General features: G+C 36.9%; 10 protein-coding genes across 10 annotated transcripts; 5 read left to right on the top strand and 5 right to left on the bottom strand.

Moving 5' to 3' along the window:
• Nucleotides 1-66,995: 66,995 nt before the first annotated feature.
• Nucleotides 66,996-84,038, top strand: LOC131842727 (glucose dehydrogenase [FAD, quinone]). Its single transcript, XM_059191291.1, has 11 exons — nucleotides 66,996-67,148; nucleotides 73,239-73,359; nucleotides 73,735-73,880; nucleotides 74,576-74,834; nucleotides 76,172-76,287; nucleotides 76,888-77,033; nucleotides 79,267-79,502; nucleotides 80,223-80,466; nucleotides 81,560-81,824; nucleotides 82,346-82,486; nucleotides 82,759-84,038. The coding sequence occupies exons 1-11, from the start codon at nucleotides 66,999-67,001 to the stop codon at nucleotides 82,849-82,851; spliced, it is 1,917 nt and encodes a 638-aa protein (XP_059047274.1). The 5' UTR covers nucleotides 66,996-66,998; the 3' UTR covers nucleotides 82,852-84,038.
• Nucleotides 84,039-84,809: 771 nt separating this feature from the next.
• LOC131842729 (zinc finger protein 883-like) lies at nucleotides 84,810-88,206 on the top strand. The gene is made up of 3 exons (XM_059191293.1): nucleotides 84,810-85,240; nucleotides 85,978-86,362; nucleotides 86,444-88,206. Exons 1-3 carry the CDS (start codon nucleotides 85,217-85,219, stop codon nucleotides 88,009-88,011), a joined length of 1,977 nt encoding a protein of 658 aa, XP_059047276.1. The 5' UTR covers nucleotides 84,810-85,216; the 3' UTR covers nucleotides 88,012-88,206.
• A 1,267-nt stretch (nucleotides 88,207-89,473) lies between these two features.
• On the top strand, nucleotides 89,474-111,917 carry LOC131842730 (microprocessor complex subunit DGCR8). The gene is made up of 11 exons (XM_059191294.1): nucleotides 89,474-89,689; nucleotides 95,899-96,153; nucleotides 96,556-96,684; nucleotides 99,470-99,612; nucleotides 100,187-100,869; nucleotides 105,545-105,666; nucleotides 106,531-106,647; nucleotides 107,377-107,603; nucleotides 108,149-108,286; nucleotides 110,579-110,698; nucleotides 111,465-111,917. Exons 2-11 carry the CDS (start codon nucleotides 95,913-95,915, stop codon nucleotides 111,744-111,746), a joined length of 2,202 nt encoding a protein of 733 aa, XP_059047277.1. The 5' UTR covers nucleotides 89,474-89,689; nucleotides 95,899-95,912; the 3' UTR covers nucleotides 111,747-111,917.
• A 13,050-nt stretch (nucleotides 111,918-124,967) lies between these two features.
• On the bottom strand, nucleotides 124,968-126,435 carry LOC131842739 (transcription termination factor Rho-like). The gene is made up of 3 exons (XM_059191303.1): nucleotides 126,415-126,435; nucleotides 125,476-125,974; nucleotides 124,968-125,419 (listed from the first exon to the last, which is right to left on the bottom strand). The coding sequence occupies exons 1-3, from the start codon at nucleotides 126,433-126,435 to the stop codon at nucleotides 124,968-124,970; spliced, it is 972 nt and encodes a 323-aa protein (XP_059047286.1).
• A 103-nt stretch (nucleotides 126,436-126,538) lies between these two features.
• LOC131842731 (BRCA1-associated protein) lies at nucleotides 126,539-134,379 on the bottom strand. The gene is made up of 10 exons (XM_059191295.1): nucleotides 134,059-134,379; nucleotides 133,632-133,872; nucleotides 130,542-130,709; nucleotides 129,863-130,203; nucleotides 128,661-128,772; nucleotides 128,113-128,204; nucleotides 127,729-127,916; nucleotides 127,060-127,205; nucleotides 126,829-126,946; nucleotides 126,539-126,717 (listed from the first exon to the last, which is right to left on the bottom strand). The coding sequence occupies exons 1-10, from the start codon at nucleotides 134,135-134,137 to the stop codon at nucleotides 126,550-126,552; spliced, it is 1,653 nt and encodes a 550-aa protein (XP_059047278.1). The 5' UTR covers nucleotides 134,138-134,379; the 3' UTR covers nucleotides 126,539-126,549.
• Nucleotides 134,380-134,810: 431 nt separating this feature from the next.
• On the top strand, nucleotides 134,811-187,959 carry LOC131842738 (ubiquitin carboxyl-terminal hydrolase 32). The gene is made up of 30 exons (XM_059191302.1): nucleotides 134,811-134,956; nucleotides 135,038-135,272; nucleotides 135,349-135,667; nucleotides 151,611-151,839; nucleotides 156,289-156,578; nucleotides 158,358-158,538; nucleotides 160,211-160,405; nucleotides 160,845-160,990; nucleotides 162,747-162,887; nucleotides 163,115-163,199; nucleotides 163,644-163,786; nucleotides 164,541-164,737; nucleotides 166,973-167,093; nucleotides 168,193-168,318; nucleotides 169,554-169,772; nucleotides 170,198-170,387; nucleotides 171,062-171,176; nucleotides 172,560-172,768; nucleotides 173,832-173,923; nucleotides 179,487-179,797; nucleotides 181,243-181,366; nucleotides 181,635-181,696; nucleotides 181,784-181,932; nucleotides 182,457-182,572; nucleotides 182,916-183,029; nucleotides 184,143-184,316; nucleotides 185,734-185,976; nucleotides 186,299-186,496; nucleotides 187,223-187,442; nucleotides 187,541-187,959. The coding sequence occupies exons 1-30, from the start codon at nucleotides 134,899-134,901 to the stop codon at nucleotides 187,957-187,959; spliced, it is 5,421 nt and encodes a 1,806-aa protein (XP_059047285.1). The 5' UTR covers nucleotides 134,811-134,898.
• Nucleotides 187,960-196,018: 8,059 nt separating this feature from the next.
• On the bottom strand, nucleotides 196,019-232,168 carry LOC131842728 (14-3-3 protein epsilon). The gene is made up of 6 exons (XM_059191292.1): nucleotides 231,988-232,168; nucleotides 226,294-226,457; nucleotides 209,600-209,755; nucleotides 204,745-204,903; nucleotides 197,931-198,117; nucleotides 196,019-197,155 (listed from the first exon to the last, which is right to left on the bottom strand). Exons 1-6 carry the CDS (start codon nucleotides 232,049-232,051, stop codon nucleotides 197,100-197,102), a joined length of 786 nt encoding a protein of 261 aa, XP_059047275.1. The 5' UTR covers nucleotides 232,052-232,168; the 3' UTR covers nucleotides 196,019-197,099.
• A 2,015-nt stretch (nucleotides 232,169-234,183) lies between these two features.
• On the top strand, nucleotides 234,184-249,278 carry LOC131842733 (PHD finger protein 12). Its single transcript, XM_059191296.1, has 14 exons — nucleotides 234,184-234,490; nucleotides 234,616-234,800; nucleotides 235,968-236,117; nucleotides 236,999-237,189; nucleotides 237,734-237,882; nucleotides 238,968-239,042; nucleotides 240,896-241,029; nucleotides 241,413-241,531; nucleotides 242,326-242,537; nucleotides 242,908-243,144; nucleotides 244,408-244,685; nucleotides 245,610-245,781; nucleotides 246,792-247,030; nucleotides 248,080-249,278. The coding sequence occupies exons 1-14, from the start codon at nucleotides 234,443-234,445 to the stop codon at nucleotides 248,270-248,272; spliced, it is 2,382 nt and encodes a 793-aa protein (XP_059047279.1). The 5' UTR covers nucleotides 234,184-234,442; the 3' UTR covers nucleotides 248,273-249,278.
• Nucleotides 249,279-256,951: 7,673 nt separating this feature from the next.
• Nucleotides 256,952-262,912, bottom strand: LOC131842734 (GPN-loop GTPase 3). The gene is made up of 5 exons (XM_059191297.1): nucleotides 262,579-262,912; nucleotides 261,757-261,953; nucleotides 259,327-259,541; nucleotides 258,380-258,485; nucleotides 256,952-257,299 (listed from the first exon to the last, which is right to left on the bottom strand). The coding sequence occupies exons 1-5, from the start codon at nucleotides 262,621-262,623 to the stop codon at nucleotides 257,035-257,037; spliced, it is 828 nt and encodes a 275-aa protein (XP_059047280.1). The 5' UTR covers nucleotides 262,624-262,912; the 3' UTR covers nucleotides 256,952-257,034.
• Nucleotides 262,913-267,820: 4,908 nt separating this feature from the next.
• LOC131842735 (homeobox protein cut-like) lies at nucleotides 267,821-272,935 on the bottom strand (the record flags this gene model as incomplete). The annotated part of the gene is made up of 4 exons (XM_059191298.1): nucleotides 267,821-270,715; nucleotides 271,023-271,906; nucleotides 272,341-272,486; nucleotides 272,742-272,935. Coding segments are annotated over 4 exons (2,849 nt in total), but the record flags the coding sequence as incomplete, so codon positions are not given.
• Between the last annotated feature and the right edge of the window lie 13,842 nt (nucleotides 272,936-286,777).

The raw sequence follows: 286,777 nt of genomic DNA, 5'->3' as shown, positions 1-286,777 counted from the left end.
ATTGTTTGAAATTATATAGTGCAATATCTTAGACAACTAACGCCATCTATCTCGTAACGTTGCAATTAAAACTATCGTCATTATTATGTGGATTTATTATCATTTATTTTCATATATATCATTATATTCAATTTATGTATATTGTTTCAAATTATACACTGCAATATATTAGACAAGTAACGCCATCTATTTCGTAATGTAGTAATTAAAAACTACTGTCATTATTACGTGGATTGTAAATTCATATTGTTTCAAATTATGCAGTGCAATATTTTAGGCAAGTAACGCCATCTATTTCGTAATGTAGTAATTAAAAACTATTGTCATTATTATGTGGATTGTAAATTCATATTGTTTCAAATTATACAATGCAATATTTTATTATATATAACTAACGCCATCTATCTAGTAACGTTGTAATTAAAACTATCATCATTATTATGTGGATTGTAAATTCATATTGTTTCAAATTATACAATGCAATATCTTAGACAACTAACGCCATCTATTTCGTAATGTAGTAATTAAAAACTATTGTCATTATTATGTGCATTGTAAATTCATAAATGAGATGCATGTCTTGCTTTTGCTACAATTGTGTATTATTGTTGGATGTTTATATACTACACTAGCTGTTCCTGGCCGTGATTTCGTCCGCGTGTAATTTAACTTTAATTAAAGAAAAAAGAAGTAGCCTAAGTTACTCCTTATTACATCAGCTACATGCCAAAGAAAGTCCCGTCCAAATCAGTCCAGCCATTTCAGAGATTAGCCGGAACAGACATACATAGAGACAAAAATTGTAAAAAATGTCATTTTGGTGTATGTACCGTATTTATATTCATATGCATGTAGTAAAAAACAGTTATTTTAATATTACAAACAGACATTCCAGTTTTATTTAGGTGTATAGATTTATTTTTAAACTACCTATAGATAAACCTATACAGATATATTATATAGAAAAAAATATTAAATAGTTATATACGATACTAGCTTTTGCCCGCGGCTTCGCTCGCGTTATTGTATCCTCTTAGGGATGGAATTCATCAAAATCCTTTCTTCTTCTTCCTCCATAAAGCTACTATGACGTGGGATGCCTACGTCATAGTAGCTTTATGCATGCAAAGTCTCAGCCCGATCGGTTTGAAATTGACAAAGTTTCATACAAACTTTCATCCAATATTTTATCCCCTTGGGGGTAGAATTAATCAAAATCCTTTCTTAGCGGATGCCTACGTCATAACATCTACCTGCATGCCAAATTTCAGCCCGATCCGTCGAGTGGTTTGGGCTGTGCGTTGATAGATCACTATGTCAGTAACCTTTGAGTTATATATATATATAGAAGATATTACTAACACTATTACTACAGGCGCTAAATAATAAGTAAGTAAAGTGAGATACACTTAAGTTGTTTTTTTTTTGAGGAATCGAACCCGCGACCATTGAAAGTACAGCAGTGTGCTACACCACTAAACCACTGAGACCTTCAATAAATGTATTTATAGTACTCCAGCGTACTACGTAAGTACAATGTAATTATCTTGTACTAAGCCCGTCTCAATGAAAACGAGAGTGGCGCAACTCGTCTGATGGCATCGCTATACAGCAATAAGCACAATAGGGATGGGAATATATCGATATCGATAGTTTCGACTGTTAGAAAAATACACTAGTTATTTTTAAACTTTTTGTTTGTTTGTTTGTAACACTTTATTGCACAATAAATACATTTAAATTAACTACAGACTACTATTTTATTTTTATTATTCTATTTTTTTTTGTAAATACTCTCTTTCCAAAGTTTGTCTGTAAGAGATTGCATTAGCGATAAGACCGCCTTTTGTACTTAGTGTTTTTTGTTTGTTTTTAATTTTGTTCATGTCCTTTATATGTTGGTGCAATAAAGTGTTATAATTAATTTAATTAATTAATTAATTAATTAATTAAAGATACAACGATTTAAAAAAGAAATATATAAGATGTACAATGACGGACTTATACCAAATGAGGGATTTCTTCCAGTCAACCTTTGAATGACTGAAAGGAATTGTGGAGTGGTGGAAATATACATATATACATGACAATGACAACAAAGGAAAAAGAAGCAAACGCATTATATAACCATAATATATAACAACTAGAATATTAAATAAATATTTAAGTATAATATATAAATACATATACCTAGATATATATAAAATAACAAATGTATAAATAGTAACAGCAGAAATATATAAAAAACAATACTACTATATAAAAAAATATGAAGGATACTAAAACAGCGCATCTGCAGTGTGACTCCAAAGTTTTTTAAGGCGAGCCTTAACTTTTGTATTTAATATACATTATCTATATTATTAACCGGGTCTTAAAACAAATAATTTTTTGGCAAATAAAAGGACCGTGAGTACTGTGTGTCGCGAACTTTCGTTCAACAATCTAGTGACGGTAGATGAAAAAACTGCTGTCACCTATCTACATTGACATCGCTGTTACTCCAGTCGGCTCGTGACCACGGCTAGTGCAACCTAGTCGAAACGTCGAGAGAGGTAAATACCTTTATTTGCCATAAAATTATTCGTGTTAAGACCCAGTTAATAATATAAATAATGTAGGAACATACACTACCAACCTGTCTAGTTTACAAACGAGTTTATTATTATAAATAAAAGATTATTTAAAAGAGCAACACACAAGTTTCTTGCTCGTTCTTCTTAGATTAGATTAAAAGAGTGATAACTATGTTTATTTGAATAAAAAAATCTGTTTTACTAAAGATTAAAAGAATAGGGTTGAGTTTGAGAGATTAGTATGAGTTGAGTATGAGTTTTGAGAAACAAATTAAATAATTTGTTTATTCACTACAATCTAAAACTGAACTCTTTCCTCTTTATATTGCTAGTTTTAAATAAGTTTAGTGAAAATCATTACATAGTATAAAACTAAGTCGCTGTCGCTGTCTGTCCCTATGTATGCTTAAATCTTTAAAACTATGCAACGGATTTTGAAGTGTTTTTTAATAGATAGAGTGTTTCAACAGGAAGGTTTATATATATAATACATGTACACCCGTGCGAAGCCGGGGCGAGTAGCTAGTATTAAACAAATATCAAGCACAACATGATTAAATTTATATTTTATATTATATTTAATGTCAAATGTTAAATTCAAATAGGATATACTAGTAATCACTACATTGTGCCTTATTGAATTTAAAATTGAATCTATTTTTGTAATCATATACAAGCTCATTTGATCATAAGAGCTGAGTTTCTTTTCCGTCTTTATTAGGTCGAGAACTGGTTGTCTGTTTGACTATTTAAATAAAGACATTAAATAAAGACATACATTTATCGCCACCTCCTACGACAGCCTTCCTCATAAGACATTCAGCCTACTAATTTATATTTATTTTAATTTATTCAGCATATTAATTACGCTAAGCAGCTTAATGTTCGGTTTTGTTTAAAGATTTTCTCTGTAGTGTTGTACTCAAATTCAAATTCAAGATATCTTTATTCATGTAGGTCTATTACAGACTCTATATATGTCAAATCTACGTTCAGTTCGGAACGATTTCGAGATGAGAAGAACTGACTAGGAACTCAGCTTGTATTCTTTACAAATAAATGTTGTACATGTTTACAATAATACAGATTCATTTAAATTCAAATGTGGGAGAATAGAGTGACCACCAGCATATGGTATTACAAAAATAAGATGTTATATTAATTAATAATATTATATATTATAATATTTTTTTTTTTATTTAAATAACTTTAATGCACGTCATACTTTTACAGGTAAAAAGTTTATATATCACACAGAGTTATTGTCTTCAACTAAAGCCGTCCATTGTACCCGTGTTGTAGGATTATATTTTTTACATATATTCTTTTACTGAAAAAACTGCTCTATATATACCACACAGAGAAAAAATTGCCACTCAGCGATAAGGCCGCCCATTGTTACCTTTGTGTTGTATTGTAATTATATTTTTTTGAACGAACCCTGGATATGTAAATAATTTTTCATTCATAACAGATGAATGAAAAATTATTTACATCCGGGGAATACGTTAAATTCCATAATTTTAACTGTTACTGATGTATGTAATTACCATCTGACACACCGATCTATCGATAAGACGTTTCATATATGTTTATCGATATATATTTTATCGACACAATCACTACACTAAAGACGTGATTGTCGTCGAAACCGAAAGTGATGCGCCATGGGAATCGTGTCAGTCGATGTCGATAGTTCTAAAGCTATGCCTGCTTTATAATGATCAGATTTGGTAAAAATGTCATTGTCTGAATACACTTAGATAATTATGAAATCAGCTGGTATTCTTCCCAGCAATTTCAACCGTATTGTACAGGTTCAGCCGTAAAATGCTATACACATAAAACTAAATAAAAATAATGATACTAGACCAGTGGTTCTCAAATAGTTATTGCTGCGAACCACTTCAAAAAAGACCTCAAACCTTACGTACCACTTATTGTAGCAATCACACTAATATTATAAACTAGCTGTTCTCGCAACTTCGTCCGCGTGGAACTTAACTTTATTTTTCTAAAATAAAAGTAGCCTAAGTTACTCCTTATTACAGCTGCTACCTGGTCCCGGCAAAGTCCCGGCAAAATCGGTCCAGCCATTTCATAGATTAGCAGGAACAAACAGACAGACAGAAATTGTAAAAAATTATTTTGGTGTATGTACCGTATTTATATTCATATGCATGTAGTAAAAAACGGTTATTTTAATATTACAAATATTACAAACAGACACTCCAATTTTATTTATATGTAATACATGCGTGTTATAGTATAGAACAAGCCTAGAAATTTAAAAAAAATTAATGCATCCCTGCGAAGCCACGACAGGTCGCTAGTCTAAATATATATAACTCAAAGGTGATTGACATAGTGATCTACCAACGCACAGCCCAAACCACTGGACGGATCGGTCTGAAATTTGGCATGCAGGTAGATGTTATGACGTAGGCATCCGCTAAGAAAGGATATTGATTAATTCTACCCCCAAGGGTATAAAATAGGGGATGAAAGTTTGTATGAAACTTTGTCAATTTTAAACCGATCGGGCTGAGACTTTGCATGCATAAAGTTACTATGACGTAGGCATCCTCTATGAAACGATTTTGATATATTCCACCCCTAAGGGGATAATTTAACGCGAACGAAGCCGCGGGCAAAAGCTAGTAAAATATAAATACATCGAAACACATCTCAGTGAAAAAGTATAAAAAATCTTACCAGATGATGTAACCAGTTACCAAGTAACTCCTCAAGTCTAAATATATGATAGATTAAATATACAAATAAAAAAACAGTTATTGTATTAAGTAATAAAGCTTTTTATTGACTAATAAATGCTAAACCACTTGGCAAAATGTCAGGGCGACGTCAGCGACGTCAGACATTTCATGTTGAATCTGAAAGTTGTTATAATGCACCCATATACGTTACTGAGTATAATTCCGAACGATTCCTTGTAAAAATATAATCATACTAGTGCTATAAATATCACGCGTGTAAAGACACGCGTGATATTTATAGCATATATGTTATTCTGATATATAAGTTATTTTACTGCAAAGTTTCATTGAAATAGAAATAGAAATAATCTTTATTAAAATAAACTTAATATAAGCACTTTTGAATAGTCAAGTTTTTTGATTGTACAGCTCATTCGGAATGCAGAGTCAGTACAAAAAGAATGTGCAAGAAACTTGTGTGTTGCTCTTTCAAATAAATATTGTTTTAATTATATTTAACGAGGATTAGGCATGTGATAATCGTTACAGAAACTGCTACGCTAACCTCTGTTCAATCAGATAACATTGTCAGCGCTATGAATTTTGAGTTAGATATTTTCTACAAAAACATTATTATTGTTTATAAATTCTTCAATTTTATAATCAGCTTTTTTACGAAAATATTTTATAACACATTCCAATTTTTTTCTGGCAAATTGAGTACAGATTCTGGCAGTTTGTTGTACAACCTTACGCAATTTTTATAAAACGAATTACTAACTTTCGTGAAACGGCACTTAGGTAAAACCTATTAGAATCAGTTCAGTAGTTTTTGCGTGAAAGAGTAACAAACATCCATCCATACTCACAAACTTTCGCGTTTATAATATAAATAGTAAGAAGGTGAATGTACCTATATTAACTATTTCACCAATCATTACAGATTGACCAGGAATTGAACACAATTATTTAAAAGTTCACGGCACGGTTCGGCGCGGTGTGGAGGTCTACAAATTGAAATAAGGAAAAATATATCAAAAAGAACATAAGTTTTTGGAGAAGGTAGGTTTTTTTGACTCTCACAAACTCACTCTTTCAAAATTTCAAAACTTTTTAAATCAGTTTATAATTTGCCGAGTTCTGAAGTAATATTAAAAAAATACAGTCAAATTTACAACATCCTTTTTTGGAGTCCGTAAAAAATTAATATGTAGTTCTGAAAATATATCGTTATTATTGAATTTAATATCCATTCCAATAAATTACGTTATTAACTTTATCCAATTGATATTTGGGGACTGCAAGCTTACATTCGAGATTCCAAATAGGTCCTAGCGTCGTTTGTCTATATGTCTATAGTGGGTTACGTCACACGAGTGGGACACGTGCTAGTCGTGTGTGATATACAGACAGATAAACTGGTAAAGGCCCACCTATATCAGGGGTGTGGTGTTAGTTTGTTATGTAATAGTATTTGTACAAGTTTCCTATATAGTGCCTGTACATATTGGTGCTATTAACAGATTTTGTAAAAAGTGTTGTTGGTAGTGAGACTAAGGAGAATCGAGGCATAAGAGAAAGTACTCATAGAATGGAGTACCCTAACATTATAAAACCTACCCTTAATATTATAAATAAATCGCACAAAAACAAAAATTATGATAGTTGACCGCGCCAATAACAACTTACCAGCGATCACATACATTGGGAATTGGGAAGTTATCCAATCATACATTTTACATGCGGGTACATAGACGAGATCAAGCGGCGCATGGCGAACACTAGGTCTGCTATGGATAAAATGAAAAAGATCTGGCGTAATAGGAACATTACCAAGGCCACGAAAACTAGACTCGTTTATTGCCTAATATTCCCCATTTTCCTATATGCGTCGGAGACATGGACTCTTCGTGAAACGGAGAAGAGGTTGACGCATTTGAGATGTGGTGCTGGAGACGGATGCTAGGAATATCGTGGAGAGAGTTTCGTACAAATGATTCCATATTAAAAGAACTCTGCATCAGACAGCGCCTATCAACCACAGTGCAGTCACGCATTCTGACCTTCTTCGGCCGTGTATCTCGCCGTGGTAATGACTGCATTGAGCGTCTCGTAGTGCAGGGAAAGGGGAAGGCACCAGCTCACGTTGTAGATCACCAATGAGATGGACAGACCAGATCAAGGCAACTAAGTGCTCAGTTTACGAATGTACCCGGAAAGCTGCAGGACGCGATGAATGGCGCCGTATTACCAAAAACCCCACTTATCATGGTTCAAAATGTTGACCACAACCACTCTGACAAGAGTGTACCGACTAAGAAGAAGTAATATTGTGACGCATGGTGAGGGTTTCCAAGCAGTAAGGCTTTATGACTCTTTGCCCGATAGTCTAAAGATAGTATATAATTGGAAGATTTTAGGGCGAGGTTGCGTTGTTTTCTGTTAGAGCAATCTTTTTGCAGTGTTAATGAATTTTTCAGCAGCAAAAATTGTATAATTTCAAACACAATATAAATTGTTACTAAATAAATAAATATCATCATCATCTGCTTCTTCCTTATCCCATTTATTTGTGGTCGGCGTAATATGTTTTTCGCTTCCATTCATCCCTGTTCGCAGTCATCGCGTTATTTACTTCCGTTCTTACCATATCATCTTTCACACATGGATGGACCCATCTCTTTTTCGGCCTTCCTCTGCCCTTATAACCATCCACATTCATTTGTAACACCTTTCTTAAAATATTATCCTCGTTCCTACGCATTACATGTCCATACCATGATAGACGATTACTCTTCAACCTCTCTGACACCGGTGCCACTTTCATACTTCCTCTAAAGTATTCATTCTTTATCTTATCCATTCTTGTCACACCACACATCCACCTCAATATTCTCATTTCAGTTGCATGCAGTCGTCTTTCATCCGTCGCCTTTACGGGCCAGCACTCTGATCCATACAAGACAGCAGGCCGGATCATGGTCTTGTAAATTTTCCCCTTAAGCTTAAGGGGAACACGCGAGTCACACGTCGTTGCCGTAACCTGCCGCCACTTCATCCATCCTGCGTTAATTCTATGTTATTCAAATGAATAAATATCAAAATATCAAATATATTATGAGCTGCTCGCCCCGCTTCGCACGAATGTATCAAAAGTAAAACCGCTAAAATGTGAATCAGGGGAATGTTAGAAGTGAAACAGAACACATCCAGATTATTTTTAATCGTTTTGTTTCTTCTTCAAAGATATGGTTTGGCGCGTGTATCCGCGACTTTTATTTCCGGGTCTGGGGTTCGATTTTATGAAAAATATTTTTTATGTGCTATTTTATATTCTACTGATTTTTGGGATGCAATATGTTAGGTTAAGCTACTTTGTTACTTTTTTATTAAGTTTTTTATGGGATATTAGTACTCTTTTTATTTCGTTAATGAATTTCGTTATTTGGTTTTTAGTTTTGTTAATTTTATATTTATATTTTACGTAATGTAGTAGGTCGTTTTTATTTATATATTTGACTTAAAGGATTTTTCTTTGTCTGATTGTACGGAAAAATCTCCGAAACTATTAGACTGATTTAAATGAAGTATAGCATAGCCCGAAGAATTGCGACACTGAAGTGGCAATGGGCAGGGCACATAGCTCGTAGGACAGATGGCCGTTGGGGCAATAAAGTCCTCGAGTGGCGACCGCTGGCTGCAGGCCTCCAGCAACGTGGACCGACGATCTGGTCAAGATCGCTGGAAGGCGATCAACGAATGCGAGCAACACAGGACGTGGAGATCTTTGGGGGAGGCCTATGTCCAGCAGTGGACATCTTCCGGGCTGCGATGATGATGATGATGATAAAATGAAGTTACAAACCCTACATTCTGGCTTCCCCAAGTCGAGCAAAAAAAACATGATATTATTATTGTAGTAATAATTATAATAGTTTATATAATGTTTATTTTCACGCAAAAACTATTGAACGGATTTTGATGAAACTTTACAGTAATATATTAAAATACAATAGGAGTGTCTGTTTGTAATATTGATATAACCATTTTTTACTACATGCATATGAATATAAATACGGTACATATAATTTTTTTTACAATTTTTGTCTGTCTATCTGACGGTTTAATCCAGCTAATCTTGACTGATTTTGATGGGACTTTTATTGGCTGATCGCTGATGTAATAAGGAGTAACTTAGGCTACTTTTATTATAGAAAAATAAAGTTTAATTCCACGCGGACAAGTCGCGGGTACAGCTAGTACATAATAAATGTAGCATGCAAAAACCTCTAATTTTAAAGAATGGCGCATCAACTATCTTTAATAATACGAATTGGGTTACATTATCTCCATTTTAAATGTGAAATTTGATTGCGAACAAAAAACGGGCAAAAATTGCATTATGTAAGATTAATAAAAATGTTTTTTTCTATTAAACCTTCGCCTTGGCGCGGCGGCTACGAAAGAGTAATGAAGCATTGCAAAAATTATCGAATACGCATCAGAGCATGCCACGACACTGCTTAGGTTGGAGTGTAAAGATTATACGCTTGTTTATTAAACCAGCTTTTTAAATATAAAACCTTATTTATCTATACATATAAATAAAATTGGAGTGTCTGTTTGTAATCGCGTTTTTTACTACATGCATATGAATATGAATATACGGTACATACACCTAAATAACATTTTTTACCATTTTTGTCTGTCTGTCTGTTTGTTCCGGCTAATCTCTGAAATGGCGGGTCCGATTTTGACGGGACCTTTAATGCTAGCTGATGTAATAAGGAGTAACTTAGACTACTTTTATTTACTTTATTTAAAAAAATAAAGTTTAATTCCACACGGACGAAGTCGGGGTACAGCTAGTACATTTAAAAAACACTAGATCCCGAGAACTCTGTTTCGCTTCAGAATTAATATGTCAAAAGTTTTTAAAGTTTAGTTATGCAATAAATTTCTGAACGCACCCTGCTTGAGAGGTATCAGCCGTTTGTATGGGAAAATATAATTGTTGTTTTTACTATTTTACTAATTAACTTTTTTAATTTCTTCATATTTTATCACCGTTTAAACCTTCCCTGGATAATCACGAATATTTCAAGACTAAAATTAGCCAAAACAGTTTAGCCATTCTCGAGTTTTAGCGAGACTAACAAACGTCATTTCGTTTTTATATAGAAGAAGCAACAACAGCTGAAATATACTCTTACATTGCAACAGACAACAATTTTTTATTTTAATATATAATATTGTAAAATATAGCATAGAACCAGGTAATATACACAAGCTATGCGCTGCGTTTTCATCTACTGTTTAATTTAATAGTAAGCTATCAAATGTGTATATGTGTGAAAGAGAAGGAAGCATGTCGTTTCTTGCATACACAGCTGGCATCATGTGGGCATTAAGCTGCGAACAACAGTGAGAAATCTTGATATTTAACCTTATTTTAATTTTTGTCGAATATTAAATGTTGTTATGCCAATATCTTTATACATAGTTAATTTATAAATTTTTTAGACGGTATATAAAATAATATTTATTCTACCTGCATCACACGCTCGTATCACCTCAATACGCCCTAAAGTCGCTCTGTGAGTGCTTCTAATGCTACGTGGTGTCATATATTTTCTTACAATACAATTATATGTTATTATATGATAAAATAGGGGATGAAACTTTGTCAATTTTAAACCAATCGGGCTGAGACTGCATGCATAAAGCTACTATGAAGTAAGCATCCCCTAAGAAAGAATTTTGATAAATTATAACTGTCAATAGATATGACTATATTAGTATGTATTAGTATGCCAAGATATGACTTATTAGTATACCTAATAGTAGTTAGTATGACTTACCTAGTATCTTAGTATACCTATCTGTTATCCCTGACAGTTAATTCATAATCAGGGATGCCAACTGTACTATTATTCTCATATTTTTTCAATAATCGTTTTAGCCTTTGATACGAATACATTTTCATCCTCATATAAGTTTGACGACATTTTGATCTACGAAAATCAGTAAAAGTAAGAAGTTTTATAGCAAATTTGAGCCAATATACGAATTTATATTAGATTTTTTTTAATACGTACGACTAATTATTTTTAGACTAGCTACTCGCCCCGGTTTCGCCCGGATGTACATGTACATATAAACCTTCCTCTTGAATCTCTCTATCTATTAAAAAAACCGCTTCAAAATCCGTTGCGTAGTTTTAAAGATTTAAGCAAACATACTGACGGACAGACAGCGACAGCGACTTTGTTTTATACTATGTAATGATTGGCAACCCTAGTCATATCTATTGACACACATAAATGATGTAAATACTTGATTGATTGATTGAAGAATTGACCGATAATATCGCGTAACACACCCGCAAAAAAATCGAATCGATAACTGAGTTTGGAATCGGTTGAAAACCGATTAAGATGGTTTATTTAATCTCGACCATTATTATTTTAATAGTATAATCTTAATAATTATATGTTAAAATGGTTTAACGTATAGTTAAAAAGTTAAGTAACTTTTTAAATTACAGGGTGTTTTTTATAAGTCGGTCGTCTTACACATGCGACTTGTGGTAGGTATAACGAGAGCCGAGATTCGAACCCCTAGCGCCCTCAGACTAAAGTCGTATCCGTCAGGCGGGAGTTGGCCTTCAGCCGCTCCATAAGTCCTTCCGCGGGTTTGGAGTGCCATCTGCACTCGCCCCTATCGTCCGGTGAAGCTGTAAAGGCCATCTGCGGCCAACAGCATTAGAGTAGTCCGGAAAAAAAGGTAGGTATACGCAGAGGGCATGCAACGCTGTTCACGTACAATATAAGAATGGGTTTCGGATGACATTGGGCTCCCTCGGTTCTGAAGCGCATCAGAGATTTTTGCAATAGCGCAGATAAAGTAACATTATTATTTCCAGTCAGTAAAATAACATTTCCAGAGCTGCAGGTTTTTAGTCCCAAATAGTTTCTAGTCCCAGTTTTTTAAGAGGGACAAGTGCCTTGACCAACGACCCACATAAAGCCAAAGTAGACTTATGGAAGTTAAATCATCCTGCTCCTTTGGACTTTATTCAACCAACCGAACACCTGCCCCTAGGTAGCGATCTGCAATGGCCCATTTGGAAATTGCTTAACAGACTGCGAACCCAGATGGGCCGCTGCAGGTACAACTTGGTAAAGTGGGGTGCCGCTTCAAGGGAGGCTTGTGACTGCGGAGCGGCATCCCAGACTATGGCACACCTGCTGGCTTGTCATTTGTGCCCAGCAGTCTGCACAAAGGGGGACCTAAGGGATGCGACGGAGTGCGCAAGGGTTGTCGCAGCGTTCTGGGGAAAATATATTTCAATATATGTATTTGGTTGCCGTTGAAACGAAGAAGAAGAAGAAATCCCAAATAAATAGTGATGTGTTAGAATCGAGTTTTTACAATTAAAAGTTAGTCGAGATTACATTTTTTTTATTCAATATCAAATTGCCTTTATATAAATAAAAATTGCAGTATTAATTCCTCTGAATCTCTCTTTTAAATTTTTTCCCAGCATTTGTAATAATGTTATAGTGAGAAATTTTAATAAAGACCATATTTCTAAAATCGTATTATTTAATATTTAAAATAAGAAAAAAGTCTTTGATACCTAATAAAATAAAGCGTGACTAAATGTCTAAGTCTATTGATTTCGAACATCACTATTGTAGCGGGTGACCCTTTTTTGTATCATATCATCATATCATATCAGTGACAGTCGCACTTGTCATTTTACTGACTGGAATTAATAATCATACTTTAGTTGATTAAAGAATTAAATAATTTATTTAAACCAATACAAAATTAGTACAATAACATGTTAAATATATACATTAGTTTATAAAAAGTTATTGTTACTATAATTATTATTACTATTAATCTATGTATTGCGTAAGTTTAATCCTTGATGAGTGCATTGGTATTATACTGTAATACTCACCGAGAGCATGTAAATAAATAAATAAATAAATAAATAAATAAATAAAAAAATTATTGCACTTATTTGCGCCGATCTACAGAGCAATGTTTACAATTTAAATAAAAAAGAAATTTATATTACTTATTAAAAACACATTTTTCAGATTTACTATCTGTAGACATTATATTCATAATTTATGAGCGTTAGTGCATGATATGTGTGTATGTGTGACGGCTTTTAAGCCATTATGGCGGAAAAGATCAGCATCATTGATGTTACTAAGATAATTTTTTTTTTTTATTTGACAAATTTGAGCCTCGGCTCAGGCTCAAATTTGCAATCAGTTCAGTAGTTTAGGAGTCCATCGCGGACGAACAACGTAACACGTAAATTATTATTAATTAAAAAAACGCTTTACGATCCGTTTCGTAGTTTTAAAGATTTAAGCTTACATAGGGACAGACAGCGACAGCGACTTTTTTTATACTGTGTAATGAAGATAATAGCGATACCGACTTAACATCAGGTGGATTGTAAACTTGTTTGCCATTACAACTGCATAAAAAAATTGCTATTTATATGTGTGTGTATCTGTACGTTGAATTCAATTATAAAGATTATAAACTAACTGGTTTGTCGCAATGTTACTCCACAGATTACATGCTAGGTATGATACTGAACTTGTTCGAATATACCCTGCAGCATCAGAACATGACCTTCATTGTGACCTGCTAACATTATTAAGAATAGGTTTGAACTATAACGAAATGGTAACAAGGTGTGCCCAGCAACGAGGAGATTTTTTTTTTCGGACTACTCTATTGCTGTTGGCCGTAGCTGGCCTTTACAGCTTCACCAGACGTTATGGGGTGAGTGCAGATGGCACTCCAAACCCGCGGAAGGACTTATGGAGCGGCTGAAGGCCAACTCCTGCCCGACGGATACGACTTTAGTCTGAGGGCACCACTAGGGGTTCGAACCTCGGCTCAGGCCGTCGTAATTTCGATCCCCGTTTGAATTGGACGGGGGATCGATCGGAGGGGAAGGCGCCCGGTTGAATGCGCGATATTGTGTGTTTGAGGTCGTCGTCTTCGCCGGCGAGGACGGTGTCGTGTGTGTGTGTAAAAGTGTGGTCGGGGTGTGGCAAGTTTCTTGCTCGTTCTTCTTGTAATGAGTTCGTGTTCTGAATAAAGATAGAAATAATAAAATCATTTAATCTACACGATCACGACATGATCTGAAACGAGGAAATTCGACGGAAGGTCAAAGTGGACGACATAGCTCTCAAAGTATGTCAGAGGAAGTGGCAGTGGGCCGGGCATATCAGCAGAGTCAGAGATGATAGATGGGGAAGAAAGGTTATAGAGTAGAGGCCGCGTATGGGTCGACTGAGTCGAATATTAACTTTATTATACCAAAAAAAAAGAATTTTTCTAAAATAAAAGTAGCCTATGTTACTCCTTATTACATCAGCTACCTACCAAAAAAGGTCCCGTCAAAATCAGTCCAGCCATTTCAGAGATTAGCCGGAACAAACAGACACACCAATTTTATTTATATGTATAGATATCAAAATCTACCAATTCGGAGTGCTTTCAAGCCAATAATAAATAACTGACAAAAACTAAGCTCTTGCTTATTCTTTTCAACTGAGGTTGTACAATTATAAATCCATAATTTTTTTTTACGCTACGATGGTGGCAAAGAAGCGTATGGCCCATCTGATGGTAAATGGTTACCGTAGCCTATGGAGGCCTGAAACACCATGGAGCAGTATCACGTGCGCGTTGCCGACCCGTGCGTTTTATATGCATATTCAGTAGGTCTGAGAATAGGCTACATCTATACTTCATGCCCCTAAGTCATAAGAGTTGTCCACCCCTACCATTTTTTTAGTCTTTGGACAAAATTATTATTCTTTTTAAATGTGGTAATAAAAAAAATAGATACTACCCTAAATTTTCACGCTCACCATTCACGCTTCTACCATCAACCCCTATTTTTTAATAGCGATTTTAATTTATATGGCAAATCGTTTGCCGAGTCAGCTAGTACTAATATAAATAATTGTAGTCATAAATAAGAAAGTTTTAGGAGCGTAAACGAACTCGTAACCATCGGAAGTAAAGCGGCGCGCTTACCCGCTAGACCACTCGCCGTCAATCAACTGAACCCAACGAAAACGAGAGCAAAGTAAGTTAAAGATAAAAGTACACTTACCTCACAGCGTTCTGACCCCGTCTCATCCCAGCCACAGTTCGCTAGTTAACTGCGTGTAGGACGCACGCCCGCACCGACATCTATCGAAAGTCTCTATTTTAGTGGACACATAGTTTTTTTTATCTTGGTTTTTGTGAGTGGAACTGTTCTTATAAGTGGAGGTAAGTACTGCATTATTTTGTTTTTACAAATTTAGAATTCATTGTTCACAGAAAATTATTTAAAAAAAATAACTTTAAACAAATTTCTATTTTTACAAAATAATATAACTCTTTATAGAGCACAGTTTTTTGTTTTAAATAATTTGATACAAAAGCGACTTTTTCACATAAACCTTATTTTTACAAATTAGTATAGTCTTTATTTTGCACAGAAAATATTAAAATAATGTAACTTTAATCAAAAGCTACTTTTTTGATTACAGCAATCTGTTACAGAAAACCTTATTTTTACATATTAATATAGTCTTTATTTTGCCTAGAAACATATTTAAAAATATAACTATAAACAAAAGGGGGCCTTTACGCTGAAAGAAATCTTTTGCAGATATCCTGGGATTTCAAATCTTTGAGTAATTCTTTTATTGTCTACAGAAAAGATATTTATACAAAAGATAAGTTTAAACAAAACGCCTTAAGGCAATCTCTCACAGATAACCTAGTATATTAAATCTTAAAGTAATTGGATACAGAAAAATATTTATAAAATATATAATTTTAATCAAAAGCGACTTTTTTGCTTACAGCAATCTCTCATAGATAACTTGGAGTATCAAATCTTTGAGTAATTCTTTTATTGTGTACAGAAAAATATTTATAAAATATTATATATAACTTTAAACAAAAGGTAGCCTTTTTGCTTAAAGCAATTTCTTTCAGATAATCTGGGAGATCGAAGCTTTAAGTAAAGAAAAGTTAGCGTATTATAAAAGTAGAAATACATTATTATTCAATACAAAATACTCAAGGTATATAATAAATATAAATAAAATTATTTATATAATGTATATATATATACATAAACATCTATAAATTAATATTTTAATAAATAATTATGTTGTAATTTAAATATTACAATAAAAATAAAAAAATACACTATACATTAAAAAAAATTGAATATTCCTTCAAATAAACGACAGTCCGAAATTCTGTCCAAATAGTTCACTACATTTTATTTGTACAGAATTTTGAACAGTGCTCGCTGTCCAAAAGCTACATTTTTTCGGATAGAATTTTGCTTTTGCGGACACATATTGCTGTCCAAAAGCTGATTAAATTTTTATTTGGGCCAATATTCCATTAGTTATTTATAAACTTTCTTATTTATTCATATTGTAACTATCCAAAACGTCGAGAGATGTAAATACCTTTATTTACCGTAAATTTATTTGTATTAAAACCCGGTTAAAAATATAAATAATCGATATTCCATTGTTTTTAAGACTGGCTCAGTGTCACTAGAAATTTTTTTACGATACCGTGATACCAATGTCGTTTTAAGACGGCAATTGTTTGTATGCATTCATTTTGAAGGTTTTATCATGCATGCATAAGTCAACGAAACGAATTTCGAGCAAAACTATACTGGCTATTATATTTTTAAAATGGTACGTAGGTTCAGTTTTTAGTACAGCGTAGTTCAGCTTTATGCATGCAAAGTCTCAGCCCGATCAGCGGATTGCCTACGTCATAACATCTACCTGCATGCCAAATTTCAGCCCGATCCGTCCAGTGGTTTGGGCTGTGCGTTGATAGAACACTATGTCAGTCACATTTGAGTTATATATATTTAGATGAATCCGCGACTTTTTACTCCTGTAGCTCAAATAACCTTAAGCCATACAACTTTGATTTAAATAAAGTAATCATATAAATAAAATTGGAGTGTCTGTTTGTAATATTGAAATAACTATTTTTTAAAATAATATTTTTTACAATTTTTGTCTATCTGTCTGTCGATTTGTTTGTTCCGCGTAATCTCTGAAATGGCTGGACCGATTTTGACACGGGACTTTCTTTGGCAGGTAGCTGATGTAATAAGGAGTAACTTAGGGTACTTATATTTTAGAAAAATTAAATTAAATTACACACGGACGAAGTCGCGGGAACAGCTAGTAGTAAAATAAGACAAAAAAAACTTGGATTGAAACTTACCACAATATATTACTTAAAACCGCATCTAAAGTTATTTTTAAGTAATATAATTTTGTATATGCTAATGCATATCATTACGTAGTACAAAACAAAGTCGCTGTCGCTGTCTGTCTGTCCCTATGTATGCTTAAATCTTTAAAACTACACAACGGATTTCGAAGCTGTTTTTTTTTAATAGATAGAGTGATTCTAGTGGAAGATTTATATGTACGAGTATAATACATGTACATCCGTGTGAAGCCGAGGTGGGTAGCTCGTACAAAATATTTTACAATAATTTTTTTCGATTATATCTCATACTAACTAAAGATTTCCATCCGCATCTTCAACTGAGTTACAGTTTCCCCATTTTACAAAAAAAAATGGTGTTACATATGAATGTGGGTGGTAATAAAGACAGAAGAAGGCCAGAAAAGAGATGGATGGACTGTGTGAAAGAAGATATGGTAAGAAAGGCAGTAAATAACGAGATGACTGCGAACAGAGTTGAATGGAAGAGAAAAACATATTACGCCGACCACAAATAAATGGGATAAGGAAGACAGACGGATCATGGCTCCTATTGATGTTGTATAATATTCCCCTATAAATGATCTATGTAACACTAAGATAGTTATCAAAATAGGTTCAGTAAACTTTGTTTACTGCCTACAACCTCGCAAACATTACCTCTTTATAATATCTTTGTCTACGAATATATAAATATGGTCGAGCGCAGTGATGGCTGGCTCAGCCGTCATACTCGTGAACGATTGTTGTTTGTAGGGACTGGTCATCTCTTATCACTACGACTGATTTAATCTAATTGTGTTTTTATATTTGACCCTAATAAATTAATGCTGGTTGGTAGTTTGTATTAACACGTTTCGTATTGTATAATGTGAACTTACAAGGATTATTTAAAAGAGCAACACACAAGTTTCTTGCTCGTTCTTCTTGTGATGAGACAGCTTTCCGAATTTAACTTTGTTTTTCTAAAATTAAAGTAGCTTAAGTTACTACCTGCCAAAAAGAGTCCCGGCAAAATCAGTCCAAACATTTCAGAGATTAGCCGGAACAAACAGACGGAGAAAATTTGTAAAAAATGTTAATTTGGTGTGCGTACCCTATTTACATTCATATGCATGTAGTAAAAATCGGTTATTTCAATATTACATACAGACACTCCAATTTTATGTATAGATGCAGCAAAGAGGATGCATACACTTATAAATAACAATACCTTAACGTCTTAGACAAAATATTAATATTATATTAACGTGTAGAGCTTATTCAGATATACTGAGACCCATCACGCCTTGACCTCGAGTGCACATGACGTGGTGTACCTTTCATTTTTTTTTGTTGGAATGCTCGAACGCTTTGTTAAAGTCACATGCTGGTACCATTCTATAACAATATTGTTACGTTATCATATATAATACATTTGTTATATATTTTTATATGTATATAACTCAATCATTTTATTTTTTAATTTATCGAAATCCTTTCTATGGGGATGCCTACGTCATAGTAGCTTTATACATGCAAAATCTCAGCCCGACCGGTTTAAAATTGACAAAGTTTCATCCCCTATTTTATCCCCTTGGGGGTAGAATTAATCAAAATCCTTTCTTAGCGGATGGTTACGTCATAACGTCTACCTGGTTTGGGCTGTGCGTTGATAGATCGCTATGTCAGTCACCTTTGAGTTACATATATTTTGATGTATATTGTGTGGGACTGTGTATAGGGCGCTGGGGTCGGTGCAGCCAACGATGGTGGTAATTAAAGATGCAATATGTAAAAGGATAGTATATTATAAAAATATATGTCGTAACAAACTATATGAAAGCAAGAGCAATACAAGGAATCGTAAAAAGGAGAATAAATAACAAAACCATAGCAACCGATATAAATATTTAAAAATAAGGAATAGTCGTACCAGCCAGCGGCCCAAATATAAGGAGTCCTGTACATATATTAAACACGACAGTTTAAAAATAACTAAAAATAGGTAAATAACTAAAAAGATTGTCGTCCGTTTGGCATCCCTGCCAGTGTTACAGCTATATCAAAATGAACAGACAGACCATAAACACCAATCACAGACAATTTATCTCAACGATCACCCATTTTGCTGTCGGTGAAATTTATAGTGGTAACGACGCGGTTTTTCGCATTGTGATCGATACTGTATCGAATGATTACCCAACCGCGCGATTGCGAAATAGGTCCCCGAGGCAAATCATGCGAACCCACAAGAAAATACATATAAATTACTTCCTGTTAGAGATAATACTATATGTGGAAGCGTCTCGTACATATATGCTACCGATAGGGTTTCCTGGACCTAGGGAGCGTCTAGGTGATGTTGTCACTTGCTTTCACATACGCACTCAGTTGGTAATTAATCTATACATCTATACATATAAATAAAATTGGAGTGTCTGTTTGTAATATTGACATAACCGTTTTTTACTACATGCATATGAATATAAATACGGTACATACACCAAATAACATTTTCTACAATTTTTGTCTGTCTGTTTGTTCCGGCTAATCTCTGAAATGGCTAGATCGATTTTGACTGGACTTTTTCTGGCAGGTAACTGATGTAATAAGGAGTAACTTAGGCTACTTTAGAAAAATAAAGTTAAATTCCACGCGGACGAAGTCACGGGAACAGCTAGTTTTAAATATAATGAAGGAAAATGCGCGCATGACACTAGCCGTTCCGTACTATCATAGGGAAGGGATGAAAACGGGGGTACAGAAAATAACGGTTAGAGCCCGTTATTTTCTGTACCCCCGTTTTCATCCCAGGTGTGTAATTTACCTGCAATTATTGTCATTTTTCGCGGCACTACACCTTCAACATACCACAACACACCTACACTATAAATGTATATATACGTCCCTATAGTCTTAATGTTGGGGATATGAAAAAATCCTGCCCTCTGGCGGACGCGGCGCGCCACACTAGTGACAGATTCGATCGCGGGAACGAACAGAGGTTACGGCGGTCATATTAAAAACTTGGTGCAAATTGACGGATTTTTGGTGTATTTGTGGTGAGTATAGGGACAATTTTATATTTTATTTATTATTTCGTGTACACAAAAGTGATTAGATAGTGGGGATTGGCTGAGGTATATTTGTAAAGGCCCTGAACCAGCGACTTTAACGCAGGGTGAAGAGTAGGTGACGAATTTATTACCACCGAATATCAAACTTTGGAACGACTTACACCTTGACATCAGGACTGCTGCGAGTAAAATTTCTTTCAAGCGAAGATTACGGAACCATTATCTTAACATATAATTTTGTATACTATCATATATTATCTTTTATATATTTTTCTCTTTAGCATTAAGTTTCTTCATTTTTACTACAAGGCGAATCATATATATATTTTTGTATCTATTGTAATATGCTTACACTGTCGGCTGTAATCACTATTTCATTGTCAGATTATTGGTCATATATTTATGTGTATGGTATATTTTTGTGTATATATATATTTTTGTGTATATCTGTAGGAATATTTATGTATTTACATGTGTATATATATATATATATATAAACACCTCTTTGGGCACTTTGTTGATCACGCCACAACCTAAACACTTGCCGATTCCACCTTTTGCACTGAATAACTTGACCTCTATCGCGTATATCTCAGGCGGTATGGCAACGTCGCATTCTATTTTGCGATGCGGCCATATATATTCGTCGATAGTACGATATACTCGACACTTTTTTTACTAATAATTCGTGACTGAATGGCTCCGAACGGCTAAATTTTTGGTATACACAAAGACTTTTTGGCTCTGAATATATTCCAAAATCAATTAATTATGTTGATCACTTTATATACTCGTCCTTACTGCGATACTTACTTTCATCCGAATATATATAGATACCGTAACGGTCTATCAATTATGACTTTATTAATTTACTAATGTAGATATTTTATATTCGCAATGCTCCATACATGCAAGCTCCAGCAACGGTGGAGGCAGGGTCCCCCCTGCACCGTACACCGCACCCCGCGCACACAAACAAATTAGATATTTTTTGAATACACAAAGACTTTTTGGCTCTGTATATATATTTAAAAAATCAGTTAATTGTGTTGATCACTTTATATACTGGTCCTTACTGCGATACTTATTTTAATCCGAATATATATAGATACCGTAACGGTCTATCAATTATGAATTTACTAATCTAGATATTTTATATTCGCAATGCTCCATACATGCAAGCTCCAGCAACGGTGGAGGCAGGTGGGAGCACCGTACACCGCACCCCGCGCACATAAACAAATTAGAATAAATTAAATTCATAAGATTATTTATATATTTCGACTGCCTCGGTGGTCACACCGCTTTACATCCGATGGTCGCGGTTTCGATTTCTCGCACGATGCAAACATTTGTACTCATCGGTCATCGATTGTTTTCATCGGTCTGGGTGTTTTATATGTATACTAGCTGTACCCGCGACTTCGTCCGCGTAAAATAGTGACCTTAACCAAATAATAAAATATATATATTAATAATCTAACCCAATAAAAAAGTTTCATCGTTCTAGCTCCAAAAATGAAAATTTCGCTTATGGCTGAGTCCTGTGCAGGTAGGTACTAATATTTTCTCAACAGCCTAAAAAATAAGTTTCAATCTTCTAGCTCTAAAAATGTCAATACTTGCATTCCATATTTCACCTTTTGACCCTTACAACCCATTTTCGTTAATTATATTTAATCAATACGCAAAAAATAAGATTCAAGCTTCAACCTTTAAAAATGACGATACTTCTATATAACCTCCTCTTTCAATCTCTTATAACCCTTTTTCGGATTAAAAAGTAACCTATGTCCTTTCTCAGGATCTAGATTTTAAACTTCATTTAAATCAGTACAGTAATTTTGGCATTTAAGTGAGACAGACAGACAGAGTTACTTTCACTATCGTAATATTAGTAAGGTATTTATTAAACTGACCAACTGACAAAAAAGCGAATGAAAAAAGTTTCATCGTTCTAGCTTCAAATATGACGAATTTCCATAAAAACTATTATCTGCTATTTTACTTTACCCCTTGAATGGTGACATTTTTACAAATTTAAATGTCATATTTATTTATATTTAATGTATAGTCTAAAAATTTCTTTAACTTCTTTTGTAAATTGGTGGTCCAGTTGGCCAATAACATAATAAAAATTTGTTAAATCAAAATAATAGATGTGATATTCTAAATTGCAAACATCCCTCTACTTGCGCAAACCATACTCTGACTCTACTGGCCAGAAGGGAGAAACGCGTATTCCGACCCTGAATAGCTCGGATGGAACGGTAGATGTTGTTTCTTCCAAGGAAATATTGTTCATATGTATAGACAACTTCATTCTTAATATTATATGTTGTTTTAATCTTCAAAAATATTAATAATATGTGATTACGCTCTTGTCCAAGAGCAGGGTCATCAGTTATAGCCCGTACCAGGATTATATTTATGTATTTATAAAATAATATTGCAGAGCAAACGATTATACATTTAAATTTATAAGGAGACAACGGATTGACAATAATCAGTTGCTCGCGCAACTTCGCATGCGCGCTGCTTATACAAATGACATTTATGTTTATTTATGTCGCATATCTAGTACAATATTGGTGTAATTCAGAAATTTAAAATTTTTAAAGTTAGACTTAATACCACAGTTATAAAGTAGACTTTCCAAAATTTCTAATTTTTTAGTTAAGCCAGTATTATACTATGTATGTATTCAACCGCATAAAGATAACCTTGTATTTCCATTTTCAACCCCTTACAACCCTTTTTTCGCATTAAAAAGTAGCCTATGTCCTTCCTCGGCGTATAGACTATCTGCGTACCAAATTTCATTTAAATCGGTTCAGTAGTTTTGGCGTGAAAGCGAGACAGACAGACAGACAGACAGACAGACAGACAGAGTTACTTTCGCATTTATAATATTAGTAAGGATTATATATGTATTTACAAAATAAAAATATCTATTTATATCAGTTCAGTATCAGTCTGTGTTAATTGTCCAGGGTTATTTATTATATTTTTATAAACGGTTATCTTTTTCCATCGCACCGCTCGCTATCGACAGTGAATTCATAGAAATGTCACTCTAAAAACAAAAATAGTTTTGTGTTTTGTATTTCAAATACTAAATGCAAAATAGGTATTTTCAAAATACTTTTTAAAAATTAAGTACCTTTTGAATTTTTGTCCAAACCTCAGATATTTTATTTATTTTAGGTATATCAATCATTACATAGTAATATAAAAACAAAGTCGCTGTCGCATCTAACAGTACATAAACAAAGAAAGAAGACTTTGGCTCTGATACCGTAACGGCCTATGAATTATGAATTTATTATACCTAATCTAGATATTTTATATTCGCAATGCTACGTACATTGTAATATCCGCCTCCATTCATTGTAACGGTGGAGGGACTAAATAGTTGAATAAAACTGAATAAGCAGTTGCTCCACTCTATAGGTACTGCGTCGTCGTCGTATGCTGTTCATTTTTTCACTCGTTTTGGCGCCAAGAGAGGGTCACATAGTCGTGGTCAAGTTAAGAACTTATAATTTAATTTTGATAACAATAGATACAAGTAAAAAGTAGGTATTATATTAATGTACGTAAGTACTGTACTTAAAAATATTTATTCTTTACTGTATGTACATTTGAAAAACTTAACACTTAAGGACTTGTACATATACACGTACATACTGCCATTTTCTCTTAAAGACATCCAGAGAAGCACTATTTATCAAATACGCGGGGTGCACCGACCTTTGACCTTATAACACCTGATTCGCGCGTAACGAATTACATTGCTACTTTTTGGTATTTTATAGTGGATATGTCACTATAAAATATTATTATTTCTTTAGATTATGACATAATAACATAGTTTACATGATTTTAAGGGAAACATACGATAAAAAGAAATCCCGTAAAATGTAAAAGATAAAAAATGGTTATTGTTGGTTATCCTTAAGAGATAGACATATACCATCACGGACTTTTTTGTTGACCTTATTTTGATACATCTCAAAGCACTAGACAACACGCATTTTCATTAAACAGTATTGTATTTTTTTATTTCTTTAACTTTAATGCACAAAAAAATTTGTACATGTGGCGGACTTAATATTTTGCCGCGTTATTTACCAGGCAACCATGAGTGGTGCAGCGAAAGATTATTGGCGGTGCACTAATATAAATAAGAAATGTCAAAAAAAGATTTATAAAGATAAGCAAAATATACATTTCTATAAAAAAATAACAATATACATACATAAATATATATCTAAATATAACCCATAAATGTATAAATATTATATATAAGTAAATACATAATGATCCGATAATCAAATTATAAGTACAGTCTCAAATTGAAAGTAAGAAAATCAGAAAATATAGAGAGAACTATATGGATATAACAGAAAGATGTGAAAAAAGGAGAAGGACAGTAAAAAAGTTACAAATTTAAATAATGTTCCCGCAATTTCTGTTTAAATGAATTTATTACATTATTATATATATTAGGCATACGACTAGCCTTATGACTGTTACTTTTTTTTAATCTATACATCTATACATGTAAATAAAATTGGAGTGTCTGTTTGTAATATTGAAATAACCGTTTTTTACTACTTGCATATGAATATAAATACGGTACATACACCAAAATAACATATTTTACAAGTTTTGTCTGTCTGTCTGTCTGTTTGTTCCGGCTAATCTCTGAAATAGCTGGACCGATTTTGACGGGACTTTTTTTGGCAAGTAGCTGATGTAATAAGGAGTAACTTACGCTACTGTTATTTTAGAAAATTAAAATAAAATTTCACGCGGACGAAGTCGCTGGGGCCAGCTAGTCTATAGATATACCGAGATTTAATGTTTAAGTTGCTATTATGTTGTTGACAAAATTTTACTGTAATGTTACTATTACGTTATCCTACACAATTTGTATTATTTTGGATGAATAAATAAATAAATAAATAATAATCTATACATCTATACATTTAATAAAAATTGGAGTGTCTGTTTGTAATATAGAAAAAACCGTTTTTTACTACATGCATATGAATATATATAAGGTACATATACCAAAATAACAATTTTTATAATTTTTGTCTGTCTGTCTGTCGGTCTGTTTGTTCCGGCTAATCTCTGAAATGGCTGGACCGATTTTGACGGTACTTTTTTTGGCAGGTAGCTGATTTATAAGGAGTAACTTAGGCTACTTTTATTTTAGAAAAATAAAGTTAATTCCACGTGGACGAAGTCGCGGGAACAGCTTGTTTTTAATAAAAACTGTTTATTTGATAAAAAAACATCTTTTTTGTGGTACTTGAGAATGTTGAAGCCTGTTGTTTGTAATATTGAAATAACCGTTTTTTACTACTTGCATATGAATATAAATACGGTACATACACCAAAATAACATATTTTACAATTTTTGTCCGTCGGTCTGTTTGTTCCGGCTAATCTCTGAAATGGCTGGACCGATTTTGACGGGACTTTTTTTGGCAGGTAGCTGATGTAATAAGGAGTAACTTAGGCTACTTTTTATTTTAGAAAAATAAAGTTAAAAACCACGTGGACGAAGTCGCGGGAACAGCTAGTGTATAATATATTAGAGATACCTACGTGTTTTTTTATTGATGACTAGCTGTACACGGGATTTCGTCCGTGTTGAATTTAACTTTATTTTTCTAAAATATAAGAAGTTAAATTCCACGTGGACGAAGTCGCGTGTACAGCTAGTTGTCGGTAGTCTAGCGATTTAGCTAGCACACTGCTTTGATTCCTGCTTGGTGGTCGAGGGTTAGATTCCTCGCACGCTGCAAACATTTGTATTCATGAGTATGATTGTTTGTAACGGTCTGGGTGTTTTCTATGTATAGATAATATATATGTATTTACGAAAAAAAATCTTTGTATTTATATCAGTACCCATAACATAATCTTCAGCTAGCTTAACTTTGGTCTAGATGAAGCTGTGTGAATTGTCCTGAGATTACTATTATTACTATAATAAATCTTTTCAAATCAGCCGATGTTTATTTTTGCCATAATACGTGCTGTTACCATGTGATAATATTACGTACGTACTTATTAAACTATTAACTTATTATTAAATTGTTTGTAACGGTCTGGGTGTTTTCTATGTATAGATAATATATATGTATTTACGAAAAAAATCTTTGTATTTATATCAGTACCCATAACATAATCTTCAGCTAGCTTAACTTGGGTCTAGATGAAGCTGTATGAATTGTCCTGAGATTACTATTATTATTAATTGGTACACAGGTAAACTACTAACTAGGTCATGTTGGTGTTGTTTGTTATGCTGAAAAAACTAGTAGGTATATATATAAGTTACACGTACAATTTCAAAGACTTATTTCTTGAAAACTACTGGCTATTCTGAAATAAAACTTTAGTGTTTGTATATGTAATGTTTGCATATAAAATATGATTAAAGGTTACCAGTGTATTTACACTTTTACTGAACAAACAGAGTTGTTTAATACTGAAAATATTGTGTGGAAGGCATCAATTACTTTCAGTGCATGTATAACTTTTCTCTTTTCCTAATTATTATTATTATTAAGTTTAAAGTGGTTGAATTTTACGTAAGGGGTTTTTATACATTATTTCTAATTTACCATTTATTTTAAGTTTTTAAACTCTATTCATCGAGACCTATCTAATGAGTCCAAACACGATATTTCTGCTGTAAGTTTTCGAAGAGTATGTTCATCATCTGATAATACTGGTGCCAGCATGAAGTCAAGGTTAACAGATAACTAATTACTTTTATTTCGTCAAAATCTTTAGATTACGTATAATAAATTCATAATATCGCTACCTATTCAAATCAAAACAAGTATTACGTACTTCATGTACTAGTATATAAATTCATCAACACACAAGTAAATCATCTTTGTGCATTTAAAAAAAATGCCGATACGGATTCACTATTGCAGGAAATTGTTGAAAAAATATATATCGACTATAAGTATCTACTACTATCGACGAATACATTTGGGAACAACGCATGGTCTCGGCCGGAACGGCAACATCGCATATTAGAATACAAAGATAGTGATAGAAAGAGAGAGACAGTGGATCAGCAATATCTACGGATCGTGGCTGGATCAACTAAGTGTGCAAGTGTATATAAATATATATATATATATACATTTGTCTTTAATTCAAAGGAAATATAAATAATGAACGCATCACATTTAAAACAGTATAAATAGTTAATAATTTAATAATAAGTTAATAGTTTAATAAGTACGTACGTAATATTATCACATGGTAACAGCACGTATTATGGCAAAAATAAACATCGGCTGATTTGAAAAGATTTATTATAGTAATAATAGTAATCTCAGGACAATTCACACAGCTTCATCTAGACCCAAGTTAAGCTAGCTGAAGATTATTTTATGGGTACTGATATAAATACAAAGATTTTTTTCGTAAATACATATATATTATCTATACATAGAAAACACCCAGACCGTTACAAACAATCATACTCATGAATACAAATGTTTGCAGCGTGCGAGGAATCGAACCCTCGACCACCAAGCAGGAATCAAAGCAGTGTGCTAGCTAAATCGCTAGACTACCGACAACTAGCTGTACACGCGACTTCGTCCGCGTGGAATTTAACTTCTTTTATTTTAGAAAAATAAAGTTAAAAACCACGTGGACGAAATCCCGTGTACAGCTAGTCATCAATAAAAAAACACGTAGGTATCTCTAATATATTATACACTAGCTGTTCCCGCGACTTCGTCCACGTGGTTTTTAACTTTATTTTTCTAAAATAAAAGTAGTCTAAGTTACTCCTTATTACATCAGCTACCTGCCAAAAAAGTCCCGTCAAAATCAGTCCAGCCATTTCAGAGATTAGCCGGAACAAACAGACAGACAGACAAAAATTGTAAAATATGTTATTTTGGTGTATGTACCGTATTTATATTCATATGCAAGTAGTAAAAAACGGTTATTTCAATATTACAAACAACAGGCTTCAACATTCTCAAGTACCACAAAAAAGATGTTTTTATTAAAAACAAGGTGTTCCCGCGACTTCGTCCGCGTGGAATTTAACTTTATTTTTCTAAAATAAAAGTAACCTAAGTTACTACTTATAAATCAGCTACCTGCCAAAAAATGGTACCGTCAAAATCGGTCCAGCCATTTCAGAGATTAGCCGGAACAAACAGACCGACAGACAGACAGACTAAAATTATAAAAATAGTTATTTTGGTATATGTACCTTATATATATTCATATGCATGTAGTAAACATTACAGTAAAATTTTGTCAATAACATAATAGCAACTTAAACATTAAATCTCGGTATATCTATACACTATGTGGCCCCAGCGACTTCGTCCGCGTGAAATTTTATTTTATTTTTCTAAAATAACAGTAGCGTAAGTTACTCCTTATTACATCAGCTACTTGCCAAAAAAAAAGTCCCGTCAAAATCGGTCCAGCTATTTCAGAGATTAGCCGGAACAAACAGACAGACAGACAGACTGTACTATGCTATACTATGTATTGATTGATATACCTAAAATAAATAAAATATCTGAGGTTTGGACAAAAACTCAAAGGGTAATTTATTTTGAAAAAGTATTTTGAAAATACCTATTTTGCTTTTAGTGTTATAGTACTTTAACTGTTATGTTTTAAGTAACAATGTTTAATTATAATTAATACTACTGCACCAACACTCCGATCGTGCAAAAAAATTTGCTGTTTCATTATTTTTTAGTTCAATTAGTGGTCTACCTAAGTTATGGGCTAAGGGGGGGGGGGGAGAGTCATGACGCCCCCATGACTCCCATGACCTCTTTTATATATCCGCCGTTGCGTCTTCTCTTTATTCGCTCAGTAACGTTGTTACAAAAGAAAAGATTCCCGTCCAAAAAATAACAAGTATTGTGGTTTGATCTGGAGTCACGTTACTCCAGACTGATTTCTATATATATTTAGATTAGGTAGACTATTATTCTTGAAATACTAGCTAGACATTATTAAGTTACTGTAGCCATAATGTAGTAGCCTAAACGTGCCAATGAGGAAGCCCTTGGCAAATGCTGCACCCTGATTGGCCCGTTTGAATTGGATCAAGAAGTGCTCGTATGCCAAAAAGGTGGATTTGTATAAAATCGTGTATAAATCACTTAATTATTATTATTACTCGTCGTGACAGTTGTGGCTCAAAACGGAGCAACATTTACATATGGTCATCTGGCATTAGATCAACAAAAGGCCTCCGGATCAACAAGTGAAAAAGGATCAACAAAAAACTACCTATACGGCACGTCTGAGCCACAAAGTGCCCAAGGGGATATTTATATATATATATATATATATATATATATTCATGTATATTCTATAAAATATTATAATATTGTTTGGACCGCCAACAACTTATCTCTGCACAACTCATGGTTGACTGGTAGAAAATGCCATTAGGTGTTAAGTCCGCCATATGTACTTTTTACCTGTGTATGACGTGCATTAAAGTTATTTAAATAAAAATTAATACATAAAGTTAAAACAACAGGTATAGGGTGGATTTTGAACACTTCCTAATCGGAATAAGTGGATGATCCATTATCCCTAACATGTTTGATAGTGTGGCTTTATTTTGTTTCTCAAGTAATCCATTTATTTATGTAAACTTAAAAATGAACACAGAAATTTATTAAAATTTTAATTCTGAACACTATTTATTTAAAAGAGCAACACACAAGTTTCTTATAATGAGATGCGTTCCGAATGACTGATAGAATAAACAAATATGACTATACAAAAGTGCTTATATTAAGTTTATTTGAATAAAGATAATGTATAAAAACAATTCACACATCGCCATCTAGTTCCAAGCGGAACAGCTTGTGTTATGGGTACTAGACAACTGATATAAATACATAGTATATATAATATACATAGAAAACACCCAGACCGATACAAACAATCATACTCATGAATACAAATGTTTGTACCGTGCGAGGAATCGAAACCGCGACCATCGGAAGTAAGGCAGTGTGCTAAGCTGCTAGACCACCATGCTGCCTGAGCTAGTTTACCATTCCAATTACATAAAAAGCCGACTAATAACTAGAACGACTTTTATGACATCATGAGTCACTCATCTTGAGGTTGAGCAACATACATCCTATGTTGCTCAACCTCAATTTCACTTCCAATACCAGATCAACTCACTCGTGGAGCTAATAAATTGAATATTATACAATTTTGACATAATATATGTGTTTGTTTAGCCATAAATAGCTTCAAATTATGTTAACATTTAACTAATGAATATTAACAGAATCACACCAATATTATATAATTTCAAATAATCTGCAGATTGCAAATTTAATTAAGAAATTGCGGACAGTGGTGTATCGGTTTATAAAGCTACTTTACTTTTTGATAGTCACAAGTTCGTTCCCCACACAATATCTAAATTCAAATTCAAAATATCTTTATTCATGTAGGTCTATTACAGACTCTTATGATATGTCAAATCTACCGTCAGTACGAAATGATTTCAAAATGAGAAGAACTGACAAAAAACTCAGCTCGTAATCTTTTTAAATAAATGTCCTGCATGTTTACAATAATACAGACTCGTTTAAATTAAAATTTGGGAGAATAGATTGACCACCAGCATATGCTATTGCAAAAATCAAAAATCTAATCAGTGTTCGCAACCTGAACAGACCAGTCCCTACAAGCAACACCCGTTCACGAGTATGATGGATGAATCAGCCATCATTGCACTCAACCTTAAGTAACTCAAAATTAAGTAATGTATCTTCTAAATATATATAACTCAAAGATGACTGACTGACATACTGATCTATCAACGCACAGCCCAAACCACTGGACGGATCGGGCTGAAATTTGGCATGCAGGTAGACGTTATCACGTAGGCATCCGCTAAGAAAGGATTTTGATTAATTCTACCCCCAAGGGGATAAAATAAGGGAAGAAATTTTGTATGAAAATTTGTCAATTTTAAACCGTTCGGGCTGAGACTTTGCATGCATAAAGCTACTATGATGTAGGCATCCTCTGAGAAAGGATTTTGATAAATTCCACCCCTAAGTTATTTAACCTATTTAAGTAAATCTAACTGAGCACCATAAAATCAGCAAAGCTTATTTTGATACTAAATTTTAATTAAAATTCAAAACTCATTTATTCATTTCGTATGACATTTTAGCCGCTTATAAACGTCAAGATTTTGTATTTTCTTTCCTACCATTCAGTATATAGCCCGTTTTTTTTTCGGACTACTCTAATGTTGTTGGCCGCAGCTGGCCTTTACAGTTTCACCGGACGATAGGGGGCGAGTGCAGATGGCACTCCAAACCCGCGGAAAGACTTATGGAGCGGCTGAAGGCCAACTCCCGCCTGACGAATACGACTTTAGTCTGAGGGCACCGCTAGGGGTTCGAACCTCGGCTCAGGCCGTCGTAACATCGGTCCCCGTTTGAATTGGACGGGGGATCGATCGGAGGAGATATAGCCCGTTCTGAATTCCAGAGTTATATAGCAATCTCTACCGTTTATCCGTTAGGTATAAACAGAGATCGTTGACGCTAATAACGATGATCTTTATCCAAAATTTAAATCAATATTGATCTACGTTAACAGTGAAAACAATGATTCAATGCAAACATTCAAATTATATATTCATAACACTGCACTTGTAATAAACAGCAAAATACCCAAATGAAGTCATTTGGGGTTTCCCGTGAGATAATTTCTTCTTTCTATACTCTTAATATTAATCATAGCTTCAATATTTTATTAATCTCCGTAGTTTAGCAACGCTGCTGTGGACGGCTCGTTATTAGGAAAAGAAAATACTAATAGAAAAACTGAATAGCAAAAATATGTTTATTGCAAAAATTTCTAAATATCTAATTGACACAAAAAATACAACATTCTCTCTTTTTAAAATATTGACACAAAAAAGAATTGTACATAAAACCTCAACAGCTGCCTTACTTCCGATGGTAGCGGGTTCGATTCCTCGCACAGTACAAACATTTGTATTCATGAGTATGATTGTTTGTATCCGTCTAAATGTTTTCTATGTTTATTATCTATGTATTTGCAATAAAATTGCCTATTATTTAGTATCAATTTCGTATTATCCATAAGACAAGCTCTACGTTACTTAGGAGAATGACACTCATTAATATCTACACATCTATACATATAAATAAAATCAGAGTGTCTGTTTGTAATATTGAAAGAACAGTTTTTTACTACATGCATATGAATATAAATACGGTACATACAACAAAATAACATTTTTTACAATTTTTGTCTGTCTGTCTGTTTGTTCCGGCTAATCTCTGAAATGGCTGGACCGATTTTGACGGGACTTTTATTGGTAGGTAGCTGATGTAATAAGGAGTAACTAAGGCTACCTTTATTTTAGAAAATAAAAATTCAACGCGGACAAAGAAGCGTGTACAGCTAGTATTTAAATTTAATATAAGTAGCGGCACGCCCAGGCGTTACATGTGTTGCCTGGAGATCTCTGGTAAAAAGACATACACACCAAATTATATATAATCTAGTCCTAAGCTAAACAGAGCTGTATTATGTGTACTAGATACTGAATATAAAAATACATACATATTATACATACAAAACTCCTAGACTACTCAAGATTACAAATATTTGTCGCGACTAGTGGGCTCCATTTGCCACACGCGGCGTTTCACGGCTTGCTACTTACGTACTGACCAATACACAGATTCTTGTAGTATTCTTCTAGAAACTTCCAGAAAATTCTCGAAAAATTTTGAAATATTTAAAAAATTCTTTAAGTGTGCGACGAATCGAACCTGCGACCATCGGAATGGTATTAACAATAGTATTTAAACCACCCTCACTTAGATACGTCTCGCTGCTTTATTGCCACGCAATAATTACAGCGTGACAGAATTTATTATTTCGCGACAGGTTTATAAAGATAATCTGCTATTGACAAATAATGGTAGCTACGGGATACAGTTACCTAGATACATGAAAATAATAATTGCGTTTAATAATGGCTAGTAAGACAAATATAATATCTAAATATATATAACTCAATATTGTGTACTAAGCACTGCTGTGTCTAAACTGTGTCACCCCACCTTACATTTTCCTATTGTTATCTATCAATCAAAGGTGACTGACATAGTGATCTATCAACGCACAGCCCAAACCACGGACGGATCGGGCTGAAATTTTGGCATGGAGGTAGTATGTTATGACGTAGGCATCCGCTAAGAAAGGATTTTGATAAATTCCAACACTAAGGGGATAAAATAGAGGATGAAAGTTTGTATAAATCTTCTTAGATTTTCGACTGATTGAACTGAATTAGTGATTGGAGCTACTATGATGACTGACTGACATAGTGATCTATCAACGCACAGCCCAAACCACGGGACGGATCGGGCTGAAATTTTGGCATGCAAGTAGATTTTATGACGTAGGCATCCGCTAAGAAAGGATTTTGATAAATTCCAACACTAAGGTGATAAAATAGAGGATGAAAGTTTTTATAAATCTTCTTAGATTTTCGACTGATTGAACTGAATTAGTGATTGGAGCTACTATGATGACTGACTGACATAGTGATCTATCAACGCACAGCCCAAACCACGGGACGGATCGGGCTGAAATTTGGATACAGGTAGATGTTATGACGTAGGCATCCGCTAAGAAAGAATTTTGATTAATTCTACCCCCTTCTTAGATTTTCGACTGACTGAACTGAAATTAAAGATCGGAGCTACTATGATGAAGACGTTCGCTTAAATAGGATTTTGATAAATTCAACCCCCATGGGGATAAAATAAGGGATGATGCAGGATGTAAATGTATTAGTTTGAACCTATCAGTACCTAATGGGACGAATAAATTAAGTCGTACAAAATAATTTTTAGTTCTTTAGGTTACTTTTATTTTAGCAAAAATAAAGTTAAATTCCACGCGAACGATGTCGCAGGAACGGCTAGTATATAATACAATTAGTCTGTGGACTGGTCAGCTCGGATTATTTATACTTAATGTCGATTTTCTTTCTTTCTTTCTTTTCTTTCTATTTATTTGTTGTTGTTCTTATTTGAGGTTATAGTATAATAATAGCATGCTGGTTGACATTGTATGTATACAATATAAGGGCCGACTAGTCCTAAATTTGGGGGTCCCAATATGTATAGCTAGTAACTGTGTATGTAATGTATGTTAAATTCCACGCGGACGAAGTCGCGGGAACAGCTACTTGTGTACTAAGCACTGCCGTGTCTAAACTGTGTCCACGTTACATTGTCCTATTATCATTTAGTATATTAGATCAGCATAGAATAGAAAATCATTTATTCAAATAATCTTACATTGAAACACTTTTGAATAGTCATCACATTTTTTTTAATCTACCGCTCATTCGGAAAGCTGTCTCATCACAAGAAGAACGAGCAAGAAACTTGCGTGTTGCACTTTTAAATAATTTAGATGTTTTCTACCTGTATGTATTAAACAAATATATATCTAAGTATATCAATCACTTAGAACACATAACAGAAGAATACTTATCATGCTCTAACTGTTTGCTGCAAATAAATGCATATAAAATTAAAAAAAGGATTACATTAGCCCATATTAATCCTTACAGACTAGCATATATATAAAATAATTATATCATATTATATATATATATTATTACTATAGTATATTTATATCCCATGAAAATTTACAAATCAACCAAAGACAATGCTCGTGTGAAGCCTCCGACCATAGATAATTGTATATTATCTAACACAAAACCATAGACAAGTCACTGGCGTAATGATAGTAATTAAATTACAATAATTACTACATTCTCATTCCTTTCGGTCACTAGTAATTTGTGAAAAAAATTATACAATTCATTTTAATTAAGGTTAAAGAAAAAACAAAAGTTTACAACAATAGGTCACTGTATTATGGGAATTAACAAGTATGAAATACTAGCTGTTCAGCCCGGCTGCGTCTGTTGTATTTTAGGCAATAGATAGCTTATATCCATCCCCGTTACACATTATATTCTATACCAGCTACTCGCCCCGGCTTCGCACGGGTGTACATGTATTATATACATAAAACTTCCTCTTGAATCACTCTATCTATTAAAAAAAAGGCTTCAAAATCGTTTCGTAGTTTTAAAGATTTAAACATACATAGGGAAGGACGGACAGCGACAGCGACTTTATTTTATACTACGTAATAATATTATATATAGAATATCTCTAATAGATTCATGTAAAATTTATAGTGTTAATAATATATTAGGAGAATTCACACAGCGCCATCTAGTCCCAAGCTAAGCAGAGCTTGTGTTATGGGTACTAGACAACTGATACAAATATACAGACACATTTTTTCTGGTAAAACATACATGATATATATAAAAAACACCTAGACCGATACAAACAATCATTTTTTTATTGGGGTTTTGGGATATTGTCAGGTGCAAAGACCTGTAACACTGCGACCTACATAGATCTATTGTGCTCGCCCTTTTTCAGAGTTCGCTACCTAGACCCGTCAGGGACAAGAATTGAAGGATATTCTTAGGAGCGATGGTTTTTATCTCCTCAGGATAGAGTGTATACTTCTCAAAGAAGATATTTCATTTATACATGAGTGGGTTACAACCACATAGGATGTGTAGTGGCGTTACCTCTTCTGCTTGGCAAAATCTGCAGATTGTTGATAAAAATCATACTTGTGAATACAAATGTTTGCACAATTGCGACGAATTGATCCCGTGAACATCTAAATATATATAACTCAAAGGAACTGACTGACATAGCGATCTATCAACGCACAGCCCAAACCACTGGACGGATCGGGCTGAAATTTGGCATGCAGGTAGATGTTAAGACGTAGGCATCCGCTAAGAAAGGATTTTGATTAATTCTACCCTCAAGGGGATAAAATAGGGGATGAAAGTTTGTCAATTTTAAACCGATCGGGCTGAGACTTTGCATGCATAAAGCTACTACGTAAGCATTCCCTAAGATAGGATTTTGATAAATTCCACCCCTAAGGGGATAAATTAACGCTAGCATAGCCGCGGGCAAAAGATAGTCTGACATAAAGCGGTGTGCCAGACCGCTAGACCACCAAGGTCGTCGATCAATTATAATAAAATTAACCCATATTACAGTGTATTCATAATATTGTCATAAGAAATATTTCCTAATTATATAAATTGTGATCTATGAGGATTGCGTAAAAACTAGCATAATACAAATATATGAATGATGCCAGTTCCCACAACACAGTGACCTGTTGTTCTAGATTTTTTGACTTTGCAATAGAATTACATCAAAATTAATATTATAGAGAGAATAATTATTTATAATGAGTGAGTGAGTGAGTTGCACTTTTGAATAGTCATCACTTTTTTTTTTTAATCTACCCCTCATTCGGAAAGCTGTCTCATCACAAGAAGAACGAGCAAGAAACTTGTTTGTTGCTCTTATAAATAATCCTTGTAAGTTTACATTTTACAAACATGTGAATACGAATCACCAACTAGCACTAATTTATTAGGGTCAAATATAAATCCATATATATAAATAAAATTGGAGTGTCTGTTTGTAATATTGATAAAATAACCGTTTTTTACTACATGCATATGAATATAAATACGGTACATATACCAAAACATTTTTACAATTTCTGTCTGTCTGTCTATCTGTCTGTTTGTCCCGGCTAATCTCTGGAATGGCTGGACCAATATTGACGGGACTTTTATTGGCAGATAGCTGATGTAATAAGGAGCAACTTAGGCTAATTTTATTTTAGAAAATGAAAGTTAGATTCCACTCGGACGAAGTCGCGGTGAACAACTATACAGAATAAGATTAAATTAGTTTAATAATTCTTTATATCTGATTGTCCGTCCTAATATATTTTTTTAATGCATGATAATGGAATAGTGCACCCGCCTGCGCTTACTGTTTACGCTGGGCACCAGTGGAAGCTGATAAGATGAGGTCAGGTCAGTTAGCCCATCGTGACATTTTCACCAGAAATTTAACATGATGGATTCCAGGAGGAACTGAGAGAAATCATTAAAAGCGGAGATTAAACCTTGTATGGAAATATCTTCATTTTTAAATCTAGAAACTTATTTTTAGACTTTTGATTGAATATAAATAAATGTGTCATTCAAAGTTTGTATGGAAATTGGTCATTTTTGAAGGTAGAACGATGAAACTTTTTTCTTTGGCTTTGTTTGGGTTATATTATTAAATATTTTTCTTTATTTTCTATATTCTTTATTATTTATAATATTTTTCTATATTCTTTATTTGGTCGAAATCACTATTTCACGCAGATAAAGTCGAGATTTTTGTTTTTATTTTATACAGCTAGTACAAAATAAAAACTAAAATATACATATTGTCTCTGAGGTCGTTACACTAACGACGGCAATCTGCCACGTAATGCTGATACATCTAAATATGTTGATTATATGCTTACTATATATTATATATTCTACCAGACAAACAATAAATAAATTAATTCTTTTTCCATATTAATTAAACAAGATTTAATTTAATTAATTATCATTAAGATAATAAATATGATATGATTACTATTATGTTCTCAAAAAATATTTCATTTTTTTTATTCTCATAAATTATATCAGACAAACAATAATATAAATTATTTAAGACAAAAATACAGTTTTTTGCTCATTCAGATGATGATGATATTTCGGATTTTTCAAATGATTAGAAAAAAAAATGGCTATTAAACAAAAAAGCTCATGCTCAAGTAATATTAATTAAAAATTTATTTATTAAGATTTAATTATTTATATTTGATTACTGAAATAATTAAATAAATTAACAATCAATGAAAAAAGTGTATTTATAAAATTTATTATATATCTATTTCTAAAAAACAAAATATTTATTTTGCAACATTATAATAAAAAAATTCTCATAAAATCCTAAATTTAACTTCACAATATATTAATTTTATCTTTGATGATTATTATTTTGATATTTACATAGTTGCAATAATTACACTAATTGTATATTTCTGTCTCTGTCACTCGGCAACAGTGTTACCACTACGCGATCGTAATCAGCTTCATTCACCAGCAGTGTCGGGAAAAATACAGAATCTTGTAATGATGATGTATATTTCGTAATATATGGTTCAAAAAATGAGTGAGCAAATAATAAAAAATATATATTAATATTTAAAAAACGTTTCATCGCTCATGTTAAAACTCAAGTGATCAAGTGCAAATATTATTAACTTATCCAAAAAATTATTTAAGTGCAATAAAGAATATTTACGATTATTTATATTTGTATTCTTAAAAGAAATAATTAAATAAATTAACAATCAATGATATTTAATAAGTTCTCATTTTAAGTTTATTTAAATAAAATTTATTATATATCTATTTCTAAATTCTAAACATAATATTTATTTTTCAAAATTATACAATTCAATTACATTAATTACTCTTTATTATCTGATTCTCATAAAATCCTAAATTTAACTTCACAATTATATTAATTTTATCTTTGATGATTATTATTTTGATATTTACATAGTTGCAATAATTATACTAATTGTATATTTCTGTCTCTGTCACTCGGCAACAGTGTTACCACTACGCGATCGTAATCAGTTACGAAAGGCCCCATTCACACGGGCGACAAAAACTAACACCACACCAGTGTCGGGAAAAATACAGAATCCGGTTAGTAGGTACTTGTATACACTTGTATATTTCGTAATATATGGTTAATTAGTCATACATATACCTTATATTAAACCAAGGCAGTATTTCAATCGACAAATCAAAATTGAACGTTCATAAGCGGCTAAAATGTCCTACATGAATAAATTATGACAAATAAAAATAAATTTTGACAGCCTCGGTGATCTAATGGTTTACCACACCGCTTTACTATCCGATGGTCGTGGGTTCGAGTCCTCGCACGATAGAAACATTTGTATTCATGAGTATGATTGTTTGTATCGGTCTGGGTGTTTTCTATGTATAAATGTAAGTATTTATTTACAAAAAAAATGCATCCATGTATTTATATCAGTTATCTAGTTCACATAACACAAGCTCTGCTTCGCTTGGAACTAGATGGCGCTGTGTGAATTGTCCTGAGATATTATTTAAATATTTTTTAATTTGAATTTGAATCCACTTAGAAAAGTATAATGAAATTTAGACTCCACGGATGCGAATCTAATTTTCATTAGAGTATAAAGTTTTTTTATATATATTACGATAATAATAATAATAATCTCAGGACAATTCACACAGCGCCATCTAGACCCAAGTTAAGTTAGCTAAGCTTGTGCTATAGCTACGATACAAATACATCGAAATACGTTTTAATCTGTGATGAAAGTTTGTATAAATGTTCTTAGATTTTCGACTGATTGAACTAAAATTAAAGATTGGAGCTACTATGATGAAGACGTTTGCTTAAATTGGATTTTGTTAAATTCAACCCCCATGGGGATTGTAGCGAACTCCCTGGTAGGTTTTTATACTATTTTTAAATTTTATAATAATATTCTTTGACATATTCTTTATTGTTCACTTTCTATTATATATCGCTGTCATACTAGTCGCATTTTATTTAATTTCTGTATTTTCCTCATTAAAACCTTCAGCATCTCTCACTCATCAGACACATTTGATACCTCCGCTTATTTTGCAAAATGAAGCGGAGGTATCCAGGAGTTCGCTACAGGCAGTGTGTCACTACGTTTAGTGTAGGAATTATTACCTTCTGTATATTCATTCTCCTTGTTATTAAACGTAGTTTTATATTCTCTTCAGATTCATACAGATGTTTGTTTTTGATTAAGTCTGTCAACAAAACCTGTATATAAAGACTGGGTTACGCTGGCGGGGCACCAGTGGAGGATGATTCAGCTTCAGGGATAAAATGAGGGATGATTCAGGATGTAAATGTATTAGTTTGATATCATTCCATTAGGTATCTATCAGTACCTAATGGAACGAATAAATTAAGACGAACAAAATATTTTTTAATTGTTTAGGCTACTTTTATTTTCGAAAAATAACGTTAAATACCACGCGGACGAAGTCGCGGGAACAGCTAGAACTAATATATATCAGAACAAAATAAGCGCCTTTGAAAAATCTAAACCCACAAAACTATACCTTCTAGTAACTGCAGTCGGGTGGAAGTTCTCACGTCCAATAGACAATGAAAAAAGCAAGGCCACCCACTTCTAATGTACACATTTGGCACTTAATAGTGCATATCATATATACCTAAGAGCCTAAGAGCACAATGAAATTAATGATAAATTAGAAATAGATATAAAACAAATCGTTCCAAAACAATTATTGCCCAAGAAATATATAGTGTGATGATGGGAACGGTGGTGAGAGTAATAATAATAATAATATTGCATTTATTGCCAATATTAGTATAGTGACATAGTTACACATTTATACATATTTAATATGATTGGCAATAGGTACAAACTCAGCTATTGCTGAACTGATGGTCGTCCAGCGCTGGTTTTCAGTTTGTACCTACGCAGGCATACCTAATCACCCGTGCTAGATAACCATACCACAACATAATGAAGTAAAAAATTAACAAATTAATACATAAATAATAATATCCATACGGATACACACGTGACATGCATGCAATGCATGTGTATCTACACAAAAAAATCACATTTTATCTCGAGATTTGTCGCCGCTATCCAAGGGCTGTCTCTGTCTATCTAATATAATTTTCCTTAAAGAATTTTTAAATTTTAGCGGTATTAGTAAACACACATACACACACACACATAGACAGTTTCAAAAGAGTTAGTGATTGCACTAATAAAAGCTTACGTAACAATAACAAACTGATTTTACCTAAATGTCGTTTGGCTAAAGTTAGTAATTCGTTTTATGGCAATTGCGTAAGGTTTTACAATAAAATACCAGAGTCTGTTATAAATCTGCCAGAAAAAAGATTTAAATGTCAAATAAAACACTTCCTTTGCAAAAAAGCTTACTATAAAATTGAAGAATTCGTTAACGATAATAATGGTTTATAGAAAAATTTTAAATACATAGCACTGACAATATTATCTGATTACACTAATAATGAGTGCGTAGCGATTTCTATGTTGATTGTCGCATGCCTCTTACTTGTTGCACTGTAATTATTTATATAAAAAAACATCTATTAAAAAGAGCAACACACAAGTTTCTTGCTCATTCTTCTTGTGATGAATCTGCATTCCGAATGAGCGGTAGAATCAAAATATGACTATTCAAAAGTGCCTGTAATGAGTTTATTTGAATAAAGATTATTTCTATTTCTATTTCTATTTCTACACAACAGTAGAGTGTAACTTGTATATTAACTGTTACATCTTGATTTACTCTACCTTAGACTAATTACATAAACTATATATAATTATAACTGCGTGACGCACGTGTCGTTAGATAAAACGTACACTGGCACAATCTACTATCGAAGCTGAATTGCATCGTTATATTACAATAGCATCATAAGCAAATAAATTCGAAAGTAATCTGCTTTTAACTATGACCCAAATAAAAAAATAATAATAAACTAACCTGAAAGAAGCCAATATAAAGTTCGTCATGATATTGCTTCAAAAATGACGAATTTCCATATCCTATCCTATTTTATTTGAACCCCTTAATGGTAAAATGTTCACAAACTTTGAATGTCATATTTATTTAAATTTAATCAACAACCAAAAAATTAAGTTTCTAGCTTCTAGCTTTAAAAATGACTATACTTCCACACACCATTTCATCTCCTCTTTTAACCCCATACAACCCTTTTTTCACATAAAAACGTAGTCTTTGTCATTTCTCAGAGTCTAGACTATCTGTACTATACGTACTAAGCTGTACCATCTGTACCAAATGCTATTTAAAATCGGTTCAGTTTTGGTATTAAAGCACGACAGACAGACAGACAAACTTTTGCATTTATAATATTAGTTTATGTTAGATGTTGCGGGTTAATGAATACGATGTTGTTGGTAGAGACTATGTATATTATAGATGATAATAGACTGACAATATGTACATTAAAATATTGATCTTATATACTAAACTAGCTTTTGCCCGCGGCTTCACTCGCGTTAATTGATCCCCTTAGGGGTGGAATTTATCAAAATCCTTTCTTAGGGGATGCCTACGTCATAGTAGCTTTATGCATGCAAAGTCTCAGCCCGATCGGTTTAAAATTGACAAAGTTTCATACAAACTTTCATCCCCTATTTTATCCCCTTGGAGTAGAATTAATCAAAATCCTTTCTTAGCGGATGCCTACGTCATAACATTTACCTGCACGCCAAATTGCAGCCCGATCCGTCCAGTGGTTTGGGCTGTGCGTTGATAGATCACTACGTCAGTCACCTTTGACTTATATGTATATCGATAGATGACAATAGGAAAATGTTAGGTGGGGTGACACAGTTTTAGACACGGCAGTGCTTAGTACACTATATTGGATTTGTCTTACTAGCCATTATTAAATGCAATATTATTTTGATGTATCTAGGTAACTGTGTCCCATATTAGACTTAGCTAATATATTTCTTACAATATCTCATTCATTTACAAAACAATCTAATCTAATTTCATCATGTATTGCAATTCATATAAACCCCAAATACAATATGTCTCCAATACAAAAAAGAATCATCTATCATTTTCGATTTCGTATCGTAATTAAACGCCAGTAAGGTAATAATCGATGATCTCCGTTATCGATAAATCTCCATTGTGGACGTTACTATTGTGCCCTGCGTAGAAAGCTAGTGATGTAACTTTATCGATTTATTTTTGTCATTTATTTGAGTGATGGTTGTAACCTTATTCGTGCGCTCTGTTTTTGTAATAATCAAATAAAAAGTGGGGATATAGAAGGGTATATGAAAAATTACACTTAGTTCTTATCACCAGCAACCCTGGAATTTTTTTCTTATGGATGATAACAGAATTGTGCACCCGCCTTAACGATGTACGCTGGCACTAGTGGAGGATGATAAGATGAGCATGAGATCAGGTCAGTTGGGACATTGTGGGAAAGTCTCCATGAAATTATCACGATGGATTCCAGAGCAACCACGTGGAGGTCAATCTCATTACTAATTTTCTTGCTCATTCTTCTTAAGATGAGACAGCTTTCCATTTCTTTTAGATTTAAAGAAGAATAACTAAATTGATAAATATAAATATATATATATATATATATATATATTATTTCTGTTCTTTAATTAGCCTAACAAGATTATTATTATCTGATTACACTAATAATGAGTGCGTAGCGATTTTATGTTGATTATCGCATGCCTCTTACTTGTTATACTGAATTATTTAAATAAAAAAAAACATCTATTCTTAGGGGATGTCACATCCCTTGCTCATTCTTCTTGTTGAATCTGTATTCCGAATGAGTGGTCATAACATCTACCTGTATCCCAAATTTCATAAAGATCCGTCCATTGGTTTTCAACAAGCTGTGCGTTGATAGATCACTATGTCAGTATGCTTTGAGTAAATATATATATAGATATATTTTAATTCAAACATAATAATATATATATATATAGGTTACATATTTCTATGTTTTGTTGATCTTTTTGAGGTTATTTACAATAAGTTTAGCCAATAAATGAAACGAATTCAGAGCTTCTGACATTTTTATCAGAGCGATGAGATCATAGGGAACGCTGATAATATAATAGAATATTCGGCACGTTTGTTCATCATCATCATCGTGTCGAACTTTGCTGAAAAACTCAACAATATATTTAACGAACATTTTATGTTGTAGTCGCTTATTTTCCAAGTATTCCATAATAGCATTGCTTTGGTACCCTAGGCGACCTGAGCTACCCATAATGCACGTAGCAATTTGTTTCTGAGCGATCGCTAGACGTTTCGAAGTAATGATATTGCTGCCGGCTACTGGTGCATAAACATGACTTATACAGAGTTGTTTATATCAGTACTAACTAAAGTTTTGTGAAGGAAAAAAACTGTCATGATCTGTGATCGCGTATTTTGAACTGTTATAAATAAATAATCTCAGGATAATTCACACAGCGCCATCTAGACCCAAAATTAAGCTACCTAAAGCTTGTGTTATGGGTACTTGACAACTGATACAAATACATAGATATTTTTTTTTTCGTAAATACATACATATTATACATAGAAAATACCCAGACCGATACAAACAATCATACTCATGAATACAAATGTTTGTGCCGTGCGAGGAATCGAACCCGCGACCATCGGAAGTGAGGCGGTGTGCTAAACCGCTAGACCACCGCGGTCGTCAAATATTATACTACTATACGATGTTATACCCATACAATATACAGCTTTAACTGAATTGTTTGGTGATCTCATTTTAGTATAGATAGATAAATAAGATCCGCATCAAAAATATTACAAACAAAATATTTTAAATAAATTATGCATAAAAAATGTACCTACATACTTGTAAGAAAATTATACATAAGAAAAAGTACATACTTGTAAGAAAATTATACAGAAGAAAAAGTATATACTTGTAAGAAAATTATACATAAAAAAACACAATACACTTTAAATTACACATAAAATGAAAACATAAAACAATATATTAGGTGCCAGAGGATTACGAAAGGATTGAGCTACTCAATGAACAATTTACTCAACGAGAAAAACACTGATTTTCAGTAGCAGCCCGGGAGTGAAGCGAAAGCATGGTTTCTGACACCCTGGTGTTTCAGGCGTCCATAGGCTACGGTAACCGTTTACCATCAGATGGGCCGTATGCTTGTTTTCCACCTACGTGGTATAAAAAAAAATCACACAACAATCTTAATGTTGCAAAAAAAAACTAAATAGATAAGATAGTTTTGCGAACGTGTCTGTGTGTGTACAATTGGCTAGCCCAATAGCATTTACCTTAAATTACATTACAATTATTTCACTAGCTTTTGCCCGTGGCTTCACTCACGCTCTTAATTTATCCCCTTGAGGGTAGAATTAATCAAAATCCTTTCTTAGCGGATGCCTACGTCATAACATGTACCTGTATGCCAAATTTCAGCCCGATCCATTCAGTGGTTTGGGCTGTGCGTTGATAGATCACTATGCCATTCAGTCACCTTTGAGTTATATATATTTAGATATTTAATTGGGTAGTAATAGAAAAACCTTACGGAATTCCTAACTCCAACGGATATAGGAAGTAGATTCTGCTTAAAACATATCTGAATTCAATCTTAAAATATTAAAATTGAATTAGCAAGATTTAACTGCAGATAATAGTAAATTTAAGAACGACTTTGAATACTTACTTTAATTTATAAATTAACTAATTATACGTTACTTAATTATACAACTACAAAATAAAATTAAATAGCTTAAAAAATATAATACTATAACTAAAATAGTAATAATAATAATAAATAATAGTAATTATAGCTGACCTCGCAAACGTTACTATTTAATTAAAATCGCTATAAAAAAACAGGGGTTGGTGATAGAAGGGTGAAAATTTAGGTTTGTATGTATATTTTAATGTAAATAAAAAATAGGTGTGGATAACTATTATCACTTAGGGGTATGAAAAATAAATAGTAGCCGATTCTCAGACCTACTGAACATGCGTATAAAATATCATAAAAATCGGTGAAGTCGTTTCGGTGGAGTATGGTAACTAATATTGTGACACGAGAATTTTATATAACTATATATTTAATACTTGCTGTACCTGCGTTAAATTTCAATAGAAACTATATAGCCTATTCTGATGCTTAAGCTATATAACTGTAAAGTTTCATCAGAATCCGTTCAGTCGTTTTTGCGTGAAAGAGTAACAAACATACATTCATTCTTTCGCATTTGTATTAGTATTTCTTATTAGCTGTTCCGGGACTTCGTCCGCGTGGAACTTAACAAAAAAAGTTAATTAGAGAATTTTTCTAAAATAACAGTATCCTAAGTTACTCCTTATTACATCAGCTACCTGCCTATAAAAGTCCCGTCAAAATCTGTCCAACCATTTCAGAGATTAGCCGAAACAAACTGACAGACAGACAAGAATTGTAAAAAATGTTATTGTGGTGTATGTACCGTATTAATATTCATATGCATGTAGTAAAAAACGGTTATTACAATATTACAAACAGAGACTCCAGTTTTATTTATATATATATAGATGTATAGATTTAACTTCAATAACGTTGGTAGTTTTACCATCCTTGACATTAAGCGGTGGTGCCTTCCTGACGCCTCTCACTCGATCTTGACGATCGAATGGGAGCCTGCACGTACTTGTATTGTACGATTCACTATACCCGATCACTAGTTACTACCCGCGACATCGTCTGCATAAACTCCCCTCCGATCGATCCCCCGTCCAATTCAAACGGGGATCGATATTACGACGGCCTGAGCCGAGGTTCGAACCCCTAGTGGCGCCCTCAGACTAAAGTCGTATCTGTCAGGCAGGAGTTGGCCTTCACCCGCTCCATAAGTCCTTCCTTGATTTGGAGTGCCATCTGCACTCGCGCCCTATCGCCCGGTGAAGCTGTAAAGGCCAGCTGCGGCCAACAGCATTAGAGTAGTTCGAAAAAAAAAATGCATAAACTTTAACCTATATATAGATATATATTGACGGCGTTGATCTGGTAGTTTCGCATACCGCCTTAACTCCAATTCGACACCTCGATACATTATCACTAGTTGCTACCCGCGACATCGTCTGCATGACCTATATATAGATATATATTAACGGCGGTAGTCTACCGGTTTCTCATGCCGCTTTACTTCCAATGGTCGCGGGTTCAATTCCTCGCAAGTCACAAACATTTTAAACATGAGTATGATTGTTTGTCTCAGTTTGGGTGTTTTCTATGTATAATATGTATGCATTTACAAAAAAATATATATGTATTTGTATCAGTTATCTAGTACCCATTACACAAGCTTTAGCTAGCTTAACTTGGGACTAGATGGCGCTGTGTGAATTGTCCTGAGATTATTATTATTATTATAAATACCGCATAAATACAAAAAAAATCACATTACTTTAGAAAAGCTTCACAATCAATTTAGATTTTTTGTAATTTTTAATAATGCCAAACCAATACTTGCGAGGAACATTCAAAGTAAGATCTATCCAGGATAAACTGACTGAGTCCAGATTACGGTACGGTCACGTCATGAGAAGACAAAGAAGACTGTATGACCCAAAAGATACTAAACGTCAACCCGAAACAAAAGAAGTGTGGAAGACCTCGACTTACATAATAATAATAATAATAATAATCTCAGGACAATTCACACAGCACCATCTAGACCCAAGATAAGCTAGCTAAAGCTTGTGTTATGGGTACTAGATAACTGATACATATACATAGATTTTTTTTTGTAAATACATACATATTATACATAGAAAACAACCCAACCGATTCAAACAATCATACTCATGAATACAAATGTTTGTGCCGTGCGAGGAATTGAACCCGCGACCATCGGTCGTAAAGCGGTGTGCTAGACCGCTAGACCACCGAGGTCGTCATAGCATTACATGGATAGCCGATAGGCCCTGAGGGTCCATCAAAAAAGACCTAACGCGTGAAAATCTATACCCAATGACAATCCAGACTCGAAGTCGTTTGAAATACCATCCTGATCATCTGGATGAATGGCGGTCTTCCACAGTACGGTTTTCTAGAAACTTTTTGCCTCGCACAACCACATTGTGGAATCACCTCCCAGCAATGGTATTTCCGATACGATATTGAAACCTTCAAGAAAAGAGCTTATTCCTTTTTAAAAGGCCGACAACGTACTTGCAATTCCCCTGGTGTTGCGGGTGCTCATGGGCGGCGGTAATCACTTACCATCAGGTGAGCCGCATGCTCGTTTGTCCCCTGTGTTATAAAAAAAAAAAAAGTCTCTGGAGAAGGATGATTAGCAGAGCCGACCCCAATTAAGATGGGATAAGGCCGGGATAGAGCGAGTAATTCTTAATAATTACTCAAATCATAGTCTTAAGATAGAAGCCAGTAATTAATAACGCATGTTTCCCTGCTATATCTATTTAATTGTACATTAGCAAATATACAATGACAATCCCGCGGCTCCGTTCGCACGGCTCTGAGATAACAGCAACAGTACCGACCGTCGTACAATGATTGCGTTCAAGGCGTGTTTAATTGGGTTATAATGGGTAACCGAATTTAAAATACACTTGAGAATGAGTACGATCCGATTAAGTAATATAATATAATATTATATAGTATGACTAGCTGTCACAACAAACGTTGTTTTAACTTAAAATAAAAAAAAAAATCTTCCAGTCAACCCAATAGCAAACGTTGTTTTCCAACAGATACTAATATAATATAGAAATATATATATACTAGGTCCCAGGTTGGACTACTACCCTAACATTTAGGGGGATGAAAAATAGATGTTGGCCGATTCTGAGACCTACTCAATACGCTCACAAAATTTCATGAGAATCGGTCAAGCCGTTTCGGAGGAGTATGGGAACGAAAACTGTGACACGAGAATTTTATATATAAGATAAATTCAAATTCAAAATGTAGGTCTATTACATACTCTTATGATATGTCAAATCTACCGTCAGTTCGGAATGATTTCGAGATGAGAAGAACTGACAAGAAACTCAGCTCGTATTCTTTTCAAATAAATGTTGTACATGTTTACAATAATACACACACATTTTTAAATTCAAATTTGGGAGAACAGAGTGACCACCAGCATATGCTATTGCAAAAGCAAATAGTCTGATCTGTGTTCGCAACCTGAACAGACCAGTCCCCACAAGCGTGATATGATATATGTTATGGTATGGTATGACATGATATAATACAATATAATATAACTAGATGCTCGCCCCGGCTTCGCCCGGGTGTACATGTATTATATATATAAAGCTTCCTCTTGAATCACTCTATCTATTTAAAAAAACCGCTTTAAAATCCGTTTCGTAATTTTAAAGATTTAAGCATACATAGGGACAGACAGCGACAGCAACGTTGTTTTATACTATATATTGATGATGATTAGTATAGATTGCATCGTAGCTTTTTTTATACTTAGTAGCTTTTATAAACATAATAAAAGTAGTTTCAAACAATAAACCTCTATATATAAAGTAGTTTCAAACAATATTCTTTTCTTTGCTTATTTTGGATGACATATTTTGATGATTATCTCGGACGTAATTTACTTTTTTACACGAATGGCAACCCTCACTATATATAATTTTACGTAAGCATGGGGGGAGGGGTATTTCTTACTTTTGCTGACAACGCTGCTGTATACTTGAACAGTAAATATTTCAACGCGCTGTATCTATGTAAATAACTAAATACAATGAACGCGTTGAAGTCTTTTCTTCATACAACAAACCAGTTTGCGATAATTTTAAAAACTATCGGAAAAACTACTTAACGAATCACCATACCGTTTTTACCTATATACAGAGTTATTTCTGACCCATCCTGATATATCCCATTGCGAGCAATGTACCATGTTAGGTTGACCTTCACGCGGTTCCTCCTTGAAGCCATCATGATAAATTCCTGGTAAATTTGTCACGATGGGCTAACTGACCTGACCTCATGCTCATCTTATCCTCCACTGGTGCCCCGCCAGCGTAAACTGTCAGCGCAGGCGGAAGCACCATTCCATTATCATCCATTAAACTAAAATATAAAAATATCTTTATTCATATAGATCTATTACAGACTCTTATGATATGTCAAATCTATCGTCAGTTCATGACAAGAAACACAGCTCGTTTTATTTTCAAATATTTTATAATTTACACTTGGCCATTTTCAAATACAATAAATACTAAAGCACGCAAAATCATTATTACATAGTATAAAACAAAGTCACTGTCGCTGTCTGTTCGTCCCTATGTATGCTTAAAACTACGCAACGGATTTCGAAGCAGTGTTTTTTAATAATTAGAGTGATTCAAGAGGAAGGTTTATATATATAATACATGTACACTTGTGCGAATCCTGGGTGGGTAGTTAGTAATTTAGATAAAATCTCACAAAGACGAGCAGAATCATTCGTAGCGAAACAGAGCAGTTATCAAATCCGCACAATCTTAATTTGCAAGATTCATAATAAATATTATATTGAACTCGTATTTCGTAACCGTACAGTTTGATCAAGTTAGATCTCTGTAATTAACGAATGTCAGTTAAAAATAACCGTTAGGTAATAGTACGGTTAGTGTTTGAGGATATTGACCAATAGTATCAAATTTATTATTTTTATATAATTTATGAAACTAATACAATTTAAACTTACAGCAAATAAATAACTCTTGGAGAATTAACACAGCGCCATCTAGTCCTATGGTAAGCAGAGCTCGTGTTATGGGTACTAGACTACTGATATAAATACTTTGAAACTTTTTTTTGTAAATACATAGAAAACACCCAGACCGATACAAACAATCATACTCATGAATACAAATGTTTGCACTGCGCGAGGAATCGAACGCGCGATCATCAGAAGTAAAGCGGTGTGCTAAATCTACACCACCGAGGTTATCAACCACTGGACGCATTTTGATAAAACTTTACAGTAATGTGTATTATTATATTAGAATAACACATAGGTTATAATTTTCATGCAGCAGAAAGCGCGGGCATATCTAGCATCTAATATATACATTACATACATGCAATACATTATATACATGGCCGTCAATTACTGAACGGATTTTGATGAAATTTTACAGTAATATAGCGTTATACATCAGAATAACACATGGATATAAATTTCATGTAGGAGAAACCGCGGGCCCATCTAGTATCTAATACAATAATACATTTTGGGGTGTGTTCTGAGGAATTGTTCGGATTAATACCAGCTGCTGAGTTTCACCACCGTACCACCCGCCAGAAACTGAAATACCATCCTGATCATCTGGATGAATGGCGGTCTTCCACAGTACGGTTTTCTAGAAACTTTTTGCCTCGCACAACCACATTGTGGAATCACCTTCCAGCAATGGTATTTCCGAACCTATACGATATTGAAACCTTCAAGAAAAGAGCTTATTCCTTTTTAAAAGGCCGACAACGTACTTGCAATTCCCCTGGTGTTGCGGGTGCTCATGGGCGGCGGTAATCACTTACCATCAGGTGAGCCGCATGCTCGTTTGTCCCCTGTGTTATAAAAAAAAAAAAATTATATGCATAACATATTGCACATAACCTGACTGCGGTTGCCACTCGATCTATTTATATATGGGACTTTCACTAAATACTATTAACGCATACATACGTATTTCCTGTAACCCTCCACATATGGAGCTTTTAATTCACAGAAGATATTTATATATGAAGATATTTACATAGAATGATGGAATAGTGCAGTGTAGTAATGCTCGTGACTCATCTTTGGGTTCGGGTTACGAAGACTGATTAGACTATTTGCTTTTACAATAGCTGAATGCTGGTGGTCACTCTGTTCTCCCAAATTTGAATTTAAAAATGAGAATTGTAAATATGTACAACATTTAATTGCACTGCCTTTTATTTTCAAATTCAAATTCCTTAGAATGGACAGGAGTGATTAGACTGTGTCTGGTCGAGGTATAACAATTAGTTGTTGGATGTACAATTTACATATCATATACACATACATATGACTACATAATAATCATTATATATATAAAAGACATCCAGAGAAGCACTATTTATCAAAACCGCGGGGTGCACCGACCTTTGACCTTATAATAGCTGATGCGCGATGATGACCGCGTAACGAATTACATTGCTACTTTTTGGTATTTTATAGTGGATATTTCACTATAAAATATTATTATTTCTTTAGATTATGACATAATAACATAGTTTACATACAATACAAGGGATGTTTCCCTTAAAATATGATACATACGATAAAAAAGATTCCCGTAAACTGTAAAAGATAAAAAATGGTTATTGTTGGTTATCCTTAAGAGATCACATATCACGTACTTTTTTGTTGACCTTATTTTGATCATCTCAAAGCACTAGACAATACGCATTTTCATTAAACAGTAGTGTATTTTCTTTTTAATTATTTAACTTTAATGCACAAAAACAATTTGTACATATGGCGGACTTAATATCTTGCCTTATTTATATCTATGTATATATATATACATATCTACATATAAATAAATGTAATGTATAAATATACTTTTTTTTTTTTGATGAAACCTTTTCTTCTGTTAATAGATTGGAAGCAGTCAGAGAACTCTATCCCAAGCCGCTTCAGGACGTTGGACGACGGTACTTTAAATCTCCATTATGGAGTCACATTATGAATACACCGGCAGGTGTATCCTTAATGTGACTCCATGTGAAGAGCACTTCATGGCCATTTTTAGTTTAGAAAATAGCCAGAAGTCCGCTGGAAACAAATGTTACTGTGTTATTGTATCATATTCTTCTATCACGAGTATCTGTAATTCAACTTGCATATTTACTACATTTTGACTTTGACTGATTTTTAATGATAATAGCAATTCAGAATTGACCTCGATGGTCTGGCAGTTTAGCATACTGCCTCACCTTCTGACGGTCGCTATTTCGAATCACTCACAACACAAACATTTGTATATATATGTTTGTTTTGGCTTGGCAGTATTACTATATACATTTTGTACGTATTTACTTAAATACGTATATATTAAAATTTAAATATATCTGTCAGATATAGTTTTCATAGGACTATGACACCTCATACTATCATCATTGTCTTGCCTTTATCCCATTATTTGGGGTCGGCGCTGTAAGTCATTCTCTTCCACTGCTCTCTATCTACACCTCATACTATATTTAACTTAAATGATAGTAATCATTACATAGTATAAAACAAAGTCACGGTCGCTGTCCGTCCCTATGTATGCTTAAATCTTTTAATTAAATTAATTAAAAATTAAAATTATAATGTAAAATATTTGACGTTCATAAACGGCTAAAATGTCCTATATGAATAAATGATTTTAGAATTTGAATTTGAATTTAAAAAAAAAGAACAAATAATTACAAAAAAAGAAAGAAATATAAATATGCGAACAAATGGCGGCCTTATCGCTAAAACCGATCTCTTACAGACAACCTAGTATATAGTATAGTACATTATTATACATTAACAAAACGTAAATAAGTTCGATGCACTCACCTCATCGAGAATTACATAAAAAACCGTATAAAACCATAAAGAGACATGCAAAAAATAACTCCGTAGTAAAAATAAACTGTTACATAATTACTCAACCATCTTCAGACTGACAATGCAAAAAACACTTTCATTCGTGCGTAACGAGCGGAGTGAAGTACTTACCTACTATGTGACCTACAAAACCGACCTCGGGGTCACACGCAACAAATCATAGTATTGCAAGTTGTTTTTTTGTTGTTGTTAAACAATTTTGCTCATTTGGACCTGTACCGTGCATATCGAGATAATGCTCGCCAAAATGAGACGTGATACTGGTATAGGATCAAGTTATAAACGTTTGCGAGTTAACACTTTATTGCCTTGCCTTTATTGCATTATTTGTGGTCGGCGCAGTATGTCATTCTCTTCCACTGCTCTCTATCGGTCGTCATATCTGAGCACACTCTTCTTTTATTCATATCATCTTTCACACAGTCCATCCATCTATTCTTAGGGCGTCCCCTCCCTTTACATCGATCCACATTCATATTATACACTTTCCATAAGACATGATCCTCGTTCCTCCGCATAACATGCCCATATCATTTTTCATCATTTCATTGGGTCATTGGGCTCCCTAAAATATGGTCGAGCGCAGGGATGGCTGGCTCATCCGTCATACTCGTGAACGAGTGCTGCTTGTAGGGACTGGTCTGCTCTTATCACTACGACTGATTTAATCTTATTGTGTTTGTATATTTGACCCAAAAAATTAGTGCTGGTTGGTAGTTGGTATTCACACGTTTCGACTTGTAAATGTAAACTTGCAAGGATTATTTAAAAGAGCAACACGCAAGTTTCTTGCTCGTTCTTCTTGTGATGAGACAGCTTTCCGAACGAGAGGTAGATAAAAAATAAATTGTATTGACTATTCAAAAGTGCTTAAATTAAGTTTATTTGAATAAATTATTTTCTATTCTATTCTATTCTATTCCTATCAGCTCAATCTGTTACCTCGCAACTTTTCTATAACCGGCGCAACTTTCAAACTTCTACGTATATACACTAAAATAATAATATCCGTGGCAGCCCCGGATCTAAGCGGACGCAACACGGGGTCCAAGGAAAGAGGCGGCAAATTCGAACTTGGCAGATGAATACAGAACTCATCATTTTTAACGCACCTGTAACAACTTGACCTACGGGGGGGATTGTTAGTAATGTAGACTCATAATACCATTACTAGCAACTACCCTGGAAACAATCGCGATAAATTCCTGGTAAATTTGTCACGATTGGCTAACTGACCTGACCTCATGTTCATCTTATCATCTTTCACAGGCGCCCCGCCAGCGTAAACCGTTAGCGCAGGCGAGTGTACCATTCCATTATCATCCATAAAAAAAACTTGACCTACGGATATTTTCATACGGATTAACAGACAGATGTCAAGTAATTTTTTTATGTTCAATGCGTTTGAAAATGAAGACCTAACTGTTAAAAAACCACGATAATTAACAATAATATTAATTGGACAAAATTAAGATCCGGGGTCCCAGTCTATCTACATGCTAAATCTCTATACCCAAATGTTTGTGTTGTATCTATTGATGTAAATAAAGTTAATATCTATCTATCTATCTCCTATTGATAATGTAAACAGACAGACACCATTTCCTATTATTAATATTAGTCAAATCCACATAAGTTTTTTCTTATTTATTTATCTTTATTTAAATATATATAACTCCAAGGTGATCTATCAACGCACAGCCCAAACCACTGGACGGATCGGGATGAAATTTGGCATGCAGGTAGATGTTATGACGTAGGCATCCGCTAAGAAGGTATTTTGATTAATTCTACCCCCAAGGGGATGAAAGTTTGTATGAAACTTTGTCAATTTTAAACCGATCGGGCTGAGATTTTGCATGCATAAATCTACTATGACGTAGGAATCCCCCATAGAAGGGATTTTGATAAATTCCAACCATAAGGGCATAAATAAACGCGAGCGAAGCTGCGGGCAAAAGCTAGTTGACATATATAACGTATCATATCTTATTAAAATAATTTACTATATATATAGGACATATAACTATGTAATTTACTATCGCTTCATCTTACAACTTGTACCAACTTGTTTTGTTACACATAAATCAGCACATATACGTAAAAGTGAACCAGTGTGTGTGTTTATGTGTAACGAATTAAGAAATTAAATGAACATTACATACGTGAATATAGAAATAATTTTGCAATTACATGTATATTATAGTATAAATTCGTACAAGCGGGTCACGCTGAGTTATGAGTCATAAAGCAGTAATTATAGAGCACTAGCTCTTACCTGCTACTTTATTTGCTTTTTTTGGTATAAAAGATAGCCTATAATAATAATAAAAATATACAAAAAACATTTTACATCACCCTTCAAAAGGCTGCCATCTTAAGTACCTATCGTATAGTCTGAAATTTTTTTCGAAATAGATGAAAAGGATATAACACCAGTCACACCAGTGACCAGGCACACAATAAGTACACACACACTCACACATACACACACGCACACACACACATACACACTGCACTTACTTGGTTTCGACCCGTAAGTGTGGAGAAAACCAGCAAAAGCTGAAAAAACAAAAAAAAAAAAAATAACAGCCTCTCCCACACTTGGCTAAGGCCGTGTAGGTGAGTATTACTTTCTTTTAAATGTATAAAAGAAGAGAAAGAAAGAGAAAAAAAAAAAATATAGCCATCCCAAACTCACACAATATACAAAGCACAGTCAATGAAAAACTAACAAAGTACACAGATCTAGCAATAGAATTAAAAAAACAATAAAAAGCACACACCATCCACATAGTACCCATAGTTTTGTCATCCACAGGAATTATACCAAAAAGTCTGAACAAACACCTAGACACGTTGCATATCCCCTCCTCTACAATAGACCTATTACAAAAAGCCGTCATACTAAACACATGCCGAATAGTCAGAAAAATTCTATCTTCATCACATAACTCATCCATGCTTGGCTAAGGCCCGCGTGTTTGAATATATTACCCCCTTAACAAGGGAGATATAATAAATATATATATACAGTGGACCCGCGGTAATCCGGACCCTGTCTAATCCCTTGTAATCCGACATTGTCTATTATTTGTTATTGAATATTACTTTGACAATATACTTTAGAGTGCATATACATACATACATATATAACATAGAATCTTATCACTGGATCTGTAATTTGTCGGATTACAAGATACTCTTTTGTAAAAAATTCCGGACTATAAGCAGGAATGAAGGAAGGATGGCACTGAGGACATCTGTCGGGCATGTCGCCATCCCGGTGAGTCACTCAGACATGTGCTTTCGGGTTGTTCAGCTCTTGCCAACACTGAGTACTTGCACAGACACAACCAGGTAGCCAAAATACTCCATCAAGAACTTGCTCTGAAGTACGGCCTCGCGAATGAGAGGTTGCCGTACTATAAGTACGAGCCCCATCCGGTCCTCGAAAGCGACAGCGTCAGGCTCTACTGGGACCGATCCATCATCACGGACAGGACCGTTCTTGCGAACAAACCTGATATCGTGGTGATGGATCGGGCACTCTCGAGGGTGTTTTTGGTGGACATCACCATACCGCATGACGAGAACCTCGTGAAAGCCGAAACTGAGAAAAAGAGAAAATATCTCGACCTGGCTCACGAGGTGACCACCGAAATCATTCCAATCGTTATGTCGGTGAACGGTCTTATCCCAACCAGTCTGGAGCAACATCTCAGACGGTTGGGATTCCGAGGCGGCTCACTCCCGGGAAAGATGCAGAAAGCGGTGCTCTTAGATTCTGCCCGCATTGTACGCCGGTTTCTCTCCCTGGGGCCCTGAACCCCGACCGACTGTGCTTCTGCCGGGGGTATGTTGCCATCTCCTCTCCTTAAGAGGGGAGATGAGAATTATTGAAAAAAAAAATAATAATACGCATACATACATAGATATAGGCCGATAACACAGAGCAAAATTTAAACTTAAAATTTACAACATACTACCATATATAAAAATAATATACATAAAAATACTTCATACAAACTGAAATTAAGTTGAAATATAGGTACCAAACTTAGTCATTTCCACAGGAAACCGAATGGAATTATGTGTCTAATAAACGCGCGCTAACTTAGATGCAGTTATAGACATCCGGTGTTGGCACAGGTTCGTAACTGTTAATTACACCATGACCCGATAACTATAATTACGTATGATTTAAAAAAAAATATAATTTATATAGATTAGTTAATTCAAACGAATTCCTTAAAAACCTTATAGGTTATACCTATTTCAGACACTATAGCGTCACAGCACATCTATACATATAAATAAAATTGGAGTGTCTGTTTGTAATATTGAAATTACCGTTTTTTACTACATGCATAGGAATATAAATACGGTACATACACCAAAATAATATTTTTTTATAATTTTTGTCTGTCTGTCTGTCGGTCTGTTTGTTCCGGCTAATCTCTGAAATGGCTGGACCGATTTTGACGGGACTTTTTTGGCAGGTAGCTGATGTAATAAGTAGTAACTTAGACTACTTTAAAAGTAAAATTCCAAGCGGACGAAGTCGCGGGAACAGCTAGTTGATTATAAAAGTAAATTTATGCATTACTAGCTGTACCTGCGACTTCGTCCGCGTAAAATAGTGACCTTGACCAAAAAATTAAAAAATATTTAATAATCTAACCCAATAAAAAAGTTTCATACTTCTAGCTTAAAAAAAGACGATACTTCCGTACAATTGACGACCTCGGTGGTCTAGCGGTCTAGCACACCGCTTTACGACCGATGGTCGCGGGTTCGATTCCTCGCACGACACAAACATTTGTAATCATGAGTATGATTGTTTGTATCGGTCTGGGTGTTTTTCTATGCATAATATATATGTATTTACAAAAAAATATCTATGTATATATATATAGTACCTATAACACAAGCTTTAACTAGCTTAACTTGGGTCTAGATGGCGCTGTGTGAATTGTCCTGAAATTATTATTATTAATCTTAAGTCTCCCCTTTCAAACCCCTTACAACCGCTTTTCGCATTAAAAACCTATGTCCTTTCCCAGGTTGGTCTAGACTATATGTATACCAAGTATCTGTTTAATCGACAGAAATTATAACCCGATTAAACTTGACAAAACCTAATCCATAGACATCGTACCTCTTGGGGTCTACTCACACATTCCAAAGACTGAAGAAAGTCATAACTGATGCTGACCTCCTCTCGCAAATCAAGCAGCACTCAACTGCTTATAGAATAGAAGAATAGAAAAGTACGAAGAGAGCAGAAAGAATAGAATATCATTTATTTTGAATAAACTTAAATGAAGCACTTTTGAATAGTCATAGTTATCATTCTTAAAATCTACCGCTCATTCGAAAAGCGGTTTCATTACAAGGCGAATGAATAGAAAATCATTTATTCCAATAAACTTAAATTAAGCACTTTTGAATAGTCATAACATTTTTTTTTATCTACGCTGTCTCATCACAAGAAGAACGAGCAAGAAACCTATGTGTTGCTCTTTTAAATAATCCTTGTAAGTTTACATTTACAAGTCGAAACGTGTGAATACAAACTACCAACAAGCACTAATTTTTTGGGTCAAATATAAATATACAATAAGATTAAATCAGTCGTAGTGATAAGAGCAGACCAGTCCCTACAAGCAGCACTCGTCCACGAGTATGACGGATGTGAGTATGAACAAGAAACTTGCGTGTTGCTCTTTTAAATAATCATTGTAATTTTACATTTCCAATTTGAAACGTGCGAATACAAACCACCAACTAGCACTAATTTATTAGGGCCAGATATTAAATACATAATAAGATTAAAACAGTCCCAGTCTTGCGACTGATCGCCGATTAAAATAGAAAAAAATTTAATAGTCAAACTTAAAAGTTCGTTAACATTAACCATTGCGCACACTCGCCGTCAAAAGTGAACACATCAGAGGTCGTAGTTCACGATTGCACACAACGTTCGTGCTATGTTAAAAGCTCATTGTTTAGCCTCCGTAAACAAAGATCTACCAACAATGATTGACATATGAGAATAAATGGAATAGTATTTATTCAGTAAATACTTAGAAACATAACTCACAATTACAATAGACTTAAAACAAAAATTAACAAAAAACAAATAGTATTTTTGTGTGTCTTTTCACACAAAAAAAATACAATACTAAAAATTATCAGACAAATAAAATAGAAAACATGTAGTATTTTTTTTATTCTTATTCTAATACGATGAGTATTAGAACAATAATAAAAAAAATTTCTGGACAATCCAGGGTCGCAAGTCCTAAGCTAAGCAGTGCTTGTTATTGATGGAGATATTCAGTAGATTACACATATACAGCAGTAAATACAATATATTCTCGTCCCGATCAGTTGCACGTTACATATAAACTGTTACTTAGCAACATGATTACTTATTTTAAATGTGATGGACTATACTTTTTCTTCTAAAATCAATGTGCCTAATAGTTATGAGTACGAGACAACTTAGACATACCCAAATACTTAAACATACTCTTTCACACAAAAGCTACAGCTCAGATTCCTTTATCCTTCCATTACCTTCATCAGATTCTATTCAAAATATACTACACAGATAAATTATTTCAAAAAATAATAACATGGGATTTTAATGTTTATTATTTAACTAGCTACTCGCCCCGGCGTCGTCCGGGTGTACATGTATTATACATATAAACCTTCCTCTTGAATCACTCTATCTATTACAAAAACTGCTTCAAAGTCCGTTGCGTATTTTAAAGTTTTAAGCATACATAGGGACGGACAGAGAGCGACAGGACTTTGTTTTATACTATGTAACAACCTAATCAATACATCGAGAGAGATAAACATTTTTATTTTGTACTAGCTGCACCCGCGAGTTCGTTCGCGTGGAATTTAACTTTATTTTTCTAAAATAAAAGTAGCCTAAGTTACTCCTTATTACATTACCTACCTGCCAAAAAAAGTTCAGTCTAAATCGGTCCAGCCATTTCAGAGATTAGCCGGAACAAACAGGCAGACTGACAGAAAGACAAAAATTGTAAAAAGAGGTTTCTTGGTCCACGGACCGTATTTATATTCATATGCATGTAGTAAAAAACGGTTATTTCAATATTACAAACAGACACTCCAATTTTATTTATATGTATAGATAAACTTATTCGTGTTAAGACCCGGTTAACAACATAAATAATAGGATATTTGTCTGAAATCCTTAACACTAAACAGCAATTTCTTGAATGTTTTTTTGTATCTTATACTACTATCTTATCTTATTTTTGTATCCTAATCTATATAATACTATCTGTCCCGGCAAACGTTGTTTTGCCTTAAAATAAAAATAATAATTTAGGGGTGGACTACCCCTAATATTTAGGGGGATGAAAAATAGATGTTGGCCGATTCTCAGACCTACTCAATACGCTCACAAAATTTCATGAGAATCGGTCAAGCCGTTTCGGAGGAGCATGGGAACGAAAACTGTGACACGAGAATTTTATATATAAGATATACTATATTACTGTTCTTTTTTATATTACTAAGAAACAAATGACTATTGATCTAATAGTAAGTGTTGAAGCCTTTTTCCATTCCATAGGTCTAAAATGGCCTGTTTAAATACAACAGATTTTATTTATCTGAATTCCAAAACTAAAATAGCAATTTCTTGATTTTTTTTTCCATCTTATGTATTTGAGTACCTGCATAAATTAGTTTTATTTTTTTATATTGCTGAAAAACAGGTGACTGTTTATCTAATAGTAAATCTTGGTCAGGAGGTCTAAACTAGTCTGTTTAAATACATCATAATTTTATTCAAAATCTCATTATAATAATTTTTTTGTTACCTAAATGCCGTTTAACTAAAATTAGTAATTCGTTTTATGGCAATTGCGTAAGGTTTTACAACAAACTGACAGAGTCTGTTCTAAATGTGCCTGAAAAAAGATTCGAACAAAATTCTTTCTTTATAAAAATGCATATTATAAAATTGAAGAGTTTGTAAAGGATTATAATGTTTTAGTAGAAAAATCTTACAATTCATGGCGCTGACAATATTATCTGATTGCACTAAGAATGAGTGCGTAGCGATTTCTATGTTGATTATCGCATGCCTCTTACTTGTTATTGCGTAATTATTTATTTCATATGGCATCTATTCAAAAGAACAGCACACAAGTTTCTTTCTCATTCTTCTTGTGATGAGTGTTCCAAATGATTGGTAGAATAAAAAATATATGACTATTCAAAGTGCTTGTATTGAGTTTATTTGAATAAAGATTATTTCTATTTCTATATTGATAAGCTGAAGAGTCAATGTTCGAACATCAGTACCTATCTAAATATCTAATATATACTCGTATTATATATAACCCAAAGGTTGACTGACTGACAAAGTGATCTATCAACGCACAGCCCAAACCACTAGACGGATCGGGCTGAAATTTGACATGCAGGATGTTATGACATAGATGTTATGACGTAGGCAACCGTTAAGAAAGGATTTTGATTAATTCTACCCCCAACGGGATAAAATAGGGGATGAAAGTTTGTATGAAACCTGATCAATTTTAAACCGATCGGGCTGAGACTTTGCCTGCTTAAAGCTACTATGACGTAGGCGCCCCCTAAGGAAGGATTTTGATAATTTCTACCCCTAAGGGGATAAATAAACGCGAGCAAAGCCGCGGGCAAAAGCTAGTTACTAATAATCCCCACCTTCAGCTGTAATGCATGTGTAAGCGTCAACATATTACGTTAAAGAAGTTGCAAGTAAGATTCCACTAGTTCGGTTAACTTTCGCGCTTTAACACAAACAGGTTTAACACTAGCTCGAAATTAAAGTGATACGTTTACGCAAAACGTATTCCAATTATATGTAATAAAAACTAAACTATGCACTATATAATTTATTGCAAAATATATTGCTACAACAACTTTCTATCGATATAAATGTTTGCTAATTTTGACCTTTATGATTATGGTGATACGAGGCTTAACGGCTACTTGGCTTAACTTTAGCATCGCCCACATTTTTTATATGGCAACCTTCATTATGTCACCTGGCTACTGTGATTAATCTCTTAATTATTTTATAGACATTGATCTTTCAACAAATAATAAAGTTGTAAGATATAGAAATAGAAATAATCTTTATTCAAATAAACTTATTATAAATAAAAATTGACGACCTCGGTGGTCTAGCGGTCTAGTACACCGCTTTATGTCCGATGGTCGCGGGTTCGATTCCTCGCACGGCACAAACATTTGTATTCATGAGTATGATTGTTTGTATCGGTCTGGGTATTTTCTATGTGTAATATGTATGTATTTACGAAAAAAAAATTATCTATGTATTTGTATCAGTTGTCTAGTACCCATAACACAAGCTTTAGCTAGCTTAACTTGGGTCTAGATGGCGCTGTGTGAATTGTCCTGAGATTATTATTATTATTATAAGTACTCCAGAATAGTCATATTTTTTATTCTGCCACTCATTCGCAACGCAGACTCATCACTAGAAGAATGAAGAAGAAACTTGCGTATTACTCTCTGGTAATATTCCCTTTGCCTTTACTATTGGATGAATGCATCTAAAAAAAAAACGAAATGCCTTAGAGTGCAGTATTGTGCTAGCAACAATATATATTTTTTATTAATCTGTGTAACTTTTTATTTACCACAGTATATTCGTAAACTTTTTTAGCACAGATTAATGTTTAAGATTTTGTCTGCATATTGCAATGCAATTTTATGTGATATTTATTTTACTTTTTTAATCATTACATGTTGTTGCATCGATTCAATATTTTGTTGGCGCTGTCAACTCTTATAAAACTTAATGTCAATTTCTCTATGGTAGTGTGGTCTTATTACATGTATTCCCTGTAATATACATACTGACTGTAATGTCTACTAACATTTTCTTTTCGTTCTGTTCGTAAAACTTGTAAGTGTGCTGTGGAAATGGCCTGCAACTTACTTGCAATGTCTGTGAATGATAAATGCTTATTGTAATAAATGCTTTAATAATGTATTATTAATATAACAACAATGTATTAATACCTATAATATGCTATGATTAACGAGTGATACAACAGCCTCATTCGAAGCTCTGCTATTATCACATAACACGATCGACCTTGTACAGAACTCATTGTATTGTACAGCAATTAATTTAATAAACAATGTTTAGGAGATTATTAATGAAATTATACGCTTATCCACTACAATCGATGACCCTACCTCATGATTCTCGAATTGATGGTATGACCTACTCTGGTAACTCGAATTGATGTCGTTTTTAAATGCCAATGAGGGGTGAAATAAATAATCTTGTGAAAATAAATTTAAATAAATTTACAATTTTAGTAATAGGGTCACCCTGTTATAATTTTGAACGCTTTTGGAATGGAACAGGGTATCCAATAAAGGCAATGACAACACTATGATAACACTTATCAGCGTATAAAATCACGGCAGTATTTTCGCGTAGTGCAAACCGAAACTTAAATAACATATAATATTATTGATGAAAATCAAATCAAAATATCTATATTCATTCAGGTGTATTAGACACTCTTATGACACGTCAAATTTGCTTTCGAGCTAAGAAGTACTTACAAGAGACTCAGCTCTCGTCCTTTTCAAACGAGCTTGTATATGGCTACATTAATACTGATGCATTTTTAAAATGTAGTGACTACCATATGCTACCCCATTAGCATATGCTACCCCTTTAGCATATGCTACCCCTTTAGCAGAAAGAAATAAATAGTCACAATATACCTACTAGAACACTTGTTACAAGAAACTCAGCTCTATTCATTACAAACAAGCTTGTAATGATTACAAAATATAGATTCATTTTTAAATTAAATTTTAGAGAATGTAGTGACTACCAGCATATGCTAACCCATTAGCAGAAGGGAATAAATTCAAGAAAATTCAGTGGCCGTGGAGTCACAATATACTAGAACAGGTTATAAAAAACTCAGCTCTATTCTTTACAAACAAGCTTATAATGATTATAAAATATAGATTCATTTTTAAATTAAATTTTAGAGAATGTAGTGACTACCAGCATATGCTAACCCATTAGCAGAAGGAAATAAATTCAAGAAAATTCAGTGGCCGTGGAGTCACAATATACTAGAACATAGCTTATAAGAAACTCAGCTCTATTCTTTACAAACAAGCTTATAATGATTACAAAATATAGATTCATTTTTAAATTAAATTGCGGAGAATGTAGTAACTAGCAGTGGTCGTGAAATCACAATATATCTACTAGAACACAGGTTACAAGAAACTCAGCTCTATTCTCTACAAACAAGCTTGTACATGATTAAAAAAATACAGATTCATTTTTAAATTAAATTGCGGAGAATGTAGTAACTAGTATAATTACCAACATATGCTAAATTCAAGAACAATTCAGTGTTCTGTCACAATATATCTACTAGAACACAGGTTACAAGAAACTCAGCTCTATTCTCTACAAACAAGCTTGTAAATGATTACCAAAATACAGATTCATTTTTAAATTAAATTGCAGAGAATATAGAGAACTCTAGCATATGATATTCCACTGCTTTAACAAAAGGAAATTAATTTAAGAAAAAGTCACAATATACTAGAAACTCAGAAACAGCTTACAAGAAACTCAGCTGTTATTATTTCCAAAACTATTTGTGATAAGCGGGTCACGTGACCCTGTCAAATTGCACTTAACTAACGATCTTATCTCGTTAAACTCACTGTAAATTCATCAATACATAATCGTGTTACAATAGTAATGAGGGGCCGATTTATGACTTAATCCATCTATACATACAAATAAAATTGGAGTGTCTGTTTGTAATATAGAAATAACCGCTTTTCACTACATGCATATGAATATAAATACGGTACATATACCAAAATAATATTTTCTACTATCTTTGTCCGTCTGTCTGTTTTTTCCGGCTAATCTCTGAAATGGCTGGACCGATATTGACGGGACTCTTTATGGCAGGTAGCTGATGTAATAAGGAGTAACTTAGGCTACTTTTATTTTAGAAAAATAAAGTTAAATTTCACGCGGACGTATACGCGGGTACAGCTAGTATATAATACGCAGATAATACGCCTTAGGCTGAATTGCGTGTGCGCACTGTATCATTACCAGGCCTTCAAGTGACACTATCTTAATTGGGTAATTGTTACGTGCCAGTGGTCAGTTGAAATGCCCTGGAAGGTCCTGAGATGTCATGGTCACCATCCGTGAACCATTGAGGTGTTATGAATTTGAATTAATAGAGAAGACTTTTTTTTATTTAAGCTAGCAAGCTTTTGCAAGACGACTTACTAATGTCAAATGGTAATCGTCGTCAACTAAAACACCCCAGACCGTTACAAACAATCATACTCATGAATAAAAAATATTTTCTATCCGAGGAATCGAACCCACGACCACCGGAAGTAAAGCGGTGTGCTAAACTGCCAGACCACCAAAGCCGTCAAAAATAGTAAACGAATCAACTAATTGTTGAACTATAATCCCACTACTGGGCATGAGTGTCTTATAATTTAGATTTAGCCCTTCTTTTCGGACTATTCTATTGCTGTTGTATGCAGCTGCCTTTACAGCTTCGCCGTACGATAAGGAGCGAGTGCAGATGGCACTCCCAACAAAAGGAAGGACTTATGGAGCCGCTGAAGGCCAACTCCTGTCTGACGGGTGCGACTTTAGTCTGAGGGCGCCACTAGGGGTTCGAACCTCGGCTTAAGCCGTCGTAATTTCGATAACCGTTTGAATTGGACGGGGATTCGATCGGATGCATGAAGTAATGAAATGAACTTCTGTAAAATAACACCTATTTGTATGGCAATACGGTTGTTACAGATGGCGATAACCTGCGACTGTCCAATGTCGCAGCCGGGGCCGACGCTGGCTGCGACCTGCGGCGGCGGCGCCTTCATGCTGTTCATGGGGCTCCTGGAGGTATTCCTCAGGAGTCAGTGCGATTTGGAAGACCCATGTGGTAGAGCTCAGGTAAGATATTACGTTATGATTGTCTTGTATTTTTTTTACGGACTAATGCTGTTGGCCGCAGCTGGCCTTTACAGCTTCACCGGACGATACGGGACGGGGGCAAGTGCAGATGGCACTCCAAACCCGCGGAAGGACTTATGGAGCGAAGTTCAACTCCTGGCTAATTGATACGATTTTAGCCTGAGGGCACCGCATTTATCACATTTAGCTCAATTAGCACACAATAACTAATTTTACTTACAAATACTTTGATGAAAAATAAAAATCTGTAACTCCAACTGCATTTTGTCCTCGCGAAGATAAAACTGAAACTCAAAGTTTTTAGCTATCTCACTAATTTTTTTTTCTTTTTATTTATTTAGAAGCTTAGCACAATAGTGAGCATGTTAGCTCCGTGTTGACTTCTTAATCAATTACATAACATCTAAACTTTAAATTACTACAAAGACAAATCTTTCCTACATTTATCTACAAATTTATAAATTAATACCGATTGTTCTGATAAAATACTCTGAAAGATTCCTAAATTAATTTTGTATAAATTTTTTTTTCAGTATTATTTTCCTTTCAGTGTTATCTTGACGCATTCCATCAACAAATGTTGAACATCATCAATACCACCACGAGTTTGACAATTGGTGGAGTCTACTCTTTTCATCAGAAATCCAAATTTGTTTGATGGAATGTGTCCTGAACGCGATCTAAGTGCTATGACTACTTACGACTAAGGTTAATGTTTTGGAATCATGGGATACGAGGGGGTTCACTTTGCATAGTTCTGTACCATATGCCCTTTTCGGTTAATCTTTTATTAAAATATTCTCGCCGCATATCATCTCACTAATTAAGGAGCAAAACTCTGATTTTGAGCAAGCAAGATTCATTTTGTATTGCTGAACGCAAGTGTTGATCTACCCATATTCTATAGTATAGGTATATGTACAAATATCTATAATGTAATGTACGTGTAATATGACTATGTAATTATATATATATATATGTGTACTAAAATAAAAAGCAATTATCTATTTATGTAATTAAAAGTAATTATCTAATTACCGTAGTTCATCATTCTGAAGGATTCATCTATAACTAACGATAAAGTACTTATTTTGAATAGAATTTGCGTGTATGTATCGCAATTTTACCGATCTACTGCGCGATTACACAAATTCATTCTTCATTCATTCATAATTTAAGAGCTACGCTCTTGTCGGTGGAGCTCTCGCCACTTTCCGCGATCTTCCATCATGCTCTTTAATTCTTGATACGACACGACTCCCATTTTGTCCTCAGTTTGTTTGATGTAGCTATTCCTTGGTCTTCCCCTCCCCCTCTTTCCTTCTATTTTACCCTCAATAATAATTTTCATGAAATCATCGTGCCGTATCAAGTGTCCTAACATTTTTCCTCGTCTATTTTCTATTGTGTTCAATATCTGCCTTTTTTCTTTTACCCTGTGTAGTACTTCTGCGCCCTACTGTCGAAATGAATCTAACATACATTACCAAAATAACAACTTATTTTTCTATACATAACATTATTATTATATAGTTATACTAGCTGTCCCGGAAAAAGCTGTTTTGCCTTAAAATAAAAAAAAAATTGGGGGTGGACTACCCCTAACATTTAAGGGGATGAAAAATAGATGTTGGCCGATTCTCAGACCTACTCAATACGCTCACAAAATTTCATGAGAATCGGTTAAGCCGTTTCGGAGGAGTATGGGAACGAAAACTGTGACACGAGAATTTTATATATAAGATAATTCATCTCCACACGCTGGAACCTAAGTCCGAGGTTTTCTCACGAGACTACAGCATGGGGTTTTTCAAGAATGGTATATTAAGGTTTCTCAAGCTCAGCAACGCGCACGGGACACCCCTGGTGTTTCAGACGTCCATAGGCTACGGTAATCTATTTACCATCAGATGGGCCGTATGCCTGTTTGCCATCATCGAAGTATAAAAAAACATATTAACAATAAAAAAAATGCGCTATATAGACCAGACCTTATGATTTCATGATAACGAGTTAGTCCAAAGTTCTCAGGGCATTCTCAGGTTGAAAGCGAGGTCGTGTCCCCATAAGGTTTGCAATCACGATTGCGGTGCATTCATCAGTCATTACTGATGGAAATTATCAGCGAAATCTTAAACTGTTGATACGTTTGCGGTCGACATGAACATCACGAAATGTGAATGACCAATAAAATTAAGTGAAAACGGTTTATTCAGTTATAAAAAATGGTTCAAATGATTATGTGAATTAAAAAACAGACTGATTTTTATTGTTTATTATTGAGTTATTATAAGGGTAGTCCACCCTAATTTTTTTTTAATTTTTTAGGATTTAGCGTAATAAATACATATTATACATATATTAACATATTATATATAGGATCGTATACCCTAAATTTTGGCCCTTTAACCATCAAACCCTATTTTTTAATAATGTTATAATATTAGTTATAATATAAGGTCAGTTACTAAAAAAAATTGAAAATAATCTTTATTTAATTGCTTTAAAATTCCACACTGGAGTTTTAAAGTTTACGGTGTATTGTTACAATTTTCTATCTGGTGGACCAGCTTCTTTCCTGTAACAGAATATATAATATACATATATATACTTGTATATACCGGCGTCCACATGGACGGTGGTTGTGTTTACAGTCTACTGTTACAATTTTCAGTTATAAAATATGGTTCAAATGATTATGTGAATTAAAAACAGAATGATTATTATTATTTATTATTGAGTTATTGTAATATCTGTAAATCATTATAATAAATTATCATTAATTTTTATAGTAATAAGTAGCAAAGGTTGTTTTGCCATATAAATTAATATCGCAATTAAAAAATAGGGGTTGATGGTAGAAGGGTGAAAATTTAGGAGTAACATCATAAAAATTGTATATTAAAAACAAAAAAAATTTGGGCAGTCCACCCTTATCACTTGGGGCATACATATTAGATAACAACCTATTCTCATTACTACTGAATATACACATAATTTCATCAAAATTGGTATAATATTTCTATAACTTGTTTTCTATCCACAACACAAGCTCTAATATGCTTACGGCTGACCTGATGGCAAGTAACTACACTGCAACACCAGATGATTTGAAAGGGCGTCGGCTTTTAAATTATGAATAAGCTCTTTCCTTGAAGATTTCAAAATCGTATCGGTTCGGAAATACCATTGCTGGAAGGTGATTCCACAATGTAGTTGTGCGTGGTATATGTAGAGTTTCTAGAAAACCGCACTGTGGAGGACTACCATTCATCCAGATGATCAGGATGGCATCTTTGTTTTTGTATATATTTATACACACACACTGCACTTACTTGGTTTCAACCCGTAAATGTCGTAAAAAAATAACAAAAGCTGAATTATACAGCAACGATAATAATAATAATCTCAGGACAATTCACACAGCGCCATCTGGATCCAAGTTAGCTATAGCTTGTGTATACACATAACAAAGTGTACTAGATAACTGATACAAATACAAAAATATATATATTTTGTAAGTACATACATATTATACATAGAAAACATCCAGATCGATACAAACAATCATACTCATGTTTGTGTCGTGCGAGGGATTGAACCCGCGACCATCGGAAATAAGGCGGTGTGCTAGACCACCGAGGCCGTCAGATGCAATAATATGCAGAAATTAAATAAGTACATAGATAATGCTAGTTATTACAGATAGTAAAAAGTTAGAAAATCTCGAACAATGCCACGTACCTTCACATCCTGGTAATGATAGTCATTGTGCCGGTGGATTTCTCTCCAGGAAGTGATGACGATGATCTTGCATGTCTGCCATAAACGTTGTTGATTGAGCGCCGATATGCATAAGAACATCACGCATAACAAACTGCGCCCGCTTTGTACGCGCTGTATGCGAAATCACAATATAAATAATAGAAAACAATATATCTGAATAAGATATATTAGACATACATATTTACATACTACACATATATATTTATTTATGTATCGTATGTAAATATGTATTATTAATAATAATAATAATATCTCAAGACAATTCACACAGCGCCATCTAGTCCTAAGCTAAGCAGAGCTTGTGTTATGTGTACTAGACAACTGATATAAATACATGGATTGATTTTTTTTGTAAATAAATACATATTATACATAGAAAACACCCAGACCGCTACAAACAATCATACTCATGAATACAAATGTTTGCACCGTGCGAGGAATCGAACCCGCGACCATCGGATAGTAAAGCGGTATGCTAAACCACTAGACCACTGAGGCTGTCATATTACTGTAAAGTTACTAAGTAAATGTTTGTAAACTATAATGCACCGCTTACTAACTTCTCAGTTTGCCTTATGGTTGAGAACACCCTTAGGTGTTAAGTTCGCATTAAAGTTTAAATATATATATTTAGATAATTTTTTTTAGTAATCATAACACAAGCTCAGCTTAGCTTGGGACTAGATGGCGCTGTGTAAATTGTCCGAGGTTATTACTAGATTAAAACATTGAGACATTTCAAAAATTTTTTCGTACCTCATATCTAATGCACGATCAGAGAATAGGACGTAAACTATTTTTCATATCCCTAAGTGATATACCCTTATCACTTAGGGATATGAAAAATAGTCCACCCTAATTTTTTTTTTAATTTTTTAGGATTGAGCCTAATAAATACATATTAAATTCAAATTCAAAAATCATTTATTCATGTAGGACATTTTAGCCGCTTATGAACGTCAAGTGTTTACATTATAATTTTTTTCCCTACCGTTAACCGTAATATACATATATTAACATATTATATATAGGATTGTATAGCCTAAACTTTGGCCCTTTAACCATCAAACCCTATTTTTTAATAATGTTATAGTATTAGTACCCAAGAAGTCACAAGTTTGCGCGTTTACCGCTAAAAAGAATCTATTTATCGTATCTCCTGAGTTTCAAGACACTCTCCTTGATGTGAAGCCAAATCCCGAGGTCCTTGGCGTTGATATATCCAGTGACGTTCAGTTTTGCGGTCATTTGGAGGACAAGGCTAAAATAGCCTCAAAAAAGCTTGGTGTGCTCAGTAGAGTGAGACGGTATTTCACGGCGGCCCATCGCTTGCAATTATACAAGGCGCAGATCCGGCCGCATATGGAATACTGTTCTCATCTCTGGGCGGGAGTACCACAATACCAGCTACTTCCATTTGACCGCATTCAGAACCGAGCAGCCAGAATCATTGGTAATCAACGTCTATGTGACAGACTCGACCCATTGGCTTTGCGGCGAGATATTGCATCTCTGTGCATTTTCTACCGCATATATCACGGGGAATGTTCTGAGGAATTGTTCGGATTAATACCAGCTGCTGAGTTTCAACACCGTACCACCCGCCAGAAACTGAAATACCATCCTGATCATCTGGATGAATGGCGGTCTTCCACAGTACGGTTTTCTAGAAACTTCTTGCCCCGCACAACCACACTGTGAAATCACCTTCCAGCAATGGTATTTCCGAACCGATACGATATTGAAACCTTCAAGAAAAGAGCTTATTCCTTTTTAAAAGGCCGACAACGTACTTGCAATTCCCCTGGTGTTGCGGGTGCTCATGGGCGGCGGTAAACACTTACCATCAGGTGAGCCGCATGCTCGTTTGTCCCCTGTGTTATAAAAAAAAAACTATTATGTAATAATTTTGTACCCTCGGTGGTCAAGAAATGACAAATAAAAATATTTGCAGCCCAACAGGAAAGGTCAGTTAGTAAAAAAAATTGAAAATAAACTTTATTTAATTGCTTTAAAATTCCACACTGGAGTTTTAAAGTTTACGGTGTATTGTTACAATTTTCCATCTGGTGGACCAGCTTCTTTCCTGTAGCCAAATATATAATGTACATATATATACTCGTATATAGCGGCGTCCACATAGACGGTGGTTTTGTCTACAGTCTACTGTTACATTTTTCCGTCTGGTGGTCAAAGTTAAAATTTCCATCTGATGAACCCTGTTAAAATATTCTATCTGGTGGATCAGCTTCTTTCCTTACAAAATGTATGATATATTTCCAGTACCGGCGTCACATGGACTCCGTGTATGACTTCATAGTTGTGGGAGGAGGCTCCGCGGGGTCTGTGGTCGCAGCGAGACTCTCCGAGGTTCCTGAATGGAGAGTCTTATTGCTCGAAGCAGGTAATCATTTATTTGTAATTTTGTAATTCAACCATAATAAAAAATACAAAAACATCTTTGAACCAGCAATAACAATTAAACAAATGATTATATATGCGTGTGTAATGTTTTTATTGTGTTTTTACAATAATAACCCAAGACAATTCATACAGCGCCATCTAGTCCCAAAGTAAGCAGAGCTTGTATAGTACACAACTGATATAAAGAGTTTAAATTTCTTTGTAAAAATATACATAACGTAACATCGAAAACATCCAAGGCAAATAAACATAAAACATTGCTTCGTAAGAAGAATCGAACCCGCGACCAACGAAAGTAAAGAGGTGTGCTAAACTGCTAAACCAACGAGGCAAACATTCTCATTATATCTTACAGGTTTTGATGAGCCTACCGGTGCACAAGTACCATCCATGTTCCTAAACTTCATTGGGTCCAGTATCGACTGGGGATACACCACTGAATCGGAGCCGGCCGCCTGCCTGGGAGAGACGGACAGAAAGTGCTACTGGCCTAGAGGAAAAGTAAGATGTTTTACACACAAGATTCAAAATATCTTTATTCATGTAGGTCTATTACAACGAACGATGAATTGTATGTGTTTTTGGACAATTGCGATATTCAAAGTTGCAATAAAAACGAGGTTGCTGGTCCTAAAAATACGTACGTAAAGTGTAGGCACAAGGATTTCACGATCTCTACTACACTTGGTGTTTAATTTTGTCATTAATTACCGTTATCTACCAAGGTGAGAATTACTTCATTAGCATAGCATGTTAACAGCGACTCTGTCCAAAAAAATATTATGTTTTTTATTAAAATAATTTAAATATATATATATAATAATAATATTAATTCTAATATACATGTAGCCTAAGTTACTCTTATAACATTAGCTGCAAATAGCTGAGTGAAAGGGTCGTCAAAGTCCTTTTATTAAAATAAAAATATACATTCTAATATAAATGTAGCCTAAGTATAAAAAAAAATATTATAAAATTAGCTGTAGATAGCTGAGTGAAAGTCCCGTCAAAATTGATCCAGCCGTTTCTGTGATTAGCAAGAACAAACAGACAGACAAAAAAATCTGTAGTGACGTTTCCTCTTCTGCGTGGTAAAATCTGCAGATTGTTTAGACTATGGATACCGTTTACCATCAGATGTGCCGTATGCTTGTTTACCGCCATCGTTAAAAAAACAATATTTTAACCACTTGCAGGTGCTAGGCGGTACATCAGTAATGAATGGAATGATGTACATCCGAGGGTCCAGGAAGGACTACGACGGCTGGGCAGCAGCTGGAAACGAAGGCTGGTCATACGAAGAGGTTCTTCCATACTTCCTCAAGTCGGAAGATAACAAACAAGTGGAAGAGATGGACAAGGGCTACCATTCTACCGGTGGACCGCTGACAGTGTCACAGTTTCCTTATCATCCCCCATTGAGTTCCAGCATTGTGAAGGCTGGTGAAGAATTGGGTGAGTAGAATTTACAGTATGTTAGTATATTTATAGTTACAGTAATGGAATAGAATAGATTTTTTTTTATTCGAATAAGCATAAATCAGCTAAACATTTAATTACTAAAATTTAATCTTACTTTAATAATAAAAACGAAAGGTCTGAAGTGATTTTAGATTGTAGATTTTCTTTATCGTACCAATTGTACTTGGTCTAAATATTCTGTTATGTATGTAGTTGTGTACAATATCTTCTAAATATATATAACTTAAAGGTGACTGACATAGTGATCTATCAACGCACAGCCCAAACCACTGGACGGATCGAGCTGAAATTTGGCATGCAGGCAGATGTTATGACGTAGGCATCCGCTAAGAAAGGATTTTGATTAATTCAATCCCCAAGGGGATAAAATAGGGGATGAAAGTTTGTACGAAACTTTGTCAATTTTAAACCGATCGGGCTGAGACTTTACCTGCATAAAGCTACTATGACGTAGGCATCCCCTAAGAAAGGATTTTGATAAATTCCACCCCTGAGGGCATAAAGTAACACGAACAAAGCCGCGGGCAAAAGCTAGTTTAGAATAGAATAGAATAGCATAGAAAATCCTTTATTCAAGTAAACTTAAATTAAAGAACTTCTGAATAACCATACTTATACTGAACTGAAGTGAAGCGATGTGATAAACTGCTGACCACTGAGTCCATCAAGATGTCACGAATCTGATTAATATTATAAACGCGAAAGTTTGTGACTATGCACGGATAGATGAATGGATGTTTGCTTGTCTTTCTACTGTATTGATTCTAATGAAACTTTACAATAATATAGCTGTTGCATCAGAATGATCTCATTCTGATGCAACAGTCATCATTACATAGTATATTACGGTAGATTAAAAAAAATGTAATGACTATTCAAAAGTGCTTCAATGTAAGTTTATTTGAATAAATGATTTTCTATTCTATTCTATTCTATAAAACAAAGTCGCTTTCGCTGTCTGTCCGTCCCTATATATGCTTAAGTCTTTAATTAAAATTTACGTTACCCGTAACGCCTTGACCGATGTTGATAAAATTTTATATACTTATTATATTCAGTAGGTCTGAGAATAGGTTTATAACTAACTTTTATACCACTAAGTATTGAAGGTGGCTAACCTCAAAATTTTGTTTTTCAAGTTTTCGACAAAATTATTTATTTTTATTTTTTTTATCATGTGACATTAGAAATACCTACAGCATTCTACCATCATTTTTTAAATAGCAATATTTATTTATTACCTAAAACAACGGGCACAACTAGTAGGTTATAAATTTCTTGCTGGTGAAAATTCGAAACTTTCTTCTCAGGGTACCAAGCAATAGATCTTAATGGTGAACACCACACTGGCTTCGCCATCGCTCAGACCACGAACCGTAATGGCTCCAGGCTGAGCGTCGCCCGCGCCTTCCTACGACCAGCCAAGAGAGAGAGAGAGAGAGAGAGAGAGAGAGAGAGAGAGAGAGAGAGAGAGAGAGAGAGAGAGAGAGAGAGAGAGAGAGAGAGAGAGAGAGAGAGAGAGAGAGAGAGGGGGGGGGGGGGGGAGAGAGAGAGAGAGAGGGGGGGGAGGGGGGGAGGGAGAGAGGGAGAGAGAGAGAGAGAGAGAGAGAGAGAGAGAGAGAGAGAGAGAGAGAGGGGGGGGGGAGAAAGAGAGAGAGGGAGAGAGAGAGAGAGAGAGAGAGAGAGAGAGAGAGAGAGAGAGAGAGAGAGAGAGAGAAGGAGAGAAGGAGAGAGAGAGAGAGAGAGAGAGAGAGAGAGAGAGAGAGAGAGAGAGAGAGAGAGAGAGAGAGAGAGAGAGAGAGAGAGAGAGAGAGAGAGAGAGAGAGAGAGAGAGAGAGAGAGAGAGAGAGAGAGAGAGAGAGAGAGAGAGAGAGAGAGAGAGAGAGAGAGAGAGAGAGAGAGAGAGAGAGAGAGAGAGAGAGAGAGAGAGAGAGAGAGAGAGAGAGAGAGAGAGAGAGAGAGAGAGAGAGAGAGAGAGAGAGAGAGAGAGAGAGAGAGAGAGAGAGAGAGAGAGAGAGAGAGAAGGCACAGACCCAACTTGCACATCATGCTGAACGCCACCGTCACCAAGGTCCTCATCAACCAGACCACCAGGCAGGCATACGCTGTCGAAGTGAGAAACAGCTTTGGAGGAACCGAAGTTATTTTCGCCAATAACGAAATTGTTTTAAGGTAAAACTTCTTCTTCTCTATCTCCTATCGGAGGTTAGCGATCATTACGCCGATCTTTACTTTGTCCACGGTGGTCCTGATAAGGGTTCCAAAAAACAGCAATATTCATAATATTAATACTAGATTTAAAGCCAAACTTGCTGTCCCCAAGTATCGTTTAGAAAAAGTCAATAGGTCTTTTATGGGAATAGGTATAAAAATTTACAATAAGATACCAAAAGACATACGCGAATTACCCTTAAATAAATTCAAAACATCTGTTAAATCATATTTACTGAGCAAGGCCTATTACTCACTAAACGATTACTTGAATGACGAGCGTACATGGCAATAGTTGTTCATGCATGGGATTTTCATTTAATGTTAGACATAGACACCTATATAAATATACACTGTAAATAAACTGGCTTTTAAACAAAAAAAATTCAATTGAGTTTCTTGCCAGTTCTTCTCAATTGGATCTATATACCGAACTGGACGGTAGGGAAAAAAAATTATAATGTAAAACTTGACGTTCATAAGCGGCTAAAATGTCCTACATGAATAAATGAATTTTGAATTTGAATTTGAAGGGACCTGGTGCTCAACCCCAACCAATACCTGAGGTTTTTTATCCAGGAAGTACGGCGTCTGCCTGGTCTGCGGCAACCCTGGATTTTTCCTTATATTATTAGTTGCAGAAGACTATATTTTCCATTACGCATTATGTGACCCAGGTTCAGCAGTTTATAGCGTTTGATGGTGTTTAGTACTGTCTTTCTTTGTACTCTTTGGAGAATAGTCTCGTTTCGCACTCCAACCCTCCACGATATCTTTAACATTCTTCTTCTTCATCATCTTAAGGTAAATAAATGCTCTTTAATTGCGATAATGCATTGAATTACGTTGTCGTTTACAATTTGATATGTAAATCCACAAACACAATATAGAATAGAATAGAATAGAAAATCATTTATCTCAAATAAACTTACATTGAAGCACTTTTGAATGGTTAACATTTTGTTTTTAATCTACCGCTCATTAGGAATGTTGTCTCATCACAAGAAGAACTAGCAAGAAACTTGTGTGTTGCTCTGTTAAATAATTTATTCTTACTTACAATTTAAGTTTAAGTGTGTGAATACAAACCACCGATTAGCATATATAATAATAATCCAGGACAATTCACACAGCTCCATCTTGTCCCAAGCCAAGCAGAACTGGTACTGGACAACTGAAACAAATACTTATATTACATTTGTTGTAAATATAATTATATACATAATTTACATAGATAATAATCAGAATGATACAATCATAATCAGGAATACAAATGTTTGTATTGTGCGAGGAATCGAACCCGCGACCACATATTTATTTTTATTTATTTATTCATGAACAATGTACATTGTATTTGAATGTAGATATATAAATTGCTTTACAGATATCACAGAATTAATTTATATATATAGCTAGTGGTACTCTTAGGTAGCCCACTCATGCATAAACAAAATATCTCCTTTGGAAAGTTTACATTCATTCCCGAGGAGATAAAAACCATCGCTCCTAAGAATATCCTTCAATTCTTGTCCCTGACGGGTCTAGGTTCTATTCTATTCCCTCTCATTTTACTGTCATATCGCTAACAGCTTGCATATCAAGGTACTTTGCAATAAAAAAATTAGGAGGAAAGTGTGTCTAGGCTTGTAATATTTCTGTCAACACTTGAGACCCTTCCATTAGTACCTCTCCACAACATTTAAGTTTAGTGTATAATCTGTCCACGTCCCGACTCTGCGACGAATGTACGCATTACTATTAAACCATGCAGCACACTACCAAATAAACTTACCAATGTACATTAAACAGTACAATTATTCCACCTCTACACTCACTACTTAAATACTACAATAAACAATATATTATGTAGCGACACCTCATCACATCATATATAATGCTACAATGGTGAGGTGATAACCACCGCGCTACAAGAGAATTACCTACTCCAACAGTTTTGCTGTCTTCATCTTCTGACTCACTTCTTCTTGTCTTTCAGCGGTGGAGCTGTAGCGTCTCCCCAAATTCTCCAACACTACTTACATACTACAATAAACAATATATTATGTAGAGACACCTCATCACATCATATAAAATGCTACAATGGTGAGGTGATAACCACCGCGCTACAAGAGAATTACCTACTCCAACAGTTTTGCTGTCTTCATCTTCTGACTCACTTCTTCTTGTCTTTCAGCGGTGGAGCTGTAGCGTCTCCCCAAATTCTCCAACTCAGCGGTATTGGTGACAGCGAAGTGCTGTCTCGGGCTGGGGTGAAAGCGATCCACCATCTACCGTCCGTCGGTCATAATCTTCACAACCATGTAGCACATTTCCTGAACTTCGAAGTGAATGATAACAATACAGCTGCGCTCAACTGGGCAACAGCCATGGAATATTTGCTGTTCAGAGACGGACTTATGTCTGGGACTGGTAGGTTATAGAAATATAAAAGAACTAAGTACTATATTAATTATTGGTATGCCTAAGAACTTTTAGAGTAAAGTGATCAGACCATGTAATGGTAGCAAGGAAATACGTTTAAAGAAAGATGTCGACATATTTTTTATAGCGCAGGGACAAACGAACTTGCAGCTCACCTGATGGTAAGTGATTACTGCCGTCCATGAGCACCCGCAACACCAGAGGAATTGCAAGTGCGTTGTCGGCCTTTTAAAAAGGAATAATCTCTTTTTGTGAAGGTTTCAATATCGTATCGATTCGGAAATACCATTGCTGGAAGGTGATTCCACAATGTGTGTGGCAAAAAGTTTCTATAAAACCGCATTGTGGAGGACCGCCATTCATCCAGATGATCAAGATGGTATTATAGTTTCAGTCGGGTGGTACGGTGTTGAAACTCAGCAGCTGGTATTAATATTTAACAATATGATTTTACACCATTTTAAAACGATGTCCCTTCTGTCAAGTAGAAACAATGTCAATTGCATGAATAATAAAATAAACATTGAGAAAAGGAGAGATGCAGGTACCGAAGAAGACGTAGACAGATCAGTCATAGATAGTATTTTGTCTGAGGTAGGAATCAGGACTCTTGGGTTTCTGAATGAAGATAAAGCAAGAATTGTGCGTGTGAAACATCTGTTTCTTTTTTTCGTTATTGTCGTAAAAATATATCATTTCTTTTCCCAGGCATATCTGAAGTCACAGCATTCATCAACACCAAGTACTCAAATCCAGCAGAAGACAATCCAGATATCCAATTGTTTTTCGGAGGTTTCCTTGCTGATTGCGCCAAGACTGGAATGGTGGGGGAGAGACTGGACAATGGCTCGAGGACCATACAAATTATACCAACAGTGTTGCATCCTAAAAGCAGAGGCAGACTGGAAATCGCATCTGCTAATCCTTTCGATTATCCGAAAATTTATGCTAAGTATGTTTCATATTTCCTGCTTATAATTCTAGTATGTAGATTAAGGCAAATTAGAGATGTGTCAACTCGAGTTAACTCGAGTTGAATTCTCCCAACTCGTGTTGGAAGAACCCGGTACATGGTCGAATCAAGTGAAAGAGCGAGAGCGTGATTCGGTTGTACCAACCAACAGTAACTTGAAGTTTTCCGATCATTTCATATCATAGAATTTTCACTCGTCACAAATGTCTCATTACTTGTTTAAGGTTATGGTATTTATTAAAATGATTTTGAAATTTAAAAACGGACATTTCCTAATCATCAGTGAGTAATCGTGTAGAATGTAATCAATAATCATTCTAAATGCTTCATTTTAAATATATCCCATCAAAAACATAAATGTGAAATGATAGCCGAGTTTAATATTATGATATATACCTTGATTGTTGACTTCTACGACAAAAGAGATGAGATCTAAATGGGTGCCAAGTTCTATGGTCTGTCCTGAAATGTATTTATAACAATATAAAATATCATTTCTTCTTGTAACTTAGGATAATATACTGTAGCCTAAGTTCTAACTTGGCCAGTTCTCATATACCAATTATTACTTTCGATTGCTAGTTACTACTAATATTAAAATAGGAACCGACAAGTAACATGTTTAGAACTTGCGAAGGCTACAGTATATTTCGTAACACACGGTGCTGCTTGCCAGTTTACTTGAAACTCGGCTTGATACGCTACCGCGTGTCTAGATAGGAAATACGAGTTATAGAATCATATCAAAATAGCACTCAATTTGACTTGGCCTTCAGCCATGAATGCGCTCCATAAGTCCTTACGAGGGTTTGGTGCCATTTCCAGGCGCCCCCTTTGGTTCGGTGAAGCTGTCTACAACTAGCCAGCTGCAACCAACAACATTAGAATAGTTCGAAAATAATAAAAAAAACTGTTTCTTCCAGTTACCTGAATTTCAACTCGAGTTAACTTGAGTCATGTTTACTACGACATCTAGACTAGCACATCTCTAAGGCAAATTACTAATTTATTAAACAGAGTCATGATTATTGACAGTCAACATTACAATGCGTTTATATTTTTTTTATTCTAGCTACTTAACACATGCTGACGATGTCAGAACTCTAATCGAAGGCATCAAGTTCGCCATCAAACTGTCTGAAACGAAAGCTCTGAAACGGTATGGTGTTAAGATGGATAAGACTCCAGTGCCAGGCTGTGAGAAGATCAAATTTGGATGCGACGCATATTGGGAGTGCGCTGTGAGGATGCAGACTGCTCCGGAGAATCATCAAGCCGGCTCTTGTAAAATGGGTCCACGGGGAGATCCGACTGCTGTTGTGGATAACTTGCTACAGGTATGGTTTCTTATGTGACTAGTGCTGTCGCTTATAGATATCGACCTCGGTGGTCTAGCGATCTAGCACACCGCTTTACGGACCGATTGGTCGCGGGTTCCATTTCTCGCATATTTCTATATAAATTATGTATGTATTTAAGAATATATATTTATTAGTTGTCTAGTACCCGTAATAAAAGGTCTGTTTAGCTAGACAACTGTCTTAATAACATTTTAGTAAGTACGTAAGATGAGCATGAGATCAGATTAGTTAGCACATCGTGACATATTCACCAAGATTTTTTTTTCATTGATAATAGTGGAGTGGTGCACCCGCCTACGCTAACGGTTTACGCTGGCGGGGCACCAGTGGAGGATGATAAGGTGAGCATGAGGTCAGGTCAGTTAGCCCATCGTGACAAATTCACCAAGGATTTATCACTATCGTTTCCAGGGGGAACCGCGTGAAAGGCAACCTGATAATGTACATTGCTAGCAAAGATCATCAGTCCACATTACTAAGAATCCCTTTCCCTCTAGGTACAAGGTATAGACAGACTGCGCGTGGCTGACGCGAGTGTAATGCCCTCAGTGGTGTCTGGCAACACCAATGCGCCTACCATCATGATCGGCGAGAGAGCCGCAGATTTCATAAAGCAGCGCTGGCTGGGAGGCATACAGGTGAGTTTCTTTCATTCATCTCATTAAAAAAAGAAAAATGCATAAATATTTATTCAGAGCTTTAAAAAAACAAACATTACTAAATTTTGTATGTATAGCATCGAAATGGCACCACTCAGCTTTACGGCATACGCGAATACATTTTGCATTGCACAGCCACATTGTAGTTTTTTTTTTAATATAGTCGGCGGTAATCACTTACCATCAAGTGAGCCGTATGCTCGTATGCATGTGCTAGAAAAAAAAATAAAAAAAAAATTTTTACTCCACAGACCCAATATCCAATCAGCGGACACGGCGGCATCTCTAACGTGCTACAAGCCAGCGACACGCAACCACAAGCCGTATGGCAGCGATGGGTGTAAAACGACTGTATACCAACTCAATAACTGCCTTTACACGTACCTACACTCTTTCACGCGCGATAACGCTAAAATTACGGTCTGAGCCGAGGCCAAACCCCTAGCAGTGACTTTAGACTAAAGTCGTATCCATCAGGCAGGAGTTGGCCTTCAGCCGCTCCATAAGTCCTTCTGCAGGTTTGGAGTGCCATCTGCACTCGCCCCTACCGTCCGGTGAATCTGTAAAAGCTAGCTGCGGCATCAATCTTAGAGTAGATAGTCCTAAAAAATAAGAAAGCTTTCACAATGTCTAAAGTAAATTTACACAAGAACGAGAAAGAAGGCATGCGCCGCACAACTCTCACATTCTCGCATTCTGATCCTCGCAATGTGATCACTCACATTTGCGCGCGCTCCTGATCGCACGTGAAAAATGTGTCGTGTAAAAGTAATTAATATTCAAATCAAATCCAATATTTGTCTTCGCTTGAACACCATTGTTTATTCGTCAAAGCATTTCATATTTCACAATATGTGTATAATTGTCCTCTTCATTACTTCCATAGAAAATATGTGTGCTACAGGATATTATATAGTGTTATTCAGGATCTTTAACCATAGACAATAAATAGATTTGGTGATGTATATAATTTTATTAGGTACTCACAAAGTACATTAAGCATTAAATTCTATATAAGCTCGTAAGGACATTGTCATACCTATAATGTTGCACCTATTTATTGTTCATAAGTAAACTAAGATAAGTAATTATAGACAAACATCGTATAACGTATTGAAATCAATTAAAATTAATGATAAAAAGAACATAAAATTCATAGATTATGAATTTGGAAATTTACAATCTATGCCATTTGAAAATGGCGGGAATTCAATTCATTTTATTTCTCGTATATTACTCGTAAGTACCTGCCTACCTTACTGCGTCTACGCGTTTATTTGTACAAATTAGAGTAAGTATTTTAGGTAGATAAATTACTACTTTCCTATACAATACTCCATCTAGTGTACATTAGTGGTATAAGTGTTAGTGTAATTAGATTTGAAATATTTAGGGACGAGATGCGCACAACTTGCCTTATGTTAATTACATCTATCAGGGAATTATGCGTGATTCCCGTGATTGTATTATTATATTAAGCCATACTGTATGTTTAATTTTAATATATATTTCTTAATAAAATTTTGCCTTGTTTCTGGAGTAAATCATTTCTTTATCTAAACAGAACCTCTCTAGTAATATTGTGCAAGTTTTTTATATAACACCCTTATGGTTTCAATTCAAGGTGACCAATTCCTTCCCAACAAAGATGTACTTAAACGCCATGTTATTCCTCGAATTTATTAGATAATCGGTCTGATTGGAGAGCTTTAGTTAGAACTAGAGTTCAAGAGTCAGTCTCATCAGTGTTGCCAGCTTGATGTGAGACGCGATGAAACAAAAGCCGGTCCACCAGTGGCGTGTCAAAATATGTGGGAACTATTATAATTAAATTAGAATAAGCTATATAGACAGCAAACATGGAAGTCTTTGAAACACTCGCTATAACCGGAGCATTCATGCATTTTCGTTCGAATCGTAAATTAATTTAACTGCCTACTTCTATTTCCCACCTTCAAAGTTTTTAACGCTTAGAAATGTATAAAGAAATATTATGCCACCCAAGAACTTAAAACGAAAAATATATGAATTTGGGCATGTCTAATATAGTTCTCACTATTATATCGACTATTGAAAACCCTAACTACATCTTTGGCCTAAAGATATATATTAATTTATTTTAGCTACTATACAAAGACAGAAGTTGGCAACACTGCTCAGATTATTGATCGTTGAATTAGGAACTAAAAAAAGATTAGAATCCAGGGCCGTAATAAATGTTATTTAAAAAGTTATAATGACATATGTAAAATTTTATTTGAAAAAAGTGCAATAAGTTATTGTTCACAACTGTTGAAAACAATTTATAATAATTGTGTATACATATTTTATTTATTTAATGATGTGATCAAACAAATGTTCTAGATTATTCTCGCAACTTATGTATTTGAAAAATAGAAAGAATATAATATGTACCTAATAACATTACATTAAGTACTTTCTTAGCTAAGAATCTATCGCCGACAATTATAATATCCTTGTATGTAAAGATGTAGTCGTATATTAATTGGTTATATCTATATAACCCATTACTAGTCATCTTATTTTAGTAAATAAAGCCAGTTCTAAAAAAGTAAAATGTATCTACTCTCTACATTGATCTTATTTTCCTATTAATAATAATGTTAGTCGAATTCCAACTAGTCGTATAGATATAAGATGCTACAAATAATATATCTAAGTTACACATAAAGCAGTATAGAATTTACAATGGAGAATCAACAAGTTTTTATGGTATGTAACAGTTTGTTTGATTTATTATTATTAAATTAAAAACTAGCTAATCCTGCGGGTTGTACACATAGAATAGTGACCTTGGAGGGTATAAAATATTTATGAATATAAACCAAAAAAAGGAAAATAAATATTTATCATTCTAACATCAAAAATGATGAATCCAACACCTATATTATTTTAAATAATAAAAAGGGGAAAATTTTTACAAAGTTTAAATGTCATATTTATTTATATTTAATAAACAGCCGAAAAAATAAGTTTTAAGCTTCTATTTAAAAATGATGATAATTCCATACAATCTTTTATGTCCCAGTTTAACCCATTACCTTTTTTTTACAAAAGTAGCCTGTCCTTTCACAGGGTCTAGACTATCTGTGTACCAAATTTCATTTAAATCAAATAGTTTTGTTGTGAAAGCGCAACAGACAGACAGAAGTACTTTCGCTTTTATAATATTTGTAAGGATTGGATAGAAAAACTATATGTCCTCATTTAAATACATATTTCTAAAGGCACAATCCACACAGGTCATGATAACATCTGTAGACAATTTAAAAAAAAAAGAATGTACTATCACATAATATATCTTCCCCTGAAACTGTCCAATAGAAATAAAACAATTTTTAAATCTTTTTCTAATATGTTTTACTAGCGTATTTGGAAAACAGATCAGTGCCATTGTGTATTTAAAATTTACAATACAATTTATAATGTCAATAAAATGTTCTTTGCAGGAAAATGAAACACCACCAGCAACAGCTGACATTTGTACAGAAACAGGAGTCCTGGATCAACCTGTAAACCAACTCGATGATAACATTACAATCAAGCATGAGTATATTGACATACAACCAAATACTACTGAAAACAGTAATGAAGAAGGTAACATTGACATACCTTCTGAACAATTGTTTGATGAACAACACTTAGATACAAATGCAATTATTAACAAATATGATCCTGATGTAACTGAGGAATCAGTAGAAATGTATAATGAAGAAGACAAAAATGACTATTATGAATACTTATATGAGAATTGTGAAATAAAAGAGGAGTTGGTTTTGGGACCAACAGGTGTGCAAGAAGTTACTACTATGACCCATACTGAGAAACCATCAGGCGAGTAATTTATTTCAATATGTAGAATTCTAGTCCCCTAATATTATGTATTACTTCATATTAGTGTTTTATTACTTCCAGATGAACAAGTTGACAGTTCCAAGAGTCAAATGATGACAAAAACATCTACAAAGAAAAGATCTAAAAAGAGTATTAAAAAACCATATAGCTGCAAAATCTGTAAAAAGAGATTTAGTTCTAATGTCAGGATGTTACACCACATGCGTTGTCATAATAATAAAAAAGAACATAAATGTGAAATATGTGAAAAAATTTTCAATACTGAAGAACATTTGCACAAACATCTTATTACTCACATTGGTAAAAGGTTGTACAATTGTAAAATGTGTAAAAAACGTTTCACAACTCAAATATCTTTAAAAAACCACATGTCTGAAAATATAAACTTGCAAAATCATATGTATACACGCACACACACTGGGATGAATAAAGATCTTTGGAAACCATCCTATAGATGTGAGGTTTGTTCGAAATGTGTAAGTACGAAATCAAATTTGAAAACGCATGTGCGTATTCATGCTCACGAGAAGCAATTTATTTGTAACAGGTGTAATAAAAGTTTTAATTCAAAATCAGGTTTAGAGGGTCACATGCCCAAACATACCGATTCTAAACCATATTGTTGTGATGTGTGCTATAAAGGTTATTCTACCAAATCTAGCTTGAACCAACACAAGATTGTTCACACTGATATAAAACCACATAAGTGTGAGGTATGTGGTAAATTTTTTCGGACAACATCACAACTTAAGGTTCATATGCGTATTCATAATGAGGAAAGGGCTTTTACCTGTGACATTTGTGGAAAATGTTTTGTTCAAAAATCAGGTTTGGTTTCTCACATGGTAAGTCACAGTGATAAAAAACCATATGAATGTGATCTATGTAAAAAGAAATTTAGCAAAAGAGGCACTTTGGTTCAACATATGATCGTTCATAATAATAAAAAACAATATAGTTGTGAAGTATGTCAGAAACCCTTCTCCAAAAAATCAAGTGTGAAAGCACACACAGCGAGGGCACATATCGGTGAGAAGCTGCACAAGTGTCAAGTTTGTGGAAAATGTTTTGGTTGCAATTCGAATTTAAAGCAACATATGAGCATACATACTCGTATAAAACCACACAAATGTGAAATATGTAAAAAGGACTTTAGCAGAAAAGCTCATTTAGTCATTCACATTCGTACTCACACTGGTGAAAAACCATATGTGTGTGAAACATGTAAGGAAGGTTTTATTTCACAGTACACCTTGAAACTTCACAACCTTACTCATAATGAAAGTCAATATATTTGCGATATATGTAATCAAAGTTTTACTTATAAATCCGGTATACGTACTCACATGCGCAATCACGCTGAGGAAAGACCATTTAGCTGTAATATGTGTAAAAAACGTTATAAAAGACAATCTCATTTGACTGTCCACATTCGTATTCATACTGGTGCTAAACCATACGCATGTAAAGTGTGTAAAAAGAAGTTTAGAAGCGAAGCAAATGTGGCTTCCCATATGCTTGTTCATACTGATCAAAAACCATTTAGTTGTGACATATGTAAACAGTGTTTTAAAATTAACTCGGCTTTAAGAAATCACAACCGTACTTGCACCACAAACAAAAAGTGAAACGCTTGCTTGCTCTTCCAATTGCATACATGTATATAAATTTATAGCATTTAGTGGGAGTAGTTCGCTGATCATCAGTTGTATGCTTCGAAGGTAATACGCAATACATAAAATAGTATTCTAAGTTAATACCTAATATCTAGTCATATTTAATTTGTATTACTATAAACATATTAATATAAATAATAGCTTCTTAACTCGTATTGTAGTCTACTTTATTTATCCCTATAGAATTCCCTAGTCACCATTAACACATGAATTCAAATTAAAGAAAATTTTAATCTATGTTTTTGTATGAAAATGTAAAACTTGCATTATAAAACAAACTTGGTCACAAAATATTAAATTAACCGCCAATGACGGCCATTTTCTTTATGTTACCAACCTAAAGTCATTATTTTATGCCAAAGTAAATCAATAAGTCAAAGTTTAAATTCGGGTAGAGAGACGTCCTAGGAGAGATATACTCTCGTCTTTTATTCGTTAATGACAACATTTATGTGTCAGACTATCTGTGCCCGTAGTTTTACCCGCATAAAATGTATAGAAACTATGTTACTGTTCTGTTTCAACCGTTCGTAATTTTTGAGTCAAAGAGAAACAACGATCCATACTCACAAGTTTTCGCGTTTATAACCGCACATGTGGGTGTTCTGTGACTAGAAAGTAAAAAAAAATGGTACCATAGGAAATTACTTTGGATAGCATTATCGCCATGACATATATAATGGCATATATAAATCATTGTGTAAAGAACCATTAAACTTGATTAAATACGATATATACTATAGAAAACACTATTTATTTCAAAATTATGACTTACAATGTTTTTAAGCATATATACGAATATAATAAAGTTTTTATGTTATACACATTGATATTTAATTATGTTAATGTAGTTTCATAAAGTAAGATTATCGATAAATATTTAGAATTGCGAAAATAATGGTTTTTAAATTTTATTTGGACATTTTTAAATACTTAATTAAAACGCTTTTACTACAATTAGTGGAATTTAAACTCATATGTTTTTATAACCCGTACATTATTATAGCTCTACAAATTTTTCTGCTTTTCCAATTCTTTATGTTGTGTTGTTCTGTCCATTTATACTCGACTTTAAAGAATTATTCGACACGTTAGGTCCGACAACCTATATTATGCGAACACGAAATCTACATATTAGCTAACATATACATTGTCTATATGTCTTTATCCAATAACAGACGACAGAATATCTCCTAAAAAATTTATGTGATTATATATTTCAAAATGAATATATTTCTTATGTACGTTATGTTAATGAAGCTATTTGTTTCACTTCAGGCCATTTTCGTTATCTTTTATACCAAGCGACTTGTGGCAACACTGGTCCCAATCTCTCTACTTCAGTTATTCTGTACTCCGCTGATCTGTGATTTTTATGTATTTTATCATATTACATTTAACTTTTATAGATAAACTACTGTGATTTTGTTGTGAATGCAAAGAAAAATTTGAAGAAATTACAGAATATTTATTGATGTAAATTAGTCTCCTTACTATTAAGCAAACATTCGTTATAATCGCTAAGCAAATAAGCTTTATTTCACTAGTCGTCAGTTAACATAAAATCACTACGATCGAATAAGTTTAAAATATTTAAGTCAATTACACATCAAACGAAAACGACAAGCACGTAAGTAATCTTTATAAGTTATTATTTGTATACGTTGCATTATCATATGAATATAATTTCAGTAATTTGTGTGTGCACTCCATGCGAATTTTCATACCATATGACTAACATGACCATTTTTTTTTGTCTAAGTAGAACATTTGTAGACTAAAGAAAAAAAAACATTACATGGGTAAATTATAACAAACAGTTTTATTTTACCTTAACATTATAGTCTCTGTTCGCTGTTTTTTCACCTACACTGACACAATAATATGAACAGGTTGCCCTGCTGCAAACAACCGTATAAATTGACCCCGTTTGGGGGCAACGTCACAGATAACCTAATAGCAAGCATTTCCCGCCTAAAATAATACAATATGGTCATGTTAATCATCTATAAATATAACAGAATTACTTTCACAGACAGCTATCTTGCAGTATCCTCGATGCATCAGTGCTACCACTCTACAGTTTTTGCCAGCAGTTTTGCAACAGACTTGCCTCTGTACTATCATTACCAGAGATATAGTCTATCGCAATACTGCAATTATCCACGCTGGTATACATTGCTGGTCAGCAACGGGACGGAACAAAGAAAGTCTACAGCGAGTGATGGATAGAATCCAACTGTTGTTGCACATTGGAATTTTATTTCCATCGCTATTTGTGGACTATCTTTCAACGATTTACTGTAGTTTTAGGCCTGAAGTGTACATCTTAATTTGTAAATAATTGTTAAGTTGGTTATGAAACAAGATACAATTATTATGCTTTCATTCTATATTAACTGATTTATTTGTAGGTAGATACACAAAACATTTATTTTCATTACGTAACATGTATGAATTTAAATTTATGCACTCGTTAATATGAAGAAATATCATTTTCACAAAGTATGTGTAAACATAAGCAGATCATTCACAATAGGGAGACTTTGTACCATCTGTGTGACTATTCACCTAAATTTATTCATCTAATATATTATACACAATATTTAACCTTAATCCTTTTTTAATTACGCAGCATATAACGGGTACTGTCTCTCACTAGGATGTGTCAGTACATCATCAATATAATTTAATGTATATATTTTTGATATGAAATATTCCACTCGCTCCAGGTTCCAGGGCTCAGCAGAAATTTAAGAAATGTAGATATACATATGTCCTACATGTACACTAAATTTTGACATTTGATGTATTTATACGTCCCACTCGGTTACTAGGTTAATAGATTGTTTTTATCTTCTAATAATATTTATTGCAGTACTATAGTAGTTATATCAGTATGTTTATGTAATTAACTACCATGACATAATCTACAACTTAAAAGAAAATGTAATGAGCAGTTCAAGGAAAATAATTATAAATTGTAATAATAATCACATCTTATTTTTATATGTTACTAGTAGATCTGGCATCATATTACTGTGGTTAAGGTTCTGGAATGAAATAACATTGCAACTATAAATTGAGGTGTATCCTATCTTTCAAGTGGGATCAAATTGCACACATTGTGTAAATCAAATATGCAATTGGTTTAGTAGTTTAGAAGTCCATCATGGACAAACAATGTGACACATCATTTTTATATAAAAAATTATACTATACAACAAAAAAAAAGGATTTCCATATTGATGTACTGAACAAATAGTATAAAATTTGTGTGTTGTTGTGATCTCATACATACTAATTGTAGCAGAATTAAACAAAATAAAACCATTAAGTATTGAAATAAATGTATTATAATTATTATTGTTACAAATCAGATAAAAAAACATTTATTGATGTGGGACATTTTAGATGTTTATGAATGTAATATTTTCCCTACCACACAGTTCAGTACAACAGATTCAATTGAGAATTAGCAAAAACTCATTGAAATTTCTTTGTTGTTTTACAAAGTTTATGTACTGTTGCGGGTAAATGATATGATGTTGTTAGTAGAAACAATGTATATTTCTGTGAGACACACACAGTTTAGACAAGGCAGTGCTTAGTAGACAATATTAAGTTTGTCTTACTAGGCATTATTAAATGCAATTATTATTTTTATGTATCTAGGTAACTGTGTCCCATATAGTACTATTGTAGATGTTTATGTCTAACATTAAGTGAAAATCCCATGCATGAACTACTATTGTCATGCATGTTTGTCATTCAAGTAATTGTTTAGTGTGTAATAGTCTTTGCTCAATAAATAGAATAGAAAATTATTCAAATAAACTTAATTTAAGCACTTGAATAGTCATAACAACTTTTTTTACCTACTGCTCGTTCGGAAAGCTGTCTCATCACAAGAAGAACGAGCAAGAAACTTGTGTGTTGCTCTTTTAAAATTATCCTTGTAAGTTTACATTTAAAAAATATAATTTAACAGATGTTTTGAATTTATTTAAAAGTAATGACAGTACATAATCGACAGGTAATTCATTCCTACACGCTGGAACCTAAGTGGTCTCGGACAGTGCGGTTTCAAAGAGCTTCCACCTGCATACAGTTAGGTTGTGGAATGAACTTCCTGCAGAGATTTCTCATGAGACCACAGCATGGGGTTTTTTAAGAAGGGTATATAAGGGTCGGCAACGCGCACGTGACACCCAGTGTTTCAGGCGTCCATAGGCTACGGTAACCATTTACCATCAGATGGGCCGTATGCCTGTTTGCCACGATAGTAGTATAAAAAAATCCTTCAGTACCTTATTGTAATTTCTTAAACCCATTGGCATAAAAGACCTATTGACTTTTTCTAAATGATACATAGTATAATTATATTTAATAACTAGCTGTTCTCGCGACTGCGTCCGCGTGGAACTTAACTTTATTTTTTTAAAAAAAAAAGTAACGTAAGTTACTCCTTATTACATCAGCTACCTGCAAAAAAAAGTCCCGTCAAAATCGGTCCAGCCATTTCAGAGATTAGCCGGAACAAACAGACCGACAGACTCAAAAATTATAAAAAATGTTATTTTGGTATATGTACCGTATATATATTCATATGCATGTAATAAAAAACGGTTATTTCAATATTACAAACAGACACTCCAATTTTATTTATATGTATAGATTAATAATATTATTTAATATTATATATTAGTTTTGCCAATGTGTGTTGCCAGTGATGACTTACGGAACAGAGACGTGGTCGCTAACTATGGGCCCCATCAACAAGCTCAGAGTCACTCAGAGGGCTATGCTCGGAGTTTCTCTGCGTGATCGAATCAGAAATGAGGAGATCCGCAGAAGAACCAGAGTGACCGACATAGCCCGAAGAATTGCGACTTTGAAGTGGCAATGGGCAGGGCACATAGCTCGTAGGACAGATGGCCGTTGGGGCAGTAAAGTCCTCGAGTGGCGACCACGGACCGGAAGACGCAGCGTGGGAAGGCCTCCAGCAAGGTGGACCGACGATCTGGTCAAGATCGCGGGAAGGCATTGGATGCGAGCAGCGCAGGACCGATCGTCGTGGAGATCTTTGGGAAAGGCCTATGTCCAGCAGTGGACGTCTTCCGGGCTGCGATGATGATGATGATATATTAGTTTTGACATTTTTTTGTTTGCACCAGTTATTACCCACTCAGTACCACATAGCCCACTGTTTTAGGTTGACTGGAAGAGATCTCTTCTAGGGATAAGTCCACCTTTGCTCACATTGTCTCTAAATCAGGGATGTTAGGGAGCTCCGTAACCGTAACCGAATCCGAAATAAAAGTTTCGGATAATATCGGATAGGGCCGGAGCCTAATTGAGACACGTTATGTAACCATTTTATTTGGTATTTACATAGTATAAAACAAAGTCGCTGTCGCTGTCAGTCCCTATGTATGCTTAAATCTTTAAAACTACGCAACGGATTTTGAAGCGGTTTTTTTAATAGATACAGTGATTCCAGAGGAAGGTTTAATTGTGTAATACATGTATCCCCGTGCGAAGCCGGGCAGAGTAGCTTGTTATTATTATAAACTATTACAAGGATAATTTTTGTTAGCGGGTGGGTAGTTTTTTTTTTCTCCTCAACAGCAAGAACCGATCTTCACTATTGGATATTTGATTTAATATTATTGTTTATTTGTAAAAATTATATAGTGATAGTGAAATGTAATAAGTGTACTAAATTATTAAAAGGAACAATAAAAATTCGAGACTTCTATTGTAAGTTACCAATACTTTGACAGTTGGTTGTTCCACAAATTTTGTAACATAGATTTTTGCTACAAGGAAATCACAGATTTGTACACCAACAATAATCAATGTTACATTATTAATATAGTAAGTATTTATTTTATTATATTTATTTGCCATAAAATTAGTCGTGTAAGACCCGGTTAATTATAAATAATGTATATTAAACACGAAAGTTTAAAAATAACAATAATCAAAGTTACTTATGTTTAAAAATTTTTGCTGGTATTTTTTTATTTTGTATGCAATTATTACTTAATATTTATCAATTGTAATTTAGAAAATGAATACAGTTACAAAAAGTGTTAATTTATGCGACTAAAACCCTCAAAATTTCGATAAGTTTATTATTTTCGTTCAGTGAGTGTTTATACTCATTTTTAAGTTATTTTTTTTTATATTTTCTGATGTTGGAAAAGAACACATACAGCTACAGGTATCAATGATTTTTTTTTCTCATACCAGTAATTTTTTGTCTATTTTCACACGGATTTGTGATAGAGAATTATATTATTTGTTTTTATATTTCTTGCAATTCAATCTTACATAATGAGTTAAGGTATAAAATCAAGCTGTATAACAAAGATTATTTATGAAAAAATTAATATGATATTTCGAAAAAATAAATGTGATATTCGATTGTTTTTTTACCTCACGAACTATGTAAAGCAGATTAAAAATATATTGTCTTTCGCAATGCTGACGTATTTTGATATTTATATATTTATGTAGATATTAATTGTAACTTATATCCTATAATTTATTTATAATCATTTATGTATGTCTATTGATTCTTATAGTTAATTTAGAACAATATTTTAATATCTCCTTTTTTCGTACACGTATGTATGACTATTCTAGTTAATACACTATCGTATAACATTTTCTAGGTTTGCTGGAAGAAATCTCTTTTTAGTAATAAGCTCTTGTACATTACATTTATTGTAGCAGTTTTTATTTCCTATGTGTGTGTGCAATAAAGAATGAAGAAAAAATTTTCTGGTTTCTGTAATTTTTTATGTATTTATATGTTACTATCAACAACATGTTTGTTTTACTGTAGGCACTTCAAAAGTCGTGGTTTTTGGATGGTATTTTTAGTATGGTTTAATAAAAAATCAGTTTTGGTCTTTACGAATTAATTTCCTATGTAATTTTGAGTCCCTTCCAGATCTCTTACATTATCAGTAAACATGTTCATATAACTAAATATAGATTTTTTTTATATAATTGTGGTAATTGTATTAAGTATGTAAAATTTCAAATAATAGTGTGTAAATATATCAGTTTCTGTAATATAACAATGTGACAGGGACTAAATTGTTTATTTCTTTCTCTCTTCGACATCAGTGCCATTTTGATATGCACAGCCCTTATCGACGTTTGAAGGTTAGAATTTGTCACCATCTTCAGGTCAGGGTCTTTTTGTTGTATGTGATAATGGAATAGTGCACCCGCCTGCGCTAACGGTTTACGCTGGCGGGGCACCAGTGGAGGATAAGATGAGCATGAGGTCAGGTCAGTTAGCCCATCGTGATAAATTCACCTGGAATTTATCACGATGGCTTCTAGGGGGAACCGCGTGGAGGTCAACCTGATATGGTACATTGCTAGCAATAGGGTCGTGCGTCCATATTAATAACAATCCCCTTCCACGCCCTGGTCAGGGTCTGGTAGCTCCATGAACTTGAGGTCACACAATATCGTATAATTCTCCGGTTGTAGCTACACCTACTGTATAATGATAACTCAGGACAATTCACACAGCGCCATCTAGTCCCAAACTAGGGAAAAGTACATAGAAAAAAAACGTACTAAGGGTTTTAAACTATTGATAGAAAATACATAAATTTTTGTAAATATATACATTATGTACTTTGGGAACACCCAATCAAAAACTCATTCATAAATGCTTGTGCGAATCGTACCCGCGATCATCGGAAGTGAAACGGTGTGCTAAACCGCGAGACCACAGGCGCTTCGTGTACATGACACAAGTCTGTCGTGCTGTCATGTACCAAATATATAAACAAAATATATTTTTAGGTAGGTAGGTCAAGATGAGTGAAGAAATAGATGTTAAATTACCACCACTTAAGAAACAGAAGCTAGAAACTGATGCTGATGGCATGGACTTCTCGAATGACGTGGCCGGCGGAGATGACTTCTCGGCGGGCAATGACAAATACAGCAATTACGTGGACCCTGAGGAGTTGGAGAAGCTGAAGGAGTTCACGGTGCTGGACGAGGTCAAGTCGAACGACGAGGACAGTAATGACGAGGAGTCGGGGAGCTCGGATGGTATGTAAAACTGGTTTGTAATCATTTCGCGTGGCGTGGGTGAAATTAGTTGACGTATTTCTGCATGCAAATATGATGGTATCATGAGTAATTTACCAGGATGTTTATTCATCATAAAATTGGTATCACACAAATTTCATCTAATATATAAAATTTTCGTGTCACAGGTTTCGGAAAGCTTGTGAGTGTGTATATATGTTTGTTACTATTTCACGCAAAAACTACTGAACAGATTTTGATGAAACTTTACAGTAATATAGCTTATGCATCAACACAAGCTATATTTTATATTGAAATTTAAGGCAAACCACGGGTACCGCTAGTTATATATAAAACATAATAAATAGTAAACAAACATTACACACATACACGCATATATACTCTTTTGTTTATTGTTGACAGGTAAATCCGAGGGGCTGCCAGAGGAGGAAATAGAGAAGATGTTAGAAGAAGATCTGCCCGAGAACTTCAGGGGAACGCCCAAACCCAAGGAGAAACCGTACATCACCCGACAGAAAATAGTGCTAGAAGGTACCTGTAGCTAGTCTACATTTTTTTATTAAACTAGTTGACTGCTCCGGCTTGGTTCGGGTGAACACTCGGTGTAAGGAGGAATGTACTTAGTAAGTAAGTAGTATATAAGCATTGATTATGTTAGAGTTTACATCGTAATATAATCTCAGGACAATGCACACAGCGCCATCTAGATCCAAGTTAAGCTAACTAAAGCTTGTGTTATGGGTACTAGATAACTAATACAAACACATAGATAATTTTATTTTTCATAAATACATACATATTATACATAGAAAATACACAGACCGATGCAAACAATTATACTCATGAATACAAATGTTTGTGCCGTGCGAGCAATCGACCCCGCGACCATCGGACGTAAAGCACCGAGGTTGTCGATCAACATCAATGTTGTAAAATCCGATATTTTTAAAAAATATTAAAAGAAAATAGTTTGTGTTTAGTACTAATGAAGTAAATAGCGCCATCTAGTATTTATAGAGCGAATTAAATTGTTTGTCATAAAATACCCGTTACTCCCGCTTCTCTCCTTACTACACTGACTACAGTCTATAAATACGGAGGTCGGTAGTTGAATAATCCTCTTTCGTTGCGTGAGCCGCGGCATTCAGTCGCCGAGCGCAGAGCGTGCCAGTTGTGTTTTGGATACTAAAGTAAATTGTATTAGGAATGGGTTTATCCCGATCTTAGTTGGGCCTGGGGGGAAGCTGCAAGTAGTGAAGGTGAGTGTTAATGCATTCTAAAAGGGCCTTTTAAACCTACACCCGTGTCACAAGTCACGGGCGCTACTTGGGGTTTCCCTTGCGGTAGCCGGCTTCAAAGCCTCAATCGTCCATCATAATTAGTGCTTCTTACACATTGAACCCTCGGTTATCCGACAAACGTTTTGCAGGGCAGTGTCGGACCATCAAATTTGTCGTACTATAGAGTGCTGCCTAAAGGTCCCCTATGGTCCGGAATTTTTTACAAAAGAGCATCTTGTAATCCGACAAATTACAGATCCAGTGATAAGATTCTATGTTATATATGTATGTTTGTATATGCACTCAGAAGTATAAATCATACTTCATTATGTAAGTACTACCTGTACCCGCGACTTCGTCCGCGAAAATAGTGACCTTGACCAAATAATAAAAAAAATATGTAATGACCTAACCTATCCCTATTTTATTTTACCCCCTAAGGGTAAGATTACAAACTTAGTATGTCATATTTATTTATATTTAATCAACAGCCTCCAAAATAAAGTTTCAATCTTCTAGCTTCAATAATAACGAATTTACATAAAAAAATTATGCTCTAATTTATTTAACCCCCTTAAGGGTAACATTTTTAAAAACTTTGTATGTCATATTTATTTATATTTAATCTAGCAGCCTCCAAAATAAAGTTTCAAGCTTCTAGCTTGGCGAAAGTGGCGATACTTCCATACAATCTTTCATCTCCAATATCAACCCCTTACAACCCTTATTTCGCATTAAAAAGTAGTCTATGTCCTTTCTCAGGGTCTAAACTAACTGTGTACCAAATTTTATTTAAATCGGTTCAGTAGTTTTGGCGTGAAAGCGAGACAGACGGACAGACAGACAGACAGACAAACAGGCAGTTACTTTCGCATTTATAATATTAGTAAGGATGTCAACGAGCAAGGCCTATTACTCACTAAACGATTACTTGAATGACAAGTGTGCATGGCAATAGTTTTCATGTACGGGATTTTCATTTAATGTTAGACATAGACACCTATATAAATACCTATGCATTGTAAATAAACTGGCTTTTAAAAAAAAAGTAATTCAATTGAGTTTCTTGCCAGTTCTTCTCAATTGGATCTATATACCGAACTGGACGGTAGGGAAAAAAAAATATAATGTAAAAACTTGACGTTCATAAGCGGCTAAAATGTTCTACATGAATAAATGATTTTTGAATTTGAACTATTAAAAGATTCGTTACGATTTAGGCGGTCCAAAATATCACATTTTTCTTTAATTGTCAGTGTTTTGTGCTTTCCATTCTGAGCTGATACGTATACGTGTGAATATACCACACCAGGGATGTTATGGATATGAAATTTCGGATACGGATAGGTTTCGGATATAGGAATAGTTCTTATAGTTACCGGATACGGATGCGGATATGAAATTATTTCGGATTATCCGTTAGTTTCGGATAATTTCGGTTATTAAAATAATTTTAAAAATAAAACACCAATAGCTAATAAAATGGTTACATAACTTGTCTAAATTAGGCTCCGCCCCTATCCAATATTATCCGAAACTTTTATTTCGGATTCAGTTACGGTTACGGAAATTTTATTATATCGGATATCCGATAGAAATAATGAACTCATGCAATACCTTAACGCTATCTTCATTACATGTAATTAGTCAAATTCAAAATGAGCAACCATAGTCAAAACAAACAATACCCTACACGTCAAATGCAACAGTAGATACTAATATAATTACAGTACATACACCAAAATAACATTTATTGCAATTTTTGTCTGTCTGTTTGTTCCAACTAATCTCTGAAATGGCTGGACCGATTTTGACGGGATTTTTATTGGCAGGTACCTGATGTAATAAGGAGTAACTTAAGCTGACTATTGTAGAAATAATAAAGTTAAATTCCACGCGGACAAAGTCGCCGGTACAGCTAGTCTATACTATTTTAAGGAATTAATATTAAGATGTATGATAGTCTATAATGTACGTGTAATATGAGCCATGTATCCTAAATTACATAAATAAACAAATGTATTTTCCCTTTTCAGATAAGGGCGTGAACCATTTCGAAGTGCTGCCGCTTGACTGGATGATGGTGCGGCATTACAGCGGCATGCCGGTCTACATGCACCGCACCACCAGAGTCTGCACGCTCTCCAAGCCCTACTGCCTCGGGAAGGGGAACACCAGGGTGAGGATTCAAAACAGTACTCTAAGTTAACTTGTCGCTAATGATGAAAATGTTGTGTGGGTCTGAGACGAACTTCTTAGCATTCAACCCATCACCCTGCCCAATCTGAGAGGTTTAATTATCATCAGAAATACTTACACGTACATACTACAAGGTTTTTTTAGAAGTGTCTCTACAAAGTCACCTATAATGTCTAGTTGATATTGTTTTTGATACAATATTTGGAATCTCAGGTTCCTACATTAAATCCCTTATAAATAAATAATCTCAGGACAATTCACACAGCGCCATCTAGAAACATAAGCTAGCTAAAGCTTGTATTATGGGTACTAGATAACTGATACAAATATATAGATATATTTTTTCTTAAATACATACATATTAGACATAGTAAACAGCCAGACCGATACGCGTTGCCTACCGTTTAGAAACCTTATTATACCCTTCTTGAAAAACCCCATGCTGTAGTCTCGTGAGAAAACCTCAGCAGGAAGTTCATTCCACAATCGAAGTATTATATATACAGCAATCATCATCAGGTCATGATATTAATATGATGTCGATTTTATTCCAGAGACACGATATACCAATTAGCGCAATACCTTGCCTAGCCTACAGAAGAGCATTACAAGAAGAAGATAAACATAAGGAGATCGATAGAAGAATAGCAGAACAAATAAAGAACGGAACCTGGATCAATAACCAGAGAAATGATAAATCTAAAGACGACGTAAATGTTAGTTTAAGAGAAAACGTAACGCCAATAAAATGTCCATATCAAAAATACAATGAATTAGATCAAACCGATCAGACCAAGTGTCCTTTTAATAAAGGCAATAAAAGTGAGCAAACTGTAGATATTAATGTAAATAACAAGGGATTAATTGAAACAAAAGACGTTATTAAAACAAATAAACAAACGAACGAACAAGATGTTGAAAATAAACCTGAGAAAGAACGAATGGAAACTGAAATGAATGAACTAAATGAAGTTACAAAGGTTGAACAAGATGTCAGTGAAACAGTCGATGAAGAATCAAATGAACAGAAAGTGAGTGAAGCAGATGATGTGAAGAACTTTGGTGGTATACCACTGAATCGGCAGCCGGTGGTGTTGCCTGGTGGTATAGTGATGGCGCCCCCGCGGGTGGAAACCGTCAACTCCAGCTGGAAAACTCAGCACCTCTCGCATGAACAAGTCAACGATTACTGCAAGAAATTGTTTAAATTTAAAACAGTCAATATTATGCATTTCAAGTAAGTTTACTCAATCAATTTTGCTGGTATTATATTATCAGTCATATCTATATTTTATACTGTTATGGTGGCAAACCTACTGTCCATTTGATGGTAAACGGTTACCGTAGCGAATGGACGCCTGAAAAACCTAGGGTGTCATGTGCGCTTTTACCCTTAAGAAACCTTATTCTACCCTTCTTGAAAAACCCCATGCTGTAGTATGTTGTTCTATTAGATTAGGTCTGTTATCTTTTACTGTAAATATTTTCGAAATTTTCTGTAGAGAAAATTTCGGCAAGTAGTTTATTCCACAATCTAAGTGTACGCGGGAGGAAGCTCCTCTGACACCACACTGTCCGAGACCATTTAGATTCCAGAAATCAAACATCTGTAAAATAGTTGCTTATTTTCAATCATTGTTGTAAACTGTAGTTATCTATACATCTATACATATAAATAAAATTGGAGCCTCTGTTTGTAATATTGAAATAACCGTCTTTTACTACATGCATATGAATATAAATACGGTACATGCACCAAAATAACATTCACAATTTTTGTCTGTCGGTCTGTGTGTTCCGGCTAATCTCTGTAATGGCTGGACCGATTTTGATGGGACTGTTTTTTGGCGGGTAGCTGATGTAATAAGGAGTAACTTAGGCTACTTTTATTTTAGAAAAATAAAGTTCAATTCCACACGGACGAAGTCACGTGAACAGCTAGTATTTAATAATAATAATATCTCGCGATAATTCACACAGCGCTATCTAGTCATAAGCTAAGCAGTGCTTGTTTTATGGGTAAAAGACGGCTGGCATTTTTGTCAATACATTGTTATCGAGTTCTTTTAGGTTGATATCAGGGATGTTATGGATATGAAATTTCGGATACGGATAGGTTTCGGATATAGGAATGATTATTATACTGGATACGGATACGGATATGAAATTATTTCGGATTATCCGTTAGTTTCGGATAATTTCGGTTACGGATATTATTTTTTTAAGGAATTACAAAAGTTAAATACAAAAAGCTAATAAAATGGTTACATAACGCGTCTCAATTAGGCTCCGCCCCTATCCGATATTATCCGAAATTTTTATTTCGGATTCGGTTACGGTTACGAATATTTTTTATATCGGATATCCGATAGTTAATAAATATTATGCTCGTCTCCAGAGTGGACTATGTCTTTAATAATTTTTCACAATTTTGTTTAAATAGTTTTATTTGACATCAAAAGAATAAAAACTAAATTATAACTATAATTTAATAATATAGAGGTTGTATGGACTCGTATATACATAGAAAGGTCCAGACTGATACACACATTTACAACTTTTTGTACCGTGCGAGGAATCGAACTGGAATTACGCTTTAATAAATTTAAAACATCTGTTAAATCATATTTACTGAGCAATCCTCACTCGCTAAACGACTAGATGTAAACCAATGTTCCAAACTGCTAGACCATTGTGGCCGTCAAAATTATATTAATAAATCTTATCTCTGAAAGTTCTGTGTTTCTATTAACTACAATGGATTCCATTTTATGTTATATCTTATACGAGTACTTCATTACATTGTATAAAACAAAGTCGCTGTCGCTATCTGTCCCTATGTATACTTAAATCTTTAAAACTACGCAACGGATTTTGAAGCGGTTTTTTTAATAGATAGTGATTCAAGAGGAACGTTTATATGTATAATACATGCACACCCGGGCGAAGCCGGGGCGAGTAGCTAGTATTAATATAAAATATACCATGAAACTATTGAAGTAGTAATTCATATTTTAATATTAATAATGCAAAATATAACTCTTTGTCTATTTTTACATAAGTATATTATATGTCTTATATATAAAATTCTCGTGTCACAGTTTTCGTTCCCATACTCCTCCGAAACGGCTTGACCGATTCTCATGAAAATTTGTGAGCGTATTGAGTAGGTCTGAGAATCGGCCAACATCTATTTTTCATCCCCCTAAATGTTAGGGGTAGTCCACCCCTAAATTTTTTTTTATTTTTTAGACAAATTTTTTAGTTTCTATTTTTTTGTGATACAACATACAAAAATACATACAATCCTAAGTTTTCACCCTTCTATCATCATCCCCTATTTTTTTATAGCGTTACTAATTTATATGGCAAAACAACGTTTGCCGGAACAACTAGTAATTACATAAACTAATTATATATATATAGTATAAAATAAAGTCGATTCAGCAAAGTTCGCTTAGATCTTTTAAACTACACAACGGATTTTAATGCAGTTTTTAGCAATAGATAGATTAAAGAGGTTCTCGTGTCACAATGTTAGTTACCATACTCCTCCGATTTTATGAAATTTTATATGCATATTCAGTAGGTCTGAGAATCGGCTACTATCTATTTTTCATACCCCTAAATGATGAGGGTTGTCCACCCTCAATATTTCTTTTTTTGGATAATGTTTCTTGTATTTTATTGTAATATGGCATTAGAAATACATACAACCATCTACATCCAATACATTCTACCATCAACCTCTACTTTTTAATAGCGATTTTAATTTATATAGCGAAACAACGTTTGCGTTGTCAGCTAGTAACTAAATATAGAAATGTAGTTTATATATGATATCTAGACAAAAAAAAACAAACTAATAAAAAAAATATCTCAGGACAAATCACACAGAGCCATCTAGACGCGAGTTACGCTAGCTAAAACTTGTTATGGGTACTAGATAACTGATACAAATACATAGATATTTTTTTTCGTAAATACATACATATTATACATAGAAAACACCCAGACCGATACAAACAATCATACTCATGAATATAAATGTGTGCCGTGCGAGGAAACGAACCCGCGACCATCGAACGTAAAGCGGTATGCTAGACCGCTAGACCACCGAGGTCGTCAATAAATATATCTGTTCGAAATGATTAAATTGGTAATATGTAGGTCATATACTAAAGGAAATACATTTTTTTATAAATAACACGTAGGAAACACTTTTACCTATATGCAGACATATTCATGAAGGATCAGAAGGTAAGAGTGTAAATGTTGTGAATATTAAATATGTTTTTTTATTGAAATGAAAAAAAAAACTTTTATACTACAATGGTGGATCAACATAATGCCCATCTGATGGTAAACGGTCACCGTAGCCTATGGACGCCTGAAACACCAGGGGTGTTACGTGCGCTTTGCCGACCCTTAATATAGGTTATATCTTAAAAACCCTATGCTGTAGTGTCTAGTCCTATCCCTAGATCCTAGGATAGCACTATCTCTACCCTAAAAGGTCCCAGTCCTATCTGTGACTGTAAATCTTATTAACATTAAAACGCGAAAGTTTGAGCGTAGATGGATGTATGTTACTCTTTCATGCAAAAACTACTGAACGAATTTTGATAAAACTTTACAGTAACATAGCTTATACATCAGAATAACACGTAGGCTATAATCTGAAAGATATTATATAAATTGGGCGAAATATAACGATAAATGTTAAGAAGTGTAATGCAGAAGAATGTGGGTAGCTAGTAATTCATAAAATAACCTATGCAATATAGAAATCTTTAAAAAAGCTTATTTCTTCTTAAAATGCCGGGAACTCACTTGCAATTGTTCTGGTGTTGTTTGTCATGGTATGGGCATATCTTATAAAATTCTGGTGTCACAATTTTCGTTCCCATACTCCTCCGAAACGGCTTGACCGATTCACATGAAATTTTGTGAGCGTATTGAGTAGGTCTGAGAATCGGCCAACATCTATTTTTCATCCCCCTAAATGTTAGGGGTAGTCCACCCCTAAATTATTTTTTATTTTAAGGCAAAACAACGTTTGCCGGGACAGCTAGTAATGTATAGGAATGAAGAGACAATTTTTAAGAAAGTGTTAAATATAAATGTGGATTGATTAGTTATGAAGGAAGGAGCAAAGGAAGGGCGAAAAAGACATGGCAACCAAACTACGACTGCACCCAACAGTCAACACTAGGCTTCCAAGCTATATCTGAGCTGTATTCAGTGTCTGATGATGCCTAGTTCAGAGGAGAAACATGTCGCCATATGGGTGTAGATGTAATAACGGTCGTAATGGTAGTAAAGTTTCCGAACTGAATATTTGTGATCTCTGACATGGCTAATTGTTGTATAATTAAACAAAATAATAATAATTTCAAGATATTCCACACAGCGCCATCTAGACTATATTGTTTTTCGTAAATACAGACATATTATACATTGATTGACGACCTCGGTGGTCTAGCGGTCTAGCATACCGCTTTACGACCGATGGTCGCGGGTTCGATTCCTCGCACGACACAAACATTTGTATTCATGAGTATGATTGTTTGTATCGGTCTGGGTATTTTCTATGTATAATATGTATGTATTTACGAAAAAAAAATTATCTATGTATTTATATCAGTTGTCTAGGACCCATAACACAAGCTTTAGCTAGCTTAACTTGGGTCTAGATGGCGCTGTGTGAATTGTCCTGAGATTATTATTATTATTATAACACACAGACCGATACAAACATACTCATCAATACAAATGTTTGTGTCGTGCGAGGAATCGAACCCGCGATAATCGTTAGTAAGGTGTGCTACCGAGTCCGTCAAGATATTATAAATCCATTAAGTAGTGAATTAATTATTGTTTACTAATATTTTTATATTTGTACTGAATAGAAGTTGGGCAGATCGTCGCAAGTATACGAAGGCGCGCAAGACGTTGCAGTACCCCACACTGCCCGAGGGTACCAAGGTCATCACCATCCCTGCACCGATCACTAATGGACAAGAGAATAGAGGTAAGACCACCAATCCAACAGGAAATAACCAGCATAATAATCCTGGACTAATCCAGACAAACTCAGGACAATCTAGTCCCAAGGTAGGCAGAGCTTGTATTATTGATCTTGTATCATAGAGAGACAGGGTTTATTAGTTATTAATAATAATAATAAACCCTGGACAATTAATACAGTGCCATCTAGACCCACGGTAAGTAGAACTTGTGTTATGGTGACTAGACAACTGATATTTATTTTACTAATTATACGTATAAATAATGGCCGCGTCAAATTTAAAACAAGTGTGAAGAAAGGTGCACCGATATAGCAGAATATTATATTAACTTATTTATGTCACATGTAAAACAATATAGTATTAAAAAAAGTATAAAAATAGTTCGCAACATCGACCAACCCGTGTAGCACTTTGCTACACTACTGTGTCTTCGTGCAATAGGGTCAGTTTGCGCTGGACCAAAATGTGAAGAAAGGAGATCATGACGACGAGCCAAGAAATAGCAGAATATTATATTGACTTATTTATGTCACATGTAAAAAAATAGATAATAGAAAAAGTATTTTTTTTTTATACTATGATGGTGGCAATCAAGCATACGGCCCATCTGATGGTAAACGGTTACCATAGTCTATGAACTCCTGAAACACCAGCGGTATCACGTGCGCGTTGCCGACTCTTAAGAAACCTTAATATACCCTTCTTGAAAAACCCCATACTGGAGTCTCGTGGGACAGGAAGATCATTCCACAATCTAAGTGTACGCGGGAGGAAACTCCTCTGAAACCGAACAGTGCGGTTGACAGTGAAATAGTTAGCAACATCAAGATTACTTGTATTCCTAATTTAGATTGACAATTTTGCAGGCAAGCCGACCCGCGACTGGGTTATGAACATGAACGGGCGCAGCTATCTCTCAGAGTTCCACGAGTACGTGTGGCGCGCCCTGCAGAAACAACCAGTCTATGAGTTCAAGCAGCTAGGTGCGTACACTCATTAAATAGGCTACCATATATTCACCAACCAACCATAATTTAAGGACTTTCAAAGTTAATACTAGTGTATGGACAGTAACTTTTAGGCTACCATATATTCACTAACTTAAGGACTTTCAAAGTTAATACTAGTGTATGGACAGTAACTTTTAGGCTACCATATATTCACTAACTTAAGGACTTTCAAAATTAATACTAGTGTATGAACTGTAACATTTTATAATTAAAATAAGTAATACAGAGGTGCTAGTAGTAGACGGCGGACGAGGGTGCGTATGGCCCGACGCGGCTAAGACGACTGGCTCTAGCTGTAGCCGTGCGCTGGATAACAAAAGGCTTTAAAAATATCGCTTTTTTTATTATTTAATGGCATTGCGCTCGGTCTTACCTCTTCTGATGGTAAATGATAGCAAGACCTAGGATGTAGCGCGCTTACCCAGAAGATATCTATTCACCATAGACTTGAAGAATCCGGGGTTGTATTTCTCCGGGAACACAAAAGCTGGAAGTGCGTTCCACTCTTAGTGCGTATTAGGAAGGACGATGCGAACCGCTCAGTGCGAATGTGCGGAATTTCCACGACGTACGGATGAAGTCCCAGTATTCGTCGTGAAGTTCGGTAATGCAATATCATTTATAAATACCCAGTGCCGCGCTAGACTGCCTCATAGGTGTATTATATAAAAATAGTTAGGATTGTTCGTGTGTTTGTGGCAGAGAACGCGATGCAGCCGTACCAGGCGACGGTGTACATCGGCGGCATGCAGTACGGCGTCGGGCGCGGCTCCAGCAAGCGGCAGGCCAAGTCCGCCGCCGCCCGCGCCTCCATACACATCCTCATACCGGAGATGAGGGACGACGGCCACCACACGGACACCCCCGCCACCCACCACGCCCCCGCCGCCCCCGCCACCCACGCCGCCCCCGCGCCCGACACCGACCTGGTACGTACTGGTACACTACACACGCCCGACACCGACCTGGTACGTACTGGTACACTACACACGCCCGACACCGACCTGGTACGTACTGGTACACTACACACGCCCGACACCGACCTGGTACGTACTGGTACACTACACACGCCCGACACCGACCTGGTACGTACTGGTACACTACACACGCCCGACACCTGCGACCCCCACTACCCCCGTGACCCACGCGACCCACGCGACCCACGCGACCCCCCGCGACCCCGCCCCGACACCGACCTAGTATGTAAAAACACTATACACGCCCGCCACCTGGCGACCCCCACGACCCACGCAGTTAGATTTCCCGCACAGTCCAAAATTTATATTCATGAGTATAATTATTTGTATATGTGTTATGGGTGTTTTCTATCTATATTATGTATGTATTAACAAAAAAGATGAAGAAATTGATATCAGTTGTCTATTACTCATGACACGAGCTCTGCTTACCTTGGGACTGGTTTGATGAATTGTCCAGTGATTATATTTTTTTTTTGTTCGGTTGTGACGTGCAGTTTTTCGACGAGGTGGAAATCGAGGACCCTCGGATCACGGAGATATGCGTGGCGACCTGTGAGCCCTCCCCGCATGACATACTCAGGACTTGTCTGCTGAGGAACTTCGGGGCCGGCGAGCGGCACATTCACACCGAGGTGAGTGTTGGAGAAAATACTCCAGTTAAGGCTACCCTGGACTCCTTATCTCGCTCCATTATCCACGTGATGTTCTCACTTTCTTTCTCTTAAGTGGTGCGCGAGACTATGTTGTACTAACATAGGTAATGGGATAGAAGGTACCTCCAAGGTATCCCGACGAAGCACCTATTGCAGGAGTCGCGGAATCGCAATGTTAGTCACCGCACCGCACCTCCAGCGGTGTCGGTCCGGTTCAATTTGCGGGGGCCCCTTCGCTTTTATTTTGGTCCACACTGCCTCCCCCGCCCCTCCACTCTCTTGAGAAGGCCTCAAGGGGGGCACCACCTCCTCGGGCTTTTCTTGGAGATGCGAACGTCCCCTCACCTCAGATCACTGTGGATGGAGCCGCCCTTATGCGATGTCTGTCCTGCTCGTCCCGCTCTCATTGATGGCGACTTTAGGCCCCGACTGTATGTCAACACAAAGAGGGACCAACCCTCCACCATCCACTGAGTAAAAACAACATATGCATGATGATTAGGGCCCTCACAGGACACTGCAAATTAAACAAGCATATGGCTAAACTAGGCCTATGCACCACAAGAATCTGCAGATTCTGCCAAATTAAAGAGGAAACGCCACTACACATCCTATGTGGTTGTAGCCCACTCATGCATAAACGAAATATCTCCTTTGGAAAGTTTACACTCTTTCCCGAGGAGATAAAAACCATCGCTCTTAGCGAACTTTGAAAAAGGGCGAGCACAATAGATCTATGTAGGTCGCAGTGCTACAGGTGCTACAAACATCTGACAATACTGATCTGACCTCATGCTCATCGTATCATCCCCCACTGGTACCCCGCCAGCGTAAACCGTTACGCAGGCGGCGGCTCCACTCCATTATCATCCATAAAAAAAACTGATAATAGCCCAAACAACCCAAAAATAAACCCCCCACCAGCCCATAGCCAAGCCAACCTCGCGATAATACTGGCCGAATCTGCGGAGAATGCGGGCTGAAGAGCAGATATTCTCTTGACCCTTGCACATTATTTCTACTCCTGTCCCCTCCGATCGCTTTCTCCTCTTCTGGGGCAGCGGACGAATCATTGACGGCTTCGGTGCCGGGCAGAACTAATTAAGCGGCGTCCTCTCTTCTTGAACGCGTGCTCTCGTACTCGCTCCACCTCCGATGCCACTGATGCGCGAACTCCCGCAGCCTCCTAAAGTTCTCCTCCGAAAACATCACGTCCGGGACACTGCGACGTGAAAAGGGGGAGACAGAATTATTTTTTAATTGAGAGATTTTGGGATATCGTCAGCAGTACGACCTGCATAGATCTATTGATATTATGTTAAAGATATTCTTAGGAGCGATGGTTTTTATCTCCTCAGGAAAGAGTGTAAACTTTCCAAAGGAGATATTACGTTTATGCATGAGTGGGCTACAACCACATAGGATGTGTAGTGGCGTTTCCTCTTCAGCTTGGCAAAATCTGCTGATAGTGTTGAGCTGGGATATAGAAACCAGCTCTAATATGGTAATCTGAGCTTATTGCAATGGGAATAGGGTTTATTTTAAACAGTATGTATCATTAAAAAATTAATAGAAAACCTACAAGGTATGTAATTATGTATGGCGAACTGTGGAACGCTTTCATCGCTAGTTCTTTGTATAAGTCAGTACAGCTAACAGAAAATCAATGTTAATTATTACGATCATAATCTGAAAATAAATTTCGATAAAAATTAATAATAAATAGCCTAGCAAAACAATAACAAACACAACGCCATCTAGTTACAAGCTACTAAGCGGAGCTTGTGTTATGGGTAACTGGTAACACACTAAACAATAAATAAATAACCCTGAACAATTAATATAGCAGTAAGCAGAGCTTTGTTATGGGTACTCGACAAATGATATAAGTACTTAGGTACATATATATTTTTGTAAATACATACATTATATACCTACATACAAAACACCCAGACCGATACAAACAAACATTTGAATACAAATGTTCAAGTAAAATAAGAGTTATATAATGAGTTTCTTGCCAGTTCTTAGTTCTTCTCAACTGGATCTGTATACTGAACTGAATTTTTTATATTATTCATTTATTTTCATAAGCGGCTAAAATTATTTTTGAATTTAAATCTGAACCCGAGACCATCGGAAGTAAAACTATGTGCTAAACCGCTAGACCACTAGGGATATTATAAACAATCAATGTACTCGACATTGATGTTTTCTAATGCTGGTTTAATTAGTACATTTTTTTTTTCTTAAGTTCAATTTTTTTTGCAGATGAAGAAACTGGAGTTCCAAAAGATCGAGTTGACAATGAAAGTCGGGAAACATACAGCTACCGTCGTTTGTAAGAATAAGAAGACGGCGAAGCAGCGTGCCTCGCAGTCCATACTGCAGGTGAGAGTTTTTATTAAAAATAATTAATTTATATTTTCATATATACAGTTAGATCATCACTATGACTGATTTCCTCTTATTAATTGTTTAACCAGTTAGTTAATAATATTTTTTCTATTTGATCATTTAATTGAATTAGTGCTAATTGGTAGTTTGTATTCACGCACTTAAACTTCAAAATGTAAAGTAACAATCAAATTATTTAAAAGAATAATACGCAAATTCTTGCTCGTTCGTCTTGATGAGACACTCGTTCGATGAGACAGCTTCCGAATGAGCGGTAGATTAAAAACAAATGTGATGACTATCAAAACTGCTTCAATAAAAGTTTATTTGAATAAATGATTTTCTATTCTATTCATGGTAATAGGTCCAGATAATAATATTCTTGGCAACTGATTAATTGCCACAATTTATGGGCATGCAAATTTTATTTCCTCGCATGCCCACGGTCAGGGTGATTTCTATATATAATATGTATATATTTACAAAAAAATATATCTATGTATTTGTATCAGTTATCTAGTACCCATAAAATAAGCTTTAACTAACTTAACTTGGGTCTAGATAGCGCTGTGTGAATTGTCCTGATATTATTATTATGTTAAAATAGAGGATAGATCCATATTATTTGTCTATAGTCTTACTGAATGTTAAATTCATTATGGTCGAAGTTAAACCAGTGGGCGACCACTAGTCCGTAACTTACGTATAACTTATAAATCCATAAACCATGTTTATGGTTTTTTTTTCTATGACGTTGCAGTTACTGCACCCTCACGTGCGCACATGGGGCTCCCTGCTGCGGCTGTACGGCTCCCGCTCCGTGAAGAGCTGCAAGGAGAAGAAGCTCGAGGAGCAGGAGATCACGCTACTTCAGGACAAGGCACGCCACAACGAGCCCAACTACGCCGTCATCGAGAAACTTCGCCACGAGATGAGGAAGCTGCGGGAGAGAGACGAAGCCGTCGTGCCCATAGGGACGCTGCTGCTCAAGGACGAGCTGCCCACGCACTCGGGGGCCAACCTCGACAACGTGGATCTATGAGACCACAACCAGCACAACCACGCCGTCATCGAGATGCTGCGCCACGAGATGAGGAAGCTGCGGGAGCGGGAGCAAGCCGGGTCATTGAAACCAGTTATGTAGCCCTAATGAGTTCTTCAAGGCCTCGATAACTAACAGTAAGAGTGTATAATAATGTACAAAGTCAAATAAGCTGAGTAACTGAAGGGGCGCGTCCTGGAAGTAGCTCGGGAACGCCGCTTCATTATTATTATGTTCAAATTGAAGATATTCATATTACACGGGTTTTAACCAGACCCCAACTGGGTATGAATTAACCGGATTGCTATACGAGCAGTTTGTTATTGACGGTAAACCGGATTTTCGGTTTTGACGATGATTATTGCAACAGTGGTTTAAATAAATAGTCACAATTATATTTGATACATTAACTTATATAGGGTGCTACCTAATGATCTGTTTAACGAGCATTTTATTATTACGATAAAGACGAAATTTCATATTCCGACTGACATTAATTAATTAATATCTTAAATATAAAATTCTCGTGTCACAGTTTTCGTTCCCATACTCCTCCGAAACGGTTTGACCGATTCTCATGAAATTTTGTGAGCGTATTGAGTAGGTCTGAGAATCGGCCAACATCTATTTTTCATCCCCCTAAATGTTAGGGGTAGTCCTCCCGTAATTTTTTTTTTATTTTAAGGCAAAACAACGTTTGCCGGGACAGCTAGTTATATATAAAATTCTCGTGTCACAATGTCAGTTACCATACTCCTCTGAAACGGCTTGACCGATTTTTATGAAATTTTCTATGCATATTATACTCCAGACTTACGCGATAGGTTGGTATTCAGATATTATATTCACCGTCGACAGTAAATTCTTCCCTACACACTAGAACGTAAGTGGTCTCGGACAGTGCGGTTTCAGAGGAGCTACCTCCCGCGTATACTTACATTGTGGAATGAACTACCTGCCGAGGTTTTCTCTACGTACTTCCTTAATATGCTACAGCATGGGGTTCTTTAATAAGTGTATATTAAGGTTTCTTAAGGGTTAACCGCCACTTGACATCTCTGATGTTTCAGGTGTCCATAGACTATGGTAACTGTTTATCATCAGATGAGCCGTATGCTTGATTAACCACCATCGTGGTATAATATATATACCTATATATATACTAACTATCCCGCCAAACGTTGTTTTGCCATATAAATTAATAACGCTTTAAAAAAATAGGGGCTGGTGATAGAAAGGTGAAAATTTAAGGTTGTATGTATTTTTCAATCCTAAATAATAATAAAATGAAAATAAAATCGAAAAAATAAAAAATAAATATTTAGGGGCGGATATCCTTTAGCACTTAGGGGTATGAAAAATAGATAGTAGCCGATTCTCAACCTTCTGAATATGCATATAAAATTTCATAAAAATCGATCAAGCCGTTTGGGAGGAGTATGGTAACTAACATTATGACACGAGAATTTTATATATGCTATAATATAGAAATTGATGGGCTGAATCGACACACGTTTTCCATAGTTTTTTTTATACCACGTAGGTGGCAAACACGCATACGGCCCATCTGATGGTAAACGGTTACTGTAGCCTATGGACGCCTGAAACACCAGGGGTGTCATGTGCGCGTTGCCCACCCTTAAGAATATACAGTCGTTCAGCCAAGAATAGATATTTATTTTTAATACTTATTACGTACATAGCCTAAAGAAAACAATAAATTAGAATATTTAGTTGTCATAAACTGAACTCTGAGTAAATAGCCTTAAGAACTAAATTTGATTATCACCTAATTTGTAACTTAGGTTATTACTGTATATGGTATAAAGAAAAAACGTGTAAATATTATTTCTAAATCAACATAATTAGTATTTTTATAACTATGTACTTATAGGAATTTTATTAAATTTCCATACATAAATTTAAAAGTATTAGTGCTTTAAGAATAATATACATACAACAATAAATACATATATATGAATAGGTATCAGAGGCGTAGCTACCGGCGTATATGTCGTATCAATTATACGGGGCCCCCGGGCTACGGGGACCCCCAACCTGCATAAGCAAAAATTAAATTCCCTTTATAAAAAAAAGAAATAACTTTTTTTTACTTATGTCATTTGTGAAAACAAATGACGAAAGTAAAAAAAGTAATTTCTTTTTTTTTTTAATATTAATATTATTATTTAATAAATTAGTTTGCCGAAAAAAAGGCAAGGAGAGTGTACATTTAATTTGAATTGTTTGGAAAAAGTGACAGTTTATCTCTATTACGGTGAAAAAATATTTCATTTAAGTTTATGCATTTTTTTTCTTTAGTTAGAAATCTTTACCCTTCGTAAGGGCCCCCAATTTTTTTTATACGGGGCCCCGCTAAGGTACGCTACGCTTCTGATAGGTATGCATATAAACCAGGTATGTTAGGGAGCTGCGTAACGGTAACCGAAACTAACGGATAATCCGAAATAATTTCACATCCGTATCCGTATCCGGTATAATAATCATTCCTATATCCGAAACCTATCCGTATCCGAAATTTCATATCCATAACATCCCTGATATAAACCGTATTTTATAGTTTAATGCGATAAATTATTACAATGCAGTAGTACTTAAGCACTGTAACAAATACGACTTATCGAAATTAAATTAAGGGTATAAAAAATATATTTTCACTTGTAATATAGTTATTATACGATAAGGCAAATGATACGAAACTAGTAATGAACGCAACAAATAAATACAAAAACAAAATGGCGACTACTGAATCACACGCGCCCTATAAATAATGACGCAGAATAATATTTATGTACGAACTATTTATTTATTTATGTATACATAAATAAATATCAAATAATTTAGAAAAAAAATCAAGTCAAATCAAAATCAAAGTGAAGTGGCGCCAGTTGTATTTTTTCAAACGAGTTTCAATCTTATTTTGTTTTCAATAAGGATAAAATTAGTTAAAAGGAAGTCACAGTTTTGCGGGCACAGATCTGTGACAAGACGGCAATACGGTTTAAGAGGGGTGCACAGATCTGTGTCACACGTTAAAAATCAACGTTCAAAGGGTTTCAGAAACATCACGTGCACCATAAATGGAATTAGCAGCAATAGACATATAAACAGTACAATATTTATGTACGAACTATTAAAATCAATTATATATAAAAAAATATTAAATTTGATTTCGTGATAATACATAATAGGTTTGTAAGTATAGATGTTTGTTACTCTTTCACGCAAAGACTACTGAATGGATTTTGATGAAACTACAGTAATATAGCTTATGCATCAGAATAATAGTTAGGCTATATTTTTTATTGAAATGTAATGCGAGTGAAACAGCAAGTAATATATCAATCATATACATATTTCTCAATATATCTATTATAATCTATTGATGACATTAAGTAGTCACTTTTGAATTTTTGTATTTACTTTTTGTTTCTATCATCGTGGTATTGTAACTCGTATTTGTGAATATAAATATATTTAAGGCACATAATAAAGTGATTTTAGAATTTATTCCCTATACTATTGGTTGCATACAAGCTCGCAACTAACTATATATATTTGAAATGAGCTAATTTAGCCGCTTCATTTAATAGTAATTACGACATCTTTAAAATATATAGTTTATGACTGTATGTCATATAAACTATATTAAATTTAATGTGATATCACATATTTAGCGGAGCTACCAACAATACCTCATTTGTGGAGTTAAAAATGTAACGTTAGCTTTAAAAGTATGGGGGAACATATGAAAAACATATAAACTGCGGCGAAGCATTATCATTTTCAATAGTTGAAATGCTTCTATGCTTCGCCGCAGTCGAATAACTATACTGCATTCGCTACTAAATCTGTCAGTTGTCAAAATTAATTGAGGAGATTCGAATCTAAAGTGTTGATGTACCAAACTGAAATGTTAATCATATAATGTATATGTGATTTAAATTTTAGTGAGAATAGATTTTGATGGTAAAAATAAACTATTTGGAAACATCCAAAGCAATATATAAATGTTATTTTTATAGTAATAGATGTATAACATGTTCTGTGATTGACATTTCATTTTGTGTTTAATTGAATTTGTATTTGAAAATGAACGGAAAGAAAAAGTTACGAGGAATCCACGCGATATTAGTGTTGGGGATTATCGATATCTATATATCGATGTACTATATACATTGTACCGAACAATCAAAATATCTTTATTCGTGTAGGTCTATTACAGACTTATGATATGTCATATCTACCGTCAGTTCGGAGTGCTTTCAACCTAAGAACTGATAAGAAACTCAGCTCTTATTCTTTTAAAGTGAGTTTCTACATGTTTAAAAATAAAGATTCATTTTTTAAAGAATAGATAGCATATGATATTGCAATTTTGTGAAAAGGATTTAATAGAATTTAAAAAAGTGACCGTAACCCGAACAGATCTTTAAAAAAGCGAAGTCACATTTAAGGTAAAGAAATTAATAAGATATAAAAGAAAATCTGTTGCTTTGTTCACATTAAGAGGCCTAGAATGTATCGATATTCAAATATTTTATAGGGACTAAAACATCAATGTTTTTTTTCTCGATTAATATCTACCATCCCTAAAAAGAACAGGCTATACTGCGTGCGCTGTAGGATGGTTCGGGTGACAATTACTAATTTTACATTTAACAATAGCTACATTTAAGTTAATACAGTTAATATTGATTTAATATATCACGAATGTGGTACAGCTGAAATACTAAGTCATAATTTGTAAATCGCAGCAACTTTTAAGAGTGAAACGAATCGTTGATGGAACTGTCACCTACACCATGCTATACCGCACATGGTGTAATACAACAGTTAAATTTTATAAGAAACTATGTAATAAAAGTTTTATTACGTCATGAATATCGGTAATTGTTTGCATAGATTCATTTAGAAAGTTTTGTCTACATGTGCATGCCCCCCTCACTTGAAAAGATTGTATGATAATGTGCAAGCTCTTTATATTTTAGTTTAAAACTCAACCTTAATGTCCGTGTAATAAAATGCAATAAGAGGCATGATATCGTTGTCCTCAGGAATGATAACGCATGAGCGGTATCACGGGCGTGACGTGATAACGTGATATCCGTAGTACCTACTGCTCATGTACATCAGTAACTGCTTACAACTAGAGGGGAAAGAGTATTGTTAGTAATGTAGATTGACGATCTTATTGCTAGCAATGTACTATGTCAGGTCAACCCCCACGCTGTTCCCCCTGGAAAACATCGTGATAAATGTATTTATGTATGGTTTATGTATGTATATATGTCGTTATTTATTCATATATATTTTTATGTGTATCGTTTAATATATTTTTTATATTTGCACCGCCAACAATTATTCTCTGCACCACCCATGGTTGAATGACATGGCTGCCGCATGGTGTTAAGTCCGCCATATGTACTTTCAATTTACTTAAAACTTTAATGCACATAGCATTAAAGTTTTAATAAATAAATAAATAAATTGTTGGTGACTTTGTCACGATGTGCCAACTGACCTGACCTCATGCTCATCTTATCATCCTCCACTGGTGCCCCGCCAGCGTAAACCAATAGCGCAGGCGGGTGCACCATTCCATTAACCTTAAAACTGCTTACCACTAAGTGCGTTGGATTGTCAACCATTCCAATTGTTAAAAAAAATAGTAAATTGTTATATTTAATTACACTATATTTTAATAAGCTAGCTGTGACTCATGGCGCTGTCCGCGCGAATGCATATATTAAATAATAAATGTAGCTATAGTAAGAGAATTTTAAAATCGGTCATGTATTTTTGTAGGTTATTTATTATAGACAAATAATTTTTTCTCACTTTATAATTGTAGTGTAGATTCTCGATTTGGATAACAACTGTGGATTTTTTTGCATTTTTGTGTTATATAGTAAGTAAAGTATTTTCATTATATTGGTGTATAATAATATAGTTGTATGATACCTGTTTATACATAATATAGTGCTAGATACCAAGGTGGCCTGACCTTACTTATTTTCTATACTAACACACTAATTAAACTTAGATAACTATCTCTAATCTAGTATACCTTACCATTTTGACGACCTCGGTGGTCTAGCGGTCTAGCACACCGCTTTACGTCCGATGGTCGCGGGTTCGATTCCTCGCACGGCACAAACATTTGTATTCATGAGTATGATTGTTTGTATCGGTCTGGGTATTTTCTATGTATAATATGTATGTATTTACGAAAAAAAAATTATCTATGTATTTGTATCAGTTGTCTAGGACCCATAACACAAGCTTTAGCTAGCTTAACTTGGGTCTAGATGGCGCTGTGCGAATTGTCCTGAGATTATTATTATTATTATTATTTTCATAATTTTTTATAGAATTTATATTTTACTAGCAGACCCGGCCACGCGTTGCTGTGGCTAAGGTTCTTGAAAATAATATTGCAACTATAAATTGAGATGTAAGCTATCTTTCAAGTTGGATCGAATTGCACACAATGTGCAAATCAAATTTGCTATCGGTTCAGTAGTTTAGGAGTCCATCGCGGACAAACAACGTGACACGTAATTTTTATTTATAAAGAAAATATAGTAATTAAAGTTATTTATTTATCTCTCTCGATTCTCTCTATTTTTCTATTTTTTTTTTTTCATTATTTTTTTTTAATTTATTTACAAACAAATTTATACAACTTAATATAAAAGCAATAAGCCGCAAAACTACTCAGCAGTTTTGCCGACAGTTTTAATTTAACCGACCAAATGTTACCGTAGACTTAGAAAAAAATCACGCGCTACTGAAAATAATTTCATTTTAACGGCCGAATATTTCAGAATAAACGCGCTCCGCTATCATGTGACCTGCTGTGTAAACACCGGTAACAAACCTAGTTTCCATTCATATGAAAGTAAGTGACGTCTGGCGACCTAGGAGTCTTGGTCTATACCATGTACGCTGTAGCATGTGCGGACAGTTTCAGTAACGTATCATTTCTTGAAAGTTGGCACCATAGTTGAAAATTTACTAATTATGACTTACTGGATACAGTAACTACGAATATACAGTAACTGAGAAGCTGTACCACATTCGTAGTGTAATGTGGTACAGCTTATCAGCTGTACTATCGTAGCTGTGATGTACATTCGTAGTGTATTAAACCATTAATAACTGTAGCAACTTAAATTTGACTCAGTAAGATTGTTTTTTTTATACTACGATGGTGACAAACAAGTATACGGCCTTTGTGGAATCACCTTCCAGCATGGTATTTACGAACCGATGCGATATTGAAACCTTCAAGAAAAGAGCTTGTTCCTTTTTAAAAGGCGACAACGTACTTGCAATTCCCCTAGTGTTGCGGGTGCTCATGGGCGGCGATAATCACTTACCATCAGTTGAGCCGCATGCTCGTTTGTCCCCTATGTTATAAAAAAAATGTACACCCGTGCGAAGCCGGGGCGAGTAGCTAGTATTAAAAAGAACTGTTACCCGCACCATGCTACAGTAAAAATATCTAACAATTAAGCACATAAGTAAGTACATCAAGATTTTAATATACATATTCTTTGCCGTCCAATTATAAAACAGTTTGACTCACATATTGCCAATATATACAAGTGTAACTATTTATAAATCAGTCGTTTTGATGTACTCATATAGATTTATAATTTTTGCGTTTCGCTGTATGTATATTTTTGTTTGTTGTTGGTAATTTTAATGTACATTTTGTCACTTAAAATACCAATAAAGTAGTAAGTTTCACTTCGGTTTTACTAAATCTTTTATATCATATCAAAAATTGATTAGCAATCGTCGTCAAGTAATTATAGGTAAAGGCTGTGTACCATACAAATTCTATTGAATTTTTTATATTGTGTATGAATAAATAGATAGACAAATATAGATGTAGACTGTTTTATATTATAACACAGTTGTTATCAGTACGCGCACTTAATACAGTACTGCACTCAAAAAGTTTAATTTGGACGGCCACTATGGTGTAGTGGTTTAGCACACCGGTTTACATCCGATCGTCGCAGGTTCAATTCCTCGCACAAACATTTGTATTCATGCGTATGATTATTTGTGTCGGTCTGGGTGTTTTCTATGTATGATATGTATGTTTTTACGAAAAAATATATATCTATGTATTTGTATCAATTATCTAGTACCCATAACACAAGCTTTAGCCAGCTTAACTTGGGTCTAGATGACGCTGTGTGAATTGTCCTGAGATTATTATTATCCGAAATGGACTGTAAAGTTTTAATCTTAAAGTCTAGTATTGTATTAAGAGTGCGAATAGTCGTAGATTAATATCTATAGGTTTGCAATATTGTAAGAATTATTTGGAAGTTGCAGATACAAACAGTGGTGGTACAATAAAGTGGTACAGTGGTCCAGTGGCCCTCAGCCCTAAGAATGCTGATACAAACAGCCAGGGATCTACCTAAGGGCTTTTTGGGTATCCCAGGGCCCCGAGGATACAAAGGGCTTCCAGTCCCCACTAAAACGTTATTTAGAACATAAAAAGTCTAGAATGTTAAAAAACCTATCGTAAGGTTTTTTGCATGGGTTGATTGATCTCAGGGTTGCTCTTATGATTAATTAACCCATGCAAGTGCGCGTCTATGGAAAGCACCGGGAAATTTCCGGTCGCTTGCTTTTGGTCGGTGTATTTTTTTAGTTGAATAATATAAATAGATAGGCCCCTAAGTAGATTTAGCCCAGGGCCCCAAATATTCACAATCCGCCCCTGCAAACAGTGATAGGATGGTCATATACCAAGGCCCCCCCCCCTTCCGCCCTAAAAAGTCCTTGGTCTGAGGCCGTAAGCACAGAAAGTACCTAATTTATTATCTTTACATAGTAAAAAATGAAGCCACTTAGATCTTTTAAATTACGCAACGGATATTAATACCGTAATTAGCACCAATTTAAAAAGATCTTTTAAATTACGCAACGGATATTAATACCGTAATTAGCACCAATTTAAAAAGAACCGGTTATATGCAACTATAAAAGAGTGTGTATACATACTATATGAGTCGGCACAGATTTTCCTACACGTTCGACTCTGTTATAAAATGTTAGCAAACAATCGTCATGTTTTTTTTATATAAAGGGAGGCCCCAGATGAATTTACGATCCTCAGAATAATAATATTACAACACTATGTCCAAGCTATGTACTAGCTACGGCCCTCAGAATAATATTGTTACAACACTAGATCCAAGCTATGTACTAGCTACGGTCCTCAGAATAATATTGTTACAACACTAGGTCCAAGCCATGTACTAGCTACGGTCCTCAGAATAATATTGTTACAACACTAGGTCCAAGCCATGTACTAGCTACGGTCCTCAGAATAATATTGTTACAACACTATGTCCAAGCCATGTACTAGCTACGGTCCTCAGAATAATATTGTTACAACACTATGTCCAAGCCATGTACTAGCTACGGTCCTCAGAATAATATTGTTACAACACTAGATCCAAGCTATGTACTAGCTACGGTCCTCAGAATAATATTGTTACAACACTAGGTCCAAGCCATGTACTAGCTACGGTCCTCAGAATAATATTGTTACAACACTAGATCCAAGCTATGTACTAGCTACGGTCCTCAGAATAATATTGTTACAACACTAGGTCCAAGCCATGTACTAGCTACGGTCCTCAGAATAATATTGTTACAACACTAGATCCAAGCCATGTACTAGCTACGGTCCTCAGAATAATATTGTTACAACACTAGGTCCAAGCCATGTACTAGCTACGGTCCTCAGAATAATATTGTTACAACACTAGATCCAAGAATAATATTGTTACAACACTATGGGTCCACGTACTAGCTACGGTCCTCAGAATAATATTGTTACAACACTAGATCCAAGCTATGTACTAGCTACGGTCCTCAGAATAATATTGTTACAACACTAGGTCCAAGCCATGTACTAGCTACGGTCCTCAGAATAATATTGTTACAACACTATGTCCAAGCCATGTACTAGCTACGGTCCTCAGAATAATATTGTTACAACACTAGGTCCAAGCTTTATGTAATATATGGCCAGTAAGCTTATTTACCACCATCGTAGTAAAAAAAATACGGTCCGCAATTGCAACTGTAGTATAGCACATATATAATTACAAAACTATAGAACTTAATCTATTTTATATAATTGAGAATTGTTAGCAACTTTAATCTTGTCTCAAGTTTATATTTGTATATTAGTAAGTTTATTACTTAGACGGTCGGTTCGTATATACTATAATAATACACCATAAGCCAATAAAATTGGACTGCTTTACAAATTACTGTTGTTTTATTATTGAAGAGAAAGTTACAGTTTTGTGAATATTGTTAAAATCAAATCAAAATATCCTTATATGTGACTATTACAGACTCTTATGATATGTCAAATCTATCGCCGGCCATTTTGGAGTGCTTTCGAGCTAAGAACTGACAAGAAAATCAAATTTTTCAATTCAATTGTAATCAAGATCTCCTTTACATTTCTACTTGCCTGGTACCATAAGTTTTTATAATAACCCAGGTATACTAATCGACTGCCAAAACTAGAAACGCATAAGATATGAACAGAATTTAATAGGTGACCGAACTGTAATGTAGACCTTACATGTTTCTGCAAGCCTAGTACCGGTATATATATCATATATTGATAATATCACCTAGTGGTATAAAAAATGTCCCAAGACATTTCATAATATAGAGTTTTGCATCTTCTTTCCTTGTGCGTGCAGCTACGGGGTGGAACTCTCTTCCAGCGTCTATTTTTCCTGCCTCGTACAACATTGGGTTTATCAAGATAGCACTATTTGAGCTTGCGTGTAACAGCTTCACATTATATTGTATTATGTTCTCGTGCAGCCAAATAACGTACTAGGTGGAGGCAAATTGCAAGGAGCTCTGTCGCCAAGGACCACAACGATACCATACCACAAGATATACCATCATGAAAGCCACGACCACTCTGCCAAGAGTGAGCGACTGAAGAAGTAACAGCTTAGACCGCATCATCACCTGCCATCAGGTAAGATTGCGGTCAAACGCGATCAAATTTAAATATTAAAAAAAATTGACTGACATTTTTATATATGGATGCAGAAATATTTCTGCTGGGAGTTGCACATAGTAGTCGAGCGTAGCGAAATAATAATAATATAGGCTCGTACATACCACGATTACCGGCGAAAGTCGAGAAAAAATAATATAAAAAAATAATAATAATCTCAGGACAATTCACACAGCGCCATCTAGTCCCAAGTTAAGCTAGCTAAAGCTTGTGTTATGGGTACTAGATAACTGATACAAATACATAGATATTTTTTTTTTCGTAAATACATATTATACCCAGACCGATACAAACAATCATACTCGTGAATACAAATGTTTGTGCCGTGCGAGAAATCGAACCCGCGACCATTGGACATAAAGCGGTGTGCTGGACCGCTATACCGCCAAGGTCGTCAAAGGAAGAAAGGAAATGTTTCGAAAAACTCGGAACATAGGTCAACTTAGGAATTTAGAGTAAATGAAACCAATATTTTTAATAAGGACCTGAGTTTTTATTTGAATCAATTGACAAATATTGCTACATAATCAGATAACCTATAAATAAATCAATGACCATAGACAATTAGCATTGACGGTTCCAACAATATAGATTATAATATACAATACAAAACATCTATTACACTATTATTGCGTAAGGTTTTACAACAAAATACCAGAGTCTGTTATAAATCTGCTTGAAAAAAGATTTAATGTCATATAAAACATTTCCCTTGCAAAAAACTTACTATAAAATTGAAGAATTCGTTAACGATAATAATGGTTTTATAGAAAAAATTAAAATCCATAGCACTGACAATATTGTCTGATTACACTAATAATGAGTGCGTAGCGATTTCTATGTTGATTATCGTATGCCTCATACTTGTTATACTGTAATTATTTATATAAAAAAAAAACAACTATTGAAAAGAGCAACACACAAGTTCCTTGCTCATTCTTCTTGAGTGATAGAATCAAAATATGACTATTTAAAGGTACTTGTAATAAGTTTATTTGAATAAAAATTATTTCTATTTCTATTGCCATTGTATGTTATTTAAACAAAGGTGAGTTTCAAAGTTTTTAATCATATGACAGTAGCAAACAAAAAATAACGTATAATTTCATAGATCTACGTGAAAACACACTTTTGATTTTGAAACCTTCGTATAGTTCACAACTGCTGTTGATTTATATATAATCGCAAATCTCTTTTTTGGATTTTTTTGACATTAGTAATGAATGAATTAATCAATTTATTTATTTTCACAAATTTTACATTAAATATAGCTATATTTTGTTGTAATATTAAAGTATTTCGAGTCCAAACACTGAACTACATTGGAGATCTCTGTCTTAACAATACAAGCCCTTGTTTTCGTGCTCATGTTTACATTAACTGCGTTATGATCGAAGCGATTTTAGCAAACAAAATTCGTGTCGATTGCAACCATTATGTGTCTATACTATACAGTGTACTTACATCTAATTCACATTTATCACAGTAATTTTCAGTATAAACGAGTTAATATTACAATACCCGATTATATATGGTGGCTGCACAAGTTTCTACAATAAATTTAAAATTTATATCTATCCAAAACCCTAATATTACATTTCAAATCGATTCTATGATGAGACAAACATTGATATTAAACCAAAAAAATATTTGGAAACTGCCATAGGTTCGTTCTGCTATGTAGGTTTTAAATGTACCGAGCGAAATTTGGACACGTCAAGTTGTGTTCACCACAATAAGTCGCCGAGTTGTGCTTCGATTATGATATAATACTCATTGCTGTAAATTTAATAATAATAATAACCTGTACAACTTTACACAGCGACGTCTAGTGCCAAGCTGAGTCAATCTTGTGTTTTTGGTACTAGACATCATCATCATCATCATCATCATCATCATAATCTGCTTCTTCCTTATTCCAACTATTAGACAACTGTTTTTTTTTAACATATAATATACATAGAAAACACCCAGACCGATACAAACAATCATAGTTATGAATACAAACGTTCGTATCGTACGAGGAATCGAACCCGTCGACCATCGGTTCTAAAGTGGAGTGCTAAACCGTTAAAGTACGTAGCGCGCGGCGGTGACGGCGGCTACCGTCGTCGTCCGCCGCGGACACGGACACGGTCGCGGCGGTGACGGCGGCTACCGTCGTCGTCCGCCGCGGACACGGACACGGTCGCGGCGGTGACGGCGGCTACCGTCGTCGCCTGGCGCGTCGTCCGCGGCCGACGGCCGTGTCCGCCGCGGACACGGACACGGTCGCGGCGGTGACGGCGGCTACCGTCGTCGTCCGCCGCGGACACGACACGGTCGCGGCGGTGACGGCGGCTACCGTCGTCGCCTGGCGCGTCGTCCGCGGCCGACGGCCGTGTCCGCCGCGGACGGACACGGTCGCGGCGGTGACGGCGGCTACCGTCGTCGTCCGCCGCGGACACGGACACGGTCGCGGCGGTGACGGCGGCTACCGTCGTCGCCTGGCGCGTCGTCCGCGGCCGACGGCCGTGTCCGCCGCGGACGGACACGGTCGCGGCGGTGACGGCGGCTACCGTCGTCGTCCGCCGCGGACACGGACACGGTCGCGGCGGTGACGGCGGCTACCGTCGTCGCCTGGCGCGTCGTCCGCGGCCGACGGCCGTGTCCGCCGCGGACGGACACGGTCGCGGCGGTGACGGCGGCTACCGTCGTCGTCCGCCGCGGACACGGACACGGTCGCGGCGGTGACGGCGGCTACCAGCTGGTGGGTGAGCGTCGTCGCCTGGCGCGTCGTCCGCGGCCGACGGCCGTGTCCGCGGCGGACACGGACACGGTCGCGGCGGTGACGGCGCGAGCTACCGTCGTCGTCCGCGGCGGACAGCGACACGGTCGCGGCGGTGACGGCGGCTACCGTCGTCGCCTGGCGCGTCGTCCGCGGCCGACGGCCGTGTCCGCCGCGGACACGGACACGGTCGCGGCGGTGACGGCGGCTACCGTCGTCGTCCGCCGCGGACACGACACGGTCGCGGCGGTGACGGCGGCTACCGTCGTCGCCTGGCGCGTCGTCCGCGGCCGACGGCCGTGTCCGCCGCGGACACGGACACGGTCGCGGCGGTGACGGCGGCTACCGTCGTCGTCCGCCGCGGACACGGACACGGTCGCGGCGGTGACGGCGGCTACCGTCGTCGCCTGGCGCGTCGTCCGCGGCCGACGGCCGTGTCCGCCGCGGACACGGACACGGTCGCGGCGGTGACGGCGGCTACCGTCGTCGCCTGGCGCGTCGTCCGCGGCCGACGGCCGTGTCCGCCGCGGACACGACACGGTCGCGGCGGTGACGGCGGCTACCGTCGTCGTCCGCCGCGGACACGGACACGGTCGCGGCGGTGACGGCGGCTACCGTCGTCGCCTGGCGCGTCGTCCGCGGCCGACGGCCGTGTCCGCCGCGGACACGGACACGGTCGCGGCGGTGACGGCGGCTACCGTCGTCGTCCGCCGCGGACACGGACACGGTCGCGGCGGTGACGGCGGCTACCGTCGTCGCCTGGCGCGTCGTCCGCGGCCGACGGCCGTGTCCGCGGCGGACATATATCGGACACGGTCGCGGCGGTGACGGCGGCTACCGTCGTCGCCTGGCGCGTCGTCCGCGGCCGACGGCCGTGTCCGCCGCGGACACGGACACGGTCGCGGCGGTGACGGCGGCTACCGTCGTCGCCTGGCGCGTCGTCCGCGGCCGACGGCCGTGTCCGCCGCGGACACGGACACGGTCGCGGCGGCCAGCTCGTCCGGGGAGGCCCCGGCCTGCTGCAGCTGCTCGCGAGCCTGCACGAACACCATCAGGTCCCGCAGCTGCTCCTTCAGCTCCGACACCTGCCACGATACCGACGTACACTGTTAGTCACACATGACTAAAACTAAAACGACTGGTCGGTCGACGCGGCTTCCGGCCGCCGGCTAGGTCTCGGGCCGGTTGTGGCGTACCTCTGTCTGGTAGTGTTCCTCCTTGAGCTTGGCGCGCGCCTGCCATTCGGCCTGGCTGCCGGCCAGCGCGGCCGCCAGCCCGCGCTCCTCCGACAGCTCCGCCTGCATCGCAGACAACCTGCGGCACCGCCACACGTGTTAAGAAAAAAAGAAAGTTTCCTAATTATTACAACATCTGGTCTTCCGGTCGGTCGGTCTGGCGGCGAGTGACGGTGAGCGAGCGGTACTCACTTGGCGGTGAGGTGGTGCAGGCGGCGGTCCTGCGCGGCGTTGGTGCGCGTGAGGGCGGCCAGGTCTGCGCGCAGCGAGCTCGCGGTCGCCTCCGCCTGAGCCGCTCGCTCCCGGGACTCCGCCAGCTCCGCCGCGTGCGTCCGCTGCTGCCTGCACATTCGTAACTGTCGCTGAGCCCATACTTTATTCGGCACCGTTGTTGATTTACAACCCAAGATATATTAAGTTCAAATTTAGCCGACAAAAAAAAAATACAGTGCACATAATAGGCGCGCTGAGCGTCCAGCTGGTGGGTGAGCGCGTAGGTGACTCGAGCACGTCCACGGCACTAGAGCGGCGACATGGTACGCACTGCGCGAGCCGCTGCTCGTAGTGGTTGCGCTGCGCGTCCAGCTGGTGGGTGAGCGCGTAGGTGACTCGAGCACGTCCACGGCACTAGAGCGGCGACATGGTACGCACTGCGCGAGCCGCTGCTCGTAGTGGTTGCGCTGCGCGTCCAGCTGGTGGGTGAGCGCGTAGGTGACTCGAGCACGTCCACGGCACTAGAGCGGCGACATGGTACGCACTGCGCGAGCCGCTGCTCGTAGTGGTTGCGCTGCGCGTCCAGCTGGTGGGTGAGCGCGTAGGTGACTCGAGCACGTCCACGGCACTAGAGCGGCGACATGGTACGCACTGCGCGAGCCGCTGCTCGTAGTGGTTGCGCTGCGCGTCCAGCTGGTGGGTGAGCGCGTAGGTGAGCTCGAGGTGCGCGGCGTCCAGCTTGTCTCCGCCGCAGGCCGCGTCCTCCGCGCCGCCCTCGGCCGCCACCAGCTTGCCGTCCGCCTTGTTCTGCACCAGCCGGTGCACGAAGTTGTCCCCTGCGACATACCAGACATGTACAAACCGATCGATATCTATATCGCCGACCGGTAGTACATATCAATATAATATGTAAACTATACTTGAACCGTTCTGGGAAAAATAATGACTGTTTCATTCCTCTGTACTCTGACAGTTCAGTATATGGCTTTACTTCCGATATTACTTTTTAATGTACATGCTAAATATACATACCTGCATAATCCCAAACTCGATTGGACCCTAACTGTAGTGCGTAGGTGTGGTTGGATTGCAGAAAATGTTTAGCTGCATGCCCTCCTTCGTATCTAGAAATAATAAATAACAATTATCATTTTTACACATAATAAAATCGTAAACTCGTTAGAAGAAAACCACCTGTTCGTATGTTAAAGATTCACGTACAAATAGCTCGAAAAGTTAAGCTGAGATTTTCATGTTTCATATTCTTCTCAAAGTGAAATACATGAAATTTATACGCAATCATGCGTATCAATCATGTAAATGAGTCAATACAAATAAATGAAAAAAATGTAATCCTTCAGGATTGCGTGCGCTGGCTATCCCGCTCTAAATCGCATGCACTCCTGAACGTGCGTAAAAGAACGTGTCTACATAAATGCAGCTAATATATATCCCGCGTACGTAAGTGCGTGCGTGCATACATACGTACCTGTGCGTGCTTGTGGGTGTGTGTGCGTGTGGGTACGTGTAGGTGCGTGTGTGTGCGTGTGGGAGCGTGTGATTGTGTGTGCGTGCGCTACCTGCCGCAGCCGACGTGTCCGCAGATGAGGCAGATCCACAGCGTGCCCGCCTCCACGCCGTCCTCCTCCGTCGCGCCGCCCTCCGTCGGCCGCCCGCCATCCTCCTCCTCCTCTGCGAACACGGATCTCACATTCACATCGCGTACAACGTTACAGTTCCAGTAGTAAATATAAACTGTGTGTGTGCAGTTTATATAAGTCTAACATGGTTTTTAATTAACTATTCTTCATCATGTTTTATTTTTTATATTTATAGAAAAACAACCTCCAAAACTTAGTGAGGCGACTGATAATCTTGGAAAACATGGTAATTGACTTCGCTCGCATTGACGGCGGGCGTGCCTCCGACACGTACTTGGTCGCTCGCACTGGCAGCGGGCGGTCACCACCCCGGACACGTACCTGGTCGCTGGCACTGGCGGCGGGCGGTCACGTACCTGGTCGCTCGCACTGGAAGCAGCGCGCGCCGGACACGTACCCGGACGCTCGCACTGGAAGCAGCGCGCGCCAGAGCGCGGCTCGGGCGTCTGCGCGCAGCGGCACACAGGGAGCGCGCGCCGGACACGTACCCGGACGCCGGCAGCGGCGGCAGGCGGACACCCCGGACGCGCCGGACACGTACCGGGTCGCTCGCACTGGAAGCAGCGCGCGCCGGAGCGCGGCTCGGGCGTCTGCGCGCAGCGGCACACGGGGCAGCGCGCGCCGGACACGTACCCGGTCGGCGGCAGCGGCGGCGGGCGGACACCCCGGACGCGCCGGACACGTACCGGGTCGCTCGCACTGGAAGCAGCGCGCGCCAGAGCGCGGCTCGGGCGTCTGCGCGCAGCGGCACACGGGGCAGCGCGCGCCGGACACGTACCCGGACGCCGGCAGCGGCGGCAGGCGGACACCCCGGACGCGCCGGACACGTACCGGGTCGCTCGCACTGGAAGCAGCGCGCGCCGGAGCGCGGCTCGGGCGTCTGCGCGCAGCGGCACACGGGGCAGCGCGCGCCGGACACGTACCCGGACGCCGGCAGCGGCGGCAGGCGGACACCCCGGACGCGCCGGACACGTACCGGGTCGCTCGCACTGGAAGCAGCGCGCGCCGGAGCGCGGCTCGGGCGTCTGCGCGCAGCGGCACACGGGGCAGCGCGCGCCGGACACGTACCCGGACGCCGGCAGCGGCGGCAGGCGGACACCCCGGACGCGCCGGACACGTACCGGGTCGCTCGCACTGGAAGCAGCGCGCGCCGGAGCGCGGCTCGGGCGTCTGCGCGCAGCGGCACACGGGGCAGCGCGCGCCGCGCCAGCGCACCAGGCAGGCGGCGTGGAAGGCGTGCGCGCACTGCACGCTCAGCACGCCGGCCACGCTCTCGTCCATGCGCTCCAGGCACACGGGGCACGTGGGCAGCTCGGTGTGCGCGGGCGGCGGGGCTCCGCTGCGGGCCCAGTCGGCGCGCGCCACCCACGCCACGCGGCACAGCGCGCCGGGCTCCAGGCTGCTGTACGGCACGCCCTCGAACGCCTCGCGGAACTCGCGCGCCGACGAGCTCGTGCGGAACCTGCGCACCACCCACCCGTCTGTACGTCTACCCTTACGTCTCCTATATACGTATTATTTCCTTTCAGAGCCTGAAGGAATTAGTCTAAAATTGATAATGTCCATTATAGAGATAGGCTGTGTACGATTCCATAATATAAACATTTCATGGCTGGCGTGATAATGCTAGCTACTAAATGGGCAAGAATAAAATTTCTTCAAAATACACTGTAAAAAATGTTCATGAAAATCAAATAAATACATCATTAACTAAATTAAAAACTCTACAACCAAAACTAGAGAGTACGCACGTCCATTAATCATAACTCAGTTAATGGGTTAAAACAATTGGTGACTTACGTTAATAAAGCCATATAATGGTCTGGAGAGCCATCTCGCAGTACCCTCACATGCGCTATGTCATCCTGACAGGCAGCAGCAAATGCTAGAAGGTCAGCTGCCCCCAAGGCTCCAGGGACTGAGAGCAAGCAAAGAGTCTTTGCTTCCTCTGCTGCTTCCTTCAATTCACTATAAAAAAAAATTATAACTGGAAACAAGCTTTTTATATACCATGTAGGTGGCAAACAAGCATACGGCATATCTGATCGTAAGTGGTTACCAAAGCCTATAGTTACCTAAAATACCAGGGGTGTCATGTCCACATTGCCAACCCTTAAGAAACCTTAATATAACCCTTCTTGAAAAACCCCATGCTATAGTCTCATGAGAAAACCTCTGATCAGCTGATAACCCACCTAATGGCAATAATAATAATAATCTCAGGACAAAACACAGCACCACTAGACCCAAGTAAAACTAGCTAAAGCTTGTGTTATGGGTACTAGATAACTGATACAAATACATAGATATATATTTTTTCGTAAAAACATTCATATGATACATAGAAAACACCCAGATCGACATAAACAATCATACGCATGAATACAAATGTTTGTGCCGCGCGAGGAATCGAACCTGCGACGATCGGATGTAAACCGGTGTGCTAAACCACTACATCATAGTGGCCGTCCAAATTAAACTTTTTCGGCCTTATTACAAAAAGATAATCCTGGTTTAGCACTAGTAATAAACCATTCACCAATGTATTCCTTATTACAAAATGAAGTTTATCTCTAAATCGTGATTCGTCTATGGTCTAAAGTTAGACCTGCAATGCCCCTAGTTTAACAGTGGTCTAAATGCAAAAATACAAACTCCATTTTAAAAATTCTATTGTAAGTTGTAGTTTTTGGAAAAATATTTTAACTAAATTAAAAATATATTAACTAAAAATATTTAAAGCAAATTTTACGAAAATAAAAATATATAAAAGACGTTATTTGTTATTTTTTCACTCATTTGACTTTGAAATAGTCACCATTCGAACGATCCAATAAAAATATCTCGCCGTTCCTTTCCTCCGTATAGGACTCCTACTTGTAATTTAAAACTGATTTTCAGCCTAATAGTACATTAATAAATATTATATATTAATGAAATAGTTATAATGAAGACCTAGATAAATAGAAATAAATTTATTTTTAGTTTATACATTTTTCTTTGAATTAATATTATTTTTGATCTTTTCAGTTTTCTGGTAAAATGGAACGTAATTGTACGGTGACAGACATGAGTGACTGATTTCTGTATGGAATACATAATGAACGATTTAACTGTAGTACTAAGTAGTCCTCTGTTAGATCTGGATTCGTAATAATGTTAGGTTTATTCCAAGTATTAACATTAGGAATGGTTTAAACCTCGACCATTTAGACCACGTTTCGTCCGAGTTTTAATAGACTTTTTGTAATAAGACCGTTTGAGTGCAGTACTGTATTAAGTGCGCGTACTGATAACAACTGAGTTATACATAATATAAAACAGTCTACATCTATATTTTTATATTTATTTATTTATTATTACTTATATTTATTTTTATATTATTATATATTTTTTTCGTAAATACATATACATAGAAAACACCCAGACCGGTACAAACAATCGTACTAATGAATACTAATGATGGTAAGTTTGTATTCTTGGTACATTCATGAACCAAAACAAGGATATTACATCATCATGTAATGCTATTAGCACAACTAATGCATTCGAGTGGACTAGGAAGCCAGGTCTTCATTTTCTTTCTCTGACTCTTCAACCAAAACCAAGCATAAAGTAACACCAACAACAACTGCTTAGTAAAACTCATAAAGACAGATTTTTAAGGAAAACAGTACAGATACAGTACAATCCAATATAATTAAAATGTTAATATAAAAAACTATAAATACATAACAATAACCTTGGACATTCCACACAGCGACATCTTTTATGACCAATACCACAGTCAGCAGTGCCTATGTTATGGGTACTAGACAACTGATACACATACTTAATTATTTTTTATTAATACATAGACAGCGTAAAAGAATCCATTTATCGTATCTCCTCAGTTTCAAGACACTCTCCTTGATGTGAAGCCAAATCTCGAGGTCCTTGGCGTTGATATATCCAGTGACGTTCAGTTTTGCGGTCATTTGGAGGACAAGGCTAAAATAGCCTCAAAAAAGCTTGGTGTGCTCAGTGAGACGGTATTTCATGGCGGCCCATTTTTTGCAATTATACAAGGTGCAGATCAAGCCGCATATGGAATACTGTTCTAATCTCTGGGCGGGAGCACTACAATACCAGCTACTTCCATTTGACCGCATTTAGGACCGAGCAGACAGAATCATTGGTAATCAATGTCTATGTGACAGACTCAACCCATTGGCATTGCGGCGATATATTGCATCTCTGTGTATTTTCTACCACATATATCACGGGGAGTGTTCTGAGGAATTGTTCGGATTAATACCAGCTGCTGAGTTTCACCACTGTACCACCCGCCAGAAACTAAAATCCTGATCATCTGGATGAATGGCGGTCCTCCACAGTGAGGTTTTCTCGAATTTTTTTGCCACACACAACCACATTGTGGAATCACCTTCCAGCAATGGTATTTCCGAACCGATATGATATTGAAACCTTCAAGAAAAGAGCTTATTCCTTTCTAAAAGGCCAACAACGTACTTGCAAATCCCCTGGTGTTGCGGGTACTCATGGGCGGCGGTAATCACTTACCATCAGGTGATCCGCATGCTTGTCTCCTGCATTATAAAAAAAAAATAGACCTAACATGGGCCATATACTTGTTTGCTACCATATAGTATAAAAAAATAGACTTGACATATATATATATATATATAACACACATACAACAATACAAACAACCATATTTATGAATACAAATATTTGTACCATGTGAGGATTCAAACCTGCAACCATCAGAAGTAAGGTCATGTGGTAAACCACTAAACCACAGAGACTGTCATGTGTGTATGCAAGTGATATGCTTCAATTTCAAAGCTAGATATTTCTAGAAACATGGATTTATTAAAAATTACTCACTTCTCTTTATACAAATGTAATACTCCTTTGGTAACCTCTACCAGTGGGTTACCATAAAAGAAGCTAATTGTATCATCTTCTTCAGAGATGCTGCTACCCTCAGGGGGTGACCTCCGTGAACTTGTCGGTAAGATACCCAGATCAGTGTTCGACCCACTGAGCACACTGGCATATGTTTCAACTGTGATGGTCTTGGACTCGCGAGCACCACGATCCTTCTTCTTCTGCTCCTTAGCGGCTTCTAGAAATCCAAATATAGCTAAGATTAAAAAAAGATAGGTTTACTGAACCTATAATATTAACAAAATCACTAAAATTATTTCATGTACTAAGGTCCTTAACGTTTTTTTTTTAATCAGTACAAGTAACAATTAAAAATATACATTTTAATAATTATTACGAAATATTTAGTCTAATTAGTACTTACCTATTTCAGCTGCATTATCTCCCATCTCGGGTAGATCTTCGTCGATCTCTATTCTCAAAACGCACAAAGAGACAGACATTTACACGGAATCAAAGATTTTCCAAGTAAATCAAAACACAAAAAACCATAACAAAAACAATTTTCAGATCAACACATCATACCCCACTAAATATCTAAAAAGGAAATTTTGTATGTTTAGGTTCTTAATAATAACATGAATCGATTGTTAATCATTGAACAAATCAAATTAGAAAAAAATCCGTAGAAATGGTAGGATATTATATTTTCTTTGTTTTAAAGTGTGAAAATAAAAATATAATCTACAGGTACTACCACAGACTACCTAGAAAAATGACAGTTATAATCAAGGAGCAAGAACTGACGTAGAAACTGACTGACTGACTTGAATCATTGGAAACTGATTAAAATTGCTACTGAACCATATAAATTTGCTCATTCTGATTTATTTATTGATGAATGAGAAGAGATCATAGATACGATTGTCCTTCATACCCATCCCACTAGAGTCGTTTTGTTACACAATGTTTTGATGGTTTGCTAACATGTTGCAAGACATTGTATTCAGCGTGGGGTTCGAAAAAGTTACAAAAATTAAAAATTACCCCCGAAGGGGGTCATAAACATGGCAATTACCTGGGATTTTAGCTCCTTTGTAAAAAATAAAAATTCAGCAGTTGGCAACCCTGCAAATGTCTTCTGTCTATTATAAATTCAATATGGCCACACATCGTACGACATAAAGTGTCAGCTGTACTATTTTTTATTTCTTTGTGTTTATTACGCCTGTAAAAATGTTATGATCATTACGTGCATACGAATATGGGTGCGAAAGACTCGAAACTTAGTTTTATATCTTATGAAGATGCTGAGAAACGGGGTACGCGATTGTTCAGATAGTTAATTAAATACAGTGCGCTGTTAAATTGATGAATATCATCTTATTGTGTTATATTTGCAGTGTCTGATAGTGAGGTGAGACGTATTCGGGAGGCGTTCAAGAGATGTGCTACGCCAGGCGGCACGACCTTGAGTCTTGATGCATTCGTTCATGAAGTGTTGTGCGACGGAGTGCCTTACGAAGTCGCTGAGTGGCTGTACCAGGCCTGCGGGGGCACCAAAAGGGGCATTGGCTTCAGGGATCTATTGCGCGGAATCGTAGTACTCACGAAAGGAAACTTGGAGGAGAAAATTAAGTAAGGACAGATTGAAAAACAAACTTATTTACTTGCCTATTTGAACATGTAAACAACAATGCACATCTCGTTTTAGGTTTCTTTGGACGTTGTACGTAAACAATCAGAGTGATAATGGCACTTTTATTTACAAGAAGGATTTTGCCAAGGCTCTCCATCTGGAGAATACATCATTACCAGTCACAGAGGCCACAAGGAGCACAGAAATATTGCTAAGTTTGTTTGGTGCTGGGGAGAAGGTTACCTTCGAGCAGTTCCGGTCATGGTTACTCATCCACAAGGATGCAACAGTGCTGTCCAAGTGGTTGCTGACCGACAGGAAGAATGTGGCCCAGGAGTTAGAGACACCTACATTTTACCAAAGCTTGGCTGGTGTAACACATTTGGAAGAAAGGGTGAGTGTAATATAGTTATTATTTTTATTACTTAGTGTAGTTGAAAATGCATTTTTGATGTGTCATCTGTTTATATGCGATTAGTGGCTCATCCAGGCTTTTCCCGGGTGGTCATAATTTTGTATGTTATAGTAAGTCACTTACGAATGATGTGTCTATCAAAAAGTCACAGAATTTCTAAAATCAATATTACACAGATAGGTTATAGATTTGACTATAATTATAACAAAATTTTCTCTCTCTCTTTCTCTCTCTCTCTCTCTCTCTCTCTGTCTCTCTCTAAAGTAAAAACAATTAACTGTAAGGTCTAATATTTAAATATTATTTTAGATCAGGGTATATCTTTTTTTGAAGTATTTTCTATCTGCCATCAACCTTATGGTTCTAATAAGAATTTAAAATATTTAATTTAATATTTTTGGCATATATCATCCATTGATATGAATCTTTTTTATTGTAAATAATGAGTACTTATATTTTAGCAAGTCATTCCTTCATCAAGCATATATCTATTAACATGAAATACAAATAATTAGATTTTAAGATATTTAATTTAATGTTTTTGAGGTATGTTTTCTATTAATGTGTTATTTATTGTAAATAAGAAGTACATATATTTAGGCCAGACATTCCCTCTTTAAGCGCAAAATTTATTAACATGAAACACAACAAAATTAAACATATATTAAGAAAAAGTATTGTCACATATCTATTAATATTAAAAACAACAAAATTAAACACATATTCAGAAAAAATGTTGTCACATATCTATTAATATGAAACACAACAAAATTAAACACATATTCAGAAAAAATATTGTCACATATCTATTAATATGAAACAACAAAATTAAACACATATTCAGAAAAAATGTTGTCACATATCTATAAATATGAAATAACAAATATACAGAAAAAATATTAAGGCACTGAATAATATTTTTAATAATTATTATTGTGTAGTAAAAAGTACTTAACAGATATAAACATGTAAACAGATTTGATAACAGATAACACCACAATTATTCATCCATTACTGTACACTGTATTATGATGAGGCACTCGTTATGATAAATTAATATTCAAGTATACTTCAATGTCATGTAGCAATTCTGAACATTGATTTTTTGTAATATAATGTAACCATTTGTATTGTAATGTAAACTTTACTTTAGTTATTTATTTCAGGCAACTTATTATTATACTTAATTATAATAATAAAAATGATAGATGAAAAGGATATAACACCAGGCACACAATAAGTACACACACACTCACACATACACACACACATGCACACACACATACATACACTCTGCACTTACTTGGTTTCGGCCCGTAAGTGTGGAGAAAACTAGCAAAAGCTGAGAAAAAAATAAATAAAAATAATAAACATCCAACATCCTTACACTCTAGCCTCAAAATATTACAGCTTCACCCACTTACTTTCATACTTCTCCAAAAAGCTGTAATTCTAAAGACCTGTAGAATAGGGTGCAAATTTTTGTCATCATAATTATTTCTTTTATAATTGTCATTGTTTGGTGATATTCACCCGCAATGACAAGTTTAACACCCCATCAAAGGGAGATATATAATATATATATATAAAAATAATAATAATAATAACAATAACTCTTTATTGGGCACAGACAATAAAATATGATGAAAAGTTATACAAAAGACACTAATATTATATAATAATATTGTATACATATATGTATTGTATTATTATAATAATATAATATAATAATAATTATATATAATAATAATAATAATCTCAGGTCAATTCACACAGCACCATCTAGAGTTAACCTAGCTAACGCTTTTGTTATGGGTACTAGATAACTGATACAAATACATAGATATATATTTTTTTCGTAAATACATATAATACATATAAAACACCCAGACCGATACAAATAATCATACTCATGAATAAAAACTTTGTGTTATGCAACAAATTCACAAAATAAAAGAGGAATCGAACACCACAATCATCCGAAGTAAGGTGTTATGCTAACCCGGTAGACTACCAAACTTTAGGCTTAAGGAGTAACTTATATTAGAAAAATAGCTAAACTAGCTGTACATGAGACTTCGTCCACATGGAATTTAACTGTATTTTTCTAAAATAAAAGTCGTCTAAGTTACTCCTCATTACATCAGCTACCTGCCAATAAAAGTCCCGTCAAAATCAGTCCAGCCATTTCAGAGATTAGCCAGAAAATACAAACATACAGACAAAAATAGTAAAAAATGTATTTTAGTGTATGTACAGTTTTTATATTCATATGCATATAGTAAAAAACGGTTAGTAGTTAGTAGTGTCTGTTTGTAATATTCAATATTACAAACAGACACTTCATTTTTATTTATATGTATAGATAATAAAACCAAATAAAATATTAACTTTAGTCCTAGCAAGTATTATATAGAGACTATATGTTGGAATTTGATAAATAATTATACTAGGTGATTATATCTGAAGCCATAGAGATAACAAATCAAATCAGTAATCAATTTTATTTTACTAATAACATCATATTATCTTTTGCCTAATGAATGCAAATTTTATATGTTTAAAATGTATACCATAAAATGTATATAAAAAAAACAGTTTGTTTTTTTTATACTATGTACGTGGCAAACAAGCATATTACCCATCTGATAGTGAACTGAAAATAAATGGATAAATTCATTGTTATTAATATGTCCTCAAGATATAGTATTTTAAATAAAACGTGCTATGTAGCTTGTATCACTTTATGTAAAGAAGATATTGTACCTAACTACCTACATTAATATACTTTATTAATCAACAAAGTATAAAAGTAAGTACTCACATCTATATATGGATAGTTATTGAAATAAATATAACTGTTATGTTACTAGAAAATATACTAACTAGTTGAAAGTTATATTATCAAATATAAATATATATCAATTTAAAACACATATTTAATTTACTGTTTTAAACTTGACGCGGTCATTATTTATACGTAAAATTAGTAAAAATCACGGGATCTTACCACGTTTTATGTTTATTTGCTGAGTTCCCGATATGTCGGCTGTGTTTCAACCACCATGATCACGGGTGAACTGAACTCAGTTTTACTAATTATACATATTTAATGGAGAGGGCTATGCTCGGAGTTACTCTGCGTGATCGAATCAGAAATGAGGAGATCCGCAGAAGAACCAGAGTGACCGACATAGCCCGAAGAATTGCGACTTTGAAGTGGCAATGGGCAGGGCACATAGCTCGTAGGACAGATGGCCGTTGGGGCAGTAAAGTCCTTGAGTGGCGACCACGGACCGGAAGACGCAGCGTGGGAAGGCCTCCAGCAAGGTGGACCGACGATCTGGTCAAGATCGCTGGAAGGCATTGGATGCGAGAAGCGCTTATCCCATTATTTTGGATGATGATGATGACATATTTAATTTACGACTATAAAAGCAGAATGTCTATCTCCTGCTTTATCACAGATTTCTATTGCCTGTCATATCTGAGCTTACTCTCCTATTATATACATTGTAATATATATATCCTACTAATATTATGAATATGACATTTGTGAAGATCTACAGATATTTATTATTCTTTCATGCAAAAATTACTCATTCAAACTTGGTACACAGATAGACCATATAAAGTAGGCAGTGCCACAGAATAGGGACTGTTCATACCAGTTTTTAATATTGTAAATTTAAAATATTGTAGGAATATCTAAATTTGACTGTGGTCGAAATCTTCTTAGGTCTTTTATGGGAATAGTTATAAAAATTTGCAATAATACCAAAGGATAAAACTGAAATACCATCCTGATCATCTAGATGAATGGCGGTCTTCCACAGTACGGTTTTCTAGAAACTTTTTGCCTCGCACAACCACACTGTGGAATCACCTTCCAGCAATGGTATTTCCGAACCGATACGATATTGAAACCTTCAAGAAAAGAGCTTATTCCTTTTTAAAAGGAACGACAACGTACTAGCGTAAATTCCCCTGGTGTTGCGGGTGCTCATGGGCGGCGGTAATCACTTACCATCAGGTAAGCCGCATGCTCGTTTGTCCCCTGTGTTATAAAAAAAAAGGATATACTGAAATCACCCTTAAATGAATTCAAAACATCTGTTATATCATATTTACTGACCAAAGCCTATTACTCAATAAACGATTACTTTAACGACGAGCGTGCATGGCAATAGTTGTTCATGCTCTGGATTTTCATTTAATGTTAGACATAGACACCTATATAAATATACATTGTAAATAACTGGCTTTAAAAGAAAGTAAATCAATTGAGTTTCTTATCAGTTCTTCTCAATTGGATCTATATATCGAACTGGACGGTAGGGAAGATTTAAAATATAATGTAAAAAAATTTGAGATCAAAAAAAATTACTAACAATTTATTTTTATTTTTTTTCTGTTCATTATTATTATTATTATTATTATTAAGCGTCTAAAATGTGCTACAAGAATAAATGAATTTTGAATTTTTGAATTATCTTGCATAGCTTTAAGTTAATATAAATATTTTCACCACAGTTTTGTTTTTAATTAATATAAACTATACTTGGGAATAAAGATCGTAAAGCCAGCATAATAAATAAATAATTAAAGTGTTTGTTTATACCTTCCATTGTTTGATAGCATAAAACGCACTGCAGTTATGTATTTTTAAAATTATAAACGCAAAAAGTTAATATATTTGTATGTTACGCTTTCTCGCATACACCTCTGAATGGATTATGATTAATTTGATATTTGGACCATTATTTACGACGACCTCGGTGGTCTAGCGGTCTAGCACACCGCTTTACGTCCGATGGTCGCGGGTTCGATTCCTCGCACGGCACAATCATTTGTATTCATGTGTATGATTGTTTGTATCGATCTGGGTGTTTTCTATGTATAATATGTATGTATTTACGAAAAAAATCTATGTATTTGTATCAGTTATCTAGTACCCGTAACACAAGCTTTATATAGTTTAACTTGGGACTAGATGGCTCTGTGTGTATTGTCCTGAGATTATTATTATTATATTATTATTTAGGATCATTGACCTCAAACAGTGATTGGCCGTATGCTTGTTTGCCACCATAGTAGTATAAAAAAAAACTTATAGGAAATATATGTTTTCTCTCTCTGTAAAAAACAAATCCTGGAATTAGGGGAATATCCATATTATTCTATCATATGGTAAGTACATAAAATAGCTCTACTTACAATAATAGAGAGATACATTACGAGAGATAATTACAGTTACTCGTAACTTCGTTAGTATATATATTTGTTTATATAGAGTATGGATGGATATATAGATATATATATATACAGTTTGTTACTCTTTCACGCAAAAACTATTGAACACATTTTTATGAAACTTTATACTAATATAGTTTACATAGGCTATGATTTAAAAATATATTATGTAAATTAGAAGAAATATAATGATGAATGAAGGAAGTGTGATGCAGACAAAGGGCCAGCTAGTTGTACATAATAATAATCTCAGGACAATTTATACAGCGCCATCTAGACCCAAGTTGAGCTAGCTAAAGTTTGTGTTATGGGCACTAGATAACTGATACAAATACATGGTCTTTTTTCGTAAATACATAATATGTACATAGGAAACACCCAGACCGATACAAACAATCATACTCATGAATAAAATTTGTGCCGTGCGAGGAATCGAACCCGCGATCGAATTACACAAGTAGCTAGTTGAATATACATTTGTCATTGCAACAGAAATACTAGTATTATCTAAATTACTTCTATTTATATCACGCTCGTAACAATGCAAATTAATTATCTTTATAACTGCCATATATGTAGTATCCTCACGCCTGTCTCCCAGTGGGGTAGGCAGGGACAATAAAACGATAGTCAAAAGTATGTAAAATGTTTTCCTTCCTCGTATTCATAGAAGTCGCAAATCTTTGTAGGTAATCTTAAACATTTTGTAGGTCTACACCTTATTATTTTGGGTGTTGATTAAATGTAAATAAATATGACATTAAGTTCTTATAAATTTACCCTTAAAAATAGGCGATGAGTTTGGATTGAATTTCGTCATTTTTGAAGCTACAACGATAAAACTTATGATACTTATACTTTGGCTTTTTATAGACCAAGGTTATATTCCACGCGAACGAAGACGGAAGCACAGCTAGTCATCCACCCTCCGTTTAATTCAAAGGGGGATTGAAATTACGACGGCCTAAGCCGAAGTTTGAATAGAATAGAATAGAATAGAAAATCATTTATTCAAATAAACTTACATTGAAGCACTTTTGAATAGTCATTACTTTTAGAATAAGGCCGCCTTATTGTAACGATACATGTGTCTTTTGTTATATTGTTTGTGTTTCTTCTTTATTTTTAAAGTATATTCTATCTATCTATCTATCTACATTTTTTAATCTACCGCTCGTTCGGAAAGCTGTCTCATCACAAGAAGAACGAGCAAGAAACTTGCGTGTTGCTCTTTTAAATAATTTTATTATTACTTTACTTGAATCTCTAGCGTGTCTCAGACTAAAGTCGTATCCGTCAGGCGGGAGATGGCCTGCAGCCGCTCCATAAGCACGGGTTTGAAGTGCCATCTGCACTCGCCCCCTATCGTCCGTTTTTTTTTTTAAAGGATGATAATGGAATGGAGCACCCGCCTGCGCTAACAGTTTACGCTGGCGGGGCACCAGTGGAGGATGATAGGATGAACATGAGGTCAGGTCAGTTAGCCCATCGTGACAAATTCACCGGGAATGTATCACGATGGTTTCCAGGGGGAACCGCGTGGAGGTCGATCTGACATGGTACATTGCTAGCAATGGGGTCATTACTAACAATCCCCTTCCCCCCTATCGTCCGTTTTTTTTTTTTTAATGGATGATAATGGAATGGTGCTCCCGCCTGCGCTAACGGTTTACGCTGGCGGGGCACCAGTGGAGGATGATAGGATGAACATGAGGTCAGGTCAGTTAGCCCATCGTGACAAATTCACCGGGAATGTATCACGATGGTTTCCAGGGGGAACCGCGTGGAGGTCGATCTGACATGGTACATTGCTAGCAATGGGGTCATTAGTCCACATTACTAACAATCCCCTTCCCCCCCTATCGTCCGTTGAAGCTGTAAACGCCAGCTGCGGCTAACAGCATTAGAGTAGTCCTAAAAAAAGTTAGTCATCCATAAAAAAAATATGCAGGTCTAATAAAAAATTGTATTTTATTCAGCAAGCGGCAACATGTTGCGATAGCGTGGCTTGATCTATCAAGGAAAGTTGCGTCCATACGTTTCCAAGGAAAAACCCAATGATATTTTTGTGGTCTTCGACAAAAGGTAAACATCTGTATCATTGCGCCATAGCTGGCTTGTGGTGCGTAATACGGAAATATTCGTTGACCGGTGTAGACATACTACTCACTATCATTACTTATTTATTTATTTATTTAAACTTTACACTAATCTATACATATAAATAAAATTGGAGTGTCTGTTTGCAATATTGAAATAACCCTGTTTTACTACATGCATATGAATATAAATACGGTACATACACTAAAACAACACATTTAAAAATTTTTTGTCGGTCTGTTTGTTCCGGCTAATCTCTGAAGTGACTGGACCGACTTTAACGGGACTTTTTTTGGCAGGTAGCTGATGTAATAAGGAGTAACTCAGGCTACGTTTATTATAGAAAAATAAAGTTAAATTCCACGCGGACGAAGTCGCGGGTGCAGCTTGTACAATATATAAATGTACATACGGAGAACTTAACACCTAAGAGTGTTCTCTACCAGTCAACCATAAGGCAAACTGTTAAGTTAGTAAGCGGCACATTATAGTTTACAAACATTTACTTAGTAACTTTACAATAATACATATTATTATTAGTTTTATACTATCATTACATATATAAAACGAAAGTCGCTGTCGCTGTCTGTCCGTCCCTATGTATGCTTAAATCTTTAAAACTACGCAACGGATTTTGAAGCGGTTGTTTTAATAGAGTGATTATAGAATAGAATAGAATAGAAAATCATTTATTCAAATAAACTTAATTTAAGCACTTTTGAATAGTCAACATTTTTTTTTTATTCTGGAGGAAACTTTCCTCCAGAATCACTCTATTAAAACAATGTATAATACATGTACAGGGCGAAGCCGGGGCGAGTAGCTAATCTTATCAATAAAATTCTCGTCGTCATAAAGTTAGTTACCATACTCCTCCGAAACGGCTTAACCGATTTTTATGAAATTTTAAATGCATATTCAGTAGGCCTGAGAATCGGCTACTATCTATTTTTCATACTCCTAAGTGATAAGGGTTGTCCATCCCTTTTATTTTTTAATTTTTGGCTAATTTTTTTTTATAATAGTAGCATTAAAAATATAAACAACTCAATATTTTCACTCTTTTACCGTCACGTTCTAGTTTTTAATAGCGATATTAATATATATATATGATAAAACAACAGCACATTCAAAATTGAACTTTCAATTCAACGTTATGAAGTGGAATTTAGTTGATTTCTCTAGTATCTTTAACGACATTATGAAGATGTATATTAATACTAATATTAAATATACGAAATTGTCTGCCTATTACCTTTTAACAACTAATAGGCACATATATGAAGTATTGGTATTGAATCCACTACCATTACATGGTGAGTCAGGATGTTAACCGCTAAACCACTGGGGTAATATTGGCTGCGGCATTATAAACTTTATCTACGATATACCACTTATGTACTGATAAAGATTACAGTTCATTGACTCGTTGCATTACAAGGGTTGCTTTCAATATCTATGTCAGTTTATTTGAACGTTTTAATAGTAAGTAAGTCATTTATTCGCATTACAGACAGAATACAAATATAAACTATACATTAATATACATACTTTTAAAAAAAAATGCTCATCTTCTAAGTTTAATGTCATAGAACAAGTAATGTATTCATCATATTGAATGTATGTATATATATTGTGTATAGGATGTATGTTGTGTAATATGTTATAATATTCGCGTGTATTCTATTCTTGTTTAGTTTTAGTTTAGTCTAATATTTGTATATATGTTATTTATTTTTTATTTTATTTTATTTATTTATTTAACTTTAATGCACACAATATAATATATAGTATAGTACATTTGGCGGACTTAACACCATGCGGCATTTTCTACCAGTCAAACATAGGTGGTGCAGAGAATAATTGTTGTTGGCGGTGCAAAATTATAAACATAAACAAAATGCAACAAAATATAAATATATATACAATATACATTAATTATATAAATATTTAATATATATTAAATATTAATATAATCAATGTTAAGCCACCATGAAGTATTTCTGCACTTCCTGAAGGTTGACTGGTAGAGAATGCCTTTAGCATTAAGTCCGTCTTTTGTACCATCATTTATTGGTCAATAAAGTTTTAAATAAATAAATAAATAATATTCAAATGTGAATGAAACACTAGCTGAACCGCGTTACTTCGTTTGCATCCCACTTGACATATTTCTCCCAATTTACATAATATCTTATTTAATTATAGCGATATGTATTATTCTGTTGTATAAGCTATATTACTGTAAAGTTTCATCAAAATCTGTTGAGTAGTTTTTGCATGAAAGAGTAACAAACATCCATCCATACTCACAAATTTCCACGTTTATAATATGAAAATGTTAGGTTGTTTTTTACGGACGAAGGACGAAAATGTGGGCGATAGTATGAATGGACTGTATGCTGATATAAATGAAACAATACATAGAAAATGGCAAATACTTATAATGAAGGTATTACAAGGGTCGATTTTATTTGAATAAAGATTATTTCATCCGAAGAAGAAAGCGCTAAACCGTTAGAATACTGTTTATCGATTTTAAATAAAAATTATTTCTATTTCATCGGAAGAAAGGTTATACCGCTAGAATACTGGCCGTCAAAAACGAAAAGTCCATTATCAATTTTATTTGAATAAAGATTATTTCATCCGAAGAAAGGTAGAGTGCTAAATCGTTAGAATACTGCCTGTCAAAAAGGAAAACTCCATTATCGATTTTATTTGAATAAAGATTATTTCATCGGAAGAAAGGCAGTGCGCTAAACCGTTAGAATACTGTTTATCGATTTTAGTTGAATAAAAATTATTTCTATTTCTATTTCATCGGAAAAAAGGTAGTGCGCTAAATCGTTAGAATACTGGCCGTCAAGAAGGAAAACTTCATTTAATTTCTCTGACATATTACGCAGTTTTAAAAAAAAAAACAGAATTTGTTATTGTAAAATGACATTGTACAGTAATGTAATAGATAATGTGGAGTTATTTCGCGTAACAATATTCTCTTTGTTGTATTATGGAGCGAGATTTGTTTGTTGTCTGATGTTTGTCCTACATCGCGATTGCGTTGTTGTAACTAATAAATAAATAACGTTAAGTATACACTCACTATATACTGTAGGGCTGCCATTTAATATGTTTTATTAATAATTATTATAAGTACTTAATTTTATTTTATCACAGAATTTTTTTATTTCACATTTCTCTTTTGGCCTGGTTTCAAATAACTTGAAAATTCACGACTTCGGAGGTCTAATGGTTCAGGACACTATCTTATTTATGACTAGCTGTTCCCGCGGCTACGTCCGCGTGGAATTCAACTTTATTTTTTGTAAAATAAAAATAGCCCAAGTTACTCATTACATCAGCTACCTGCCAAAAAAGTCTTGTCAAAATCGGTCCAGCTATTTCAGAGATTAGCCGGAACAAACATACAGACAGATAGACAAAAAATGTAATTTTGGTGTATGTACCGTATTTATATTCATATACATGTAAGTAAATAACGGTTATTTCAATATTACAAACAGACACTCTAATTTTATTTATATGTGTAGATGATCGTAAGTTTGATTCCTCGTACGACATAAACATTTGTGTTAATGAGTATGATTGTTTGCATCGGTCTGGGTGTTTCCTATGTATATTATGTATGTATTTACAAAATAAGTTGTCTAGTATCCATAACACAAGCTCTGCTTAGCTTGGGACTAGATGGCGCTGTGTTAATTGTCCTGAGATATTATTATTATTATCCACCCTTTTTTTAGCTAGGCTACCCTTAACGACCACCCCTGTACTTTTTATAGCGGTATCTAATAATAGTTAACAATTTGTCCTTCTGTAAAACAATGTGTGAACAAGTTTTCCATTAATAAACGAACCTTGCTGATTAACATAATGGCGTTACGAATTAATTATTTACTTATCTGTGGTACCTGCGGGGCTCTCAATGATAATCTACTGTTAATGTCTGTTTGTAATATTGAAATAACCGTTTTTTACTACATACATATGAATATAGATACGGTACATACACCAAAATAACATTTTTCACAATTTTTGTCTGTCTGTTTGTTCGGACTAATCTCTGAAATGGCTGGACCGATTTTGACGGGACTTTTTTTGGCAGATAGCAAATGTAATAAGGAGTATCTTAAACTTCTTTTATTTTAGAAAAATAAAGTTATATTCCACGCGGACGAATTCGCGGGAATAACTAGTATTATATATAACCTGTGGATATGCAACAGTTACATAATGCTAAACAATAATATACATACAATCAAATATACTATATTTTATATAGTATATTTTATACACTTTTATTCCCTTCCTTTCTCGCGGATTAATTTTGTTTCCTTCACATGAAATGTAAATTGAAACAAAGTAAATTTGTCTTGGTCAGGTTCGAACGCCCGCCCTTTGTTTACATCGGAGTTGTGATTCACTAAGCCACGATGCACTTGGCTTTTTGTTCTATATAAAGGTACAATTACAGTACGCTTTGTTCGCATTCCGATGTACACTCGGACAGGTGACCTTCGCTCCACTTTTTTAATAGTTATTAATAAATGTATTGATTGCATTAATCTATATAGATCTATACATATAAATAAAATTGGAGTGTCCGTTTGTAATATTGAAATAACTGTTTATTACTCATGTATACTACATGAGTAATAAACATATAACATACACAAAACAGTAATAAAACATGTATACTAAATGGATATAAATACGGTACGTACACCAAATTAACATTTCTTACAATTTTTGTCTGTCTATCTATTTGTTCCGGCTAAACCGACTCGACCGATTTTGACGGGACTTTTATTGGCTTAGGCTACTTTTATTTTAAAAAAATAAATTTAAATTCTACACGGACGTAGTCGCGTGTACAGCTTGTATCTTAATATAAATGGGAATGTTTGTGAGTATGAATGTATGTTTGTTACTCTTTCACGCAAAAGCGACTGAACGGATTTTTATGAAACTTTACAAGTAATATAGTTTATCCCATCAAAAACATAAATGTGAAATGATAGCCCAGTTTAATATTATGATATATGCCTTGATTGTAGACTTCTACGACAAAACAGGTGAGATCTAAATGGGTGCCAAGTTCAATGGTCTGTCCTGAAATGTATTTATAACAATATATAATATCATTTCTTCTTATAACTTAGGATATACTGTAGCCTAAGGTCTGACTTGGCCAGTTCTCATATACCAATTATTACTTTCGATTGCTAGTTACTACTAATAATAAAATAGGAACCGACAAGTAACATGTTTAGAACTTGCGAAGGCTACAGTATATTTCGTATATGAGATCTGTATTATTGTAAACATGTATAACATTTATTTGAAAAGAATACGAGCTGAGTTTCTTGTCAGTTCTTCTCATCTTGAAATCATTCCGAACTGACGGTAGATTTGACATATCATAAGAGTCTGTAATAGACCTACATGAATAAAGATCGGAACCTTGCCTAAAGAGACTTCTTTTAATAATATATTTTAGTTATTATATTATATTTTTTAAGGTTTTTAATTTTAAGTTCTTTGTTGTATGAATTAAGTTATGTATATATAATTGAATACGTGGTAACTGATCATATGTCGGAATAAAGTCGACGATCGTGAAATTAGATACTGCAGAATGTATATTATAAAAGAAACAATGCCATTTTAGAACTGAAATATTAAATTTCTGTCTCTCAATAATATATGTAATTGCAAATGATAATGTTACTTAATTTAATGATGTTTGCCGAAGGCGAAGAATATGAGATGTCATAAAAGTGTCGTATATAGTTGATCATGCACGGGATTTTCATTTAATGTTAGACTTAGACACCTACATAAGTATAACACGTAAATAAACTGATTTAAAAAAACAGTTGAATTATTAACCGGATACTTAATAAGAATAATTTTATGGCAAATAAAGGTGTTTACCTCTCTCGACGTTTCGACTAGGTTGCACTAGCCGTGGTCACGAGCTGACTGGAGTAAGCGATGTCAATGTAGATAGGTGACAGCAGTTTTTTCTTCATCTACCGTCACTAGATTGTTTAACGAAAGTTCGCGACACACAGCACTCACGGTATCCGTACACTTATTGTATATTGATGCTAAAATTAACTAAAAACAGTTGAGTTGAGTTTGCCAGTTCTTCTCTGAACTGGACAGTAGAGAAAAATCCCTTCCGATCGATCCCCCGTTCAATTCAAACGGGTATCGAAATTACGACGTTCTGAGCTGAGGTTCGAACCTCTTGCGGTGCTCTCAGACTAAAGTCCTATCCGTCAGGCGGGAGTTGGCCTTCAGCCGCTCCATAAGTCCTTCCGCGGGTTTGGAGTGCCATTTGCACTCACCCCCTATCGTCCAGTGAAGCTGTAAAGGCCAGCTGCGGCCAACATTAGAGAAGTCAAAAAAAAATGTACTTAAAAAACTTGACGTTCATAAGCTAAAAGTCCTTAATAAATAAATGATTTTGATTTTAGCTTCTAATACAACTGCGTTCACATTTTTAGAGAAATCATTGCCTATATCCAGGACCAGATTAACCTCTAGTCTTTAGGAAAATTCCCTAGGGATCATGAATAGGCTTAGAGAACGCGCGTGCACAAAAGAAAGTAAAAATATTCCATAGACTAAATGTTTATTTGGATAGAAATAGAAATAATCTTTATTCAAATAAACTTAATATAAGCACTTTTGAATAGTCAAGTTTTTTTTATTATACCGCTTATTCGGAATGCAGATTCATCACAAGAAGAATAAGCAAGAAACTTGTGTGTTGCTCTTTTAAATATCTATATAATATATATTTGTATAATTTGTATTTTTCCTTTTTTCAATTATTTCTATCAGTTGATGAAATACTTCTCAAATGATATGTAATTGTAATTATTTTTTCTTTATTTGATATGTTTGTATCCACTCGGAGGAAGTGCTTGTTTGTCACCAGAGTGGTAGTATAAAAAAAGAAAAGCCTCACATATAAATTAAATTGGAGTGTCTGTTTGTAATATTGAAATAACCGTTTTTCACTACATTCATATGAATATAAATAGAAATAGAATAGAAAATCATTTATTCAAATAAACTTACATTTAAGCACTTTTGAATAATCATTACATTTTTTTAATCTACCGCTCATTCGGAAAGCTGTCTCATCACAAGAAGAACGTGCAAGAAACTTGCGTGTTGCTCTTTTAAATAATTTTATTATTACTTTACATTTTTAAGTATAAGTGTGTGAATACGGTACACACACCAAAATAACATTTTTTACATTTTTTGTCTGCTTGTTCCTGCTAATCTCTGAAATGGCTGGACTTTTCACACTTTGACAGGACTTTTATTGACAGGTAGCCGATGTAGTAAGGAGTAACTTAGGGTACTTTTATTTTAGAGAAATGAAGTTAAATTCCACGCGGACGAAGTCGCGGGAACAGTTAGTTATAAATATAAAATTAATTAATAAGTATTTAATTAATTTAGAAGCTAAGACGGAGATACCGTGCAAACTATTGCGATTCTAAGGTCCTAAATAAATTTAAAAAAAAATATTTCAGCAGGACAGCGTTCAATTACATTTATATGAGTATGTAACCAAGAATGTAGTGACACTAGCAGCATCTTCAATGGGTTATTATAGTATTGTTCGCGTCGACCGTGAACTTAAACTACGCTCCGCGACCTTGTCCTCGCTGACAATGATGACGCGAATTTTAGCGCCATTTTTCTTTTAACAGCTGACGTCATCTAACTAAACAATTGTTATCGCAATCATCACTGCTTAGAACAATATATTAGTACACGTATGTGTAGTATAAGTATGTACTTCTTTATAATGGGTTAGCTGTTCCCGCGGGGGGGGGATTGTTGGTAATGTGGACTTATAACCCCATTACTAGCAATGTACCATGTCAGGTTGACCTCCACGCGGTTACTCTGGAAACCATCGTGATAAATTCCCGGTGAATTTGTCACGATGGGCTAACTGATCTGACCTCATGTTTATCTTATCATCCTCCACTGGTGCCTCGCCAGCGTAAACCGTTAGCGCAGGCAGGTGCACCATTCCACTATCATTCACAAAAAAAAAGCTGTTCCAGCGACTACATCCGCGTGGAATTTAACTTTTGCTAAAATAAAAGTAACCTAATTTACTCCTTATTATATCAGCTACCTGCTAAAAAAAAGTCCCGTCAAAATTGGTCCAGCCATTTCAGAGATTACCCGGAACAGACAGAGAAAAATTTTAGAAAATGTTATTTTGGTTTTAAGTACCGTATAAGACTGCCTTTTGTACCTATCATCATCATCTCAACCAAGGAAGTCCACTGCTGAACACAGGCTTCCCCAAAAGATCTCCACGACGATCGGTCCTGCGCTCCTCGCATCCAATGCCTTCCAGCGATCTTGACCACATCGTCGGTCCACCTTGCTGGAGGCCTTCCCACTCTCCGTCTTCCGGTCCGCGGTCGTGTACCTATACTTTATATATTCTATTTTTTATTCCAATAAAGAGTAATAAATAAATATTTGTTTACAGGACATAATAGAATTAGAGAAATGCTTTTGGGCGCTCCGCAACTCGGCTGCCACCGGTCAGCTAGACGCGGAGAGCCTGACGCCGCTGGTGTCGCCGCCGCTCCCCCGGGCCGCCGTCACGGGCACGTTCCTCGCGCTCGACGAGAACAGAGACGGACACGTGGACTTCAAGGAGCTGTGCTGCGGACTCAGCGCCGCCTGCAGGGGGCCCCGCACGGAGAGACTCAAATGTGAGTACATTTTATACTCTAATGCCCTGTATATAAGGTATATAATAATAATAATACTGATTAGCACCCAAGGTAGAATAGAGCTTATGTTATAGGTACTAAATTACATAAGTTGTTTGAGACAACGACGAGTCAGTTCAGTGTCAGTTCTTCTCATCTCGAAATCATTCCGAACTGACGGTAGATTTGACATATCATAACAGTCTGTAATAGACCTAAATGAATAAAGATATTTTGAATTTGAATTTGTCAATTCCGAGAGATTTCGCGTGCTGCTTTCTCCGCTCTAAAATGCGCGAAAAATCTTTTTATGTGAAATCAGCTTATGTAATGCTGTGCTTGTAGTGAATGAATGGACTATTGAATCGTGTCATTGTCTGACTTGCTCCTCAGAAAAATATATAAAAAAATATAGAATGCCACTATGTGATTTTGTTTTTTATTTGTCCCGGATAAAAAACAAAATCCCATATATCTCTGCCTATTTATGCAATTGCCCCTTATAGGCTGAAAGAATAGAATAGAAAATCATTTATTCAAATAAACTTACATTAAAGCACTTTTGAAAAGTCATCACATTTTTTTCAATCTACCGCTCATTCGGAAAGCTGTCTCATCACAAGAAGAACGAGCACGAAACCTGCGTGTTGCTCTTTTAAATAATTTTATTCTCACTTTACATTTTTAAGTTTAAGTGTGTGAATACAAACCACCACTTAGCACTAATTCAATTAGATAGTCAAATAGAAAAAATATTAAATATACAACCAACTGGTTAAATAACTAAATAACAGGAAATCAGTCGTAGCGATTAGAGCAGACCAGTCTCTACAAGCAGCGCCCGTTCACGAGTATGACGGCAACAAATCTGGCAACTCTAATGAGTGGACTACTGGGTCGTGTCATTGAACAAAACGATCGCCGTCATTACGTTCCATCGATGTTCTCAATTAGCCACAGTATCGGGAAGTTGGCTTGTACGCATCATGGGCGGATGACGTAGTAAAAATCTATGCACGTTGCGGCTGTACCATATTAATGTTTGGAAAATTTTCGTATGACTTCATAGAAATGAGACTCATGTGGTTTCTCCAAGTGGTTGTTATATTATTTTTGTTTATTTTTAAAGGGCTCTGTGGTTAGCGGTTTAGTATAACGTATTTGGATTGTCGCAGGTTTGAGTCCTCGCACGATACAAATAATATTCATGTGTGTTTTCTACTTATATTATGTACCCGCGCAATTTCGTCTGCGTTTCCTTTTGCACCTTTTGCAATGTTTTTCATTGCAGCTCCGCTCCTATTGGTCGTAGCGTAATGTTAATAGCTTAAAGCCTTCCTCGACAAATGGACTATAATAATAATAATAATAATCTCAGGACAATTCACACAGTGCCATCTAGTCCCAAGTTAAGCTAGCTAAAGCTTGTGTTATGGGTACTAGATAACTGATACAAATACATAGATATTTTTTTTTTTTCGTAAATACATACATATTATATATAGAAAATACCCAGACCGATACAAACAATTATACTCACGAATACAAATGTTTGTACCGTGCGAGGAATCGAACCCGCGACCATCGGACGTAAAGCGGTGTGCTAGACCGCTAGACCACCGAGGTCGTCTATCTACTATCCAACACAAAAATAATTTTTCGATTCGAACCAGTACTTCCTGAGATTAAAGTGTTCAAATAAACAAACTCTTCAGCTTTATATTAGTATAGATGTGTTAACTTTTTTCATAAAAATCCGTCAAGCCGTTTCGGAGCAGTATGGTAAGTATTATGACACGAGAATTTTATAAGATTATCATTTTGCTGCAATTGTGTTGAGAAATTAATTAAACGATGTTTTTACGATGATAGGTTATCGGTTTTTGTGTTTTGTACAATGTAAGGCGTGAAGTAATTAATAATATATATTCATTAATATTATTCATATCTCGACCTTGAGTGTAGCGGTCTCACCTCTGATATATCGGGATTCGATCCCAGTTTAAATTGTTCTTGTTGATAAACTCAGAATGAGTGAAGCCAAAGTACCTCATATAATTTAGCCCGTATTTTGCATAGTGCTCTACAGTGAAGTTATTGGTTATGGGTTATGCTTCATAATTAGTAGGATCGTTTGTCCAAGGGCCGGTTCTGGGGGGTTTGTGTTCTTGGAGTAATTTTTTTTATTGGGTTATTTGGGCGATTGTCAGGTGCCTGTAGCACCTGTAACACTGCGACCTACAGAGATATATTGTGCTCGCCCTTTTTCGGAGTTCGCTACCTATCGCTATCAGGGATAAGAATTCTTAGGATATTCTTAGGAGAGATGGTTTTTATCTCCTCGGGAAAGAGTGTAAACTTTCCAAAAGAGATATTTCGTTTTTTCTTTTAAATACAATTTTCCACAGACATATTCGTCCGTGCCTTTTTTAATTTACTTTAATATTATTATATTTATTTAATTTCCACTTTTGTACAACTCCAGCCGAGATGTTACAATTTGCCTAACAGTGGCACCGAGGCAGACCTTATCCGTCTGGCCCAGAACCACCGCTGGCCGGCCGGGTGAGTTGACAACATGCAGTGTCACTATCTTTTGATATTTATCTTGAGATATTTCGTTTATGTCTGCCTGCTTCCAAAATTTTGGTTCCAAACTTCAATTATATCATTGTCGTTGGTTTTTTAATGTATTATATTATTTTATTAATAAGGGCTATAACAGAATAGCAGAGAAAGTTGACTCACTGCCCCCTCTAGAGTTATATACCATGTTGTCTCTTAATTTTATTAAGAGCAACAATTGTAATAATTTATTTGAGATTTATCTTATCATCCTCCATTGGTGCCTCGCCAGCGTAAACCGTTAGCGCTAGCAGGTGCATTATTCCACTATCCTTCGCAAAAAAAATGTAATATGTAATGTTATTGTATTATTTGAATCAGTTTCCGAAGTGGACCGGTTGGTCTGTGCTTAGCGTATTGCTAATGCTTTTGTGGCGCTGCAATCTTTATTTCAGTACAAAACCTTTTTTATATACCACGATGGTGGCGAACAAGCGTACGGCCCATATGATAGTAAACGGTTACCATAGTCTATAGACGCCTGATACGACAGGGGTGTCACGTGCGCGTTGCGGATCCTTTAAGGATTCTTAATATACCCTTCTTGAAAAACCCCATGCTGTAGTCTCGCGAGAAAACCTCGGCAGGTAGTTCATTCCACAATCTAAGTTTTTTATGTATCTACTTTTAATGTTGGTGCAATAAAGCACTGGAGTAGTGTTATTGCGAAACCGCAGATTATGTTGTAACCTACACGAAAATACAGAATATATAAATAATTTATTTGAATATCACCGTTATTGACCCATATCGTATGTTGGAAGTGCCGTTTTACAGAAGGGAATGAGCAATATTACATACAATTTTTTTATTGGATTGTTTGGGCTATTGTCAGGTGCCTGTAGCACCAGCACTGCGACCTACATAGATACAGGTAGTGTTGGAAAACCTTCAATTGGCCATTTAATTGAGTCGCTGTTGGTTTAAAAATAAATGAAAGGTGCAGATCGCTGAAAAAGGCCCGATAAGATAACAAGATTCAACTATCTATTGTATAATGTTATCACATTAAACACAGACTGATGATTGCCTGATTTGATGTTTAAATATTTGATTTATGTAAAAATACCATGTAAATGGACGTATGGAAATAATATGAAAGGTTTAATATTTGTTTTTATGTATGAAATGGCGAACAAGTCATTTGATGACCTTTATGGCCCTTGCTGGTAAGTATCACTTACCGTTAAGTGGTAATTTGGTTGGTAAATTGAGTTACCACTTGGTGGTAAGTGGTAACTCAATTGATTTATTACTAGCTGTACCCTCGACTTCGTCCACGTGGAATATAACTTTATTTTTCTAAAATAAAACTAGCCTAAGTTACTCTTTATTACATCAGCTACCAAAGAAAGTCCCGTCGAAATCGGTCCAGCCATTTCAGAGATTAGCTGGAAGAAACATAGATTAGGTTTGTATGAGAAAATAAAATTGTTGTTTTTACTATTCTCCAAGCAATTTCTTCATATTTTATCACTGTTTAAACCTTCACTGGTCTTTCACGAATATTTCAAAACTTTATCCAAAGCGGTTTAGTCGTTCTCTAGTTTTATCGAGACTAACGAACATAAATTTATTTTTATATATACTAACAGACCCGGCCACGCGTTGCTGTGGCTAACATGTGCTGTGAATAAAATAATATTGCGATTACAAATTGAGATGTAAGCTATCCTATCTTTCAAGTTGGATCAAATTGCACACAATATGCAAATCAAATTTGCAATCAGTTCAATAGTTTAAGAGTGCATCACGGACAAACAACGTGACACGTAATTTTTGTATATAAAGATTTAGGTTAACGACACTTTCCTTTCTTTGCAGTTTGCTTCAAAATTTTCGACCTGGATCGGGATGGGGTGTTAAACAAGAAGGAACTGATAGACATGGTGGGTATACTGTGCACGGTCGCCAACGAGTCACTGAAGAACCAGAGCTCGAGGGCGTCCACGCCGTCCGACGGGAACGACTCGGACACCGAGAAGGGGTTCGACCCTGAGGTCATACTGGTCAATCTACGGGAGAAGCTCGTAACCATCCCCAAGGATGGACTGAAGCCAGTGTTCCAACTGGGACCTACTTCAGAAGGAGAGGAGATCGTTGTTACGAAAGAGGTTAGTTAAAAATCTTGGTTTTTAATTTGATAGATCAAATTTTAAAGTTTAATTTCTGAAATGGTACGGTACGATTTTAGTCTTAGGAGAGGGCAGCACTGGGTTTGGACCTCGGGTCAGGCCGTAATTGTGATTCCAGTTTAAATTGTACGGGGGATCGATAGGAAGGGCGACCGGGGGCGTCGGTGTAGATCGCCCGGTCGCGCGTAGGCGCCCGGTAGATTGCGCTGTATGGTGTGGTTGAGGTCGTCGTTTTCCCCGGTGAGGACGGTGTCGTGTGTTTGTGATTAAAACGGAACGTCTTTGGCATCAATAAGACCGTGCCTCGGATGGCGTTACGCGTTAGGTTATGTCTACTATTAGATGCTTGTAATTATAAAAACATCGTATACACATAACAATGTGATGATTAGTCACCTGACCCATACAAATATTAGGATGACCATACATATTACTTGCATATATATTAACATACATCTGTCGACTCGCTAAGTGAATTCATTAGCGTATCACTTATTATAGATAAAGAAACTGAATACAGTTTAATATCATGAACAAATAACAATTACAAGGTACATGCTAGTGATCAGAATTGGCAACGATTAGAATTTTTTTAATAGGTGGTGGTGTAATATTAAAACCACCTGCGCTAGCAGTATATGATTATGAGGCACTGAATTTTGTACACATATTCATGAAGGTATTAAAATGAACATAGGATACTTTTCATTAAAAAAAAACTGTATATAAAGAACAAAAAATAAAATTTCAACATTTTGCTACTACAGCGCCATCTAGCAGCCAGTAATGAAGTTATGCGAGCGAAGCCGCTGGTAAAAGCTAGGTTATAAATTTCACCTGGGAAATCAAAATAAAATTAAAAAAAAAAGTTTTTACGTGAAATTCACGCGTAATCACGAGCGACAGTGTGAACATAAAAATCTATTTTTTAATGAAATACCACGATTATACACGTGAGTTTTCAGACGCGAAATCTTGCGCCCTCCAGATTGCGCGTCAAAGAACGTGTCGTATAAAGGTTAAATGTAGAAAACTGTCGAATTTACATTTCTTTACCTGTACAATATGTGTAAATGTTTTTTTTTAAGAAATAGATTATATTTTTTTACTAACTGTACCCGCGACTTCGTCCGCTTGGAATTTAACTGAATTTTTCTACAATAAAAGTAGCCTAAGTTACTCCTTATTACATCAGCTACCTGCCAATAAAAGTCCCGTCAAAATCGGTCCAGCCATTTCAGAGATTAGCCCGATTAAACAGACACACACTCCAATTTTATTTATGTGTATATATGAATAGATGTGTATAATTTACATTGCTCGCTATAAAGTTCAAATTTGTGGCGGCGTGGTTTAAATATGGTTGAGTGCAATGATGGCTGGTTCATCCGTCATACTCGTAAACGTGTGCAGCTTGTGGGGACTGGTCTGTTCAGGATGTAGAATAGCATATGCTGGTGATCACTCTATTCTCCAAAATTTTAATTTATAAAAATTCTGTATTATTGTAAACATGTACAACATTTATTTGAAAAGAATACGAGCTGAGTTTCTTGTCAGTTCTTCTCATCTCGAAATCATTCCGAACTGACGGTAGATTTTACATATTATAAGAGTCTGTAATAGAGCTACGAGAATAAAGATATTTTGATTTCAATTCAATTCAATTACTAGTACAATATATGGAAATGTTTTTTTTTAGAAACAATATTTAGTATACGTACATGGTTCTTTTTTTATATGTATAATTACTTGTAGGAAGACACGAAGGACGAGGGCCTGATAGCCAACGACATGGCACTGGCTCTACAGGACTTCCTGATCTGGAGCGTGGAGAGCGTGGAGGCGCTGGTCACACCGTTCCTCGAATTGCTGTTCGAGGTGTGCCACATTGTGTTGGGTCTCCGGCCGCAGTGCAAACACCAGGAGAGGGATATCGGTGAGTCCTTCTGTATTAAAATTCATGGCTGATATGGAATCTGGAATATAATAGAATAGAAAATCCTTTATTCAAAAAAACCTAATTTAAGCACTTTTGAATAGTCATATATTTTTTGTAATCTACCGCACATTCGGAAAGCTGTCTCATCACAAGAAGAACGAGCAAGAAACTTGTGTGTTGCTCTTTTAAATAATCCTTGTTTAAAAGAGCAAAAACAGTTCTTCTTTAAGTTCTTTTTAAAGTCGATACGTGTGAATACAAAGCTAGTATGTAGGTGTCTGAACAAAGTAGACAGAGTACCTTGTATTTCGACGTTAGAAGTTTCTTGTTAGTTCTGCTTACCTTGTGAATTGTTTAAATTATCCTGAGATATTAAAAAAAAGATTGTAAATTTGTTTTCCGGGGTAATTTCTGATATTACCGATCCAGAACTAGAAAGAAGAAAGAAAGAAAAATGTATTTATTTGGCGCATACAAAACAATCATACAAAAATTATAACAAATTATTTTAAAAATACAGCTGCGACCAAATTGTTTTCCACTCAGCTTTGTGTATGGGCTATTGTGTAATGGCCAAACGCTGATTTTCAGTGAAACCTTGTAGAAAATAATTTAAAATATAAAAATTGTGTACCTACTGCTGCCTTCGTGAACGTGCGCTGTTGGTGCTTCTGATAAGGTGTAAGTCTATGCTATGATAATGTATGGAAATGAAAATACATATATAAAACAATACACTACTGACAGTTATACAGTGGAAATTTGATTTTCTAATAGAAATTTCTTAAGTTTTTGTTTAAATGTAAATACAGATTTAATACAGAATACAGATAACTACAAATGTATTTTAGTGTTCTTTAGTACAAAGACAGTAATGGAAACGCTAGTGTACGTACGTGATTTTTTTAAATATATTGTGAAAATATAAAAAATGCAGAATTACGATTTAACAAATCAATATCTCAGCTGGTAATATCTATATACTAATATTGTAAAGCTGAAGAGTTTGTTTGAACGCGCTAATCTCAGGAACTACTGGTTCGATTTGAAAAGAGATTTTTGTCCTGGATAGTCCATTTGTCGAGGAAGGCCTTAAGCTATACAACCAATAGCTAATACAGCTCGATTGTAAAATATTGAAAAAGGTGAGGAAATGGAACGCAGACGAAGTTGCGCGGGTCAACTAGTTATTTATAAATTTAACATTTACACCTGTTTTAAAAGCCAACTGCTATCCGTAGATAAATCTATAATAATAATCTCAGGATTAATAATCTCTCAATTCACACAGCGCCATCTAGACCCAAGTTAAGCTAGCTAGAGCTTGTGTTATATATTTATTATATTTAGGTATATTTTTTTTTGTAAATACATACATATTATACATAGATACGCAGTCTAATATAATAGTGGACTATATATTTTGCGAGCAAGAGGTAGATTTTCCAAAAATTATGAGAACAAAAAAAAACGTGTTAATTTTACGAATGACAAAACGGCAAGGGGCGATGAAACTTTTTTGTTTTGTTAATTTTTTAAATCGGCACTTATGTCAACTTATGAACCAAAAAATATCTACGATTAAGAATGAACAACATCTATAAATTTGGTTTACGAGATTAAAAAACAGTCTACAGTTGATGATAGTAATCAGAAACGAACGTTTCAGTGCTGGGCTGGCTGCGGCGGGAGGTGCACCGCGGATACTCTGTGGGCCAGTTCTGGTACCTGGTGAGCGCGGAGTGGTGGAACAACTGGCTCGCCTACACCGCCGCCGGCAACACCGACCACTGCTGCCGCGGACAGCCGCGCCCTCTAGACGAGGCCATCGTCTGCGACGAGAGCTTCACCAGCAACTCCACCGGTCAGTGCTCAGTGATGGACCAGGTCATATTGACTGAAAGCTAAACTTATTATATATAAAGTATTACGAAAATCTGATGGTGATAAATTATATAATCTGTGTGTCGCATATACTGTACTAACATTTAACTTCGTCGCGAAGGCGTCGTCATAATTGCCTGCCTGCGTTGTGTCACATAGGGCAGGTAGGCAATTTCGTAGGGTGTATCGTTTCCTTATTCACATAGGTATAAAGAGTAGCTGTGTGAGGAAGTGTAGCTCTTCACGAACCCATGCATTCTGAACAGCACGCATTCTCTAGACCCCTACAAATTATTATTCTACACCTAGTTTCCCTGTGTACGCTTTCTCCTCCTGGGGCAGCGGACAAAACAATGGCTCCTTCTGCAGCGTACTGCTTGAAGTAAATGTTGGTATAGGAAAGATTGCGTGGATTGCAGAATCGATGGGATCGCTGTGGCCGGAGACGGCGTCGGTGGGCAGCGGCGGCAGCAGCAGCGGCGTGTCCAGCGCCCCCGCCCCGCGCCACCACCCGCACCCCGGGCCCGTCGACAACAGGCGCCTGCTCGCGCCGGACCTGCTCAAGGTGCGCCACGCCGCCCACACCACTCACACCACTCACACCACTCACACCCTCCGTGTCCAGCGCCCCCGCCCCGCGCCACCACCCGCACCCCGGGCCCGTCGACAACAGGCGCCTGCTCGCGCCGGACCTGCTCAAGGTGCGCCACGCCGCCCACACCACTCACACCACTCACACCACTCACACCACTCACACCCACCGTGTCCAGCGCCCCCGCCCCGCGCCACCACCCGCACCCCGGGCCACACCACCTGCTCACGCCGCCCACACACTCACACCACTCACACCCTCCGTGTCCAGCGCCCCCGCCCCGCGCCACCACCCGCACCCCGGGCCCGTCGACAACAGGCGCCTGCTCGCGCCGGACCTGCTCAAGGTGCGCCACGCCGCCCACACCACTCACACCACTCACACCACTCACACCCTCCGTGTCCAGCGCCCCCGCCCCGCGCCACCACCCGCACCCCGGGCCCGTCGACAACAGGCGCCTGCTCGCGCCGGACCTGCTCAAGGTGCGCCACGCCGCCCACACCACTCACACCACTCACACCACTCACACCCTCCGTGTCCAGCGCCCCCGCCCCGCGCCACCACCCGCACCCCGGGCCCGTCGACAACAGGCGCCTGCTCGCGCCGGACCTGCTCAAGGTGCGCCACGCCGCCCACACCACTCACACCACTCACACCACTCACACCCTCCGTGTCCAGCGCCCCCGCCCCGCGCCACCACCCGCACCCCGGGCCCGTCGACAACAGGCGCCTGCTCGCGCCGGACCTGCTCAAGGTGCGCCACGCCGCCCACACCACTCACACCACTCACACCACTCACACCCTCCGTGTCCAGCGCCCCCGCCCCGCGCCACCACCCGCACCCCGGGCCCGTCGACAACAGGCGCCTGCTCGCGCCGGACCTGCACAACGCCACGCCGCCCACACCACTCACACCACTCACACCACTCACACCCTCCGTGTCGCGCCCCCGCCCCGCGCCACCACCCGCACCCCGGGCCCGTCGACAACAGGCGCCTGCTCGCGCCGGACCTGCTCAAGGTGCGCCACGCCGCCCACACCACTCACACCACTCACACCACTCACACCCTCCGTGTCCAGCGCCCCCGCCCCGCGCCACCACCCGCACCCCGGGCCCGTCGACAACAGGCGCCTGCTCGCGCCGGACCTGCTCAAGGTGCGCCACGCCGCCCACACCACTCACACCACTCACACCACTCACACCCTCCGTGTCCAGCGCCCCCGCCCCGCGCCACCACCCGCACCCCGGGCCCGTCGACAACAGGCGCCTGCTCGCGCCGGACCTGCTCAAGGTGCGCCACGCCGCCCACACCACTCACACCACTCACACCACTCACACCCTCCGTGTCCAGCGCCCCCGCCCCGCGCCACCACCCGCACCCCGGGCCCGTCGACAACAGGCGCCTGCTCGCGCCGGACCTGCTCAAGGTGCGCCACGCCGCCCACACCACTCACACCACTCACACCACTCACACCACTCACACCCTCCGTGTCCAGCGCCCCCGCCCCGCGCCACCACCCGCACCCCGGGCCCGTCGACAACAGGCGCCTGCTCGCGCCGGACCTGCTCAAGGTGCGCCACGCCGCCCACACCACTCACACCTTCCGTGTTAACTCACAATCACAATATTATTTGAGCTTGGCTCTTAGCCTATGATCTACGTGCACATTGTTAGCATATATGTTAGAAGTATTACCAACGGTGACTGTATCAGTGTGTGTGACGCAGGTGCGCACGCTGACGGGCGAGGGAGGCCAGCTGCGGCGGGACGTGCCGCTGGTGCAGGGCATCGACCTGCAGCTGCTGCCCGACGCGCTGTGGCGGGCCGTCGCGCTCTGGTACGGCGCGCCGCACCCGCTGCCCAGGCAGGTACGTGTGTGTGTGTGTGTGTGTGTGTGTGTGTGTACGTGTGTACGTGCCGCTGGTGCAGGGCATCGACCTGCAGCTGCTGCCCAGGCAGGTACGTGAATGTATGCGGACAGGTCCTTTGAGCCGGATTACCCACACTTTGATATTTCAGAAAATTTCATTACCAGAATAATACTTAAGTGCGTACCTATTGTTATTATCGAATTGATGTTATTTTCTCTTTTTAGGTAATAAGGCCACCGAATTGTGACGTGGAATTAGAATTGTACCCGCTACAACTGAAAATCTTCCAACACGTTACTGACACGCAAAGTGAGTTAAATTACTTAATATATTTATATGTATTAACAAAGTATGTTTTGCATTACTATACTTATGTAGTATGCTTCTTAATAACCTTCGTCGATGGGTAAGATGGGTCGTATGCCTATTTACCACCAGTTGTATAAAAAAACCTTAGAAATATAATGTATTATGAATGCAATATTAAAATAATATATAGTTCATACATTTTTACTTACATCTTAATACCCCTAGTATTTCAGGCGTCCATAGACTACGGTAACCATTTACCATTAGATGAGCCGTATGCCTCTTTGCCACCATAGTTGTATAAAAATAAGAAACCTTATTAGAAATATAATGTAATATGAATACAATATTAAAATAATACGTTATTGTATTTATAGATACATGTTTAGTATAGGATAGGCGTTTTAGCGTTTTCAAAGTTAATTCATAAGCGTGTTTGTGTAGGGACGAGCCCTATGAGCGCGCTGGGCGGGGCGGGGGTGTCCGTGTACAGCAGCGTGCCGCTCGCGCCGGCCTCCGCGCCGTCGCCGCCCGAGCGACACCTCGCCTACACGGCCTCGTTCTCACGCCTCGCCACAGTCAAACAGGTATTCACTACACATGACCCACTTGTACGACCGAAATTTCGGTTGAAGTTTCGACCAGATTCGGCCTAAAACTTTAGTTTCGTATGTTTATGAGGGACCACCCTCATAAACATACGAAACTAAAGTTTTAGGTTGTTAGGTAAATGATAGGCATGACATATAATTGTCGATATATACATATATGCCAAAAATAAGTGAAATAAGATTGGTAGAAGAAGTGGACATATGAGTTGACCCTAAATAATGGCATAAAGGCAATGATGATGGTGATGATGTATATATTATATTATCATATATAAAGGCCATAAAGGCGACGGATGAGAGACGACTGCATGCAATTGAAATGTGAATGTTGAGATGGATGTGTGGTGTGACAAGGATAGACAAGATAAAGAATGAATACATCACAGGAAGTATGAAAGTGGCGCCGGTGTCGGAGAGGTTAAAGAGTAATCGTCTATCGTGGTATGGACATGTAATGCGTAGGAATGAAGATCATATCCTAAGGACGGTGTTACATATGAATGTGGATGGATAGAAGGCTAGAGGAAGACCGAAAAAGAGATGGATGGACTGTGTAAAAGATGATAAAATAACGGGATGACTGCGAAAAGAGATGAACGGAAGAGAAAAACATATTACTCCGACCCCAAATACATGGGATAAGGAAGAAGCAGACGATGATACAGAAGCATTACCTTTCGGTTTCGGCCGAAAACGGGAGTTCTGGTCGGAGCATAAGTGAGGTGTGCAGGTGTGGTCGTTCCTGAGCTGCGCGCTGGGCCTGCCGCGCGAGGACGTGCGGCTGTGGGCCCTCGGCGGCGGCGGCGCCGTGCTGCTCGACGACGAGCGCCCCGCGCTGCACCAGCTGCGGCTCCCTCCCGCCCCCGCGCTGCTGCTCGAGCGGCGCAACCCGGACCTCACCTGGCCCGAGGAGATCGGCGCGCTCGGGTACCACGACGATTTGCATTCCGGTTCCCACACTCCACCAACTTTTTGTACAATACAATAGTAATCTTTAGAACGACTCGCACAGCGTCATCTGGCCCCAAGATAAGCAGAGCTTATAGTACTGAACGACTGACATAAATACATTGTTTTTTTTTTTTACAAATACATTTATGGTGTACATAGAATACACCCAAACTGATACAAACAACAATACACATAAGTATGAATATTTGTATCCTTAATTATTATAAATATAATATTCTTTATTATACTTATATCAGAGATGTTATGGATATGAAATTTCGGATACGAATAGATTTCGGATATAGGAATGATTATTATACGTATACCGGATACGGATGCGGATATGAAATTGTTTCGGATCATCCATTAATTTCGGATAATTTCGGTTACGGATATTAATTTTTTAAGGAATTTCAAAATGGTTACATAACGCGTCTTAATTACGCTCCGTCCCTATCCGGTATTATCCGAAACTTTTATTTCGGATTCGGTTACGGTTACGAATATTTTTCATATCGGATATCCGATAGTTTCGGTTACGGAGCTCCCTAACATCCCTGACTTATATACAGTCAACCCTCCTATAACGCGGTGAGTGCGTACCGCGTTGTATGGAAACCGCGCTATAAGAAACTCGGATTTAACCGTACAAACCAGGCTAATTCGTAGCGCGTTCTATGGAAACCGTCTACCGCGTTGTATGGAAACCGCGCTATAAGAGACTCAGAATAAGTACAAATCACATCATTCGTACCGCGTTATATGGAGACCAATAAATACAAAAGACAAGATAAATTATAAATTATTTTTATTGAATTGAAGAGTATGAACTCTTCAATTCAATAAAAATAAGGAAATGATGAAAAAAATGAAACAAAAACTAAACTAAAAAACTGTTTTCCAACAAAAACAAAAGAAAGACTTTTGTAAAATGATGTAATCTTTCAACACTCATCCTCACTGTCAGATATGAGTCGCCTAACTCGCCTTCTTTTAATGGGCAAAATGTTTTCCTCACTTGGTTGATCTTCACATTGGTTTTAAGCGGCTAAGACATAAGCAGAACGTAGTTTTTCTATAGTTCACGCGACAATGTAGTCAAAAGATCACATATATATCTTTCATGTTACAGTTTCGTTAGACACACACACGCATGGCACGCTGTCGATGCGAAACTATTTAGTTAATAGAAGTGGAAGATAGCGCATGAGGAGAACCACCCACCACCCACCCGTGAACCACGCTGATATAAACATATCCAGTTAAAACCATTCATTGGGTGCACGGAAAGAACTGATGGGACGTTGTTGAACGGAAACCGCGCTGTAAGAGTACCGCGTTATAGGAGGGCTGTCGCAATTTCAGCTCCGCGTTATATGGAAACCGCGTTCTGAGAGTACCGCGTTATAGGAGGGTTGACTGTATATAATAAGAAACAACATATTTATAAATAAAAATGTGAGAAAAAGTAGGCTTATCTCTGAAAGAGATACATATACGGATACGTCTGGTACATCCAGCCGACGTAACTCTGTGATAATGGACGTATTGAACGAATAATGGTACAAATATTACTATATACATTATAAGACACAGTTACCTAGAAATAAAAATTGCATTTAATGTCTAGTAAGACAAATTCTATATTGTCTACTAAGCACTGTTGTGCGTTCATAACGTGTCACTTTCAAAGGTCGGATGTCAGTTGTATACGAATGATGTCTTGTTTCTGCCTCGCCAGTAATTGCTTCGTTGTTTATTATGAATGCAGGCTCGAGTCTATCTATTGACAAATTCTATATTGTCTACTAAGTAGTGTTGTGCGTCCATAACATGTCACTTTCAAAGGTCGGATGTCAGTTGTATACGAATGATGTCTTGTTTCTGCCTCGCCAGTAATTGCTTCGTTGTTTATTATGAATGCAGGCTCGAGTCTATCTATTGACAAATTCTATATTGTCTACTAAGCACTGCTGTGTCTAAACTGTGTCACATATACATAAATGAGAATGCTAAACCGCTAGATCACCGAGGCCGTCAATAAATAATATATAGAATTTGATTTTTTTATGCAATTCATGATAGTTTTGACACGATACACAATACTGTATAGTAAACACGGCCAGTGTAACTTTATTTAGTTGGAAGTAGAGTGTAATAGAAGTGAGTGAAATGAATGTAATGTAGGGTGTGGCGGTGTGTTGGTTGCAGGGCGGCGGCGGGCTGGGAGCGGCAGGAGCGGCGCGACACGCTGTCGGCCGCCCCCCCCGCGGCCGCCGCCGGCCTCCACAACCTCGGCAACACCTGCTTCATGAACGCCGCCATGCAAGCGGTAACCACCACTTACTACTCTCTGGCTAATTACATTATTTTAATACTTATTGAAAAACAATTGAGTAAGGATTGCAGAACATATATGTACGTATAATAAAAAAATTATATATTTAACGACTTAAGTGTGGCATGACTAAGATTACTTATTAAATGAGTCGAGAGCACTTTAAATTACAATAATATCTCAAGACAATTCCACACAGCGCCATCTTTTTTCAAGCTAAACATAGATTGTGTTATAGGTACTAGATAAGAAATTTAATTGAGTTTCTTGGCAATTCTTCTCAATCGAATCTGTATAAAAATTTAACGATCATCAGCGGCTAAAATGTCCTACATGAAGTAAATGATTTTTTAATTTGAATTTGAAATTTGATAACAAAAAACTCTAAAAGAGGTTTCTTCATTAAATTATACATTAAATTATATAAGAGGCCATTAAATTATACAATAAATTGTCTAATAGTGTAAAAATATCACCATACGCTCAATTTAAAGCAAAATTGTTTAAATATTTAATTAACAATTGTTTTTATTCTATAGAAGATTTTATATCTAACTGTAATTTATGAGAATTTAATATATTTTTCTAATATCTATCAATCTAATTAAATTATAATTTAAAAGTTTATTTATATTGGTAGTAGTTTAAATAATTTAATGATTTTAAATAATTTACACACCTTGAATGGTAAATATTGCTGAACAGCTTAGTAATTGTTGTGTAAGATCTGCCCTATGCAATTACCAGTATTTTGTAAATAAACATTCATTTCATTTCATTTCCAGTCAACCATAAACAGAATATACATATATAGTTATATTGAATGTTTTTTCTATTTTATTATTTCATTGAATTAGTGCTAATCGGTGGTTTGTATTCACACACTTAAACTTAAATTGTAAGTAAGAATAAATTATTTAAAAGAGCAACACACAAGTTTCTTGCTTGTTCTTCTTGTGATGAGACAGCATTCCGAATGAGCGGTAGATTAAAAAAAATGTTATGACTATTCAAAAGTGCTTCAATGTAAGTTTATTTGAATAAATGATTTTCTATTTCTATTTCTATTTCTATAGTTATATTATGTGACCAGGTATGGAATACGACTGCGTTACGTGAGTACTTCAATTCTGGATTGCATTTGTACGAGGTGAACAGAACGAATCCGCTCGGGACAAAAGGGATGCTGGCTTGCCGATATGGGGAGCTGTGTCAAGAGGTTTGTATTTTGTTTTATTATAATCTGGATATGAATGTGTTACTTAGATATTTTATTTGTTCAACTTCAATGCACACAATACAAAATATAGTGCCCACATTACCATGCAGCATTTTCTACCAGTCATCCATAGGCAGAAAATAATTGTTATATATTTTTTTAGTTATTTTAGTAAGTACATTTCGATTTCTTTTATAATGCAATCAAATTTGAGGAAAGTTAATAAGTATATATATAAAGATATAAATGTGTCTTGTGTAATTTTCATGTACTGTATCCTGAAGATTGTGTATGTATGCGTAAATGATCATTATTTTTTTAATGGATGAGAATATGATGGTGCAAGTGTCTGTGTTAATGCTATACGCCCATGGAGCTGGAGCTCCATCATCATGTCATTCTCTACTCCATGATGATGATGATAGAATGAGCATATAATATATGGTTTCTAGGGAGGGGGGAGGCGTGATGTGAGTTGTAAATGTGAGCTGTTGGCCGCAGCTTGCAGTTACAGCTTCATCGAAAGATAGGGGACGAGTGTGACGTGTGCGGCGGGTCGTGTGACCGGTGTGACGAGTGTGAGGCGTGTGACGTGTGCAGGTGTGGTCGGGCCGCGCTCGCTCGGTGGCGCCGCTGCGCGTGCGGTGGTGCGTGTGACCGGTGTGACGAGTGTGAGGCGTGTGACGTGTGACGTGTGACGTGTGCAGGTGTGGTCGGGCCGCGCTCGCTCGGTGGCGCCGCTGCGCGTGCGGTGGTGCGTGTGACCGGTGTGACGAGTGTGAGGCGTGTGACGTGTGACGTGTGACGTGTGCAGGTGTGGTCGGGCCGCGCTCGCTCGGTGGCGCCGCTGCGCGTGCGGTGGTGCGTGTGACCGGTGTGACGAGTGTGAGGCGTGTGACGTGTGACGTGTGCAGGTGTGGTCGGGCCGCGCTCGCTCGGTGGCGCCGCTGCGCGTGCGGCGGGTCGTGTGACCGGTGTGACGAGTGTGAGGCGTGTGACGTGTGACGTGTGACGTGTGCAGGTGTGGTCGGGCCGCGCTCGCTCGGTGGCGCCGCTGCGCGTGCGGTGGTGCGTGTGACCGGTGTGACGAGTGTGAGGCGTGTGACGTGTGACGTGTGACGTGTGCAGGTGTGGTCGGGCCGCGCTCGCTCGGTGGCGCCGCTGCGCGTGCGGCGGGTCGTGTGACCGGTGTGACGAGTGTGAGGCGTGTGACGTGTGACGTGTGACGTGTGCAGGTGTGGTCGGGCCGCGCTCGCTCGGTGGCGCCGCTGCGCGTGCGGTGGTGCGTGTCGCGTCACGCGCGCGCGCTGGGCGGCGGCGGGCAGCACGACGCGCAGGAGCTGCTGGCGTGGCTGCTGGACGCGCTGCACGAGGACCTCAACCGCGCCGCCCTGCACCCGCCCGCGCCCCTCCACCCGCCGCCCTCCAGGGACTCCGACGGACGACCCGACCAGGTGCCTCACGATCACACCCTACGTCTAACCAAAAACCGACCACTTACCTCTGTCACTATTTTTATTTTCTTCCGTCGCGATTACTCACCTCTGTCACAATTTCAATTGCACTTAAAGACCTGCCTTTATAAGCTAATTCCATGAAATTTTTATTTGAAATAAATGTAGCTACTAGTTTACTTGATTTCACTTGTATTACTTATAAACCTTAAATGTGATATTGATAAATAAAATCTATAGATTAAAATAATATTCTATAAGAAAGTGTATATAACACACATGCAATTACGCGAAATTGACACAAAAATATCGTAACAATAATCGTTACAGCGCGCGCGGGCTTTTCCGCCGTGAAATCCTCTTGAAAGAATGTTTAAAAGCAGCGTATATTACTACTGTTGTATCAACATAACCTGGTGATACAGGAGGTGGCAGCGGAGGCGTGGGCGAGCTACACGGCACGCAACCGGTCCATCATGACGGAGCTGTTCTACGGACAGCTCAAGTCGAAGGTGCGGTGCGACACGTGCGGCCACGAGTCGGTGCGCTTCGACACGTTCAACATGCTGAGCCTGCCGCTGCCCATGGAATCCACGCTGCGCTGCGACGTGCGCGGTCAGACATTGTTTACTAGCTGTGCCCGCAGTTTCACTCTTTAAATTTAAAAAAATATATAGCCTATGTTATTCTGATGCATAAACTATATTACTGTAAAGTTTCATCAAAATCCGTTCAGCAGTTTTTGTGTGAACTCTTTCACGCAAAAACATAACAAACATCCTTACATACAAACTTTCGCGTTAATAATATTATTAAGATAAGATTATCATAGACAATTTATACTACATATCCGGATCGAAGGACCATTTTTGGTTTTCAAGTTCATATTGTATGAGTCTGCTATGAAGCATACAATCTGAATGCCATGATGTACAAACAGTAAGTTCCGGACTGCTTCGGCTACAGGACACTGCTTTTCTTCCGAAGGTCGCGGGTTCGATTCCTCGCACGTTACAAATATTTGTATTCATGAATATGATTGTTTATATCGGGCTGGGTAGACATTTACACAAAAAATATCTAAGTATTTATATCAATTGTCTAGTACCCATAACACAAGCTCTGCTTACCGTGGGACTAGATGGCGCTGTGTTAATTGTTCAGGGTTATTTATTTATTAATTTATTATCATTATATCATATAATATATACAAAAGTAATAATAACCTATTATTATGATTACTTTTTACAAATAAAACTTACATAAACGGGATATACTTTGTGACGCAGTGATGCGGCTGGACGGATCTGTGCCGGTGAAGTACGGCGTCCGTATTAGCACCGAGGGCACGTACCTGGATCTCAAGAATAAGCTGTCTGAACTGTGCTCGCTTCCCGCAGACTGGTCAGTGGACATTGCTGTTTGATTCATCTGTAGATACCTACACAAGATCTTATTTAGTAATATCGTCGATTAAATAGAAAAATGACTTTTTTCAAAATAGAAGCTAGAATTCCCTCCTTTTATATAAGTCAATTAAATTAACCACACCGGCTTAATCATTTTCTAAATACTTTTAAAATTATATATAATACTTCTGTGTAAATATTTGTTAAATATTTAAAGGAAAAAATAATTTAAATATATTTAAAAAATTGACAAGACAAAAATGTACATTTTGAATACTGCCATTTTTCTATTTAACCGACGATATGCACTCTACGCGTCGTCGGTGGTCTGGCGCATTAAAACTGTACTATTTCCTATGTTATTGAATGGGAGACGACGCCCTAAAAAAAGATGGATTGATTGTGTGAAAGATGATATGAATAAAAGGAGAGTATTCTCAGATATGACGACCGATAGAGATCAGTGGAAGAGAATGACATGCTGCACCGACCACAAATAATGGGAAAAAGTCAAGGCAATGAATCATGATTACTTCTTATAGTCACGGTTCGATTACTCGCTCGGTACAAACATTTGTATTCATGAGTATGTTTGTATCAGTCCGGGTGTATTCTATGTATATTAGAAAAAAGAAAGAAAGAAAGAAAATTGTTTATTTGGTACACTGAAAATAATTTTTTTAAATTTAATTTACATTTTATATTAATAATTAGAGTACCAACTAGATCTCCGCTCAGCATATGTCGTGACGGGGTGCCACGACGCTGGCTTTCAGCGGACATCTTCATATACAATAAACATATAAAATAATAATAATAATACACATACATACATAAATCCAGGCGGACGACACAAAGCAAACATTTACGACCTACTACCATATATAAATAAACATTAAACATAAACTACACACTGAAAACATAAAATGTAAACATAAAATTATGTATGGTATTTACAAAAAAAAATTGCATCTAAGTATTTATATCATTTGTCTAGTACCCATAACTCTAGCTCTGCTTAGTTTGGGACTAGATGTCGCAATCTGAATTGTCTTGAGATAATATTAAACATTTCTCACATTCCTTGGACATTTAAGAAAATTGAAGTAAATTTACTATTAATCTCCTTCTTTACTATATTTTTTTTTATACTACGACGGTGGCAAACAAGCATACGGCTAATCTTTTAGAAAACGGTTACCGTAGCCTATAGACGCCTGAGACACCACGACAGAACATGCGCGTTATCGACCCTTAAATGTGACTTCTATAAATGTGTACATTTATGAGAAGTGAAATTTTGTGTGATTAGCAACAATCAAATAAATAGTCTATGTATTAGTGAGAGGGTTTAGAATGCAACAGTATGTTTTCCCAGCATGCTGGTAGCTGAAGTGTCGGGAGCCACCATCGGGCGCGTGTGCGAGGACGCCGCCAAGGTGAGCCCCACCACCGCCACGCAGCTCTACGCCTACGAGCTCCCCCCGCACCGGACCGGGGCCGGGCCCGGGGCCGGGGACGACAGCGACGACGACCACTGCGACTGCTGCGGCGACTGCGACGGCGACGACGACCCCACGCACAACGGTCAGCGACTGTTTCTGGTTTTTTCTAGAACTTTTTCAGTTTTTTTCAAAACTAGACATACTATATTATCTGTTCGGACTGTAGTACAAAGATTTTTTGGTAGTATTATAGTAATTATTATTATTATTATTATTAGATCTGAAATTATGTTTATCTGTTTGTTACCACTTCACGGTTAAATAGCTAATCGGATTTTAATAACTTTGAATAGTTGTATGGTATTAGGATGATGTATTTAGTTTATTTTTTATATCTTAAAAATATATTTAATTTTGATACAAGGACAAATGGTTTAATAAATATAGGTATAGGTTATCTAATCTAATAGATATAGGTTATGTTAGATGTTTTTTGTTTGTACCTAAGCACATATTTACTGCAACATTTAATTTTACCACCTTGTTCTCTGGTTCAAACTACCCACATATAATTTGATATTTTTATTTTTATTTTTTTTATGATGGTAGATAAATATCACTGTGGAGAGATTGGGTGTGTCCTGTTACGTAGAAACAGTACTATTGTTTTTCCTCGCAATAAAATCAAATATAAAAGTTAATCCTTGACTTTTCAATAATCTCGCCTTTGAAAACGTAATAAAAGTTTCAATTATCTTTTATCTAAATACAAAGGGGTAAAATAAGGTCGGACAGTTTGGGTAGAAGAAACTGCGGGTGAATGGTAGTTTGATATATTTAGGAAATTTGTTTCGTAGTGTTCTGTTTTGTTCTGTTTTGATGATATTATTTAACAAAATTTTATCATGAACGATAAATAAAATATATCAGTTAAGTTTTTTTATGTATGATTCTCTGTATTTTTTTTACAATAAAAAAATGTATTCTAAGTATTTATGTCGTTTATCTAGTATTTATAACACAAGCACTGCTTAACTTGGGACTAGATGGCGCTGTGTGAATTGTTCAGGGATCTTACTATTAATTTTGGGTTTCATTAGCATTACGAACAGAATTGTGGGCTTAAACTCCCACAGCATTGCAGTTTCATATATAAAATGTAAACGTGTAACGTGATTCGTTTGTTTGTCGGTTGCGGATGGCAGAGTGTTGGTGGGAGGGCAGCCCGCGCGCGGAGGTGAGTGTGGGAGGCGGCGGCCCGTCCTCACTGTGCATGCCCGCACTCTTCTGCTTCAAGGTTAGCTCGGACCACGCGCACGCAACCCGCACACCTCCATACATACACGCGCATACACGCACACGGACTCCTCGTTACACAAACACGCACACAGGCACGTACATACGCACGCACGCACGCACGCACACGTATATACACACACGGACACCTACATACAAAGACACACGCCCACAGACACGTCCATAAACACGCACGCACACATGCGTACATACATACACGCAAGCACTCAGAATACAAATCTTTGCAACATGCGAGGATAGAACACGCGACCGTCGGAATGTCTAAACCGCTCTACTACCGAAGCTGCTACTACTTAAACACTAGATGAGCTAGCATTCAATGTTTAGTATTTATTAGTACCTAGTGCTGTTTTTATTGTTTTTTTTTTAATCATTAAAATATAAATTTACTAGGTGTCCCGGCAAACGTTGTTTTGCCATATAAATTAATAACGCTGTAAAAAAATAGGGGTTGATGATAGAAGGGTGAAAATTTAGGATTGTATGTATTTTTGTATGTTGTATCATAAAAAAAAAGAAACTAAAAATTTTGTCTACTAAATAAAAAATTTAGGGGTGGTTCTACCCCTAACATTTAGAGGGATGAAAAATATATGTTGGCCGATTCTCAGACCTACTCAATACGCTCACAAAATTTGATGACAATCGGTCAAGCCGTTTCGGAGGTGTATGGGAACGAAAACTGTGACACGAGAATTTTATATATATAAGATTTATTACAATATCATTTGCTATTACGAATATACAACACAAATCAAGTCCAACACACTCTCTCTTTCTAACTATCTTAATACTCTGTATGTGGGAATGGGACATAACTATTAGATCAATTAATCAGAAATACTTAAAGAATCAATTAGACAGAAATACTTTAAGAACGTTCATACCGTAGTTTTGTTAGAAATTAAAATGTTGATAATAATTTATCTACATTTATTCAAATCAAATCAAAAATAATTTATACATGTAAGACATTTTAGCCGCTTATGAACGTCAAGTTTTTACAAATAGAATAGGAAGAATCTAGATGGCGCTGTGTTATTATGCATTATTATTGTACACCTAGAAGCACACTATACGGCAATAATGCTTTAAAATTACAATTGACACAAATATTTATTGCTATTACAATAAAATCTATTTTTCCGCATCTAAATAATATATAGAAATTGGAGTCGTCCCTTAACAACATTTGCTGTGGCAAGAGCTTGGCTCTCAAATTATTAATGTATTAGGAATTACCTCTAAATTTAATTAAATAAAAGAAACTTATAACAAATCGTATAATTAATTTTAACAAAATCAGTACAAGAACTTATAAAGCAAATACGGTATGATACGGAGATTCGTTCGAGAGCACGTCTGTCGACCAAAAGAGGCCGCACACTTTTTTTTTTCGGACTACACTAATGCTGTTGGCTGCAGCTGGCCTTTACAGCTTCACCGGACGTTAGGGGGCGAGTGCAGATGGCACTCCAAACCCGCGGAAGGACTTATGGAGCGGCTGAAGGCGAACTCCTGCCTGACGGATACGACTTTAGTCTGAGGGCACCACTAGGGGTTCGAACCTCGGCTCAGGCCGTTGTAATTTCGATCCCCGATTGAATTGGACGGGGGATCTATCGGAGGGGCGCCGGTGTGGAGCGCCCAGGCGCGCGCAGGCGCCCGGTTGAATGCGCGATATTGTGTGCTTGAGGTCGTCGTCTTCGCCGGCGAGGACGGTGTCGTGTGTGTGTGTGTAAAAGTGTGGTCGGGGTGGAATGGGTGGGCCCGTGGGGAGGTTACCTGCCGTTATGGGGTCGTCGGGGTCAATAAGAACGCGCCTCGGGCGACGTTGTCGCGTATGTTGGATATTACTCCTCGGGCGTAGTCGACCGCACTGACTATAAGCGGGTTAGGGTGGGATTGGGCAGAGTCGAAGTAGCGTCGAGACGCTTCCTTCATAAACTGCTTGATGAAGGGCAGATTAAGATCGCGGTGGAGATCTACGCTGCGAACGAACCACGGCGCACCGGTGGCTCGACGCAGAAACCTATTCTGTATGATCTGTAGTCTGATTAAACAGTAGGGTATGTGGGCGAATACGGGACTGGCGTAAGTCATGATGGGAGGTCGAACACCAGGTTGCAGCCTTTTATAGACGCGCCGCACGACGGTGGCGCCACCAACGGAAGTTACAGCTAACAAATGAATAAAACAAACTTTTATTAATACTATAAAGACACCGTGGATATCATGACTTTATACAATTGCGGGGGCACCACTCTAGTGTTTACCAACCAGAATTACCATTCACCACCTGAGGCGGCTCTCCAAAATCTTCTCCAGTATAGTATAGTCTTTGTATTCACACGTTTCGAATTAAAAATGTAAAGTTACAACGATTATAGAGCAACACACAAGTTTCTCGCTCATTCTTCTGCTAATGAGCTCTCCGAATGAGCGGTAGATTAAAAAAATGATAACTATGACTATTCAAAAGTGCTTAAATTAGGTTTATTTGAATAAATGATTATCTATTCTATTCTATTCTATTCTATATGTGCGTCACCTTAAAAATAATTAATAAAAAATAAATCAATCCTCCATTAAAAAAAAAAGAATGTGTCCTTTACATTGAGATATTTTTTCATGAACGCTCTTAAACGTTTAATTGAATTATAATCTTTAAATGGCTAACATATGGTATTGGTAATTAACATATAGTTGTATAAATATAATATTAATAATATAATAATAAATAATTATAATAATGCAACATTTCTAACCTACGATGTATTAACCTAACAGTACAATGTGTGAATAATGTATATATACACAATTTAACATAAAAATAATTAAATGTATATATATTTTATATCAAATGTCAATTATCAGATATGTCGTTTTGTGTGAATCTGATATATTTTAAAATTTACGTACATATACTAGTGTTTCAAGAAAAAATACATTTTTGTCGTTTCCGTACAAATAGTAATTTTTACAGTATTAAGCTACAAACCAACATTTTTTTCTTCCAAACAGCTACATAATTTAAATATGTGTTTGTTTTATGATATAAGATACTATAAAAAGGTCATTTGTTTTATAAAATTTTTTGAAAAATAAAAACATCTATTTTGATACAACAACTATATATTCATTAATATCTATGCTTTATTAATTTTGTGTTAATACGGTTTAAATAAACACTAGAATAACACACTTGAATGACCTATAAAAATGGGTAATTAATATTAATTTCCGATAGTGCCACAACCTTATTTAAAAATGCAAAAAAACCTGCCAACATCAGAAACGTCAAATTATCCCCGAGATTAAAAAACAGACTATAAGCTGTAATTTTAAAAGACAATTTTAAATGTCATATAAGTGTGAAGCATACGAAGTCACGCGAGTCAGTTAGTATTAAATATTTTTATAAACACCTATAATATTTATTTTAATAATATATAGTATTTATTTTTGTGAATATAGTATATAGGTTTTAAATATGCTTGCATATGTTTTTGATCTAAAACACTGCGTATTTCTCTGCTCAGGTTTATAAAGGGTAAAAACCAATAATTATAGTGAAGAATTCCCAATGAAGCGATATAGAAAGTTAGAAATGTTTTTGTGATCTTCAATCTAGCTTATATAATACGACTTTATCTACACGGACTTTCATCCCCTATTTCACACCCTTCCAGATGATTTTTTGAAGTAAAATATTGTTATATGACTGTCCACTTAAAATAATAAATAACCCTGGACAATTAAGACAGCGCCATCTAGGCCAAAGCTAAGCAGAGCTTGTGTTATGGGTACTAAATAACTGATACATATTATTTTTTCTTAAATACATACATATTATACATAAGAAACACCCAGACCGATACACACAATCATAGTCATGATTTTTCTATGTATAATATGTATGATTTTGCGAAAAAAAAAGCTATGTATTTGTATCAGTTATCTAGTAACCATAACACTAGGATCTAGATGGCGCTGTGTGTATTGTCCGGATATTATTATTATTATATATAAAAGTTTGTGCAGTGCGAGGAATCGAATCCGCGACCATCGTAAAGGACGTAAAGCGGTTCCACAAAACGGAAAGTACATGTAACCATTGAAGTACATGTAACCACTAGTTACATGTACTTTCCATTTTGTGGAACATTTCGTGGAACTTTCTATTTTGTTTCTCAGCGAAAGTGATTCAACTTACGAGCATTCTACCTGGCTTGGTATATACCCTTTATAAATATATCTAGCATTTATTCTTGTATATATATATTTGCGCTTACACACTATTTGTTTTTGTAAAATATTACATATTTCTATAGCAGTAAAGTTCAATTTAGAATATCATTCACGCACACATTTCACATTGTTACTACTGTGACGTTGCTACGCTGTAGATAGTGCATCTTTGTTGTGTATATACAATTAAAAGTGTTCTCTATTTGTATTATATTAGAGTTATATTTGCGTTAGCATGAAGCGCTGGAAGTTGGTTTAAATGATTTACTTCTCTATACTGATAAGACTTTCCCTAAGTATATTATTATGTAATAACTATTTTGTTTATAAGAAAATAACTTTTTAAATATTAATGGCATTTTGTTCATCTGATGGTAAATGGCAAATGTCGCCTGTATACATGTACAGCATCTCAGAAGACAAGTAAGGTCCATGGTACCCTATTTGTAATCTGGTTCAATGGGTCATTATCTTTACAAAAGTCAATATTTTCTATTAAATTTTTTCATGGTATAAAGACTAAGATATTTTTGTTAAAATTTGTTTTAGTATCCTATTCGACTAAGATTTTTTATGAAATTTGTTTTTTGGTACCCAGTTTGTCATCTGAATCAAGAGAGGTCAATTGAGGTCATGGTTAAAAAAAGGCTGATTTTGTATAATTTTTTTATATACAAAGTGTTGCAGATGTATAAACCTCTATGTTTATACTTTTTTATAGCCATATATTTTAAACATTTTCTTTTTAATTGTGATTGCTCATTTAATAAAATAGGGAAATAAATTACGTTCATTTCTGCACAATTGCCTAAATTTATTTCAATCATCATAATAAATTAACTGAAAAATCCATAAAACTCCCTATGGTCCTTCGAGCCGTATTGTACGAATAACGTTTTAATTTTTACAACAAGATCAGTTCTTAAATTAAACAATTGCTATATTAAAAATTAACTACATTAAATGTAGAAATGACTGGAGTCCAAGAGCAATGCTGCTGGAAGCCGCGCGAATAGCACCGAATCGGTCGCCACTTCACATCTCGCCACCGTGAACTAAACGCGCGTTTATCAATTTTGTATTTTATCCTGTTCCCTTTACGGTATATATTTAAACTATACAAATTTACCGTCCGCATAATTATTTAATTTAAAGTCCCTAGCTTATGACCTTACATGACAATTAAAAATAATGTGAACTTCACTATTGAACGCACGTAAATCATATAAACCAGCTACTCAATGCTCTGTCACGTGTACTTAGACTATTTATTAATGGATCCTGTATTCCAGCGGTCGAGGTCGGAAATTGTCATGTCGCAGAGTCCGCCCAACAGCTTCTACGGCAACAAACTGCCGCCCTACAGCGACCACCCCGCCCGCCCGGACCGCCCCGCCCACCGCAGCAACACGCTGCCCAAGGACCTCAAGAGGGCCAACACCAGTTCACCGACGTTGTCCGTCAAGTCCCTCAACGTGAAGCCGACCACGCCCAAGATGGGGAAGGTCAAGTTCACCTCGTCCCCCTCTAACATGTTCCGGATGAACGGGATAGAGAACCCGCTGCAGAATGGCTCGCTGAAGTACATCATTGCAGTTCATAGGTGACTATATTTTTTTAAAGTTATACATCGTTTTAATGGCCTATTTACCTTTCTTTCCTTGTCTTGCGTCCGCTGTCGGACGTTCGTTCGAGTAGGGTTGGGCGCTCCCGACATACGGGGGCCCCGGGCGAACGTGTGACCTGTAGAGCTATTCTGTAGGCATCACTTACGAATACGAAAACGGAATCCGCGGTGAGATTTTACATTGGTTTTCTGTAATACTCGATAGCGATTGCAGTGCCACTCGCTCGAGAGCGGGATGGAAATAAAACAAGCACTAGTGATTATTTAAGAAATAGAATAGAATAGAATAGAAAATCATTTATTCAAATAAACTTAATTTAAGCACTTTTGAATAGTCAACGTTTTTTTAAATCTACCGCTTATTCGGAAAGCTGTCTCATCACAAGAAGAATAAGCAAGAAACTTGTGTGTTGCTCTATTAAACAATCCTTGTAAGTTCACATTTTACAAGTCGAAACGTGTGAATACAAACTACCAACCAGCACTAATTTATTTAGGCTCAAATATAAAAACACAATAAGATTAAATCAGTCGTAGTGATCAGAGCAGACCAGTCCCTACAAGCAGCACTCGTTCACGAGTATGACGGATGAGCCAGCCATCACTGCGCTCGACCATATTTTAGGGAGCCCAATGACCCGGCCCACCACGCCGCCACACGTCTGGACATTTTAGTGAGCATGACTACTCATTCACTCGACCACGTCACCATAAAAAATTACCATATGGTAGTTACAGTATTCGCACTTTACATGAGGATGCATGCGGCAAACAATACAAAAGCCGCTACGCTGTCATATATCAAGAAAGCAGTATGAAAATATAGGCAAACTCAATAGTTCCATAGGAACTCTATATTTGATAAATGATACGAGTGCCTAGAGTGAAGTGATTAGTGAAATGAGTTGATAATACGCTAACAGAATACCAATACTGCAGTGGAAGATTTGCGACTGGCAAACAAGCTTACGGCCCATCTGTTGGTAAACGGTTATCGTAGCCTATGGACGCCTGAAACACCAGGGGTGTCACATGCGCGTTGCAGACTCATAAGAAACCTTAATATACCTTCTTGAAAAACCCCATGCTATAGTCTCTCGAGGAAACCTCGGCAGGTAGTTCATTCCACAATCTAAGTGTACGCGGGAGTTGTGTGTGTGGCCCCCGCGGGAGGAGTTGTGTGTGTGGCCCCCGCGGGAGGAGTTGTGTGTGTGGCCCCCGCGGGAGGAGTTGTGTGTGTGGCCCCCGCGGGAGGAGTTGTGTGTGTGGCCCCCGCGGGAGGAGGTGGGGTACCCCGCGAGCCCCGGGCCGGTGGTGTGTGTGGCCGCCGGAGGCGTACTTCGGCGGTGGAAAGCGGAGGAGGTGGGGTACCCCGCGAGCCCCGGGCCGGTGTGCAGCGTGTAACGGTGTGACGTCCGCAGGAAGGAGAGTCGCGCGGAGGCGTACTTCGTGCGGTGGAAAGCGACGCTGTTCGGGGTGCCGCTCGTACTGCCGCTGCGGCGGCGCGTCTCCGGCCGCGACCTCTACGCCGCCGTCTGGACGCAGGTACTGTGCAGCGAGCAGCGAGCAGCGAGCAGCCTGCAGCGAGCAGCGAGCAGCGCGGGGTGCCGCTGTTGCTGCTTGGGGTGTCGCTGCGGCACTGCGTCTTCGGCTCTAATATTTTAAATAGTTTGATTTTACGCATTCTTTCCATTCTAAAAAAGAAACATTACTTTATTTACATAAAATTGTAGAAACCAAACAGTTCTTAGTATTGAATTGTGTTAAAAAATATATATAATAGAAATTTTTACTTCATTGTTAACGCTTGCAGGTTGCGCGACTACTGAGCGCGAAACCGCCTTCTCATGACCTCTCTAATCACGCCACCGATTGGTAAGTTAAATAGAAAAGAATTTAGTAATATTTTTATTAAATTAGACGTAATGATAAAATAATTGAAAGTGGTGCGTGTGTCCCCAGCGACGACAGCCTGGGATACGAGTTCCCGTTCCGGCTGCGGCTGGTGGCGGGCGGCGCCGGGGGCGGAGCGTGGTGCGCCGTGTGCCCCTGGCCCGCGCTGTGTCGCGGCTGCGTGCTGCCGCCCACGCGGCGCCGCCTGCTGCGGACAGGTACACACACACACACACACACACACACACACACGGGCCCGCGCTGTGTCGCGGCTGCGTGCTGCCGCCCACGCGGCGCCGCCTGCTGCGGACAGGTACACACACACACACACACACACACACACACACACACACACACACACACACACGGGCCCGCGCTGTGTCGCGGCTGCGTGCTGCCGCCCACGCGGCGCCGCCTGCTGCGGACAGGTACACACACACACACACACACACACACACACACACACACACACACACACACACACGGGCCCGCGCTGTGTCGCGGCTGCGTGCTGCCGCCCACGCGGCGCCGCACACACACACACACACACACACACACACACACACACACACACACACACACACACACACACACACACACACACACACACACACACACACACACACACACACACACACACACACACACACACACACGCACACGCACACGCACTCGAACAGGCACACGGGCCCGCGCTGTGTCGGATACAAAACAGGTATCATACAATTTTTGTTTCTGTTAGGTTGTTCAAACCGCTGCCGCAAGCGATCACAAGAAGGCGCTGAAACAGACGCTGACGAGGCCACGGAGCAGCATGAGGGACGGCGACCGGCCAGCAGACTGTCCTCATATACGGATGTATGTAAATTTATTTTAAACTAAGTTACTCCTTACTACATCACCTACCTGCGAAAAAAAGTCGCGTCAAAATCAGTCCAGCCATTTCAGAGATTAGCCGGAACAAAGTAACAGACAGGCGGTCAGACAAACATTGTAAAAAATGTTATTTTGATGTATGTACCGTATTTATATTCATATGCATGTGGTAAAAAACGGTTATTTCAATATTACAAAAAGACACTCTGTTTACATGTATAGATTGGAACTAAACTACACAATAAAAAGACATATTTTTACTCTCTTTCCTGCCGGATAACTAACCGTTAATAACCGTATTTTGTTTTCCGCACGGTGCGTGCAGGGCGCGGGCGAGATCACGAGCGTGGACCCGTCCGTGCTGCGGCGGCCCGTGATGCTGGCCGTCGACTGGGACCCCACCGCGCTCCATCTGCAGTACCAGTCCACCAGGGAGAAGGTCACACAACGCATATATTCACCGTGTATTCTTTTAAATTTCTATTTCTCATGTAAAAAAAAGACTTTTTGTGAAATAAAATCATCAAGTAATATATTCGGATAATTTTCACAACGCTATCCAGTCAAGTTAAATAAACCTCGTGTTATGATAGACAGCAAATATATATTATGTGTACATAAAATACATATAAAACCACCCAGATACAAACACTCATACTTATGATTACAAATGTATGTATCGGGCGAGGAATCTAACCGGTGATCTTCGAAAGTAAGGCGACGTGCTAAACCTAGATTTTTGAGATCTTCATCTCAAAAGAGTTAGGTGACTGGGAAGTTGCAACATGCTTATGATACAATGTGATATAATTTTATTTATTTATTTTTTTTTTTTTTTTCGGAAAACCAAGGCTATTTACAAACATAGTTATAAACATAATTAAATGATAACGGCCACTTATAGGTTTTCACGAATAGAAACGTAATATAAAATAAATTACAGTGCTAACACGAGAGGCGTGTTTGTGTTATAAATACTCATAAAATCATATATCAATCAACAATAACAATCCATTAAATTAAAACATATGCTGATATTAACAAACAAACATTTTTGAATAATGGAAATGCATATAAGTAACATTAAATTCAATACCTATAACTCAAAGAATTGCCTGCTCATCACGGCCCTCGCTAAAGATATTCCATCGGAAAACAAATAATGATGATATCATTTTTTCACAACAATGCAGAATTTAAACAAGTGAGATGAGCGTGTGATATGGAATGATCTCTCCAGAGAGCTCTAGTTAAGTCTAGAGTACAAAATTATGAGTTTCATCGTTGTGGTCAGCTTGATGTGAGACGCGATGAAATCCCATTCTCCAGCAGCTATAAATTTTATTTATATAAATAATATACTAACACCCCAAAATGTGCGCGAACTTTTAAAAATAAATTGGGATATGCTAGTCACATGACATAAAGTTGTGAGTGTGTGACAATGTAGAATTAGTATAAAATGGTGTTATTCTACGTTATTGTGAAAAGAAGATGGAGTGATAGAGTGGAGAATATAGAATGAGATGTGTGTGTGTGTGTGTGTGTGCAGGCGTGGCGCGAGGACGCGAGCGCGGCGGAGAGCGCGCGGCCCGTGGACCTGGCCAGCTGTCTGCGGGCCTTCACCTCCTCCGAGCGCCTGGACGAGCGCTACTGCTGCCAGCGCTGCAGCAGCGCGCAGCCCGCCACCAAGAAGCTGCAGATCTGGCGCGCGCCGCCCGTGCTGGTCAGTACACCTGGCAGCTGTCTGCGGGCCTTCACCTCCTCCGAGCGCCTGGACGAGCGCTACTGCTGCCAGCGCTGCAGCAGCGCGCAGCCCGCCACCAAGAAGCTGCAGATCTGGCGCGCGCCGCCCGTGCTGGTCAGTACACCTGGCAGCTGTCTGCGGGCCTTCACCTCCTCCGAGCGCCTGGACGAGCGCTACTGCTGCCAGCGCTGCAGCAGCGCGCAGCCCGCCACCAAGAAGCTGCAGATCTGGCGCGCGCAGCCCGTGCTGGTCAGTACACCTGGCAGCTGTCTGCGGGCCTTCACCTCCTCCGAGCGCCTGGACGAGCGCTACTGCTGCCAGCGCTGCAGCAGCGCGCAGCCCGCCACCAAGAAGCTGCAGATCTGGCGCGCGCCGCCCGTGCTGGTCAGTACACCTGGCAGCTGTCTGCGGGCCTTCACCTCCTCCGAGCGCCTGGACGAGCGCTACTGCTGCCAGCGCTGCAGCAGCGCGCAGCCCGCCACCAAGAAGCTGCAGATCTGGCGCGCGCCGCCCGTGCTGGTCAGTACACCTGGCAGCTGTCTGCGGGCCTTCACCTCCTCCGAGCGCCTGGACGAGCGCTACTGCTGCCAGCGCTGCAGCAGCGCGCAGCCCGCCACCAAGAAGCTGCAGATCTGGCGCGCGCCGCCCGTGCTGGTCAGTACACCTGGCAGCTGTCTGCGGGCCTTCACCTCCTCCGAGCGCCTGGACGAGCGCTACTGCTGCCAGCGCTGCAGCAGCGCGCAGCCCGCCACCAAGAAGCTGCAGATCTGGCGCGCGCCGCCCGTGCTGGTCAGTACACCTGGCAGCTGTCTGCGGGCCTTCACCTCCGAGCGATTCAAAGAAAATTTATCATAGTCTACTTTAGTTTTGGTCCCAGCAAAATGGTATAAGAAATTATATGCAGTTGTTGTTATGTTGGGTTGGTATTCGTTATTAAAGCGATATATATTTGTATATCATAATATTCATTATTTAATAATGTCGGAAGGTAAGTAATTTATTGTTACCATTCTAAAAATACATTTTTTGTCAGTTATTTCAGATTTAAGAACTAAATAATTGAAACGACTCTATTTCAGTCACCAAGCTGTTTGCTTTGTAAGCTGTGATACGTTTGATGGGTAAGGATAAAAATCATAAGATTAATAATAATGCATCTGTTGGTAAGTGATTACCACCGCCCATGAGCACTCGCAACACCAGGGCCATTGCGAGTGCGTTGCCGGCCTTTTAAAAAGGAACAAGCTCTTTTCTTAAAGGTATCAATATTGTATCAGTTTGGAAAATCCATGTAAATGTAATTATTAAACAATAAAAGTAAATTGTACCAGACATTTCGGGAAGACCATATCCACCCTCACACTTGTATGGACTAACAAACGAATCGTAATTGCAGATAATCCACCTGAAACGCTTCCAATACGTGAACAACAAGTGGATCAAGTCGCAGAAGGTGGTGAACTTCCCATTCGAGGACTTCGACCCCACGGAGTACCTGGCGTCCGTGCCGCAGGAGACGCTGCTGCGGCACAGGGAGCTCAGCGAGCCGCGACTGGTCTCGGCCTTCGGAGACATCGACGAGGCCGCCTCGGGCTCCGATACCGACCCGGAGCCCGACGGGCCCGCAGCCGCCGCCAAGGTAGAACTACCCTGACCACTCCACGCACTATCTAGCGCCGGGTCAGCAGCTACGTGCTCTAGCTGTTTACTTTCGATGGTCGCAGCTTCGATTCCTCGCACGATACGAACATGTTCGAATGTTTTTAATGGTTGGATCTAATGGTAAACGTTACCGTAGCCTATGGATGCCTAAAACACCAGGCGTGCAACGTGCGCATTGCTAACCGTAAAACTCCTTCATGTACACTTCTTGGAAAACCTACTATTACATATTTTTTCGTATGAATGACTAGATGGCGCTGTGTGAATTGTCCTGGGTTATAATTTATTGTCGTTACAAGGAGGCGCCGAAAGTGAAAACGAAGGTGGACCGCAAGAACCGGCGCGAGTCACTGGAGATACGGCGCCGGGAGCGGCTGCAGTCCACCAGCCTGGCCACCACGCCCGTCACAGACGACAACCTGGTGGACTACCACCACCACCACCTCGAGGAGGACCAGGATCCCTTCGACCTCAAGTACACGCTCTACGCCGTCGTGGTGAGTAACCATTTGGTTTTTGTTTTTTATATTTTAGAGAATTAGGTTACTTGCGGAAGTTTAGAGAGCCATTTTAGGGTTGAGGAGTAGCATCCTCGTAAAAATGTAAGGGTGGGTTGAGGAGTAGTATTCTTGTAAATATGTAAGGGCGGGTTGAGGAGTAGCATCCTTGTAAACATGTAAGGGCGGGTTGAGGAGTAGCATCCTTGTAAACATGTAAGGGCGGGTTGAGGAGTAGCATCCTCGTAGATATGTAAGGGCGGGTTGAGGAGTAGCATCCTTGTAAACATGTAAGGGCGGGTTGAGGAGTAGCATCCTTGTAAACATGTAAGGGCGGGTTGAGGAGTAGCATCCTTGTAAACATGTAAGGGCGGGTTGAGGAGTAGCATCCTCGTAAACATGTAAGGGGGGGTTGAGGAGTAGCATCCTCGTAAAAATGTAAGGGCGGGTTGAGGAGTAGCATCCTTGTAAACATGTAAGGGCGGGTTGAGGAGTAGCATCCTTGTAAACATGTAAGGGCGGGTTGAGGAGTAGCATCCTTGTAAACATGTAAGGGCGGGTTGAGGAGTAGCATCCTCGTAAACATGTAAGGGGGGGTTGAGGAGTAGCATCCTTGTAAACATGTAAGGGCGGGTTGAAGAGTAGCACTCTTGTAAACACGTAAGGGCAAAATGTGCGGTGAACGTAAGGTAGTAAGGTGTAAGTGACACGTTGGTACGGGCGCAGTCGCACAGCGGGCAGCTGAGCGGCGGGCACTACGTGTCGTACGCGCGCGCGGCGGCCGGCGGCTGGGTGTGTCACAACGACAGCTCCGTGCGGCCCGCGCCCGCCGCGCTCGACCCCGCCGCCGCCTACCTGCTGTTCTACGAGCGGCGCGGGCTGCGCGCGCGCGGCTACCTGCCGCGCGTCGCCGGCCCGCCGCCCGCGCCCGCCGCGCCCGCCGACCGCGCCTGCCGCGTCGCCTGAGCACCGGGCCGGACCGGGCCGGACCGGGCCGCGCCCGCCGCGCTCGACCCCGCCGCCGCCTACCTGCTGTTCTACGAGCGGCGCGGGCTGCGCGCGCGCGGCTACCTGCCGCGCGTCGCCGGCCCGCCGCCCGCGCCCGCCGCGCCCGCCGACCGCGCCTGCCGCGTCGCGTGAGGACCGGGCCGGACCGGGCCGCGCCCGCCGCGCTCGACCCCGCCGCCGCCTACCTGCTGTTCTACGAGCGGCGCGGGCTGCGCGCGCGCGGCTACCTGCCGCGCGTCGCCGGCCCGCCGCCCGCCGTCGCCCGCCGCCCGCCGCGCCCGCCGACCGCGCCTGCCGCGTCGCGAGGACCCGGACCCCGCCGCCCGCGCCCGCCGCGCCCGCCGACCGCGCCTGCCGCGTCGCCTGAGCACCGGGCCGGACCGGGCCGGACCGGCCGCAGGACCGAGCCGGACCGTCGCCACCCGCGCGCCCGCCGCGCCTGCCGCATCGTGTGAGGGGACAATCCGGACCGGACTAGACCGGACCGGCCACAGGACCGCGTCTATCACCTCGCTCAATTCCCGAGCCGACCTCGCCTGCTACGTCTATGAGGCGAGCGCGCCGAAACTCGCCGGTCCACACCGCCACTGACCGTGCCTCTCACCTCGTGAGTCCCGCACCTGCCGTGTCTCATGTCCCGCACCTGCCGTGTCTCATGTCCCGCACCTGCCGTGTCTCGTGTCCCGCACCTGCCGTGTCTCGTGTCCCGCGCCTGCCGTGTCTCATGTCCCGCACCTGCCGTGTCTCGTGTCCCGCACCTGCCGTGTCTCGTGTCCCGCACCTGCCGTGTCTCATGTCCCGCACCTGCCGTGTCTCATGTCCCGCACCTGCCGTGTCTCGTGTCCCGCACCTGCCGTGTCTCGTGTCCCGCGCCGATGTCGCCGCTCCCTTAGCGTGATATTTATACAGCCTAAACATCCTCAACAAGCGGACTATACGACCAAAATCCAAACTCACAAACTTTACCTCTTTATAACATTCATATTACTATTATAGAATGAACAATAGACATGTTTTGCCTTAAAAGCAGCAAGGAAATAAAAAATCATCATATATAGAATATAAATTGATATATTCAAAGTATCAGATGTTAATAACTATTATTACGCTGTATATACGATCCTTTATATTTATATTACTATTTCATTCGTTTTTCTTTCTATTTCTATCGACTGTTTTTGATGTCACTCCCAGTGTCTTGTACATTTAACCTTATAATATTAATTTCTGCTAACAGAAATATTCGCAAGCTTATAAATAAACTAAAAAAATAATAGTGAATAATCCTACATTTTAACGATAAAACTTTAGTGTTTTTTTTCAACTGAAATTATTATTTTTTATTTATCAAAGTTTATTCTTAATCGTGCGTATGAATTCTGATTTTTTTAAATTTATAAACAAAATACATTGAATGTGTGAAGTGCGTATAGAAATAGTAAAATAGTTGTAACGATGCATTCCTTGTTGATTTTTTATCGTTTTGTGTATGAAACATGAAGGTTTAGTGTGTATTTGTTTGTTAAATATAGACATAGCGTTATGTGAGCCATCATATTTATATCTGCTAGGATAAGGAGTCGTGTAGACATCAAAATGGATGAAGAAACAGTGTCAAAACCACTTCTGGGCTGTACTTTTGTACTCTAAACAAATATTTTTAATAAAGCATGTACATACATACATGTATATACAGATAAACACGCATGTATTATACATACTAATCTTTCTTTTGAATCACTCTATCAATTACTGAAAACTTGACAGATTTTGATGAAATTTTATATGTATTATCAGTAGGTCTGAGAATAGGTTTCTTTATAACTAATTGTTGTACCTCTAAGTGTTGAGGGTGGCTCACCCAAAAATTTTGTTTTAATTTTTTCGACATTAATATTTGTATGTTTTTATAATGTGGCATTTAAAAATATATGCAACCCTAATTTTTCACCCTTATTTTTAATAGTGATTGTAATTTCAACTAGTAAAAATGTATTTATAAAATAGTCAACAGTGGTTTTGGTCCTGGATTCCGATGTTATATTTTAGTACGTAGAAACAAGATATGGCGTATGTGCTACAGAACGAATCGGTGCGACACAACGCCGCTATATTAATATAGTCCGAGACTGATGTGATGTAATATATTATTGTAACACTATTTACTCATTGTAACATTTTGTATTTAATTATATAAATTAATATAGAGATATAGACATACACAAATGCTATGAATACTTTGTGCCTACAATCTTTCTTGGAAGTGAAATTTACAAATTTACTACGCATTTTGTATTTTAGTTTAGGATGAGCACCCAGGTCTCCTATTCCACCTCTCCACCTAGGTCTCTTTTCAGGACCACCGTGGATAAAGTAAAGATCGCCAACCTTCGATAGGAGATGGCATCTAAAGATTTGTGTTATATTTCTGGTCTCCTAGGTCCACCTCTCCACCTAGGTCTCTTTTCAGGGCCGCCGTGGATAGAGTAAAGATCGCCAACCTTCGATAGGAGATGGCATCTAAAGATTTGTGTTATATTTCTGGTCTCCTAGGTCCACCTCTCCACCTAGGTCTCTTTTCAGGGCCGCCGTGGATAGAGTAAAGATCGCCATAATGATTGCCAACTTCCGATAGGAGATGGCACCTAAAAATTTGTATTATATTTCTGTATACTACCAACTCTATTGAATATTAGTTGTACCCTAAATTCAAAAGCATTATTTATGATGATAGAATGACCATATAAGACTAGGGTCAATAATTTTTGACACCAAAAAAAATAGTACTATTTACAATTTGAAACATTAGAAAAGTCTTGCTTTTATAATGAATTTCGTCCTATTATTTTTTTTTTTTTTTTACTTTTTACATTTTTCAAAGGCTTCAGCCATCACATTTTATATAGACCGGGGGTTAAGTTCCCGCTGAAGGATTCTATGAACCGTGTTTGTTAAGCAAGCATCGTGGTGCCAGATGTATTTGAGACACCGTGATAGTGAGAGAAAAATTATATATGTAGGACATTTTAGCCATGTGTTTAAATCAGTTTTATATAATTTTTTAATCCTATATCGTTCAGTTCACTATATAATTTTATTTGGGTAAGTTCGTGAATGAATGAAAGTCAAATCTACATTGTAAAATTATTTATTCGTTCTCGTTGAATATATTTGGATGTAACATAAAATGAAAATCATGTTTGTAATTTATTTGGAAATGAGATTTGTTCCGTAGCGTGTTTTAATAGAAATATTAAAATTTATTGCAAATACAATGTTAATACACTTTTCTACTTTATTATATAACGCATAAGTGCTAAAATACAGTGAGATTTCACTAAACAAGGGTTAAGAAAAATGTACATATATTTTAATGGCACGATATATTCAAGGCATTTGTAATATATAAACAAGCTGCACTGCGCGGTGTTTTAGTGGTAATATTATTCAGCTGTATATTGTAAAACATAATAAATTAATTATTTTAGTTAGTTATTGAACAACGATTGGTGTTGTCAGAGCTTTTTAGTGTCTAAACGGGCTCAAGTTTAATTATTACACAGCTTCGGGAACACTGTAGTGATGCTTTGTAATATAGTGAGATATTTTGTTAAGTATTAGATAATATTGTAATTTGATAATTATATGTGATGGATTGTGTACCGTGATAGATACGGTGCTGATGTTAAATACTTTTATTTTACAATGCATCTATTGACCCCTAGTTTTCTGAAGACATCAAACGTGTTATAAAGTAATTTTAACCATTTGAATGGTTATGAAAGTAATTTTAACTATTTGAATGGTTTTGAAAGTAATTTTAACAATTTGAATTGTTTTGTAAGTAATTTTAACTATTTAAATGATTTTGTCTTTTTTCGGGCTTTTTTCTTCATTTTTTAAGAGTCAGCGACGCACGTTGTATTTCAGGCGTCAAGCTACGGTAATCATTTACCATCAGATGGGCCGTATGCTTGTTTGCCACCATCATAGTATAAATAAATCAAGAGTTAGTTGAAATGGCCTTATAAATTATAAATGAAGAACAAACATTTTTAAACTGCTTTCCTCACTGCTTGATGTCTTCAAAAATTAGGGGTAATTGTTTAGTCATAATAAAGCTATTGATATTAATACTGTCATCTACGATCCGTTAAGAATTCAATATTGCATTTATTTATTTCGCCTGCATTTCGATCCATTTGGAGGTTATATCTCCAGGGCTGTTGCGAAACTCAGAGTCAAGAAATTTTCAATTGTAAGTTGGTTATTTTGGGTTTGATTGGATATAATACAGTCGTATGTTAAATAAAAATATTGTATAGTACAAAAAAATAAACTTTTCTCGTTGTATTATCAGTATAGTAGACATGACGTCACAGTTTTGCGATTCTGTGCTACTTATCATCTAAAATCACCATATTATTGTATGGCGTCGCGAATCGTATGTACGACGTGTGCTATGAAATGGTGCGTACAAGCAGGGAAACGTTCGTAAGTTGTATGCGCCAGTATATTTTTTATTGAAATTACACGTAGGTGTCGCGTGCCATCTATTCCCATATTCTATTCGATACCAAAGTGATTGTTGTTGTTATTCTAAAATGTTTCCCCGATATTAATTTTATTTTTTAACTAAAACTTGCCAAGGAATAAAATAGTACAATCTTGGTCTACTATAGATGAACTTGTGCATGCAGAGGTAAAGGTTTTAAGTTATATTGCAGCTGAGTCAGTTATCAGGTGGGTTTTATTATGTGTTAAATTTCATTTCTAACTGATTAAACTAGATTACTTTGCAAGTAATAGATGTTGATGTTGGAAGGTTCGTAATTGAAAATTTTAATAAAATGAAACTTTTTAAAGTTTAATCAGTCCAATAATAAACGATATTGATTCAATGTAGCAATTTGTGATGTTTTTTTGAATTTCTAATAACATCTTGGTATGTAAGCCCGAAGAATCTTAATTAATCTCTTAATTGCACCTGTGCATTCACAAGTTGACCAATAATTTTCCAAGAGATCTGAATTGAATGTATAATAAATAACATGGCATGCAGCGATGTAGTTAGCAATTTAATTGTTAAGGCTGAATAGCTATTTGTGACATGCTGTGAGGTAAATCTCGTACGCGTTACATGTAAGTATGGATTGTGTGAACATATAGCATAATATACACAAATTTATTTTGAAATCGTTATTCCACGTTATGAATATCCCTGTGCAATAAATTTTTATAATCTACATTGTGTTTTATTTTACGTTACGGGGCGGCAGCAGCAACGAGACTATTAATTTCTTCTTTCACTTATATGTACTTTTCCCTTCGAGCATCTAAACCGAACTGATCTGTGCACACAATATGGTGGTTCTTTTTAAAGTCAGTAGGCAGGTGGGACTGTTATGGTCAAATCAGAACTTATATCTTGTACTCAATAATAAACATAATTATATCAAAGTTCTAGAACATACATTTTATGTCATAATTAAATCTACTATTTGTATATTTACTTTAAGTTTATAAGCATAAATATTAATTAAATAAAAATATATTGTGGTGGTTATCTCACTCAAACCAGGTGGCATCGTAGTCGTTGAAATCTGCTTTAGCGGGGCACACTGGCGGTTGCTGTTGACGGTAACATAGCTTACCAGCTTCATAGGCATGGACGATGGTATTCTATTGTATTTAAATGATATTAACAAGATAACTTTATAAATAAAACAATACTTACAGTTGATAATCACTTTTCTATTTTCAACAGTATTTTACAATGTCTTTTCCACACGTCCGTTCGTAACGCTTGCTGCAATCTTAATGATCTCATCGCCATTGTAGAATGGAAAACTGGGAGGTAGCTCCCAGTTTTTAAATAGTCAATACACTTACTTTTACTTTAACAATGCAATTAGATAAAATGGTTATTACATATGATAAAGAAGCGTAGTACGCGTACCCTCAGGCAATTTATATAGAAGAAATATAGTAATCATGAATAACTGTTGATGACATTAAAACGGGCGTGGGAAGCGTAACAGTAAGTCACTATTTAATAGGGTATATCGTTTTGAAAGCAATGAAATATATTATTCGGTATAAAAATAACATATCTTTTAAATTCGTGCACAAAACAATTATATACAATAATGCATGTAAAGAATTAATATATTTGCTCTCATGTTTTGTAGCGTCTCTTTATAATATTAGTAGCTGTGACCGCGGTTTCACTCGCGTGAATTTTATAGCCTATATGTTATTCTGATGTATAAACTATATTACTGTAAAGTTTCATCAATATCAGTTCGTAGTTTTTGCGTGAGAGTAACAGACATGCGTCCTTACTCACAAACTTTCATGTTTATATTAATATAAGATTACTTGTTAATTACGTGGCAGCATTTAGGCGCCAAATGTATATCACTTTTTTAACATTTTCTAAAATAAGTTATATACGTAGGTTACTCCTTATTACATCAGCTGGCACCGGAAGTACCTGGCAACAAAAGTCCTGTCAAAATCGGTCCAGCCATTTCAAAGATTAGTTGGCCCAAACAGACAGACTAAATTGTAAAAAATATTATGTTGGTGTATATACCGTATTTAGATTCATATGCATGTAGTTAAAAGCAGTTATTTCAATATAACAAACAGACACTCCAATTTTATTTATATGTATAGATTATTAATATATTCTAATTTTAAAGATTACATATTTTTTTTAATAGTGGGTTATTTAAGTCGTCTATATCCCAAACAGGACGTTCTGATGCAGAAACTTACGTGCCTTTCTCCTGCGTTGTCATTCCAGAGGACAAAGATGCATAGATCATACCTATCTACCTGTCATTTTTCACCTTTCAACCATTACAGCCTTACAAAGCTGCTTCGCAGCTGGCTGAAATAGGCGAGCAAAGATACCGCACGTAGATGACTTTGTAGAAACTCTAGTAAATTCTGCAATGGGTTCTTCCTCATTAGATTTTAATAACAAAATTTAGGATCCTACATTGAATTACAAAAATACCTGTAGCCATGTGTGCTTCACGATATATGGTTTGGGATACTTTATTTTCTTTTTCTATGGTCAAAGGGTCGATTTTCGCCACAATACCAACATTAGAATTGTTTGGGTAAATTTGTTGTCTTGTATTTATAGTACAATCTGTGCTTTGTGAATTGTCCAGCTTTAGTTACATTTATCTGACGGCCTCGTTGGTCTAGCGGTTTAGCACACTGCTTTACTTCAGATGGTCGCGGGTTCTATCCCTCGCACGGTGCAAACATTTGTATTCATTAGTATGATTGTTTGTGTATGTCTTGCTGTTTTCTATGTATATATTATGTATGTATTTACAAAAAAATATCTAAGTGCTACTACTAGCACCCATAACACAAGCACTGCTTACTGTTGGACTAGATGGCGCTGTGTAAATTGTCCAGGGTTATTTATTTATCTATGTTGTGTGGAGGTGCATTGAATTAAACAAAACGTTGGACTTTTTGAATGTTTATTATTAGATTTACACTGTCATTTACAATAAATTTTCATGTAGATGGTAGGACATAAACCAATATTGCATAACACTAAGGCTAATTGCATCAGTATTTTTGTGGACAAATTAACAAAATATACGCAATATTACAAATTCAAATAAAACATAACGCTAATATCTTACTCGGGCACGCACTTGCTCCACAACGCTATGCCACTACAATTTGGAGGAGTCGGTCCAGTCAGCCAGAGTTCACTTTAACATAGTAAGTATGAAGATGGAATGTCTTCGAGTAGGCATACAGTACAGTACAGTACGGCACAATAAATAATTTCCAAGTGCATTACCTTAACCTAGCACAACGTTAGATCTACCGTTTTGTCCTGCGAAATCGTAAGAGTTGTAGCGCTACAGCATTATAATATGCAACCAGAACATGCGAAATTAAAAAAAATAAATTAAAATATACAAAAATCTCTATCACAATACTCGTAAGTAATTAAAGCAATTCAAAATGTGAATACTCCAAATGTAATAATACCAACGAACGAACGTACCAACCAAGCGGGAACATCGACGCGTGCGGTTGCGTATCTACAACGGAACAAGCTCAGACCCGCCCTCGCCCTCGCGGGCCGAGCCGGGCCGAGACGCGAGTTTGTTCAGAACAGCAAACAGTAGTACTTACTACACAGTAGTCACGATTTACACAAAAACATATTAATTTTCGCAATAAATACAAGTATGTACGCGCAATACGATAGATACATAAAGACCAACAGGGTGACGCCACTATCACTTACCTATTAATATTGCAAGTAACTACATAATACCACCCTAAATGTTATCCTTTAAAATATATCAATCAATAATGATAATGATCAAATGTATACAAATGCAGCGTGGGCGCGCGCGGAAGACTCGCCGAGTGGCTCGGCCGGCGAGCGCTGCCAGCACTGCACTGCAGCGGTGCAGCCGTACAGCGTACACGTGAGGCTGCACTGCAGCGGTACAGAGATACAGAGATACAGCGGTACCCGTCCCGCTGCAGTGCTGTGATACAGCTGAACGCGCTGTACTGCAGCGGATGCAGCGATACAGGGGTACGCGTGCCGCTGCAGTGCAGCGCTGCGCGGCGTCGCCGGCGAGCCGTACGGACGACAGTTTGTGCAGACTGCGCTGTCGACACCGAGTTGCGACACGTACAAACCAATTAAACTACGCCATCCACGACGATAACACATTTACATACCTAGTGTATACCGAAATTAAACATTATACTTCATAAACATTTGCCGCTATGGTGCTCGTAAAGTCTCAACAGAGTAAATACATTTAATTTTACACACGGTATAAAATACTTAGAAAATTTACAATTCCCACCTTAAAGAGTAGCGGTGAAAAGATGGAAACGTCTATTAGCGTTGTACACAGTAAATATCCCCGTCGGCGAGAGAGACCTACGGCTCGGCCGGCGGCGGCCCCCCGCGGTGACGCGCCGGTCACGTGACGGCCACGTGTCGGTCACGTGTCGGCCACGTGACGGTCACGAGACGTCGCCGCGTCGCACCCGCGGCGGGGACGGGGACGCGCGCGGCCTACACTCGGAGCGGACAAGCCAAGATAACATCGCTAGAGATCAATTAAGTGTATCGTTAAGAAAATACATCCTTAAGAACATACAGTTAAAATGCAATACCAAAGTACTTTTTCTTAAACATTACCATATTTTTCGTCATTGAAAACAAATATTATATAAAAAGAAGTAGATATTTAAAATGTATATTACTCATAGACAATTTGACACAATACATAAATGAAATCGTATTATATGTTATACAGGCGGTAGGTCGGTGTGTGTGTTGTGTGTATATATACATATATATAAATATATATATATATATATACGAACAGATAATTTCCAGTGTACGCACGAATAAGTTGGAGAGTGTCCCAGACGCGAGAGTATGTTTGCGGTCAGCGAGTACTGATATACGGTTTACAATGGTTACCTTTACAACCGGTTGTCATTGAGGGCTGGGTCTTATATGATACTATAGTTATTTTTTTATTATAGTTAAATATTACGTTAAAAGGTATTACGACACGTCCTGGTCTTCCACGTCTTGCGCTTGCTCTTTCTGTTCTGCCTCGCCTGTAAACAAACCAATAAATCACATTAAACTATGTACACTAACGAGAATCATCCTTAAACTCACAATATCTGTCCATCAATAAATTTACAGCGCACCAAATTTCATGTCGTTGTGTACAATGTGACACTTTGTCGTAACAATTATGTAGATGGCGGCTAGTCTTTCCCTGAATTGGGGTGTCAGCTTATTAGACATTCAACAGATAACTCAGGAGTGAAGTCTATATACATACTTTTCTTTTATTCTTTATTAATTTAGGAACCTTTGTCTATTTCTGGTATATCAGTCCCATCGTAACATACTCTCTAAGACTATAAATTCCTAAATGGTTTATATAAATTTAATCAATGAATTATAATCTCATTATAGTATTTTATCATCCACGCAAGTCCATCTAGTCCCAAGCTAAGTAGAGCTCGAGTTATATTTACTAGACAATTGATAGAAATATTTAATTATATATTTTTTGTAAATTTGTAATAATAATGAAATTCCTCTGAACTATTCACACAGCGACATCTAGTACCCAAACTAAGCAGAGCTTGCGTTATAGATACTAGACAACTAATAGAAATACTTAAATACATTTTTACATACATACAAACATACTATAGAAAACACCCAAACCCACTCCACCATAATGCTATTCATGAACAAATGTTTGCACCGTGCGAGGTATCGAACCCGCGACCTTCAGATAATAAAGCCGTGTACTAAAACCGCTAGGCCACCGAGGCCATCATCATCATCAATTATTGTTATGGTGGTGTTCACCTTCTCCGTCGCCCTGCATGTCCGAGGTCCAGAGGGTGAGGTTGTCCCGTAGCAGCTGCATGATGAGGGTGGAGTCCTTGTAGCTTTCCTCGGAGAGCGTGTCCAGCTCGGCGATAGCGTCGTCGAACGCCGCCTTCGCCAGCCGACACGCGCGGTCCGGACTGTTCAGGATTTCGTAGTAGAATACCTGCAAACAAACAAACGCAAACACTTAAGTTTATTATGTACGATCGATCCCCCATCTAATTCAAACCGGGATCGATATTACGACGGCCTGAGTCGAGATTCGAATCCCTAGCGACGCCCTCAGACAAAATCGTATCCGTCAGGCGGAAGTTAGCCAACCGCTCTATAAGTCCTTCCGCGGGCTTGGAGTGCCATCTGCCCTCGCCATCTATCGTCCGGTGAAGCTGTAAAGGCCAGCTACGGCCAACAGCATTAGAGTAGTCCGAAAAAAAAAAACTATTCATATATAGACTCAATGTGTGTAAGATAGACAAAATCTATCAAAATCTTCTAAGATTTTTGGACTTAATTTTATAGTTATACATTACTAGTGACTCGTCTCGACTTTGCACGGATGCATTACAAAAATCTTTAAATTTCTCGGGTTGTTCTACACTATAACACGCATGTATTGTACATATAAACCTTCTTTCTAAATCACTCTATCTATTGCTGATAACTCCCTCAAAATCCGTTGCGTAATTTAAAAGACAAGCGAATAAACAGCGGCGCCCACTTTATGTTATACTATTGTAAAGATGCATTTTTTTTATACTACGACAGTGGTGATTACACGCATACATCCGATGGTAAACGGTTACCGTAGCCTATGGACACGGCTGAAACACCAGGGGTGCCTTATTGTCGTATTTATAAGGCCAGCTGTAAGGTATATAAGAATCGCATTATGTGAGAGAGACGAATGATTAACGAATGTGCGAGCGAGAGAAGCTACAGTTATTACAAAAAGTGACTCCATAAGGAAGTCCCCTTTTTATTTGACGCTACGGACAGTATCACTGCTGCATATTGAATTATTATTACCATTACGTTTAAAAGCGATAATAAAATTAAATGGCATCAACATTTCAGGAAGATGAGTCAAAATTAACAGCTATATAAATTCTCAAACGCTACAAGATCGTCAACTCCCCTGAGTCATAAAAATATTAGGACGTCTTCTAAAACAATTTCACCAGACACAGAAAACCGTTAACCCAACAAAACATTTTAATATTTATAATTATTTGTAGATTTCAATTTTTATTATTATTATAGTTAAAGTAACATTCGAGGGTTATATTTAATATTCATAACATAAATACTAGATATAAACACAAACTTGCTGTTCTAAGTATCGTTTAGAAAAAGTCAATGGGTCTTTTATGGGAATGGGTATATAAATTTACAATAAGATACCAAAGAATATACTGAAATTAGCTTTAAATAAGTTAAAAACATCTGTTAAATTGTATTTAGCTGTTGTTATTAAGCCAATGCCAATCCTATGGGTATACTGGACTTATGATGACGGCTTTGAATCCGGCTACCGGAAGGGAAGTAGCGCGTACATTTAATACTTCATTAGTACTAAACACAAACTACCTTTCGTTAAAATCTTTTAAAATATCGGTTTTTTTTTTTCAACTATAATTATATGAACCCTAACAATAATAAACAATTGATTTGTTTTTTTTTTATGGAAAACATATTAACGTCGTGAACATAATAATAAAATTATAAAATATAAGCAAAGTAATATACAGAAAACTGATAAAAACTCTACAAAATTATTTAAAATTGGCATAATAATCAACTTTAATATAAATTGACAAATTAAGACACCATTGACACTTCTCTGAATTAGTTGTTAATTACAGTTCATACACTCGACAAATAACAGTAATACCAAACAAACCGTGGCGTTTAAACCAACATTCTAGTATTAACATTTCAAGTAAATATAAATAGTATTCTATATAAATTTACACACAAATTTTACTATTTATATTATTCATTGGCAGAAATTTAAATTCGTGTCGAGACTTCAAATAATTACTAATAAAGAATATCTACTATAGGTATGTAAAGATGTAGAGGTTGTTAGATATTAAATATTAGGTTGTTCGGAAAGTAGTTTCGTTTTTTCCCGACGAAGGATTTAATTGCATTTTTTGCACCCAACTTCACACTTAAACCGTATAATTTTTATAAGCTTTGAGAGCTCATATAGCAAGACTTGTGTGTGAAAATTTACAATTAATTACGCAGTAGTTTTTGGTTGGTACTCTTTCAAATATGGAGACGAATAAGCAGCATTTTCGACATATCTTACTGTTTTACTACAGAAAGGGCAAAAATGCTGTTCAAGCCAGAAAGAAATTGACCGATGTGTGTGGAGAAGGTGAGAAAAGTGGTGTGTTAACAGTACGCCAGTCCCAGAACTGGTTCGCTAAATTTCTATCCGGCAATTTTGATGTCGAAGATGCACCACCCTCGGGTAGGTAGGGTTGAAGCTGATAAGGGCTGATGCGAACCGGCGAATGAAAACACTTATAACATCCCAGGCCTTTTAAGTGGTCATAATTTGTTAAATTTGATAAATTTAACCTCAATCCGATCTCACGTGTTGTGTTATACGCCGGTTTTCGCGTTTTATACTATGAAAAGATAAAACAATACACTACAGGTAGATAATGTAGTCTATGGTGTGCTGTCGAGACGACATATGGCAGTGAAATCATAGAGTAGCAGGTATGGCGCTTAGTCTATTAATTGGTTTGCCATTTCAGTAATTCCACGATATGAAATTAAATTACATAGAAAAAATAGAAATTGTTGGCAGGCACTCAGTCTATTAACTTGTTATCCATTCCAGAAACTTTACCGGTATATCATTACATAGTATAAAACAAAGTCGCTGTCGATGTCTGTCCGTCCCTATGTATGCTTAAATCTTTAAAACTGCGCAACGGTGTTTGGAGCTGAATTTTTTAATAGATAGAGTGATTCAAGAGGAAGGATTATACATATAAAACATGTACACCCGTGCGAAGTCGGGGCGAGTAGCTAGTATGTTGTAAAATGAAATAAAAATTAATAGAAAGTTTTCTGATTACATTCATTGTACAGTATATGCATTCATCATTGCCATATCTATTGCCAACTGGCGAGTTGTGACGTCACAACTACACATTAATAATATTTTTAGCGCATAGTGTATAGGTTTATATATTTGTTATCATTTTCCTCGAGGAACGACAGTATTCAGGAATGTCGATTGTGTTCCGGTGATGTATAATCGGCCATCTTTACGTGGAGTGCGTCACACGTGACGTGGTGAAATATTGCACGCGGATTCTAGGAAGGCGTTTTATTGCTATTCATATTAAAAATGCGAACGTCTGTGAGTATGGATGTATGTTTGTCATTCTTTCACGCAAAAACTACTGAACAGTAATATAACTTATGCATAACACTTATAATAACATCCCAGGCCTGTCAAATGGTCATAAATGGTTAAATTTGAAAAATTTAACCTCAATCCGATTACACGTGTTGTTATTCGCCGGTTCGCATCAACCAATGCCTTTATCAGGACATCTTCGACATCAAAATTGCCGGATCGAAATTTAGCGAATCAGTTCTGAGACTGGCGTACTGTTACCACACCACTTTTCTCACCTTCTCCACACACATCGGTCAATTTCTTTCTGACCTGAACAGCATTTTTGCCATTTCTGTAGTAAAACAGTAAGATATGTCGAAAATGCTGCTTATTCGTCTCCATATTTGAAAGAGTACCAACCAAAAACTACTGCGTAGATCTAATTGTAAATTTTCACACACAAGTCTTGCTATATGAGCTCTCAAAGCTTATAAAAATTATATGGTTTAAGTGTGAAGTTGAGTGCAAAAAATACAATTAAATCCTAAGTTAGGAAAAAACGAAATTACTTTCCGAACAACCTAATACTTTATACGTATAATCAGTAAAAATCAGGAGATCTTACCTAACTGTTTACCCGTGATCATGGCGGTTGAAACACTGGCGAAATATCGGGAACTCGGTAAATAAATATAAAACGTGGTAAGATCCCGTGATTTTTACTAATTATACGTATAAATAATGACCGCGTCAAGTTTAAAACAATCATACTTTAGGTGAAGATTTCTCAAACAGAAAGAGCGCTAAGAGTATTTGGCGACAGCGATAGTTGAATAAATCAAACACTAATATTGATTAGATAACGCTTGTTAGACCGGCGCCGTGTGTCATTACGCAATATATACGTCAGCGTCATGTCCCCACATCACAAACATACAAACATACGAACAATGTAATAGAATAGAATAGAAAATCATTTATTCAAATAAACTTACATTGAAGCACTTTTGAATAGTCATTACATTTTTTCATCACAAGAAGAACGAGCAAGAAACTTGTGTGTTGCTCTTTTAAATAATTTTATTATTACTTACAATTTAAGTTTAAGTGTGTGAATACAAACTACCGATTAGCACGCCAATGCACGCCCGCAGGCCGCATCTTATTAATATTATAAACGCAAACGTTTGTGAGTATGGATGGCTGTTTGTTATTCTTTCACGCAAAAACTAGTGAACGGATCTTGATGAAACTTTACAGTACATCAGAATAACATATAGGCTATAAATTTCGGGCGGATGAAACCACGGGCACAGCTAGTATATGTATTAATATAGTAGATGAATAAAGTAATGTGTTCAGTATAGTTAAATTATAATTAAATTAAAGCCAGTTTATTTACAATGTATATTTATATAGGTGTCTATTTCCAACATTAAATGAAAATCCCGTGCATGAACAACTATTGCCATGCACGCTCGTCATTCAAGTAATTGTTTAGTGCGTAATAGGCTTTGCTCAGTAAATATGATTTAACAGTTTTTCTTTTACCATTTTATGATTTAACAGTTACTATTTATCGAAGGTATACCAATATATCCTTTGGTATCTTATTGTAAATTTTTATACCTATTCCCATAAAAGACTTATTGACTATTTTTAAACGATGCATGGGGACAACATGTTTGTCTTTATATCAATCTTAAATGATATATTACAATGGGATCCTTAGTCCACATTACTAACAATCACAATCTCTATCCAACCAATCCAATTAGTTGTATTATTTAACTTACTTATTTGTTACTAGCTACCACCCCAGACTGCGCACGGGTGTACATGTATATACATATAAACCTTCCTTTTGAATCACTCTATCTGTTAAAAAATCGCTTCAAAATCCGTTGCGTAGTTTTAAAGATTTAAGCATACATAGGGACGGACAGACAGCAACAGCGACTTTGTTTTATACTATACTAATGACTAGTTATAAATTTTTATATCTATTTTTTTATACTACTATGGTGGCAACCAGGCATACGGCCCATCTGATGGTAAATGTTTACCGTAGCCTATGGACGTTTGAAACACCAGGGGTGTCTGATTCGAGTTGCCGACCCTTAAGAAACCTTAATATACCCAAACTTAATATACCATTACATAATCCATATTACAAACGATAATTACGTTTATGCGCTAAACAAAATTACTACATCGTATCACCGTGTACTGAACCAATTTGAATATTTAAATGGAAATGCAAATATCGTGCGACACTGTAATAATTTTAAAGGTATAGATAGATAGACGTACAAGTCATAAGTACCACAATTTATGTGAAAACTACCTACTTACCTAGTTGGTAGGTTGATATTACAAAAGCTATTTATTGACATCGTACCATCTAACTGCATTCACAATGTTGCTTTTACCAATCATATAATAATATGTATGAACAATTCACACAGCATCATTTAGTGTCAAGTTAAGTAGAGCTCGTTTTATAGGTACTATACAACGGATATAAATACATAGATATATTTTTTATTTAAATGCATACATAATACACAGAAGACACCCACCCATACAAACTTCGGACGAAACTGCAGCGCACCCCCAGCGTCTAAATGCCACGTAAACCTACTTTCCATCGGGTGGTCTTTCAACACTATTTCTAGTCTGGTAACTAAATCTCATGAACAATTCGGACAAAACTGCGACACATAATACCTAGGGTCTAAATGAGATAACAACTACTTTCCATCAAGTGGTCTCTCAGCACTATTTCTAGTCCGGTAACTGAATCACATGAATAATTCAGACAAAATTGCGACGCACACCTAGCGTCTACATGTGATGACAACCACTGTCCATCTGGTGGTCTTTCAACACCATTTTTAGTCCAGTGACGTAATCACATGTAAAATTTGGACGAAACTCCGGCGCAGTCCTAGCCATTATATGCGACAACCACTTTCCCTCAGGTGGTGTTTTAGCACTATTTCTAGATCAGCATACATCACATATAAACTTCGGACAAACCTTTTTCGTCCGGTGAAGCTGTAAAGGCCAACAGCAATAGAGTAGGCCAACAGCAATAGAGTAGTCCGAAAAAAACCTAGGGTCTACATGTGACGACAACCACTTTCCATCTGGTGGTCTTTCAGCACTAATTTTAGTCCAGTGCCCTAAACGTTTTTAGCACTATTTCTAGTTCAGTGACATAATGAACTACACACTGCACTATTTCTAGTATACTGACTTAAACACATGTAATTTTCGGGCAAAACTGCGACGCACACCTAGCGTCTACATGTGACGAGAACCACTTTCCATCTGGTGGTCTTTCAGCACTATTTTTAGTCCAGTGCCCTAAACGTAAACAATAGCCGATTGGCAAGGTTTGTTGTTGGTACTTACTGAGAAATTGAGAGCGAGGCCGAGGCGGATGGGGTGGGTAGGTGGCAATTCCGTCATTGCAATGTCGGAGGCGGCCTTGTATGCGACCAGGGAGTTTTCGGCCGCCTCCTTACGGTCATTGCCGGTTGCAAACTCCGCCAGGTACCGGTGGTAGTCACCCTGCAAACATTAACAACAACGTACATCACACACGGCACATCAAATCAAATCAAATCAACATCTCTTCATATACCTTGCTATTAGATACTTTTTAACTTGTCATAAGAAAATTCTACCATTAGTTGAGAATGTTATTTGAGAACCAAGAACTAAACTCATTTTAAATAAGGTGATATATATAATTCATTTATATACACGACTATTATTACAGGCAGTAGGCATATAGGCATAGGCAATCTATTGTAATATTGAAACATACAAAAAATACATACAATCCTAAATTTTCACCCTTCTATCATCAACCCCTATTTTTTTATAGCGTTATTAATTTATATGGGAAAACAATGTTTGTCGGGACAGCTAGTGTTATTATAATAATATATATTACTGCTTCAGGAGTAAGTTAGTTTGGCATATCATAAGTCTGTTATAGACATCAGAGGTTCCCAAACTTTTTTGTGTCGTAGACCCTTGCAGTTTGTCATATACCCCTGGGGGTCGATATAGACCACTTTGGGAATCACTGCTCTACATTAATAAAAATATTTTTATTTGATCGAGTATATGGTAAAGGCCACTGACCACGACTGTATACTATTAAATGTATAATTATACCACTATACCATTTTATGTTATTATTACATGTTAATATAGAAATAACATAAAATAAAACAACGAGGAAAACGAATCAATGCAGGTAGGTACAAAAAGAAATCAGGAAAACCCTACATTTGATTACGTATCACTTCACGTCATTGCTTTTTTAATAAAGTGCTTACACTCCAACTGCCCAGTAACAGATTTTTTTTATTATAATAATCTCATAATATAATAATCTTAGGACAATTATATTATGAGAAAAATTACGTAGATATAATGTCTAGTCCATATTCTACGTTATAGTTCAATTCCCGTATAGAAGATAAACTAAAAGTATAAAAGGTCGTAAAGTTTCGTAACGGCGACTGAATGCAGGGAGGGACACAGTCTGCTCTGACGTGGATCAGAACTGTCCAAGGCGCGGCCCGCGGATGCATTTTCACGACCCACGATGTGTTCTTACATTTTCACGGCCCACGATGTGTTCTTACATTTTCACGGCCCACGATGTGTTCTTACATTTTTAATGTATCATAAGGCAATGGATACACCCGCTTGTGATAACGGTGTAGTTCTCTCATTCACAAAATTTAATATAGTATCTTTTTTATATATCTGTGGGTGACAATTCACCAGGAAGTTCATCTATCAGTATCAGTAACCGATAGTTTGAAGTGAATATCAACCTGACAGTATATTCTTAGTAAAGAGTTCATTAGTCAACAATACTAAGATTTTTCATTATTGATGTTAAAGAATGTGATACTGATGTTAAAGTGCACCCGCCTGCGCTAATGGTTTACGCTGGCGGGGCACCATTAGCCCATCCTGGTAAGATTCACCAGGATCTTAACATAGTGGTTTTCAGGGGAACCACTTGGAGGTCAACCTGACATGGTACATTGGTAGCAATGGGGTTATTACAATACAATAATAAGATTACCCCCCACCCCTCGTCCCACGGGGTGTGTTATTACTGAGATACGTCACAAAATGGTGCAATAGTACAATATTTATTTTATATTATTTATTAAATCTTTTTTGTACAAATACACAAATATAGATGCATATGGCGGACTTAACACCATGAGGTATTTTCTCCCAGTCAACCATTGGGCAAACAGAGATCTATGTGGGCAGTGCATTAAAAATAATAATAATAAAAAAAATGTAGGTATACAATTATTTTAATAATGTTTAAAATAACAATTAAAAAAAAAAATAATAACAAAGATTATAAACTAGTCCATAATTATATATAATACATAATATTAAATAAATAATTACACATATACTCAATATTTATAAATATGAAAAATATACTCGTACATATACATACATACACATACACTTAAATATATACCTATACGAATCAACAGTGAATGTTCAGATGAAGAAAATTGTTATTTAACATTAGAGAAAGAATTATTCTGATTTAGAGAGAGATATTGGCGTAATTTAGATTTAAACATGAATTTGGTAGTGCTGACGAGACTACAGCATGGGGTTTTTCAAGAAGGGTATATTAAGGTTTCTTAAGGGTCGGCAACGCGCACGTGACACCCCTGGTGCTTCAGGCGTCCATAGGCTACGGTAACCATTTACCATCAGATGGGCCGTATGCTTGTTTGCCACCATAGTAGTATAAAAAAAAAATGTCAAGAGGTAAATCATTCCAGGATTTTATGGCCTTTAATGTGAAACAATATGGTGCAATATTGTACCCCTGGCCTATGCAGGGGTTAAAGTGCATGCGCATTTCGAAAGAGGGCGGGGCGTAGCAACTAATGCGTCAATAGAACGGCGTCGCAGGGTCTGTACTTGATAATGTGAGGCCATACATAGTCGTAAAAGGTATACCAATTCACATATCTGGTAGAATACTTGTACAAGATTTGATTGATTAATTTTGATTGATTGAAGAAATTTTTTCAATAGCATATGCTGGTGGTCACGCTATTCACCCAAATTTGAGTTTAAATAAAATAGTATTAGTATTATTGTAAATATGTACAACATTAAAAAAAATGAGCTGAGTTTCTTGTCAGTTCTTCTCATCTCGAAATCATTCCGAACTGACGGTAGATTTGACATATCATAAGAGTCTAATAGATCTACATGAATAAAGACATTTTGAATTTGAAAATTTAACTTTTCATGCTTAATTGATTAAAAACTGCACCTCTGATGGTTAAAAAATTTGATTAAATGTTTTTCTATCTTTTTAAATGGACTACACAGCGTCATCTAGTCTAAAGCTTTGTTATTAGCAGGGATGTTAGGGAGCTCCGTAGCCGTAACCGAAACCATCGGATATCCGATATAAAAATATTCGTAACCGTAACCGAATCCGAAATAAAAGTTTCGGATAATATCGGATAGGGGCGAAGCCTAATTGAGACACGTTATGTAACCATTTTATTAGCTATTTGTATTTTACTTTTGAAATTCCATAAAAAATTAATATCCGTAACCGAAATTATCCGAAACCAACGGATGACGCGAAATAATATCATATCATATACGCATCCGCATCCGTATCCGTATCCGGTATAATAATCATTCCTAAATCCGAAACTTATCCGTATCCGTAAATTTCATATCCATAACATCCCTGGTTATGAGTACTAGAAAACTAATATAAATATTTTAGTTACATTTTTTTGTAGTTGAATATACATAAAAAACATACAGATTGATACGAGCGATAATACTGTGTATATGTATACAAATTTTTATACCGCGCGAGAAATCGAACCCGCGACCATCGGAAGTATAGTGAAATGCTAAACCGGTACGCCCGTAACTTTATTGTAATTTTATTGTTAAGTTTCATAAACACTTTTTTTTTGTTTTCACTACACCATAGACATCACGTCGTCTCGTTGCCACAACTCAGGATTAAACTGTCATAACTCTATACCCTGTAATTTCACTGCCATACCTTACATCTCTATCTTAATCATAGCTTCTACGACTAACGCACTACAACAAACAGACACCATGCCGTCACGTTGCCACTACTACGAAGTCAAGTGTCATGACGCTATACCCTGTAATTTCACTGCCATACCATTACTTACATCTCCATATAAATTTACCACTAATAAAAAGCACTCATTTTATAGAATAGAAAATCATTTATTCAAATAAACTTACATTGAAGCACTTTTGAATAGTCATTACATTTTTTAATCCACCGCTCGTTCGGAAAGCTGTCTCATCACAAGAAGAACGAGCAAGAAACTTGCGTGTTGCTCTTTTAAATAATTTTATTATTACTTTACATTTTTAAGTTTAAGTGTGTGAATACAAACCACCAATTAGCACTAATTCAATTAAATACTCAAATAGAAAAAATATTGAATATATAACCAACTGGTTAAAAAATTAATAAGAGGAAATCAGTCATAGTGATTAGAGCAGACCAGTCCCTACAAGCAGCACCCGTTCACGAGTATGACGGATGAGCCAGCCATCACTGCGCTCGACCATATTTTAGGGAGCCCAATGACCTGGCCCACCACGCCGCCACAAGTCTGGACATTTTAGTGAGCATGACTACTCAAAAAAATTATTTTCGAACATTATTTTATTTTTGTGACATCTCAAATGAATGTAATATATTTTCCTACGGTAAGTTTCCAGTCACTATTATTCAGGGAATATTACTGTTCATCTGTCACATAGAATGTGGGCATTTGTTTTTGCGACCCTCCAATCTATTTCCCTGGGACAGGCCTGTCGTAGAATAGAATAGTTTTTTTTTAATAAACTTATATTGAAACACTTATTTTTTAATCTACCGTTCATTCGGAAACCTCATCACAAGAACGAGTAACTAACGTAAAAAACTAGAGTGTTGCTCTTTTAAATAATTTAAGTTGAAATGAGAGAATACAAACTACCAACTAGCACTAATTCGTTAGTCAAAATCTATACATATAAATAAAATTGGGTTTGGGTGCCATCTGCACTCACCCCCTATCGTCCGGTGAAGCTGTTAAGACCAGCTGCGGCCAACAGCTTTAGAGTAGTCCGAAAAAAAAACCACACGGTGTGTAGTGAGCAACAAAATTACATGGATGCCACATACCTTCATTTTGTAGTAGAAAACTTTGGACTCGCCGGTCTGTGAGCTGGGGATTAAGTGTTTGTCGAGCACGCTGAGTATGTCTGAGCAGATGTCGCGTAGCTCCTTCTCCACCTGGCTGCGGTAGGCGCGGATCATGTTCAGTTTGTCCTCTGCGCCCTGCAACAAAAAAATCATTACATATTATATTTATGTACAGTATGCAAATATGAATATCAAATAATCTATATTTATATATATAACTCAAAGGTGACTGACATAGTGATCTACCAAAGCACAACCCAAACCACTGGACGGATCGGGCTGAAATTTGGCATGTAGGTAGATGTTATGACGTAAGCATCCGCTAAGAAAGGATTTTGATTAATTTTACCCCCAAGGGTATAAAATAGAGGATGAAATTTTGTATGAAACTTTGTCAATTTTAAACCGATCGGGCTGAGACTTTGCATGCATAAAGCTACTATGAGGTAGGCATCCCCTAAGAAAGGATTTTGATAACTTCAACCCTTAAGGCGATAAATTAACGCGAGCGAATCCGCGGGAAACAGCTAAGCTTTTGACGGGACTTTTATTGGCAGGTAGCTGATGCAATAAGGAGTAACTTAGGCTATTTTATTTTAGAAAAATAAAGTTAAATTCCACGCGAAGTCGCGGGTACAGCTAGTTATATATACAAGTGCAATAAAGAATACAAAATAGACTGACAAGAAACTCAACTGTTACTATTTCGTTAAAGTTATATTGTGATGAATAGACTATAAAAAAAACACCGCCAGTGTACAGTTCAAGTGGAAGGCTTTCACTCACAATAACCTGGTCGTTGACACCGTCGCCTAACGCTATATAGTGTTACAAAAAGTAATGGATACTCTGCTTGCAAATTATTTTCCACGTCAAATTAATTTCTGTTTAGTGTATACTACCTACCCACCCCGGTTATGCACGGGTGTGCATGTATTATACATATAAACCTTCCTCTTGAATCACTCTATCTATTAAAAAAAACCGCTTCAAAATCCGCTGCGTAAGCATACATATGGACGGACAGACAGCGACTTTGTTTTATACTATGTAATGAAGTATAATTATATGTATATATATATATTCATTTATTCTGATGTATAAAGTTTCACCAAAATCCGTTCAGTACTTTTTGCGTGAAAGAGTAACAAATATCCATACTTACAAACTTTGGCGTATATAAATTTTATAATGAGAACAATTCACGCTGTATTACCAATCTAGTTTTATTTACACAAATGGGTTCCTAAATGCTTTTTCTATCACCCAGTCCTGTGTAGAACCTACTTTAAGATTGAGGTTATTTATTTATAAATAAACTAGCTGTTATCAGCAACATCGGCCGTGTGGAATTTAACTTTTATTATTATAATAAATGAACTTAAGACATTTGATTAATAAAAAAAAAGTTGCCGAATTTATAACATTAGCTAATTGCGAGTAAAGTCCTGTCAAAATCGGTCCAGCTGTTTTAGAGATTATCAATAACAAACTGAGAGACAAAAATGTTTAAGATAAATATTTTTATATCATCAAGTTTAGAAATTACTAGAAACTTCGGCAAATCTTTAATTTTTTTTAAACAGTTTTATATACCTTTTTACTACCTAAATGATAATTTAGCTTTTTGTAGATCAATTTGTTTGTTTCATAAACATTAACATTTTTTTATTAATCTATTTATTTATTTATTTTTCGGAAAACCAAGGCTATTTATAAACATAGTTATAAACATAATTAAATCATAACGGCCAGGTTACTTACAGGTTTTCACGGATAGAAACGTAATATAAAATAAATTAAAGTATTACCACGAGCGGCGTGTTTGTGTCATAAATACTCATAAAATCATATATCAAAAAATAACAATCCACTAAATTAAAACATATGCTGAAATTTACAAACATTTTTGAACAATGGAAATGCATAGAAGTAACATTAAATTCAATACTTATAAAATTGCATTGCATTGTAAACAAAATATTTCCTCTCCATAACATAAAATTTACACTTTATGGAAAATCGCGACAATGGAAACACGCCAAACGCCACGTAGAGATGCCATGTGCGCCACTTATTGATTTGTTTCAAACTCGTATGACGGACGGGCAATTTTGTTTGGCGATATGTAAATCACGAGCAGGGCTGCCAACCAACCGTCTTCTTATATGGATACTGCATTTTCTTAAATAGTACTAAATAACACAATTACTGTTGTGAATACTAGATACGGAAGCCATCATAATACTCTTACAAATTTGTACATTTCGAAATAATCATAATCATCTGCTTCTTTATCCTATTTATTTGTGGTAGGCGTAAAGTTTTTCTCTTCCATTCATCCCTGTTCGCAGGCATCTCGTTATTTACTCCCTTTCTTACCATATCATCTTGCACAGAGTCCATCCATCTCTTTTTCGGCCTTCCTCTGTCCTCTGTCCTTATAACCCACATAATATTAAATAATTTGACGACCTCGGTGGTATAGCGGTCTAGCACACCGCTTTACATCCGATGGTCGCGGGTTCGATTCCTCGCACGGCACAAACATTTGTATTCATGAATATGATTATTTGTATCGGTCTGGGTGTTTTCTATGTATTTATATCAGTTCTCTAGTACCCATAACACAAGCTCCCTATTTTGAAATACTCATAAGTAAAATAAAATGCATTAAAATAAATTTAATAAAGATTAACTAGATATTAATATCCCTCTGTCATCAAAATATGATAATGTATCTTTTTCTCTGAAAATTTTGTTATTTCATATTATTGTACCCTAGCTGTTCCCGCGACTTCATCCGCGTGAAATTTAACTTTATTTTTCTAAAATAAAATAGCCTAAGTTACCTGCCAAAAAAAGTCCCGTCAAAATCGGTCAAACCATTTCAGAGATTAGCCGAAACAAACAGAAAGACAAGACAGACAAAAATTGTAAAAAATGTTATTTTGGTGTATGTACCGTATTTATATTCATATGCTACATGCATAAAAAACGGTTATTTCAATATTACAAACAGACACTCCAATTTTATTTATACGTATAATTTTCAAAATGAAAATGGATAAATTGAGTATGAAATACTTCATTTAGATTATTCTGACGAGTTCACCACGAATTTAGAACATTGGTTTCCTCGCCCTGATAAGGGTTCTTCACCATTAGTAACAAACATCTACCCACCCTCACTGCACGGCACGAGGTTGAACTGCTGGCTCTTACAAGAAATTTGATCTCCCTTAAAAGAGTTTTAAGGTAGGGCCAACCCTGACCGCCTGCGGGAAGTTATGACGCCACGTGCACGCGAGGTCGGGCCGCATGGCCGCGCCCATGCTTTTACACTAGACTAGTGGCCCGTCCAAACTTCGCACGAGTTCAACAACATACATAATATATGGTATTTAAAATAATATACATATGAAACTGTGAATTAATTTTAAAGATAGATATTTTAGGGGAGTAGAGATTGTTAATGATAGGTGCTTGTTCCCCCAGGCGGCCTTCCTGGAAACCAATGTGATTAATTACTGGTGAAGCTAGCTATAAAATAGGGATTGAAAGTTTATATGAAACTTTGTCAATTTTAATCCGATCGGGCTGAGACTTTGCATGCACAAAGCTACTATGACGTAGGCATCCCGTAAGAAAGGATTTTGATAAATTCCACCTTAAGGGGATAAATTAACGCGAGCGAAGCCGCGGGTTAGAGCTAGTATATATATAACAAAGGCTTTTTTCAGTTCGCCGCAGCTGGCCTTTAGAGCTTCACCGGGCGATGGTGCAGATAGCACTCTGAACCCGCGGAAGGACTTATGAGCGGCTGAAGGCCAGCCTGATGGATACGACTAGTCTGAGGGCACCGCTAGGGATTCGAACCTCCGTCGTCGGCCGTCGTAATTTCGATCCCCCGATTGAATTGGACAATAATAGATAATAAAGGCGTACAGAATTCGTGTGTATTTTAGTTTTATCTAGAAGCTAGACTGTTGGGAAAATCTCATCAACTAGTAGATCGCAATAGCTTTCCGATAAAGCTATGCAAATGAGGCTTTATATTGGTTCTGTTCGCGTTAAAGTAAGTCGTAGTAATAGACGTAGAAACAAATTGTACGCACTATAACTGTGTCAAGTAGGTACTAATGATTTGTGTGGTATTTTTTTTTTATTGGATTGTTTGGGCTATTGTCAGGTACTTGGACCTGTAACACTGCGACCTACATAGATCGCGCTCGTCGATCGTGCTCGCCCTTTTTCAGAGTTCGCTACCTAGACCCGTCAGAGACAAGAATTAGAGGATGTTCTTAGGAGCTATGGTTTTTTTCTCTTTAGAATAGACTATAAACTTTCCAAAGGAGATATTACGTTTATGCTTGAGTGGGCTACAACCACATGGAGTTTCCTCTTCAGTTTGGCAAAATCTGCAGAGTTTTGTTCTAGGTTTTGTGTGACATTACTGTTTTTGTTGTTTATAGGCCTAGGTTTTGTATGACATTACTGGTTTACAGAAGACATGAAAATTATAACCTAAGAATGTGGGGTCAGGGGATTGTCAGTAACGTGGAATGTTGACCCCATTGCTAGTAAGGTACCATGTACCGATTAACTACTTAATTAGACTTTGAACAAGACTTTGTGCAAAGTCTGCCTTTCTCTATGACCTCCACGCAGTATATAACCCCCTGGAAACCATATTACGAACTAGCTAAGTGCCCGTGGTTTCATCCACGTAAAATTTATTATTCTATATGTTGTTCTGATAAGATCAAAATCCGTTCCAGTAGATTTGCGTGAGAGTAACAAACATCCATCTATACTAACAAACTATCGTGTTTATAATATTAATAAGATTTATCACCATGATATCCAGTCGGAACATTTCTAACAATCCCCTTCTCTCAAACTTAGCATTAACACCTACCAAAAATATACACAAAGAGAAACAATAAAATTCCTAAAACGACAGGAACAAAGAAATAATCGTGTCACTAGTCTATCTACATGTTGACCAACTTATCGGGCGCAAGAACCGGTAATTCATTTACAATAACGTACGAGATAACAATGCAATTAACTAATTATTAAACCATTAGGGCAAGTGAACGCGCTCACAACTTTACCATCGCTGAACGGCGACCTTAGACGAGACATGGATTACGACCAGTGTTTCCCAAAGTGGAACACACCCCACAATAAGGGGCCCAAAGTGGAACACATCCCACAATAAGGGGGCAATTCGAAAATGGACAAGACATGAGTTTAACTCTTCGCTCAGGGCTCTTTAAATGCAAACTAGCAGATTGCGGTGCCAAAAACAATTTTTAAATATTAACAATTAAGTATATTACATAGGAGGTATAAGGATTTTGAAAGGTTAAAGAGGGGCATGGCCCAAAAAAGGTTGAGAAACACTGACTTAGACAGTTTTACAATACATACATACTCATGCAAAGACGAGAACCTATATACATGTATACAGGACGTATATTTGCGTGGGCGCCGTAATTTACTACTCATGTGACGTCCTTTGTGGGTCTAGGTTTAGCACACCGCCTTACCTGATATAATCGCGGGATCGACTCCTCGCACGGTACAATTATACTCATGTATTCATGAGTATGATTGTTATGTTTTCTATGTATAAACAAAAAATATATCGATGAGTTGGTAGTATCGATAACACAAGGTTTTTCAAGATATTAAGGTTTCTTAAGGGTCGGCAACGCGCATGTGACACCCCTGGTGTGTCAGGCGTCCATAGACTACGGTAACAGTTTACCATCAGATGGACCGTATGCTTTTGCCACCTACGTGGTATAAAAAAAACAAGGCCTGCTTAGCTTGGAACTAGATGGCGCTGTATGAATTGTCCTAGGTTATTATTATAGTATTATCATATAATTATAAGCATACTAGTTTCTACCAGCGCGATGATTGCCCGGAATAAAAAAAATAGCCCATGTCCGACTCCATCGTTACTACTACTTATACGTCGAAATTTCATGACAATTAGTATTATTTAAGTCAGGCCGTGAATATCTTGCTAAAATGTATATTTTTCTTACCAGACAAACTTTTGAGTTTAAAAATAAATAAACAGAAACAATATTTATTGTCTGGGTATTTAGTTATTTACATAGTTTCTAAAAAATATTGCATAAATAAATTTACTTCACATATTAGATTTAAACAAACAAAAAAAAGCAATCAAAACCACAAAGATAAAGAAGTTAATAAAAATTTGCTATATAAAAGCAGAGAAAAAATAACAATTTTTTTTCTGCTCTTTATTGCTAGAGTAAAAAAAATTACATCACTGAACCAATGACGCCGCTCAAGATGACGCGTGGTGATTCAACGTAAATAACGACTGACGGTACAGTAATCCATACGTCCTTCGCGCGTTTCTAATACGACGTTCCCATTATCTTTACGGTTTATCAGATCTTAGAGGGATAATACATTATCAAATATGTGTAGAATAGAAAATTCTTAATCGATAATCTTACATTTTAACACTTTTGTATAGTCATACTTATTTTTTAATCTACCGCTCATTCGGAAGTTTGAGACAGTTTTCCGTTTTCACACAGTGCCATCTAGTTCCCAGCTAAGCAGAGCTTGTGTTATGGATACTAGACAACTGATATAAATACAGAAATGAATTTTGTAAATACACATAGAAGACACCCAGAACGATACAAACAATCATACTTATAAATACAAATGTTTGTACTGAAGGAACGATTCTAAGACCATCGCAACCAAATGTGAAGGATGGAGACCAAGATGACGAGCAAAAAGTAAAACGGCACCGATGTAGTTGTAGAATATTTTTGTATTAAATTCACTTATGTCATATAAAAACAATATAATATTATAAAAAATATAGACAATAAAAAGGTATATAAAATAGTTTCCAACAATGGCAGTGCTAAAAAGCTAGATCAACGAGGCAACGAATTCTTCACAAGTCGCAGAATGTTGGGCACAGAATTATACATTCAGTACGTACCATTTCGAAATTACTTTGCAAAGCAATTAAAACATTTATTCAAATTTTCCATATTCACTATAGGTGGATCAGCAGTATCTAAGACTATTCCAAATGTAGCTTCATTAGTTTATCTGAGTACAAATAATTCTGTAACGGAAGGAGCGGACGGATGGACAAAATACGCACCATAAGGGTTCCGGTTTACCTTTTTGGTTGCGAGCCCTAAAAAGGGCCCTACACTATTGATATTTGAAAAGACGTAGCCGACTCGCTTTCGGTCCTTAGCCACAGAATGTATAATGGACTGGGATTTTATTGACGTCAGCGTATTAGGGGCACGTGCTCGAGGTAAAAAGCGCTTGTTTGTTCATTCCCCTATTTGAAGTACGCAACGTCAGTCGAACCGTATAAGTTATACGAGGGCTACACTGAAAGTTTTTAGAACTGGCTACTTGAGAGCAATATAATAAAAAAAATTGTTAAAATTTTGAAAATGGAACTCTTTACGAACAGTACTGAGTATATAATTTATTCGTATGTCATGTGTTTTACGGTTTGGCGGCAAATTGAAAATAGTCTGTGTAACGTTATCATGAACTTAACACGAGAAAATTTTCGTGTGATGATTTTTTATGACTTTCGATGTCATCTAAGTCAACAAGAAAGTTATGATAGACTACTATTGGACTTCCACGATGAAGCCCCGTCTCGTGCCACTGTTTACAACTGGTTTAATGAGTTTAAACGTGGTCGCACTAATCTCACCGATGATTTGCGTGAGGGACGGTCTTCTACGGCGACGACCGAAGATAACATCAGTGTTGTGCGGCGTATGATAGAGACTGACAAAAGAGTGACCTATTAGCAGATCCGGGCAAGCTTAACGATTGGTATGAGTCAAGTGCACAAAATCCTCCATGAACATTTGGCGATCAGGAAGCCTTGTGCCCGGTGGATACCTTATAATTTCACTGAGGCTCAAAAACTCCGTCGGGTTGATTGGTGCCGTGAAATGCATGAAAGATTTAACGGAGGTGACTCAAATTCTGTGTTTAACATAGTTATGGGAGACGAAAACTGGATTTACTGTTATGATCCCGAAATTAAAGACAGTCAGCTCAGTGGGTGTTTCCTTCTGAGGAGTTGCTAACTAAAGTGAAGGGAGGTCGAAGCATAGGAAAAAAGATGGTGGCCTCGTTCTTTGGAAGAACAGGTCATTACGCGGCAATTGTTTTAGAGGATCGAAAAACAGTTACTGCAGAGTGGTACAGTAACAATTGTTTGCCACGTGTTTTGAAAAATGTGCGTGAGAAACGACATCGCAGTAGGATCCTCCTTCACCACGACAATGCTTCGTCGCACACCGCCAGGCAAATGATCGATTATTTGGCGACCTCAGACGTAGAACCACTGGGTCATTCGCCTTACAGCTCCGACCTCGTACCTTGCGATTTTTATTTATTCCGAAAAATGAAAGAAAAAGTTCGAGGAAAACGTTTTATGGACGCCGAGGATTCGGTGGCTACGTTTTAGAAGGCCGTCAAAGAGACCCCTAAGGACGAGTGGGCAAAGTGCTTTTCTCAGTGGTTCTATCGGATGCAGCGATGTATTGATGTGAAGGGACACTATTTTGAAAAGATAAAATAAAGGTAATAACTTGCTAATTTAATCAGTTTTTGATTTTCTAAGAACTTTCAGTTTGACCCTCGTATGAATATTTGTTTTTATGTAATTGAAATTACAAATAATATAACCACGGCCCATTTGAAGGTAAACGGTAAATCCTTTTTTTAGGGGGATAATAATGGAATAGTGCACTCGCCTGCGCTAACGGTATACGCTGGCGGGAGACCAGTGGAGGATAAGATGATCATGAAGGTCAGGTCGGTTAGCACATCGCGGCAAATTTTACAAAAGTTTATGCTCTATCCTGAGATAAAAACCATCGCTCCTAAGAATATCGCTCAATTCTTGTCCCTGACGATTCTACGTAACAAATTCTGAAAAAGGGCGAGCACAATAGATCTATGTAGGTCGCAGTGCTACAGGGTCTAGCAACTGACAATAGCCGGGGGGGTGGGGATTGTTAGTAATGTGCACTCATGACACCATTAGCAATGTACCATGTCAGGTTGACCTCCACGTTTCCCCCTAAAAACCATCGTGATAAATTCCTGGTGAATTTGTCACGAGGGGTTAAGACGATGCTTGAACTGACTTGACCTCAAGCTCATCTTATCATCCTCCACTGGGGACCCACCAGTGAAAACCGTTAGCGCAGGCGGGTTCATAATTCATTCCATTATTATCCATAAAAAAATTGACAAATACAACCACCCAATAAAAATACTATTATTTTGGATAGAAAAGTACATTAACTACTTTTTGAACTATGCCGGGGGTAATAAACTATAACTACCAATATGTTCACCGCTAAATCACTCAACGACCTTTGACTTTTATCGGCGGGTGGCAATTGACCCCAGGCGCGGAAAACTGCCACAAACTGCCACACCAACTCGCAACGGCATTGTCGTGCGTCATGGTCTCAAGGACGCAAACTCACTAGGTCTCTTACCTTTCCAACTGGGACACGCAATTTGATCCACAGCTGTTTGGGTCAAGTATTATGTAGGTTAGTAAACCTAGCCCCCTCCTAATGATACTATAATGGAGTTTGCTATACTGTTGAAACAATCTTGAGTTATCGTCAAATATATCCAGTAATTGTGTATTTAATTTCTTGGTGTTATACTTTTTATTCACGCATACATAAACGAATGAGGTAGACAGAGATTGAAAACTCTAAGAATCAGTATCGTAATTAGATGATTAACATTATAGTTATTTGTCATACTCGCAGTTAGCTATCCTTCGACCGATCCCCCGTCCAATTCAAACGGAAGTGAAACGGAATGAAATTAATGTTATTTGCAACAAAACATGATGTTAATATGTCGAAGTAATAGTAATATTGGGCACTGTTGAATTACCTCAAATTCAGATTGAGATAGAAATTACGACGGCCTGAGCCGAGGGTCTAGCGATGCCCTAGGACTATCAGTCATTATAGTCATATAACGCAGGTGGTAGTCGGCCTTCAGTCGCTCCATAAGTCCCTCCGTGAGTTTGGAGTGCATTCGCCCCTATCGTGGTGAAGCTGTAAAGATCAGCTGCGGCCAACAAGCAAGTTCGGAAAAACAACGTAGTGTTCGATAAAGAAATGGAGACTGTACGAAACCATCGTAGCTATATCTGTACACAAGAATAGTACGGACAACTTTCGACAAGTATATTTTTTTTTATTTATTAGGTCTACAAAACTGGATGTCTTACATAGTACATAACTTAATACACATAAAACAAACTATTTAAGTAACACATCCTTCTAGATGTAGACACAGCATGCATAACTTAATTTTTACACACACAAAATGACACTATACAATAATAATTTGCATTAATAGAGAATTATGTTATAAAGCTTTCTTGTATTTCAAGAAAATTACAATTTAATGTCCGTTTAATATTACTGACTGATGCACCGAAAATATCACTGTCTGACATTATTGTAATTCTCACACATTCGATATACCGGGGAGTATTTGCCATAGTTAGTTCTACACTTGGGGAGATTAAAAGTTTTTCTATTGAGCAGTCTGCTAGATCAACTATCTATATCAACATCATAAACCCACTGCAGTCCACTGCTGGACTGCAGTGGGTGGTGCGTCTCCCAAGGTATGCCACTGGGCACGATCTTCAGCCCTTCTCATCCAGTTACTACCCGCAACCGTATGGATGCGGGTAGTAGTACTGCGCCTCGCAGCAGGTGGAGTGACGACATACGTAGATATGTCGTCACTCCACCTAGCTACGGGACGTCCTACACTACATTTGTATTAAGTATATACATATATATATTATATACTAATATTTTTGACGTCCTAACATATATAACGTAGTAATCTATTAATAGTAAAGCCTATGGATGGTCCCATGGTTAAAAACAACACGAATAAAACGATCGATTAAAAAACGTATCGATTGTAAAAGATTCAAGAACGTATATTCCGTTCGATGAGATATGGAAGTAACAAAAACAATCTATCAAATTGAGAACCTCTTGTTTTCTATAGTCGACATCAAATTGAGAGGCTCTTCCTTTTCATGATTGGTTAATTACAAAGAAAACTACCTCATTAGCGCGTGTGCAAATATTAAGAACCGTTCTCATACTTTCACTTGGCAAAAAGGTTAACACCTGAGACGGGAATGTTTTGACAATCACATCGGAATGCTTCGACGCCAGTTTTAAATCCAAAGACGGCCTAGTTGGTCTAGTGGTTGAGCACATCGCCTTACTTCCGATGGTCACGGGATCGATACCTCGCACGGCTCAAATATCAGTATACATAATTATGGTTGTATCGTTCTGGATGTTTTCTATGTAAAATATGTATGTATTTACGGAAAAATCTATGTACCTATTCGTATCAGTTATCTAGTACACATAACACAAGCTTTAGCTAGCTTCACTTGGGTCTAGATAGCGCTGTGTGAATTGTCCTGAGATTATTATTACAGATGAATAACTATTGTGTATGAATGACTCCTAATAGTTTCATTAGCCTTAGAGATGTTTAAAATATATGTAACTTATTTACTTTGTACTTAATTTGTATTTACGAAACTTTGAATACAGTTTTACAATACAATGTGATACATTAGACTGAGTATAAAGTAATGCCATACAATTTATGTATGTGTATGACTTTTGAATGTTCACATATATTATTTTACATTATTTTTAAATCACCAGCATTTGGTATCTACAGTGTACGTGATATTTTGTATAATAATAAAAGAGTATAAGTACCTTCCTCATATGATGGACAATTATACGCAAAAGGCAGAGAATGGACTAAAAAAATAATTACAGCAAATGAGTAAACATGAAAATATTGATTTATTTATTTATTTAAACTATTGCACCAACAAAGAAAACACACAAAATGATATAATACATAAACTGATACAAAAGGCGGTCTTATCGTAAATCTCTTCCAGACTACCAGTAGAGAAAGTAACATTAAGATAAGAAAATAGAAGGTGGTGCACGTAATGAACATAACTGTACATTTGTACATAAATATATCTATTAATATATATAATAAAATATAAACATACGTAAACATACATATACTTAATAATGCACATATCTTCAGAAAATATGAAGGGAACTATGAGAAAGAGGACAATATGAACTTAAAGGGAAAGAAAGTGGGATTTGACAGAGACTTTGAAACTAGCAAGTGACTGAATGCTCCGAATGCAAGGGGGGAGTGCCTCCATAACTGACAGCCAGATATTGAAAAATAGCCAGCCAAAATATTGAAGGAAGAACATAAATTTAGCGCTATTTAGCGATAAGGCCGCCCATCGTCCGATCGATCAGTTTGAGATTTATATTGATGTTTAAGTATTCATACTTTTCTTACAATTCATAACATAAGCTCAAAACTGTATATTTTGATTATATATCAAATGATAATTGTTTAAAACAACTGGATTTACATAATGAAAAACTTTTTTTTCAAGATTCAAAATTCAAAGATCATTAGAATTCATGATCAATTCATGTAGAACATTTTAGCCGCTTATGAACGTCAAGTTTTTACATTAATTTTTTTTTCCATACCGTCCTTGGAAAACAGCTGAAAATACCATCAAAAGAGTATACGGGCATTGGTGGTCTATCGGTTTAGCACACCGCTTTACTTCCGTTGGTCGCAGATTCGATTTCGATTTCACGGCAAACATTTATATTCATGAGCTATTAGTAGCTAAGGTTCTTGAATAAAATAATATTGCGACTATAAATTGAGATGTAAGCTATCCTATCTTTCAAGTTGGATCAAATTGCATACAATTTGCAATCGGTTCAGTAGTTTAAGAGTCCATCCCGGACAAACAACGTGACACTTAATTTTTATATATAAAGATATTTATATATTTAAGTATTTAGCTTGTGACTAGATGGCGCGGTGTGAATTCTCCAGAGTTATTATTATTATTATTATAAAGTGACATCTACGTAGGTATACTCTTCGACAATTTGAAGATAACAGTTTCACTTAGTTGTAAAAACACCGATCACTTAGAAGAAATACCTACACGCCCCAAGGCGAAGGACTAGCGATGCGCGCGCATCCAACATCCGACCGAGAAGCAGTCGCTTCGAACAGAAAGCAGGGGGTGTATAAATATTGTATGGTTACAAAACGGGACAGTCTCAATTTCAATCTTTTCTACTGTCCTTATGGCAAACAAATGCCTTAATTACATTTCGGTAAGTGTGTATAAAAAAATATAGAAACAAAATGTAAGTTCGATAATAAACCGTAAACACTCCAATTAAAATAAAAAGGAACCAGGTCACAACATGTTAACTAAACTAATATAAGGAAAGAGTACATATTTTTTTACGACCTCGGTGGTCTAGCGGTCTAGCACACCGCTTTACGACCGATAGTCGCGGGTTCGATTCCTCGCACGGTACAAACATTTGTACTCATAAGTATGATTGTTTGTATCAGTCTGGGTGTTTTCTATGTATAATATGTATTAAAAAAAAAAAATATCTATGTATATGTATCAGTTATCGTAAACAGAGAAATATTTTCAGACTATCGTACTCTTGTTACTTCAACATTGAACGTCTAAGTCATGAGATATATCCTAGGGACAATATCTTTGGAATGTCTGTCAATTTATAATTCTTATTAACCGCTTTTAAATACCGATTGCTAACAATGTACCCCGATCGGGTCGATGTCTCTACTGTTCCTCCCCCTGGTTAACCGTCGTAGTCGACTTGTAATATCGCCAGGTCGTGCTAAGTGACCTGATTTCATACTCAGTCTTTCACCCTTCACTGGTGCCCCAACATATACCGTTAGCGTAGACGGGAAATAGAAATAATTCTTATTCAAATAAACTCATTACAAGTACTTTTAAATAGTCATATTTTGATTTTACCGCTCATTCGAAAGGCAATTTCATCACAAGAAGAATGAGCAAGAAACTTGTGTGTTACCCTTTTGAATAGATTATTTTATATATAAATAATTACAGAATAACTAGTAAGAGGCATGCGATAATCAACATAGAAACCGCTACGTGAGTGCGTAGCGATTTCTATATTCTATTATTTTATTAGTGCAATCAGATAATATTGTCAGGTTTTCTACAAAAACATTATTATCATTAACCATCTCATCAATTTTGCGGGGTGACTATTTTTTCAGTAATTACTGCAGTATAACTCTTGTAGAAAATTTTAATACTGTTAAGTTATATATATAACACGTGGACTGCATTTAAAATATTATTTCTCACATAGGGACCGGCACTTTTTTTATATTAACAATAAAAAAAGTGCCGGTCGAGCTGCACCAGCGACTTCGTCCGCGTGGAATTTAACTTTTATTAATCTAAAATAAAAGTAGCCTAAGATACTCATTACACCAGCTACCTGCCAAAAAAAGTCCCATCTAAATCGGTCCAGCCATTTCAGAAATTAGCAGAAACAAACAGACATACAGACAAAAATTGTAAAAAATGTTATTTTCGTCTATGTACCGTATTTATATTCATATGTATGTAGTAAAAAACGGTTATTTCAATATTACAAACAGACACTCCAATATTATTTATATGTATAGATGTATTATAAGTAATATGGGTAATGTAGGCTGAATTAAATAAATAAATAAATAATAGTCCGTTTAAAAATATCAATTTGCAAAATATTTCCTTTTTCGAAGACAGTTAAAATGCGTATGGTACAAAATTAAGTAACGTATAGAACATAAAACCTTATGATAAACCTCTAGTAAGTAACATCTGCCGCGTTATATTATTCAGACCTCGTCGCTTCAGCATTACTATTGCTATTAAGTATTCCATTCTAGGTAAACGTGTTATATTATATCATAAATATACATTATGAAAAATATTGAGAATTCTCGCTTTTTTATCTACAATACTTGTTCGACAGTATTTTTATTCCAGGACAAAATAATGACAAACAACAAGCTTTGTTGGCCTCGATAGTCTAGCGGTTAAGTAGACTGCCTTTCTATCAAAGGTCGCGGGTTCGATTCCTTGCAAAGTTACACATATTTGTATTCACGAGTAAGATTGCTTGTCTGTAAGTCCTAGTGTTTACTATGTGTATTATGTTTGTACTTACAAAGAAAAAAGGTATATATGTTAACCTATGTTTAGCTTGGGACTAGATTGTGCTGTGTGAATTACAAGTACGCGAGTTCGATTCTTAGTGCGGTGCAAACACTGTTATTTATATGTAAGATTGCTTCTCTGTCAAGTCCTCTGCACCTTGCTACAAAGGAAGCTGCTTTGGTGGTAGAAATAGAAGTAGGTACCCACCCAGAAAAACTTTGACAACCTGATTGGTGATAAAAAAATACGTACTCAGAAATCTGACAGTGTATAAATCATATCCTACATTACACACATACGCACAAATTACATTTTTAATACAAATCTTGCTGCAAAGGAAGCTGCTTGGTGGTAGAAATAGAAGTAGGTACCCACCCAGAAAACTTTGACAAGCTGATTGGTGATAAAAAAATACGTACTCAGAAATCTGACAGTGTATAAATCATATCCTACATTACACACATACGCACAAATTACATTTTTAATACAAATCTAAATATATATAGCTCAAAGGTGACTGACATAGTGATCTATCAACGCACAGCCCAAACCACTGGACGGATCGGGCTGAAATTTGGCATGCAGGTAGATGTTATGCCGTAGGCATCCGCTAAGAAAGGATTTCGATTAATTCTACCCCCAAGGGGATAAAATAGGGGATGAAAGTTTGTATTAAACTTTATCAATTTCAAACGGATCGGGCTGAGACTTTACATGCATAAAGCTACTATGACGTAGGCATCCCCTAAGAAAGGATTTTGATGAATTCCACCCTTAAGAAGATAAATTAACGCGAGCGAAGCCGCGGGCAAAAGCTAGTTCCAGATATTTTCCCTTGCGACGAATTCTAAAGTCAACAGTAGAGACAAAGGAAAGGTTATTGTTAGTAATGTGGACTAATAACCCCATTGTCAGGTTGACCTCCACGAGGATCCAGCTGAAAGCCATCATGATAAGTTCCTGGTGAATTTGCCATAAAGGGTTGACTGATCTGACTTCACGCTCACCACCGACGTATTCCATTAACGTGGGCGGGTGCAGCCATCCATCCATTATCATCATCTGCTTCTTCCTTATCCCATTTATTTGGGGTCGGCGTAATATGTTTTTCTCTTCCATTCATCTCTGTTCGCAGTCATTCCGTTATTTACTCCCTTTCTCACCATATCATCTTTCACACAGTCCATCCAACACTTTTTCGGTCTTCCTCTACCCTTATAACCATCCACATTCATATGTAACACCGTCCTTAGGATATGATCTTCATTCCTACGCATTACATGCCCATACCACGATAGACGATTACTCTTTAACTTCTCTGACATCGGTGCCACTTTCATACTTCCTCTGATGTATTCATCCATCCATTATCATCCTTTAAAAATCAGTTTAGGAGTAGTAGAGATAAATTACAGACTAGTGTACTCACTTTTGTTTCTTCCTTCTGTTCGATGGAGGATATAATCCTCCAGGAGGCCCGGCGGGCACCGATCACGTTCTTGTACGCCACTGAGAGCAGGTTACGCTCCTCGACGGTCAGTTCGTTGTCAGAGACGTTGCGGGATGCCACGTTCTTCATCGCCTCCACCATTTCTGTAACATTCAATTTGTTAGACATGATAGCTCATTAGTATAATTGTGCGTGGGTGTTCAGATTACCCGTCTAGTAAGCGTGAGCGTATAACCCACGCGTCGCCCTAAGAGATCTGCCCTATAACACCTACAGGGCGGATAAAATCCTGACAGAATGGTAATGCGACCCCATGACTCTGGAAACAGTTTTTATAGTAATTCAACATATGCCATGCCATTGTTCTTGACTACATTTCTAATAAATTTGATTGGAATAGAATAGATTTTTAGAGACGAACTTAGCATTCCATAGATTCACCGTACGTGTGCCGGGTCTATCGTGTAGCAAAGAGAGAAGCTCAGAGCAGTTCCCGGGGCTAGTGACCCGGGTGTAGGTTAAGGGGCCCAACACCAGAGACAAAGAAACTCTGAGCAGTTCCCGGGGCTATTGACCCGGGTGTAGGTTTAAGGGGCCCAACACCAGAGAGAAAGAAACTCTGAGCAGTTCCCGGGGCTATTGACCCGGGTATAGGTTTAAGGGGCCCAACACCAGAGAGAAAGAACCGCTAAGCAGTTCCCGGGGCTAGTGACCCGGGTGTAGGTTTAAGTAGTGTTGAGTACGTCGCCAAAGGGTCCCCCTTTGCCGACGTACTCAACACTCTCCTTCACCGCTCGTTTCTCTCCTCGCCCAGTCCAATCTGTTAGTGCAGCTTTATATGCACCTTCTAGTATAGAACCTACTGCCTTCCTCCTTTAAACTTACGTTTTTTTTTTTGTGAATTATACTTCTATAAGGAATGTTGCTTTCGTCTGTCCTAATGTTAGCCGGGTACTAGTAGAAGATAATAATAGGCGGAAAGGGAGACAGGTCAGTTAGCCTACCACATTTTATCGAAAACTACAAAGGCAACTGTGTAAAACTCGACCATTCATAGTGCTATCAGTGAGGCCACTACACTCCATGACTAATCTCCCCAGACTCAAAAAGGGGACGCTGACCTGACCGATTGTATACATTAATTTTATTGCAACAAGCGTAATACGCAAGTTTCTTGCTCATTCTTCTTACGGTGATTTTGAACGTAGTATAAAAAAAAATAGTCTACAGAAGTGGTCATATTAACTTTATTTGAATAAATATTAGTTTTTCCATAAACTAGAGAATTGTGGATAGGAGAAGCTAGTTCTTAATGAGTCTGCGTTCAAAATGAATGGTAGAATAAAAAAAAATATTTTCAAAACTGCCTACATTAAGTTCAGTTGAAATATTATTTCTTTTTTTTCTATAAACTAACTAGCGAGTAGAAGCTACTAGTACACAAAATACTATCTCTCAAAATACAATTACCATTATCTATCCTGCAAGCGTAAAGATATAGGCAGATAAACAGATTATTGCTCTATCGAGAAACAAGTACTTGGTGATTATTCCTTGATAGGTTAGTTTGTTGAATCACCGGAGTGCTTATGTTTATATTGCAAGTTAAAATATCATATTCATGTAGATACATTAATATGATATTTTGACTCTGTAGATCAGTAATCTCTCTGTAAGATCTCCATTACAGACTCTTAGGATATCTCAAAGCTACCGTCAGTTCCGAATGCTTTCGAGCTAAGAACTGATAAGAAATATACTCTTTTTCATTTCAAATGAACTTGTACATGATTACAATATAGAATCTTTTTAAAATTTAATTAGGGAGAATGTAGTGTCCACCCAGCACATTATATTGCAGTTTGTCAAAAGACATCTAATAAGTGGTCGAAACCAGAACAGCCCAGTCTCCACAAAGTTTGACGAAAGAAAATAATCTAACCAGTGGCCCAAGTTACGGCCAGCCTATTCCCCACAAGCAGAATCCGTTCACGAGCATGACGGTAAAGATTTTTTGTATAAGACAAAATAAAATAGTAATTCGTAATATTTTGACGTTCCCTTATTTGGTCGACCATGATTTCCTGGCTTTACTTTAGTTATAAATGTCGCATTTGGTATTTTTAGTTGCTCTGACATTGACCTGAAGTGTTTGGTATCGACCAGACTCGAAGTCACGACCTTCAGGTAGCCAATCATAAGATTTAGCGTTTTATTAAAAAAAAATGGTGACTAATATTCTTTACAATTTAGTTTGTTAGTCACTTGTCCTCCTTTCGAAACGGACGTGACGTAACACTGGTTGCAATTGGGATGACACGAAAACCTAGAATGCAATTGTACAGTTCCCTTATCTGGAACCAAATAAACCCACCCATTTTATGTGGCGGTCATTATCGAGATAACTTTCTACGAAGTCATATCCTAGTCATCAGATTTCAAGCGCCGAACTTCGTAATTTGTTTTTCCGTGAAATGGTGAGATGAGATAGTGAAATTACAGGGTAAAGAGGCATTTCCGTCGTCTGGAATATAACTCGGCGGTGCTACAAATGTAGCATGGTAATGTGATAGAATAGTATATTAAGATCACAATATATTAATATTGTCATGTTCAGTATGCTGCCTTTCTTCTTCGTTGAGGGTTTGGTCCTCATTCTCCCATGATACAATTTTTTGTATTAAATAAATATTTTTTCTAAAAAAAATTCTAAAATAAAGGTAGCCTAAGTGACTCCATATTACATCAACTACCTGCCAATAAAAGTCCCGTCAAAATCGGTCAAGCCATTTCAGAGATTAGCCGGAACAAAGAGACAGACAGACAAAAATTATAAAAAAAATATTTTGGTGTATGTGCTATATTTATATTCATATGCGTGTAGTAAAAAACGGTTATTTCAATATTATAAACAGACACTCAAATTTTATTTATATGTATAGATGTGTATATAATTCAAATTCTTCTTAGTCTCCACTGGATATGTTATGTATGTATTTACTATTATCATCACAGTACATTGTGACAATCAATATACATTACTCCTTTCTTGAGATAGTGGGTGTGATCCTTATTCTCCCGCGTTACAATTTTAAGGTAAATTTATTTTGAATTCATCTAGATGTTTCTCTTCATATGTTATGAGGTGCTTATAAAAAAAAATTACTTAATATGTCTATTAGTACCAGATTTATGCGCATCTGGGAGGAGCTAGGCTGGCTACTTTAGTAGTCTCGGCTCTACATACACACCAACCAATATTAAAGGCTAAATGTGGATAACATGTCCTAATTGGATTATGTCAATTTGAAGATAGTGCTATCTGAGTCATCCAAGATCATTATTTTGTCATTATGACAATTCTTTACAAATATAACTTGATAAAATTAAAATAATCAGTTTTGAGAAACTCATTGTAATTCTACCTCATCTATAATGAGCACTTGACTAAGACAATTCAAACAAACAACAGACATACATGTCCTAATATAGGATGACTTCGGTGGTCTGGCGGTCTAGCACACTTCTTTATGACCGATGGTTGCCGGTTCAATTTCTCACACGGCACAAACATTTGTATTCATGAGTATGATTGTTTGTATCGGTCTGGGTGTTTTCTATGTACAATATGCACATATTTACAAAAAAAATCTATGTATAATTATCAGTTATCTAGTACCCATAACACAAGCTTTAGCTAGCTTAACTTGGGTCTAGATGGCGCTGTGTGAATTGTCCTAAGATTATTATTATTATTATTATTACTTAAGTACAAAGGAAAATTTTTAAAGAGAAATGACACATTTAATACATTTACTGTACTTTGGAAACCAAAGTATAATATTTTCATTGTTAACTCTACATCATTTAATATACTGGTGTTATAATGCATGATAAGATGCAATAAAACAAAAACTTCATAGATTAATATATTACATTATATACCTGCATGATAACAAAGCAAATTTTTTTTAATCAATAATATCTACAATCCTTGACCCACATTTATTAAGGAGTATAACTTGCCCGTACCATAAACTTTATGGTTCTATAAAAGGGATGGAAAATATAAATGTGTTTCAGGATAATTTTCAAAAGGATTAAAATATTAGTTAATTTCTAAAAAAAGAAACCAATATAATAGTCATTTTTTTTTAAAGTCAAGGAACTTATCATAATGTACAGTAATATGGACTCTATTTTCCACATTTAGTCTTTGATCTGGACTGTAGTGCATTGTTTGTAGTCAAGGAACAAATTGGTGAAAGATGGATTTTGTTAAAGTGGCTATTTTGAACGTCCTGTGGTGGCTATCGAAAAAAATCTAAGAATTTTGTTCCAGTTGGTGAAACAATTTAATTTAGTATATTCAATCTTGTCACACTTTACTTAAACCATGATGCAATAAGTAATGTAGATTTTATCATAAGGCTAAACTAATATTCCTAATTTTTTTTTCATAAATATAACTGTAACACAAGAACAGTACAGTTATGCTATTGGTAACTACAAAAAATATATAAGGAAAGCAGGTCAGATTGACTGCACAGAAGTCTAGCAGGCAGTCTAGATTTGGTCTACAATTTCTAGGTCAGCAGACAATATTCACAAGAACATTATATTGTGTATTAAATGATGCACTCTTTAATGATGCTGTTCATCCAATTTAAAACTATTATATTCTTGGTTGTATGGCAGAGTGTACAAAAAAATGGTGGATTTATTTTGTGCAAATAACTTACAACATGATTGTCTTTTAAATTGAGAACATTATTTATTACAATTATTATAAAATGACAAAGACATAATTTTTTCATCACTAATCATTATTGATTTGTAAAGTGAAGTAGTAGACAAAAGCAATGAAAATGTCTGTAAAGTTGTATAATTTTAGTTAATTTGATAGTCTAAGGTCAATGAACTAGGCGATTGCAAATTAGTTCAATGTGAAGGATAAACTAACGGCCTACATCATTATCAGTGAGAGTGAGATTTATCTCAAGATAATTCACTACACAATGAGTGCATTATCTCCATTCAAAGATGTACGTGATAAAACTCCGTGTTCACAGGTTCCCGTCGTGCTAAATTGTGAACAATAGGTGAAACCAAAGAGGCGTCGCCACTAATTCGAGCGTCCCAATGAGTCTGGAACATTCCAACAGCTGTAACAGACTGGTTCGTCTAAAGTACCGACATGCATGAATGACCTCCGTCAACATCGATCGTGCTCGAGTTCCAAGGGACGAGAAATTATGTAGACAATTTTTCAATCTCCAAATGACTTTATGCATAAAAATTAACAAAATGTGTCTTAAAAAGACATAAAAACTCAACGTAGTTATTTCATAGTCTTGTTATAATATAATCTACGTCTTTTCATTTATTCAAATAATATAAAAAACTGAAAGGGCATCTCCCACCGGCGGATGACGCATCGATCGCTGACCAAGCCTAACGAATGGCATTGATTTGTTAAATTCCCAATAAAATATTACAAATTGAATGCGTTACAATGGTTTTCGACCTGATTTCTGGAGTTCAAAGGGGGTGCTAGATGTTTTAGGCTAAAATTATAAGTAACTATCATCAAATCGTCATTCAACTGTCGGCGAAAATAGGATACAATTTTTATCCTTATACATGGGAATTTATCAAAAAATATGTACTTACCATCATAGCGCTCAGCCTGTTCAGCTAGCTTGGCTTTATACACATTATCTTCCCTTTCCGACATTGTGGATGACAAATGATTTTTCACTAACTAAAACCGAATCGCCAGGTCACTAATTCACCAAGATGGCCGCGCCCGCCAACCGAATCCGAATTCGATCTTCAACTAAACTCCGCCCATGACGTCATAGAAAATGGCAACTTCCGTCCATGTGTTCTTGCCATATTCAATATAAAAATATTTACAATTACCTGAAAATTCTTTTATTTTCATCTTTCTTTCGTACAGACCCTATTCTTTAAATACATCATAATATTAAAGGTAAAAATTTCTAACAAATTTCTGATAGAAATTAATTAAAGATGACGTGAACTTTCGCGTCTTCTATCTCTTTTACATACCAAAATTACAAAGAAAGCGTACAAATTATTTAATACTGCTACAGAAAGACATGCTGACTGTATAAGAATGTCTACCTGACTATTATTAAAATGAAATTTTTATTTTTATTTCAAGTTTCATTCATCCTTTCTATAAATATTTTTTTTATCTGTATATATGGGCATTTGTGTCACAAACAAATTAAATAAAAGAAACATTCCTGTCAAATTTAAATTGATATTACAATTTAATTTGGGAAATCATAATTCTTCCATTTCATCTTATGATTTCAAGTAACAAGGAATACTTTATAGACGTCAGTTTAAAAGAAAAAACTTTTCAATAGTCATCACATTTTTTTTTCAGTCTACCGCTCATTCAGAAAGCTGTCTCATTATCTATAAAATGTAGGCTGAAAGATAAGAAAAGCTATAATGATATATGTTAAATGCTTTCTGGTTTTGATTTGATCAGGAAGAAATGTTGCAAACATTTCTCCTCATATTAAATGTTAATGTGTTATGTTTGTAATATTAAACAGTAAATGAATGATAATTTTTTTAATAAGTTTCTCGAAAAGTCATTTCCTGATTTTTGTGTGAATACAGAAATGCACTAAATATATTATACATATTTATGAATTGAAGTAGTATTTGAGGATGAAATAGAAATAAAGATTGGTTTTATTAGAGCTTTTAGTTTTCAAATAAAATCTGAGAACTTATATGAAGTCTTATAATCTTCATTTATGTCTATACTGTACCGATTAGCGGCTCAAGAAAAAGTATGTACTTCAAAAGCATTTAGGTGTAAAAAAAACAAAATATTGACCAGTGAATGTCAGTTATATGTCAGTTGATAAGTATGTGAGACAGACGTCTAAAGTTTTAAGTTACTGTCAAAATCACTTCGTCTGTGGTCAAACTTTGGCTCAGTATTCCCAACTCGACAATTTTATAAAACTGGCTATTTTTTTGTATGCATAAGATAAAATGTTTTTTTTTTTATTAGAATGAGTTATTGCGCGAAAGAACAGCAAAACCTAAATAAATAATGTTTATAATGCCTAGCATTAAATAATTGCACTGAATGAATAAAAAACAATTTTATTCAGGTTGCCTTGCATCTGTAAATATAAAATAATTATTTTTAAGATGTTTATACTGTAATTTCTTTCAATTAATTTTAGAAAACGTATAAGGCAAATATTTTAACTAGTTTATATATATTTGTAAGAATTTCATTGTGTCTTGTACTTGCACATTTCATTGCATAATATATAGTATAGATTACGATTAATAAGAGGTATGCTGAGAGATGAAAAATTGTAGAAATCATCGCTTAAATTAGTGAAGTATAGTTTTCAAACAACAGCAATATTTTTATATTATTAATATACAATTTTAGTAGTATAGTAGTTGTAATAAATATGCGCATTATTAAATATTTATATTTTTTTTAACGTAACTGGTATAGCGAACAATTGGACTCCACTGTTCATATGTACATAGGTACATGAACAGTGCCACGTACCTCTTACTTTCATGCGTTCCCGTTAGGGAGGATTAACGTTTTAAAATGTTTGACTAGTGAATATGTATGTTGCAAATAAGTGATTTTTCAAAATTATGTTTAACTTAAGTTTTTTTTACTTACACATTATACGACGTTTGATAATATAAAACTTTAGATAAACAAAAAGACAATCTTTAAAAAAAATCGGGCGATATAGTGATTCTCCTCATAATATCTAGCTATTGGGTAATAGTGATAGTTGGTAACATTATGTCGGCGGCCATTTTCATAACGAAAAATATTTATATTTTGTTTGCTTGTAAATTTTGTCTTCATTCACTAACTAATTAGTGGGATTTCTTTTTAATTCTTAAAACATTCTATTGTACGTTGTGCATAGTCTAGAAAAATATATCTAAAACATTTTATTGTATTTTTGCAGACTGATTGAAGTCTTACTCAATCGGTCTGTTTAGTTTTACTTTAGAGTTTAAAAGTCTTTTCATTGCTTGTGTTTACGTTTATATTTATGATTTAGACTTTTTACAAGACTCAACAATGTCTAACGTCGCCTATGATCTGGATACGTCGGGCGGATTAATGCCGGTGTGTTAATTGATCAAGTTTGTGATGTGCTATGAAACTGTTTTTGTGAGAATGGCGCCATTTTATTCTTATATCAATTAACATATATTTCTAGGTTTATTTAAGTATTTTTTGATGGTTTTTAGCTTATCCGGGCGCTTATAAAGCCGCCCGACGAAGATTTGAATGCACAGAAGCCTAAGAAATCGCAGCATCCATATTATAAGAGGCCTGGCAAGGGTCACAATCATGATTCTTGCGACGCCTGTGGAGAGGGTGGAGACCTGATATGTTGTGATCGTTGTCCGGCTAGTTTTCATCTTGGGTGCTAGTGAGTGTCATCATTTTATGTGGTCATTATAAAATATAATGAGTTCTTAGGTTATTTATTTATACTTAATCCACCATACAAAAGGTGATATTACATTTGGTGGACTTAACACTGGCTCTATTAATTGTAAGTTACACTAGTGACATATGTGTGACCTTTATAGAACACAAGTTTCAAACTGTTGAAAACATTTTACAGACATTTTATAATTAATTAAGTATATCTCGGTACATTGAACAAATATTCTGTACTGCGGGATATAATATAAATAATGAAATTAATAATTAAGCATAGAAAATCAAACTACATAACAACTGTGCAATTAATAATAGTAGAAAATAAAGTAATAATAAATATAATAATATGAATGAACATGAATATGTAACAAAACAAATTAATGAATAGTACAGAAATAAAGGCTCTTTATATTTATTACATTGAACAAGTACACTAAATATAACAACATTGACAAACAATTAAATTCCATGCCCCAACTTATGCCTATCTGAAATTCTTAGGCTCCCTCCATCCCCTCCCACCCTTATTTTATTAATGAACATTAAAAATTTGAATCGTTCATATAAGAAACTTTAAGGTTTATAAGAAATCACTAGGAAATTGTTAATGAAACAGTATGTAAATTACCAAAATATATAATACAAAATAGAAATTCTCATACCATATAGTTTTAATGAAGAGGCTATTTTCGAATTGTCCTCTTAACAATCGAATTTTGACAGCCTCATTGGTCTAGCGGTTGAGCACAACACTTTACTTCCGATGGTCGCAGGTTCAATTCCTCGTACAGTGCAAATATTTGTATTCATGAGTATGATTGTTTGTATCGGTCTGGATGTTTTCTATGTATATTATGTATGTATTTACTAAAAAAAAAATAAAGTATTTATACCAGTTGTCGGTATACGGTAAACAGAGCTTGTGTTATGGGTACTAACCCATAACACAAGCTCTGTTTACCATAGGACTAGATGGCGCTGTGTCAATTGTCCAGGATTATTTATTTATTTATAAATTGTCTCCTTGTGGGTATGATCCCCCTATATAGAGAACTACTGTCTTAGAAAAAGTGGTTTCAGTCTTTATCTAATGTTTACTGGCTTAATATTATTGTATGTCTTCTAACTACTATATCATAATAAATTTCAGTGATCCCCCATTAGATGAGAATGACATCCCAGCAGGCCTGTGGCTGTGTCGGGAGTGCCGTGCATCTGATGCAGAGAAGCCAGCCAGCTCTCGCAGCAGCCGGGCACAGTCCCCTGCTGACAACAAATCTGACACAGAAAAGAAGACCAGGTTAGTGTTTGATACCATACATACTCGGTGTGTGTTAATGTGATGACCTCGGCGGTCTAGTGGATTAGCACACCGCTTTACGTCCGATGGTCGCGGGTTTGATTCCTCGCACGGCACAAATATTTGTATTCATGAGTATGATTGTTTGTATCGGTCTGGGTGTTTTCTATGTATAATATGTATGTATTTACAAAAAAAATATCTAGCTATCTCTTTAGCTAGCTTAACTTGGGTCTAGATGGCGCTGTGTGAATTGTCCTGAGATTATTATTATTATTATTATACTACTTAATTACTAAACCAGAGGTGTCAAATTCAAATCTGCACAATACCATATAAAAAAAACTTATACCTAAGGCCTACTCCAACAACCTGGCATAAGTTGGAATATCTGGATTCTCAATGGGGAATCACCTCTCACGAGATTTGACAATCAATTAATCTGCTTATAGTCTGGAAGACATTTGCTTGATAAAAAATAAAAACATAGGTGGGCAAGATATAATTAAAAAAAAAATGCAGCGAATTATTATAAGACTAGCTGTACAAGCGACTTTGTCCGCAGGGAATTTAACTTTATTTTTCTAAAATAAAAGTAACCTAAGTTATTCCCTATTACATCGGCTACCTGCCAATAAAAGTCCCGTCAAAATAGGTCCAGCCATTTTGGAAATTAGCGGGAAGAAACTGACAGATAGACAAAAATTGTAAAAAATGTTTTTTTTTACCTATAGTAAAACACGGTTATTTCAATATTACAATCAGACACTCCAATTTTATTTATATGTATAGATTACCAGATTATATATATACACAGATCAAATTATGAAGAAACATATCATATATCAAAATATCTGTATGCTACATTTCATTGTCTTCAGATCCCTCCGTAATCGTTCTAACTCAGCAAAGAAGAAACTCAAAGATGACCAAGAAGAAGAAAAGAAGGAGGTGGAGAAGGAACTGTCACCGATGGAGGTTCTCGTGAAGGCAGCTAAGATCATGAACCCAAAGCAGTTTGAATTGCCGAGGGAGATGAGGGTACCGTGTTTATTCCCAGGCACAGACAAAGGTATTTTAAAAATGTTTTGTGTTTATCAAAAAAATATCATTATTAAAAAAATATATCAGGGAAAGTTGTACAAAGTTATATGTAAGCCAATATTTTGGTTTGTAGGGAGAAATATGTTAGAGAAATAGAAATAATCTTCATTCAAACAAACTTTATATATTGTTAAATAGTTTTAACTATTATCCTTGACAAATATTTGCAGATTTTTGTATAAATTTTAATAATTATTATATCTCTGGATGTTCGTCCCAAGGGAAAAAATCTGGACAATTCACACAACGCCATCTAGGCGTTTTGTGAATTGTCCAGATTTTTTTTATTTTCTTTAAATACATTATATAGATAGATAAAACCATTGTTATGAATACAGATGATTGTGCGACGAATCAAACCCGCGACCATCGGAACTAAAGCGGTAATCGGAACTAAACCGCTAGACCACCAAGACCGTCAAAATATCCCAGGAAAAATGTATAAAATGTGTAGGTACTATTTTTGTATGGTTCATGCTTTATGGTTTATTAATATTGCCTGTCAATTACAGAAGAGAGCAAGAATGGAGGCGCCTCGCTGGTGACGGTGGACGCGTGGGGCTGCGTGCCGCTGCCGGCCAAGACCTGCTTCATCTGCCAGGCCACCTGCAAGCACGCGCCGCTACTGCAGTGCGACTACTGCCCGCTGCTCTTTCATCAGGTAAACTTACTCAGTCATCAGGTAAATTTATTCAGTTTTTTATGAACGGGAATAGTAAACAAACTGACCAGCTTATGGTAAATTACAAGTCACCTATGTACATAAACAGTTAAGTTACACACTACAATGTCGTGTGATCAGCTTACTGCAATTCGGTTGAAGGATAAATATGACAGTGAAATTACTGGGTATGAAAATGTGGTCTCTGGAATACTAAAACATAACTCAAGCCATCTGAAAGTTCATTATTAATTAAATAAATTAAATAACAATTAACACGATATCACTTCTTAGACAACTGATATAAATACTTAGTTGGTTCTTTTATAACATAATATACATAGAAAACATCCAGACCAATACAAACAATCATACTCATTAATACAAATGTTTGCAACATGCAAGGAACTGAACCACCGAGGCTGTCACAGTGGCAGATTTGATTGTTTGTATTTGGCTGTATTGTTTATGTATTTAAAAAAATATAAGGCAAGTCATAATTGAATGGTATATGACATAACAAAAATGCCAGCATATTCTGCAGCTAGAAGACTGGCAGTAGCTCTCTTGCATATGAGTAGAAGTTTCCAATAGGAAGCCATTCTACAGTACAGCATCACAGAACAGATGCATTCAGTCTTAGGACCACTTTTTTTTTTCGGACTACTTTAATGTTGGCCGCAGCTGGCCTTTACAACTTCACCGGACGATAGGGGGCGAATGCAGATGGCACTCCAAACCCGCAGAAGGACTTATTGAGCGGCTGAAGGCCAACTCCTGCCCGACGGATACGACTTTAGTCTTAGGACCGATTACAAATATCATCAGAAAAAAGAAAGATTATTACTTGTCTATTAACCATAACAAAAGCTCTGCTTATCTTGGGGCTAGATGGCGTTGTGTGGATTGTTCAGGGTTATTATTATGTTTTATAAAGTTACTTATAGTTAGTTAGTTATTATATATTATAAAGAACCTCATGTTTGTGAGTTCCTTTCTTTGGTTCATATTTGTTCATACATGTTTCCATCACTATAGACACAGAAATTTTATTTGACAGAGTTTGAATACGATGTTTTTTTCAGGACTGTCTGGATCCACCTTTAACTGCGTTACCGACTGGCCGCTGGATGTGTCCTAATCACGTCGAGCAATATATCGTAAGTACATCATATTGTCCTACAATACCTCACTTTTTAATAGCATTAAAGGTCTAGTATACTGACATTGCAAATAAAATAGTTATGGGGACACTAACAGGCCATTACTAAACTTTAACACATAGACCGCCCAACGGTGGGTCACTCTGCAACAAAAGTAAATTTACACATTGGGACTGGGTGATCACCCATGGGCACTTTAATTGAAATAAATCTAGGGGTTAAATAATGTCTATCTCAAATTATTGTATACTAAAAATATATAGAAAGAGGTGTGAGACAGACCCATTATCTCCCAAACTTTTCAATGCAGTATTGGAATATATTTTTAGGAAATTGGTATGGGATAATTATGATCTCAACATTAACGGTAGCCGTCTAAACCATCTAAGATTCCCAGACGACATTGTCCTTTTAGAAGAAGATCCCAAGAAACTAGGACTTATGGCAAAAAGCCTATCAGACATAAGCAGAGAAATAGGACTAGAAATGAATCCAAACAAAACGAAGCTGATGACTAACTCTATAGAGGTATGCATAGAACATGATGGAAACAGCTTGGATTATATAAAAGATTATGTCTATCTGGGGCAAACCATCTCCCCCATGAATTCAATGTCCAAGGAAATAAACAAAAGAATTGCAATCGGATGGAAGAAATACTGGTCCCTGATAGAAATAATGAAGAGTAAGGATATAAACATGCATATTAAGACTAAAACTTTCAACACTAGTATCCTACCTTGTATAATATATGGATGTGAAACATGGTCTTTGACTGAGAATCATATGGACCGACTGGCAAAATGTCAAAGGGCAATGGAGAGGAAAGTAAGTGACAAAATCACAAACTGGGACATCAGACAGAGAACAAAAGCCACAGATGTAGTCTCTAGAATAGACCATTTAAAATGGAGTTGGACTGGGCATATGCTAAGGTGCAAAACAAACAAATGGAGCAAGCAAGTGACTCTCTGGTATCCTAGGGACGGGACCAGCAGACAGGGTCGCCAAAGAACACGATGGAAAGTTGACATCAACCTGACTCTGGGACCGTTCTGGAACAGGGTTGCGGAAAACAGAGCTCAGTGGAGAGAGCTGGAGGAGGCCTATGCCAAAAGGCACACCGAGTTGCGGGACATTTTGTAACACAGCAAATGTATCCCAACTTTCGGAAAAAAGGGCTATTATTATTATAAAAACATATTTAAAAAGTAATATACGTAAATAACAAAAAAATGCCGGTCTCTATGTGAGAAATAAGATTTATCAATGCGGTCTTCAATATAATAACAAACTGTTATATAAACATGACATAAATGTGGGTAACACAAAAAAGTACATAAGTACATTTTTGGAAATGTGGCGTCGTAAAATCGCTTGCGTTTTTTCTATGCAGCCTCCCTTATTCCTCTTGATTTTATTCCTACTGTATGAATAAACAAAAATTTTTGTAATCTATACTATTGTATACCTATTTACACAATATTATAAATAGAGAGAGAGAGAGAGAGAGATGTTATTATCAAGAAACTAAATTCTGGAAGCATTTCATACACTTAAGATATTCTTTCATTTTGTAAGATATATTATTCTAGTCTATACAGGCTGTAACGGACAGGTTGGCAAAACTGAAACTGTGAATTCAGACCATTATTCTAAATCAGCTGTTTTCGTTTTGGCGTTACACCCTGTATATTGTGTTATAAGAATATATATAAAACTCTAAGTTACAATTATCCGAGATAATCTGCGTCGGTCCATTAGTATTCAATAATATAATTGAGTTATAGAAAGTCTGTTTAAAAGAAGGTTAATTCTATCTTGAAAATAAACGTGTATATTTTTTTAAGGATTGGAAGCTAGTGAACTCCATCTCGGCGACGGAGCGTGTAGCTCTATGGGAGAAATTCTCAGGACCGGTGGACCAGCACGCCATCAAAGTGGACTTCATCAGGCGAGCCAGGAACCCTCATCCTTCATTCAGGTTAGTTTGGTGCTGTACACACTACCTCTAGTGTAGGTGTGGCTGTTTCTGTCTTATATATTTAATCAAGCTTGCGTAAACGGTTTTGTTTTGGTAGGTTAGATATAGCGGGTTTTGGTAGGTTAGGAACTCATGAGGGTTAACTACGGGTAAGGGCGTCGCAAGTTGCATTGCGTACTTATGTCGGTGAGTGGTATGTTAAATTCAAATCAAAAATCTATTTTTCATGTAGGACATAAAATGTCTGCCTCTTATGAACGTCAAGTTTTTGTATTAACCTTTTTTCCCTACTGTCTAGTTCAGTATACAGATTCAATCGAGAAGAACTGGCGGGAAACTCAACTGAATTTCTTTGTTTTAACTGTTGCGATGCGCGTGCGCAGGGTGAAGGTACCGGCGGGAGTGCGAGGACGCGTGAGAGTCCCGCGCATGGTGCGCCTGCACTACGAGCGGCCCCCCCCCCTGCAGCCCGCGCGCCGCGAGCACGTGCGCTGCGAGCGCGGTACGTACTGTGTGTGTGTGTGTGTGTGTGTGTGTGTGTGTACTGCGACACCAGCATGGTGCGCCTGCACTACGAGCGGCCCCCCCCCCTGCAGCCCGCGCGCCGCGAGCACGTGCGCTGCGAGCGCGGTACGTACTGTGTGTGTGTGTGTGTGTGTGTGTGTGTGTGTGTGTGTACTGCGACACCAGCATGGTGCGCCTGCACTACGAGCGGCCCCCCCCCCTGCAGCCCGCGCGCCGCGAGCACGTGCGCTGCGAGCGCGGTACGTACTGTGTGTGTGTGTGTGTGTGTGTGTACTGCGACACCAGCATGGTGCGCCTGCACTACGAGCGGCCCCCCCCCCCGGCAGCCCGCGCGCCGCGAGCACGTGCGCTGCGAGCGCGGTACGTACTGTGTGTGTGTGTGTGTGTGTGTGTACTGCGACACCAGCATGGTGCGCCTGCACTACGAGCGGCCCCCCCCCCTGCAGCCCGCGCGCCGCGAGCACGTGCGCTGCGAGCGCGGTACGTACTGTGTGTGTGTGTGTGTGTGTGTGTACTGCGACACCAGCATGGTGCGCCACCTATAAACATTTTCTCGAAGTTACGAGACTTTCTCAAGCGTAATTCCTGTTTCACCATATAAATAGCTTCTAAAAAATTGTCATTAAAAATCTTCGACGATGTTAGAAACGTCCTAGTTAAGTCGTTTAATTTTTTCCAAAAGTGTGTCAGTAACACATTTGAACAGATTACTAGAAAGTAAATCTCTAAACAATATGAACGATAAATAGAATATGAAATATTATATTTCAGTGCTAAAAAATCTAAAAGAAAGCCAAGACTATTATGAAACTGAGGATGAGGATGAGAAGCCCAAACACAAGATCTGCCTGAACTTATCGTGTCCCGAGTACTCCGGCGGTCGCTGTCCTCGTGCTTCCCCACCTCCGTCGCCGCCAATGTTGCAACAAGCCACACAAGCTGATGCTGCAGATGATCTCGAGGCCATCTCTGGACACGCTAAGGTACTTACACGACGTTCTATCAGGCTGGAATCGGTTTTCACGCAAGAATGTGAATGTAAATAAAGAGCACGAGATATACCGCGCGCATCGCTAACTTCGTCGCATTCACGCGTTCTGCTTTAGTGCCTTTTTATAATAATTAATATTGCAAAAGGAGAACACCTAACTATACAGCAAAGACGTAATTATTGGGTTTTTCATACACTATAACGATCGTTGTAACATATGTATGCATTAAAATAACTTTAATTTGAAGATTTTCATGAGCTGACACATCGTCCCCATATTATAACACTATTATATTATCTTTTCTCTTAAAAATAAAATCAGAAAAAGTGGACAAAATCACAGAAATTGGTATATGTTACAGATTGATAGGAACAGCGATGAATCCAGCGAGTTGTCAGACTCTGACTTCGAGTATTTGACGGCGTCTGTGAAGAAGCGCAGACTGTCGCCCGAGGAGCGCAGGCGTGGTCAGAGGAAAGACCGGCTCGAGCTGAAGGCCGACGGCGATGTGGAGGAACTACTGGCCGCGGTGGACGACCAGCTCAAGAAACTGGACGAAAGGCTCGTCAAGTTGTTAGCTTGGCAGAGACTTCAGCAGGTAATAATTGGATATTTTATAAAGAATTCAGATTTAGATTGATATGTACTGTAAATTTATGACATTATTTCTTGGCCATATATCAGAAAGTTAATAGCCTGAGTTTAATGAAATTGAGTCTTTCATCCTTCACAAAAATGTCATGCTTGACCTGATAGTGGCAAGAGCATAAAACTTTCTGTCGTATTTAACCCTAGTAACCCTGCAAGCTCATGGGGTTGTCTATAATGATATTTAAAATTGCAGTCTGTAATGGCGTTTTATTCCGGCCTTCCAAATACAGCCAAAATCTGAAGTGCATCTTCAGATTTTGGCGGTATTTGGGAGGCGGGCGTTAAATTAATGAAGTGATCTTTTATATAGATTACAGTTATTATAAAGCAGGCCAGAATTATCGATATATGTCATCACTTTTTTATAAATACTTGATCTGACTGCGATTGAAAATATATTTTTTTATTGTGGATGAATGAAATGATGCACTTGCCTGCGCTAACGGTTTACGCTGGCGGGGCGTCAGTATAGAATAACAAGATGAGTATGTGGTTAGGTCAGTTTACTCATCATCATCTGCTTCTTCCTTATCCCATTTATTTGTGGTCGTCGTAATATGTTTTTCGCTTCCATTCATCCCTGTTCGCAGTCATCGCGTTATTTACTTCCTTTCTTATCATATCATCTTTCACACAGTCCATCCATCTCTTTTTCGGCCTTCCTCTGCCCTTATAACCATCCACATTCATATGTAACACCTTTCTTAAAATATTATCCTTGTTCCTACGCATTGCATGTCCATACCATGATAGACGATTACTCTTCAACTTCTCTGACACCGGTGTCATTTTTATACTATGGTTAGGTTAGTTTACTCGTTGTGGTAAATTCATTATGAATTTATCACGATGGTTTTCAGGGGGAATTGCATAGAGGTTGTTCTAAAAATGTACCATTGCCAGTGTAGCAACACAGTTTTTACACGTGCCACTATCCACTTCCTGGAATCCTTATCGCACGGCACGTGTAACATTAGAAACGCAGCTGCGCGACTTTCAAGCCGTCGTTACCTGCAGCTGCGCTTAAAGGCGACACGTGTAAAATGGTATATAAGGTTCGAATATTTTTACACGCGTTGCTACATCAGCAAGGAGACACTAGACCTTACTACTAATAATCTCCTTCCGCCCCGAATGTCACGGTTACTCCGTGATTATCCCCCGGCGTCTGACATGTAACGAGCGAGGCGTGTGTGTGTGTGTGTGTCAGGTGGCCGCGGGCGAGGCGGTGCGCGGAGTGTGGCGCGGCGCGGCGCTGGGCGCGGCGGCGGCGGCGGCCGTGCGGCGCTCGCTGGACCGGCCGCGCCTGCTGCGGCTGGGAGTGAGGCGCGCGCACCTGCCCTCCGAGCTGCTCACGCGCGCCGAGCGCGAGCGCATCGCCGCCGCCGTCTGGGGGCCGCCGCCCGCGCCCCGCGCGCCCCCGCCGCCCCCCGCGCCGCCCGCCGCGCCCGCCAGGGCCGCGCTCGTGGCGCTGCGCCCGCCCGCCAGGTGAGTCGCCCTCCCCGCCGCCCCCCGCCCCCCGCCGGCCGGGAGTGAGGCGCGCGCACCTGCCCTCCGAGCTGCTCACGCGCGCCGAGCGCGAGCGCATCGCCGCCGCCGTCTGGGGGCCGCCGCCCGCGCCCCGCGCGCCCCCGCCGCCCCCCGCGCCGCCCGCCGCGCCCGCCAGGGCCGCGCTCGTGGCGCTGCGCCCGCCCGCCAGGTGAGTCGCCCTCCCCGCCGCCCCCCGCCCCCCGCCGGCCGGGAGTGAGGCGCGCGCACCTGCCCTCCGAGCTGCTCACGCGCGCCGAGCGCGAGCGCATCGCCGCCGCCGTCTGGGGGCCGCCGCCCGCGCCCCGCGCGCCCCCGCCGCCCCCCGCGCCGCCCGCCGCGCCCGCCAGGGCCGCGCTCGTGGCGCTGCGCCCGCCCGCCAGGTGAGTCGCCCTCCCCGCCGCCCCCCGCCCCCCGCCCCCCGCCCCCCGCCGGCTGGGAGTGAGGCGCGCGCACCTGCCCTCCGAGCTGCTCACGCGCGCCGAGCGCGAGCGCATCGCCGCCGCCGTCTGGGGGCCGCCGCCCGCGCCCCGCGCGCCCCCGCCGCCCCCCGCGCCGCCCGCCGCGCCCGCCAGGGCCGCGCTCGTGGCGCTGCGCCCGCCCGCCAGGTGAGTCGCCCTCCCCGCAGTCATTAGGTAAGTCACCCTCACTGCAACACATGTCGCCAACATTTTAAAGACGCCAAACCAATAACTCGTCTCACTGCTTCGCGCCGCCGAGTCTGTCACCGCCAGGTCAGTGCACACCGTATACTACTCCACGATTGTACTGTTCCACGTCAGTGTCGCAACTGATCCGTGAACGTAACCGCGTCTCTGACTCTTGACTCGTAACCCACGTAATCTCAACGAATATGTATAATGATGTGTGCGGTTGTGTTGTCAGGAACGGCCTGGGCGCGGAGGCGGGCGCGGCGGCGGCGCTGGGCGAGGTGTGCGCGGTGCGGGGGGCGGCGTGGGTGGGCACCGACACCGCCTGCGACGTGCGCCTCGAGCCCGCACGTGCGCCGCGCTGCCGGGCGCTCTCCGCGAGGCACGCGCTCATATTCATGGACGAGGTCGGGACGCGGTGCATATAGTCTTACAGATCACGGACAAGGAGATGGTGATGATAGTGATGAGTGATGATGGTGATGATGATGAGTGATGGCAGATGATTGTGGTCATCATCAACGGCCTCGGTGATTTAGCGTGGTTTGGCATACCGCTTTACATCCGATGGTCGCGATTTCGATTCTTCACGCGGTACAAACGTTTTATATTCGTGGGTATGATTGTATCGGTCTGAGTGTTTGCTATGTGTGTTATGTATGTATTTACAAAAAAAATATCGTAAGTATTTATATCAGTTGTCTAGTACTGATAATACAAGACCCTATATATCATGGGACTAGACAGCGCTGTGTTAATTGTCCAAGACCATATATTTGTTTTTTATCAAGTAGGAGATGATGACGAATATATTGATGATGATGACGATATGGTAATGACAGTGATAAAAATTTTAATGGTGATAATACTGAAGATGATGATTATTAAATTACCACTAATAACATTTGTGAAAGTTAATTCCTGTAGTTTCCATTTGCCTTATTTTGTATTAAAATATAAAGAATAGAAATTGACTATTAGGTTCTCAGAATAAAAATCTGTCGAACTTTTTGTAGGTCTATTCCTTCGACATCTATTCCTACACATTTAAATAATTCGACGACCTCGGTGGTCTAGCGGTCAAGCACACCGCTTCACGACCGAGTGTCGCGGGTTCGATTCCTCGCACGGCACAAACATTTGTATCCATGAGTATGATTGTTTGTATCGGTCTGGGTGTTTTCTATGTATAATATGTATGTATTTACAAAAAAAAAAAAATATCTATGTATATGTATCAGTTATCTACATAACACAAGCTCTAGCTAGCTTAACTGGGGTCTAGATGGCGCTGTGTGAATTGTCCTGAGATTATTATTATTATTATTATTATTATTAATTTCTAACTAGACCAAAAATTTATTATTTATACATTTCCAGCTATCACTATAATTGTATAATTAAATCACATGTCCAGGTGACGCAACACTTTGAGTTAATAAACTACTCAGAGTGGGGCACGCGCGTCAACGGTGTATTGTACACGTGCGACATCACGCACAGCGAGCATGAATCCGAGCACGAGCGCGAGCACGAGCACGAGCGCGAGCACGCGGCCGAGCACGAGCACGACGAGCAGCGGGAGCCCGATGAGGCGGAGGCGCGCGCTCGTGCCGTCAGAGACATCGTGAGGCATCGAATGCCGCGACCGATTAGGTAACTAATTATTTAATTCATTACTTTTTTTTGAACTGGAATAATATAATTTTAGAAAATGGATAATGTAATAAGCAATCTAATTGATCAACTGATACGGTTTGTGCGTGAAACTGCACCTTTATAAAGGAGGGTCACTGGTTGAAAGGGGTGGTGTATAGGTGCTACTATGGTAGATTGCCATCGTCAGTGCCGTGACCATAGAGACTTTATATTTGTATTATTATTTCATATATATGTAGTCTATAATGTATTTATAATATAGGTCATTAGTAGTCTGAAATGAATAAATATATTAATTATATATTTTATTGAAAGTGAAATATATAGCAAGCCGACTGACTGCTCAGCTGATAATTTTACACGTATACTCTGTCACGTACAATTGGGCCTGTAAATAAGGTTCTCTGGATTACTCCTGGGTTCCTCAATAACTGATATGACTGATAACTGATATCATCATCTGCTTCTTCCTTATCCCATTTATTTGGGGTCGGCCTAATATGTTTTTCGCTTCCATTCATCCCTGTTTGTAGTCATCGCGTTATTTACTTTCTTTCTCACTATATCATCTTTCACATAGTCCTTCCATCACTTTTTCGGTCTTCCTCTACCCTTATAACCATCCACATTTATATGTAACACCGTCCTTAGGATATGATCTTCATTCCTACGCATTATATGTCCATACCACGATAGACGATTACTCTTCAACCTCTCTGACATCGGCGCCACTTCCATACTTCCTCTAATGTATTCATTCTTTATCTTATCCATTCTTGTCACACCACACATCCACCTCAACATTCTCATTTCAGTCGCATGCAGTCGTCTTTCATATGACTGATAACTAATAATGACTAATTTTTACATGTTTGCGAGGGTGCTGCTCCTCACAATTCACCCTCACAACTGCAGCTGACTTTCACTAGTCTTCATAATACATCTTTCCTAACCATCTTATAAGTTTTCGACATGATTTATTGAAGAAACCTCTGACTGGGATTAATAATATGACGATTTTGTAAGAACGGTCCGCGACATTGCAGAGTGAACGGGTCGCTGTCGGGCGGCTCGGGCTGCGGGTGCGGGGGCGGCGGGGGAGCGGCGGCGGCTGCGGGCGCGTGGGAGGGCTCCGCGCTGGTGCCGCACGGCGCGCTGCTGCAGTTCGGGTGCCTGCGGTTCGTGTTCAGCATCACCGACGCGCTCGCCCCGCACGTCGCCCTCGACCCCGCGCTGTAGCCGCCGGGGCCGGCTCTGCTGCCGCCGGACGCTGCCGTTCGAGTCCAATCATTCACCTGCAGTGCTCGTAGGTCATCGTTGACGTCCATCGAGCTATTCCGGTCGGTGAACTTAGTGAAGTTTTAATATTGACCTCTAAAAGTAGTTCGGACGGTAGTAACTTGATAGATCAAGACGTGAACGTATTTACATGGAATTATAGAATCATTATGTGACTCGTAAATTTTGGCGATTAAAATCCGGCTCGAAGGACCAAAAAGTGTATAGTACCCGATCTTTATATTTGATAAATTGCTGATTTGTATTGTGTAGTATCACGTGAATATAATAGAACGATATACATTATCAACTACTTTATTAGTACTGATACTTTATCGTTACTATTGACTAGAAGTACGGTGTTGCCCGTACAAATATGAAGATGTGTATTCAGCGCACCCTTAGCTTTACAGCGCTCCAGCGCTGTTTTAAGACTTAATTCAGTAACTATCTGTATTTTCATAAATACTGATCCATTAGGACAATTTCATGATAAATGATTATCAAACATAATCTTTGTAGAAGTTGTGTAATTCTACTTACATTATAATATAGCTGCGAATTCATGTTGTATTTAAATATTTCTATTAAAATAAATAAAATTTCTTTAATAAAACACCTACGTTACTCCTTATAACATTAGCTATCTGCCAGTGAAATTCTCAACGAAATCGGTCCAGCCATTACAAAGCCTTGCAAAAATTTATAGTGCCTTTTGGCATAGGCCTCTTCCAGCTCTCTCCATTGATCTCTGTCTTCCGCAGCCCTATTCCAGAGTGATCCCAGAGTCAGTTTGATGTCGTCTTTCCATCGTGTTCACTAACAATGTCTCTGGTCCCCTCTCTAGGATACCAGAGAGTCACTTGTTTGATCCATTTGTTTATTTTCCATTTAAGATGTTCTATTCTTGAGAGTACATCTGGTACTTTAGTTCTCCTTAATTAAGCCTTGGTTTAACCACAATCTGAAGATTAAACGCCAACAAGAGTAAACGCCACCACACATCCTATGTGGTTGTAGCCCACTCATGCATAAACGAAATATCTCCTTTGGAAAGTATATACTCTATCCTGAGGAGATAAAAACCATCGCTCCTAAGAATATCTTTCAATTCTTGTCCCTCACGGGTCTAGGTAGCGAACTTTGAAAGGTCACATAGCTACTGAGAATAGCCGAAAATGACCAGTAAAAAAAAATTGTTCACCTTCTGATATCTCAGTTTGTGATTTTATCACTTACCCCATCATACTTCTCTCCTAGATATAAAAATAAACTAATAATTAAATAACCATTCAATTAAACTCCTTATTTGCAACAGTATGGGTACAAATTAATTTTTATAATATAATATTTAAAATATATTTTAGACCTAGTTGTCACGCAAATATATTTACTATCGATATAATTAAAATAATAATAATCTCAGGACAAGTTACAGCGCCATCTAGAACCAAGTTAAGCTAGCTAAAGTTTGTGTTATATGTACTGGATAACTGATACTAATACATAAATTTTTTTTTGTAAATACATACATATTATAATAATCTCAGAACAATTCACATAGCGCCATCTAGACCCAAGTTAAGCTAGCTAAAGTTTGTGTTATGGGTGCTAGATAACTGATACAAATACATAAATATTTTTTTCATAAATAAATACATATTATAAAAATAATTTTAGGACAATTTACACAGCGCCATCTAGACAGAAGTTAAGCTAGCTAAAGCTTGTGTTATGAGTACTAGATAACTGATACTAATACATCGATTTTTTTCGTAAATACATACATATTATACATAGCAAACACCCAGATCGATACAAACTAAAACAAATTCAATTACAATACAAATAACATTTTTTTATATTTATGTCACTGTTAATATTTGACATCAAAAATTTTAACTAAGTTCAAATATATAAGTGATAATCAGTCACTGCCAGAGAAATACATATTGATGTACTGTACGTAACTCAAATAGTGTATTAAATAAATAAATATTTTTTTAATATATGATAATGGAATGGTGCACCCGTCTGCGCCTACGGTTTCCGCTGGCGGGGCACCAGTGGATGATAAGATGAGAGAAGTCACATCAGTTAGCCCATTGTGAAAAATCCATCAGGAATTTATCATGGTGGTTTCAGGGAAGCATGGAAGTCAAGCATGGTGCATTGTTAGCTATGGAATCATCAGTCCATATTACTGACAATCCACTTTGCCCTTATATCGTAGATTAAATAGAAAAATGTCATTTTTCAAAATTAGAAGCTAGAATTGCCTCCTTTTATATAAGTCAATTAAATTAACCGCGCCGTCTTAATCATTATCTAAGTACTTTTAAAATGATATATAATACTTTTGTGTAATTTTTTGTTAAAACTTTAAAGGAAAAAAATTAATTTAATTAAGTTTAAAAAACTTTAAATGCTTGATGTATGTTCAGCGCACACTTAAATATTTACAGTACTCCAGCGCTGTTTTAATAACTAAGTCAGTAAGTATCTGTATTTTCATAAACACTGATCCATTAGTACAATTTCAAAATGATTATTAAACATAATGTTTGTAGGAGAATTTGTGTAATTCTACTTACATTCTAATGTAGCTGCGAATTCGCTTTGTTTTTAACAATTTCTATTGAAAATGCTTATCTCGTAAAAAATGTACATTTTGAATATTGCCATTTTTCTATTTAACCAATGAATTCTAGTGTATTTGAATGAATATAGTATATAACATATAATCAATTGCATCGTTAGATAATCTGTTATGTAGGACTGCAGTCGCGTTCTTTGCGTGGGCGCTTTGATAATTTATTGTGGCAACACTGATTTGTAAATACATGTTTAGTCGGAAAAGATATACCAAGCCAATAGTAATTTAAAATCTTTATATATAAAAATTACGTGACATGTTTGTCAGCGATGGACTCCTAAAATTGTGAACCGATTGCAAATTTGATTTGCACATTGTGTGCAATTTGATCAACTTGAAAGATAGGATAGCTTACATCTCAATTTATAGTCGCAATGTTATTTTATTCAAGAACCTTAGCCACAACAATGCGTGGCCTGATCTGATAGTATTATATAATACTATACCGCAAACGTTTTCCTAAATAAATTAAAATAGGCTACGACAACTGTTTACCATCAGATGGGCCGTATGTTTGTTTACCACTATCATAGTATAAAATATATATTACTAGCTTTTGCCCGCGGCTTCGCTCGCGTCAATTTATCCCCTTAGGGGTGGAATTTATCAAATAAAAATAAGTAATTTTTTTTTCTTAGGGGATGCCTACGTCATAGTAACTTTATGCATGCAAAGTCTCAGCCCGATCGATTTAAAATTGACAAAGTTTCATACAAACTTTCATCCCCTATTTTATACCCTTGGGAGTAGAATTAATCAAAATCCTTTCTTAGCGGATGCCTACGTCATAACATCTACCTGCATGCCAAATTTCAGCCCGATCTGTCCAGTGATTTGGGCTGTGCGTTGTTCACTATGTCAGTCACCTTTGAGTTATATATATTTAGATAGTGATGTTTTAAAATGAGAATTGTTATCCCAAGTGAATTATGAAAGCGTCCATTTTGTTTATAATCATTTTCATAAACTGCCAATGTTTCTAGAACGCTATATACCAGCTTGTTTTATATTTAACACGTTAATCGCTATGCCAGTCATATGACAAAGGATATATTGGAATTACCCTTAAATAAATTCAAAACATCTGTTAAATCATATTTACTGAGCAAGGCCTATTACTCACTAAACGATTACTTGAATGACGAGCGTGCATGGCAATAGTTTTCATGTTCGGGATTTTCATTTAATGTTAGACATAGACACCTATATAAATACCTATGCATTGTAAATAAACTGGATTTAAAAAAAAAAGTAATTCAATTGAGTTTCTTGCCAGTTCTTCTCAATTGGATCTATGTACCGAACTGGACGGTAGGGAAAAAAAATTATAATGTAAAAACTTGACGTTCATAAGCGGCTAAAATGTCCTACATGAATAAATGATTTTTGAATTTGAATTTGAATTGAATTTATGTACCTGACACTAATAAGTTCTTCATGAGCCATGTCAGACGTATATGTCTGACGTACGCGATTTGGTAGAAGGCGCAGTGTATGAATAAACGATTTTTGAATTTGAATTTGAATTGAATTTATGTGCCTGACACTAATAAGTTCTACATGAGCCATGTCAGACGTATGTCTGACGTACGCGATTTGGTAGAAGGTGTTGTGTTCAAAACAACAGGTCAATATTTGTTGTGTCTTGTTTGGATGCGTCAGACATATAAGACTGACACGACTTGTCGAGAAAAAAGTTTTAACATAGGGCATATCAGTTATATATGTGACATAAAAAAAAGTGTTTTTCCGGGAATTTTGGCATAAAAAAAAATTGTGATACATTAAGTTAACACATACATTTTTAACTAAATTATCTAATAAAGTTACCACAGCTCATGTGAATTTTTTTCTGATATTAGAGTGGCGATTAACGTGTTAATGATATATTGGATTTCTGTGTTGACTCATGTAATTTTAGTATAAAGAATGGAAGGATATGTGTAATGGGTACTATAGTACTTTGATAGGAACGTACCCTGTTATTTTTTTAAATAGATGAATGTGAATTAATAATACTTGAATGTAATGGTGAATCCGTCTGCTCTGAAGTCAGGTCACTTTAAAAAACTATATAAATGTAAAGTTACAATATTTCTTTAAAATAGCAACACGCAAGTTTCTTGCTCGTTCTTTTTTGATGAGATAGAAAAATAAATAACACTATTGCAGAGTGGTTAAATTTAAGTTTATTTGAATAAAGAATTTTCTATTCTATTCTATTCTAGTAACAATCACTTCAAATCGGGTTAAAACACCTGATTATTTCCTGATGGAATCCATGAAGATCTAAAAGTTTAATTCTTTCAAACTTGCCAGTGTTCATACTATCAGAGCATCCCGAAGATCCCCATCTTCATACATCTACGAAAAAAATGTAAGAAAAAAAATTTGGATAAATAATTATCTGTGTAAAACAACTCCAGTATGTTAATATTGTCATTTAGGTTTACCCTGTAGCATGGTGCGGGTGACAATTACTAATTTTACATTTAACAATAGCTACATTTAAGTTAATAATGATTTAATATATCACGAATGTGGTACAGCTGAAATACTAAGTCATAATTTGTAAATCGCAGCAACAGCAAGAGTGAAACGAAACGTTGATGGTACTGGCACTCGCACCATGCGTACATTGTATGTATTTTGTATTTGTATTTGTTAAAATTACATTCGCCAGAGTGGCGTGTATGGTGTGACGGTGATTCTGATATATTGATCACATTATATGGTTTGTTAACTATATAGTACCTACATAAAAAATTAAGGATACTAGTTTATTTTTACTAAATGATTGATGCATTAGATTTAGTATTCATGTTTATGTTTGTGAAAATATAAGTATTTTTAAGGATATAACATTGTTTTTATTTATGACCCGAGAGTTCGCGTGGAATAAAAAATAATATCTTCATTACTTAGTATAAAACTGTTGTAGTAATAAGAAAAAAGACTAGGTTCTTGATTTTCAAAAGCAATGATATGCCGGATGTTTTTTAAGAAACGCATGGTAGGTATAGGGTTGGCAAAATATTTATTTTTGTAATTCCTTTTTTATAGCTTTTTGACCATTTCTGATTAAGGGGGAGTGTTGTAACTGGCTAATCAGATATGTATTTTATATTCTAAATTTGTATTTGAATTTATAGTTCTTTTATATTACATTCTTGTTTTTTTGATACTTCAATTCATTCTTTCTGTTGTCAATATGTTAGTTCTCTATTATTAATATATTTTCTCCGTTTACCTAGTCTTCTTTCTTATTACTACAACAAAAACAAAGTCGGTCGCTGTCTGTCCGTCCCTATATATGCTTAAATCTTTAAAACTACGCAACGGATTTTGAAGTGCTTTTGTTTAATAGACAGAGTGATTCTAGAGGCAGGTTTATATGTATAATACATATACACCCGGGCGAAGCCGAGGCGAGTTCTTCTATTCTTCTCATGCTGTCTGCCATTCTGGTACTCGTGGAGTGGACCGCCTATTGCTGCTTTGATTTGGTCGGTCCATCGCATGGGTCTAGTACCGTCACGGGGTCTAGTACCATCAACTCTACCCTTGTGAAGGATTAGGTATCAGGATGGCGAAACAAAACTATATATAGAAAATTATTTATTTTTATCTTAGAACAATTACAATGAATGGTATAGAAAAATACAAAGACAAAACAATATACAACTAGATAAATTCATTTTTAAACACATGTCAAATAAATATAAAAAAGTAATTCATTCTAACAACTCTAAAGAGTTCTGTAACAACCCTGTATGACAAGTCGCTCTATGGATGCTTCGTTTTTTCGTTAGACGTGACCGAATGCGAGTAGCTAGTCTAAAATAAAAGTAAGTTATGTAATGCTCTGACCTGCGATTGAAAGTCTCTAAGATACCAGTGTAGGCTTGCTGTGGATACACACGGTTAGTTTTCCCCTCGGATTCATCCCCCGTCCAAACGGATCGAAATTACAGCCTGAGCCGAGGTTCGAACTCCAATCAGTGCCCTCATACTAAAGTCGTAGCCGTCAAGCGGGAGTTGGCCTTTAGCTGCTCCATAAGTCCTTCCGCGGGTTTGGAGTGTCATCTGCACTCGTCCCCTATCGTCCGAGGAAGCTGTAAAGGCCAGCTGCAGCTGCCAGAGTAGTCCGAAAAAAGGGTTAGTTTTTTTATAAAGGGTACCAAGCTGTAACTTAGTGATAATATTCGTGAAAAAATCCCCTGAATCAAAGTGGTAATGTTTTATAAGTTTAAACTTCCATTTAAAAAGAAATGAGGTGAAAAGTAGGTTTTCCGTGTTTAAAAACAGCAGTACCTATTTTACCTTACAATCGCAATTAACACTTACTCGTTTCTGCTAGCCTGGTACTGTGAGTTAATTTAGAATTTTAAAAAATCAGGGGGTAAATAGGAAGTAATTATAACTAAAATAAAAACCATGTAATCGCAATTAACACCTACTCGTTTCTGCTGGCCTGGTACTGCGAGTTACTATTGAAATGTTACGCCGCCGATGAGTGACATCGACTGAGAAAACTAGGAACGCAGTAGGTTGAACTGTGTAATTAGACAAAGATGTAAATTAAAACCTAACCGTTCCTGTTAGCCTGATACTGTTAGTAATTTTCAATTAGAAAAAGTGCTAACCGCATTTAAAAAAACAGCATTACTTTGCAATCGCAATTAAAACCTACTCGTTTCTGCTAGCCTGGTACTGCGAGTTCATTTACAATTGAAATATTACGCCACCGGTGAGTGACATCGACTGAGGAAACTAGGAACGCAGCAACTTGAACTGTAGTTTAAGACAAAAATGTAAATTAACATCTAACCGTTTCTGTTAGCCTGATACTGTGTACAATTTAAAAAAGAGACAACCACATTTAATAACAGTAATTTCCGCATTTAAAAGTAACATAACCTTGCAATCGAAATTAACACCTACTCGTTTCTGCTAGCCTGGTACTGCCAGATAAATTTACAATTGAAATATTACGCATGGCATTTATGCATCGACTGAGGAAACTAGGAACGCAGTATTTGAACTATAATTTAAGATCTAAAGATGTCTGCCAGCCTGGTACTAATAGTCAAATATTACCGTGACAGGCACATGTTGACTGAGAATAATAGCAGGAACGTAATAACTCAGTACCAGGCTCGCACAAAACTTAGGAGGTCATGCCTAAGTTTTGTGCAAGCCTGGTACTGCAGGTTCATTCATGCATCCAACTCGCTCTTTAAGCACGATTGGCTGTTTTGCATATGCGTGTCAATTGTTATACATTGAAGGGGGTTGGGGACTCGGGAACCTATTTGCCCCGTCATCAACTCCGGGGGCAATAACCCGGTAGCTGGTTGTAAGCTTCTTACGGCTGAATTAACTTACGAAATTCAATTAAACTAAATGTAAAGTAAGTTCAGATTTAGTGTCATATATGGGTACAATTTTTTTCATGTTTCTTTTTATTTTTATTGAGGGTACATGCATTAAAAAAAGCGTTTTAACATACTGCTTTTATTGCCGCCTAGTACATATTTTTGCTATAAGCATAAGATGAAGAGGGACAGCAATACGACAGTTGATTTCAGTGTTACCATCATTCTTTTTTTTATTACTACCCACCTCGGCTTGACATGTATTATATAAATAAAACTTACTCTTCAATCACTATCTATTAAAAAACCGCTCCAAAATCCGTTGTGTAGTTTTAAAGATTTAAGCATACATAGGGACGGACAGACAGCGACAGTGACTTTGTTTTATACTATGTAATGATATCTAAGACACCATATTTTACCGGATCCTAATTCAAAACATTCGGTCTTAATTTATAAATTTGAGGTAAAAGTTTAAATTAGTAATATTTGTCTTTAGCGTAATTTAGATGTAATATAAATATAAAATATGTATGTAATTAATTTAGAAGCTAAGACGGAGCTAACATGCTATTACGAATATTTTCTTGTTCCCCTTCGATTTGTTATATCGAGGTTGCACTGTAGGAAGGATATATTTACAAACAAAGACATATAATAAAAATATTGTTTTTTAATATAACACAATGTTAATGATCGTCATCAGGGTCTTCCTCTTCAAAATCTCTAATTTTAACGTCGGCATCCTCGCCATATTGGATAATATTGTCTATGGTCAGCAGTATGTTCTCTATGCTCTCCTCGTCCTTTATGTTGAGCGGGTAGAAGCGTACCAAGCTGAAATTGTCTATAACCTCGCCTATTGCCTCTGTTAGTTTAGCATACTTCTCATGCCATTTTGAGTCCACATTTCTCATATCCGACAAGAGGATGTGTGGGTCTGGGTCTAAATAACTGAAATGTAAATAAATAAATAAATTTGGACAAGTTTTAAGGTTCACATAGATATTGGAGAAAAATCTGATAATTTAAAAATATTAAAAAAATGTAGTTTCATTATAATTCGGTATCGTTAAACTAGTTGCGTATAACCCCCACGTATCCATACATAAAAGGAGGGAATTTTTCAAAAACCCGTCGTCCGGTGAAGCTGTAAAGGCCAGCTGCGGCCAACAGCATTAGAGTAGTACGAAAAAAAAGTAAGTCACGGCATTCGGTCGACGAACACAGAACGTGCAGGTTGTATTTTGGATACTAAAGTGAATTGTATTAGAGACGAGTTTATCTCGGATTTAGTTGGGACTGGGGCGAAACTGCAAGTAGTGACGGTTAGTGTTAATGTATTCTAAAAGGGCCTTTTAAACCTACATCCGTGTCACAGTCACGGACGCTACTTGGGGTTCTCTCCCTGGACCGTCAGTGGCCAGCATCAGGGCCTAAGACGTCATCATAATTAGTGATTCTTACACAAGTACTACAGCGCCATCTAGTCTCACGGTAAACGGAGCTTGTGTTATAGGTACTAGAAAACTGATATAAATCTAGTATCCATAACACAAGCTCTGATTATCTATATTAATATTATATTTTTCGGTAATTACTTATATATTCATAATATATGGTATGATATGGTTTTAGGGAAAGTTGTAGAACAAAAATTGTTTTTTACCATTGGTACTTTCATATCCTTGCGGTTTAGCCCTTCTAACTAACTACATATGTCGACAGCCTCGGTGGTCTAGTGATTTAGCACAGCGCTTTAATATCCGATGGTCGCGGGTTCGATTCCTTGCATAGTACAAACATTTGTGTTCATGAGTATGATTGTTTGTATCAGTCTGGATGTTTTTTATGTATTACTATATACAGTTATTATAAAAAAAATGTATCTATGTATTTATGTCAGTTGTCTAGTATCCACAACACAAGGTCTGCTTATCTTGGGACTAGATGGCGGTGTGTGAATTGTCCTGAGATATTCTATTATACATATGACTGAATAAGAGGCACCACGTAGTGACAAATTCTACTCACTTGTCCAGTTGACTCCTGGCTGACTTACTGAGTAGGTCCATCTTTGTTAAAATATTCACATGCGGTAATTCTAAGTTTACCATCACACTCAGGGCTGCCATTGTGCCTGCAAAACAAATATAACTACCATATTAAATGTTTACTTTACGGTTTCAATTATTTTACATTCCATCGATTTGTGTTTGATGTATTTGATGATCTCAGTAGTCTAGCGGTTGTACATACTGCTTCCGATGACCACGAGTTCGATTCCTCGTAAGGTACAAACTTAATTGTTTGTATCAGTCTGGATGTTTTCTATAATAATAATAATATACTCTGGACAATTCACACAGCACCATCTAGAGCCAAGTTAAGTTAGCTAAAGCTTGTGTTATGGGTACTAGATAACTGATACATATACATAGTTTTTTTTTGTAAATACATACATATTATACATAGAAAACACCCAGACCGATACAAACAACCATACTCATGATTACAAATGTTTGTGCCGTGCGAGGAATCGAACCCGCGACCATCAGTCGTAAAGCGGTGTGCTAACCGCTATACCACCGAGGTCGTCTATGTATATTATGTATGTATTTATAAAAAAATATCTAAGTATTTGTATCAGTTGTCTAGTATCCATAATACAAGCTTTGCTTAGTAGAAATAAAAATATTCTTTATTCAAATAAACTCAATACAAGCACTTCTGAATAGTCATATTTGTTTTTATTCTACGACTCAACCGGAACGCTGACTCATCAATAAGAAGAAGCAAGAAACTTGTCTGTTGTTCTATTTTAAATACATAATTATACAATAACAAGTGAGAGGCATGCGAGAATCAACATAGAAACCGCTACACACTCATTTCTAGTGTAATCAGAAAATGTTGGTAGATAGTTTGGAACTAGAAGGTATCGATGGTGAGCAATGTCATGGGATATTGTTATATTGTACCTGATAAAAATTTAGCACCATCAACCATAAACTGGGAGTCCACTAAAAACACCACACATATCCTGAAGTTCCACCTCTGCAGTGTGTCTACCAGCTTCTTCATGACAGGCAGGTGGGTGTACAGTTCTATCTGGCCAGGACAGTCGAACAGCAGGTAGTCATCATCCACATCTCCGAGCTGTTCCTCTAGCCAATCACAGTTTTCTAAGAGAGTTCTGAAAATGGTAAATAATAATATATAGTATAACAAATAGTGATTGTTCAGTGGTTGATATTCAACCATAATAATTTAACATTCAGTAAGACTATACACAAATAATATTAAGGACAAACAATACTGATCTATTTTCAATTTGATATATATATATATCGTTGATTAAATAGAATAATGTCATTTTTAAAAATTAGAAGTTAGAATTGCCTCCTTTTATATAAGTCTAGGTAAGCCCGCTACATCCTAGGTGTTGCCATCATTTACCATCAGATGAGGTAAGACCAAGCGCAATCCCATTATTAATAAAAAAAAAAGAAAAAAAAAGTCAATTAAATTAACCGCGCCGTCTTAATCATTATCTAAGTACTTTTAAAATGATATATAATACTTCGGTGTAAATTTTTGTTAAAATTTAAAATAAATTTAAAAAACTTTAAATGCTTGTCTTGTAATAAATAAATGTACATTTTGAATTGTACCATTTTTCTATTTAACCGACGAAATGTGTGTGTTAAATATATGGTAGTGTGTGTAATGTTTTAGATGTGAAACTATTTTTTTTTTTTAATGGTTGATAATGGAATGGTGCACTTGCCTGTGTTAACGGTTTACGCTGGCGGGGCACCAGTGGAGGATGATAAGATGAGCATGAGGTTAGGTCAGTTAGCCCATCAGACATATTCATTAGGAATTTATCATGATGTTTTCCAGGGGGAACCGCGTGGAGGTCAACCTGATATGGTACATTGTTAGCAATGAGATCATCAGTCCACATTACTTACAATCCCCTTTCCCTCCTAAAACTATATATTGACCGGGTGTATTAGCATTTTTCGGTCACGAATAAGCGTTACTATCGTGTGGAGGGTTGGCGGCGGAGAGAGGACCTCGGGAGCAGAGCGAGGAGTCCGCTATCGCGTTGAGACTGTATTTTTTATGCATAATTAAAAAAATATTAACATTCTGCACTTCTTCTCATACTCCTCTGTCGGCGTACTTTTTGTAAAAAGGGTACAAAGTTATTGCTTCACGTATTAATATATATAGATAGATAAAATAAGGAATGAAGAAGTGCTTGATACAAGAAAAGAGACAGATCATAGATATTATTGAGAATAGGCGGGGAAAAATGTTGGAGCACTTGATACAACACGACGAACTAATTAACAACATTATAGAAGGAAAAATAGATGGAAAGAGAGGAAGGGGAAGACCAAGACACAGCTATATCAAGCAAGTTAAAGAAAAAGTTGGAGTCGTGTTGTATCAACAGCTGAAAGGACTGATGGAAGATCGTGGAAGGTGGCGGGAGCTCCACCGACAAGAGCACAGCTCTTAAATTATGAATGAATGAATGAATGTATTAATATATAGATTATCAAAATATACTACTAAACTTCTATCACATAACTGTATACAAAGGTATCAGTAGGTGCTAGCAGCTGTGATAGAGACCTCTAGAAACTTGCTTTGCCACCTTACTCCACATTAGGAAGAAATCCCTTCTCCATTATCAATGTGGATAATTAACTCCATTGCGAGCAATGTATGATGTCAGTTTAACCTCCACATGATTCCCCTAGGAAATCATCATGTTTAATCATGTTAAATTTGACAAGATGGGCTAACTGATTTGACCTCATTATTTTTTTTAACAAGGGTTTTGGGCTATTTTCACATGCTTGGTTTAGACCTGTAGCACAGAGACCTACATAGATCTAATGTGCTCGCCCGGGGGAAAAGGGGATAGTTAGTAATGTGGATTGATTGTCTTATTGCTAGCAATGTACCATGTCAGGTTGACCTCCACGCGGTTCCCCCTGGAAACCATCGTGTTAAATTCCTGGTGAATTTGTCACGATGGGCTAACTGACCTGACCTCATGCACGTCTTATCATCCTCCACTGGTGCCTCGTAGCGTAAACCGTTAGCGCAGGCGGGTGCACCATTCCATTATCATAAAATAAAAAAAAATGTGCTTGCCCTTTTTCAAAGTCCATCAGGGACAAGGGATCAGACCTTATACCTATTTTATCACTTGATACTGGTTCCTCATTCATATCACTCTCTACTATTACCTCACCAGTGTAAACCATTAATGCAGATAGGTGCATTATTCCATTACTAGTAAGGTGGGATAATGATGTTGCTATAGTATAGCTAGTATTGCTAATACAATTTAAATTGAATCAGATAATTGTAGTACTTATACTTACTCAATACAAAATACAAGTCCTCCATTCGGTCCGAACTGTAACTCCTCATCTTCCATGGCATCATCGAGGTGAATGAGCTCCCGGATGTCCACCAGAGGCTCATAGTCAAAGTGTTCAGCTGCGGGGTCCAAGTTCACTACCTCCACAATACGCTTGCAGTCTACAGCATGCTTCACTATTGTTGAACAGTATGTAGACTGGAAAATCCAAGTTTGTTTTTTATTAAAAATATGACAATATACACTTAATAATTAATAACCCTGGACAATTTATACAGCGCCATCTAGTCCCACGGTAAGCAGAGCTTATATTATGGGTACTAGACAACTGATAGAAAACTTAGATACATTGTTTTTGTATACATAACAAACACAAAACACATATATAGAAAACACACAGGCCGATACAATCATACTCAGGAATACCAATGTGCCATAGGAGGAATTAAACCCGCGACCATCAGAAGTAAAGCAATGTGCTAAACCACTAGACCACCAAGGCAGTTAAATCAGTATAAAATTAATACACTCAAGGCGAACTTCTTTATACAGCAATTTTGTTAGAACGAGGCTTGCAATCGATGATCAGACTGACTGCTATGGCAGAAAATATGTTTAAATATTTGAAAGGAGTGTGTATTGTCATCTAGTCTGACTTCATGTAAAATATCCGTAATTTTATCTTGTTTAGGAATATATTTTTGTTCATCTCTTATTCTACGTTTTTTACTTATACACCACTAGTTACTCTGTTAAGGTCAGAATTCCGGAGGTAACTTCTTTATAAATTTATAGTTATTTATATCGTATTTATTCACTTTACCTTGCCACTTCCTGCGGGTCCCACAATCAGTTGTGCATACCGCATCTCGCAATATTCAAATTTAATGTATATCAGCTACTAATGTTCATAAATAACATGCGATTAGGTTATGATGATCAATTAGATTCAAACGTATAATTTTCATACAAGTAAATCACAAAATAACATTTTAATGGAATATGCTTGTAAAAGCTATTTTAAACTATCACTAAAACATCAGTACACTGTGAATTAACAAATATAAAATATGTGAGAACAATGTGTTTTGCAATTTTTAAAAACGATTGTTTTGTTTTGGTAGGTCAGATCAGTCATTATTATATCATTCACAAATCAAGCTCAATACTGACAACTTTATTGGTTCTTTAACCTTTAATAGGAAGGCAAAGGGAACTGCGCCCATACAGCCATGCTGCACTTTTTGATGTTTTAGTTTTCTTAGTTCATTTTATATTTTGAATTGTTGAGATAATGTATTGATACAGTGTACAAACTGTTTTTGAGTCTCTTAATATTGTGGTAGTATAAAAACTCTTTTAGTACTATGATTACTTTTTCTATAGTCTTGTCATATTGTAACATTTTAACACGTACGCGAGAAGAATATCTTGATTTTTGATCTAGAAGTAAAGGCGAGAGGAATATCTTATTTTTGATCTAGGTGGGAGTACCTTCGATGTTTCTATACTCAATATTGATGAGGGATAACTTTATGAAGTGGTAACACTTATCTCGGAGGTACGGTTTTTTTTATGGAATAATGTGGTGATACATAAGATGAACATACAGGTCAGTTAGCATCGTGACAAATTCACCAGTTTTATGATGTCTCTTAATATTGTAGTAATATGTATAAAAACTCTTTTTGATAATATGAATTTACATTTTTCAAATTGATGTGCTATAGTCTTAAAAGTAAAAATATAATTATAAAGAAAAATAAATGGCATAGCAGGATTAGATAAATGTTTGAAATTTGAAAGTTATTTGTATAGAGTCATTTTAACATAGGGAAACGTATTCAAGGCTACATTGTAAATGTGAAGACACTTTACAATGGTAATTCTCTGTCAGAGAAAGAAGAGATTGAGTATAAACTGATGAACAGAGTATTTGATTCTGCCATGAAAACGTTGGGTAGCTCCACTTTAAGACAGAAACTTTGATATCGATTCTTCTGTTATGTTTGACTAAATGTTATTATTTTTTACTAGTTTCATTTTGCAACTTTGTTTCATCATTCTTACTTGACATTTATCATTATATATATAAGACTTATGTCCCGGCAAACGTTGTTTTGCCTTAAAATAAAATAAAAAAATTTAGGGGTGGACTACCCCTAACATTTAGGGGGATGACGGGGCACCAGTGGAAGCTGATAAGATGAGTATGAGAATCGGTCAAGCCGTTAGGAGTATCGTGACAAATTCACGAAGAATTTTATATATAAGATATTTTTTTATGTGTGATTATGGAATGGTGCCGCCTGCGCTAACGGAGGTCAAAGATGACATGGTAGGTGACAAATTCACGAAGAATTTATCTAGCAAAGAGATCATCATTCCACATTACTAACAATCCTCGTTCCCCCTTATCATTATATTCCACCTACGTTAAAAATATTGTTTTAACTATAATATATATGTTATTCTGATGTATAAGGTATATTACTGCAATACTTTTATATTGATACGTTCAGTAGTTGATGTGTGAAAGAGTAACAAACATTCATCTAGCGGTCTAGCACACCGCTTTACGTCCGATGGTCGCGGGTTCGATTCCTCGCACGCCACAAACATTTGTATTCATGACTATGATAGTTTGTATCGGTCTGGGTGTTTTCTATGTATATTATGTATGTATTTACAAAAAAAAAATATCTATGTACTTGTATCAGTTATCTAGTACCCGAACACAAGCATTAGCTAGCTTATCTTGGGACTAGATGGCGCTATGTGAATTGTCCTGAGATTATTATTATTATTATTAATATCTAACCATCTAAACTCACAAACTTTTGCGTTTATAATATTAGAAAGTAAGGAGTAATATTTTGTTTGATTTGGTTTGCGAATAAATTAATCTGTATTATTGTAAACATATATAATATTAATTTGAAAAGAATACGAGCTGAGTTTCTTGTCAGTTCTTCTCATCTCGAAATCATACCGAACTGACGGTAGATTTGATATATCATAAGAGTCTGTAATAGACCTACATGAATAAAGATATTTTGAATTTGAATTTAAAATAAATTGTTTATTTTTGTTTGAAATTCTTTTATTTTTTTGCCACTGACTTAATTATATCTACTTGTACCTACTTTTTTTGTGTATGATATGCGCTCGTTGGGTAGGTACCAGCAGCAGATTACAGTGTTCAGTTAGCCAGTACTGGGTACCTATGAAGGTTTTCTGGTGCGATGGAATGGCACCATTATATAAGCATGCATATAAAGTATATTTTACTAAATAATTTACGAATAGAATAAAACAAATGTATACTGATTAGCAATTTCTTTATTTTAATTTAATAACTTTAGAAATTGTTCGGAAAGAAGACAATGTCAGCATCGTTTATATTATGATATGAACAATAATAATTACCGCTATAATATTTAATACTATCAATTACAATATCAGAGATAACGTACCTACCATACTCATCTATATATGTCTACCGGTAAATATTTACATATAGCGCCTACACCAACATCAAAGTAACAATAAATATATAGTGTGCAGGTCTATAAAACAAATGATTGCCGCGAGTACTTTGTATATGGCTATATTTTTTTATACCAGGAGTATCACTAAGTAATGAGCAAGTAATCACTACGTCAGTGTTGGCATTAATGAATAAAAAAAATATTTTTAATCTGTTGACTTTCCGGCCAGTTATTTATTGTCTATAAAAATGTAGACGTATAATCTATATTAGTTTCAAGCTAGTTCTTAACTGAAGTGTAGGTAGTTACTGATAAAAAATTACAATGTGCATAGTGCATACCTACTTATAATATTTCGCGCCACTTGGTCAAAAGTGTATTGATTTTAATGTTCACTGTGAGAACAAAATTAAAAAGAACAACTGACAAGAAAGTCGAGTTTAACTTGTTCAAACGAGATTGATAATAATAAATCACCGAAATTTAGTAATTTATTATTCAAGAAAATATTTCCGTTTCGACCAATTTCACCGAATTACCGAAAACGAAAGTTATGTCCGAACCTATCTACACATAAATAATTTGAAAAATATAAAAATAAATCGGTTACCTAGTTTAAATACAACGACGATAGGCACACACGCATAGAATATCTAATTGTATCTATAAATAGAACCGTTATAAATGACATTTACATACCAAATGTGTTTCCAAAGAAGGAAGTTTTATTATCCTGATTTGTTTATGTAATGGATGTAATGGGGAAAGGCGAAAAACCCAAACCGTTGTCTATGGTAATCGAACATGTAATATGTATTGGAAAACGATTTTTATGTAAGTGCAGGTATTTCCAATTGCAACAAGCGTTCGTTTTGGACAATCCAATACGCTGTTATGCAAATAAATTAGTTATACAATATATCTTTGTTCTGATATTTAACGTACCAACCGTATTGAAAAAATAATTATTTGATTGTTGGTACCGGAGAACGTTAAAAACAGTTTATTTTTTTAATTTTATTATCCAATAGACAAATATAATACTAATTTTATTTTACAAAAATAGAGATGTAATGTCAATTTTCTTTGACAATAATATTAACTGTGCGTATTCAGAGCGGAAACTGACGTTTAGTTCCTAAATTGCGTTTATTTAATATGAATATTATGTAGGTACCTATTTTTACTGACTAAATACGAACTGAGGGGCTAAAATATATTTGTCTTTGGTAATTTCTAAGAATAAAATTAGTAATTTAATATCACTGTATTGGTGTTATACGATTAAAATGCTATAGAATTTCGATATAATCGGTTTTATCAGCACATTAAAATGCGCGTCACTATCCATTGGACGTGTTATATCGATACGAGTGTAGTTTTGTTTATTACTTCCTCATCCGCTGTTCAGGGGCCCATGTTTGTCTATGCTAATTTTGGTTACAACTACAACCAATCATAGAGTAAGATTATCTGCTAAGTATTTTTCTTATTCCCAAATGACAACCCCTTACAACGTGGTATAGGTTAATCTGTCGTTTGCATACACAATTTGGATTTTCATTTCACATTGAATATTGTATAGAAAGTTCTAGTAATAGATATAATAAGACAATTATATATTTAATTAGAATAATCCTCAAAACAGAAAAGTGAAGTATTTTTGAATTTTATTACAACGATGACTAAAAAATTTTATGAAGACTCAAACACAGTGATTTTATTCCTAACAACAAAATTTGTTTCTGGTTTCCCGCCAAAAACAGTGTCGTATTTTAATGAGCATAGAAAAACGTAGGTTTTAATCATTAATTGTGATTAGCCAATCAAAATTCCTCCGTGGTTTTGAATTCTGAATGACTATTGGTCGAAAATAATACTAAAATATTAAAGCCTATCTCAAGCATATTGCAAATATTTGTATACCATTAGATATAGTGATATATTTTGATAACAACAAGAAAATATCTCAACGGAATTGAGTAATGATTTGATTACTTGCTCAGTCGATGTATAAATAAATAAAAACCTACAATTTTTTAGTAACAAATTTCATCAAACAATTTCAATTAAGTACAAGTTAAGATAATTGTAAGAGATTGCTGATAGCGATAAGACCGCCTTTTGTAAAACATTTATTTTCATTGTTTTATATCTGTCCTATGTTTATGTATGCGCAATAAAGAGTTATTATTATTATTATTATTATTAAGATATTTTTTTAAAACAGCCGCTCGTACAAAGTATTCGAGGCAAACATTCAAAATAACAATATATATATATATTATTAATTCAAAAGCAAAAGCTATAAAATCAGTAATAAACAGAACTTAATAGGTTTATTCAACGATCAATAAACCGTTCAGTTATCATTTTCAAGGGTTCGTACATGAAACTCGATAACTGTTAACAGCCTAATGTTTTTTTTATAATAATATTGACTATTACATTCTATATTTTACCTAACTTATTGGTTTATATATAACATCGATATGTATGAAGTTGGTATTTCTAAAATTGGATATAGAAAGAGGTTCGTCGTGTTCTAGATTCCAAACATACAGAGTGACCGTTTTTAGTGCCTCTTGAAAAAGTTACGCCTAAACCTATTTACGATAGTTTAATTTCGTTTACATTGTTTCTGATACAATTTAGAATGACGATAATTCTGAATAATGTTTTACCCTTGTAAGAATTCGAATTTTGGGCCTATTTAACTACTTAACTATATTAATTGCTAGATGTGGCAATTTCATTATTATATACACTAACAACTGAATGTAACTATATACACGGTGATGCAAGGAGTACGGTTCCTTTTAATATACATTGTCACTTAATACCACTAAAAACTGGGAATTATAAAGGTGAAACGATAAGAAATGATAAAAAGAAAAAAACTGAAAATAGATTAAAAGCAAATTTATTGCTAAAATAAAATAAAATTATAACTAAGCAATACAATATTTGCTTAATCGTAGACGTCTCGCATTTGCTTCTAAATTTGTACGTTCTATAGAAATATATAAAAAAAGAAATAAAATGAGATAAAAATATTTTTAATTTAACGGAGTACGTAATGTTTGATGGTGGCGAGCATTGAGCGGTGTCTAATGAGCGACACTATAATATACACATAAAAAACATACAGTAGTATAAAATAAACATTAATAATTTAATTGTACAACTTATATAATCCAATTATAATAATATTTAAAACCTCTACGGTTCATATAAACATAATAATACTTTTCAACTGGGCTCAGTATCATACCTAAAATTTACATCAGATTGCACTTTAAAATTTCATTAACAATTAAATGAACATCACTATATATAAGTTATGGGCGACGTCTTACGGCTAGCCGCGCTCTAACCTATTTGTATACAGCGCCTGCCTCGCGACATCACTCACGTATTTGGTATGTTTATTTACAATAATCTAATTTATAAAGTAAGCCGTAACTTAACAATACTTAGACATTTGTACCCGACCACGTGGTACGTCCACTACGATTAGAATAATAAAAAAAAAATTAAAGCAAAATGCATATTTTTGTATCGTAAGGTTTTCTCGTCCTACGTAAGGACGTATGCCTGGCATATTACGAGAACAATAAGGTCTATGTACAAAGTCTTTGGCCTTACAATCGAAATATAACAAAACACATATAACTACACTTTAGTATTTGCACTGAACATTCTCTACACGGGGTACAGTCGACACGCCGGCCCATTCGATGGGCTCGCAGACCTAACTAATAATAAATAACGTTCCACGTGATATGGTGCACCCGCTACGACCCGTCTCGAACACACTACAACGTCCAAATCACATTAAAGTCTAATATTCCCACCTGTCGTCGTCATTTTCTGTTTTGATTTTGTCCTCCGGGAGGACGTCTTCGGGCGGCGTGTGGGGCGGCCGTGGCGTGTGCGGCGTGTGAGGGGTGTGAGGGGTGTGCGGGGTGTGCGGCGTGTGGGGCGTGTGAGGGGTGTGCGGGGTGCGCGGGGGCGGGGAGGCCGCCGGCGACGAGTCCCGCGCGACGGGCGCCGGCTCCACCCGCACGGTCTCCTCGGTCTCCCTTCTGAAGTCGTCGCTCCTCATCACGCACACGCCGTTGATGATCACCTCGTCGGGGTTCCGCGGCTTCTCGTCCTGCCAGTCGGGGTTCACCCACTGCGGCGCGGCCGGTTTCCGCCGGCTCGAGCGGGCGGCCGGCGTGGACGTCGCCTTCGGTTCAGTCTTAGATTCCCCGTCGTCGAGCGAGTCGTCCGAGCCGAGGTTGCTCTCGACGTCGTCGTCCTCGAAGTCGTCGCCGTCCGGTTCCCGTTTCAGCGGCATCGATAGGTCGAGGCCTCCGCTTTGGTCCTTCACTTGGTCGTCGGGCGGGACGAGGCCCCGACTGATCAGAGCTGCGAGATTAGTATTCGCCGCGAAATATGGCGGATACGGCAAAGGTACTCCGGCGAGACCCATCCTCTCTTTCTGGAGTTCGAGCAGTCGCTGATTGAGCAATAGTCTGAATTGTACTGGCTCGAATGGCGCAGAAGATTGGTCGCGAGCTGGAGGCTCCGCGGGCAGTCCATGGGGAGCTTGCTGCTTCAGCCGCATGCGATGGTTGTGGAACCAATTCGTTATTGTTCTTGTGGATAAACCGAGTTCTGCAGCTAAGAATTCTATCGTAGGCATGTTCGGGTAAGGATCTAGAGCGAAAGCTAATCTTAGGGCTTCCTTCTGTTCCTCTGAAAATAGAACGCGTTGTTTCTTCGCTGAAGGCACGCCTGATGTTGGTCCCGGCGAACTGGAGTGGTAAAATTCGGATGTGTCGTTAGAGGACGTGTCGGAGGAGTTATCCTGTCCAGGACCGCTCGACCGTCGTCGTTTATTAGCTTCTCTTCTCTCATTCTTCAAGGCTTGTAAACGATCTATATTATGGGCGTCGCTGAGCCATAGTTGCATTCTGATGAAAGGCTCCCGACCTTTAATACTGAGCATGTGCCAAGGTTTCGGCTTGGACAGCAGTTCACTGACCGACCCTTGTGATAAACCTAGTACAGCTTCGCCGAAAATCTTCTGTCCGATGTTATTTGCAAGCAATGCCTCCTTGATTTTTGTAGTTATCGTTTGCGTATCTAAATCTTGCGTTAGAGCTGCCATTTCGTATACACTGGGAGATATATGCTGAGGAAGATTGCGCATTATTGGTGGTTGGTGGTGCGGCTGAGGTGGAGGTGGTGGTTTTCTCTCCTTGTTGTTGTTGTCGTGGTGCTGCGGCGGTATCGTTACAGCGTGGTGTGGAGGGAAACCAGGGGGCGTTAGGAGTAGAGGAGTCGGCTGGCCCAAATGGCCCAGATGAGCCCCAGGCCCCAGAAGCTGTTCTTGTTGCATTTTGCTAAGTAAAGAGGTCGCATCGGAGAGCATCTTTTGCGTAGGAGGCATCGGCTTGTTCATGTTGGGCGGACATGCTGTGGATAATGAAAAAGAAAATGTCAATATTTGAATTAAAAGTCTACATATAAATGTGAGTTGTATTACTTTATATAATCACTTGGTTGTTGGACTGTAATATCTTTCGTATACTAAAATAATGTATTATTCTAGTCTAGACAGAGCAAACATGATTGTTTGTTTTTTTTGTCGGCAAATTTTTACATGTGTATGTTTAAAACTTGAAGATTGAAATAGATATGGAGTAGACGACATACTCAAAATAGAAATTGTAAAAAGTAGGGTTGCAATTATTCTAATTAAAGTTTATAAATGTGTACTTACGAGGTGCTCCGCTATAGTTGCCAGTCCTCATGAGCTTCTCAGGCGCAATTTTGTATTGTGACGCGACTAATTTATGGACAGCATTGTCATCTTCCAAGAACATCTTCATGCGAATGAACGGTTCCCGGCCCTTCTGTGTGAGCATATGCCACGGCTTTGGCCTCGCCAACAGATCACTGACGGACCCTTGAGATAGACCTAACACCGATTCGCCGAACAGTCTTTGGCTGATGGAGTATTGACTAAGAGCTTCCTTCACTCTCCTTACAATGTCTTCTGTGTTTAAATTATTAAAGAGATCGAATTGTTGCTGAGTGATTGGTGGAAGAACTGCTTTCATGGAGCGCTGTGGCGGTGCGTGATGAGTAGGATTCGTTGGCTGTGAAATAAGACTATTTGTGATGGATGCCATCCGTTGCAGAGGGCTCGCTGCAGCTGAGCTACTGAAGTCCTCGTTGGGGGTAATCGCAGGCGGAAGTATGGCGTTTCCGAGCGGGCTGGACGCAGATGACCCTGTGGATTGTTGTCCAGGCTCCAACTTCGGCCTGACTAATGAGAATGCACTTCCCGCATGTCTTATAGCCTCTTCAGCATCTAATGGCCTATCCTTATCACTATCAGTCATTCCATTAATTTTGGCATTTTTGTCCTTAGGTAGAGAGAGGTCCTGTACTGCACCAGAGCCGTTCATGTGGTGATTTTGAGCTTGCTGCATGACCTGCTGCTGCAGGGCGAGGAGGTTAGGGAACGGAGGCATCGTTGGCAAGTTGTGGAGGTTGGGAATGTTGGCACCGGGCTGGATTTTGGCCAGCTCTCTGTGGTAGGCTTCTAATGCCATGCGGATGTCCTCGGGCGGCCGCTCTATGTGCGGTGGCATGCCGCCGCTGAAAAAAGGGGGAAACATGCTAAACTTTAGTTTTAGATTTGCTGTCCTCTTATAAATTACTAATTTTATTTATTAATTTCCATACTTAGAAACTATTACTATAGTTGTCTAATTTGTTAAAGTTTTCTAATATTGTCTGTAACTAAATTTTATATGTATTGGACTTATTACAGAAATTGATATATTTTAACAGGTTTCATTCACCGAATAAAGTTTAGAACAACATCATTACATTACTATAAATGAAGCATTTAGACTACTGTTATCGTTATAGTTTTATTTTTAGTTATCCATTTCTTGGACAAATGTATGTCGTATGCTCTTAGAGTCGCCTCTTATGACATCCTAGTGATGCCATTTTATTCTTGTATCTATACCTCAAGTAGAAGTAAGCACTTTATTTATTAATAAATAAAAGATATTTTTACTAACCCTGGGAACCCCTCGCGACTGTGGCGGACGTCCTCCACTCGCCTGGTCATGATCTTGGCCAGCTCCTCCTGGTAGATCCGCGCCACCTTCTCCTGAGGAATGTCATCGTTCTCGTATTTTTTCAGTCTTTTGTTTTGACTCGAATCCTGGAATAAATAATTAATAATTATATATATAATAATTAATTAATATTCCCATGTGAATTTGATTAGAAATCATATTTTAGGAGACCGTTCGAAATTTTAGAGTTAGTTCAAAAAGTTCGAAATTTAGGAGATTGTGATTTAGGCTGAATCATAATAATGAATACAAATGTTTGCATCGTCCGAGGAATCGAACCAGCGACCTTTGGAAAGTGAGGTTGTGTTAGACCATTTAAAGATAATGACGTAGAACCTTACCTTATTAGAGAATGGCGAAGGGCACTGTGTCCGAGGTGAGCTGGAGTCCTCATTACTTCTGGAATCGTCGTTGTTCTGCTGTCCAGGTGTCTTGGTGGAGTATGATGCCTCGTTGAGCATGTGCATGAGACGGTCATCACCATCGCCTTCCGGCCGTCCGAAGCCAGGGCCGATTGTACCGTCTTTTGTGCCCACTGTAAAGAAAAATAACCGTTATGTAATGGTTTCCAACATTTCCAAGAGTAGATTTAACAACCACTATTTGTAACGTGAACTTAATGTTAAACATAGACACCAATAAGTAGAAAAAAGTAAATAAATTGGCTTTTTAAAAAAACAAATTCAGTTGAGTTTCTAGCCAGTTCTTTTAATTGAATCTGTATTCAGTATAGTTTAAATTGAACTGGACGGTAGGGTAAAAATGTTAATACAAAAATAAACTTGACTTTTGAATAGTCTTTTGTTTTTTATCACAAGCAAAAAATTGCTACAATGTCCTAATTGAATGATGAATTTCTTAATTTTTCAATCTCATATAGAAATGTAAGAACAATATCTACATTATACATATAAGCCTTCCTAGGGAATAATTCTATCTATTGTTAAAAACTGCATAAATATCAGTTACGTAGTTTAAAAGATCTAAGATCTAAGCGAACCGATTATAGAAGCGACATCTTTTATACTATATAAAGATTTATTTCCTAAGATTTTTTTCTCTGTAAAAAAATGATACTAGCATCACTGAATATTAAATATTTTTTAACATTTGTATACAAATTATATATTGTATAGAGTTTAATAAAGTAAGTAAGTAATTATATAGAAATAAAAGAAACCATACTCCTCTGAAACGGCTTGACCGATTTTTATGTAATTATATATGCATATACAGTAGGTCTGAGAATCGGCTACTATCTATTTTTAATACCCTAAGTGATAAGGGTTGTCCACCTCTAACATTTTTTGGTATAATTTTTTTTTTTTTATTATATGGCATTAAAAATACATACAACCCTAAATTCTCACCCTTCTATCACCAACCCCTATTTTTTTTATGAACAATTGAAAAACAATGAACCTAAAACTAAAAACCTTAAAATATATAATACAATATCTAAAATATATTGTATAGAGTTATGTTCTAGATATGAAACTTTAGTTTCACACTTAGAAACATATAATCGTTTTAGAGAATTGTCCTCAATATATCTAATCATAAGCACAATTTCGTAACACCGTTTAAACGCCCAGCCGTACTCAAGTTTTAATTGCGTCTAAATTGCCACACATACAAACATAGCCGCGCGAATCACACAGTCTAAAGTCGTGCCAAGTAATAAATATAGGAGTTATATTTGGTACAATTGAAATTAGGTGGATCATTAACGTGCACACTGCAATGAATAGTGCTTTAATGATAATCGTTGAATGGGAGCGGCCACTCATCGCCTAAGCCAGTAATCCTAAAACGGCGCGCGCGCACCCATAAACAAGTGAAATTACGCGCGAAAACCGCCCGCCATATTGTGGTCATTCATCCTGTCAACATATTGTCTTTGGTCTCACAATGAAACCACTATTTAGATGCTGATATATGCATAACATTAGTTTAATTAAGGCGCGTAATTAGCTACTGTCTGCAGGGATGTGTTCGGAATAAATGCTGTTAAGTTCTATGCACAAATATGTGCCATTGTGGAGTCAAGTGGCTGTTCAATGTTCTCTCCTTTAATGTTATTAACTTCTTCAATGAACTTATCCTTAGAATAATGAATTTACTTAATATATTTCTATTCGAGATAAATAAATAATCTCTGTACAATTCACACAGCGCCATCTAGATCCAAATTAAGCTACCTAAAGCTTGTGTTATGGGTACTTGACAACTGATACAAATACATAGATATGTTTTTTTTTTCGTAAATACATACATATTATACATAGAAAATACCCAGACCGATACAAACAATCATACTCATGAATACAAATGTTTGTGCCGTGCGAGGAATCGAACCCGCGACCATCGGACGTAAAGCGGTGTGCTTGACCGCTAGACCACCGAGGTTGTCAGTAACTCTTTTAAATAACTCTTTTAAATAGACGAATATTATAAGGAATTTCCAGAGCAGTATGGTTTTTTTGATTGGAATCAATTTCTTGCATATAAACATAATAATGTACATATTTCTTCGAAGATAGTATATTACCTACGCTTTTTACACGTGTGATTTGTTATCAATTTCGGCGAATTTCGAATATTAAGCCTAAAACAAACATGTCCTCATTTCGTGTTATCTGTTCAAGACCGCATGTCTATCACACCGGCTGAGATGAACATCCGTCGTCATTCCCTTAATTTGATAAATAATAGCTAGTGATACGCTTTGCACAAGTGAAATTATTGTAGGGGCATCAATTTTTATATGTAAAATTGGGGTGAGAGGATTATAAGCAATGTGGACTGATGGTCCTATTGCTAGTAATAGCATGACAGCTTGACCTCTATTCTGTTTACGCTGACCGTCAGCGTCTCCAGTCCAGTTTTATAAGGAACAGGACATCGTCGACTATACTCGAACCAAAAGTAACCTGACATTGAAGGACGCAGCTGGAATCGAGTCAGAACGTGATCTTTAAAGCGGTCGTGGCCCGTCCCATCAACATGCTGCCCACCTTCATGAAGGAGTAGGTTTTGGCAGAAGGTTGTGGTGTATCAACGCTACTGTGGCGTCATCAGTGCCGTGACCAAAAGACAATTTGAATTTATATTTTATTATTATGTCTTATGTATGTTAGTCTATATGTTGACAGCCTCGGTGATCTAGTGGTTTAGCACACCGCTTTACTATCCGATGGTCGTGGGTTCGATTCCTCGCACGGTATATTTGTATTCATGAGTATGATTGCTTGTATCGGTCCGGGTGTTTTAAATGTATAATATGTATTTATTTAAAAAAAAAATATCAGTTGTGTAGTACCCATAACACAAGTTCTGCGTAGCTTGGGACTAGATGGCGTTGTGTGAATTGTCCTAAGATATATATTACATATATATATGTTATTTATCATATGGGTCATGTAAATGTTATATCTTTATACATATTGATGTATTAATAATGTATATATTCTGTATTGTTTATATAGTATTGTTTATATTCTGTGAGGAGAACAATAAAGAATTTTCATTTCATTTCATGTAGCCTGAATTAAATAAAATAAAAAAACAACCTGTCTAATGATTGTTTTATTAACATCAGTCCTTTGGTAAACAATATTTCATTCGTTCTGCGGTTTGTTTACGACGCCGAGAAAAGATCGAGCGGTTTCAGATGCAGCATATTAAGTTTTATAAGTATGCATTTTATTATCTCCTTAAATGTTATTTTAAACCGACAATGTGTCCGGTGATTTTGCTCCCGAGGTATTTACTGTTGCTTGTTTATTTTATATTTCACGAAACAACTGAAATTAACTCTTGATTAATTGACCGTTAACAGAACAATTACGATGGCAGCAGCCATGTTTTTGGATTTTTCTTTTTTTTTATGATACGCAAAACGGTTTTGATATACAGCCAGTTATTGAGTTCAAGAAGTTATATATATACAGTGTAAATATTAATTTAATTAATTGATTAAAGGAATTTATTGAGATTTTATACAATTGTAGCGATCTTTTCAGTTTTATTATGCCTGGACAATTCACACGCTGCCATCTAGTGCCGATATGCCGTGTAGTTATCTAGAGCCGAGGTATTTAGGTACATAAAAAAGTTATGTTGATTATGAGGAAAACTTTTTTTAAGATATACAAAAAATTTGTATGATCTAAGTAGCCGACCTACTTATTGTGGATAGTACTGTATTGAAAAATTTAATCTATTGCCTTTGGCTTAGATTCTAGTTTGCTCAGTGTTGACCTATGCATACCTATGTATGAACTATTTTGAGCTTATGTGATAATTTTTAGTTAGTCCCATGTAAATTTTTAACAATAAGTTAAATGTTAATAAATATAAAAAAACCCATAAATTGGTACAGTTGTTAAGCGTGGCAACCGTGGCCTATATGAACAACATGTTTGAGAACAAGTTACATTGTGATGCTCTTGATATTACCCATGTATTTCCATTCCGTATAATGCCGGATGTCCGAAGTATTGGTTGGTTTTCCGTAATACTATCAAGTCAAATTATGTACAAGTGGCGGTAATGAGCCACTTATAAACTTTCACTGTACAATGTTATATTATGTAAGTTGTGACATAGTGGGTATTAGATTCCCACGTTCTACTTGTATTTCGAATCTGCGCGACATGCAAACAATATGTCCTTCTGTACTTTGTATTTTTTGTGTGAAACCGCCATTCACAGAGACTTAACGACTTATGACTAAGCGTACGTGATCTAAATAAATTTAAAAAATGACCGCCTCGCTCCTTTGATTATATCTCGTATGACCATAATGTTCTTAAGTTGTAGCTCATAATAATAGTAGACAATAACTCTACATACGTGTTTTGGCGGTATAATTGCCTTGTTTACTTTTTAATGTCTCGTTAAATTGGCACTTTATTTGGTTCGTCTTAATTTTATGTCGATTTCGTTCAGACACACGACTGTCATACTTTCTTGTGTATATATATGGCCTGTAATAACGTTTTATGAGGCACTATGTCATATTATATTGACGTCATATTATATTGCGTGTCGATTTTAAACGGAATTCAAGGAATTATAATATATTAGATTTATTATTTAATCTCTATCGTAGCGGTTATATTGAACATATTATTTGTAAATTACTTTGACTTGTGTAATGAAAATGTTAAGCATTACTATTTTGTTTAACATATAAGTAATCTGATGTCACTATATGACTATGGGCATACGAGAATAATTTGTCAAATAAAATAGTGTATTTTTGAACTTTTAAATGTATATATATGCATTTATGGTTTCATACTATCATCTTATACGCAAAGTAGTAACGTTGATTATCTAATATATAACATTCCAAAAATGTTTTTTAGTTTTTTAAAGAAAGTACGTCAAGTTTTCGATGACGCTTTGAAGTTTCATCATTTTATGTAGCAATGTTGAGTGAAACATTCAGTCTTGATATTATTTATGTAAGGATATCAGGTAGGTGTATTAAGGGCTAAAAATGTATTAGTGTTACATTCTAGCATTTGTAGGTAGATATTCCAAGCAATTTGCAATTGAAATATTCTACTATGTTGTGTATAAAGAAACCGGTTAAATGTATAAAGTGAGTGATCCGCAGAGATTAGAATGATGGTCGTGTACACGTCGCCGCGTACGTCCATATCTAACCAATTATTTAGTTTATTTCAAATTCATTGTTCGACATACAAAACGTCAATAAATTTCAACACACGTCTATTAATGCCTTTGATCTTCTTGCAGACATTTTGTTATTCTGTATACATCACGCGGGCAATTACAGAGACGTGTCTCGAAATACTGTAAAAAATTGAGGTTGTTTCCACTTGCCAGTGACGCAATGCGCGCCATTTTGAGACAAACGTCAAAGTTATCAATATGGCGGTGACGTTCGGGAGGATTCGAAATTCGAACTTATTAATGATTATTTATGTTATATATGGCCAGTATTTGTGGTCATATATTTTAGGTTAGTATTAAAATACGACCTAATAGGGGTCCTATGAGTTACTGTTTTTCTTATCTCAGCTCTCGATGGCTGTTAAAGCGATATGATCTTTTTATTGCCGCCATTACGATGTGCATTTTTGATGGATAGTTTAAAGTAAAAAACTACTTGGTCAATTAATGTCGTCCGGTCACGGAACGTGCGTATTTATCGGGCAGAGTTTGATTACGACGGGCCGAGGGACAAGGGGCGAACTTGTAAATTTGACTTCCATAATTCAGGGATAATATAAAAAGGAGAAATTATTTGTTTATGCGACATTATATCGCGTGCACGCACGCGAAAACTATTTCTTTGTAGCTGTTATTGATTGCTATTGCCGTATGAATATTCAAAAGCTTTGGAAAGTGAAGGGGGTGGGGCCCTAAATTATCGTGTCACTGTGACATAGTAAAAAAAACTAGTTATTCGTCAGTAATTTGCTTTATACATGTGTGTATGGAATACGAAATGGGGAAGTGTATCCGCGATTGTAAATCAAGGTGGGTAGTCGAAAGAAAGGGGTGAGAAATGTGCGCGCTATACGTCACAGCGGAGATCGATGCTAATTTGCATGGGAGCCGTCGGCGGGGGCGGACGTCAGCGCCGCTCGAAAGTGTTGCGCTGCACGGAAAAAATGCTCTATTTGAATTTTAAATTCCTTGCAAAAGAAATAGTTGCATAAACTGACATCGCGGTGAAAATTAGGTGCTGACCTGTAGCAACTACAGAGCAATATTAGACACAGTATTTGAATAAAAAATATCGCTCTTTAAATAGTAGTTAGAAATGGTAATAGAGAAAGAAATTATGATGCACACATGCTATTGAAAATGAGGACATATTCGTCTTATAAAGTTTTATAGTGAAATTATAAATTCAAATGAGGTACTCACGAACGGCAATTATTTTTCAAGCCTAAACTCAAAGAGTATTTTCTAAATTGGCATATTTTTATAATAAGTGGGTACGTACTACTTTTCATATAGTAACAACCAGATCATGCGAAGTGGGAATGGAATAGAAAATTATGGGGTGGGGGGAAGAAATAGAGGGGATAGACTAGAGTCTTTTATTGTAATAAGAAATCTATACTCTTTCTTGGAGCCCATCATGATTAATTCCTAGCGCCAAAATGACTGCCATAATACAATAAACTACAAATTAACCTCATTTTATTCTCATCCTTGATTAGCATCCGCCAGAGTACCTATACATTATAGAGCCAACAGAGCTAAAAGACAGAAGCAGGGCTTGTGTTATGGGTACTGGACAATTGATACAAATACTAAGATTTTCTAAATACATACATAATATTCCTAAAAAACACCAAGACCGATAAACATATGGTATTCTGAAGACACCTTCATATATAATAAATAAAATAAAATAAAATGATCTATATAGGTCGCAATGTCATAGGTTCATGTACCTGATGCCCAAACAACTCAATAAAAAAAATGGCGGCTTAGACCTCTGAAATGACCGCATGAGTGTCAGATCATAACGTAATATCTGTAATGCTGTTCATGTACATAAACGATGATTACCACTTATTAAAGGGTCTGTTAAATACCAGCGAACTGGGATAGAAAGATATACTTTCTACAGTTGGTTGGTATCGACAAAAAGCTTCTAGAACTTTCTTTTGGATCGGTTGTCGGTGGGATGTTTGACGTCGCGTGCGTAGGGCCGGCGATCGGGATCGCGTGTCAGATGGCAATCGCGCGGGACCACCGACCACAATTGATTCTACACGAGGCAAACGAATATTTGGCGCGAATGATCGACTGCACGAGGATTACATAGATATACACGAAACTAACGATCGATTCGAAAAACCATTGGTATGCCTTCTAAAATACCCTTTTTTATAATATAGTGGCGATCAAGCATACGGCCAATCTGATGGAAACACCAGAGGTGTCACACCTTAATTCACTTCTTGAATATCTCCATGCTGTGTAGTCTCTCGAGAAAAGACCAAAGAGACTAAATCTCACTCATGATATTAGACTTTTTAATTTGTCTAAAGAACTATTACAGTATACTTTTTTGGTTAACGAAGATTAATTATTATTTATGTAATCTTTCAATTATATATCTTGAAAATGTATAAACAATGTAATTAGATATATTTGACCTTTATTACTTGTATTTAACAAATATATAATTTGATATTGAAAAAAGAATTGAATTTGATTTTAGAATATGTCCAGCTAAGGCCTTGTCTCTATGAAATTTGTTTCGCGCGTTTTCCGTCGCCTGTTTGTTGTTTTGTTGCAGAAAAAAATTAAATATTGTCCGTTTGTATTGAGGTAAAGAGTATTCTATATGTTAATCAAGAATATGTATATAAAAAAGTAAATATGAAACAAATTCGTACTGTTGTTTTTTGGTAATAAAGTTTCAACTTATAACTGTATGTGTTACCTTTTGTGCATATATATAGAAAAAAAGTTAATAAGAAATCTATATAATTTTAGGACGTTTTTCTAGAAGCATTTTTAAGAGTATTCTAAATTCAAATATTTATACAATCAATGATAAGTTACTAATATAGCTGGCTTAATATCCACGTTTAAACATGTACCAAAGCATAGACAAGGCTGTACCATTCAAAGACAAAATGTATCTATAATTATGTTTTCTCTTGTCCCTTGTCCAAGCCCATTCAGCATAACTATGTAACACAAAGCTGTAGATAATAACGTAGAGTTAAATAAGGTTTGATTGTGTCTACTTTCACTTTCACAATAATATGACAATTTGGTTGGGATTGCGTGATGTCTTTTGCATAAAAACCATAGAGAAGGTGCTTCTTTAGATAGAGTAGGAATCTATTGTCTGCCGGAGTTTATTGGTGTGCCATCACCATCGTAAGTCATCACAAGTGAAATTGTGTTAATCTGTAGATATTAAGTAACATGTGTATAGACTGTATAAAAATTGCTTATATATATAACTTTTGACAATTATAGTTATATTTTTGTATTAAGTAAAATTGGAAAATAGCTCATTATAAATATTAAACGGCTAATATTCTAAATAATGGGTAGTAATATAGTTACAGAATTGAATCGTAGAACTTATGCTTTTATTATTTCTAACAAATAATTTTTATCATTCCAGACGTTCATCTATTGGTCGCAGCATAATGTAATATAGCTTAGGATACAGGCAAATAATGTGGATTTCTATTGGTACAATAATTTTCTAAATCGGTTCAGTAGATGCAAAGATAACCATAGAGAAAATTCACAATCTTTACCTTTTTAATAATATACCTACATTTAATATTATTATATAGTTGTTAAAGATGGACGTAGGTACAACCTGAAATATATTTTATATTGTAAAAGTATTGTATCCCGTCCTAGTCCTCAAAAATTCCCAACGCAAAGGTAAAAACGTTAAGAGCACTCGTAGTGCGGACGTCGCTAGTTGGTAACTAGATTCAATAATCAATTTTGCGAGCTCCACGATCCCGCTGAGACCGCCATATCTGTAGTGTGCACAGAAAAAACCGATTTTTCTCTATGCTCAATGAATGTGTAATGTTTTTGAGTGATATTTTTTAATTTTCATTCTAGAAAAGCGAGCGAGTTATAAAGGTTCGAAATTTAAAATTATCAATTAGATTTTCTATCGTCAAATACCATTCTTTTTTTTGTTTTGCGTCTGCCTTAAAGGAAATGCAAAGGGAACTATGCCCATACAGCCAAACAAATGACGTTCTAGTTTTAATTGACGCAAACTACTGGTTTGTTTGTTACTAGAACAAAATATTTATTGTATGAAATAGAACGAAGACGAATATTTTATGGCATATTTGCAAGTAATTGTATGCATGGATTCATTTTGCAGACTTTCTCTGCATATGTAAGCCCGTCTCACTAAGCATAAAAGAATATTTATATTTAAACTATGTATATAGGCTCTTTTTAGAACCATTACAGTTCGTTGCATTTTTTTTTTAACTTGTCATAAGAGCAGTTTCAACTTTATAAAATGTAGAGTTAATTGCGCTATGCTATTTATAATTAATGATAAAAACATTTTTATTATAATAGCCTGTAGGCATTCTATAATGGTGTGCAAAAATGATGTAAATACCTAATTTACGACTACTCCAAGGATCGTTATATTAAATATTGTTTCATTATTTAATGTTAATTACTTTCTTGTACTGTAAAAAAGCATCGTGAAGAGACGGCACCGTCACTACACCGACAGACCCACGGGAGTTTATCCGTATAACTTTTAACGATAGCATAGCAAAGTTTTTTAACGAAATAACCGAATTGCCGTTAACTACGACTCGTATCTGTAATGCAGTTAGTCTCACCTGATCGTCAGACGAATTTTTTTGTACGATATACAAAATTGATTTTAAGGGGTTGACTGCGAGTTTTGCCATTATCTATTCAATTTTATACACATAATTGAGAGTTTATTATATTCTTTATTGCACAGATAATACAAAGATATTATAATTTAGAGATAATGTGAGCAAAGGTGGACTTATTCCTAGAAGAGATCTCTCCCAGTCAACCTAAAACAGTGGGATATGTGGTACTGAGTTTAATCAAAGAGAAATTGCTTAGCGACTACATAATAAATACGTAGCAAATAGTGTATTTTTTATAGTATAGGAGACAAACGAGCTTGCAGCTCTCTTGACAAAGCAACTGCAACACGAGCTTGCAGCTCTCCTGATGGTAAGTGATTTTCTCAAAGGTTTCATTATCGTATCGGTTCGGAAATGTCATTGTTGGAAGATTCCGTAAAGTGGTTGTGCGTGGCAAAAAAAACCGTACGGATTTGGGACCCGAATAGAGGACAACCAATCATCCAGATGATCTATTTATAACAGGGTTCCAATAATATGATAAAGATATATTTTTATTATTAATTATCTGTTCGGGTTACGAACACTGATTAGATTATTTGCTTTTGCTATTTGAACATTTTAAAAATGAAGCTGTATTAATGTAAACATGTAAAACATTTATTTGAAAAGAATACGAGCTACGTTTATTGTCAGTTCTTCTCATCTCGAAATCATTGACTGACGGTAGATTTGACATATCATAAGAGTCTGCAAGAACTACATGAATAAAGATATTTTGATTTTGAACGCCGCCAAGCAATGTTACAGAGCATTGATTTGTAAACGGTGTTTTATTGATTGTGGTGTCGATTGATGACGACGTAGCACGCGAACGGTAGCCACGTAGCCGCCAACGTAAGCGCTCAACCGGCATTCTTAAAAAAAATAACTCGTGTCTATGGCATGTACCATAGACTCATAAATTTTTTTAAACGGAAGCATGTTCATAGATTTATAAGTATACAGCCTTAATGATTTCAAACGCGGAACATCGTATCATATTACAAATAAGTTATAAATATGATATAGGTTATAAATATCGTGCGGTTGCTTCTACTGAATTCATGGCGAAACAACGAGTCATTCATAGCCACGCATTAATCCTTACTAATTATGCAAGACAGGGAGCAAAGATGTAAAATGGTCGGTCACAAATCGCGTCCGAACTGACAGGTCAAACAACCCATCTTCTGAGACAGATCTGTGATATATTCGTCGGTTTCGCTAAGGAAACGCACGTAATTAATTACAGGGAATAATATGTCAGGATGCACTTAATATCCTATTAAACTGTTTAGGTCGTGACGCGGTACACAAAATGGCGCCCAAGGAGAAGTTTTCGCGCCAAAACTGCTGCAAACAATTCGAGAAGACAATGCATTTGAAAATAGAAGGACTAACGTTCCACAGAATACCACAGGCTATAACGATAAATTGTACATTCTAAAACATACATGTATTTATGTAAAAAACTAGATTTTTAGATATTTAAAATTAGATAAACCCTTTACTTAAAGATTAATTTATTGTATTGGTAATGAATATCGACGTGACAGTTAAATTTTGAACAAAACTTTAATGGATTGCATTAATTCAGATATCTGATAACTTTAATAAACATGTCGTAAAAGGAGTAGATTATAATAAAGAAATTATCAGCTTGGACACTGGCCATAGACAAACATATCGTAGAAGGAGTAGATAAAGAAATTATAAAGCTTGGACACTGGCCATAGACAATGGCAGTGTAAGTTTTACGCCGATCGCATTATAATCGAAACGGAGCGTGGGCGTCGACGCAGCGTCGACGCAGCGGCGACGCGACGTGAGCGCGACGTATTTACGAGCCGGGCGGTTTGACGCGGCATTATTAAAATAATTACCTTTGCCTCGGCCGTCACTTGAAGTGTAACGAGATTCTCCTTTATTGTATTACTAGCTATACCCGCGACTTCGTCCGCGTGGAATTTAACTTCATTTTTCTAAAATAAAAGTAGCCTAAATTAGTCCTTATTACATCAGCTACCTGCCAAAAAAAGTCGCGTCAAAATTGGCGCAGCCATTTCGAGATTAGCCGGAACAAATAGACGGACAGGCAAAAATTGTAAAATATGTTATTTTGGTGTATGTACCGTATTTATATTCATATGCATGTAGTAAAAAATGGTTATTTCAATATTACAAACAGACACTCCAATTTTATTCATATTTTAATTATATATATAATTATATATATATATTATAGCGTTAAATTACAATAAAAAATATAGTCTATATGATCATAAGCTAAGCTGTAAAGTTTCATCAAAATCCCTGCAGTAGTTTTTGCGTGAAAGATTAACAAACATCCATACTCACAGACTTTCGCGTTTATGATATTAATAATAATAAGATTTGGCTGCGTGACTTATAATACTTGACTTGACTTATAATACAGATAAAAAATATAAAGTTTTTTTTTTATGTTTAATCTATGTTGTTTTGTATTTATTCAGTTACAGCAATGAGTATTTTCATTGACTTAGCAATATTAACGAAATCATTATAATTACATATAACAAAGTAATGAATGAATAAAATATAAAGTTTCAAAGCCGGCCTAGTTTTAGAAGAACTTTGAGAACTAACTTTGTTGTTCGCTATCCACTTTATAAAGTACTTAGTTATTATTACGACTGCATTATGTATATTTTGATATTTTGTATTTACAATTTTTCTCAAGATTGACATGATGACATCGACTAAGCAATGGTTTTAGAAATTTCCGCAGAAGTTAATTATATGCAGATTATTTTTCTTATACGGACGATAAGAATCCCCTCCGATTCCTCGTCCAATTCGAACGGGGACCGATGTTACGACGGCCTGAGCCGAGGTTCGAACCCCTAGCGGTGCTCTCAGACTAAAGTCGTATCCGTCAGGCGGGAGTCGGCCTTCAGCCACTCCATAAGTCCTTCCGCAGGTTTAGAGTGCCATCTGCACTCGTCCCCTATCGTCCGGTGAAGCTGTAAGGCCAGCTGCGGCCACCAGCATTACAGTAGTCCGAAAAAAAAGGACGATAAGAAAAAACATTAACTTCCATGACTACCACGCTCTACATGAATAAAATAAAATCAAAATACCTTTATTCATGTAGGTCTGTTACAGACTCTTATGATATGTCAAATCTACCGTCAGTTCGGAATGATTTCGAGTTGAGAACTGACAAGAAACTCAGCTCTTATTTTTTTCAAATATGCTTGTACATGATTATAAAATTATTTTTTTCTAATGTGCCTGATTACAAAAATATAATGACACCAACCTAACTGAGATCTAACTCGAAACCGTTGACTTATATAGAGAAAATTTCAAAGAATTTAAGAACTGCGACACCTGTAATGGTTTTGAAGTTGGACCTGGGGGAGGTTGGGAAGCTGGAACCAATATTCTAAGTCACATCACTTAGACGACAATATTTTGTCATCTTACTGGAGATATAAAGAAACACGGATTTGAACCAGCGCTTTCAAACCGCTGAATGAATTGAACGAGCGGAATGAGTTGTCTAATTTGAATTTGAATGAAAACAGCTAATTACGTACAAGTATAAAATTTAGATGCGGTGTTTAAATGCAACAAATTTATTACAGTTCTGAATCTGTTAAAACAACAGCTTGATCGCTATAATTTAGTGGGATCTTATTTTAGCGAGCACGTTTAACGTTAATTGTGTTAAGGATTATTACTACTTGTGCATTCTAAAACTCTAATATAACTATATTGTGGTGCATTCAATAGGAGTTAACCAGAAGAAACTGCGTGGGACCCCTGAAGCTCATTGCTAACAATATTGTAACTTAACAGGTTGACCTCTACGTAGTTACCCTTAGAATTAATAATCTCAGGACATTTCACACAGCGCCATCTAGACCCAAGTTAAGCTAGCTAAAGCTTGTGTTATAGGTGCTAGGTCGTTGATACAAATA

Source organism: Achroia grisella, unplaced genomic scaffold (genome assembly GCF_030625045.1).
Source record: "Achroia grisella isolate CSIRO2021 unplaced genomic scaffold, CSIRO_AGI_Agris_v1 utg2470, whole genome shotgun sequence".
NCBI lineage: Eukaryota > Metazoa > Arthropoda > Insecta > Lepidoptera > Pyralidae > Achroia > Achroia grisella.
This window is presented reverse-complemented; position numbering and strand designations above follow the sequence as displayed.

Bases quoted from the DNA above. Each gene is read 5' to 3' on its own strand.
- LOC131842727 (XM_059191291.1), top strand. From the start codon at position 66,999: ATGGCGATAACCTGCGACTGTCCAATGTCGCAGCCGGGGCCGACGCTG. The intron at 74,835-76,171 runs GTGAGTAGAATT...CTTTCTTCTCAG, and splicing joins GAAGGCTGGTGAAGAATTGG to GGTACCAAGCAATAGATCTT. The intron at 79,503-80,222 runs GTAGGTTATAGA...TTCTTTTCCCAG, and splicing joins CGGACTTATGTCTGGGACTG to GCATATCTGAAGTCACAGCA.
- LOC131842733 (XM_059191296.1), top strand. From the start codon at position 234,443: ATGTCTAACGTCGCCTATGATCTGGATACGTCGGGCGGATTAATGCCG. The intron at 234,491-234,615 runs GTGTGTTAATTG...GATGGTTTTTAG, and splicing joins CGTCGGGCGGATTAATGCCG to CTTATCCGGGCGCTTATAAA. The intron at 242,538-242,907 runs GTACTTACACGA...TATATGTTACAG, and splicing joins CCATCTCTGGACACGCTAAG to ATTGATAGGAACAGCGATGA.
- LOC131842739 (XM_059191303.1), bottom strand. From the start codon at position 126,435: ATGTCCGCCGCGGACACGGCC. The intron at 125,975-126,414 runs GTCGGCCGCGGA...CGACGACGGTAG, and splicing joins TGTCCGCCGCGGACACGGCC to CCGCCGTCACCGCCGCGACC. The intron at 125,420-125,475 runs GTAGCCGCCGTC...CGACGACGGTAG, and splicing joins CGACGCGCCAGGCGACGACG to CCGCCGTCACCGCCGCGACC.
- LOC131842738 (XM_059191302.1), top strand. From the start codon at position 134,899: ATGGGTGCGAAAGACTCGAAACTTAGTTTTATATCTTATGAAGATGCT. The intron at 171,177-172,559 runs GTCAGTGGACAT...ATGTTTTCCCAG, and splicing joins TGCTCGCTTCCCGCAGACTG to CATGCTGGTAGCTGAAGTGT. The intron at 179,798-181,242 runs GTGACTATATTT...TGACGTCCGCAG, and splicing joins TACATCATTGCAGTTCATAG to GAAGGAGAGTCGCGCGGAGG.
- LOC131842734 (XM_059191297.1), bottom strand. From the start codon at position 262,623: ATGCGGTATGCACAACTGATTGTGGGACCCGCAGGAAGTGGCAAG. The intron at 261,954-262,578 runs GTAAAGTGAATA...TGGATTTTCCAG, and splicing joins GACCCGCAGGAAGTGGCAAG to TCTACATACTGTTCAACAAT. The intron at 259,542-261,756 runs GTAAGTATAAGT...TACCATTTTCAG, and splicing joins GGACTTGTATTTTGTATTGA to AACTCTCTTAGAAAACTGTG.
- LOC131842729 (XM_059191293.1), top strand. From the start codon at position 85,217: ATGGAGAATCAACAAGTTTTTATG. The intron at 85,241-85,977 runs GTATGTAACAGT...TGTTCTTTGCAG, and splicing joins AGAATCAACAAGTTTTTATG to GAAAATGAAACACCACCAGC. The intron at 86,363-86,443 runs GCGAGTAATTTA...TATTACTTCCAG, and splicing joins CCATACTGAGAAACCATCAG to ATGAACAAGTTGACAGTTCC.
- LOC131842730 (XM_059191294.1), top strand. From the start codon at position 95,913: ATGAGTGAAGAAATAGATGTTAAATTACCACCACTTAAGAAACAGAAG. The intron at 99,613-100,186 runs GTGAGGATTCAA...ATTTTATTCCAG, and splicing joins TCGGGAAGGGGAACACCAGG to AGACACGATATACCAATTAG. The intron at 105,667-106,530 runs GTAAGACCACCA...ACAATTTTGCAG, and splicing joins TAATGGACAAGAGAATAGAG to GCAAGCCGACCCGCGACTGG.
- LOC131842728 (XM_059191292.1), bottom strand. From the start codon at position 232,051: ATGTCGGAAAGGGAAGATAATGTGTATAAAGCCAAGCTAGCTGAACAG. The intron at 226,458-231,987 runs GTAAGTACATAT...TGAATGTTACAG, and splicing joins ACAGGCTGAGCGCTATGATG to AAATGGTGGAGGCGATGAAG. The intron at 204,904-209,599 runs GTATGTGGCATC...TAATGTTTGCAG, and splicing joins TTTTCTACTACAAAATGAAG to GGTGACTACCACCGGTACCT.
- LOC131842731 (XM_059191295.1), bottom strand. From the start codon at position 134,137: ATGTCTGTCTCTTTGTGCGTTTTGAGAATAGAGATCGACGAAGATCTA. The intron at 127,917-128,112 runs GTATGTATATTT...GGTATGTCGCAG, and splicing joins TCGAGTTTGGGATTATGCAG to GGGACAACTTCGTGCACCGG. The intron at 126,718-126,828 runs GTACGCCACAAC...GTATCGTGGCAG, and splicing joins AGGAACACTACCAGACAGAG to GTGTCGGAGCTGAAGGAGCA.